This window comes from Mirounga angustirostris, unplaced genomic scaffold, assembly GCF_029215605.1.
Source record: "Mirounga angustirostris isolate CCGP_5_RB_7025 unplaced genomic scaffold, mMirAng1.0.hap1 SCAF_15, whole genome shotgun sequence".
Taxonomy (NCBI): domain Eukaryota; kingdom Metazoa; phylum Chordata; class Mammalia; order Carnivora; family Phocidae; genus Mirounga; species Mirounga angustirostris.
The window spans coordinates 8,172,449-8,407,797 of record NW_026991723.1 but is presented as its reverse complement, the minus strand read 5'-3'; the positions used below and the strand labels follow the sequence as shown (position 1 = coordinate 8,407,797).

The following is a 235,349-nucleotide window of genomic DNA, read 5'->3' as shown; positions in this document are numbered from 1 at the left end:
ATAGATGTTTACTAAGTTCTTATTTTTTGCCCTAATTATTATAAGTATGTTTGCATTTCAGCTCACTTAAGTCTCATAGGAACAGCTGAAGTAGGTCTTCTCCTTTCGGTTTAGGGAAACAAGGGGAAACACAGTAGAGTTGCTCAGGTGAGCCTGACTCCAAATTCAAGGAGGCTGCCTCTGAACTGCTTTCCCTAATCCCTTAGTTCTCCAGTAAATGCTCGAGAGCAGAGATACACCGTACCACACAATAGCTGGAAGGGATATGTTTTTCTTTTCTTTTTTTTTTTGTTTCCTTTTCTTTTCTTTCTTTCTTCTTTCTTTCTCTTTCTTTCTTTCCTTTCTTCCTTCCTCCCTTCCTTTTTTTTTAAAAAAAGTTTTCTTTATTTGACAGAGCTAGCACAAGCAGGGGGAGGGGCAGAAGGAGAGGGAGATACGTTTTTCTTTTTAAGGCCACAGATAGCAGCACCCCATATCGTCTCAGACATATCCATGTGAATATCTTAAACATATACATCAAAACCCTACTGTTCATGGGGTGCCTGGGTGGCTCAGTCGTTAAGCGGCTGCCTTTGGCTCAGGTCATGATCCCAGGGTCCTGGGATCGAGCCCCACATCGGGCTCCCTGCTCCACCGCCTGCTTTTCCCTCTCCCCCTCCCCCTACTTGTGTTCCCTCTCTCGCTGTCTCTCTCTCTGTCAAATAAATAAATAAAATATTTTAAAAAAAAAACCCTACTGTTCATTTGTTTTTTCACGAGGGAGAGAAAAGAATCACATACCTAAGTCCTGGATTATTATTAATAATGCTATTTATCAAGTCCTTTGTGCTGCCAAAAAATGAATTGACTTGAATGTTTTTGTTTGGAATGAGTTGAAAGTGTCTCCTGGTTTTGCAGAATAGCAATAAAAAAAAGCTTATCTTGTAATTTTGCAGTTAACCAGGTTAAGCCCATTAATTCTTCAAATATCTAATGGTCTAAATGTCGAGCATTAGGAACATGTGTATTCCTAGAAGCGTAAAATGCTCTTCCTAAATGATAGAGCACACAACTTAATCAGAGCACCTGGACTTCTACATGTCTAAGAGGTTTTTTAGCACTGTAATTAAGAGGATTGGCATTGGAATCAAATCTGGCTTAGAATCCAAGGTCTGTAGGACTATGGTTTCTGCATATATAAAATGGGAATAGTAGCACCTATCTTTTGGAGTTGCTGCATGACTCAAAAATAATAACTGTAAAGATACTAACCAGTAGTAAATGTTGAGTGATGCACAGCTTTAGAGAGGAAAAAGACACAGAGAGAGAACCAAGCTATATCCATTGGGAATGTTTTTGGCTGCAAGTAATGGAAATTTCAGCTATTAGTGGCTTAAGCAGTAATTCTTCACACAACAAAAATTCTAAAGTTAGTTTCCTAGTTCAATGACACAATGATATCATCAAAGACCCAAGCTCTTTCACAGTTTCTGGGCTCTACCATCCTCAGTGTGTTGACTTTTAATATTCACACTTTTTGCTTTTATTTATTTTCTTTTCCTCCCCCTCTGTACCTGTTGATCACCCTCACCTATCCCCTCTTGTCCCCCCATGTCCCCCTCACCCTGGCAACCATCAATCTGTTCTTTCTTGGAGTTTCGATTTTTTAGATTCCATATATAAGTGAAAGCACACAGTATTTGTTTATCTCTGACTTATTTTACTGTTGCTTTCTGAGGCCAGATGTACTCAGTTACAGGATTTATATCAGAGTTTAAGACTAGGAGAATGGGGAAAGGGGTCAAATTCACTTTTTCCACCCAATAGGACTCGGTCCTTTTATTCCAAAAGGAAAAGACCCAGCAGGATTTACCTTCTATTTCAGTGCCTGGAACTGGGTTACATGGCCACCCTCAGGATCAAAAGACCATAAAACATAATGTTAATCATGGCATTTGGATTTAATTATTTTTCCAGTACTCTAGTAAAATTAAAGGTCACTTGGCAAATATGCCTCCATCCCACAGTAGGGATTTAATCTGCAATTTAAACTAATCTGGTTTAAAACTTAAAATAACTGTAGTAGTCAAGGTGGCCGATCTCAATCTTGGCCACACATCAGAATCACCTGTAGAGTAAAAAAAAAAAAAAAAAAAAAAAAGAACAAAACAGTAATGCTGATTTAATTAGTCTGAAGTGGGACCTGGGCTCTGAGGATTTGGAAAGTTCCCCACGCTACCATGTAGCTAAAATTAAGAGCCACTTGTTTAAAGAATGGATTTCTAGTTGTTGATTTGATTTTCTAGTTAACGGAGGATTAAGCCCTATAACCCTCTGGTCCCTCCTTTTGTGCCACCAGAATTAAAGAATTAAATGTATAATACACTTGTTTCTGTAGGTAGAATGTCTTGGACATAACTATCTTTCTTGGTGCTTGAGGTTTCCATTAGTTATTTAATATTACGATATATTGAAAATGGTTTAAATTTGAAATATATACTTTCAAATGTATTCTGGAAAATGTTTGCTTTTTTTTCCCCTCATGATTTTGTGCAATTTTTCTCTTTTTCATAAAAATAAAGTGTTAGGTGTTAGCTCCCACACATCTCCCCTTTCCTAAAATCAGTTCTTTAGAGTTCTAATTAATGGATTTTTAACTAATTGGTGTTGTTTCTCTGTTTCCCAAATGCATAAGCAGGGATAAAGGGCATGTTATTGATATAAACCGTAAGTGAGATTTTGGCAAAGATCGAGTTTTATTTTCAGGGCCTATTAGAATCACAAATCCATGGAAACAGAGCAGTTGCCAACACATTTTCTTTTAGTAAAAAAGAACTGCTTCTGAGTAGGGTGGATTATGTTTTTCAATACCATAAATTTGCTACAAATTGTACTGATAGAGTCTAAACATTAATTGTGCATTCATAATGTCCTGGTTGCTATCTCATAAACACAAAATCGATCTTGGCCCTAATTTACTTTCTTTGGTTCCATGCTTAGGGGCAGCAGAAAAATAACATGACCAAAATGAAAGTGTATCTGATTGCAGTATAAAGTACCACTTTTAATGAAAGATCATGTCCGCATGTGATGGAGAAATAAAAACCAAGGTTAATTAGTGTCACATAAAGCCCACAAAGTATCATTTATATAGAGAGCACTTACAATGCACTATGGTTTTATAAAACAAAACTCCTCAAGCAACGTGTACCGGTTTTGGGTTTTAGCTAGAATGAGAACAATTAACATGTTTTTAAGTTTTTGTTTAAATTTTCTTTATAGGCTTGATAAGAGGTATTTCCTTTGGAAAGTAGTGACTGGTTTTAGCCTCTGATTTCCTTGATTTAGGAGCAATCAAGCCTTGATAACCAAGCATTTCAGTAATTATACATTTTCTAATTGTTCCCTCCATTTAACTTTTTAAAACTATAGAAAGTTTATGCCAGGAATTACAGTGATGATCCAATTCTACCTACCCAAATTTCCTCCTCCTTTTGAGATAAAGAAAAAATTAACCAACTAGCCTAAACCCATAGTGTCAGTTTGAATTCTCCAGGAAGCAGATGCCAAGATAGAATTAGGAGGCCAAGAAATTTATTGGCAGAAAAGCCTACGAGGGAGGAGAAGAGAGGGAACAGCAATAAGTGAGAAGAGCCTCAGACCACAGTGCTGATCTGACACCTGTAAAGGGAGAGACGGAAGGGCCAATGATGTGGTGGGATGATGTCCAGACTGTAGTAGAGCTCTGAGGAAGCCTGAGCCATCAAAGGGCTCCAGAGCAAAGACTGCCCATCAAAGGAAAATGGAATGTGTAGGAATGGCCCAGCTCTAGTACCCCTCTGTGCTCAGTCATTGTTTAGGCAACCCAGGGAGAGTATGGCCTCAGTGTGGATGCTGTGGTAGACCCTGAAGTTGTGGGCTTTGTAGGCTGTCAGCTAGTCACACCTCTTGAAGCAGGTTCTCTCTTGAAAGGAGATCAGAGCAGTTCATTCCCATGGCTGCCAGGGTCTACCCCTTGCACAGCACAGACATACTTCTCCATCCATGCTAGGGGAGTAGTTCCTCCATCACTCCTTTGGCTCTCTTCTCCGAGGGGGGAAAGCTAGAAGAGGCAGACGAGAGATGACGTGTAATCTCCTTGGGGCTGCAACAGATACTCATCATCTCCTCTACACTGTCCATTCTGTTTTTAGCTTGCCCTCAGCTACTAACTTGGCAGGTCTTGGTAGCTTACCTGCTCATGCCTTAGCCCTTACTCAGGGAGTCAAAGACCCAGAGACCTCTTTCTAAGGTGAGGGTTGCTACACAGGTCAATTTACGGTTATAGTGGGGGCTGAGGAGTACTGAGAGGCACCTAAGTGGATCACCTGGGCTATATTGATCCCTCCAGCCCCATTGTGTAAAAGCAGCCTTACCTCCATATAATGATAAGAATTAATAGCCCCTGCCAAGATGGTGACTCCTCTTCTCACTATTGGTCCTGGACACAAGGAGTTCAGTATGTCCAGATGGCATCTATAGTTCAGTGGAATGCAAGAATGCATCCTCTCTGGGGCGCCTGGGTGGCTCAGTCGTTAAGCGTCTGCCTTCGGCTCAGGTCGTGATCCCAGGGTCCTGGGATCGAGCCCCGCATCAGGCTCCCTGCTTGGCCAGGAGCCTGCTTCTCCCTCTGCCACTCCCCCTGCTTGTGTTCCCTCTCTCGCTGTGTCTCTCTCTTCAAATAAATAAATAAAATCTTAAAAAAAAAAAAAAAGAATGCATCCTCTCTGGGGACAAGAGCCTCTAATTCCACAGAGCCCCAAAGTCCTGGGGGGCAGAAAACACAATTTCCTCCAGAGTTTTCATTGAGAACAATGGTAAGTAGGGTCATTCTTGCTTCTACCCTTTAGTTCCCAGACCCATGTATTCTTCTTACAGCACCATGGAGAGATCTCGGATTTGCATTTACTCTGCATTCTGAAGGACAGCTCCCCATGTTTGTAGGTTATGGCCTTTATGGTGGTCTTTCGGCTGTGCTTTCAGAAGGCCATTGCAGCACTCTATCAGGCTGACTGCCTCTGGCTGGTAGAGTGTGTAGGATGACTTGTGGATCACATGTCTTTTTTGATTTGAAGTGCATCCCCGGTTCACATGCTATGCTAACTAGGGTTCTGTCCCTATGGATCAAGCACTTCATAAGCTTTTAGAGACTGATATTGGCAGAAGCTCTGTAGGCAGAAAGGCCAGCCCGTACTTGGAATAGGACTCTGTTCCTATGAGGTGAATCTGCTTGCCGTTCTGGAATGAAAGGAACCCAATGTCATCAACTTACCACCAGGTGGCCTGTTGGTCTTTTTGGGAAATAGTGTCCTATCAGGGGCTCAGCACTGGTTCTGTTGCTGGCAGTTTCTACATTCAGAGGGAGCAGTAGTTGGGTTGGCGTTAGTGAGTGGAAGTGATGCTGTTGGGGTCGTGTGTAGCCTCCAATTCTGACATCATGGCCACTCCATTCATGTACCCATCATGCTGGTTCTAGGGTAGCCCCTGCTGAAAACTAACACCAACTGGCTGAGTCATTTTGTCAACTTAGTTGTTCAGTGTTCAGGGTGGATGCCTTTTGATGGGTATTAATGTGTAGAATGTACACATTCTGTGTCCATTACCATGTGTCCGTCCATCTACATGCTTTTACCCTGGACCTTTTTATTTCCCATCGTCCTTTTCCTTCCAAGCTCTGACCAGCTGGTTGGGCCACTGGCCAATGATTAGGAATCTCTATATGTTCCCATCTTTGGCCACTTTTCTTTCCCCATAAAGTGGATGACCAGGTGCACTCCCTACCCTTTAAAAAGATTTGCCCTCTCTGCTGTCTTTCAGCCTGTATGAGGCTGTTCAGTTTCAGTCTCCACCCACAAACTGAGCCAACTCATCTGTAAACTACGCTTGGGCTTTCTCCTCCTCCTTCAGCTGTTTATGTGGCACCCTACTATCAGACCATGGATGAGAGCTCAGGGAGGAGGGCTGATACAGTCATGTGGGTGATATGGAGGTCTGTGCTCCCTGTTCATGCAGCTAACTCATGCCCTCTGGTCTTACTTGGGCTCAGTTCCTGATGTATCATTTCTATCTTATGTTGCTGGGCCCATCTGGCTTTTGAATTGACAGGCAAAACAGAACTGGCTCTTAATGGGTAGATCTAGACGGAGGCTCATTGGTATGCTATAGTCAGGTCTCTTATCTCCATTAGGGCTCAGTAACATGCCAGAAGCTCTTTTTTTGAGATGTGTATAATTCTCCATTGCAGATGGCATGATCTTGAGCCAGAACCCCAAGGTCCTGTGATGTGATCTTCCTAACTGGGTTACCATGAACTCTGCACTGCATTTTTTCTCATCACCAACACCTCCACACCACAGGGTCTGCCAGATGATCTGGTCTAAGTGGGAAACCTGCTTTCATTATTGCCTGGACATGCTGTGCAACACTTTCCTGACCCAGGCGCCACTTAGAGAGGCCACCCTTCCATGTCCTCTGGGGTACGCACCAGAGCAGGATTCCTACATGTGGAATATGTGGCCTCCAGAACCAGAAGAAGCCCACCAGGCACCATACTTTTTATTTTGTAATAGGAAATGCAAGATACAACAATGTGTCTTTACTGTGGACGGGACTTCCACATCCCTGACCTTAAAAATGTGTACCTCATTTTCAGTCCTAGCTTTTAGGATTCCTGAAAGCTTTACTGAAGTGGCTCAACCCTGAATCTTTACAGGGTTTGTCTTCTAGTGTCTGGAGCACATGTTCCTTACCAAGGTCTCTAGCATACTAGCCATGGATTTATTTTATTGACGTGATGGATCAATGTGATGTTCCGCAGGTTGTCCAGATGGTCCAGATCTCTTCGGACTAAATTAAGACAGGAGGTGGGCGAGCTAACATAGCCCTGGTACAGAACTGTAAATGAATATTGTTGTTCATTCCAGCGAATGTGAACTGCTTCTGATCCTATTTTCCATCTATTTTTTTTTCCATCCTATTTCACCATCTGCTATGGCAAACTCCGGCATTACACCTTTGCTCTCCAGGCTTTGGAAAGCCACACGGTAATGTGTTTGCCCCATTCCCCGGGGTCCTTGCCAGGGTGTTAAATCCCATGTCCTGAGAAAGTGACTCCAAGTCAATGTTCCCTGCTTGTTCACTTTTACCCTCCAACCCCTTGGTCAAGCACCCTCAGAATCCACTCCCTGGCTTCTCCTCTGCTCCTGACAGTATATGCGGGCCAATTCTTGCAGGTCTTCTGGGGGCATACTCTCTTTTCTCAGTCATTAGGCCCAGCATGTCCTCAGGTCAGTTATGCTGGGATTCAACTCGTGTTACTGGTCTGCCACCCAGGAGGGGCAGCTGAGGCAGCCCCAGGGGGTAGGGGTAGGGTATGGGGAGGGGAGCAGGTGTTGTCTTGCAGGGAGAGGTGTCTGCAGTGTCTTCCTGCACAAGAGAAGTCTAGCTCTTAAGTGGAAGGTGTGGACCACCTTTGCGAGTTACCAAAGAGGCCTCTGGCTCTCCCACTAGCCTTTAACTACCTAACTGCTTTCAGTTTCTCGTTACCACTCTGCAGGGAATCCTCCAACTCCACTATCCTTAAATACATTGTACCCCCCCTTCACTTTCAAATGCCTGAACCACTGTATTGGCAATTCCATTCCACCAGATGTCCCCTGGTCATCAGTGGTAACATTTTTTTTTCTTTCTTTTTTTTTAGCAACTGAGCGATCATCTCATGCCAAGGACTGGCTGTGCCTCACATACCACTTGGATTGTGATCCTCCTTGCCAGCCATGGTGAATAATCCCGTCTCAAAACCCCATCTTATTGCCAGCTTTCTGGAGTCCCTCCTGGTACCATTTGTGTTATTTCAAGTTTTCTGGGAAGCAAAAGCAAAGGCAGAGTTAGACCTGTAAGAGATTTATGCAGGGAATATAAAGAAAAGTGGGAACAAGGTAAGTGGGAGAATCTCCAACTGCAACGTGGGAAGGAGGGGTGGGTGGGAAGAGACATCAGAGAAAGGCTGAGACAGTTTCGGCCAGGGTGGAGGGCAGCCACAAAGCAAAGTGCCACTGGAAGAATCCCAGTTGGGCAGGAGTGTGGCTCATGCACGTTGGCCATGCTCTGAGCCTGGCTGGCAGAAGCCCTGGGGGACGGTGGCCTTGGTTTGCATGCCATGTGGACCTGAGGGTGTGAGAGCTGGAGGCTTTCAGCCAACCAAGCCTCTTACCACTCTCAGCAGGCTCGCTTTTGTCGGGAGATGGGAGCAGTACACTCTCTGCCTGCCTCAGTCATATGATTAGTTCAGTGGCAAGACAAGGACAAAAACCAGAATCATCACTAGGGTTTGCGAAGACTAATCTTTTCCTCTTTTTATATTTTGGACAAGATTAATTTCTGCCATATCTTCTTCAGTGAATCATCTAGTATTTAGCAACTCAAAGCAATAAGCCCTCAGAAAACTTCCTTGGACAATGAATAATATAAACTATTGAACAAAAATACCTCCCAACATTGAAAGTAGAAGTTAGGTTTGGGGGAGCTATACAATCCAGGGTTTGTCTTGATGTGTCTTTGTTGAGATTTAGTCTATGTAAGGCAGGCTGCCCTGGGTGCCTGTCTGCAAGACGGGAACACTAACATAACAATCTAGAATTTTAAATTTGGTGGCCAAGAGCTTTACATATATTAATATCTGTTTTTTCAAACATCATTGTATCATTTCAGAAGAATTTGCCATATGAGAGCCCGGAAATTGTCTTGTTTTCTGTAACATCCCCAGGGCCTAGAAGATTGTCTTGCATGTATTTGCTTGGCATAGTATTTGCTAAATAAGTTTTGTGGCTCAACTATAAATTCCTAAGTGTAGGGATCAGAGTCATCGTATTCCCTGGCACACAGTAAGAACTTATGTCAAAAATTCAGCAACTAGATTTATTCAGTGGCTACTCTGTCCTAGGCACTAGGGATGTATTAGTCAACAAAACTAAGAATCCTTGCCAATAAACATCAAACAGCAACAAACAAGAGCTAAGTGCACTGTAGGATATGTTACAAGTACTACCGTGGAAAGAACAGAGCCGGGTAATGGGAGAGCGAGGTTGGGGGGACAGATTGCAGTAGTAAGTAGAGTGGTCAGAGTAGGTCCCATTGAGGAGGAGAGATTTGGGGGAAGACCTGGGAGTTTGCCAAACATCTCTGGGAGAGGAGCCTTCCAGGCAGAGGAAAGAGCTAGAACAAAGGGCACAAGGTGGGAATTGTCATCACACATGACTGGTGTCTTTGAGGAAGAGGGAGCAGGCCAGTGTGGCTGGTGTCAGCTAGGGGAAAACTATAGCAGGAGACAAGGTTAGAAGGAGAACAGGAGTGCTTGGCAGAGAGTGAAAGGATTTTTGGACCTTTTAAGGACTTAGGGTTTTACTTTGAGTGAAAAGAGGAGTCACCTTAGGGTTAGGAGCAGTGGAGAAAAATGACCCGACTTATAACAAAACAATAAACTTTGTAGAATCAATGAATATGTGAAGTAGAGAGGATCATCCGATTCCGTTGCCCAAGAACGGGTTCTAGAAAATTCAGTGTAAGGATATATATTTTTCTGATCCTTTCCTGATAGTCACATTGTCGATCTCTGGGGAGCTGCTGGTCTTAATGCCACTGTATCATTCCTGCTTTCAACAGCGGCAGAGGAATCACTGGCCAACCACGTAATCCCGACCAACTTTTAGATACCCCTTGATAGTTTCTAGAGCATTTTTAGTATTTATTATGTCACTCAAATTATCATGACAACTATATGTGATAGGTGTTAGATAACAAACATATTACAAATAGAAAAACAGGAGTTCATATATATATATATATCTCCCACAGTCACACAGTTAATAAATGGCAGAGTCTGAATTTTGCCTCCTCATCTAGGGTTTATGGGGCCACATTCTAGGTCTGAAAGATGCAAAATGGTTTATATTCCCTAGGCAGGGCTCACAGTGCAGGTGGGAGGCCAGGATAGGAATAAACAGAACTGTGGTATATATATCAGAATAAAAAAGTAGAGGCAAGGTGCCAAAGTTACGGTGTGTTTGGCAAAAAGGTCCACAAAGGGGATGATGGTTGTAATGGCTGGTAGTCTTGGATACGCTGAAATGGGTGCATGTGTGTGTGTGTGGGGGGGGCGTTCAGATGGTGGGAATGGTGCCAGCAAATTCTTGGGGGTCAGGATGAACACTGTACCCCCTGGGAATGGGTGCATAGACACAAACAGTTGGAATCTCCATTTTGAGTGGCAGTTAGAAGAAACAGAATCACAGCAGGTAGAAAAAGGCCGTGTTATATAGAGTCCCAGGCCATAGACTAAGGACCATTTGTACTTGATCCAAGGGAAGTGGACAATAATTTCTGAGGGGAGGTGGTGATGTTTGCAAAGTTTGGTGTTTTTTTTTTTAATCTCTTTGAACTTTTTAAGAAAGCTCAATATAACAAGTCTGTGCCAACATGGTTTCGTGGGGGGTAACCATGATAGACAGTGTCTTAGGGTGAGTTCCTCCCGAAGTCAACCCCCAAACAAAGATTCAAGTGAAAATAACTGATTTTGGAGGGGATGCCAGGAGATACCCATAAGAGACTAAGAGAGAGAGAGAAAAGAAGGATGCCAACCAAGTGTTTCTTGTCAAGCTCTTTACCACCGTAGGTAACTGGAGAATAATCTTGTTGGGGAACTCTGGAGGGACCGATGTAGAGCATGCACTTTGTAGTTTCCCACCCAAGGGGTACAGGAGATGGGGTGCTTACACAGGAGCTCCCACCAGTTATTGGCTGAGGGTTGCCCCTGGGGGCAGAGGCTGTAGACCCCCAGCACTAAGCCCACCCCATAGGGGCAATAAGATGTCATGTGGCAGCCTTGGGAGAAACCCTCAAAGATGCATCTGCTGGCAAGGAGGCGGGGGATGGACAGCGTGCAGTGAACAGGTGAAGGCAGCAGGTATGGACCAGCTCCTGGCAGGATCTGCTACAGGCAGATCCCTGAGCAGAGAGTGACACAGGTAGGGACCAATGTGCCAACAGCAGGGAGCGAAAAGAAGGAACAGGTTTTAAGAGCTTTTATAAAGGAAGAATTGCAAGCTTGGTCTTACAGACTCTTGCCTTATAAGGTGACAAGTAACTCAAGCCGCTTAATGACTTTGGAATTAAACTCAGAGAAGTCGGCCTGGCCCCACATGCCTCCTTTGTAATACATCTGGGAATTTAAGTATTCATAAGACTAATTTAAAAATACCTGTAAATTACACATATTAGGACAGGACCTGGAGAAAGGGGCGATAACGCTCATAAACACACTCACGGGAGAGCAGGGGATCATGCGACCTAATTCCAGATTCGCTCATTTCAGCTGCTCTGCCTTTTTCATGGGAACAAAAGAAAAAATAATGTAGAAATAATGCGAATCAAGGAGCATTACCTAGGAATAACTGAGATTTAAAAAAAAAAAGTAAGGTAAGTACAACCTGGCAGTGGGCTCAAGTATTTCAAGCAGGAGCTTTTATGAAAATGCACCAAAGTCTGATAATCAGATAATAGGAGCATTGGAGAACAATTTACTGGGGAAGGGAAAGGAAAGGGAAAGGAAAGGAAGAGGAAAAGGAAAAGGAAAAGAAAAAGGAAAAGGAATCCGGGATCCTGAAAAAATGGAACAGAAATGGAGGGAAACTACTGCAGGTGTTAGGAGGGTAGAATGAGGCAGGGGATAGGAAGGGGGGTGGAGGTGGGGCCAGGGCAGGTGGGGCCAGGGCAGGTGGGGCTCCTGGAATGTGGGGAAATATGAGGCGGAGCACAAGGACCAGCCTCTGAGGGTCATGGGGCTCGGGGAACGGGCATTTCCTTGGTGATCATGATGAAGTAAACATCAAAGACCCTGCTCCTCAATTTTATAGGCAGTGAGAGCCCCAGAGGACCCCATGATCCGTGAACAAGGGAGGGTGTCTAAACCCAACTGAAAGTATTCACTACCTCTGGTGAGTGGGAGCGTAGCCAAATCAATCTGATTTAAAAGGAAAAAAAATGCTGATTTTTGCAGCAAATTCACACCTGCAGCAGGAAGAATAACTGAGACATCACCTCCACTTTTGTTTCTTCTGTTTGCTTTGTTGGAATTATGCACCGGGAAGCCCCATTTTGAGATTCACATGGGCGGGGGCAGTGGGTGATGGTTTGCCAGGTCTATGGTTGCAAGCACCATCTGCATGACTTTTCCCAGACCCTGTCCATCTCCACAGGTTCCTTGGTGCTGACATCCCCAGTGACAGAACAGAATTGGTTTCCCCTCCTCTTCTGAATTCTTCTCTCTCCTTCATCAGGATTTGATATGTGAACAAGAAGGGGTACATATGCCCAAGGGGATGGAGCTCTTTGAAAGGTACAGACCTGAGAGGAATCAGGACCAGGGAGGGGAGGGAGCAAAACAAGAAGAGCAAGCAGACAAAGCAAGAGAGTGAAGCAGAACGGGAGACTGGGAAGAAAGGCAAAGTAGAAAAGCAGAGGAAAAGAGGGAGAAGGAAGAGGGGACTGTTGAACCCCTGACCCTTTGGCCTTAGCAAATGCTACACACACCTGAATATTCAGTGCTCAGTGCTCCCTCCTTGGTCAGAAGGAGAATTCCCCAAGGTGTCTTTGCGCCAACTTGCTAGTTAAACGCTCATGGACACAGGTGCATTAGCCAGATGTCTCCTGGTCATACTTCATTTACTTAGTGACACGTACGTATTTAAAGCCACATTTAAAAACACATGCAAACATGGAACTATTGTTTGCTCTTACTGTCCCATTTCATTTAATGAAATCTGCATATTCATTTTTGGTGGGAGTATCCTTGTCATCAAGAGAGGCACTTCTGAAGTCACCCAGTACTTGTATTCAGAAAGGACTTAGAACATTAAAGTTTACAACTTTAAGAAATAATGACTGTATAAATTTTTTTTGCCTTTTTTTAAACGAATTCTTTCCAGGTGCCCTCCATTAGCATCCACGATTCACATTAATGGAGCTAGTTAATGGCTCATCTTCTCCAAGCAATACTTTGTTTTCCAACGGAAAGTAATTGAGAGAGAGCCCTATAAATGACAACGTTTGCAAGGATTCTATTCAAAGGTGATTCCCTTTTCTTTTTCTTTGAAGTAAAATTCAGGTAAATAGGATACAGTTTTTCTAGAAGAGAGAATGTGATGGCTCAAGCCTAGGGCTGATTAGTTTTAAGATATTCCGGAGATTTCTGAGACCTCTGCAGTCAGGCCAGGCTTGGGACAAACTCCAGCCAAATTATCCAGAGAGAACACACCTCTGAAGATATCTCAGCTTCTGCTGGGTTCTAGACTATTCTATCCAGGTCAGCCTCTCTAGAAACCGTGCCTTGAGAGACCGCCTCATCTGCCCCCTGGGAGTCACCGGGCAATGTCTGAAGACATTTGGGGTTGTTACTACCGGGGCTCTATTAGAGGTCTCCAGAGAAACAGAATCAGGAAGATCCGTGTGTACACATAGAGAGAGACTTATTTTAAAGGACTGGCTCGCACAATTATGGAGGCTGACAAGTTCAAAACTGGTAGTTCATGTCAAAAGGCCACCATGCTGCTGACCTGGGGGAGAGCTGATACTGCAGTTCAAGTGCAAAGGCTATCTCCTGGGGAAGTCCCTCTTGCTTCAGGGAGGTCAGTCTTTTGTTCTACTTGGGCTTTTGATTGATGGGATGAGGCCCATCCACATCATCGAGAAAGCATCATCCACATGCTTTCCTCAAAGTCTACCAATTCAAAGGCAATCTCATCCCAAACCACACTCACAGAAACATGGAGAATAATCTTTGACAACAGAGCTGGGCACTGTGCCCCAGCCACGTTGACACATAATTAGCCTCATGTTCCTGGCATCTGGCAGCTAGGGATGCCATTACAATCCCACAGTGCCCAGGACAGCCCCTGCAACAGAGAATTATCGAGCTGCAAATGTCAATGGTGCCCGGGTTGAGAAACCTCAGATCATAGGCTCCAGTCATGCACCTGGCAACGGGACTATAACATCACTGACTGGAAGGTGATGGGTGTTTTTCAGTTTGTGGGGCACCGTGAGGTTCATCTGGAAAGCAACTGGTAACAACATCTTAATGAGGATCATTCTTCCCACTCTGACTTGCTGGGAAAGAGAATTATTCCACCGAGACCTACTTATGACAAGCCTGGTGCTTTGGGATTTCTGAGCAGGCATAGATTTAATTTCTTCATGCTGAGGCTTCAGTCAATCTTCCAGCTGCAGGAATGTTCTGGAGAGAAAGAAAGGAAAGAGGGGTCCTCGGACCTGGGGAAAATGTGAGCTCAGCTGTTCCTGGAGTAAAACCAGCCTGGGGTCTCACTGTACTGTCCAGAAGCCTGGACAATGAATTTGCCGAGAACAACAGAGCAAATGGGTCAAGGGCACAGTGGTTGCATTTGTTCATTTGCTCATTCATTCACTCGCTTACCTCATGGATGGCCTCAGATGTGCTGGGTGCTGAGCAAAAAAGGAGAAGACAATGAAATGCAATTGGAATAACGCCATCCAGGAGAAGATGTGCTGGTTTATGAATGGATACACAGGCTCGAGTCGGGGTGACTTTTGCTATACTCCGGAGGGAAAGAGTCCTGGATTGGGGGCCAGAACGGGGTTCAAATCCTAGCTCTTCCACTTCCTGGCTGGCCCAGTCAGTCATCCTCTTGGGTCTCCTATAAGATGGGAACAAAAACACCCGCCATCCCACCTGTCACGTGGACTTGTGGTGAGATGCAAAAGCAGTAATGCCTGGCTTTGCTTTGTCATTCGTGAAGCACTCAGCCAGAGTGCTCAACCCAGGCTGCACAGCTTTATAAACTACCGATGCCTGATCCTGTCCCCCACCGCTCAGACGGATGGCGTCAGAATCCCTTAGTGGAGAGGGGGTCTAAGCACGGGTATTTTTTTTTCTTTTATTTATTTATTTATTTATTTTTATTCTTATGTTAATCCCCATACATTACATCATTAGTTTTAGATGAAGTGTTCCATGATTCATTGTTTGTGCACAACACCCAGTGCTCCATGCAGAACGTGCCCTCTTTAATACCCACCACCAGGCTAACCCATCCTCCCACCCCCCTCCCCTCTAGAACCCTCAGTTTGTTTTTCAGAGTCCATCGTCTCTCATGGTTCATCCACCCCTCCGATTTCCCCCGCTTCATTCTTCCCCTCCCGCTACCTTCTTCTTCTTCTTTTTTTTTTTCTTAACATATATTGAATTATTTGTTTCAGAGGTACAGATCTGAGATTCAACAGTCTTGCACAATTCACAGCGCTTACCAGAGCACATACCCTCCCCAGTGTCTATCACCCAGTCATCCCATCCCTCCCACCCCACCCCCCACTCCAGCAACCCTCAGTTTGTTTCCTGCGATCAAGAATTCCTCATATCAGTGAGATCATATGATACATGTCTTTCTCTGTTTGACTTATTTCACTCAACATAATACCCTCCAGTTCTATCCACGTCGTTGCAAATGGCAAGATCTCATTCCTTTTGATGGCTGCATAATATTCCATTGTATATATATACCACATCTTCTTTATCCATTCAACTGTCGATGGACATCTTGGCTCTTTCCACAGTTTGGCTATTGTGGACATTGCTGCTATAAACATCGGGGTGCACGTACCCCTTCAGATCCCTACTTTTGTATCTTTGGGGTAAATACCCAGGAGCTAAGCACGGGTATTTTTAAAAAGCTCCCAAGGAGAAACAAAAGCACAGCCCTCCTATAAGAGCATTGTCAATTTGTATACCATAACTTTCCCCGAGTATGCATAGTCAAAACTTCTCATTGAGCGACGCTTGTGTCTCCCGGTTGGTTCAACTGTGACATGAAAAGTAGATTTGGGCCATTCTGCTATTTGGGGTTTTGCTTTTGGTGAGTCTGGGGTCAGGGGTGGGGGACGGATCTCATTGCAGGCAGTGAAAGAAGGTGCCTCTTCTGGGTAGAGTGTGATTCCCTGATGGCAGGAAACAGGAGTCTTTAATCCAACAGACATTGGATTCTCTGCTCTGTGACTGGCACTTCTGAGACCACAGGGGAAGCTGCAATAAACTGAAGAGATAACAGTCACTGCTGTCATAGAAATCATGTTCTAGCAGGAGGAGGAAGACAATGAAAAGTTAGTAAGTAAAAGATGTAAAATGTTAGATGGTGATAAATACTGTAGGGGAAAATGAAACAAAGAAAGGGTAAGGGTGCCTCTGGTCCTATGGAAGAAGGGAGAGAATGAGCCTTGTTGGTACCTGGAGGTACCCTGTTTTAGGCAGAGGGAAAAGCCAATGAAAATGTCCTGAGGCAGAGGCACGCCACATTTGTTTGAGGAACTACCAGGAGGCCAGTATTGTTGATGAGAGTGAGTGTAGCAGGAGAGAGTATCAGAGAGTTGGCTGCGGGCCTGATTACAGGGCCTTGTGGGGTAGCATGAAGCCTTTTATTTTTACTCCAAGTGAGAGGGATTTTGAGCAGAGGAGTGGATGATGGGACTTCCATCTTTGCCGGATCATCTGCTCTGCCATGTGGAGAATGAACTCAGGGGCACAAAGGTAGATGAAGAGAGACCAGACGGGAGGCTGTCCTGATAATCCCAGAGGGAAGGATGGGAGCTAAGCCTGGAGAGGGAGCTGCCGAAGTCGGGAGAAGTGCTGGGGGATGTTGGGAGAATAGCAGCGTTCAGGGAAGGCGCCGGCATCACAACTGATGATTCCAGGACAAGTTGACCAAAGCACGGAGGCAAGTCCGGTGTCCGTGTGTCAGAAAGCCAGAGTCCATCCACTAAGGTCGAGGCAACCCGAAGCCTCTGGACAGACTGAAATGGCCCTCCCCTGCAGCCCTCCGACCTCCTCGTGCACTTTGCATTTGAAATGCTCCAGGTGCTATCACAAACGAAAATGCTTTCTTGATGGGGGAGAGACCTTCACCATTACTGAAGCCTTGTGAGAACGGCAATTCAAATACTGCCAATCACTGCTCCCTGCCTGAACATTTCTAAAGAGGAGACATAAGATGTGATTCTGCACAACCTTGCTCGAGTATAATCATGCATTGCACCTGTTAGAGTGGGAACTGGCAGGACGGAACAGATGAGGTGCAAGGAAACAGGGCAGAGCCACGCACTGACCACTCTGCCAAATCCGTTTGCCCTGAGCGTTGGCAACTGCGAGGCACATAGAAGCGTGCGGCCGAGGCCGAACATCTGCCACCAGATGGCGCTATTTCCCCCTGAACTGCCTGACTACTCAGACCCACAGGATGACTTACTCCCCAGGATTCTTAGCAAGTGGTGATCATTAATCTGTCCTAAAGTGGAGTGCCTGGAGCCCCAGAGCGAAGGGGTGAACGTAGTCCTGTCTCTTCTTGAGCAATTCTGCAGGCTCCCCTGGCATGAATGACTTGAAGATTTTGTTCTTCCCAATCAAGCTCTCAACAGAGATTAATACAGGGGTTCTTAGCCCCTTTGGCAGCTTCTCAACTCCTTCTCAGCATCGTGCTTTTAAATGCATGAGACAGAAGGCATAGGATTACAAAGGAAGCCAATTATACTGAAATGCAGTTATCAGAATATTTAAGAAAATGTGAGACATAGTAATCTATGTGCTTCTTAGTGCAGGGAAGAATAGGATCCAGGGGCAAGCCTCCCATCAGTGTGCTTTTGAAATAGTAATGCACAAAAATGACATCTCAAGCTCTCTGCAACCAGTGTAATGTGATGTTTGTGGCCTACAATCATATTTCATGAAACTGCTTAATTTTAGTTAGAACTTAGTGAAAACAAAGATCTTTTCCTTCCTTTTTAAGAACAAAACAAAACAAAAACACAGAACAACAACAGTCCATGAACCTCTTGAAGTCCATCCAGGAACCTCTTGGAGATCGCAAGACCCTAGGTTAATAATCCTTGGTTCAGTGTCTCTTTAATGGGTCTATCACGCATTTGCCAACTGAAGGAAGCAAAATATCGCTCAAGCTAGGCAGGCTCAAGTTAAAGAAGAAATGGTTCAGTATGGGGATCCAACACTCCTTTTTCCTCCCCACCCTCCCCGTGTAACCCTGCCCTACAGTTCTTCCTCTCCTCATCCTTTCTTGTCACACTTTTTAAATATTTTATTTATTTATTTGAGAGAGAGAAAGAGAAAGAGAGCATGAGTAGGGGGAAGGGCGGGGAGGAGGGAGAGGGACAAGCAGACTCCCTGCTCTGCATGGAGCCCAATGTGGGACTCAATCTCAGGACCCCTGAGATCATGGCCCTGGGATCATGAGCTGAGCTGAGACCAAGAGTCAGACGCTTAACTGGCTGAGCCACCTAGGTGCCCCTCTTGTCACACTTCTGAAGCTCTAAGATTTCTTTACCATCTTCTCATCCTGGGATTTATTCTCTCTCCTCCAGTAACTGCAGCCAAAGCCACTTTTGGGGACCCCTTTGTTCCTCCCCTTATTTCTTTATCCAAAGAAAAGATTAGTTTCCCTCTGTCCCAGAAATAATGCTCAGTTATTTGTCCTTTGCTTTTCCTTCTTTTCCTTCCCTCTGTGGAGGTGGAGGAGGAAGAGGGAGGATGTGGTAATGGATGAAAGTCAGAAAAGCCCATTCATGACAGTAACAGAAAATGTGGCAGCTGGAGATTTTCTACATCATTCTACCTCAAATACCCCTCACTAGTCTCTATCCTTTACCCTGCTTTATTTTCCTCATGGCTCCGATCCTTACCTGAAATTAGTTGTGTATTTACTTTGTGATTTTCCATTTCCCACACTAAAATGCAAGCTACATGGGGGAAGGAATGTCTCTGTCATGACGATCTCTTGATCTCTCCAGTGCCCAGAACAGGCCTGGGTGCAGAGTAGATGCTCACTATTTGTAGATGCATAATTTGTTAAAGGAATGAACCAGTTTGGAATGGAACGGCAATGCAAATAACTCCAGCATTTCAAATTTTCAGTCTTTTCCCCTACCATTGTGTTTTATTGATTCTAGAAGTATAAAAACACCCTGAGGGAGTTGTACAGGGCCATATTAATGGAGTGGGACGGTGGTCTGGAAAGAAGGTGACTTCTTAAGAATTAAAGGAATAAAACAGAGGATGAGCTTTGATAATTATAAGTGATACAAATGTATGTATCTTCATTTTATGTAATGCAAATTCATTTTTTGCCTTGTTATATAGGCTAGAAAATATTTAATGAAAACAAGTGTTTTTCTCCTCTTTTTTTGAAGTATGAAGAAAGGAATCTTGTATTTCATATTCTCTCTGTCAAACGCTTGTGAATTTCTATTGTGTGAATTTCTTTTAAATATGAAAGTGAATACATATATATCATAAAGAGTTACATATATATTGCAAAATCTTACAGGCTGGGATATAAAGACTATCTATCTATCTATCTATCTATCTATATATATAGTCTTTTAATAGTCCAAATGCAAGTTGGTACTTTTATTATTGATCATTTCTTTGCAAGTTGTTTTACTTTCTCATCATGCCAAGATAGACAAGGATATTTAATCGTTTTACCTTTGTGTGTCTTGAGCCAGGCAAATATAGGTGTGGTTTCCCGAGATATTGAACTGTTCCTGGTGGTACTTTTGTAACCTAATGGATAACATGAGTAACAGAAGAGTCTACGTGAAAAATCCACACCATTTTACTTTTCTAAGAAGGGAAAAATTAAGTTCTGCAAATCACAGACCGGGAAGCCGAGTCTGTCCGGGGAGAGACAGCCCGCCTGGAGAAGCTGCGAGAGACTCTGGTGCCAGTAGGTGGAGCTAGCGTGCAGTCACCCAGGACAAATGGCCGCTCAGTAACTTAGGAACTTCGCTTTGCAGAGCGTGACACGCTGGACCCGCATACCAAGTCCCCGAGTCCTCTCAAAGATGCTGGAGGACTGCACTAAGGTGATATATTTTCTGACAAGTGGAAAGACGTAGGCTAAGCACAAATGAGGTGAATTCAGAGCATTTAAAAATAAATTAACTGGGCATTCTTCTATCTTCCAAATTCTTTTTTTTTTTTTATCTTCCAAATTCTAAGATCTGTTATCCTACCCTTCTTTTTCCCCCCTTTGCTCCTTTATTTTGTTTCTTAAATTCCACATATGAGTGAAATCATATGGTGTTTGTCTTTCTCTGAATTATTTCACTTAGCATAATACTCTCTAGCTTCATCCCTGTCATTGCAAATGGCAAGATTTCATTCTTTTCTATGGCTGAGGAGTATTCCATCATGTATACATTTACATACATTATACATACATTTATGTAATGGAATATTATGGATATATATATATTTATTTATCTCCCATTCATTCAATCCACTCATCAATCGATGGACATGGGCTGTTGCTATAATTTGGCTATGGTTGATAATACTGCTATAAGTATCAGGGTGTATGTGCCCCTTTGAATCAGTACTTCTGTATTCTTTGGGTAAATACCTAGTAGTGCAATTGTTGGATCATAGGGTAGTTCTATTTTTAACTTTTTGAGGAGCCTCCATACTGTTTTCCCGAGTGGCTGCACCAGCTTGCATTCCCACCCACAATGCAAGAGGGTTCCCCTTTCTCCACATCCTCACCAACACCTGTTGTTTCTCGTGTTGTTGATTTTATTTTTGTTACTATATGGAATACCACTGTATAAAAATTCCACAACTTATCAATTTTACTCTGGTGGTCATTTTTTCTGGTTTTGCAATTATGAACAATGTTGCTCTGTCTGGTCTCCAGGTCTCCTGATGCGCTTATGCAAACATTTTCTAGGATATCTATGTCTAGAAGTAAGATTGCTAGATCAAGAGGATGCATATCTAAAGTTTTACTGAATAGTGCCAAACTATTTTCCAGTGTGGAAATGCAAACTTATATTCCCATCAATGATGCAAGTGAAATCTCATTCAATGCTCCGCGCTCTTACCAATATTTGACATTGTTAGACTTTTTAAATTCAGCCAGTCTCGAGAATATGCAGTGACATCTCATTGTGCCTTTGATTTATGTGGCCTCTGTATTAATAAAGGTGAGTACATTTTTATTTGGATTCTCACATCTATTAAATGCTTAAGTCTTTTGCTCATGTTTTCTACAGTTGTTTTATTGCCTGTAAGAATTCCTCATTTATTCTGAATAATGTGTTGCAAATATCTTTTTCCACTCTGAGGTTCGCATTTTCATTCTTTAATGGTATCCTTTGGTGAACTAAAGTGTTAATTTTAATATAGTCCAATTTATGAATATGTTCCTTCAATAGCACCTTCTGTGTTCTGTTTAATATCTTCATACTCTGTGATTACGAAGATATTCTACTACATTGACTTGTAAAAGATTTATTGTTTTGCCTGTCACTTTTAGAGCTTTAATACCCTAGAGCTGATTTTTTCTGTATGGTTTGAAGTAAAAATCAAGACCTTTCCTTCCGTCCTTCCTTCTCTCCCTCCTCCTTTTCTCACGTAAGGATATTCAATTGTTACAGCACCATTTATTTAAAATGGCATTCTTCCCCTATGACTTTTTAGTGGCTCTTTAGTTATAAATTAAGTGATAATTTATGTATGAATCTGTGGGTTTTCTATTTTGTACCACTGTCTACTTGTCTCTCCCTGCACCAGTACCTCAGATCTTGTGTCTAGAGCACTATAATTAGTCTTGATATATGATTGAGCAAGTTCTGCCATCTTGCTCTTCTTCAGGAGTGCCCTGGCTATTCTTTGCCCTTTGCTTTTGCGCTGAATCTTCAGTAATGTAAACGTAGATGTATTTAGCTTCATTTCTTTCTTTCCTCCCTCTTCCCACTCACTGTCCCTAGGAAATATTTCCATCCAAATCCATTTCATAACAACATGCATGCTTATGCAATTCTTGTTGCTTTCTTTTAGACACAGAAGATTTGAATTAAAAGAGAATTACCGTCTCCTACTTTTCCAGTAAAAAATAATTTTTCTACATATCTATTAGAGTGGAAATGGGAGAGGAGATGAACTCTCGTAATGCCTTCACATCTTGCTTATAAATGACCTTGATGGATCATTCAGACCAACTTTACAGTTCATGTGACTTGAGAAACCAGACGATATAAAACAGCAAAGTGCCAGAGCACCACAGTACCTTCACACTTATCACTTCTATGCCAACCTCTCTGGTGGTCCCAGTCACCTCCTTTGCGCCTCCCAGCCCTTCCTCTCCTCCCTCGTGATGCTTGGCCTCATCTTTCCAGGCAACCAGGGCACTCATGTTCTTCCTTCTAACTTTCTATTGAGTCTCTGTTTCAGGAATTAAGCTCAAATTTTTATTGCCTGTAAAGCTCTTATCTCCCCCAGTGATACCTGTATCCAAACAATAACCAAAGACATCTAACAGAATTTTACAAGCTCTAACTGTATTTTTTTTTAAAGATTTTATTTATTTATTTGACAGAGAGAGCGAGAGCAGGAACACAAGCAGGGGGAGTGGGAGAGGGAGAAGCAGGCTTCCCGCCGAGCAGGGAGCCCGATGCGGGACTCGATCCCAGGACCCTGGGATCATGACCCGAGCCGAAGGCAGACGCTTAATGAATGAGCCACCCAGGAGCCCTCTAACTGTATTTTTATGCTGTCTTTACATAAGAACATTGACATAACTTAGCATTAGGAAAACTGGGGTAAAATTAGCAGAAGAAAGGGTCTGTGTCTGTGCTGAGACTCAATCTGTTAGAATGCTAGAGTGCAATATACAACTTGACCATCCCCAAGGAGATCTGGGTAGATAAAAGGAATATGAGATAGAGCATCTTATTTTCTCAGACAATGTCCCAAAAGACAAGAGCAGAATCTCTGAGGCATGAGAAACCCTGCTAGGCCAACTGGTAAGGAAGCTTTAAACAGACTATGTTAATGAACTTGATTCTGTAAACATTCCTAGCAACTGGGAGTGGGAAGGACCTACCAATGGAAAAGATCTGGTTAATGGTATATTGATGATGTCACAAGGGACATGTAAGGTTAGAAGCCATGAATTTCAGAGCTGCAGCTTTCTGATTAAAAATACAGTCCTTCCCAAACTCCTCAGACATCTGGAGTAAGTTCTAATAATTAACTTATTCTCCCTGGCTATTCTTAGCAATTCGATCCTTTTCCTTCTAGTCTCTTAACAAGGTTCTAAGTAAAGTGACAAAAATTCATGGAAGGACGTCTAGGCACCAGCCTGAGATATCTGAGAGGAAGCAAGAATCTTCTTGGTGTCGTGGAAACCACATCACACATGCCCCACTCCCAGGGCCACTTGCCTTACCTCTTCTAAGTAGCCCACACATTTGGCCACTGAGGTTGGTCAGGCTCATCTTTTACCAGTTCCTTCACATAAGTTTGGAGGCCACTAAGAGTCATTAGGGGGAGGTTGATTTACATGTGGAAAACTGGAGGAAATGTATTTTACAGATGTTCTTACCAGTTTAACCGTGAAAGCCCACATCTGTTCACTCTTGTGTATTACTTGGATAAGACCTCTCCATGCATCATCAACCACCTGCTCCAGAGCTGCCACAGATTTGAAACTGGATTTGAAAAATTCATCTAGAAAATAAACTACTTGATGATTAATGTAAGTTTCATAGTACTTCAGGAAATGGATGTCACCCAAATGCCTGCAACCTTAGAGAAATTTATGGCAAGTGTAATAGTGAATAGAGCTAAGTTCAAAAACTTTATTAAAAGCCTCCAACTTTTAATTATATTTGATGTGGCATTTCTATACACTAATAATGAAATAGCAGAAAGAGCAATTGAGAAAACAATCCTATTTCAATTGCATCAAAAATAATAAAATACTTAGGAATAAATTTAACCAAGAAGGTGAAAACACTGACAAAAGAAACTCTGAAAACACTGTACTATACTCTGAAAACATTGATGAAAGAAATTGAAGGTAACACAAACAAATGGAAAGATATTCCATGCTCATGGATTGGAAGAACAAATACTGTTAAAATGTCCATACTATCCAAAGCAATCTACAGATTTAATGCAATCCCTATCAAAATACCAACAGTAATTTTCACAGAACCAGAACAAATAATCCTAAAATTTGTATGGAACCACAAAAGACCCCAAATAGCCACAGCAATCTTGAAAGAGAACAAAACTGGAGGTATCGCAATACCAGATTTCAAGATGTACTACAAAGCTGTAGTAATCAAAACAGTAAGGTACTGACACAAAAACAGCCACCACAGATCAACAGAACAGAAAAGAGAGCCCAGAAATAAACCCATGATTATATGGTCAATTAATCTTCAACAAGGGAGGCAAGAATTTGCAATGGGAAAAAGAAAGTCTCTTCACCAAAGGTGCTGGGAAAACTGGACAGCTACATGCAAAAGAATGAAACCAGACCACTTTGTTATACCATACACAAAATTAAACTCAAAATAGATTAAGGACCTAAATGTGAGACCTGAAACCATAAAAATCCTAGAAGAGAGCATAGGCAGTGATTTCTCTGACATCAGCCATCATTCCAGCACTTTCCATCATTCCAGCACTCCTGCTTTGGATGGAATCTAAAGGGTTCATCTGTGTGAGTTCCCATGAGTTTGAGGAGAGGAGGACACTGAGCCCCATGGTGGAGTCCTGGGCACCCCAGAACCATGGCTGGTGTTTGCCATTTGTTGTTATCTTACAGGGCAACCCCTCTGGTCAGGAATGCATCTTTAAAAACTTGGGGGAAGCAGTATGGGGGCAGGGAGTTTCCTCCCCAGACTGTAAGCAATAGCTCTGGGATTGAGGAGGAGAAGCAGAGATTGCTCAGTCCTGTGCCCCCTTTCGTTCCCCACCCACCCCTACAAGGCTTCGGTGTCTGTGTCCCCATCACGGGACAGAGGAAATGGGAAGGGTCAGTCAGCACTTTCTCCAATGACCTGGAGGAGAGGCGGGTGTGCAGGATTTTATCAGCTTACCTCCACCTTCTCTCATCCCTATTACTGCAGCCACCCACCTGCCTGACCATGGCCCAAGACGACCTTCGGTCTCCTTCCTCACATTTTGTTATCACTGGTTTCTAGAATCCATGTTTCCTCTTGGTTCATGAGTTTCTCCAGGGCTGCTTGTGGAGGAGAGAGCCAGCAGCCTGGGTATTGGTCATTGTATTCATTTCTTAGGGCTGCTGAAACAAATCGCCACAGACTTGGTGGCTTAAAGCAACAGAAATGTATTCCCTTATAGCTCTAGAGGCTGGAAGTCCAAAATTAAGCTCTTGGCAGGATTGGCTCCTTCTGGAGGCTCTGAGGGAGACTCCGTTCGGCACCTCTTGCCAAGTTTCCGGTGCCTCTCAGCAATCCCTGGGGCTCATTGGCTGCAACACATCCCTTAATCTCTGCCTTCAACTTCACATTGCCTCTCCTTGTCTGTGTCTTTGCCTCTTCTTAGAAGGACACTTGTTTTTGGATTTAGGGCCTGCTCAGATAATCCAGGAAGGTCTCACCTAGAGATCCTTAACTTAATTACATCTGCAAAAACCCTTTTTCCAAATAAGGTCACATTCACAGTTTCTGGGACCACCACTCAACTCCCTGTAGACATCTTGGCAGAAGCTAAAAACTCTCAGGGCAGCTGGCTCACCTTTTATCTGTTTCCATTAATTCATGTAAGCAGGGCATCTGTGCTCCTGACATCACCTGGCCCTCTTATGAAACATGCGTTCTTGCACTCTGGGGCCAGATTCCTCCAGTATCCACCAAATGGTTCCTCTTTCTCAAATCTTCAGGTCACTAGAATTTTCCATTAAGGAGTTCTTCCTCGGTCAGCCTCAGAGGAAAGCCACACATGTGTCCTAGGTCCTTTAACCTTCTCTCCTCTCTGTCAACCTTAATAGAGATTTAACAGACATGCCTAGAGGGGCCAGACTATATAAAAATCTATAAGCCATTAACCATAGGTATATGAAACCAATAACAATCAATTCCCACACTTGCCTTCATAACATGAGAGGCTTCAGAAGCGACCTGAAAAGTCACAGTCTGCAGCCAGGCTTGTGATCACAAGGGGCTGGCCAGGAACAGTCAGCTCCTCCGAGGTTACAGATGGTCTGACCGTCAGGAGAAGGCTCTGTGGTGTCCTCTCAGGAGGATGATTCATCAGGATTTTCGAAGGCCATTCCTTAACATGGCGAGGGAATGAAGGCCCAGGAAGGATTTAACAGGGAATTAGTAATGGCCAAGCTCCTGAAATAATTGGGCTTTGAAAATCCTGAGTTTTGCTTTTCTAAATGACTCCGGGTTGCATTATGCCTATTGATCTTCCTGAGCTTTCACAGCCTATAAATGATGAGCCTTTTACCACACTCCATGACTGAAGGGCACACAACTGTGAGAACAGCTCATTTCATTTTTTTTCGATTTGTACAAAAGTGCTGTGGCCCAAGCCCTCTAGGTACCCATCTCAATACATAAATATGCCAATTAAGCTAAATGGAAATCCTGCAGGTTAAGAGTGCCTCATAAAAGAAGGAGGCTTTTTCCAAAGCCAGGAAGTTTATCCACAGAGGAACCATTTTGTTGATCCAAATCAACAAAAGTGGGTTTGTGCCAAACCATTAAGGGGTGAAAAAAAATCAAAAATTCTGGGATTCAAAAAGGAAGAAAAAACATTTTCCTCCCAAAGCAAACAGAGAAAAAAATACCTCTAAGCAGTGAACTCAGAATTCTAAGCAACTGAAATTCTATTTATTGCGTTTTCCTAGCAGGGATTGTTGTTGTTGTGGGGGGGGGGGGGGGGCGGGTTGGGAAGGGGAAGGAAGCCAGTCCCAGAAGTGAACTGACACCAAGAGTGTGTTAGGTACCCATCAAATGTCACAAAGGTGGGTGTGGGCAAACAGGTGTCAGATACACCAGAGCTTGCTCCTCAAGGTATCGTCCTTCGTGCTGGTACCCAGCACCATTAAGAATCAGCACTACCTGGGAGCTTGTTAAAAATAGACTTTCAGCACCCCCATCTCCCTACGCCCATTAATTGAGGCAGAATCCTCATTTTGGCAAGATCCCTCGGCGATTCTCATGCACATTAAAGTGTAAGAAGCCTTGATCTGTAGTAAATGGCCAGTCAGATACTCACCACCCATCCCTGCAAAACTTAAGCTAATTCTGCCAGCCACTAGCATTCAAGGACTGGGGCTCTGGCTCTAGGTAATGAGCTGAGGGGAACAGATGAATAGGTTTTCATCCAGCCTCCCTCAATGTGAGCATAAGAATCTCAGGAGGTGCTCCTGAATGGGTTTAAATGTTCAAACTCACATTTACACATCTTCAAATCCTTGATGACCAGCTTCCAACCAAAAACTGGTATTCCTGAGTCTTCTCTGACAGACGCCTTATTTCAGATCTCATTCAATTGGAGGGCACTCTTAGAAAAAGCTTGGCAGTTTAGAGAGCCACGGATGGTAGCAGGTGAAAGGTTTTTTACCTAATGTTCTTGGTTAAAATGGGGGTGGGGGGAGTTGGCTGAAAGTATTGCATAATCTTCCCAATTTTTCTCCCACCATTACCAAAAAGGCATAAAGGTGACAGACCCAACAATGTCAACATTATTAAAATCATTTCGTGAAACCCCAAGCATCACTCTCACGTTCCCTCACTCAGATCCTCCCTCAGCCACTGATTCTGGGGGTTCTTCTCCATCACCTACTTAACAAAACCCACTGCCTTTGGATTGCTGCCCCTCTCCTCCTTCTCCTGCCAAACCTTCCAGGAATCAATAATTGCCTTTCTTTCCTTAAGACCTTGCTTGGTTTCTCTGCCACCCGTCTCTATCTCTACTTTTCTACAGAAACAAGACTTGGAAGTCACAGGAAAGATAGGGACTCATGAATACCCACTAGGGAATAGGAACCGAGAAGAACATTCTTTCAATGGCTTCCATGAAAATGCATCTTGTATGTTCTCACCCCCAAGACTTCACTCTCCCATTTGCTGCCGCTCTTTCCCCTAATCGTTCATCCCCTGCAGGTAGAAACAATAATCACAGACTTTTCCATTTCCCACCAGGCTGAGGATGGCTACTTGAGCAACTCTGGTGGGGGGCAGGCCTTCTATTGGACATTTGACTCACTTCTCAATTACACTTACACCATACCCTCAGGTACTTATTCCCTTTTTAACAGTAAGAAACACGAGGCTCAAAGGAGTTAAGCAACTCATCTCAGGTTATGGAGTGGTTAGTGGGGAGCCAGTTACACCCAAAATATGGCTGGCAGGAGCCTGTTGCCCTCTGGGGGAAGCCGGAAAAGAACGCTGGGAGCTGGAAGAACCTGTAGGACAGCAGGAGCCCTGGAAGGCTAGGGTACTTCCCAGAGAGGGCTGGAGGGAGGAGGTGCTGCAGGTGGACTCAGGTAACAGCTCTTGTGGGAACTGCTAAGCTGATGGAATAAAGCTGGAAGGAGAACGGTTTCCCGGATGCTGACGCTGAGATCAGGAAGAGTCAGTAGGGTCGACGGGGAAGAAACTTGGCTCCAGAGACTAAGTCTTACTTGTTCCATCTATAAGCCCCATGCCCCCAAATGACCAATTTTCAAGTACGTATTATCACAGTTTGGTTCCGCCCAGTGGACACCAATGTAGGGTTTGGTTTTGTTTTGTTCTGTTTTGTTTCTATGCCTGATGTTGTCTACGGACAAAACAGGGAGAATCATGTTGATTTAAGTGCCCAAGCTTTGAGATCCAATAGACGTGGACTCCAAGCCGGGCTCTTCCAACCACTTTCTATGTGGCTTTGTGCAAGTTATGTGTCTCCTTGGGCCTCAGGTTCCTTATCTGTAAGTGGGGTGATAGTGACGTCTAGCTCACTCAATTGATGCCATGTCTGAAGAGATCATGCATGTGAAGCACTTACTTTGTGGAAAGCCTCCCTGAATGATTTAATAGGCTGGAGGCTGAGGAGAAAGAGAAATAAGACAGTCTCTGGTCTCAAGGGAGAACAGCGGGGATGGGAGCGGAGGCATAGACTTTGAATTGGGTGAATGACCGATGTAGCCAGCTTTGTCTGGTGGGATTCTCACGGGGAAGCATTTGTCAGGTAAACGTGTGGGGTGAGCATCCATATCATACAGGACGGCAGAATAAAAATGAGGGGTATGTGGGGGAGCAGATCCCAGCTCACCTGAAGTGGTAACTTTCTCACAATGAACAATGTCAAAAAAATTCTCGACAACGAAGGAATGGGTTTCCCAACACTGGGATTATTCAAACCAGAGACGGATGGCCCTGTGTAGCAAGTGCTGTAAAAAAGCCTTCAGAGGAATGAGCTGCTTTGCTCCCACCCGTCTGCCTGACCTTGATGTCTGAGAGACTCTCAAGATGAAGGCATCCTTCTTCTCATCTTTCATCCTCTCCCCCCAGCCACTCTGCCCCTCGTCTCATTGTCTGAGACCCCTCTTTTGAGCTCCAGACATGTGTGTCCTATTGCCGACTGCACTCAGATGGCCCAATTCCCCAAGTCCCAAGCAGAACCTATGATCTTCCCCCCTTGTCCCCTCCAATCTGTGAGCAAGGATGCAAAGCTATTTCATGGGCACCTCACTTTTAAAGGACGTCCCTGCTGGGTCGCCTGGGAAAAGAGAGAGAAGGTACTGTCAGTAGAGGGAGATGTCAGACAAGAAAAGAATCTCATAGGCCCTGTCACTATGATTTTAAATCCACCCCCACCCCCTTTTCTTTTTGGTCTTAACTAAAAAAAAAAAAAAAAAAAAAAGATTTTAAAAATTTGCTAGTTTTTGAGCTCTGAAAAAAATTATTGTTGTTTTATAACTTCTGACAGCGTATTTTCTATAGTTGGGTGGGTTCTTTTCTGTTGATCTGCCTTATGCAAGTGAAGCAATATTTGCGTTTGGGTTTTAACATCTGCAACACTCACAGTCGCAGATATTTAGCTCTGCCTTCTCCCTGCCACCCACTGTGCAGAGGGTCGGCCCCACAGAGCCCAACTGGGTGTGCTTCGTCCAGGCCCTACACAGCGGGAGAAGCGGATCTAAAGAGGAAGACATATCTCACCAGGTCAGAGCCCCAGGTTTAGCAAGATGCTCTCTGTGGTTCTGGGTACCACTGCTTCTCTCTGTCACAGGCTAGGAATCCAGTCCAGCAAGTGTGTGTGGCCAGCCCACCTCTTGGCTCCATTTTGTCCCCATCCTAGTATTTCTTTGTTATTCTGCCCAATGATAGTTTTTATCATCATCTACAATGTATCCTTGGAAACTGATGTAAATCCTTTTGGAAAAGGGCAGGATGGATGGATGTGTGGATGGATGTATGGATGGAGAGAGAGACAGAAAGATAAATAGATGCATTTCCACCTAGGAAAAAGGCTACTGACAAATCTTGACTATTTCCATTGATTCCACTTTTAGATCCCCTTTCTTCTCTCCTTCTAATTTAACTTCTCCTTGCACTCATTCTCCTCTCCTACCTCCTGTGCTCCATCCCTGCTCTTCTCCTTATCTCTGGGCCAGGATAGGGTTTAGGGAAATTATAGACTTTGCAATATTAGAACTTTCCAGAAAAAAAAAAAAAAACTCCTCGAATGTACCAGTAATGCTAGGCTAGCCTTGATCTCATTGACAGTCTTCCTGCTCTTGTTCCATTCTCTGGTCCATCCCTGGTCCTCCTTTCGGAGAGCCTTGTGTCCTGCCCAGCATGGCCTCAGTCTGGTTTTCTCCAAGAATTAAGGTCAATTTTTACCTGAAGCATTTGGGTATGACTGTATTAAGTTGGATGAGAATTCTGGAGGGAGGGGAGCCTGGAGGAGAGAACTGTCAGAGGAGAAAGTCCTCGTGCTAGCTTCTGGTGAGAAGAGTCACGTGCTGGGAACTTCCTCTAGACCTGGAATAAAGTACTAACACCTATGAGCAAACGCACACAACTGGGCTCGTCACATTCTAGCCATGCCATTAACACTCACACGTGTCCTTACCTTTACCCCTGAGGAGGGCAGAATCAATCCTCTCAACAACTCAGCTCTTGTTTCCTCATCAGGACAATGGCTTCATACGGGAGGAGCTCATGTGAAAGCAAAGCCTACCGAGTCAGTTCAACGGTGGCACCTCATCACACTCCAACCAAGAAAACCTTCATTCGGTAAACATCTATCGATTACCTGCCATATGCAAGAGAATCTGATAGGCAAATGCAGTGTGGGTGGAGAGTAGAGACAAAAAGCTGTGTTCGAGCCAGATCCGTAGGACTCTGTGGAAAGTCCCATAAAGAAAATATTTATTCAGAATTAGCAAATCAAAGTCACAGATGTGCTGAATCATGCTTTTGCTTGGCATTCATTGCCGTGACATTAATCAAGCGGAATTCTTCCCCCGTTTGTATGGACATACTGTGCATTTCAGCCTCCGAGACAAAAGATAACTATGAGTACCAACTCTCCAGGAAATGGCAGTTATCATCAGTTAAGCCCGTTACTGAGTCATCAACAGCTAGGAAGATAATTATTCCAGAACCACTGGAAGAGGGAGCAGGTTGGATAGGGAGCTGGTAAGTGCTTTTCCAGGAAAGAGTTCAGGAAGAAGCAGCAAAATGGGGGCATCATGGGAGTGGGTGTCAGGCATCTCTCTCCAAGAATGTGGTCATAAGAGAGGCTAGGCAGAGAGGCCTAAATGTACTACGTATTTTCTTCTGGTTTATCTGCGGTTGTGATACTTTAACCCAAAGCTATGGATTACCAACATAATAAATGAAAGAAAGAACAACCTACTCTGGTCAAACAGCCACTCAGCAGCCCTCAATCTTGAACACGTTGGTACAGGACCTCGGTTTGGCTTGACCCTCCTCCTGCGGAGTGTCTCTCTTGAACTGGCAATGTTTTCATTCCCACTTCCCTGGGTTTGGCGCAGGTAATGCTTATTCTTTTATGCTTAGTACCGTGGTCTGCTTTTGTTATTTCCTTTTGTAAGAACCTGTCTGCTTCCTTGCTGTTTCTAAGCTGAGGCAATAAAATCGTTCAGTTCTGTTCTCTCCTTAAAGCTACCATCACTCCTAATATATTATGACAGTGTACATAAAAAAGTGCTTTATCAGCAGCAAAGCAACATACAAATGTTAATTGATGTGATTCTAAGTAGCTGTTCTCAGTATCTCAAATTGATTTCCAATCACAATTCCTGCTATCAGGTCAAATATGACATCGAAGTGCCCTCTCTGCTTCTGTGATGACTAAGCCGTCCAGGCACGATGCTATTATGACAGCCGGGAATCATTTGAAAATGAGCTTCACTTCACTTGGCATATCAGATTGCAATTTTAAAAACCGGGTCCTATTTTTTTTTCCCCAAGTATCAGACTTGGTTCATATTCAAGAGGCACATGCCCCCTGCAGGAGAGGGGCTCAGATATGCCGCTGGTGCTGGGACATCAAACCAGGAGCAGGGGACCTGACGGAGGCACCTTGAGGATGGTCAGCCAGGTGGGGGGCATTTGCAATTCAAGGCCAATTTTGACAGGGGACAGGTGGTAATCTTGGCAGCTGATGGACTTCAGAGAGAGCCAGCCAAGGACCCCCGTGGGTGTGCTGGCAGGAGGGAAGAGCCTCCCCAGAAGTGCTGGGAGGGATGGGGTTGTGGCAAGCAAACACCTCAGTGATGACTATGTTCCGTGACAGTCCCTGGGAACTTGTATAAGGATGCTTAGGCACAAATGTCACATTTCCTATTTTTGTTCTCCTGGGAACCTTCCCCCTCCTCATAGGTTCACCCCATTCAACAGATGCTCCCAGACATAGGAGAACTCAATTTAGACTCCATTTACCATGCCTACTACCTAATAAAAAAACTTCCCTAAAAATATTTAGCATGAATTCAGTAGCTGTTAGGTGAAGCTGCAAAAATCCACTTCTTTACATGTTGCCAAACTTCTGGCTTTGTAGATGCAGAAGAATACGTAGGGTGTTATAGCATTTGAGCCAAAAGATGGAGAGAGGAAAGGATGCCAGTGTATTTGCACGTGTGTGTGGAAGAAGGGCGAGAAACTTAGAACATTAGTTGACTTTGCAAACATGGATGAGAAGGCTGGGGGGCAGAGGTTGGATGGAGACCTCGTGGTACATCCTTTTTACATTTTGAGTTTTGAACCCTGTGACTGTATTGACAATGCAAAAATTAAATTTTGTTAATTCCCAGTATTGTGACCATCTGTCACCTTGCTTTGAATTGCTGCTCATGTGAGGCCCTTGACTTCCTTACCATCACCACTCATCTATCTTCTTAATGGCCATGTCTTTTGGGGACATCACAGCATTGTCACTGACTGCTATCAAGTACATGGAACTTTTCTGGTTTTGTGAAAAGATTACATGTTTTTTTCTTTCTCTTTTTGTCCGTATCTCTCCAGGACGTGTGGTTTAGTTTTACTTTAAGTGGAAACACTGATAGGCAGAAAAGTGTCCTCAGGGTAGTCTGGCAGACAATTAGTTTTATGTTCCCAGATGAGGGGCTAAGATTCAGGAAAAGGCTTCAGCCCATATGTAGTCCGTAAAAGCAAGATGGGCTCCAGTCTAACCAAAGTTGGAGGATGTGAAGTTATGCACATTGTCAAAGCAGATCTGGATACAGGGACCCAGCTGTCACCCCATTTTCCTGCTGTTCTGCACATCCAAACTCCTGGGGAGAGCTGGCTTCATCTACTTTCTCCACTTTATCATTACTCCCTTCACTCTTCACTCCGCAATGGCTTTAATCAACATCCATGTTACTCCTTCCAATGGCCAAATCTCCATTTTCATCATATTTGACCCGATGGTCACATCTGACACAAACTATTCCCCCCTCCTCCTTGAAGCTAGCTCTTCTCTTGTTCCACGTCACTCCACCCCTCTGACTTTACGGGACCAACTGCTTAGTCTCTTTCGATGACCCTTTCTTCTCCAAGTTTTACTTATTAGAGTTCCCTGCTCTTGGTTTTCTTCTTCTCTCTATACTACCTTCCAAGGGACCGCATTTGGGTCTGCGCTCTAATTACCACCTGTATGCTCCATGACTCTCCAACCCCTGACTCCAGACTCTGTCCTCCTGAGTCCACGTGTGCACATCTAGATGCCTGCCTGATAACCCCACTTCGACGTCAAGTGGCCATCTCGGACCCCACAACCTCACAACAGAACTCTTGATTTCTGTCCCCAGACCTGCTCCCCACCTACTCTTCTCCATCTTAGTAAATAGCAACCAGCTGCTCAGACCAAAAACCTGGGAGTTGATCTTGATTCTTCTTTTCCTCTCCTACCACCATTCATCCATCTACCAGCGAGTTCTGTTACGGTCATCTCCAAAAGAGATCCTGAATCTCATCCCTGTCCTCCTACCCCAACACCCTGTCTCTCATTGTTTTATTGCGGCAGGATTTTCCTGTTTCCATTCTTGCCCACATACAGTTTACTTCTCAAGAGCAGTCAGGAGGTGGGATAGATTCACTCATACCACCCTCTGCTTCGAACTCTCGAATTGCTGTTAACTCTTTGCCTGAGTTCTTTCCTCTAAATCTTGAGGTGGCTCCCTCTGCTCCAGCTCAGGGCCAAGCACTTTGGTGAGGTTCCTCTGAGGGCCGCTGCCTAGTAGCAACGTCCAGGACCCTCCACACCCCATCCCCAGGATTATATTCTTCACAGTACTCTGCACATTCCAAAATCTTATGTGTTTCTTTGCTTATGTGTCTACTCTATGTATCCCTCCCACTATCATGTGAAAGGGAAACTTTGTCTATCTTCGTAATTTATGTATCCTCGGAGCCTGGGATGATGCTGTATTGGATAGGAGAGGCTTAATAATTCATCAGCAAGGAACACTCCCAAAACTCAGGGGTTGAAAACAACAAAGGTTTGTTTTCGCTCAAACTACATGTATGACATAGGTTGGCAGGGGAGTTCTGAGCTATTCAGAGACCCAGGCTGAAGGCAGCTTTACTATGTGGTGACACTGTCACCTCAACAGGAGTCCCCCCATTACTAAGGAAGGAGGGGGAACAGGCATGGAGAATCTCATGCCATCTCTTAAATGCTTCCACACGGAGGAGACATGCGTCATTTCTGCTCATCCTGTACAGGCCATAGCAAGTCACAAGGTCATGTCTAACTTCAAGGGCCCTGGGGAATGTGATCCTCTTCTGTGCCTGGAAGCAGAAGAAAACTGGCAATAGTGGTGGGCGGCACCCTCGCATAAGCAAAACTAGTATGCCTGATTCTAAAGCTCACAGTGCCTCCGTGTTTGAAAGAATATGGCCCTAGAGTTTCTGTTTTGATGAACATGTTCTTTCAATCTGATTTCTAGTTATTTCTTAATACCTGGGAAACGGTGCCAGTAGCCCCTGGTGCTTCTGAGGTATAACTGCTTTTGTTGTGTCCCCCAAGTAACTTGTATTCTGGTAGGTTACAGATAAGTGGGGTTTCCATAAATTATTTTACTTATTACATTATTTTAACAATGATGAATTACGTTTTTAATGGAGCAAGATATTTGAAATATCAAACTAACGTATTTTTGTTTCTTCCTTGCATCATCATCCTTTAGATCATCATTTATGACCGGGGGCAAGAGATGGTGAACAAATGAAGGGATGAATACATGAATGAGGTGATTTCTTGGGCAAGACAAGATGTTTAAAATGAGGCTCTGAATGGAAAGTGGATTTTTCTAAATTCCTTTCGTATATTAGGGACCCAACCAAGAGTTCCTCATGTACAGTAGAGAGGATGCTACTCCATACGGGAGAGCTTGAGACTGCTGCCTAAAGGTGAAGACAAGATTATGAAGCAGGAGAAAGAAGGTGAAGACAAGATTATGAAGCAGGAGAAAGAACAGTCACCCCTTCCGCCCCAAGCAATTATGGGTTGCAGAGGGGAGAGAGTCCCGAAGATGGGGGTGGTCAGGCATGTGGGCTTTTCCTTCTTGTAACTGAAAGCACAGCAGTTTTAGAAAGTATGTAAATGTGAGACTAGGAGAAACTGGTAAGAATCCATTTCCTATGATAGTATAATACTAGCTACCTGTAATGACCCAGGCACTGTGTTACATGCATCATACACAATCATTTCTTTCAGCCCTCACAAAGAACCCTCTCGCCATCACTTCAACAGATAAGGAAAGTGAAGCTAGAGAAGGCATGTGACTGGCCCAAGTCTATCTAGGATGTGACAATTCAGGTGTCTCTAACTAAAGAGCCCACACCTTTAGTTGCTGTGCTATCATGTTACTTTCAGTCATAGTCAGTCTAGAGCTTAATTGATTTGTCTGCTCAGAGTCTCTTCTTCCCCGAATTCCTCCTCCATACTGCCGCCAAAGAGATCCAATTATGCCACTCCTCCACTTAAGACATGCAGAATAGGCTCCTCATTGCCAGTCAGTCCAAAGTCACCATGGCAGACATTTAGGAAAGGAGCTGCGGAATGGAACATGGGATGAACACTTGTACAGCAAGCAATTACCCTCCTTGCTGCCCGATGTCTTCTCCCATTTCATTAGATAAGTTGATTCGTTCAATAAGCCTGTGCATTACAGCATGTCTTAAAATGCTGTCCATCTTCTCCACAGATGGATATTCACTTGAAACAAGCTACTACACCACAACTCTATGGCCAGGGTGTGTGGTAAGCGCGATCTCACAGGCTCCTGTGCTCAGAAGTGTTTGGAGTTTAATGCCCTGTGGTCGTCACCTTGAAATCTGTAATACTTTTATCTTTGAATTTGTGTTCTGTAAGTGAAATATGATGGGTCTATGCAGCCTACACCCAGGGCTCGAAGCCTTAACTCACAGGTGGTCCCACCTCCCTAGTGCCCCTCTGAGATGAGTTCTCATCCGCCCACCAAGCTCCAGGCCTCCAGGCTCTGCCTGGCCTCCCAGTCCCTGCTCCTGCCTCTGATGACCGCAGCAACCTGGTGGGGGTGGCCCAAGTTCTACTGTTACACTCCACCCAGCCCAGGTGGGGTCAAGGTCAGGCACACATCCTGCTGCTTCTTGGGGTGGGGCGAGGCAGTGCAAGTCCCTGCTCTGGGCTGAAGTGACCACAGCAAGTTCACGGGGCAACTCCATGCAGCCTTCTCACCCACTCCCAATCCCAGGAAGTTGCCATGTCTTGGGGGTCACCTATCCACTGAAGGTTAGAGCAGTAGGCCCAAGAAAGGGGAGATTCCCTGATCTACCCAGACTGGTGTCTGCTGCTTCTTTCTGCACAGGGCGGTGCAGATTATGTAACCTACTCTCAGGATTCTCTGATGTGTTTCTTCAAATACAGTGGAAATGTCGTCGTAATAAAAATATGACATTAAGGTTACCTCCAAGGGTGCTGAGTGCAAGACACTAACAATTTAATAAATTTAGGCTTTTGCATTGACCTATGTTAATGTGTGATTTTATGCTATTTTGCATGGCAAGGGAAGCTTCTCAGAATTCATTTGATTGTTAGATCAATGTGAAAATGCATTATCTGCCTGCCTTGAGCATGGCCAACTGTTGACCTCTTCAATTAAGTAGACTTGAGAAAGAAAATTCAATTACAATGAGCAAACATTTCTGGAACACTTTCTATGTGTAAGGCCCTGTGTCAGGCCTTGTGGGGAATAGGCAGATCATGAGATTTGTTCCTAGTTTGGGAGTGCTTACAGGCAAGAGGGGAGGTAGAGATACATGTCTGGGTAACCATGGTGTAACACACTCTTTTCCTTATCAAAGCAAAGCAAATGGAATTAGTGGTCAAGCTGGACTGTTAGGCAGTACCTCACGGCAGGAGATGCTAGCTCCTTGCTTTATGTCCATCTCCCTTCTTCGGGAATAGAATTCTACTTCTTTTCAGGGTCTGTCCCTTGGGAAAGATGAGTCTCTCTCCAGCTCAGTGGTAAATCTCGATGGGCTTCTCTCTCTTTGTGGCAAAGTCTCCCATTGGTGATTGGCTTAGAGATGGCCGTGTGACTCAGCTGTGGCCCATCAAGCATGAAGGCAAGTCTCTGGTTTGCTTTTGGAAAGACTTTCTTAGTAGAGATAACTTTGTGGTTAAGGGCGCAGTCTCTGAGGTGGACTGCCTGCTTTATAATCCTGGCTCCACCGCTGACTAGTTCTTCGTCATCAGGGGAGTCACTTAACCTTTCTGCCTCCATTTCTTCATCTTTTAAGTGGGGTTAATAATAATACATAGCTAATGGGGTTGTGGCAAGGATGAAGATTAGTTAATATTTGCAAAGCACTTAGGAAAGTATCTGGTGCACAGTGTTATGTATTAATTGTCATTATCATTATTTTGAGACGAGATGCCAGAGGTGATAGTCTCTTTCATGACCCTGGATGTCTGTGTGTCTGGATGTGACTCCTGTAACTTCCACTGTGGCCTTGTGCACATAAGGGTGGCTGGCCTAGGAGGGAGGAAAGCGGAGAGAAAGAGAGGAAGAGCTCAGTCCTTGATGAAGTCACTGACACCGTTACCAATCCTGGAGTCCCTCCTACCTCTGGACTCCTTGTTATGAGATGCTAGACATTTCTTGTTCAGGGTGTTTTCCGTCAGGCTGTCGTGTTCCTGGAATCAAGGGTGGCTTCCTGGTGTCTGTCCCAGAGCCCCTCTGGGGGTGTGCCTTCCAGGTCCCCCAGGTGTGCTGGCTGTGGACTCTCCCAGAGCAGCTCCTGCCAACCAGCTGTGCCCCCATTGCTGGCCTTATCTTAATTATGACAGGATGGCTTCCTGAAAGGCCAAGATTTCCGAGACTTCCAAGATCTCCCGAGATCCACCATCTACTCTGATATTCACAGCGCATGTGCTTTGAAGTCACTTTCAAATTTGCAGACATTATGGCTATGTAATTTCTCCATAAAACACAGTAAGTTAACACTTGAACAATCCCCTTTGATTCTTAATGATTCTATAGATCTAAGGACAGGAATAAGTAGTAAACTTAATAATTTTTCCACTAAAATAAACTCTACCCTACATTACATCATTTCTTAAAAAGCAACACTAAGAACTTACATTTCCAGAAATAAGGTGAAGAGGATGAAAAACATTTGCAAGGAATACATCAGGAGAGTTACTGATTACATGGAGAGGCGTTCTCTAAATGATTGAGAAGAGACACTCACTTGCCCACACCCACAGTTTAAATATATGGATATATATCCATATCAAATTTGTGCTTCAGCAAAATCACAAATTCATAAACATTACATATCTTTGGGATCATTGAAAGATTCGGAAATACTATCAATTTTTTTGGCATGCTTAAAAGTCATGGTTTTTATCTCTTATGCCCACTCCCAGAAACTAATAATGGACGGTGAGGGCCTGTCCTGTTGGGTGGAGATGAGTGCTGGGATCAATTAGGAATGTCTGCCTTACTACTGGGTATTTACCCCAAAGATACAAATGTAGTGATCCAAAGGGGCACGTGCACCCCAAGGTTTACAGCAGCAATGTCCACAATAGCCAAACTGTGGAAAGAGCCAAGATGTCCATCGACAGATGAATGGATAAAGAAGATGTGGCATATATATACAATGGAATATTACTCAACCATCAAAAAGAATGAAATCTTGCCATTTGCAATGACATGGATAGAACTAGAGGGTATTACGCTAAGTGAAATAAGTCAATGAGAGAAAGACAATTATCATATGATTTCACTGATACGAGGAATTTGAGAAATGAGACAGAATCATAGGGCAAGGGAGGGAAAAATAAAACAAGACTAAACCAGAGAGGGAGACAAACCATAAGAGACTCTTAATCTCAGGAAACAAACTGAGGGTTGCTGGAGTGGAGGGGGGTGGGAGGGATGGGGTGGCTGCGTGATGGACATTGGGGAGGGCATGTGCTATGGTGAGCACTGTGTAAGACCGATGAATCACAGACCTGTACCTCTGAAACAATACATTGTTTATCAATTAAAAAAAAAAAAGGAACGTCTGCCTTGGGTGTGGGTGGCGTTGGTGGGACAGCAATACAGTGTTCCTGCAGTGCAGGGTTTCCCAGTTTCTGCCTACTCTGCTTGAAAGGTGATTAGGAGGTTGTAGGCCTGATTCCATAATTACAGTGACTTCTAACTTCAGGATAAAGTTATGTACTCATGCAGTGTACATTTACTGAGCACCTTTGATGCATGAGACATACCCTTAGGCATTGTCGGAAATTAAAAAGTGAATCCAACTCACTCCAACCCACAAAGACATTGGTTAATAGAAGACAAAGACGTGTGTGTGTGTGTGTGTGTGTGTGTGTGTTTAGAGATATGAGGGAATACAGAGCTGCAAGAAAGGGTTAGACTAAGGGAGGGACAGGAGATGTGTCAAAGGCAGGAAAGCATCCTTTGAGTGAGTGTGGAAGGTGGCAGAAGGCATGGCAGTGAGGGTTCACTGGATGGGAAGCCCCGCAGTGATGTAAGGAAGACTGTTGGGCTGGATAGAAAGGCAAGACTGTTTCAGACGGAGCGGCCAGAATGAGCCAAAGCAGCACAGTGGAAAGCTCCCAGCTGTGGGTGACTGACTGCCTGGAGAGGACATGTCCTTGTGGTTTTATTCCAGTTTCCCTCCCTCCCCCACCCCCGAGTGAGAGGGCTGCTGTGGGCTTCATGAGCTTGTTGTGCTGATGTGACATCCATTTTCATAAGAGTTTTCTGGGCCAGGGGAAAACCTGCTCTTTGCAAAGATCATCTTTCATCACCATTTGACGTGTGACATATAACAAATGTCTTAAAGTAAAGGAGAGGCCCCACTGGTATCTCGCACTGTATATTTTTATTGTAAACCTAAAAGAACTGACAAAGGTTCCATCTTTATTTCCTTAACTACATACAGATTCATCAAATATTACCAATGAAGAACATTCCTGACGTCCTATCATTCCATTACACGAATAAGGCAAAAATTCTTTAACACATTGCTGGGCTAGAAACTAGTGTTGATTGGTTGAAAATGTGAAAACAGCTTAAAATTGTACACAGCTCACTCCTAACATGCTCTTATGTTATGTCACACATACGCATACATATAAACATGAGGTAGGGTTTTGTTAAATTTCTTTTGTAAATGCTTCAAGAATGAAAGCAGAGCTGTTGGCTTTACTAAAACAATAATAAAGAGAAACCACAAATTGAGAAAAAATTGTTCTTCAGCGACATGCGGAAAGCTGTAAAGAGCCAGTCTAAGAAGCACCAAGAAACAGACTTGTCAATAAAATGAGGATGCACATTTTAGAGTTAGAAAAAAAAAATACGAATTTAAATCAACCTAATAATCATCCTTGTAAAATTTAGAGTGCATATTTGGAACATGAAATATGAACTTGGATGTTGAGGGACTTCTCAGGCCTTCATTTTACTTATTGATTGGCTTGTGGCTATCTTCTAAGCAAACCTAAAACAGAGAAGGTGATTTCTATGATACTGAGTAAATAGGTTCCATCTCGATCCAAAGCTCGCGGCAGGCAAGCTAGCTGTGTGTTCTCGTCCTCTCCCTCCCTCCTCGTCCCCTCCCCCTCCCTCCTTCCCACTCCGTGCCCTTCCTGGAGTTTTTATGGGCAGCCTTAGATCTATATTTACCCACTATATTTAGTAAGTTTGATTATGCATAGCCTAAATTCAGATCTGAGATGATGATCCAGATTTTTGTTCACTGAAAGAACTTTTTCTTTTCTTTTCTTTTATAGGTTTACAGCAAAGATGAAGGACCAACTTATTTCTCGCTCTTCCTGCTATTCGGTAGGCTTGTTTTGCCTCAGGCCTTTGCCCTCACTGTGCTTTTGTAGAAGGCTCTGCTTGCACATCTGCCCATGCCAGTTGCTTCCTGACATTTAAGTCGCCACTCAGTTGCCACCTCTTCCGAGAAGCCTCCCAGATTACTCAATGTAAACAACACTCACATCCAATCCCTCGCCACTGTCTGGCCCAACACTGTTTGTTTTCTGCTATCCCTTTATGCAGTTTTGGGTTTTTTGGGGGTTTTTTTGTTTTGTTTTTGGTAAGTTTTCATGTCACTGAGAAAAAATTTTACATACAGTAAAACTGACCCTCTTTATTGTAGTTCTGCAAGTATCGACAAATGCATCCAGACACGTCCTGCCACCAGGACAATCAAGATACAGAAAGTTCCACTGCCCTGAACTGTTGCCACATCTCTTCATAGCTAACCCTTTCTCAAGCCCAGCTCTGAGCTAGTCTTTGTATCCGCAGTGTTGCCTTTTCCAGAATGTCATATAAGTGGAATCATATATTATGTAGCATTTTGAGTCTGGTTTCTTTCACTTTCTTTAGCTTAATTTATTTGTGACTCATCTGTATTATTATATGTATGAGTATTTCTCTCCTTTTCATTACTGAAAATCGTTTCATTGTCTGGATGGATCATAGTTTGTTTATTCATTCTCCATGAGTTGATTCCAGTTTTGGTGATTACAAATAAAGCTGCCATAAACATTCAAATACAGTTTAATTTCAGATGTATAAATACCTAGGAGTGAGATTGCTGGGTCATCTGGCAAGTGCATTTTTAACTAGAGAAGAAACTGGTGAACTATGTTCAAAAGTGTCTGTATCATTTTGTATTCCTACCAAGGATGAATGAGAATTCTGGTAGCTCCACCTCTTCACCAGAACTTGGTATCATCCAAATTTTCATTTTAAGCCATTCTCATAGTTGTGTAGCTGTATGTCATTATGGTTTTAATTTTCATTTCCCTGTTGGCTAATGAGGCTGAACATTTTTTTAAGTGTTTATTTGCTGTTATATCTTCTTTGATGGAAGGTCTGTTCAAATCTTTTGCCCTTAACAAAACTGTCTTCTTATTATTGGGCTTTTTTGAAGATATTTTATCATATTCTTTCTATATTCTGGATATTATTTTTTTTCAGATATGTGATTTCCTAATACTTTCACTCAGTTTGTAACTCATCTTTTCATTCTCATCATGTGTCTTTCAAAGGTAAGTTTTTAATTTTGATAAAGGACAATTTATCCTTTTTCTCTTTTCAGGAATTATGTCATATCTAAGAAATTTTTGTCTAACCCAAAGATCACAAAGATTTTCTTCTATGTTTTATTCTCAAAGTTTTATATTTTTAGGTTTTCTGTTTCAATCCGTGATCCCTTTTGAGCTAATTTTTATAGATGGTGTGACATATGGGTGGGAGGTTACTCTTTTTATTGCATACTGATATCCAATCATTCCACCACAACTTTTGAAAGGCTGTCACCTCTCCATTAATAGTCTCTGCAACTGTGTCAAAATCAATTGACTGTAATGGTGGATGTTCATGTTTTTAGTAATTAACTTGTTGATCTTGAGATGTTTTTAGCATGCCACATTAGATGTTTTTAGATGGTATCAGGGATCAGACAAAAAACAAAAATGAATCTTTTGTTTTTGTGTGTAAGTCTATTTTAAGCCCTAAGAATGGGTCGAATAAAAAGCAGGTGGAGAGAAAGTTACTTATTTTGATGGAAAATTACCAATAATTCCTCTGGGTAATGCCAATTATTTTAGTTCTCCAACACACACACACACACACACACACACACACCCCTGTGCTGCTTTTCAGTTCCTCAATAGCAGATTGGAGTTGACTGTCAGGGAGCAGAAGGGCATTACCCCAGCTGAACATTAACTGAGCATCTACTACATGCTAGGTGCTCTTCAGAGATCTGGTCATTTAGCACACATCCTCATTGAAGATACTGAGGCCTAGACATTAGGAAAGGGTTGGTGAAAAATAAGAATCAAGATCTGGAATTCCCAGGGGAGTCACATTTTTAAGCACCCTTATCTACTTAATTAATTAATTAAATACATCAGTCAGCCATGGTGCTGAGTGACAGAAGGGCATCTGCTGCCCGCCCCCCCCCCCCCCAACAGTCTGTGTGTTTGGACAGTGCTGTGGTCTTGAGTATCACTGAACCTGGACCAGCCCTCACTCTGACCTTGTAGCCACTGTGTTGTGTCTTTGTGCAGGGCTGGCCAAGGCCAAGGCCCTTTCCTCGTGTTTCCTGGTTAAAATCTTGTTCTTCTACGATGAAGTGAAGTGGGACTCAAGAGTTACTAGTTCACGTGGTTCTTGCACTCAAGAGGTGGGTTTTCTAAAACCCCACGAAAATTCATTTTCTATCCCCAAATCCAAATGATTCTGTCTGGAATGAACTACAGATCATCATCTATTTACTTACTGAGAGAGTAGGAGCGCAGAGACCAGTAAGCAAAGGGAGAAAGACAGGAAACTAGCAATTACTGAACACCCATTATGTCAACTGTTAAGTACTTGGACATGGTATGAACATCCTTGTGTTGTTTATCCCATTTCACAGATGAGAAGACTGAGGCCTAGGCAGGTCAAATTGTCCTAGTGAATAGTCAGCATGTTCTGGGGCCACAATCTGTGCCCTTGACTTTACGTGACAGGACTGTGTAGGGGGATGGGAGTGAGAACTCCCCTCCTCCCTCAGAATTAAAAATGGCATCCACATCCCTCAATGGGAATAGGCTTTAAAGATTCCTACTATGTGTGACAACTTGCACACAACGTAAACAATGGCAGCCTTGCCTGTTTTTCTCCTCCCACGCGTCAAGGTCACCATTTCATTTTCCCATCTCTGACAAAGAATTCCTGGTTTGGTTTCCTGTGTTTCTTCTCTTTATGCTTTTCAGTACTACAGAGACAGGATGCTTTGAATAAAAGCCTTGGGAGACATTATAATATGAGGGAAAAGTCTTTTTTTTTTTTAAATAAGGAAGTCAAGAGTGACAGTGTCCGGTGGTTTTAATTGTGGGGTTGACTTCATGTGTGGATTGTGAGTGGGCTCATACTGACTAGGTGTAAAGATGGGGAGTTTTTCCAGAAACATCTGTCGTGTCCATCTCATTGTGGCAAGTTCTTTGTATCAGAAAAAATCTGCAGAGCTTCTAAAGAGAGGTATGTCCTGACTTACATTATCTCAAAAAAGGTCTCAAAAACATGTTTTCAATGGACTTGATGTTTTAGATGTAGTGGAATAACTGCTACATAAAATCATCCGTTAGTGAGGGAAGGTCAGAGGAGCCCAGATTTAAACTCCACATTTTGCAGATGAGAAAACCGAATGCCAGAAGGAAGTGACTTTGCCTGAGGTCACACAGCTCATTAGAGCTCAAGTGGAATGAGAGTTCACTTTGTAGGACTCTCCAGTGCTCCCTGTTCCAGGATTAGATTGGTACATATTGAATTCCATTAATGGAACAGAAAACATTCAACTCCATATCTCAAGATCCAAGTCTCCTCAGAGAGGAAGTGGGGATGCTTTTTCTTCTCATAGGAAAGATGGAATTAGTCTGACTCTCTTTACCAGGTCATGAGGTCAGTTGAGATTTTATATACATGGGTGTGAAATGGATGAGAGCATTTCTTACCTAAAGAAAGGATTCTTTAAATCGAGGATGTTCCCAGATCTGAAGCCTGTCTGGTTTACCAGCGCCACAATCTGAATGTCATAGCTCTGTCTGGATGGCAGAAAACAAAACAAAAAAACCATCATTTGACAAGACCGGTTATCTTCACAAACCCTGAGGGTGCTGCTTTCTACACATACCTACCTGATTCATGAGTTTTGTTTTGTTTTTTATTAACCTAATGTATTATTTGTTTCAGGGGTACAGGTCTGTGATTCCATCAGTCTTACACAATTCACAGCACTCACCATAGCACATACCCTCCCCGGTGTCCCATCACCCAGCACCCCATCCCTCCCACCCCCCACCACTCCAGCAACCCTCAGTTTGTTTCCAAAATCTATCGTGAACTTACCAAATTCATGAGGGTTTTAAGAGTGCATGGCTGCCATCTTGTATATGGCCATATGTGTTTATCTGGATGCTACTAAATATTTATTTGTTAGAAGACTTTGACAGTTATAATCTCTTGATCTAAAAAATTACCAAGTTAATGGTGTTTCTGGTTTTACCAAGAGCAATGACAGAAATGGCTTTAGTTAACAGAGGTACTTCGTGAGTTACCCATTGATGTACCAAAACAATCTTAATTGTGCAAAGACTGGGTAAGTTAAAATCTCAAACTGACAGAAAATCTCAGACTGACAGTTGACAAATGTGATTGATTTTAAGAGGCCCCAGATGAAGACTCATGTAATTCCAGTGAGAACTGGCTGATAAGAACAGCTAATAGGACATATCCTTGATGACTAAAATGAAGGAATTGTTTATGGGATCTTTATTAGTCATATATATATGCTCGATCTGCCTGCCACTCCCCCTGCTTGTGCTTCTCTTCTCTGACAAATAAAATCTTTAAAAAATATGTATTTCTTCAGATTATACAGTGTTACATATTCACTGTAGAACAGAAAAATAAAGAAAAATAGAAATTAAATAAAATAATCCATAACATCACTGGACAAAGATTCTTCTACTATAGAGTATTTTCTTACCCATTTTTTATAAATGTAAATTTTTAATAAAATCATCTAAAGTATTCCTTCATATGTCCTAATTGGATTTAACATAAGCAAGCATTTATCCTCTAATTCCTTTTTAAAAAAAATTTATTTGGGAGAGAGAGAAAGCAAGAGGGAGAGCATGAATGGTGGGGAGGGGCAGAGGAAGAGAGAGAAGCAGACTCCCCGCTAAGCAGGGAGCCAGATGCAGGGTTGGATCCCAGGACCCTGAGGTCATGACCTGAGCCGAAGGCAGATGCTTAACTGACTGAGCCACCCACATGCCCCATCCTATAATTCTTGACAATGTATTTTTCAGTATTATTATATGGGTATAGCACAGTGTATTTAATAATTCCCCACTGTCAAATATTTATATTTTTATAACATATTATAAACATGTAGTAACATATTATTACTTATAGTAACAAAAATTTAATTTTATGACAGAAATTCTGCTGTAAAGAACGTTCTTATAATACATCTTTATGTCCTATCAGTGGTTATTTTCTTGGAATAAATTCTTAGTGTTAGACTCACCAGGCTAAAGCACATAGACATTTAAGGTTCCAATACCTACCGCTAAAATGTCTTCCAGAAAGTGGACTGAATTACTTCCTCACCTACAAAGTATAAAAGTGCTAATTTCATTACACATCTTCCAATCCCTAATATTTTAAATGTTTGGGGTTAACATATTATTATTTTAATTTGAATTTCCTTGACGGTTTGGCTTCTGTTTCAAATTCCAGAAATTACTAAGGGATACAAAGGCCACCCTGTCATTACCAATAGTGGCCTGGGAAGGTGTATGTATAATGTCAGATCCCACGAAACCTGTAACTCCAGTTCTAGATTTTATCGGGGCCAATTACAAAGTTAAGAGGGAAAATTAAAACAAAAAAATCAACGATGTCCTTTGATTCTGTTTCAACTCCTATAATTGACCCCCAAACTACTCTGTTGTAAAATGTTTCTTCCGTGATACCCACATCCAGTAGTTCACTGCATGTGATACTTGAAGGTAGATGCGGGGAGAGCGAGACACGGAGACACCGAGCTCCTCAGGAGAGGGGCAACCCCTGGCCATGGAAAGGCTGAGCAATCAGCCTCACAGGTAAGTCAGGGAGGGACACACCTGCATATTTTTCCCAAAGGAAAGACACCTTCTTAACAATATTTGAAGTAATTAATATAGGACTTAAAGCAGAAATGGGGGACCCCGAGGTCTGTGCAAACGTGTGTGTCCACGGATGCATACAAGGCACAAGAGAGACCTGTGTGGCCCCAGGTATGGTCGGGAAGAGTGATCAGTAAGTTCCTGCCACAGGGTGTTCTGCAAGGCTCTTTTCAGAATGCTAGATAAGATAACACTGTCACTTTATACTCACTTCTCTCAACCCACTCCTCTCCTTGACCCATCCTCAGAGTCCTAGCTTCCCTCATGGAAGGCAAAAAGAGCTTCATGTCATGTTAGGTCATGGCTCAGCGTGGTGAGTGAGAGCTGAGATTTGTTCTCAAAGCCCTTCCGTGTGCACGTGGGGGCGACGGGGAGGATGGTTGGGCAGGCTATTTTGATAGTGATTCATCTAACCAGGGGAGAACATGCCCTTCCCGAAGTCTGCAGAAAAATCATGCGCTCTTCTATCCCAGGAGCAGTGTCATCCTAGCACCACGACACCCAGGAGCCCAACTCCAAACTCCGTAATTAATGTGCAACGTGGATAAAGCAACCAACAACGGAGAATCTTGGGGCGCCCGGGTGGCTCAGTCGTTAGGCGTCTGTCTTCAGCTCAGGTCATGATCCCAGGGTGCTGGGATCGAGCCCCGCATCAGGCTCCCTGCTCGGTGGGAAGCCTGCTTCTCCCTCTGCCACTCCCCCTGCTGGTGTTCCCTCTCTCACTGTGTGTCTGTCTGTCAAATAAATAAATAAAATCTTTAAAAAAAAAATGGAGAATCTTTCAAGACTGTGTATACAGGATCCTAAATAACTATTAATTCTTTTGAACCAATTATGTAGCAATGTGTATTCTTTAAAAAAAAAAAAAAAAAACACAAAAACCTAGTTCTTTGCCAGACTTAGTCATTTTATTTTTATTTATTTATTATTTTTTTTAAGATTTATTTGACAGAGAGAGACAGAGCGAGAGAGGGAACACAAGCAGGGGGAGTGGGAGAGGGAGAAGCAGGCTTCCCGCCAAGCAGGGAACCCGATGCGGGGCTCGATCACAGGACCCTGGGACCATGACCTGAGCCAAAGGCAGATGTTTAACAACTGAGCCACCCAGGCGCCCCAAGTCTTAGTCATTTTAAATCTACAGAGCAAGTGACATACGCAGGGACATACTTTAGTTCAACGACTGAGCGCAAAATCATTGCTTCGTATACCAACATTTCTTTCGTCATCAAGCAGAGATTGGAAACTTGAGAACAACATATGTAGGGCATGTCTTTCTAAAGAATGTGGTAATTCATGATAATTTCGTCTTATTAGAGGAAACAGATGGTACAGTAGAGGGAGAGGCTTAGTGCTGACCACCAAGGAAGAAGGGAGATGGAGAAAGAGAAGTGACAGGAAGCTTGGGGAGAAAATGGCCCAAGTCACCGAGGATGTACTGATGGTGAAGGAAGGAGATAGAACTTCAGTGGTATAGACCCCACCCTGTTTTCTTCAGCGGGGTTTGACCGAGCGTGCCCCAGGGAGGACGAGGGATGACACACTGGGGTATGGAAGAAAATACGCAGCTCTGATTTTTAATTTTGTCAGCCCTAGGACACGAACGCAGTTGTTCACCTAACACCTACTGAGCACTAGCGAATTCACCAGGTAAACGCTGGATTCTAATCACCAGCAAAGAGTTAAGGTACATGTTAGGCTCACCTAGTTCCTCAGGTTTTGCTAAGGTGGGATGGTTCAGTAAGAGTCTGATTATGGGGTCCAACGTGACTGAGTGACTACCAAGAATGTGATGGACACATGGGCCAGAGCCATAAGAATCTGAGGGACGCTGAAGAACAAAGAAACGTCACATAAAGCTGTGCCAGCGAATGCTCTTTCTTTACTGCGCCGCATCAGACGCGAAAGCTTCCCCTACAGTTCCTCCTGGTGCAGCTGTCCAAACATATAGGCCTTTGATGGAGCAGTTCAGTGATGACCATTAGGAGCAGCATTCGGAGCTTCAGAAGCTGTAGCTCTTTGGTCAGCGTTTCTCCTAGTTTCATAAAACAAATCTCATTAAACTCCCTATAAACCAAATTCCCTGGCAAACCTCAGTACAGCTGACCCTCACAGAGATCCAAAAGTTTTTTTTTTTTTTTTTTAAGATTTTATTTATTTGGCAGAGAGAGACACAGCGAGAGAGGGAACACAAGCAGGGGGAGTGGGAGAGGGAGAAGCAGGCTCCCCACTGAGCAGAAAGCCTGATGCGGGGCTTGATCTCAGGACCCTGGTATCATGATCTGAACTGAAGGCAGACGCTTAACGACTGAACCACCCAGGCACCCCAGAGATCCAAAAGTTTTAAGTTATGTTCCAAAAAATATTGGCCCAGGGTAAGTGGATGAGCTAGACCCCAAATCAGCCTATGTATATATATATATTTTTTACATTCATTCTTTTTATTTTTATTTTTTATTAGAGAGAGAGAGAGAGTACAAACAGGGGGAGCAGCAGGTAGAGGGAGAGGGAGAAGAAGGCTCCCCGCTCAGCAGGGAGCCCGAAGTGGGGCTTGATCCCAGGACCCTGGAATCATGACCTGGGCCGAAGGCAGCCACTTAACTGACTGAGCCACCCAGGCGCCCCTACATTCATTCTTTTTATTTCTATTTTTGTATCTTATGAGATACATGCTACATAAATTTCTATGTGTGTGTGTGTATATATACATATATATACACACAGAGACATATCTATGCATGCATGTGTCTATAGTATATAAATGTATAAACATACATATATATACATATATCTCTATATCGAGCACTTCGTCTTATGCTATTATTATTGTAGTATATTCACATAATTAAGAGATAAATGCTAGTATACTTGGGAAGATGCATATATAAATGTTTTTACTCATAAGGGCACATGACCAAAAAGCTTCATGGACACCACTTCTGTGAACCAGAGGGATATAAATTTCATCAAGTTCCTAAGCAAGGTGGGTTCTGTTTGATCGTCCCAAGCACCAAAATGAATGACAGCCTCAGAATGACGGGGAGTCTGTGGACAAGAAAACACTAACGGTACAATCATAAATGGTCCTGGCTGGGAAAGAAAAGGGCAGCCACTGCCCACACCCGTGTGGGTGCTTTCCCAGGAGGCCCGAGCTTAAAAGGACTATTTGACAATAAGGAAGGGGGTGATCCTCTGCAAAGGCAGGACAAACAAGTAGCACCTTACCGAAAAGAGCATCAAAACACTGACATTCAGGAAGTGCTGAGGGTTGTAGAAAATACCAAGGAAGAGAAGAACTTTAAAGCAAGAACTCTGATGAGATATAATATGAGAAAGAAAGAAAGAATATGCAGGAAAAAATAAGATTTTCTGTGGATCTACTGTGTATTGATGACTATACTATGTTCTCTCCTTTAATATCTGCCAAAACCTGGTGACACAATTACTGTAATTTGCTGCTAGAGAAATTCATTAACTTGTCCAAGATCACTCAAGCACCAACCACATGCAGAGGAGATGGGACAGAACCAGGATGCATCAGACTCCCAAACCTGGCTTCTCTCACTACACCAGGGTGCTGGTCTAATATAATGAAGAACTTCCTCCCTCTTGCCTCCCTCCCTTTCTTCTTTCTACAAAGTATTGTGGGCTCATAATATCTTAGGCATCTTCTTTCAGTTGTGCCAGATGAAATTCTCACTAAGAGAAGGACCATCAGTTATGACTTCTTCATTCAGGTGGTCATTCCACATCTCTGTTGAATCTCTGAAGCATATGAAGTGAGGAGGGATACACCATAGAAGATTCAGGCCTTCTTTTTGGGAAGCTCACATAAAGACAAATACTAGCAATATAACATCTGTGTGTTAAGAAAGGGACAGAGGCCTGGAGGAGCCCAGGAGTCACGACACAGGTATGTGATGTGAATGGTTTGCCTCTTTCTTCCCTACAGGGGAACAAAGGAGAGGAGGGTAGAAAAATACGACTGATGAGGATGAAACCCTAGATATGTTAGAAAAAAGTAATGAAACAATAAGATGGTTTAAATTCACTCGCCTAATTATACCCTAAGGCACCTTAACAAAGAAATATTTGAAAGCAAAAGAATGTTAAGCAGAAAAGGCAAGTCCAAACTGCAGGCTGATGTTGGGTACTGTCTCTGAGCAATTTTTTTTTTTCCTGTAGAACTGGTCATTAAATAGATGGTTTATGAGGATTTAGGGAGAAAGTGGTAACTTCCAGGATGAACATGGTAAAAATCAGCATTTTCCACCTTTGCTCCTGGAAGCCATCCCCAAACAAGCAGAATAGAAAGACACTGCGGAACACAGACCTCCTTTTCTGTCTAACCAGGAGAAAGATACAATCCGCCCGCTCTAACTTATGCATGAGGGCTACAAAAGCAGTTAATTGGTCGTAAGCCACATGGGAAAAAGCACAGAAGTGCAAAGCGAAGCAAGAGAGCCCAGGGGCAGCCCACCTCAGAGAGTGCTCCCCAAAATACAGGCCCTAAAGATGAGGAGAGTTTTCTGAAATGCACAAGTTTTAGTCCTTGTTTGTAGCATCTTGGGCAGGAACTGGGGCAGGCAAGGCTCCTGGGCGGAGACATGTCTAGAACTGCAACACGGCAGATCCACCTAGAGACGCACAGAACAGCCATGCTTGCAGGAAGCAGGATGCCTCTGCGGCCGCACCAATGGACAGAGAGCATGAGGTGAGGAAAACAGACCACAGGAACACTGCCATGTCTCTCCCACCACAGGAACGCCTTTCTTGTAAATCACTTTCCAGAAAAGTTCCATGAACTTTCCAGAGGGGGAGGACTTAGAATCTCAAACAATTTAAAAATCACTCTTATAGGAGTGAGGAGTTGAGGATGGTAGCCAACGGAAAAACACTGGGAGGATTCTGGAAGAACTCTCCAAATATTTAAACAACTGCCATGTGGAGGTTGGAACAGACCTCAGAAGCAGAAGTAAGATAAATGAGTACAGTTAATAGGAAGTGGTAGATAGGACTGACAGCAAGAATCATTTTTTAATCATCAGAGATGTCTAAAGTACATGACATCAATAACCAAAGACCATATGAAAAGTTACTTAACCTTAGTAGTAAAGAAACAGAAACCAAACAACCAGATGCAACTTCCAAAAATGATTTTTGGATCTATCAGATTGGCAAAAACCATAAAGATCTGTAATGGGCAGTGCAGGGAATGATGTGCCGAAATGCACAAGGCTGTCCACTGCAGTGTGAGTGGAAGTTGGTGCAACCACTGAGAAAAGCAGTATTTGTCAGAGTGCAACATATACATAATCTTTGATCTAGCATTTCCATTTCCAGGGATCTCACGTAGAGATATTCTTGCCACTGTGTAAACTTCCTGTTCAAGGATATTTAGTGCAGAGTTTTTTGTAATGGCCAAAAAAGGGAAACACCAGAAGCAACTCAAGTATCAATCAATCAGCGATTTTAAAAAAGACATGTCATATATCCATTTCTGATGCACCTATTAAAATGACAAAGCAGTCTATCTGCACAGATTCAGGACTCACTGCTAAGTGAAAACTTAAGTTGGAGACTGCTAGTTTAGTCCGCTTATAAAACAGCAATAAAAACCCCATGACAATTTTTGGTTAGTACATGCACAGAAAATCGCCTGAAAGGATATGGAGCATGGGGTCACATCTGGTGAGTGGGGTGAGGGGTGGCAGAGTGTGTGGACTCTAGACACTTTTGTAGTTTTGAATGTACTTGTGAATGTGTTAGGTTTTTGTAATGGAAGAAATCGAGACTTCAGAAATGCAAGGGTTGATATGTGAGGTGGTGAGCTCTCTGTCACAGGAGCATTCAAGCACAAGCCCAAGAAGCAGGGGGAGGTAGGGAGGGAAGGAAGTGGAACAGGATGACCTCTGAGTACCCTTAATATCCGGAGAGTCCTTGAACCACTCTGTGATTCTTTTCTCCTCTGATTTACCCAGGAGATGCTCCAGCAAGGTGAAAGAAAATAGAGCATTTTAAAAATGAGAGAAATCAAAGTAATCGCTGCCAAGGCCTCATGAAACCATTACCAGAGGGAAGCGGCCAATCCTGCAGTGCTTGTCCCCCTGGGTACAGATCGATGTTGCTGTGCTAAATTTAGGGGGGTGTGGCTAGCTACAAGGAAGGCCAGGAAGCTGACGTGGGATTTAAAGCACTTGATAATTTGAGCCTTTGGCAAGCACTCCCATGAGCGGATGGATGCCCTCTCTTCTTCCGCGGTCAGGTGGAGAACACTGCCCTTGAGTTATCCCAAGCTCCCCATCCCTGCCGCCCTGAGCCCAAGGGGGACGTCTGCCGGCTGGGTCCGTAGCTGAGTGCACCTGGCAAAGTCAGCCAGGCTTTTGTAAAGCATCCTGTCCATGTCTAGGTGCTGGAAAGGCTCCCACCTCCTGCACCCCCTTCCCCATATGAGCAGCATGCAGAGGTGGTCTCCCGTCTGTACTCTCCTGCTTACCGTCTATTGGCTACAAACAGCACTTTCCCTGAGAGGGTCTCTCCTTCTTTGGCAAAGAGAGGAGTGTGAAGAAGGCACCGCACCTGATACCAATGAGTCAGAGGCTCAGTTGGGGCTGTTGACAGCCAAACTGTTACCCTGTGGGGCAAGAAAAGAGTGAAGAGCCAATCATGTTTCCAGGCCCAAATTTAATGGACTGCGCTGGGGACCTGGGCTGAGAGTTGGTTTCCAGGGTTTTCAACTCATGGAACCCTCTGAAGAAAAGGATAGCTCAATTTAGGTCATTGCCATGTGCTGGGTCTGCACCAAGAGCTTCATGTATATTATCCCACTAAGTCTTTAAAATGACTCAATGAGGTAAGCCCTGAGAGGTTAAAGGACTTGCCCAATGTCACAAAGAGGACAGCTGGAGAGCCAGGCTTCAAAGTCGTGGACTTGGCCACTCAATCAATCTGTACTTCCGAATCAAAGTTCATTAGAAGCCCAACAAGTAATAGAGTTCAACTGGGAAATGATTTGTTTGAAAAGCGTCTGTCAGGGTGAGAAGTCTGGAGTCTGGACTCTTCACTGTTTCATGCCAACCTGTTCAGGGAACCTGATGGGGCTTCTAGAAGCCAGAAAAGCTCCTGCGGCAGATGGTCTCTACAGTCCTTCCAGCTCGGACATCCTGCATGGGTATGTTCAAATGGATATTCTTCCTTTCATACGAGGAGGTGAGAACATCTGGATGTGCCTCCTACACCAAGGTCACCTGTCCTGGGCTCAGGCTGTGTCTCTGGTTTGGATGGAGTAAGGTGCTCCTACAGGGTCCATTTTGACTTGAAGATTTTGGGGGGATATCTGACAAAATTTAACCGCTAAGTAATATAAACCACTTCTAGATCAAAATATCCTCAGGCATATTATGCAGTAGAACACAAATTTTTTATAGCTTTTTAGGATAAAGCATTTAACTTCAAAGAAATTCTCCCCTTGGAACAGGCCACTTGAAGCTTATCTCCTTTGCTCCTGCAGGAACAAATTCACTGGGGGAAAGTCGGAGAAACAAATGCATGGATCCCTTGGACAAATACGCTTCTGTGCTGTAGGAATGACTCGTACATCCTTTTCTTTCTCTCTGATTGTCAGCCCAGACGAGGCTGCCAGGGATCCCCTCCTCCCTGAGCCCCCCAAGCTCCCTGAGCTTTATCACAGACCCACGGGCCCTTCTCCCTCTACAGAAGCAATGACAAGCCTGGATGTTTCTATAAGGAGTAGAGGAGAGTGTACTGCAAAAGTTTTCCTTTTGCCTGGTCATGGGACCCAGAGCAACTGTCTTTACTCGCCGGACAGCACGAGAAAGCCTGGCAAGAGAGGAGGGGAGTCAGGACAGCAGATATTTGGAGGGGGGTCCCAGGAATGGCACAACCCTTACAAGGAATACCAGACACTGAGAGTCAACTTGTAGGTGGTCTTTCTCCTCTTTTCCCTTAACTTTTCAAATCTTTTCAGGAGGGGTAAGGAGTACATGATGAAAAGGTCACCTAATGTGGCCGTTAGCATTAGCAGTCCATGCCTGCCTGTCATTAAAGAAGGGCTCTAGTCTGAGAAGCTGAAGGTGTGAACCAGAGTGGGGGAAGGTAAGATTCTGGGTACACCCACACACAGGAGGTTCTGTAACCAGGACGATGCCATGGAAGCCAAGGCGGGAGACTTGGGGTCCTTCCCACCACCTATTCTGGAAAAGACCAAGAGGGGCTGATGAAGCCCGGATCCTCTCTCCTTCCTTCAAATCCCAATCCAATTGCCTTCAGAGGTTTCACAGTATTTTAGCCAGGGCTGATCTGACACCATGGAAAACAGTCTCATTTCGACTGGGCCCTAAAATTTCAAAGGTGCGTTCACATCGGTGCTTTATTTTCTTGACACCTAGAGAAGTGAGCATTATGGCACGGGGCCAGAGGAGGCCTGGAAGGGGGGGTGATACCTACAGAGATCCGACAAAGGCCACGTCAAACCAGAACGCCAGGCCGTGGACGAGGCCAGACTGCGTCAGCTGGAACACAAAGGGGATTTCTACTCTGCAAGGAAAAAGAGAGAGAGAGCAGAAACACTTGGAATTATTTTTGTTGTTGTTGACAGGAATACAAGACACATTCATGAGATCAGCCAGAACATTGCCAGAATATTCTCTTCCTCTCTTAAGCACTCTGGCTCCGGCAGCAGGGTTCTCTCCATGTGTGATTCCTGCCTGGCTGAGGCCACACATTTGACCACGTGGCTTCTTGACAAAGCTCGGCAAGAATCACATCACTGCTCTGCGGTGACACGGAGCTCCCCGGGGGCAGGGCAGCATCCGGAGCGGGGTGTGAGCTCTGAGAGGAAGAAGAGGCAGGACCAGGTGACACCCGCCCTCCTAGAAGTCAGAGCAGGAACCGGGCAGCCCCCCTACACTGCTGCTTAGAAGGGAAAGGCTGGTCGGGCCGCCGAACAGAGACGTGGATCACAAGGGGGCGCATCCAGCTAGGAAGGTCCTTGTCACAGTTCATTGATTTTTCAGGGAGGTCACTGAACCTCCCACAGGCCCGCGGTAAGCGTCACACCGACGTGGCCGTGGTTTCTACCCCCTGCAGAAAGAAGAGTGGGAAAGGCACAGCAAAATCTAGATGCTAACTTGGAAAGTCACTTAAATCCTCCGAATCTCAGTTTCGTCATCTGTTGATGGGTGACAAAACCTCTCCCACCTCCCTTGCAAGAGCGGGGAGAACATACATGAGAGTGCTTTGTGAACTTTTTAAAGTGTTTCACAATTTATTGATATTATTTATTGATATTACTGATATTATTCATCCCTTGCTGAGGGGAGACTTATGTTAGTGAGTGCTCTAAAGATTTTCAAAGGAGGTCATACCTTATTTGCGTTTATGGTGTCTCCAAAGCCCTAACTTCTTTCACCCTGTGGCAGTCAGAGCACTTCTCGAGTTTTCCATTGTGCTGATCACACAGAATTGTTTGGTATGGCACTGCCATTATTTTCTTTTTCTCTTTTTTTTTTTTCCCTTGCATTCCCCTAAATAGACTATGAGCTCTTCAAGGGCAGACTTTTAAAACTTACTTTTTGGGCCTGTGTAAGCACCAGCACCATACCTAGCACCTAGTGAGATCTCAATAAGCACTTGCTGAATCGACACATGTAAACGAGTGACCGGAAGCCGAGACAGAGCTCATTTTCATGAACTTCCCGGGGATTCAGGAGGTGGCCCAGAGCAGCACATAGAGCCGATGGAAGTCAATTTTGTCTGGGCCTGCGGGACTTACAGAGTTGTTCCCAAACGCCATTTCTCTTGAGCTGAGCACACGGGAGGATTACATTTATCCACTCACCCGGGCTCAGGCTCAGCCATGTGACTTCCTTTGACCCATAAAACAGGAACAGAAGTGAGCTGTGTCGTTTCCGGGCAGAAGCTTTCAGTGCCAGGACATACTTGGCCATGCTCCTTCTTTTTGACTAAGTGGGGAGGGATGCTCTGGACAGAGGCTGGTGCGCTGGGGTGGGTGACGCCACGCAGAGCTGGAACTGTGCCCAGTGCACAGAGTGTCAGGGAGGAGGACTCCTGTGTTAGAAGCCACGGAGGTTTCTTCTTAGGACCACAGCAGGTTCTAGCCTGTGCTAAGACAGACCCTTCGCCCATTGTGATCTCAAGACAGGTGATGGTCTGAGTTGCCCAGCTGCACCTGCTAAAGTCTGGCGCTCGCTTCCTCAGTAGCCCAGGCAAAATGACAACCTGGCTGGGTCTTAAATTGCACTCAGAAAAAAAAATACACGCACATTGATCTTCTCAGGAAGAAAAAGGCAAAATACTAGTGAAAGGTCATCCAAAGGGGGTTCCTATCACCATCCGGGGAATGAGTTCTCATTTCAGAGTCTCTTCCGGTGGATGGAAGGAGGACAAACATGAACATTTATTGAGTGCCGTCTTTGAAAATGAGCCAGTGCCTGTGAAAAACTTAGCACAGCACCTAGTATGTGGTAAGCACTCAGAAAGTTGTAGCTCTTCTTCTTGATGTTATTGACATGAGTGAGAAGGTAAACAGCCTGGACTCTGGAGCCTTCTGAATGGTTCAAATCCCAGGTCTAGCATCCTCAGTGATACTGTGACCTTGTGCAACCTACTCCATCTCATACCTGTCCTCCCTAAGGTGGAAGTAACAACGGTACTGTTGGCAGAGCAGACACGTGGAGGACACGCCGAGTCATTACATGTAAAGGGCTCAGAACACTGGCTGGCCACGTAAGTACATGCTACTACTACTTAATTGTACACAAACAACTTTTAAAACAATCCTATGGAAGAAGCATCATTCTCCTCATTTAGCAATAAAACGCGACTAGTACTGCTGCCCCTTCCTGGGTGTGACTCCCACCTAAGATCTCTCCCCGTGTGAGGGGCAAGGCCCTGCACTGAAGTTTTGCAGATGAGAGAGGCGGAGGAGATTCTTAAAACCAAGAGCAACACTGGTGTTTACAAACCTGTGGAGATCTGCCTCTTCTGCGTCCATAAAGTTGACTGTGTATTTGACCGTCCGAGCCATCAAAATCCTAATGTCGAATGTGTCCTTGGGGGGCGGGGGTGTGGAAAGAAGCAGAAACGTTATCTTTCTGCCAGGATAAACCGAACCCAAGCGAAATTGTGGACTGGCTTTCCTCCTGGTATTTTAAGTCAACAAGAGTTAGGGTTTGAAAGGCATGAGCTTAATGATAATATCATAATGATGGCTGGCATTTATTCCGTGCTTACTATACACCAAGCACAGAGTGCTTCACGCTTTCCTAAGTGCTAAATGCTTGTTAGGTTGTATCATCTGGTGCTCACAATATTTCTGGAGCAGGTGTGTGGTGTGTTTCCAACCATCCAGATTTTACCTCTTTTCCACATTCCAAGAAGTTCCATAAAAACTTAGCCCATCCTCAGCTCCAGGTATGGCCGGCGACCCCAGCTTGGCCAATCAGTGCATGACTTTTCCCCTGAAGATGGTTTGACAGGCAAGAACATGACCCGAGGGAGGACAATCAGGCTCCATCTAAACTAATCTGGGGCTTTGGCCCAAGTTATTAGAGAAAAGCAGGCTCGCCTGTGGGACTTAAGAGTTGTAAGAATCTGAGGCTGGAGTTCCTGAAGCCATTTTGCTACCACAAGGGGAGACCCATAGTCAAATTAGAGGCAATGGAAATAAATTATATGGATAGAAAAATCAGATTCGAGTGACACTGTCTGAACTCCAGCAGTGGGTCTCTAGCTCCGGGCTCTGCATTTTTGAGGGCCAGTAATTAAGCCAGTTTTGGGGAATGCCAACTTATTGCTGTCCAAGGTCACATAGTTAGAGGGGGTCACGAATGAAACCCCAATCTGACAGCGATGCTCCTGTTCTAAGCTATTTATTTTACAAAGCTTCCTCTCCTATTATGCCTTGGGCCACCAGAATCAATGGGAAGATATGAATTATTGAACAAGTGTGAGGGCTGAGTGTGTACATGGGGTGAGTCAGGGCAGTGGGGGAATCAGAAGTTACTTATTGAAAGGCAGTCAGAATATCTCCTTGCTTTCGACAGCATCGTTCTCTGAGAATTTTCTTAATTGATTGGAAGATGAGAGCTGGAAGACTTGAGAACATAGCATTCCAAGGAGCTCTTTCTTCTTTTTGGTGATGGCTTCACGGAGCCTGGCAGCACACCACCTCCCAGGTGCATGAGTGAACGAGCAATCAAATCCTTAGATAAACACATGGAGGAGAGTGTGTGATGACACCCACTTACTACTATTGGCTGTCTGAAATACTCATCCACTGCAGCCCCCCGGAGACTGGACAGGTTGACCCCATAGAAGCATTGCTGGTACCTGAAAGGGAGCACAGAGAATCACATGCACCTTGTCCCTCACCAGAGTCCCCAAGCCCCTTACAGCTGTGACATGCTGGGAAGCTGCCTCACAGGTCCTCAAAGGCAGCCACAAGCACGTGAGTGAGCACGTGAAGGCAAACTGGTCTAGAGGGAGTAGCGACGAGAAAAGGCTCTCCAGCAAATCTGTGGACGTGTACTTGACCTGCAGTGGGGGGAGTAGTTGAGGTGAAGGACAATACCTGTGTAAAGATTATGGACGGTATCTGTGGGTACGAAGGCCTCTGGGTTCCCACCCTTGACCTCACGCCCCAAGGTGGCTGCCTGCTCCGTGACATGCTGTCCCGATCCTGAAATACAATTCCCTGACCCTCTCATTATCCAGCCCAGAGCACGACTTTAGATCTCCAAAGTCCCCCCACATTCCTGCTGTTTCAGGAAACAGATTGCTCTCTTCGGTTCTTCCGTAGCCATGGGCCAGCAGCTTCCTGATGGCACTGGCCGCAGTGGCCGAGTGAACTGGAGCCTGCTCGTCACAGTCCGCGGTGCGCGTTTCTTCTCAAAATTGTGGTCAGTGACATTCGACCACAGAAAGTGACCAACGCTATAGCCCTCCCTTCCTTCCTCTGGGAGCCAGATGCAAAGCAGTTACTGCCACACCACTGGCCACGTCTTACCTCCGTGTCCCCGCTACACCCCAGGCCGTGCCTCGGACACAGCAGGTGCTCTGTGTCAGCGTGGCGAGTGGTCTGCACTCCCGAGAGAAGAGATCTCGGGGGTGGATTAGGAGAGGCTTTATTCAGGCTCTGCCAGCGACTGGCTCTGAGCCCCGCACAAGTCACCTGAACTCTGCCTGTTTCCTTTTCTCTGAAATGGGAATAATTATATGCTCACTCTGTAGGGTTATATAAGCAGTAACGGAATTAACACAAGGAACGGTGAGCAGCACTTGGCATTTTGTTACCACCGCCTGAGCTGGCTATTATCCTCTGAATGCCGCCTTCTCAGGTCAGCACTGGGACCAGGGCAGTAGTTCCCAATCTGTGCTGTGGGAGGACTTGGGGGGGGGGGGGCTTTTAAAAATTCAAGTTGCCAGGCCCAATTCTAGAAAGCAGCCTGGGAGACCTTATCACTAGAGATTGAAAGTCTTTATCCTGAGATTGAAAAGCAGCTTCCCTAATAAGGGTGCGTGCGTGCGTGTGTGTGTGTGTTTGCCTTGTGTGTGTGTGCATGTGTGTGTGCATGTGCATGTGTGCGCGTGTTTGCCTGTGTGTGTGTGCGTGCATGTGCATGTGTGTGCGTGTTTGCCTGTGCGTGTGTGTGCGTGCATGTGCGTGTGTGTGTTTGCCTGTATGTGCATGTGTGTGCGTGTGCATGTGCGTGTGTGTTTGCCTGTGTGTACGTGTGTGTGTTTGCCTGTGTGCATGTGCGTGCATGTAGTGTGTGTGTGCGTGCGTGTTTGCCTGTGTGTGTGCGTGTAGCGTGCATGTGTGCATGTGCATGTGTGTGTGCATGTGTGTTTGCCTGTGTGTGTGCGCGCGTTTGCCTATGTGTGCATGCGTGTGTGCATGTGCGTGTGTGTTTGCCTGTGTGTGTGTGCACGCGTGCGTGTGTGTGTGTGCGTGCATGTGTGTTCTACAGCCTGCGAATCAGATAGGGATTCACTTCATCACTCCCCATCCTCTCCCAGTCCTATGCCTGCCAGCCTGCAGGAAAGACAGGAAAACAACCAGCACCACAAAGAATAAACATACAAAACTTAAATTTGTGGTTCAGCTCAGTTTGGATGGAAAGACCAGCCAAAGCAAGGTCCTAAATCCAAAATCAAAGCCTCCAAGGCCCTCAAAAGAGGCAGGGAGGCCTCTTTTGCTTTCGACAAACATTAAGTCGACAGCCAGTTCTCAACCTGCAAGTGAAAAGCAAGCCCCACCAAGCTACCTACAGATCCTGAAGGGCACATACAATTTCTCACCACTGAGCCTCTACTTATTTTCCCTTCTGCCTAGAAATCCCTTTTCCCTCTTTTGTCCTGTTAATTCCTATCCCATCTGTGAGACTCAGCTCAAATGTTCCCAATCACAAATTTTTAAACTTGTGTTACAGTAAAATATTTAAGTTTAACCCACTTAAAAGTGAAAGTATTTTCTAGAGGCGCCTGGGTGGCTCAGTCAGTTAAGCGTCTGATCAGCTCAGGTCATCCTCCCAGGATCCTGGGATAGAGCCTTGAGGCGGGCTCCTTGCTCAGTGGGGAGTCTGCTTCTCCCTCTCCTTCTGCCTCTGCCTCTCCCCATGCTTGTGCATTCTCTCTCTCCCTCTCTCTCTCAAAATAAATAAATAAAATCTTAAAAAAAGTGAAAGTATTTTCTTATTCATCAGTGTATATTTAGCACAAGGCTGGCATACTGTGAGGATTAAAAATTACCTATCCAGCTAGCTATCCTCCATCTCTCTTTAACGAATGAATTGAGGACTTGGTGTCCTTCACAGGCCTATGAATAGTAGAGGTGCCAACGAAGATAATGGAGAAATGGAAAATCATGACCCCAAGTTTCTTTAGTTTCATTACATATTTTTTTAAAAAGATTTTGTTTATTTGAGAGAGAGAGAGAGCATGGTTGTGGGGGATAGCGGCAGAGGGAAAAGCAGACTCCCGGCTGAGCAGGGAGCCTGATGCAGGATTGGATCTCAGGACCCTGAGAGCATGACCTAAGCCCAAGGCAGACGCTTAATGCTTAACCAATTGAGCCACCCATGTGCCCCTCATTACTTGTTTCTTTTTTTTTTTTTAAAGATTTTTTATTTATTTATTCATGAGAGACAGAGAGAGAGAGAGAGAGAGGCAGAGGGAGAAGCAGGCTCCCAAGGAGCAGGGAGCCCGATGCGGGACTCGATCCCAGGACCCTGGGATCATGACCTGAGCCGAAGGCAGACGCTTAACCATCTGAGCCACCCAGGCGCCCTCATTACTTGTTTCTTAATCTTCTCCTTCCACCAAGGGCCCCAGGTAGCCTGGCCCACAGGTGAAGCGTATCATTTTATGAATACACATCCTGAAAACAAGGCTCCTATATGCCTAGAAAATACTTGGAAACAGAGCACTGCAAGTTTAAACAACCCTTTCAGTATTTAGAAGGAGAGTCAAGGTGTTTTTGGAGAAATAAGTCATCAGCACAATAGTTTTTATTAGAGGGAAAGAAGAGAGGGAAGGAAGGGGGTGGGGCGAGAGGGGAGGGGAAGGACAGAGGCAGAAACAATTTCCCAGAAAGCCCAGAAGGACTCAATCCTGTCCATCCTTCAGAATCCCCCAAGAAGCTTTTGAAATGCTGATGTCCGGACTGCATCTGTCCAATTGTGGTTTATTTGATCCAGGCGTGTAACCCTCTTGTTTGTTTCCAAAGCTCAATGGGTGATTCTCATGTTAAGCCAGGGTTGAACACTACAGAGTTACCTGTTCTACAGTCCTCACCAACTGGCGAAAGAGAATCCCCACGGACAGAGACTGCCCTCCGCCTGGCAGTGCCTGAGGCTGCAAACTGCTCTCCAGGCCTTGGGTACAACCTCAGAGGAACCAAGTCTGTGCCCTTTGCCTTGTGTGTTTGGTGCCAGTTAAAACCCAGCAGCCGTGATTAGTGTGGTACACACCAGCACCACGCCTGGGCAGACGGAGCCGTGGGCCCCCTGCCTGGGTTTTAAGAACTTTCTGGCTGGACCGTCTTTCGAACTCTTAGAAATCTCAAATCTCCTTCCGAAATGCATCACAAAATAGTTAAAGCAGATGGGACTGGTATCTCTGTGGGTCTCCTAAGATACACTGTTGGGTGGTGAATCAGGAAATGAATCAGTTGACTTGGAAGCTGCGGATGATTTCCATTGTTTTCATCTTATGTGGGTTTTATTTTCCAGGTTAACTTTTGGCCTCTTAATGAGTCCATAAGGCAGAGACTATGTGTAGTTTTTGCTCTTGACTTCACATTTCCAACTGTCCTCCCCCTCTCCCCTCCCTCTCCACCATAATCCATGCAACGTCTGGAAAATTCTGCAAATATAGCCCAGAAGGAAAATAATTGTACTATTAGCTATGCCTAAACACACCCAGAGTGCAGAGAAAGAGGCAACCCATTTACTATGACGTTAACTTCTCCAAGTTCTACACACAGAGCCCAGCTTGGAGAAACATCCAAGGAAGCTTCCTCTCTGGCCTCCTTTGTCTTTGGCTCTTTGCTAGTTCATCTGGGCCTTTGGTCCTTTCTCCTCATTCACACAGCTCTCCCTACCAGCCTCCTGGATCCGTCTTGGATCCTGAGCGGATCCTGGCATCTCTCACTGGGTCAGATGCCAAACCCTGGGTTCTTTGCCAAGACCAGGGTCGTGAGATGCTCTGATTGACTGAGACTGAGCCACATGCGATTCTCTAGAGACAAGACCACCCAAGCCACAAGGACCGAGAGTGGGGAAGACGTGCCTCTCAGAAGAGAATCTGGTGCTGTTATCAGAAGAAGAGCAACAAACAAGAGATGTCTATCTCATTGTCTTACCAGATCTCCTTTTCCTTCTGATACATCTTCCATAGGTCCAGTTGTTATGCAAACCAGTAATGTCTAGATTTACACGGGCACGCCTAAGGATGCACCACGGGTTCCTTTATAGAATCACAGGCTTTCGCTTACTTCTTAGGAAAGATGCACAGTCTGAAGCTTGGTTTCTTTTAAGGACTGTGCACTCCTTTCCTCCTCTTTTTCCATAATAAAAAACACATTTTTAAAAATATGAAAAGTATATAAATATATCACATATAAAATATAAGCCACATTAATTTGCTGGAGTTTAAACCCAAACAAACAAGACACATAATGTATACCCAGTGAGAATCAAGTGTAAGAATTTTGCTCAAACAGCTGCAAAGAAGAAGTGGATATAGAGCTGTGAATTCATACATCTGGATTTGCTGTATATGGGCTCAGGAGCAGAAATTATGGAAGAGCTATGAGTCTGACACAGGTTACAAAAAGGATGAATATAGAAATTGAAGCTTATTCTTTGAAACAAAAGCCAGTTTGCAAACACTGGACAGATGCAGTTAAAAACAGTTTTTGTTGAGATTTGGCTTGAAGGATATCCTGCTCTATTTGTAACAGACACTCCCAAGGCTCGCACAGCTCCCCTTGCTGTTCTTTAGCTATAGTCCTGAATACTCTCCATGAATTTAAAAATAGATTCCCCTTTAGTGTAAAGTGGACAAGTTGTAAAATGCTCCTATTCCCACCACGAATTTTAGCTTCTTCTAAGCCTGTAACTTGCCTGCTGGAACTCCAGTGAATGGATGGAAAGAGGAATTCACCACTTTTAAAGATCAGACTCCTTCACAAAAGCACCTTTGCCTATAGGAAGAGTGAGCATCACACTCATCCTAGAGCATACTGGAGTCATCTTCTCCATTACTTCAAACCTCCCTGTTAATTTCCTGAGCCTGGCGGCGGGCAACCTTGGCATTGTACTTGGACTCCTTCTAACTGGGACGCTTGTACTATTATCAGTAACACTGAAATAGGGACCACATGGTTAAAGAAAAAAAATAAGGTCTGGATGTGTACAGGCCCAGGGATGGAATATTATGGAAGATCTAGGAGTCTGACATAGGTTACAAAAAAGATGAATATAGAAATTGAGGGGGCGCCTGGGTGGCTCAGTCGTTAAGGGTCTGCCTTCGGCTCAGGTCATGATCCCAGGGTCCTGGGATCGAGTCCCACATCAGGCTCCCTGCTCAGCGGGAAGCCTGCTTCTCCCTCTCCCACTCCCCCTGCTTGTGTTCCTGTTCTCGCTGTCTCTCTCTGTCATATAAATAAATAAAATCTTAAAAAAAAAAAAAAAAAGAAATTGAGGCTTCTTCAATGAGCAAAAGCCAGATGGGTTCAAGAACTGCAGATGTAAAGGAGAAGCAGAGGGAACATACAGAATAAATACTGGTGGCTGAAAGGAGATTCTAGTGCAAGTAACCATGAAACTATAAATGAAACAAGGACAGGGCACATGAAGATCCAAACATGACTGCGCTGGTCATGGTAGTATTCCTTCAAAAGTTCTTTCTCTGTGATGCTCTGTGCCGTATACTTGGCTTCCCACGAAATTTGGTTACATCACGTTGCAATTTGAAATGTTCCTATTTGGTCCACATGGTGTTTCTGTGTACCAGTGACTATCAGGGCCAAATGTATTTTTGGGAAAGACCAGAAGGCCTGGAACACTAGCTATGCCAAAAGAACCTTTAGTAGAAATTTCAGTTTGGGGGCAGAAATGGCCTGGGAACAAACCATCCATTACCTTCACAGGAGATTTAGCAGTTTGTCCATTCAGTTGAATGGACATTAAAAACAGTGTGTCTCTCAGCAGCACCATGGTCAATAAGGCACTTTGTGGACTCGAGAGCGGAAAGGTGCAAGAAGGGATCTTGCATTGCCTAGGGCAGAATTCTCACATTCGCCTTCTCTCATCTTTTGCAAGCACAGACTTCTGACTTCCACAAAGAACCACTGACTCCAGGATATCCACCTCTGTCATCCTGATACCACTCAACTGGCACTACTGTTGTCAAGCACGATGGATGCCCACCATCCAGGCACATTTCTCTGTAAAGGAGACTGGGAAGCATCTTTTGGTTCCTTAAGTGGTACGTCACCTTTCAAGTGCCACCTCAGATCCTCTCAGTCTTACCTCTCTCTGGAATCCTCAGCCATGTGTTCCGACCTGCTGTGCCAAGGTGTGGGCTCATCGGACCCCTCATGGGCACAACCCGATAGCGCCCCACCTCAGGCCTGTACCGTGTGTCTTTCCACTTCCGCCCCAGGGTATTCCTGTTGACTCGGGGGGGTGGGGTATGGATGCCATGAGACCCATTTGGTGTCCACACAGGCACAACCCTGAAGTGCAGGCTAGTTAATGTTGAGGGGTGAACAGTCGACCAAGGCGGAGAAAACAGCCAGTGGATAAACGTCCCTAATCCTCTGTATACACTGTCTTGTAGTTCATTCAACCTCTTGAGATGGTCCTGGGGGATCAAGCAATTTCTTGGTGTTTGATTACCATGTGGTGGTCAGCTCAGTAATGCACTTTTGCATTAGCCTTCCCTCCTTCCCTGACTCACTCTTATTTCTCCTCATTCTTGTTTTGCTGGGATTACATTCCTTAATAAAGTGGTAGCTTACAAACTGTGTGTAACACCTAGTTTCTTGGGGAACCCAAGCTAACCTCAAGAGAATAAAACAGCAAGAGTAGAAGAACTGCAGGGGAGATGGGGAATGCAACCTTGACAAGTCTTATGTATCATAGCTGGGCCCCTGATCGGAACAGTAGGGCCCTGTGACCTGGGATTGGGATAGCTGAATGAACAAGGAAGAGAACCCTGGAAACATCTTCCCAACTCCCCTGAAGACTTCTGGCCAGCAGAAGCAGAATTCTCCATCTCATCTGAGCAGAATAGCTGCCCGAAGACTGCACAACCACCTCTCCTGAAGACTGTGCCTTGCAAGGTAGTTCTGTTCTCCTCAGGATCAGCTTCACTACTGCCCACTGCTTTCAGGCTACTGGTCTCTCATGGCTGTCAGGCTAATAACTCAAGCACAGCCTGAGCAGGAAGTACAATGCCTATTCTGGGTGAGGATAACTTACATACCTAAGAAGCTGCACAAGTTGGATAGTATATTCTAAGAACCAGGGAAATACATATAGGAGTATATTTTAAGGGTGTTCAGACTAGGAAGAGTAGGTCAGGATAGGGCACAATTCATCGACATGGGCACTCACAGAATTCAGTGTTCTAGCAAAATACTAGACCTAACAATCCACTAGGATGTCACTTTGTAGCTTGGTCGTCATGATGGCCTGTAGTCAATGAAGTGGAGATTCCAGAATTTCTGAGCATAGTAGTAAGGAAGGAGTCAGAAGTTTCAGAGAGATGGAAATGCTAGAAGGATCTACCATGTAAGACCTAAGAACATCTCTCCTGACTATGTTCTCAGGAAAGGCCCAAGAAACCCTCCTTTCCTAAAGGTAAGAGGAGAGCAGTGGCATCTTTGGGAAGCTGACGGTGGCTATCCTCAGTAGATCAACGACGACGCTGCTGCCACCATTACATTGTGTTCCCAATGAGCACAACTTGGATGGAATTTCAGATGTCAGAATTAGGAGAGCAGTAATTAACTGTCACAGTCAAGAATGACATAATTACAGTGTTGGGAAGCAAGGCTAGAGTGACAGTGAGGGAGCCTTGACCTGTGGTGGTTGTTAACAGATCCTAGTGCTCCCAGAGAAGTCAAAGGGATGTAGCGTTAACTAGGATAGTGTTCAAATGATATCACAACAACAACAACAACAACAAATTTGCCAGCTGGTAGGCAGGATGATGTCAGCTGTCACAATGGAAAGATTAGGTCCTTCACCCAACTTCCAGGTCCAATTTCCAGACACTGTTTATGGATCTAGAGCCCACTGGTCCATGAATGAAGTGGAGGCCCAGCCTCTGAGAAATCACACTGCAGTGTCACCACAAGCATACATGGTTAATGTTCTCCGGTTTTTCTCCAGAGGATCTGAGAAATGAGCTGATATTGATGCCAGGAGATTCAGAATGCCTCTGGTTAATCAAGGCTTATGGAGGACAGCAAGTAAATACACTTTCAGACCAAGCCCATCACACAGGTATCTGATGGGTTCCTATCCACCCTGTGGTTATTTTCTGAGTCCCCGTATGCACAACTGGAATACATTCAGCATCTGGCAGAACCCTCGCCCTGGCCTGTGAAGAAAGGGCTATCACGGTAGCAAAGTACAAGTAGAGGACCCATCTCTGAAACTCCCCATCCCCAGGTAGGGAATATTATTAGTATCTTTAATTTAGGAATAAGGAAATTGTGTCTCAGAGAGATTAAATTGACTGGGCTAAGGTTTTACAGTTAGTAATTGACAGAACCAAGAATTAAACACAGTTCAATGTGGCTCTAGAGTCTGAATCATCCAGCTTTTAACTACTTCCTATTTTGCCTATGCTTTTATGTTGTATAATTATAATAAACGTAATAAGGCAAATTAGTTCCGACTCAAACTTCTTGAGAATATTTGCTTGCTCCTCTTAATCGATCCTATGTATATGTTTTTCTTGATACAAGAATCCATTTGAAGTTGTATTTAAAGGACTTGGCTTAAAACCCCTGAGCCAATTAGTTTCAATAAAGGCAGTGGTACCCATCACATAAAGAAGTTTTACAGCCCAGAACAATGTTTCCTCATGACTGAGCCTTATTCTCAGGAAGTACTTTTCAGAATCTTAATCAGGGGCAAGATATATTAATCAAATAAGAAAGTTACTAATTTTGTAGGTGACTGGTACTAACATCAGAATGTGGTACTCTTGTCTACTGAGACAGCCTCCTAACTGGTTTTCGAGAAAGGATAAAGTTCTGTGCTTACCACTTAAATGAAAATGAATTTTAGAGTTAAACATCACATTTTTTTAAATGTTAAATGGAAAAAGTGAAAACATGAAAGAAGTAGAAGTTAATGCTAGTCTTAGGAAATATCAAAGAAAATCTTGGTCAATCCAGCAACACAAAAATATTTTTACTTCTTTTGTGGTGAAAACCATCACAAAGACTATAACAGGGCAAACTGAAAATTCTGAAGAAAATACAATGAAGTCTTAATATCCTTAATATGTAAAGAATTCTTATGTCAATGCATTTATCTTGCAGTTAACAAAAGCGCCTTGGACAGCTACTATTAGCTAGGTTGATGATGCGGACACAGCACAAAACACAACAGCCACTATTATGGAAACCTGTTGTCTCACAAGGGAGATAGACAGTAAATTAAATAAATAAGTAAAAACATATAACCCAGCAGATGATAGTAAGTGGAGTATGAGAAAATGAAGTGAGAAGCAGGATACGGACTTCCAGGAGCGAAGAGATGACAACTGGTAACTGAGAGCAGGTCTCCTGGGAAGACGGCATATGAGCTACGACCTGAAGAAGGTGAGAGTGAGCCATGGGGTCATTTGCATGTCTGGCAGAGGGAGTGGCCAGGAGGTGGCAGCTAGCCCAGTATGTTCAAGGGGAGCCGAGGAGACCAGCCAGTGAAGACACAGAGGATGAGAAAGGAGTGGGAAGAGATGACATCACAGGGGTAGCAGGGTGGAACCACATCCTGGAGGGTCTTAGCATCCACAGTGAGAACTTTGCCTTTTATGATGTAGAAGGTGGGAAGCCATTGGAGGTTTTGAGCAGGGGAAACAGGCCAAGTAAATGGAAAGGAAAACTATGATCTGAATTAACACGTTATCAAGATCATTTTGGTTGCTGTTTAAAAAGAGGAAATAGGTTGAAAGTCTTGCAAGACTGCAGTAGAAGCAGGGTTTTTTGTTTTGCTCGTTGTGTTTTTATTTTGCAGGGGTGAGCAGGGGGTGGTGACAAAGGTCAGCAGCTTGCTTTTGGACATGTTGAATTTAAGATGCCCAAGAGATATCCAAGTAGAGTTGTCAGCAGCCAAGTTGGACACCTAAAGTCTATGGTTCCAGGGAGAGTTCTAGGCTGCAGTTCTCACTACGGGAGTCGTTGGCATAAAGACAGTATTTACAGCCCAGGAGATGCAATAAAGTCAGTAAGGGGGTGAGTAGAGACAGAAAGGGGAAGACAGTAAGAGCCAACTTGGAATCAATCCAGCACTGAAGACTTGGGTCATGAGGAAGAATCAGCAAAGGAGACGAAGTCGGGACCAATAAGGAAGGAGGAAAACCAGGTTTAGGCTCCAGAAGTGAAGTGAGGAGTCCCCGGGGCCAAGTGTCCTTGATGAGAAAGGCAGGTGAGGACTGATCACTGGTTACACCTAATGATCTGATTTACTTGGCCTGTTATCCCTCAGTTTCTCAGCTCCCTTCTTTAGTATATAGCTAAACTCATTATTATTATTATTATTTGCATCCCTCTCCCTCCTCTCAGCCAGCATTTCCACTTCTATGCCTCTTCTAATGGAAACTGCACATGCTTTCACCACCTGTTCCCTGCACCAATGCGACCAAAGGCCCACATCCAGTCGCCTAATGCAGAAACCTCTTCATAGAGGGAGGGGAATTACAAGGAGAGCGAAGGCTGTGAATTTTGTTAACTATATATTTTTTAAAACACTTTTTTCGTGTTTGTTGACTAAAAATAAAACCGTTCAAATGCACTAACTATCAAAGACATACAGATTAAAAATAAACTGGCCACCATTTTTTTTTGCAAATCAAATTGGCATTTAAAAAAACATAGCCCGTATGGGCAAGACTCAGCAGACATTCTCATATACTACTGGTGGAAGTGTTAATTGGTAAAACTTTTCTACAGGGCAATTTGGCAATATATAAGAATAATTTTTTTAAAGATCCTTCTTCACACCTTTTGGTCCAGTAATTCTGCTTCTAGCAATTTATTGTAAGGAAATAATCAGAATGCAAACCAAGATTTCTATAAAAGGATGTTCACTTAAGTGTTCTTATAAAATTTAGGATATAGAATTCTATAAAATTCTATATTCTGGTAGAATACAAAAACAATACCTTAGTGTTGTTTCTTATAGATTTATGGATTTTATAAGGATTAAATAGGCAATTAAAATAATTTAATATCTAGCACTGGAGCTTGAGTTGACAAATTACAATACAGTCACAAAAGAAATACTCTGCAGCAAGAGAATATTGAGAAGATATGAGAACATGTCGACAAGGTACTGAAATCAAAACAAAAATAAAAAATAAAATTTTAAGAAGTAAAAGAGCTACAAAATGATATTTATGGTATTATCCTAATTTTGTAAAAAAAGTTAGAAAAATCAAAGCGATGACAACTAATATCTTAATAGTAATTATTTGCATACTTACTTGAGATTACTGGAGTTTTTACCCATTCAAAAATATTTACTGAGGATCTACCATGTGACAGGCACTTGGGATGGAGTGTGCTTGGTTTACTTTAGTGAAATCTGACAGAATTTGGGTTTTTGCCGTGCTTACATTCTACCAGGAAGGATGGTGACAATAAACAATAATAAATAAAGGAAGTATATGTCTTTTAGGAAGTGGTAAGTGCTACAGCAAAAACACAAAGCAGAAAAAATGGGATCAGGAGTGGTATGGCTACCATTTTAAACAGGAGAGGTGGCATTTTGGCAGACTTTATGGAGGTGAAGGAATTAGCCATGTGAATAATGGGGGGAAAGTATTCCACATAGGAGGATAAGCAAATGCAAAGGCTCTAAGGTGGTTGGATGTGCCTGAAAATCAGCAAGGATGCCTATCTGGCTAGAGCTGAATGAACACGGTCATAGGAAATGAGGAGCCAGACTGGACAGAATTTACCAGAAAGCTTTGGGAATGCTGGGAATAGGTTAAGAAGGTACTGCAGTAATCGAGATTCGAGATGAGAGATGACAGTGTTGGGAACAAGGGAGAACAGCAAATATAATGAGAATTGGACAGATTCTGGGTATAATTCAAAAGTAGAACAACAGAATTTCTTGATGGTTTAGATATGGGGACAAAGAAAGAAGGGCCTCCAAGGTTTGGGGCCTGAATGATCGGGAGGACAACGTTATCATCAACTGAGATGGAAAGACTACGAGTAGCGCAGATTTGGGGGGGAAGTGGGTGAGATGAGGAGTTGGTAAGTCTCTTCAAGGGGGGATGCCCAGGAGGCCGCTGGCTATAAAAATACAGAGTTCCCAGAACATGTGTGAGCTAGATGATAATACCTTTGAGAATCATTTGCATACAGATGGCATCTGAAGCTAAGGAATGGGTGAGCTCACCAAGTCAATAACTGTGGACAAAGAGGAGGTCCAAGACTGTGTCCTGGGGCACTCCAACGTCAGGAGGTGAAACAGACGTGTAACAACCAGGGCGAGACTGGTTGAGAAAGTGACCAGTGAGGCAGGAGAGAAATTAAAAGATGGTGGGGCATTTCAAATGCTGCTCAAATGTACATAATGGGTTAAATAAGCTGACAAGGGAGGATGGACCACTGTATTTAGCAACGTGGAGGTCAGCACACTGGTGGACCCTGGTAAGGGCCATCATGGAGGAACGTCTTAAGACAGAAATTGAAGGAAAGAGTTGGAGACTGGGAGGACAGACAATGCTTTTTGAGGAATTTTGCTGCAAAGGGGCTAAGAGAGATGGGTGGTAGCTAACTGGGGAAGTGAGAGATAAAAAAGGTTATTTTTTTCTTTTGAGATGGAATAAATAGCAGTATATTTGTATGCTGATGGTAAGCCTAGCCAATCCACTGTGATCATTAACATTCATTCTCAAGGTACTAAGATGGCAGCAGATGGTACAGTTGGGGAGTCACGGAGGACTGCCAGGACAACGTGCTCCCGCGCTACCCCATCAGGGACAGTAATCTGGTCGATTCTGTTACCTGAAATCCCTGCTTCTCCAACCTCGTCACTGACTCAGGAGGTTTACAGTTAAAATATAAACATTTCAGGTCAGCATGACCTCACAGAACAATGATCATAATTAAGGTCTCCCCCATCACACACCAAGAGGCTTTCACTCCCATTAGGAAGCATGTGGCTTGGGAGTTTCAAAATTACAGATTGAGCAGAAACCATAAAATGCAAATCTGTGCGAGGAAAGTCTATTTTACAAGAAAAAAAAAAAAGAGAGAGAAAGAAAAAATTTCAGCCCTTTGACCCTACTCTTCAAAGAACTTGTAACCTGGGAAACCAAAGTACCTCCCAGCTCCTGCTTCTTCACCAAGAGACAGGATTACAAAGAGAAAAAATCCAGAAATCAACTGTGGTTGTCTCTGCGTTGGAAGGCTCTGCATACGTCAGCTGGAACTCAAAGCTTACATTTTAGCAACCCTCCTCACCCATCTGCCAACGCATGCCTGTCCTCCTACACACCTAACGTCCCCACTCGGATGCTATCTGTTCCGTTTCTCCCTCCCATGGGTCCAATATCATCATTCTCCTTCCTTCTTTCTCCTTATAAAAACCAGTGCTCAAAAAAGAATGCCAGACAGAATTTTGGTTTAGAACTGGCGGGGGTTTTGTTTTGTATTAGTTCTCGTTTTACAAATGAAGAAACCGAGCCTCAAAAGGTGAAGTGAACTGTCCAAAGGCCAATAGCCCATTAGTGCAAAAACTCCCCAAAAATTTTTTGATCGATTCATTGACATCAAGATGTACTGATTCCCCTGTCCTCTGACCAAGGTCCGTTCTAACAGAAGCCATAGCCCTGAGCCCAAGGAATGGATGGTGGAAAGGGGGAAGCGAGGGGCAGCAGTAGGGGGAGGATGCTGTCATTCCAGCAACAGGCGGTCTTCTGGATGGTTGATGGCGCGTAAGAAGCTCCCTGGTTTGTCCACTCCAGTGGTTCTCAACAGGGGATGATTTTATGTGCCCCTTCCCCTGCCGGGCACAGTCGGCAGTGTCTGGAGACATTTTGAGCTGTCACAACTAGGGGAAACACACTACTGGCATCTAGTTCGTTGAAGCCAAGGGTGTTGCTAAACATCCTACAGTGCACAGCACCCCATCCCCACCCCCACCAATTATATAACCCCAAATGGCAAACCCAAACCAAAAACTCTGGCTTACTCTAAAGGAAAAAGGATGGAAGAGAGAAGAGAACATTACCAAAAGTTGGCTCTGGAGTAGTGTTCCATGTAGAGCTGTTCATCAGAAAAGGGGGCCAAATGGATGTCGCCGAATGTTGGGAACATCATTCCTAATGAGCAAAAGACAACAGACCCAGACGTTGACTAGCACTGCCTTCTGACTATAGGTACACTCACCCACCACATGACCAACTCCACGCTTTCGTCCTATTTCAATTATTACCCAAGAGGCTGAAATATAATTTTGCCTCAAAGCAAGGATAAAAAAAATTAGGCAGAAGATTGGAGGAAATATAAACAGGAATCCTAATGCAAGTCACAAAACTGTTATGATAAAAGCTTGTGCAATGGAGTATTATGCAGCCATCAAAAAGAATGAAATCTTGCAATTTGCCCAACGACATGGACAGAACTAGAGGGTATTATGCTAAGCGAAATAAGTCAATCAGCGAAAGACATGTATCATATGATCTCACTGATATGAGGAATTCTTAATCTCAGGAAACAAATTGAGGGTTGCTGGAGTGGAGGGGGGTGGGAGGGATGGGGTGGCTGGGTGATGGACACTGGGGAGGGGATGTGCTATGGTGAGCACTGTGAATGGTGTAAGACTGATGAATCACAGACCTATACCCCTGAAACAAATAACATTATGTTAATTAAAAAAAAAAAAAAAAAAAGCTTGTGGAGTCTTAGGTGAGGCTTTTAACCTGGCATCTTGCCTTCTCTGCTGTCGGCTTTTTCGTTTCTGTATGCCCTGTGCTGGGAATCCTGTGCACTTCCTTCATTTAAAAAAAAAATCTTATTTATTGTAAAAACATCTCTGAAAATCATTTACCTCCCATCATTCTATCACATCATTATTTCCATTCTCAGACTTTGTCCACATATAATCATGTTGACTATCTTTTTAAGTGCTGTTAGGAGCTGTGCTTCTCTAGGGGTTCACCGTCCTCCTTGCTGGGACACCCACTCTTGTGTTTTGTTCCTGATATTTACAGTCACCGCGGGAAAGGAAAGGCAGATTCTTTAGTGGGCAGACAAACACCTAGACTGACATGCCTGAAGCCCAGCCTTCCTGAGCGGGCAGACACAGCGAGCAACAGTATTATTCTTGTCGTTTCTAGGGAGACTCTTTCTCACAGTCATTTATGATCCCGCACATAAAAGAAAGATGAACTACTAACCCTCTTTCAGAAGTGAGTATCACCTTAGAAACTGGATATGCTGTCATAAAAATAATACCTAAAATTTCTTGATTATGTTAACTCTGCCATGAACTTCTCTATGAGTTTTCCATGTATTAATTCATTTAATCCTCATCACAACATAAAGTAGATTCTATTATTACATCCCCACTTTATAAATGAGCCAACTAAGGAACAGGGAAATTTAAGTGACTCAGCCAGAGTCATAGAGCTAGTAAGTAGAAGGGCAAATCCAGGGGCAGAATCTCATCTGTGAGGCCATGGCCCCATACTTTAACTATGCTCCCTTCAATGCCTGTTAAAATAAAACAGATTTTTTTTTAAGATTTATTTATTTATTTATTTGAAAGAGAGAGAGATCACAAGCGGGGGGTAGGGGGAGAGGGAGAAGCAGACTCCCTGCTGAGCAGGGAGCCCGATGCGACTGAGCCACCCAAGTGCCCAGAACAGATTGTTTTATTTAGGGTATTTTCAGAGGCAATCAGAAAAAGCATGGTTGTAACGTCATTCATACGTGCCCACCTAAATCTCATGCTCTGGTGTCAAAACAACAATGCGTGCTTAGTGGGTTCTCAATTTTAAGACAGAAGGATATTAAACAACCTTAGGAAAGCAGTATGTATCACTAACTGTGTAAACTTGGGAAGCTTCAGAGGTGCTCTGAGCCTCAATCTTAATGGGAATTCCAAAGATATAAATTGGAGGGGAGGAAGTCATCAAAGGTGAAAATACAAGAAAAATTCTCAGAGTCGAAGAAGATGAGTCTTCTGATTAAACATTCTCACTCCACGCCCAACACAAGAATTTTAAAAGCTTCACAGTAAGAAGGCTAGAAATAAAGCAAGATACTGAAAGCATCCAGAGGGGAAAACGCTGTCACTCTGAAGGATCAGGAGTCAGAAGGTCATCGGACTGCTCAACAGCAACAACGGAACCAGAAATCAAAAAGAGAGGTCCTAAAAATACTGAGTAAAAACTGAGCACCTAGGTGGCTCAGTCAGTTAAGTGTCTGCCTTCGGCTCAGGTCATGATCCCAGGGTCCTGGGATCAAGTCCCCCATCGGGCTCCCTGCTCGGCAGGGAGCCTGCTTCTCCCTCTGCCTCTGCTCCTCCCTGCTCGTGCTCTCTCTCTCTCTCTCTCACTCTCTCAAATAAAATCTTAAAAAAAATTGTGTCCAAATTCAAATTCTCTACCCTGCAAAATGATAATACAAGGGGTCAATAAAAAGTAACTTCTCAAGTACACTTTCTCCAAAAGCGGTTAGAGAATACTCTGCTGAAAGGATGGTGGACACCAAGAAAGAAGAAGACAAGAGAATGATGATGGCAAGTCAAGTACGGTGGGTGTGCAGCAGGGCTGAAGAACAACCACGCCACGTGTGGAAGAAGAGGACAGAGCATCCACAGGAGGAAGGCTCCTACAGACTAAATATTGATAGGATCTGTCAGACCTTTTAGAGCGTGGAAATAATTAGTCATGAGTACATAAAAAACCAAGCTAATGAAAAATAACTCTGAGAAAAACAAAGGTTTCATGAGAAAATCCAAAATCCTATACACCACTATGCCACCTGGCTCAGCACAGAACAGTATGTACATTGTCATAATAACCTAAACACTGATTACGGATTTAACCAATTGATGATCTTGGTCCATATTTCTTTATATTAAGTTGGGTCCCAAAAGCTCTGTGAAGTTAGATTTTTGCACATTTGCAGCAACATCATCTGATGGCAAAACCTGACCTGAACTCACATGAGTTTATTTATAGTCTTTATTTATCCCACTTGGTACCCATATTCATATGGTTTGTTGCAGAAATGTAATGTGTTTCATTACAGAGTGTTGCCTCAGACTCCACTGGAGGCATTAAGTAATCCATGGCATATGACTGTATTACATTTCCAAAGTCCTCCAGATTCTGGATTGGAAACCTTTCTGGCCTCAAGGGTTTGGAAAAGGGATTGAGGAACCTGAATAAGTATATTGAGAAGACAGGGGTGGGGAGCGAGGGTACATCCAGCAGGGAAGAAAATGCTATGTAGGAGAGCAAATTTCTCAACCGGAGAGTGACGAAAATAATAGTATGACAATTTTGTATCAAAATATGTAGGTAAGTGGGGTGCCTGGGTGGCTCAGTCGTTAAGCGTCTGCCTTCAGCTCAGGTCATGATCCCAGGGTCCTGGGATCGAGCTCCGCATTGGACTCCCAGTTCCGCGGGAAGCCTGCTTCTCCCTCTCCCACTCCCCCTGCTTGTGTTCCCTCTCTCGCTGTGTCTCTCTCTGTCAAATAAATAAATAAAATCTTTAAAAAAAAATATGTAGGTAAGTAACGGAAGAAGTCCCTAATGGAGTGGAGAGAGAAAGCCTTTGGGGAGCAGTCTAGGACAGGAATGGGTGTCATGGGGGGGGGGGTTACTATTTTTCATTAGAAGTCTTAAAAAAAAAAGTCTTTTTATCATTATGTGATGTTGTAAATTATGTCTTATTTTGATGGAAAAGAAAAATAATTAGAAAAAATAGGGATGCCTGGGTGGCTCAGTTGGTTGGGTGTCTGCCTTCGGCTCAGGTCATGATCCCAGGGTCCTGGGATCGAGTTCCGCATCGGGCTCTTTGCTCAGTGGGGAGTCTGCTTCTCCCGCTGCCACTCCCCCTGCTTGTGCTCACTCTCTCTCTCTGACAAATAAATAAATCTTAAAAAAAAAAACTGGAAAAAATCAAGCCTCCTGCCCTCAGGAACGCACAGGTTAAAAAGAAGATAAAATCAGTATCCACTTCTCCTTGTCTAGTTAAAGATACACAGCCCAGTAAAAGTTTCATATCTATTTCAAATATCGGGGGAGAAAAGGATGTCCAGATATTAAGTCTAAATACTCAGCTCAGAGGGGCTCCATAGATGCACGTGAATTAACCATGTTCAGAATCTCACCAACGGCCAAGTACCTAGCCATTTGAAAAAAAAAAAAAATCCAGATAAAAATATAAAAATTCTTTCTGAGGGGCACTGAGTAGGAAATCTAAGCAGGCTGGTCCTTTATGCTCACTTCTACAGTTCAATTTCATCACATAAACATAAGGCTTCCAAGACCATCCTGGGCTGTTTTAGCATGGGCATGCTAATGAAGTTTGTGACATTAAGTACACTTTGTCTATTTATTGTTGCATGAGGTTTTTTTTAAGTGCCTATCTCTGAATCCTTCTATTTGGAGGCATTCAGGAAATTACAGATGAGCCTCAAGCTTTACTTACATGCATATACTGGTGTGTGCGTATACACGTAACGTGCTAATAAGTAAGAGCGGCATTGGTGGTCACCACTTTGTCTTTACTGGCTATCAAGGCAGGGCCACATCATTGGTAAGGTGCCACAATTCTAATGGGAGCTGCCACTTTTTTTTAAATTTAATTTTATTTTATTATGTTAGTCACCATACAATACATCATTAGTTCTTGATGTAGTGTTCCAGGATTCATTGTTTGCATATAACACCCAGTGCTCCATGCAGAACGTGCCCTCCTTAATACCCATCACCCGGCTAACCCATCCTCCCACCCCCCTCCTCTCTAGAACCCTCAGTTTGTTTTTCAGAGTCCATAGTCTCTCGTGGTTCGTCTCCCCCTCCAATTCCCTCTCCCCATTTTTCCCTTCCTCCTCCTAATGTCCTCCATGCTATTCCTTATGTTCCACAAATAAGTGGAACCATATGATAATTGATTTTCTCTGCTTGACTTATTTCACTTAGCATAATCTCCTCCAGTCCCATCCATGTTGATGTAAAAGTTGGGTATTCATCCTTTCTGATGGCTGAGTAATATTCCATTGTATGTATGGACCACATCTTCTTTATCCATTCATCTGTTGAAGAGCATCTCGGCTCTTTCCACAGTTTGGCTATTGCAGACATTGCTGCTATGAACATTGGGGTGCATGTGGCCCTTCTTTTCACTACATCTGTGTCTTTGGGGCAAATACCCAGGAGTGCAATTGCTGGGTCATAGGGTAGCTCTATTTTTAAATTTTTGAGGCACCTCCACACTGTTTTCCAAAGTGGCTGTACCAACTTGCATTCCCACCAACAGTGTAAGAGGGTTCCCCTTTCTCCACAACCTCTCCAACATTTGTTGTCTCTTGCCTTGTCAATTTTTGCCATTCTAACTGGTGTAAGGTGGTATCTCAGTGTGGTTTTGATTTGAATTTCCCTGATGGCTAATGATGATGAAAACTTTTTCATGTGTCTGTTAGCCATTTGTAGGTCTTCTTCAGAGAAGTGTCTGTTCATGTCTTCTGCCCATTTTTTGAGATGACTGGGAGCCCTGCTGAGGGGCGCACAACCCAGGACACTGCAGTTTATAGCAGCACGGACAGAAACGGAGACGGTGTGGCCTGGAGAGCTCACTAAAGAACAGACTGCGATCTCTCTGCTCTGAGGCAGAGGGTTGGAAATGATCTCTTCTGCTTTGACTCTCGGAAGAAGCCTCCAGAGAACAAAAGCCCCCCAAAACCGGTTCCCACTGAGCCCATCACCCCCCCACAGGGGACAGGGCAACTCTGCCCAAACAGGGTTGCCTGAGTAACAGCGCAGCAGGGCCCTCCCCCCCGAAGACAGGCTGGGAGAACAAGAGGCCGACAACCTTAAGGTCCATATAAAACGGGTGCATCTCGCTTGGGTTGTGGTCAATAATTTGGACTCTGTACATTCCCTCAACCACCCCTCAACAGAATGACTAGGAGGAGGAACCCCCAAAATAGGAAAGACTCAGAGACTGACTTCTGCCACAGGTTTACAAATGGATATGGATATAACCAAGATGTCAGAGATGGGCTTCAGGGTAACAGTTATGAAGACGATAGCTAGAATGGAGAAATCGATTAATGGTAACACAGTCTCTAAGGGCAGAAATGAAAGCTGAACTGGCAGAACTTAAAAATGCTATCAATGAGATCCAATTTAATCTAGATAATCTAACAGCTAGGGCAAGTGAGGCGGGAGCTGCCACTTTTAAAACTGGTCAGTTACTTTCTATGCTTTAGTTAAAAAAACATTCTGTGAAAATGTGTCCACTTTCTCTAGTAAATAGCGGAAAGGCAGGCTGTGTGTGCAGGAGTCGTGAGTGTGGGCTTCAGGGTCAGACACACCTGGGTTCGAATCCCTGCCCTGTCATTTACCAGAGGTGTGTCCTTGCCAAGCTGCTCTCTCCCACTGTGCCTCAATTTGCTCTTCGTAAATTGGGAATGGGAATGGTGCCTCCCAGGAAGCCAGGTCTCAATCTTGGTACTGTTGACGTCTGGGGTTGTTAGGTAACTCTTCGATGGGGTGGGGGTCTGTCCTGTACCCCAAAGGATGTTTAGCGGCATATGTGGCTTCTCCCACTGGATGACAATACCACCCCTCACCCAGCTGTGACAATCCAAAATGTCTCCAGACACTGCCAAACGTCCCCTGTGGAAGAAGTGTAAAATCACCAAGAACCTCAGCATTGACCTTTCAAATACATTAAAAACCTCCATCATTCACCCTTGGGAAGGTTTTCATAAATTAATGCATGCAGATTGATTAGCACATGTAGACACTTGATAAGCACAAAAAGAATACTGGATTTTATACTATTATCTCAATTGTATGTACTGATCATAGGGAAAGGGAGACACAGTAGGAGAAGAATATGTCAGAAAGAACAAATAGATCTCAGAGAGTTTCTCACATTATAGAAAGCCAACACTTAAAGGGGCTTTAGAGATTATTTTTTAGAGGTCATTTTTAAAATACAGATGAGAAAACCAAAGTCAAAAGGTCAAGTGGTAGGCGAAGTTCATTAAGGAAGATGGTGAAGAAAACAGGATAGAAACACATAGCTCTGAACTGGTTCTCTGTACCATATTTAATACCATGCAGCATGCTACCTACCACCTATGGCTTTATGGCTGGAGACTAGCTTATCTCTTGTGGAAGATTAAGATGAGAAAAAAAAAAAAAAACTGGTATAATAGAAATGCCCTCTCCTCCTTTCCGTCCAAAATTAAATATGGGGTAAAGAGGAGGGCAAACTCTTATGGCAATGTCAGCTTCTATTCTGAACCAGGAATAGGCCAACTCACCGTTTGCTTTCAGCCATTTTTTGGAATGAAGGTAACTCTCCAGCATCCTTTCATTAAACAGCATGTAACCCATCGGTTCAGAAATGATCACATCCACAGCCTCAGGAAGAGAGATGTCTTCAATTTTCCCTGGCACAACAATGATCTTGTCGGAAAGGTGGTTATTTTTCACCAGCATCTGAAGAAGATAAAACAGGGGGCTAGGACTGTTACACAGACTTTTACAAAAAAATAAGTTTTACAGATTAAGGGTTGACATAGTGATAGGGATGAGAGGGAGGTGACAGATCTGTGTTTATAAAATGCTTTAAATTTATTTTTCTTTTTGTACACATATTTCATGTTGACTATACATAACTTAGAAGATACACATATAAAAGAAATAAAAACACCTATAACTGTACCACCTACAAATAATAACTATATTAATGTATTTGATGTATACCCTATATTTGATGTATACCACTCCAGACTCTTTACACAAACACACACGTGTGTGTGGATGTGGGTGAGTGAGTCTGTATTGTCTGTGCATGTGTGTATATATATGTGCATGTACCTTTGGGGAACTGTTTTTTAATTAACGGTTTTAGTTTATTTCCCATCATTCTACCTGGAATGAAGATGCCAAAAAGCACTGAACAATAATCTTGCACAAATTAATGATCCTGATCCTCATTAAATTATCCTTTGGTCTTCTGATTCCAAAAATAAATAATAGTATGTTCATTAACCTTTCTTTAGAAGCATATTTTACAGTTATGTACTCATTTTTCTTTGATGTCCTCTGCATTCTATTTAATAACTTTGAATTCCCTTAAAACTGGGACCTTGAAGAGATATGTATTTATTACATTTCTAATATATTTCTTCTTAATGCCAGATATGACAAAGAAATTGCATTATTACATTTATGTCTTTCTACTGCCTGAAAAATATTTCCTAATAAACATCTTGAACGCACCAGCATAAATATATACAGCACACTACTGTTCAAGTTGTGGCTCCCTGAGACTCTTAGATGTTTGCTCATTGTATTTATACACAGAGACCTTCCATTTTGCACTTTCATAACTTGATCCCTTTCTTCATCATAAATGCAGCATATCATGCATTTGTCATGAGTCAGTTGTATCTTTTCCATTTCTGATCACTTCTTCACAGAGCTAGGGTACCTTCCACCTTGAGCCTCTCCTTCTAGGGTGCTGCTCACCAACATATGCCCCATAAGCCTATACTTTTTAAAAAAAGAAATGAATTAGGGCGCCTGGGTGGCTCAGTCGGTTAAGCGACTGCCTTCGGCTCAGGTCATGATCCTGGAGTCCCGGGATCGAGTCCCGCATCGGGCTCCCTGCTCGGCGGGGAGTCTGCTTCTCCCTCTGACCCTCCTCCCTCTCATGCTCTCTGTCTCTCATTCTCTCTCTCTCAAATAAATAAATAAAATCTTTAAAAAAAATAAAAAATAAAAAAATAAATGAATTAATCTCTGATCTAAGGAAAAACAATGGAAGAATACTGTTTGAACATGTCATGCACTGTCAACCTTGACCCATGCCCAAAGACTCTCGGAATTCCGCTCTATCATCTTTCCACACATGGAGGTCTAGTTCATAGGGCTTGTGGGGTTCTCCCCTGTGGAGACAAAGACTAAAGGTTAAAGTTTTTGGCACCCTGCTCTTCTCAGGAGGATCCACTCATTTGCATAGCTCTACTGGGGCTCCAATGTAGATGAGCACCCAAACTACATCCTTACGTTCTGTCTCACCTGAGCTCCATCATCACTGGACATTTCCACCACCATGCTTTGTCATCTCAATATCAACAAGTAAAGATCCTGCCTCAGATTCTTCTTGAAAACTAACCATTCCTCTAGGCCTTCTTAAAACTTCTACAGAATCTTGTATTTCCTTGATTCTGTTTTGATCACAAATACGATAATCCTCAATATCCTGGGAGCACAGTTGTTTCCCACAGACAATTAGTAACTATGTTTTCTTATTTCTGCCTTCCAGATAAGTCTCATTTCCACCTTTTGCTTGCTGCCTGCATCAACTTGTCCAGTTCTTAATAGCTTCAAATATGGAATTTTAAAATAGCACTTATATAATTAAAAGAATAATAGTAGTTCCTACTTCATAGGCCTGCTTGAGGATAAAACAAGATGAAGCATATTAAGAGCTATGTAAGTTAAAATTATTATTGTCTATTATTTTTATTAAAGAACACTAAATACTAAAAAAGGGAAATGCAGATGAGCAAAAACATGAAAATAAAGATCATTTGTATTGCCCTATCCAAATGTAGGGAAAGTATATTCCTTAGCAGACATGTGAGTATATCTCTGTTTATAAAAATGTGTAATATTTTGTTTGACAGCTTGAGATATTTGACCTGGGGGTTCAGGCCACAGTAGATCCTGACTAGCTCCCATGGGGACGAAGGACATTGGTATCTCAGTCCTGGCATACCTCTTGGGAAGTTCTGTGTTAAATACCATTCCATAAAGTTTTTTACAACACAATTTCTACCAGCCTTATGGTATTTCATAAAAATACCTTGATTCATTTAATCAACACCATGTTACTGGACATTCAGGTTATATTAAAGTTTCCATTATGACAATAGTGCATTGACAAATAATGAAGTTAAATATGGAAACATACTTCCATGCTTCCTTCAAATTTAGAGTATGGAAATTTTAAACATTTCCGATACACATTGCTCCATTACCTGCCACAAAGGTATTCCACTTCTAGATTTTAAGCCCTTTCTAAATTCTGCTTGTGGGGTATGAGACTGTCCACAGGTCAGTATATAAAACTGCCTCATCCCCTTGGACCAGAATGCTAGAAGGGGAGCTTTTCTAAGTTTTGCTGGAGGGACCAATATGAAATGATATCCAAGTGAACATGATATTACTCTATATGGCTAATTTACAGAAAATAATCCTAGGCTACTGAACCCTCAGGAACCTCAGAGATATAACAAGGCTTTAGAGAGGATTGTATGAGCTGTCAGAAGGGCAATTTGGGATTCAAAGGAAAGAATTTTGAGCCTCATTATTTTCACTGGCAAAGAAGGAAATACCATGTTTATGGAAGTGGGCAAATAGGCCTGGCTGTAAGTCACTGCATCATGTGACTTCATTTACTGCGGGCCAGATTCAAAGAACACCAGATCAGGAATCTGAAGATACGAATTCTAGTTCTGCCTTTACCACCAAAAAGCTGTGTGACCTTGGGAAAGTCACTTAAAACCTATAAATTCTGGTCTCCCTCCTTGCAAAATTAAAGTTTAAAACTGGAGTTGTTCTCAGGCTCCTTCGAGAGCTAACATTTTATGACTGGAAGAAAGCCAAATTTCCCCCAATATATTGCTGGAGTCCACAAACATAAGAGCTTCATGATCAAATAATTTTGAAACTTCTCTATAATATATATCCCTCTTACAATTCAGAATCCATTAGCATATTAATTGCTTTGAAGAATTTTGCAGAAAAGAAAACTTTAATTTGGTTAAATCAAAGACGTGCGATCTTATTTGGTTACTTTGCAGTTCTTTTTTTTCACTGAGCATTTATTTATCTCCTGCAAATCAATCTTTGGGAAACAAGGAAAGGAGTTTATTTGATAATCGTAAGTTCGAATATAATTCTTTGACAAAGATGTCTGAAAACAGGACATATACTCAACCAATAATAGCTCTAAGCCATGAGAATAGCTAATTCTGGATATCAGACACACTCTATTCCTAGAGTCAATGTTGCTGCCTTCCTTCACTTTTAGTTTATAACATTCTCGGTACAGATAGTTTTGTGCTAGCCTGTCACTTCATACACCATTGTTCCAAAACTGAAACTCTCTAGAACGATCCTTTCCAGGAAAAAAATGAGCCTCAATACATCCCTCTAAGTGCTGAAAAAGGCCGCTAACTCAGAGGAGGGCTCCATCACCCACCATGTTCACTGCTGTACAGATTTTCCCTGTGTGACCTGGTCCTTCTCTGAGAGTTCAGGAAAGAGGGAGGCTCCACTAAAGTCTCTTCTCCCTGAACACCATCAAGTTACAAGCAAACCCACATCACATCCTTTTTTTTACTCCTGTTTCCTTGTAATTACAATGGGTTTCAAAAACCTGTCAATAGTTCTGTCACTTGTATCAGTTGCTTAAGCTACGCACACACACACACACGTGTGTACACAGACGTGCACACACACCATGCAGGCACGCTCAAGTGCACGCACACGCACACACGTGTGTACACAGACGTGCACACACACCATGCAGGCACGCTCAAGTGCACGTGCACACACATGCAGGCACGCTCATGTGCACGCACACACACGTGTGTACACAGACATGCACACACACCATGCAGGCACGCTCAAGTGCACGCACGCACACACACGTGTGTACACAGACGTGCACACACACCATGCAGGCACGCTCAAGTGCACGCACACACACACGTGTGTACACAGACATGCACACACACCATGCAGGCACGCTCATGTGCACGCACATGCACACACGTGTGTACACAGACACGCACACACCATGCAGGCATGCTCAAGTGCACGCATGCACGCACACACACGTGTGTACACAGACGTGCACACACACCATGCAGGCACGCTCAAGTGCACGCACACACACGTGTGTACACAGACGTGCACACACATGCAGGCACGCTCATGTGCACGCACACACACGTGTGTACACAGACATGCACACACACCATGCAGGCACGCTCAAGTGCATGCACACACACACGTGCACATGATGCATAGACATGCACACACTTTAGGTGGTGGCAGCAGTAGAATCCATCCTTTTAGTATCACTGTAACTTCCAAGGTAGCTCAGGGTAATAATTTCACTTGGTATTGCTGCCATTCTTGTCTCACTTAGGAGCTTTCTCATTGAGTTACATGTGTTAAATATGTGTTGTTTATTTGCCTGTTCAGCATGGAAGCTTATCTGGGCTTAGAAGCTATACTACAAGAGAGTATTATATTATATTCTGTCTCAAAGAGGAGGAAAGAGCAAGTGTTAGGCTTGGGTGCTAGTGTTGGATTCTTCACCGAGTAGCTGTATGACTGTGGCCAAGACACATAATTTCTTGGAAGTCCTTTTATTATTTTTCTATAAAATGAGAACAATAATAGCACCAATCTCTTCAGTGTCATTTCAAGGATCAAATCAAATGAGAAAGTACAGAGAAATATATCAATCAAAGATACTATAGATGAAATTGAACAAGCGTTTAAAGATAAAATGATAAGGCAATAGAACTGAGATTAAATGAGAGATTTTAGGTGCAAAGAAACAAGTCAAGAAGTAAAGCAACACAATTATGGAATAATACATAACTAATGTGCAGGAAGAAAATACATTGCATTCAAATTATTTATAACCATTTGGCATCAATAAAGCTGAAGAAGTGCTCTTTCTGTAACTCAGAAATATCATCATCTAGAAATACACACTCTAGAGGAATATTTGAACACACGTACAAGATAAGCTCTACTAAAATTTTTATAATAATATTGGTCATTGTAAGATAAAAATTTACAATAAGCCAGAAGTAACTATTGACAGGGAAATGAATGAATATGTCCATACCAGGAATACTATTTAACAGTGAGAAAGAACCAAAGGTCCATGTGTTAACATAAATTAATTTCACAAACAGAATTTTAGGGGGAAAAAAGCAGACTGCTGAAGAATATATAGCATGATTTCTTTTATAAAAAAAGGTTGAATGTATTCAAAAGTAAACTATATTGATTAGGATATACTAAGTTACATTTTTAAACTTTTTTATGCTAAACACAAAACTTAAGATGTTGGTAACTTTTGAGAGTGAAGGGAGGGCATGGAATCAGGGAAAGGCAAATAGGAATTTTAGATTGCTCTAGTTCTTGGGGGTTGCAGGGATATATATGCTCATTTGGTTAGTATTCATCATACCTTACATTTACACTCACCTCTTCTTTTGAATGCATGAAATATTTTATAATAGTAAGTTTAAAGTTATGCTAATAATAGAGAAGTCTGAGATAATCATAATGAATGCAGATTAAGTAAGGCAAACTGATTTCTGCAATCAGAAAGAAACTAATAGACATGGAAGACAGATCAAAACAAAGCAGCAATAAAGGAAATTATGTCCCATAAGTATAGGAAAATAGAATGCAAAAAAAAAAAAAAACAAAAAAAACCCCCAATGAAAATAAAAGAAAATCCCCCTGAAATAAAAAACAATTCTGTTAACAGAAAAAATACACAGTGTCACAGGAAAATTTCATACAGTAATAGTAACATGGAAATACATTCTGCTCAAGATCTTGGATTTAAAGAAAAAAGAATGATTTCCTTGGGCACTTAGGCAGAAAAATAAATCACCTTAAAAGTGAAAGAAAATCAGGTTGGCATTAGACTCCTCTCTAGTCACATGAATTTTTTTTTTTAGAGATTTTATTTATTTATTTGAGAGAGAGAGAATGAGAGACAGAGAGCACGAGAGGGAAGAGGGTCAGAGGGAGAAGCAGACCCCCTGCTGAGCAGGGAGCCCGATGCGGGACTCGATCCCAGGACTCCAGGATCATGACCTGAGCCGAAGGCAGTCGCTTAACCAACTGAGCCACCCAGGCGCCCTAGTCACATGGATTTTTAAGAAATTTTTACAAAATTAAAAGACAAAAAAATATGACCAAAAGAAGATTAAATCCAGAGAAAATGATATTCACATTTCCAACATGAAAGAACTCAGGGTATATGGCACGCACAAGCCCTTCTTCAAAAAATGCTTTGTCAGAAAGAAAAAAAGAAATTCACCTAATTGAGAGATGATTTAAATAAAGAATTCAATCATAAGGAGCTATAATAAGAAGATGCATTCTTAGAAATGAGTCCATTTAATTATGGAACAAATACTAAAAAATTACATGAATTTTAGTTCTATTTCAGTGAGAATTATATTACACCTTGACAGTATAAAAACAATATGTAACTAACAAAAAAGGAAGAATATGAGAGTGTTGATGACTTCATTTTTTTGCATTTTTTTTCACAAGAGGTAAATCTTTGTCATGAGGTTAAAAAAAGAACTATTCTAATTTCTTACTGTTTTCCGCAACTTTAAAGGAATCCTTCAGGAAGTAATTTCTCTCTGGTTTAAGAAACACTTAAAGGTAAGCAATTTCTCTTCTTTTATTTCAGTTTCTTTTCCTTCTGTTAAATTTAATAAAATGGGATTAAACTGAATTTTATTTAAAATATTTTTTTTTTACTTAAAATACTACAGGTCATATCATCTGTTTTCCTAGAAGTATTTCTCTCTAGTCATTCTTCTCTTTGTATATTCTCAGAGAAAAATGTGTGGAATGCTGTTCACCTAATATTAATGATGATTATTATGGGTGGCTTAAAATTCTCTTCTTTGTTAAGTTTACGAATTGCATATAATTCTTTGTGATAAGATACTATTTTTATAAAAACAACAAAGTGATTTTTCTGTAAGGTATTAGTAAAAGCTAATTGTTAGGGATCTAAGTAAATACATTTCTTTTACAAAAAGATTTTATTTATTTATTTATTTGATTTATTTATTTATTTTAGAGAGAGAGAGCAAGAGAGACCAAGAGCACATGAGCAGGGGGAGGAGCAGAGGGAGAGGGAGAGAGAATCTTAGGCAGACTCCATGCTGAGTGTGGAGCCCAACACAGGGCTCGATCTCACAACCTTGAGATCTGACCTGAGCTGAAACCAAGAGTCGAACTCTTAACTGACTGAGCCACCCAGGTGTCCCTTAAGCAGATATACTTCTGAGATTCCACAGAAATACAGGAAATGATGTATATCAGAAAGAAATCTTAACTGCATATACATTTAAAAAAAGCTGGCAAGGGAGGAGAAAGTTTGAGGGAATTCTAGAAGAAGAAAGAGATTGGGTTGGACTGAATTTGGGGAAAATGGAACATATTATTCTACACCCCTAAATATCAGAGCTAAAAGATTTTCTGTAAGGGAGGTTGGGAGAAAAATCCAAATTTTGAATCAGTAAATGCCAAGAACAGCCGCAGCCCACAGGACCATCATGTGGGCTAGTATGCTCCTCTTCCTCCCATCTTAAGTATATGGTCTCTGTGAGGTTGACATCACTGGGTCTCATCCGCAGCTGAAGTTCTTACTACTGCTTCTTGTGACATATCTTTGTAGAGATCCTAGTGTGGGTATTGAAGCCAGAAAGAGAAACAGAGGCAAGTTTGGGTTAACTTTGGATTCTAATTTCAGACTCTGAGGGGAGAACACTGAGGCAGCACCACCCAAAGTTCCATTCCTGAGGCTAAAGCTCTTATTTTGACAGTAGTGCAGGTCCCTAGGCTACCAATGAGCTCCACATCCACATATTCACCCAGGGAAGCTCACCTGCCAACATCTCTTCCCATCAGGCAAAAGCTTTGGTCTGCTCTCCTTCTTAAGGGAGAGGCCTATTGGGAACTGACACTAATGATCTGGACTACACAACCTAGTTCTTCATTCTCAACTAAGAACCAGTAAACAAGGACCCCTAGTTACTGGAGGAAAATAAATAGCATGAAAGAGAAAGTTGGAGATTAACAAGTAGAATGAATGACTCCAAGAAGAAAGACGGTAACTATTTTTTTTAATTGCTAACTTTAGAGAGGAGAGATTTTATAGCCATAAAATAAGAACAGGCTGCTATAAAATTAAGAATATGATCGCTAGAAAATAATTCAACTGGTGAGTTGACAAAGCTTAAGACCAAGAAAGTGATCTGTAAGATAAATTTGAGGATATCTGAGAATGTAGAGCAAACTCAAAGAGACAGAAGCCATACAAGGATAGTCGACTTGATATGGACATAATAGTTAAGTAAAAATAGAAAAAAAATCCCAGAACTCAAGAAAGATATATTGAAAGAGCCTACTATGAAGCAGAGTGGATAATTTAAAAAATTAATCCATGAAGGGAGAAGATATTTGCAAATGATATATCTGATAAGGGGTTAGTATCCAAAATATATAAAGAACTTACACAACTCAACACCAAAAAAATCAAATAATCCACTTAAAACGTGGGCAGAAGACATGAACAGACATTTCTCCAAAGAAGACATCCAGGTGGCCAACAAACACATGAAAAGATGCTCAGCATCATTCATCATCAAGGAAATACAAATCAAAGCCACAATGCGATATCACCTCACACCTGTCAGAAAGGCTAAAATCAAAAACTCAAGAAACATCGAGGGTTGGCAAAGATGTGGAGAAAAAGGAACCCTCATGCAGTGTGGTGGAAATGCCAACTGATGCAGCCTCCGTGGAAGACAGTATGGAGGTTCCTCAAAAGTTAAAAATAGAACTAACCTATGATTCAGTGATCACACTGCTGGGTATTTACCCAGAGGATATAAAAACACTAATTCAAAAAGAGATATGCACCCCTATGTTTATTGCAGCATTATTTACAATTGCCGAAATATGGAAGCAACCCAAGTGTCCATCAACAAATGAGATGGTGTGTGTGTGTGTGCGTGTGCGTGTGTATGATTTATATAATATATATAATATATTTTATATATATAATGAAATATTACTTAGCCATAAAAAGAATTAAATCTTGCCATCTGCAACAACATGGATGGATTTAGAGGAGATAAACTCTAAGTGAAATAAGTCAGTCAGAGAAAGACAAATACTATAGGATTTCACTCATATGTGGAATTTAAGAAACAAAACAAAGAAACAAAGAAAAAAGAGACAAACCAAAAACAGACTCTTAACTACAGAGAACAAACTGATGGTTTTTTTTAGAGGGGAGGTGAGTGGGGGGGATGGTGAAATAAGATGATAGGGATGAAGAGTACACTTATCACGATGAGCACTAAAGAATGGACCGAACTGTTGAATCACTATATTATACACCTGAAACTAATATAACACTGTACATTAATTATACTGGAATTTTTAAAAAAGTTAATCCACATCAAGATACATCATGGCAAAATTTGACAAACCTAGGAGTAAAGAGAAAGATCCCCAAAACTTTCAAAGCTAAAAAAAAATCACCTCAAATGAACAAGAATCATTCTGATACCAGAATTCTTATCAGCAACATAAGACATTAGTAGATAATGAAGCAAGTTCTGAGGGAAAGTGACTTTTTGAGGTTAGAATTTTATACCTAGCCCCAAATCCAAAAAGTGTGACAGAACAGAAAACGTTTTCAGACACAAAAAGCCTCAAAAGTTTTAAAATTATCACAAATGGAAGAAAACAAGGGATCAGTCAAGAGAAAGAAATGTAAGAGAAAGGATAACAGAGATAAAAGAACAACATCAACTAGAGGAAGGAAGAAATCTCAACAGAAATAAGAAGTTTGTATTTTAGGGACACCTAGGTGGCTCAGTTGGTTAAGCGTCTGCCTTCAGCTCAGGTCATGATCCAAGGGTCCTGGGATCAAGTCCCACATCAGGCTCCCTGCTCTGCCCTTCCCCCTATTCATGCTCGCTTGCTCACTCTCTCTCTCTCTCCCCTCCAAAATAAATAAAATCTTTAAGAAAAAGAAGTTTGTATTTTATACATAGAACATTCTTCTTGCAGTAGCAAGAGTTCAGTGATACAGGATTACATTTTCTTTTCTTTGGGTCCAACGAAACTACTTAGTTCCATAGGGAAAGACATGTATATGGTCATTATATTTAATATGCTTTTCTGGAGGGTTAAAATTATCAGAAGCAACCTACAAACATTAAAGACTCAGTGAAGTAGTCTAAATCTTGACAATCTAGAAAGAATATACTAAAGAAAACTGGAGTTTCACCAGAAGAGGAAATTTCCTCTTCAATTATACTTCAACAGTATCTCCAAAGTAGGTAATTAAGGAAAGAGAAATATGATATAACTTTATGATATAAAGTTATCACGGTAATCAGCTAAAGAACTAAAAAAAAAAAAAAAAAGAAAAGAAAAGAAAACAAAAAAACCCCAGAAACTCAGAGTAATTAACACTGAGAAATGTGAGCAGGCATGAGTGGGGTGGATGGGAAATGGTTACTTTTTTAAAGACCCTCCTATAATACAGTTTGATTCCCCTTCCTTGTGTACAGGTATTACTTTAAATTAAAAAAAAAAAAAATCAGCGAGCAGTCGTGCAAACAGCAGGATACCTAATTAATCTTTCTTTTAGTCTCTCCTTTCAGACCCCTTTCCTTAATGGGCAATTCTGAACATCTGTTGGAACATTTAAAAAAGCAATATAAACCTTACTGTTAAAAAAGTCAATGACTTTAGTTTACTTAAACAGAATATTTAAGCTAAAGTTCTTGGCTAACTACTAGTTCTGAAGCCATCAATTTATCAATCAGAAAACTGAGTCCTAGGGGAGGTCAGTGTGCAACCCAAGGACAGGTCGCAAGGGATCGAAAGACTTGGAAGAAAGCAATTTTATTTATCAGTGTGTTTACCAGGGTAGTTCATAACTCTTACCAGAGGCGATAGCATTGTGTCTTGGCTCTCCTCTAAGAAGGGCCTGAAGAGGAAGTACCCGTGGTTGCTGTCTCTCTCCCTCCCTTCGTGCACACCTGCCTTCTGCCTATGATCAAGGAGAACGCTGAGCACTGCATAAGCCCTCTCTTGGGCCACTGGTGCCTAATTATCAGCGTGCATAAACCAGGGCCCTCCGAAATCTGCTGCCAAGAAAGGGTAAACGGGCCCCGGGAGGAACCAGCTAGAGTTGGGAGTGCAAAAAACAAACAAACAAAATACAAAAAAACACCTTTGCAAAGGAGACCTAGTTGGCAGGAAAATTAGGCCAACACACAGAGTAAGAAAGGCAGAGAATGACCAGTAAGGGAGAAAGATGCAGAAGGAAGGGGAGAGAGAGAGAGGCAAGGAAAAGAACTTTTTTCTTTTTGTTTTTCCTTCAGATGACTTCAGGGCCGAGTCTGAGGAGTCCAGGAGCATCTCTGTACCGAGCGAGTATGTATACACCCCTATATAACTGCAGAGTCTCTAAAGGTGACAGAAGTCACATGAAGTTTTTATGAGGGAAATATTGCCAATCCTGTAGTTTGGATGCCAGTTAAAAAAAACAAAACAAAACACCACACTGGCAACTTTAATACACTTAGTGGTTTCCCTCTGATGTTCCAGAATGCTCAATAACTGGGGAAGAAGAACATCACGGAGGCAGCCAAGCTGTCTGGGCTTGGAAAGTAAGCACTAAAAAATGTCTATAGAAGCAATTCAGAGTTGTCTGTGTATGTGTTGGGGGAAGGGGCGCACCTTTGTCCTTCCTATTAGCCAGCTTATCTACCCTCTACTGGAAGGTAAGTTTTCCCTTGTAGGCTGTAAATATCTGACAGCAGGTGTCATGTCCCCTTTGCTCATCTAGCAGAGGATCTGGTGCATAGAAAGCATCCAAGAGGGACGCCTGGGTGGCTTAGTCGGTTAAGCAGCTGCCTTAGGCCCGGGTCATGATCCCAGGGTCCTGGCATCGAGTCCCACATCGGGCTCCTTGCTCAGCTCAGCAGGGAGCCTGCTTCTCCCTCTCTCTCCCTCTGCTTGTGCTCTCTCTGTAAAATAAATAAAATCTTAAAAAAAAAAAAAAAAAAGGATTGGTTAATTATCTCACCAAAGGTGCTATGGGAGCCTTGGCTTCAATTTTTAATCTTAGTTTGGAAAGTGATCACCAACACACTAGGACAGCTCAAAAAGGAGAGATCGTTCTTTGCCCTCCCTAATCTCTGGTAGTGGGTAAATGGCGGGTATGTGGGTAAAAGGAATTTGGGTGGTATTCTTTCTGTCTCTCTAAATGCTGGCATCTCTAGGACTAAGGACTGCCCTCTAGGACTCCCCTCAGGACAGGGTAACTTAGGTATGTCAGGAAAATTTTTCCAAATTATGAGCCCATAAAATGGACAAAAAGGTTACAGAGTGCCCCATCCAGCATGCCTTCCTTGCAGGTTATGTTTGCCTTTCGGTGTCTTAGAGTTATTTACAACTCTGTAAGTAAAACCGATGATCATGTGGGGGTAATTCCTTTATCCTCAGAAACAGAAAGGAGTTGTGTCTGGTGGTATGTAATTGATCACTGCCCTTTGGACAGATGAGTCCTGTGTCTGTCTGCAAATCCTTCTCAGCATTCCTCACTGCCTGTATGCATGTAGTTCTCTGAATTCCCCGTTGGACAGGCTTAACATCTTATGAGCTTACCCATTCATAAGCTAAGTAAAATATTGGACACATGTTCATTTAATATTTGTAGGAAAGTCGTACACACTTAAAAAAAATGATCTTGGGACACCTGGGTGGCTCAGTTGGTTGAGCATCTGACTCTTGATTTTAGCTCAGATCATGATCTCAGGGGCATGGGATCAGCCCCATGTCAGATTCCACGCTCAGTGAGGAACCTGCTTGAGATTCTCTCTCCCTCTGCCCCTTCCCTTCCCATGCTTGCACTCTCAATCTCCCTCTCTCAAAATAAACCTTTAAAAAATAAAAATTTTAAAAATGATCTTATTTTAACATACCATTTTTCACTTTATTTCTGGGACATTTATTCTGTCCCCTCTTCCTGACTTTCTTCCTCCTTCTTCCTTCTCTTCTGATGGCATATAGTGCAGTAGTTAAGAGACAACAAACCTGAGTTCAAGTCTCTACCTACCTACTTTCAAGCAATCTCAGGCAAGTACCTAATTGGAGCCCAGTTTCCGTATCTGTAGAATAGGGACAGCATTAGCACTGACTTGAGACGTTGCTCTGAGGCTTAACAATGAATGCCTATAAAGTGCTTATGCATTGCTTGGCAAACAGCAAGTGCACAATGGCTGCTAGCTTTTCCTGTGCTGGGTGCCAGACTATTTATTAGTGATTAGTTTCCAGCTCAAGTGGGAGTGTGCATGGAGATAGCTGATCAGGTCACCGGCAGTAATTCCTTGACTAGAGGTTTCACTGTCCACTCTTCCCCCAGAAAGGCCCAAATAAGTTACATTTTGTGTGGCAACTATGCTAGTTGTCTACCCAACATCCATTTTTGCTTTTTACCTAGTAAGATGCCTCTACTACCCGAGGCAACAATGTACTAAGGAGCACCTATTTGCCAGCCTCTCTGGCAGCCAAGCGTGGCTAACTGACTAAGACCTGGCCGAGGAGATGTAAACACAAATTGTTCAGAGGTCCTTCCAGGAAGTTTCCCTAAAAGGGGGGAAAGAATGAGGGAAAGACTTTTTTTTTTTTTTTTTTTTAATGCTGGAGGGAAAGACATTTTTGATCCCTCCCTTTATTCCTCTTATGACCAAGGCACGGATTTGGTGGCTGAAGTTGCAGCAGCTATCCTGACATTGAAGTGACTTTGAGGTTCGGAGCCACATGCCCGACTAGTGTAGCCGGAAGATGCCAGGAGCCTGGGGCACTACAGATCGTGGGGGGCTGTGACCTTGCCTTAGGCTCCCTCCATCAGGCTCCCTTCACACGGGATAAGAAAAAAAAAAGCTCTTGTGGTGTAAGCCAGTGTTAGTTTGGGCTTTCTGTTACATGCAGATGGACCAAGATATAAATGCTGGAGTGCTGGAGGTCTTGTTCAGACCAAGGGGCCTCTCAGCCATGATAGTCCGAACAGAGCCGCATGGTTTAAGGACTCAGATCAATTTCTACCCTTTTGCTTCCTACAGTCGGGGTACTTGTGGGCTCCAATGGAGCACGCAGAAGTGGAGGGCTGATAGGAAAGAGTGAAGACACTCCTCCTCCACCTACCCCTCCTCCTCTTACACAAATGCATCAGTTTCCCCACTGAGGAATTTTTCCCATCCCTAAGCAGTCATCAGGGTGTAGAGGTCTGTGGCCTCCAGCATAATTATGGGCTTTAGAATGCTAAATATTAGTATATTAATAAAAGCTAACTTTTCATTTGCTTCCTCTGGGCAGACATATCAACAGTATGTAGTTTTTATGATTATATAACTATAGTTTTAGTTAGGGTGTATGATGATATATTTATATAATTATATTTTAGTGGCTTTGCTTTTGGTAAAAATCAATGTATCATACATCTTTACCTCCCACAAGGTGTGTTTTATTTATTATCACACATCTATTCCACAGCTCTGTGACAGAGGCATTATTATTTCTACTTTATAGAAAAGAAAAAGCGAGATTCAAGTTGACTTAAGTCTATTAAGAGTACTCTGCTTTAAAAAAAAGATTTATTTATTTTAGAGAGAGAGTGCGAGAGTGAGCAACTGTGGGGGAGCGGCAGAGGGAGAGGAAGAGAGAGAATCTCAAGTAGGCCGACACGGGGCTTGATTCCATGACCCCGAGATCAGGACCTGAGCTGAAACCAAGAGTTGGACCCTCAACCGACTGAGCCACCCAGGGACCCTGAGTACTCTGCTTTTTTATAGCAACTGGTCATGAAAGAAACTCTTATGTTTTTAATAGCAAAAGTGATTTTAAAATTGACACCAAAGGACTATGTGAAGTTAGAGCCTTCAGTATATATACATGACTGACAGATTACATGCTTGACTTAGCTGACGGAGACGTTATAAAGAAGAATATGAGCAAACTAGTTATAGGCCAAAACAAAGTGGGGAGCTTGGTTGAAAAAAAATCTACATGGCTATAAAAGAATTCAGACCAAACAACATTTTGACAATTTAAATAGGAAGGGATGAAGGTTACTTGGATTTTATTTTCCACCAAATGTTATGTGGGCATAAAACTGTCTCAGACTTTACCAAACCTCAAATGTTTCCACCTTTGCAAGTGACTCCTCCTCAAAGGTGAAGTTCAGATAATTAGCCTAACCTTGGCTTGAAGAACCACCAGTGACTGGGGAAGAAAGACCCGATGTGCAGCCCACTCCACAGAGCTTTGAGGAGACAGCAGATGAGTATGTGGAGCTGCTCATTTGTACTAAGGGCTGATAAAATGCACAGGTCACAGAAATGTAGCCCAGGCATTCAGAATTTCCTTTTCTCTAGGTCCTTCTTAAGAAGAAGAGTATCCAATCTAAGAAAGCTGCTCATGAAAAAAATCCACATTTCTGAAAGGTCAAGCAAGCAGTGTTATGAATCACCGGGGATATTCATGACAACCGAACACAGGTTTTTGTTCTAAAGAAAACCATTAGCTTACACAGAACTCTATTATGAAATGAAATGTAATTAAGGATTTATAGAATAAACACTTTGGGGGCTCTACTAAGAAACTAGGGCTGATTTAGAAGCACACTTATTCTAGTCTTTAAAAATCACAGACTCTTAAGAATCTGGGTCTTGATCAGTGTGTACCTCCTTCTTCTCTGCCTCCTTGTTTATTCAGGGATTATATACGACTAGAGGTTTCAGAACTTCTTCCAAATCCCATTCCTTCTTGCTTCAGATAAATATCCAATCACGATTTGGGTGCAGTGACCCAGATCACTCTACACTTACAAAGCATCTTTCTTCCAAGACAGTCCCAAACTATACATTGTCTCAGTTAAGCTTGCCAAAGAAAATTTCATCCCCAGCCAGTTGGTGCCTTAACCAATTCGTTACCCCTCCAAGTGTTTCGGCAAGCTCTTTCAGCAAGTGACCTACTAATTTATTCTTGGAAGACCCTTCATCTGTTTCTGTCAGTTATCAAGGTCCTCAGTCCTCTACTAAGAAGCCCCGAGGCTACAGGTGAGGTCCAGGAATGATTCTCACTGTTTGTATTTCGTTCTCTCAATTTCAATTTTATGCCCAAGATTTCACAAACACGGTGTGACGTAATACGAAGTATACATATTTGGTCTCTGGCCGACAGTTTCTGACACAGAGCTCCTAAATCCCTTGGAATTTCCTGGGAAGGGTGGCGGTGATAGGATCATCTTCTGTTCTCGTGAGAGAAGCCTTGGTGGGCTCCTGGTGAGCTTCAGGATGGGGGCTGGTCACCAGAAACATCCAGCACTGATCAGAAGCTTGGGACTTTCAGCCCTAGCCTTTATCCTTGGAGGGGGAGGAGCTGCAGACTGAGTTAATAAACGATCAAGCCTACATGGTGAAGTCACCATAAAAAATCCCTAAACTGCAGGGTTCATAGAGCTTCTGCGTTGGTGAATGCATCCATGTGCTGGGAAGGTAGTGCATCCCAACTTCACAGGGGCAGAAGGTCCTAGGCTTGGGACCCTTCCCTTGGCTGTTCAACTGTGTTCTTTATAATATCCATCATGATAAACTGATAAATGTAAGTAGATATTTCCCTAAGTTTTTGAACTGTTCTAGCAAATTATCAAAATGGAGTGAGTTTGTGGGAACCTCTGACTTAGGAGCCAATATGGACACAATATAGTACCCAGGGGACCCATCCCTTGCAAATGGTGTCTGACGCAAGGGTGGTCTTGTGGGACTGAGCCCTTAAATCTACGGAACTGACATGGATTCTAGGTAGTTGGTGTCAAAATTAAATTATATGACCCCAGTTGGAAAATTGGTTGGTGTAGAGAACAAACTCCTCACATTTGGTGTCCGAAGTACTGTTAGAAAAGTTATCCTTTTCACTCATGCACAGTGATGATGAAGTCTTCAGCTTACGGGTGGAGACAGTTTTGCTGAGCCATTCAGGTAATTTCTCAGTATTAAGAAATAGAGTTGACCTCATGTGTCCCTTGTTTCATAGAATTACTTGTAAAACAGGCTCAGGGGTTTAAGTTCGGTTTGAGACAAGGCAATTTAGAAGATACAGATTATTTTCGGGTTCCTGGACCCAATTCTGATGTGTGTGTGTGGAGGGGCTTCTCACCCAGCACCAAGCAATTCTCCAGGGTGTCTGAGAATTCACCTCAATTCTGACACCACTCGGAGACAGCATCAGATTCCACCCGTTAAGGGTTCAGTCCTACAACACTGCCCAACTCCCTTCAGATGCCAGAGGCAAGGCCAGGTTGTCACCTGTGCTTCTGACTGAGAGGCTACAGATCGGAGGTTCCCACGGCCCCCTCCTCGGTTCGATTAATTTGCTAGTAGCTCCCAGCACCCAGGGAAACATTTCATTTACTAGGCCACCGATTTATTATAAAAGATGGTAACTCGGGAACAGCTAACTGGAAGACATGCATTAGGCAAGGTCCGGGGAAAGGGTACAGGGCTTCCATGCTCTCTCTAGGCACACCTGCTCTCTCCAATCTCCCTGTGGCCACCAACCTGGAAGCTCTCTGAACACTGTCCTTTTGGGTTTTTATGGAGGCTTCACTACAGAGGCATGGCTGATTTAAATCTTCAGGCATTGGCAACTGAACTCCATCTCCAGCCCCTCTCCCCTCCCCCAAGGTCAAGGTTGGGACTGAAATTTCCAATCTTCTAATCACATGGTTGGTTCCTGGCAACAGCCGAGGCAGCCAGCCCCACTCTTTCCCGAAAGTCACCTCATTAACATAAAAAAGACAACTTTATAGGAAACTCCAAGGGTTTGAAGAGGAGCTCTGTGCCAGAAACCGGACAAAGACCAAATATATATCTTATTATATACATCTTCACAATATCACACAGATACTGGCACTGAGGTTCAAGAGAGCAATTAAAGAAGGGGCGGTCAGAAACTAGAGGGATCATGTTTAGCCTGGAGACAGAAGACCCAGGATCTACTGCTTTATGAAACGTGATGGATAAAGTGAAAGCCCAGAAGGGAACCTCAACGATCAGTGATAGTTCAACAACCTCATTGTACAAAAGAGGGAACTGAGACCCAGAAAAGTGACATGACTTGTCGATTTCAAGAAACCAGCAAGCAACCCAATCAAGGCTGGATGCCAAACTCACTGTCCCGCCTGCAAGTAGTTTTCAGTCCAGCCCCTGGACTCCCACATGGAGATGGTCCTCACTTTGGTTGCAAGAAGAGGAAGATCTGAGTTGCATCGGTTGGGATCCAGACCCTGCCTCATAAATTTGCTGCATGACAACTGCACATTGTTTCCTTGTCCTTGCTTGATGAGGAAACATCCAGCCACCTTTTCCATCATTAGCTGCTATTCAGACCAGCTGAGGAATTCTCCTGCTGATTTATTAGTCTCAACTGGGCTGTGTTCCACGTAATTTTCAAGCAAAGGAGAGAAAAGATTTCCATCAGCTAGGAAGTGGTGTGAAGCACAGAGGTTAAAACAACATCTCCCCTGAATAATACATTTAAAGAGTCACCCAAAGCATGTTATTTAATCTGGCACCTAGATTTAAAGATTGCCAGATGGCCCACCCAGGCCTCGGAGGAAGAAATACCACATTGCTCTTCCCTTCTTTTTCCTGCCTCGCAGTGATAATATCAGAACTGAGTAGAGAACCACAGAACTGAAGCACTCAAATGCCAATAACTAAAGGTAAGCTGCTCAGGCTGAATGTGCTCTCTCTACCTGGAGACAGAACAGCATTTGTGTATGTAAAACCACATTCCCTGAGCATTCCTCAGAAAGCAAGAAACCTCAGGAAGGAACCAATAAAGAGGAAGGTTTCAAATTCCTCCCAGGCCAACCTTTTGGGACCCAACTACGCGAATGGTAGGATAAAGTGCAATCTACCAAAGGGACAATCTCTCAAATGCAGATGGACTTTGAATTCCAGCCCTGGTGTCACTCTGAATTGTCCGTGCCTTACGTTTGGTTTAATCGGTTCAGATCAGAGACTGGGTGTCCAGCACAGAGTGCTCTGCTGTGCGTTGCACTGTATATAAGGTGATGCCATTATCAACAGGACTAAGCAGAGTCCCCAACTGCAATTGGTTAGTGAAGGAGATAAACACACACACAGCCAAAAATCAGAGCTAATGCTGATGATGGGCTTCTTTGTGCCATGCCCTGTCTTAAGTGCCTTACATATATTAATTCATTCGATCACACATCCCTATAAGGTAGGCAACATTATTTATTCTATTTTACTAATTCAGAAACTGAAACTAGGTAATTTGCCAAGAGTCACTGTTACGGGTTGGATGTGTCTCTCCAAAATTCATATGTTGCTCAGAATGTGACCTTATTTGGAAACAGAGTCATTGCAGATGCAATCTGTCAGGGTGAAGTCATAGTGGAGTAGAGGGGGCCCCTAATCCAGTGTGACTGTTCTCCTCTTCTCCCAAAAAGGAGAACATTTGGGTACAGGCATGCACACAGAGAGAGGACCGTGTGAAGATGAAGCAGAGGTCGGGGTGATGCAGGTGATGCAAAAGGAGCCAAGGGACAGCAAAGATTCCAGCAAACCACCACCAGACACTCCGAGGGAGGCTGCCACAGACTCTTGGTCACAGCCCTCAGCAGGGACCAGCCCTGCCACCCTTGATCTCAGACTCGTAGCCTCCAGAACAGGGAAGCAAGGAGTTGTGTTGAAGCCCCATGGCTTGTGGTACTTGGGTATAGCAAGCCTAGCAAACTGATACCGGCATCAAACCAGCAACCACTGGGGTCAGAGTTCAAACCCAAGCAGCCTGGCATCACGGTCTACGTTCCTAACCATTCCCCACACTTTGTATACTACTTAAGGCACTGAGCTAAATACCGTATTCTTCCCTGTATAAGGCAGAATGAGAGACACATGAAGGGACATATAAAGCAAGTGAGTTCAAAGACAACTCATTCAAAACATACACTGGATAAGCATTTGCTGATATCTTCCATCTGTGGGGACTCAAAAAGTGCACAGATGTGTCTCTATTCTCATGAGACTTGATAACCCAGTTGGATCTCTGAACAGTTATATTAAAAATGTACTGAGTTGGATAGGCTTTACATCAGAAGTGACATGTTAGTAAAGTCTGGAAGGTCATGTGGGAGCTGCCAGGTCAATACTGGGGCAGAAGGAGATTTTGAGCAGAGAAAGCGATGTGTATCATGTCACAAAACCATGAATTAGAAATGGCAAAGCAAGGAAGAGAAAGCCCAGATTTTGCATAAATCATGTAAGGGTGGGTTAAAGCCCATTGTGTCTCAGGTCCCAATGGCACAGATTTATAGAAAGAGCCATGGGCTGGAGTGTGCTAACTCTGGTGTTGGCCCAGACTACCCTCCTGTCACCATTTTGATTTATTGTTCCTCATTTGTATCCTCAGACTCTCATGGTAACTGACTCCTCAGATCTAAACCTCAGTTTCTGATGACCAATTCAAGTCTGCCAAGCTTTTCACCACCTGTTTCAAGGGCTTCTTGGCTTTGTCTCTTGGCTTTTTGGGGGGAGATCACTTAGTTCCTCTCTCTGGCTCCACCCATCTGGCAACTGGGGACCTGGGCCAGCCAAGCCTGCCCTGGATTCAGCAGTTAAGGGAGGGGAAGAGGCCAGGCCAGCAGTCAGGATAAGGGGAGGAAGAGGAGTTGTTATGGGCTAATTGTGTCCACCCAAAATTCATATGATGGAGTCCTAACCCCCAGTACCTCAGAATGTGCTGTATTTGGAGATAGGGTCTTTAAACTACAATGAAGTCATTAGAGTGGGCCCTAATCCAATATGACTGGTGTCCCTGAAGAAGAGTGGAGGACAAAGACCCACACAGAAAAAAGGCCATGTGAAGACAGAGGGAAAAGATAGCCATCTACAAGGCGAGAGGAGAGCCTCAGAAGAAACCAACCTTGTGGACACCTTCATCTCGGACGTCTAGCTTCCAGCACTGTGTAAAAATAAACTCCTACTGTGTCAACCACCCAGTGTGTGGTACTTTGTTACGAGCCCTAGCAAAATACTACACAGGTGGGAAAGGAAAAGGAAAGAACATTTGTCCGTGAATCCTCACCTCCTCTGAGGCAGCTCTGCTTCCTGGAATGGGAGTCAAGATGGAGACGGGGCCTTTCTGGATGCCAGTTATGGGATAAGGGCCCCAGCCAAGTAAGGCTCTGGGAAGCGGGAGGCTCACAAAGCAGTGGATCCCCTATCACTGTCTCCCACTCTTGCTATAGAGACTGAATCAGATTCACCTTCAGCACGGTTGTCATGATAAGGTTAAGTGTGATTCCAGACATTGCCCTCTCCACACACACACACATACTCCTCTTCTCAAAAGCTGTCATCTAACTGAAGTTAGAGTTCAAGGCCCAACATGCAATGCTGGTCTAGAGGGTGAAATTCATTAGCCCAAGAGTAACCCGACTGATCAATCAACACGGGACAGTGACAAGTATTTCTCTTCCCTGTTTTGACTGGAAAAGCAAGTGATGCTGGGTGCTGGAGGCAGAAGCAGCGTGCTCAACAGAGACGGATGCAGAGTGTGTGTGTGCGTGCACCAGGAGGTGACTACAGGAAAGATGCCTGGGCAAGAGCAGTTAGATTTTTTTTTTTAAAAAATCTGCTTAGTATTGGCCTCATTTACCTTCAACAGGGTCTTTTGGGAAGTATTTTGGTTGCACTCACATATGCGCGCTGCTGGGCTTCCAAGGATTTCTGAAGATTTCTTTTGTGACTTCATTATAAAGGCGCTTCTTTCCCAAGGGATCCATTCATCAAGGTATCACGGCAGTGAGCTTCCTGCCTTCGGCCTCGCCGAGAAAGCCCTTTCAAAGGAACTGTGCACAGCTGCAACGAACGCAGAGCATGCTGCCTCGAGCACATGAATTAAATTAAACACCACCCAGTAAGCATGAGAAACAGGCTGTCAAGGCATCAGGAGGAAAAGTGAAAAAGTCAGTCAATTTGCCCTGATCCTTCCTTGACATCATCTGCATATTTGGAGCTACTGGGATGTGGTTGGAGTGAAGCATTAATTCAAGAGAGGGGTTGTGTCTTATTCTTCCAGAATATCCCGTACCACCGCACGGCGGACACAGGAGCATGCAGAAAATGCATCTTGCCCAACTCTTGACATTATCATCATATAGCTGTCTTGCAGGTGCAATCTCATTCCCAAGTAACAAGCACCACTTCTGGGTTTAATACTGAATTGTTTTTGTCACTGACTTACTCAACTGGCTGCTAACCTCCTGCCTATTTATTGCAACTTTACTTTCACCTAAGTAAGCATGGGGGACAATGCTCGCCTGCCACCAGCATTCATTTACCCCAGTAAATAATGGAGCTTTTTACTCAACTCAGAAGGAATAATAACAGCAATTAGCATTTGGACAATGCTTTCCAATTTACAAAAGACTTTCACAAGCTTTATCTTAGAGAGAGTGAGGCGGGTATGTGTGTGGCCCCTGGCTTGAGTTCACCTGCGCAGGACCACCCCCTCTGTCTGGGAAATTCTTACTCCCCTCTTCTGATCCTGTGATGTTCTAAGGCAGCCGAGTGCAGCCAGCCTCCCCAGCCCCAGCCACAGAAGTTGGCATAGGAACCAGGTCCAGGCAATCAGAGCATTCCATTCATCTGAGAGTGATGATCAGAAGAACAGGCAGCTAGACTGATCAAATACTTCCCTAAGATTTTTTTTCAGCGTAGACCTAGAGATTACTTGTTTTCTGAGTCTTGGGTCAGAAAAGATGTTATTCAGGAGCTTCCAGTTGTCTTCCCCTGACATGAAGATGGACTGTCTAAAGTAAGAGAAGGAACCCCACATAGAAGGAAGCAAAGCTCCAGTGGAGAAGCAGGTGGAGGAGACGGAGAGAGGGAGAGAGAGACAGAGAGGAGGAGAGAGAAACAGAGACAGAGACAGAGAGAATGGGAGAGAGAGAGAGACAGAGAGGAAGAACCTTATCTGCGTCACTAGCTACTCTGGAGGCCTGATTATATTACTCAGAGGCCCTCTGGACTGCCTGATTATATGGGCCAATAAATACATTCTCTTTTCTCTTAAGCCAATGTGACTTATCCTTCTGTGATTTCAAACAAAAAGCCTGACCAACAGATTTTACAAAATTAGACTGATTTTTGAAGATGAAAAACCAAGCTGTTTTCATATTGTTCACAAATACTCTCTTCCCTTCTCCTTGGTAAAATCATACTTTTCTGCCCCATTCACATCAGCCTTGGTCATGTGACTTGTTTTAGTCAATAAAAAAGCCATAACCATGAACATGTATGTGAGCAAAAATATAAACTTTTGTTGCTATTAGCCTGAGATGTTAGTCTTTTGTTACTTTAGCAGAACCTTGGTAAAAAATTTCACTTATCCTGAGATATATATATGATATGATATATGACATATAGAGAGAGAGAAAGACAAACCTATATTAATTAAGTGCTGCAACAGCTCAAATATTAAGTTTGTCGGATTCCAAATTCTACAGTTCTTATTTACACTGTTCCAGGTTGGTTCTAGCAAACCTAATCTCTCCAAGTTTTCCAGAGCATCTCTCTTTGTGTTTTTTAAAATTTTTTTCCAGAGCATCTCTCCAAAATAAAAACTGTATAATCAAAAAACAAAACAAAACAAAAAAACATGCTCTCAAACGGTAGCCAGTACCAGCATGACTGACATAAACACTGACAATGATTAATAATAAGAGCAGCTAATATTAATGCTCACTAACACACATCATACACCAGCAAGTTATTAGAGACACATCTTTTAAGTAATAAGTTCACATGGGGCTACAGGATTTCATCAATGTGGATAATTTTATATATTTAGAAAAGGGCCTTACAGTATTTTGCAAGAACATGGGGATGTCCCTGAAAATCCTTACAGCAATGAGCCTCTACCCGTTATTTCACAGCAGAGTATATAGAAGATCTACTCCATGTATAGATGAGTCATGGAATTTTCTTGTTAAAGGCAAGAGTTGTCATTTGCTGAAATTTTCTGTGATGACAAGTAGTTGTCAGAATTATGCTCCTGGCAGACATTTTTGAAAAAATAAATAAGTTGCCCTTCTAAAATAATATAAAGGAAATTTTTGGGATAGAACTATATCACTTAAATTTTCTGATTTTGATCACTGTTGTGTGGTTAAATTCCTTTGTTCTTAGGAAATATACACTAAAGGGTCTGCAGGTGGGAGGAAGAGAAAAATGTAAATAATTAATGAATCTTCTTAAAATCATCTTAAAGTCTTTGAGTGATTTTTTTCAGATTTTCTATACATTTGAAATAATAAAAACAGTTTTAAAAAGATGGCTGTTCACAATGAATGAAGAGGGAGCCAGTTTTGAGAAGAAACTCGTACTATGGAAAGAACATTTTGAAAGTGGTTGTTGGGGGATATTTCACTGTTAGCTGATTTTGTTTCAGAAAATGATAAAAAGTCTCATAGCTCCCCAAGTTGTAAAGACTGGGGAACATAATTTTCTCTCACGTTCAAAGATCTTCCAAAAGAAGAATTTTAGTAATTTGAAATCTGTTTCTTAAAAATGTAAAATTGTAGCACCCTCTGATTAGTTTGTAAGACCTTCTGATTGACATCAGAGAAATGTATTAACTGAATTTCAAGTGTGCTGCATAATGGGCTGAAAAATGAATATTGTGATTCATTTAGTTCCACTCATTTTGCCTTTCTTCCATTTGAATTTACATATTTCTGCATGTGTTCTACCCAGTGGCAAGAGCCCTCATAAAAAAGTATCAAAATAAATTTAACATAGAACCAGACTTTTAAATCATATTCTTTTTTTTTTTTTTAAAGATTTTATTTATTTATTTTTTAGCGAGTGAGCGAGAGAGAAACAGCATGAGAGGGGAGAGGGTCAGAGAGAGAAGCAGGCTCCCCGCCGAGCAGGGAGCCTGACGTGGGACTCGATCCCAGGACCCTGGGATCATGACCTGAGCCAAAGGCAGACGCTTAACCATCTGAGCCACCCAGGCGCCCCATATTCTTACCAAATATTAAATCAATATTTTAAATCACATTAACTCTATAGGTTTTTGGTGTCATTAGTCAGGTATACACACTTAAAAATCAGGTAGATTTTCACTGGACTCTACCTCTGAAATTAATAATACACTATATGTTAATTAATTGAATTTAAATAAATTGAAATTTTAAAAAAGTCACATGGATTTTCATCTTTATCTCGTCTTTTCCTTCCTTTCAATCATTTCATTTCTGGTTCTTATATATATAAAAGTGAACAGGTGTCTACTTTTGCTTTTAAACAGCATGTTCAGGGGCACCTGGGTGGCTCAGTCAGTTTAGCATCCTACTCTTGATTTCAGCTCAGGGCATGATCTCAGGCTCGTGAGACTGAGCCCCATATCGGGCTCTGCACTCAGCTGTGGGGGGGGAGAGTCTGCTGGAGATTCTCTCTCTCCCTCTCCCTCCCCGCTCGTGTTTGCACTCTCTCTCTCAAAAAATGAAACAAATAAAACAAAAAACATGTTCAGGGCATATTTGTTGAATAATTTACATGTAATGTAACATACTCACATTAAGTGTGCAGTTTAATGTGTTTTAATAAATATATATACCCATGTAACGAAACTAGCACCACACTCAAGATATGGAAAATATTCACCTCCCCAAAATTGCCTTCATGCCTGTTTACAGTCAATCCTGACCCCGCTTCACCCCCTCACCGCTGATGTGCTGTCACTACTGATTAGTTTTGCCTATTTTAGAACTTCACATGAATAGATTAACATGCTTTTTTGTGTCTGGCTTCTTTTACTCGGCATAATATTTTTGAGACTAGTCCATACTGTGCTGTGGAAAAATAGTTCATTCATTTACATTGCTCAATAGTATTTCACTGTTTAGATAGACTACAATTTGTCTTTTCATCTGTTGAGGGACATTTGGGTTGCTTCCAGGTTTCTGTGTACAAATCTCTGTGTAAACACATATTTTCATTTCCCTTAGGTAAACACCAAGGAGTGAAACTGCTGGGTCCTAGGGGCAGTACATGTGTAATTTTAAGAGAAATCGCCCGATGGTTTTTGAAAGTTCTTGTGTCATTTTCCATTCCTGCACACAGTGGGTCCCACTGACTTTATTGTCAGGCTTTGGAATTTTAGCTATTGGTACGTGCATAGTGGTATCTCATCATTTTAACTTTGGAGTATGTTTATAATGCACGTAATATGTTAATATGGTCGTACATACGAAGTTCTCAAAATAAATCACTATGCATCTGTTGACAGGAGAGCTGAGAATGTATGCCAGTCATAAGACACCAACAGAACTTTGCAGACACATTATACAGAGCAATGACCAGGCTCCTGCCTTGAGTACCGGTCACTTCAACCCCGAAGCAGTTGCTTTTTTTAAATAACACGGGAGAGGTGTTGAGGTTTTCAATGTTCTACTGTGAAAACGAGTTTAGGGAGGAGAGACAACCCTTTCCTGCTTTCAGTTCTAAGTTTGGCACCTGTTAGCAGAGGCTGCTTGTCTGCTGGGGCAGAGGAGAGACCGTGGTTTTGCTCTGGTCTTGCCTCCCCTGTGGTGCTCACTTTGGTTTCACTCCTGACTGAAGTTCATTTGCACAGAGGGTAACCCTAAAGAAAAACAAGTTTCCCTTCCAGCACTGCCCCAGGGGGTGGCTCGGTCCCAACAGTTTCTTGGGCACTTTACTTGCCATTCACACTCAAGTTGAGGGACACTCATCTGTCATTTCACGGCTTGCTGACAGAAAAACATCAGTGCAAATACCAAGGAACCTCAGCAGTCAGCCCGTCTCCAGCAGGTCCGATGCCCCATAATACGCGCAGTGTGACAGTTTAATCAGAGAATCGTGCGGTCCTATTGCTTCTGCCTGGGAGGAGCAGACTTTCTTCTTTTCAAGAAAGCTCTCTTCAGCTAGCTATTAGGTTGTTGAATGGGGGACTCACAAAAGAAACGTTGGCTCCTTGTGGTCTTTCAGATCATTAAAAAGTTACCCAGGTGGCCAAACCAGTTATCATTTCCTCAGCTACAGTAGATGAAAAGAGCAAGACTGGACAGCAATCTGAGGCTACACGACGGCCAACCCGTCAGCCCAGAGCAGAGGAGGATTCATCAGTCCTGCGAAAAATAGGGAGTCACAGTGATTACTTGGTATTGTGCGGGGAAGCCAACCTGTTGATCTGACTGCATATTTTGCTCTTCAGACGTTGGCCTGGCCTCCAAGAGTGTCACACAGCCAACAGGGATCATGGTTTTGTTTGTTTGTTTGTTTGTTTTCCTCTCTTGTGGCACGTCCCACAGGGTGAAACTCTCTGAGCTGCCTGGAACTGGCTGGAAAAAGCACAGTTGGGGTTGGGGGGCGGGAGGGGGAGGGTGTGAGCGAGAAGCGAATTCAGTGCTAGGGCTGAAGGGAGTTCTAAGACATCAAAACCTTTTTAGGAATGATAAGTAATCAACCATCGGAACGCTTTTTAGTTTCACTCCCCGGGAGGGCTCAAATGATGCCTTTCTTATTTGGACGAATTTAAATTACAGTCTGTCCCACCTTCCCTGCTCAGCTTGCCAAGAAAATGTGCGGCCTAATCACAACTCCCCGAAAACGTGTAGCGGCCATGCAGAAAAATGCTTTAGGTGGACAAGCATGCTGCTTCTCTCCTCTAACATCAGGAATCAAACGGAGCCTCACACAGGGGCCGACAACAGCGGCACAGAACGGGGTCTGCTTCGGGGTAAAGGGAGGAACGAGGAGGCAAGGGGCCGTGAGTTAAGACCTTGGCTTAAAGAAAGTATATTTCTGACACTGCAAGGTGAGCTCAGGAGTTGTTTGAATTGCGGTTTAAATATCGAGATGACCGAAGTGCCGGTGTGAGCAGTGAGCCTAACCTTCCACGGCCGAGGAAGGACAGCTGTGGATTTAGGCAAACATCTTCTCCAGCCCCTCCTCTGTAAATTGAGGAAACTGGACATCAATTTCAAAAGTTCTTTTTGGCCTCCAGACCATTACTCAAATAAAAGTTGATCCAGAAGCCCAATAAGTGAAACAGATGAAACTGGTGTTGCTCTCCTAAGCACCAGAGAAATGCAGATCAAAACCACAGTGAGAGATGACCTCACACCTGTTAGAAGGGCTATTTCCAAAAAACAGCAAAAAGACAAGTGCTGGTGAGGCTATTTCTCCACAGAGAAACTGGAACCCTTACACACTGTTGGTGGGAATGTGGACGACGCAGCTACTATGGGAAACTGTGTAGTTCCCACACAACATTAAAATAGAATTACCATATGATCTATTAACCTCACTTCTGAGTATGTATCCGAAAGATGTTAAATTGGCCTTTTGAAGAGATATTTGCACCCTCACTGCAGCTTTATTCACAAAAGCCAAGATGTGGAAATAATCCAAATGTCCACCAACACATGAATGAAGAAAATATGGTCTATACACATACAATGGAATATTATTTGGCCTTAAAAAAAAAGAAGGAAATCCTGCCGTTGGCAACAACTAATAGGGATGAATCTTGAGGGCATTATGCTAAATGAAATAAGCCAATCACAGAAAGACAAACAATGCATGATGCCATTTATATGAAGTATCTAAAATAGTCCAACTTATAGAAGCTGAGAATAGAATTGTGGTTGCCAGGGGCCAGGAAAGGGGGAAATGAAGAATTGTTCTTTAACGGATGTAAAGTTTGTGCTATGCAGGACTCAGCTGGAAGAGCATATGACTCTTGATCTTGGGGTCGTGGGTTCAAGCTCCACATTGGGTGTGTAGATTAGTTAAATAAACTTAAAAAAAATAAAGTTTGTGTTATGAAAAATGAGTACATTCTAGAAACATATCAACTATAATTAGCAATGTGGTATTGTATATTTTAAAATGTTAAAAGAGTACATCTCATGTTAAGTGTTCATATAAAAAAAAACCCCACAAACACAAGCATGCAAATAAAAACAGAACACAGGGAAATATTTAGAGGTGATGGACATGCTTAGTACCTTGACTACAGTGATGGACATATGTATATGTCCAAACTTTTCAAGATGTATACATTAATTATGTTGCAATTTTAAAATATCAGTTATACCTCAGGGTGCCTGGGTGGCTCAGTCGTTAAGCGTCTGCCTTCGGCTCAGGTCATGATCTCGGGGTCCAGGGATTGAGCCCCACATCGGGCTCCCTGCTCTGCGGGAAGCCTGCTTCTCCCTCTCCCACACCCCCTGCTTGTGTTCCCTCTCTCGCTATGTCTCTGTCAAATAAATAAATAAAATCTTTTAAAAAACTAAATAAGTATCAGTTATACCTCAATCAATCAAAAAAAAGGGGAGGTGAGGTGTAAAGGAAGCTAAAATGCTAACTTGAAAATATATCTGTACTCCCCTGTTCACAGCAGCATTGTTTACAATAGCCAAGACATGGAAACAATCTAAGTGTCCATCAATGGATGAGTGGATAAAGGAGTTGTGGTACACACACACACACACACACACACACTGGAACATTATACAGCCACAAAAATGAGGGAATCCTACCATTTGTGATGACATGAAAGGACCTTGAAAGGATTATGCTAAGTGAAATAAGTCAGACAGAGAAAGACAAATACTGTATGATCTTACTTATGTGTGGAATCCTAAAGAAATAAAGACAACACAACCACAACTAAAAATCCCACCAAACTCACAGAAAAAAGAGATCAGATTTGTGGTTACCAGTGGTGGAGGTGGGGAGACGGGGAAATGGAGGAAAGAGGTCAGAGGGTACACATGTCCACTTAGAAGTAAGTACTGGAGATGTAATACAGACCGTGCAGACTACGGCTAACGCCGTTGTACGATGCAGAAGAGTTAAGAGACCAGATCCTAAGAATTTTCACCACTAGGAAAAATTTCTTCTTTTCTTTTTATTGTATCTGTATGAGTTGACAGATGTTAACTAAACCCACTGTGGTCATCATTTCACAAAATTCGTAAGTGAAACTACCATGCTGCATACCTGAAACTTACAGTGACGAATGTTAGTTATTTCTCAATACAACTGGGAAAATAAGGAAATTGAGGTTAAACATAAAAGCAAACTGTTTAAAAGTAAAAAAAAAAAAAGAAATTGAAGTCAATCCAGTTGTTTTTAACCAAGTCTTAGTGATGTGCACACTACATTTAGTATCAGGCTTCCAGCCTTTCTGGCTATTTACTAAAGTGGATGTAATAAAATGTATCCACCATAAAAGGGGGTGTTGCTGCCGCTGCAGGGAGCTTGGGGCAGGTAGACTCCGGCTGCTATGCCTGCTCCCTTACTTCCCCAACTCAGGCACTGTGGGGGCGGTTACATCTCTGATGTTATATAATCCCAGCAATCCTCACAGTGTGGGCTCCTGACTAAGCAGCAGCATCAACAGAACGTGAAGCAATGCAAATTCTTGGACCACATCCCTGTACCTGCTGGCTCAGAAACTCTGCGGGTAGAGCCCAGCAATCCGTGTCACAGAAATCCTGCAGGGATCCTGATGCATCCTCGTCTGGAACCACCGTGCTATTTATTCCCTGATGCCAAAGTAGTTGTGTTCCCTCTCAATAGTCACCAAACCTGAGGCCGTCTGAGAATTTAGTAGATTTGGGTCAGCAAGCACAGTTTCTACTGCAGAAAGGATTTAGAAACAGCCTTGAATTTCTCCTGAGACCCAGATGTTACCGAGCTGTTTAACACACTGCTCTGGCCAGTCTGCAGAAGCTCTGAGAAGGGCTGGGCACAATGCACAGCCCCTGCATCTTGTAATTGCCTGGGTTTTAAAAAGGAGTCATAAAAGGAAACTTCAAAATGCAATTTAAACACACACTTTTTAAAAAATGTGCCCTGCCCGGCCCCACAACTCCCATTGTTGCCTGGTGGTCCCCCTCCCATGATCTCTGTTGGGTTGATTTGTACAGAGACATGGATGAAATGAGGCCCTATAATAGTATTGATAATCGCCATGGCGACAAGGATAACAAAAGCTAGAGAATGTCAGGCACTGTGCTAATTTCTATATTGATTTTCTCAGGTGATCCTCATAAATATCTTCACAAGGGACTATTACTATCTACAAATTTATAGATGAAGAAAATGAGGTAGGGAAAGGTCAGGTAACTTAATATGGTAGGCCGAATGATGTGCCCCCCCCCCCCCAAAAAAAGTATACACCCTACTCCCTGAAAACTTTTGAGTACGTGACCTTACGCGGCAAAGGGGCCTCGCAGATGTGACTCAATTAGGGATCTTGGGATGGGGTGAGTATACTGGATGGTCTTCATGGGCTCAATATAAACATAAGGATCTTTTCATGAGGGAGGTAGAAGGGAGAGAAGATGATGATGGTGAAAACCAAAGTCACGAGGCAAGTAATGTGGGCAGCCTCTAAACCCTGGCAAAGGCAAAAGATAGATTCCCCCCTAGAGCCTCCTGAAAAGGACAGTCCTGTGACACCTTGATTTTAGCCCCACAAGATCCACTTTGTATTTCTGACCTTCAGAACCGTAAGGTAGTAAATTTGTACTGTTTAAAGCCATTAAGTTTGTGTTAATTTTTTATAGCAGCAATAAGAAACTAATACTTGCCAAGGTCACATGGACACTTGTCAAGATCCCATGGCCATTACGCTGTGGATCAAGGACACAACCCCACACTGTCTGACTCCAGAATCATCAATTCTAATCCTGGCAAAGGTGTTTCGGCCTACCTTAAAAGGAATGGAATGCTGACAGAGACAAGGAGGCATAGATGTTTTCTCCCATATGCCTTCTTGCCTTGTCAATCACCAATCCAGCTATAAGAAGGGTTCTTTTTAAGACAAGTATCATATGATCTCACTGATATGAGGAATTCTTAATCTCAGGAAACAAACTGAGGGTTGCTGGAGTGGTGGGGGGTGGGAGGGATGGGGTGGCTGGGTGATAGACATTGGGGAGGGGATGTGCTATGGTGAGCACTGTGAATTGTGCAAGACTGATGAATCACAGGCCTGTACCTCTGAAACAAATAATACATTATATGTTTAAAAAAAAAAAAAAGGTAGCAGGAGGGGAAGAATGAAGGGGGGGAAATCGGAGGGGGAGACGAACCATGAGAGACGATGGACTCTGGAAAACAAACTGAGGGTTCTAGAGGGGAGGGGGGTGGAAGGATGGGTTAGCCTGGTGATGGGTATTAAAGAGGGCACGTTCTGCATGGAGCACTGGGTGTTATACGCAAACAATGAATCATGGAACACTACATCGAAAACTAATGATGTAATGTATGGTGACTAACATAATAAAATAAAATAAAAAAGAAGGGTTCTTATTTCCTGGGTAGGGTCTTGTGGCAAATGGGCTGGCATTCCACATGGACTTTTTTTTCCCCTTAGGATTTATTTATATATTTGAGAGAGAGAGAGAGTGTGTGCACTGCATGCACAAGCCAGGGGAGGGGCAGAGGGGAAGGGAGAGAGGAAGAGAAGCAGACTCCACACTGAGCATGGAGCAGGATGCAGTGCTGGATCCCATGACCCTGAGATCAAGACCTGAGCTGTACTCAAGAATTGGATGCTCAACTGACTGAGCCACCCAGGCACCCCAAACATGGACTTCTCCAAACTACAACTCTGCTAAGGTAGTTAATCAATGGAGGAAGGTTTCCTTCTTACATGGTAGACCTGTCTGCCTGCTGAAGTGCTTCAAAATCAGTTCCTCATGAAGGAAAAGATGGTTTTTCTCTTGGCTCCTAGAAGAACTAGCTACAGGGTAGGGGCTGCAGCTTCTAGTCAACACATGAACCTCACCTTTAAGGGAACCACGAGCCCCCTGCTTACCTGGACTGGAGAAGGAGGTAGCAGGAAGGGCTCGTGTCTCACAAGCGGTGTCCCATCTTCATGACCTACCTTCTCCAAGGTTCTTTGTTATCTGTAATATGGGGATGATATTATCTGCCCCAAGCCCCTCACAGATTCTTCCTGAAGAACTACGTGTTTATAGATGTAGAAATGCATCCTAAATTCTAAATGTTCAGCTGTGCAAAATGCTTATTAGTATTATTTCCTTCAGAGATTCCTTACTGCCACTTCTTAACCTTATTGTCAGTGCAAAAAGAAAAAGTGTTGATGGGCTGGATAGAACTTCATGACTCAGGCATTTGGTGTCCGGAGAATGAGAAGAAAGAAGTACGCTGCAGGAGACACTAAAAATACTGGAGGAAAAAAAGCCAGCTCAAAGAGTTGAAATCAGGATAAACTCAGAAAACTTCAAAGTGTATGTTCTTCCTAGTGTTCAAGATTAAACATTAGAAGCACTTTTCAATAACTGGCCTTCGAAGCATTTTGTGAGGAGATTATCCACCCATTTAAGATGAGGAATAGCCTAAGAACCTAAGGGTTTCCAAAAAGGTCATTGTTGGCAGTGAGGTGAAGCGTGAAAAGACAGCAATTCATTTCTTTCACCCTTTAGGATTCCATTCAAATCCCATCTCTTCTCTGACAGCCTCCCTGACCCGCCCGGCAGCGGGAAATTGGTCCTGGCCCTGGCGTTTCTCATCGCTGCCACTCACAGGCATTCACGGGCACTCAAGGTCTTGTGTCGCGAATTTCACTTGTTTGAAATCCAAATAGATTGTCAACTACTTGAGGGGAGAGATCATGTCCTACGTGTACTCTGTGTCCTCACAGGGCTTCAGATATTCAGATAGTAGAAGGCACATCACGTCCGGTGGTGCAGTCTGTTTCTAGAAAGTCTTTGTCTTACCTAAAGCACACGTGACCAATTGCCCTGTGGCCTAAGTAGTGTCATCTGACTTGATCCATCACTCCCTGGAGTTCCTGTTCCATCTTTATCTCCATTCTCCTCTAGCTTCCTGTCTGTAGCCCCAAGTCAGGATCCTGAATCTTGATCTTGTAGCACCTGCTGGGGCACAGGTTACCGATCCTTGCTTTGGGACCACGGGACTCGTCTCCCCAGCTGCTGGAAGGTTGGCAACGGTGGCTCTCAGCTGGGTCTGGTCTTACCAAATGCCCTCGGCCCAGAGAGCCACCTGAGCCAAAGCCACAGCCCTTCCTGAAGGAGTGTACATAAAAAAGCCCTTTGCCTTTCCATCCCACACCTTTTTTATGTACACTCCTTCAAGCCCGATGGGTAGTGTCAGCGTGGGGACTCCTGTGCAATTAGATGTGCACCTTATTGTGACCATGCTGCAGCTTAACACCTCCTCTGCCCAGTACTATCCTGCCTCCTTGGTTTCCCTACACATCAGGCTCCCAAGAGCCCCCTGTGACAAAGTTCCTGCACGCAGCTCTCTGCAGCAGTCCGTTTCCTAGGGAACCCGTTCTATGACAGATCTCACACGTAAATAAGGGAATGAACAATGCCCACAGTACGAGGGACTGGGGAGAGCGCCTCACCTACCGCTGAGCCAGTCCGATCTGGCCAGGGCCCCCAATACCTGGCAGTGAACACAGCCATCGGCCCGGCCGCCACATGCCAACAGAGTGAAGTCTGGCCACTCGTGTCCTCTCCTCTCCATTTCTTCCCTCTGGGACTTTCTGCAGTGATGGACACGCTCCCTCTCTGCACTGTCCAGTTCCAGAGCCATTAGTCCCTGTGGCTGTGGAGCCCTTGGAATGCAACTAGTGTGACTTAGGAATTTAAGTTTTAAAAACTAATTTACATTGAAATATAAACAACCACAGGTGTGCCATGGCTTCCATTTTGAAGAGAGCAGCCCAGCCCTAGATCACGAACCCAGCAGGTCTAGAAGGGCAGTGTCACAATGGCTCTGATTCCACCTGCCTTTACGTCCACTGCCCCATCACCTAGAAATAGCTGGTCTGACTCCTTAAAAGTCATCCTCAGGAGGCATATGTAGGAATGATGTACCAGTAAAGTCTAATCATTAAGTGGCCCAATAATGATTATGGACATTGTTAAATCTCGGTGCCAGAGAGCTTTGTTGTAAGTTCGAGTTGTTTATAACACAAAAATCTATCCATGAATGCTTACCCTCATAGTCTTTTTTTTTTTTTAAAGATTTTATTTATTTATTTGAGAGAGAGAATGAGATAGAGAGAGCATGGGGGGGGGAGGGTCAGAGGGAGCAGCAGACTCCCCGCTGAGCAGGGAGCCCGATGCGGGACTCGATCCCGGGACTCCAGGATCACGACCTGAGCCGAAGGCAGTCGCTTAACCAACTGAGCCACCCGGGTGCCCACCCTCATAGTCTTTTATTCTCCTGGCCCCCCGAGGAATTAGATGGAGAGACATGACCTGTGTTTGTGTACAGTTTAAATGAAGGAATACCCCCTTCCCTGATCATATATGTGTATGCATTTGATTAATGCCTTTTTCTTTTTCATTTGGTCTGTAGGATCCCAGAGCTTCAGCTCTATGTTTCATATGTAAGACAGGAAAAAGAGAGCAAGACAGAGCTGCCCTTTTGAGGCAGACGAGCTGGAAACCCATGGGAGACCTTTAGTCCTTCCCTGTTCCGTGGAAAAGGATGATCTCTTATTACTGACCCAGAAATGTCAGATGGGGCCCAGGGTGAGAGCACATGGCTGTACCTGGGCAAGTTCATGACCATCCTGCAAAAAATGACTCCATGTACGTGCCCTCCAGACAAGGAGTCACTCACATCATCCTGTCGGCTGAGAGTCAGCCCTTACAAAATCAGTTTGAGCCACTGAAAACAACTGAAATTGAATTCACTGCAATTTGAAAATATTCTGTTTACTTAAAGCCCAGAAGCCTGGTATGAGAAGAAGTATCCAGGCACAGGCAATGGTAGTTAAATTTGTTCATTTTTCTTTCTTGTTGCAACTTTATCTTTTCCGAGCAATTTAATGAAGACTCCAGAGGAAAGAATTAAATGTCTGCTGGTTCAATTACCAAATAATGAAAAGGTCGAAAGGAGCACCATGCACTGTGTGCTGAGCTGCTATAAAAGCCTATTCTTAGAGGGAAAATCTTTTGTGGGCTGTTCACACTTGCATTTTGCCACCCACAAATTGTGCAGACGAGTGTCAGTGTAAGAAGCAGAAATCAAGAGCTGGTGTGGGTCACTCTGCACCAGGGTGAAAAGGCCTGGCCCACGGGAGCGTCTCATGATGCCCATGGCAGCAGGTGGAGGCACGGCGGAGGCCAGAGTCTTCATCAGGAGGGACCGCGTTGGCATTAAATCCATCCTTTGAGAAGGTTCTAATCATACTTGGCCCTGAATGCACTATAACTAGCCTGTCCTTAGGGCCACATGCAGGGAAGGTCTCGAGGGCCAAAGAGACCTGCCGTCAAGGATTTCAAGGACTCTGTGCAGTCCCCACAGCATTTGAAAAGCCACCCCTGCCTCCAACCTGCCCCAAATATTCACAGAAAAGGAAGATTACGGAAACACAAAAATCCTCTACAGAAGCCAAAACCAAAGATAACCTAAAACCATGGCATGGCTTTTGGGATTCATTTGAACAATGGTTTTAAAGCTTTAAAAAAATCAAGTCTCGCTGGAAATGATATACAAGCAAAGAGGCAGCTCAGTATAGACTCTCCTCGCCTCAACACCCACAGTGATGGTCTCTCGGCTCATGCTGGGGCCTCTCCAAAACCTTTTGATCCGTAACATCGAAAGACTCAATGGACAAGTCATTTTCACCTTTAAATTAAGTTCTTCTTTGGTTACATAAGAGAATAGCGTCATTCCTAGGAAATATACACTGAAATGTGTAAGGACAAAAAGCTATGATGTATATCACTGGCCCAGAGATAAAAGTGTATGTGTGGGCACCTGGGTGGCTCAGTCGGTTCAAGTGACTGACTTGATTTTGGCTCAGGTCATGATCTCACGGTCATGAGGTCAAGCCCCGCATGGGGCTCTGTGCTGGGTGCAGAGCCTGATTAAGATTCTGTCTCTCTCCCTCTCCCCCTGCCCCTCCACCCCCTACTTGTGCGTGCGCTCCCTCTTTAAAAAAAAAAAAAAAAGTGCATGTGTACATCCATCTCTATCTCTTACCCACATAGATGTAAACATTTATACACACGTGTATACATATCCGTGTGGAGGGGATGAGAGAAAAGCAAGAGTCAATGATAAAGCACATGGGGTAAAATGGTGAACAACTGTTGAATCTAGGTAAACAGAATTTGGGTAGCCTTTGAAATATTCTTATTTTTACAACTTACCTTTAAGTTTGAAATTATTCCAAGTTTCAAATTGTATAAAAAGTTTTAAATAGTTTAAAAAGTTTTAAAATTTTAGGGGTGTGTGGGTGGCTCAGATGGTTAAGTGTCTGCATTCAGCTCAGGTCATGATCCCAGGGTCCTGGGATCGAGCCCCGCATCAGGTTCCCGGCTCAGCGGGGACCCTGCTTCTCCCCCTCCCTCTGCCTCTCCTCCTGCTCATGCTCTCTCTCTCTCTCTCTCTGTATCTCTGTGTCTTGAATGAATAAATTAAAAAAAAATCTTTAAAAAGTTTTAAAATTTTAAATTCTTTCTCTTTTCTTCTCCTGTGGATGAGCTTCTTGCTAGAGACCCTTATAATTATACAGCAGCCACACCCTGGGTAAAAGTGCCCACAAGAGCAGCCCCACTCTGTGAGAAGGACAACAATCCTGCTGATGAGGATTCTCTTGGGGAAACCAGTCACACAGACGGTTCTAGAATGGCTCCTCCCATGGTGTACTGATGATTACTGAGAGCTTATGCTGGGGTTGGAGACAGGATTATGGCTAGGAAATGCAAGGATGTCTCTAGCTAATTTCTTCCTGTTTTTCCTTAAAATACTATAACCATGGGTATTAGGTTTTCAAGGTTTTAAAAAGAACTGATACATCTCGAATCATCTTAAAATACATGCAAAAAAAACTGTATGAGAAAAAGAAGATCCCTGAATTATTTATGCCACTCTTTTTGTGGGGTGGTGTCTGATACAAGAGACAACAGGATCAATCTCTTATCAGAATAGAACCTCTCTGAAGATAGGTGTAGACCCTAATCAGTACTGTTACTCTTAAACAGAATTGTGGGATGCAATTGAATGTAAGTATGATTAAATGAGCAGCACCTGAGACAAAGTTCTATGCTTTCTATGCTCACCCCCTTATCCTTAGGTATGCATTTTAAGATCTATGAAAACCTAAGAGGAGGCACCTTTACCTATAGGGTTCTCTCCTCATAAGTTTATATTCTCTTCTCCTTTTTTAGAATTCCATACTTAAAGTCTACTAGGACCATAAAGAAAAAGTAAAGGGGAGGTATGAACTGTAAAAAGTTATTTTCCACACATAGAACCAAACAGGATTAATATCCAGAATATAGAAATCATTCCTACAAATGAATTAGAATTAGAAAAATAATTCAAAATAAAAATTGTCCAAAAAAAAAAAAAATGAACAGGTATTCCATAGAAGAGAATGGCCAAAACACTCTGCAAAGATGCTCAAAGTCATTATTAAGTGGAAAATGCAAATTAAAACTGCAAACATCAAGTCATAAATACCAGATGGGCAAAAATTCCAAAGCCTGACAATATCAAGTGCTGACAGAATTGCAGAACAATGGCATTCTTGGTTACTACTGGAGAGAGTGAAAACTGGAAGAGCCACTTTGGAAAATAAGTGAGCATTATAGAGCAGAGTCGAAGGTAGGCCTGTCCTCTGACCCAACAATTCTACTGATGGGTATATGTTGAGGAACTCTAGCAAAGATGTAGTGGGGAGTGCTATGCAAGAATATTCCTAACAACACTTTTATAATGGAGGCCATCCAAAGTCTGCCAACAGAACAGTGAGCAAACAACTTGAGGCATTTCATACAAGGGAACACTCTCAAGCACTGAAGATAAAGAAACAACAGTTGTTTGCATCTACAAAATGATCATCGGGAACATAATGTGGGATGAAAAAAGCAAATTATAGAAGAATGCATACATTATGATTCTACTTATGGAAAGTTCATAAGGGATTCGTTTTTAGGGACAGAAATACATGTGGTAAAACTCTATAGAACAATGGAATGACAAACAAAAATTCAAGATAGTGGTTACCTCTGTTTAGAGCAGAAAGGAAAAGCAATCGGGACAAGATACATGGACCTTTAATGGAAATGCTAATGGTCTATTTCTGAAGAGAGGTACAGGGCCCACATTCATTGTATCATGATCCTTTACACTTACACATTTTACAAATATTCTTTTGCATGTATCTAATTTTCAGTAAAAACTTTTAAGAACTTGTGAAGTAGCAAATGACCAAAAATATTTTATCCAACGTTTATTGGAAGGGAAAAAGCATATAACAACATGCCAGCCATTAGGCTCTTGAACTCTTCCTTTCCAAACATGCCCTACTAGTCTACTTGTCTCTGGTCCCTCTTTGCTCACTCAATCCAAAGCCAACCATCACCCTGAGCTACTGGTTGTCCGGGGTTGGGAGAATATTATGCGAAGTTCATCAGAAGGAACGGCCAAGCTTCTCTCTCTGTCATCCTATCCCTCATTAAAACTCAGGCCTCCTCCAGCTGTGAATGACAGGCACATTACCCTGTTCATGCACGTGCACACATACATCCATTCTCTGCAGCTTGATTGTGTTATTATTATATCCAAGTATTACTGAAAGCGATTGTTACCTGACTCTTGACTTTGACTTATTCTCTAATATTTGTATACATTTCATAATGGTAATAGAGTGCTATATTAAAACAAAGCATCTCCCTATCCTCCAATCGGAGCCTGAAATCTGAAAAAGCTCCCTGAAACACAGACATCTATGTTCCAAATACAACCATGTAGCAATAGCTCCTTAAGCCCAAAGTAAAATTTAAAGTGAGTGGTACAGCTATTGTCCACACAGCACTTAAGAACAAAATAAATCTAGCTCCAGGGAAGTCTGACTCCTCACCTCGGTAGGTCATTAAAGATAAGAAGACATTCATCTCTCCCAGGCCCACGGGCCACCCAGTGGATGGGGATGAAGAAAGTTTTGCTCTATTTTCAGTATCATGAAATGTTTTAAAAACTTGTTTGCCTATCAATGCCTACAGTGAAGTCTGGCTTCTTGCAGCAGTAAAATCCCAACAGGAAAAAAAAATCAGACGGGTGAAAAAATTCTCCTAAATGACCTACCTGGAAAAGCCTATCAGCCAGACCCCTGACGTTGACCGAAGACCTACTTAGTAGCCGCTGCAAAAATACGACCACTTACCTCAGCATATTGTGCGACTGAACTGGCTTCAACAGCATACACTCTCCTAGCTCCAGCCTGCACAGCAAAAAATGACAGTATTCCTGATCCGCAACCAACATCTAGAACAACCTGGAGGAGAAAGCCAAGACAACAAAGAGGTGAGAACACACGCAGGTATGCCGGCCCCATGCCAACTTTGAGCCTTGCCATCAGACTTAAAGTACGAGCTTTGCTATTTATAAGTGGTCTTACCTTGGCCAACTCATGAATCTCTGTGAGACTCCTTTTTCTCAGATGTTTGATCGGCTTAATAATACCCACTTTTTAAGGTTTGCTACAGGGATTAATGAACATAAAATGTATACAAATCGCTTGGCACCTAATTGGTGTTTTTCAAATCACTGCTCTTATTATTATAGTTTCTTTGTAGCATGGATTGCTTTTGGGATGTTTAGGGCCAAGAAAAGTAAAGTGTCATTAATGGGCTTGCTTATCAAATCTGTTAGCATGAACAAAATGAAAATGTCACCAGTTTTTATATGTTTTGTATGTTTTACATATATAATTTTATATAAATAAATATATTTTTTATTTATTCAGAAATAACTGAAGATAAAGCCTTTAAAAATCCAAAAGTGAGACATGTGCTTGTTTTTTATCCAGGCCCCTCCACAAAGTTGGGGAGGTTTATAAATGGAAGGTAGGAGGGTATTAAGACAGTGGACACATGGAATCTACAGACACTTTTCTTCTTTTCTCTGTGTTCAGACCTGGGACTTAAATCAAGAAAGTCACCATTCACTTGTGCACTCACAAGCACAAGGGCCCAAGACTTGGGCCGACACGCTAAGAGCAAGCGGTGGATGGCATGTATTGGGTCCCCTCCCCAGACACTGCCGAAGCCAAGGCCCAAATCTCAATCTGATCACTGAAATTTCAGGCTACGGGGTTCCTGCCCCATCAATGACTTTGACTCTTAGCATCTTTCAGCACTAGCTTTGAGCGAGACATTTTGATTGGTTCCAAATGCTTACAGTAAACATTTGAGTAAATAGCATTATTTTGTCTACTTCAGAGATGACCAAATTGAAGTGCAGATTGACCAACCAGCCCAAGTTCACTTAGCAGCAGACAGGGGAGTTAGGACTTGACTCTGGGTATTTCTGCCTTCACCCAAGCTCATGTTCCATGAAACCATACACTGTTTACTTAAATTCATCTTTATAAATCTGACATTTTAATACAACGATCCCAATAGGCGATGTTTGACAAGGAAACAAAGTATTAGTTAGTATTACTTTTTGTAGGAAATTTAGAAAAGATTCTTTTTTTACTTGATAGCAGGAAAATTTTTCCAAAAAAAAAAAAAGGAAATATCAAGACGGTGTGTGTGTGCGTGTCTGTGGGTTTTAAGCGCAGCACCACGCTGTGCTGACGCAGATACCGTGCCGTTATTCTAAGAGAGCATGTTGTTGGTGACGGGTTCACAGCGCTCACTTACATTAATGCTAGAACTGCGGCTGGATTCCATACGGTTTCCTAGGGTTTGGGTAATTAGGAGCATTACCAATTTAAAATGTCACCCAGGCTCTGGAATTTGCTGTCAGGCTGTCTATACTTTTAGAAATACCAACATTCCCTTCCCCTCATCCTCCCTTGGAAATACATCTTCACATGGGTCCCGCTCCATTCCAAGAACACCTATGACCACGGTTTAGGGATGGAAGGCCATTAAGGTAGACGGTACAATCCACAGCCCCCCGCCCCCGAAAAAAGATACACCAGATCCAGAAGAACCTTTCTGGAGCCTTATTCAATAAAAATATAAAACTTTAGGGGTGCCCAGGTGGCTCAGTCGTTAAGCGTCTGCCTTCAGCTCAGGTCATGGTCTCAGGGTCCTGGGATCGAGCCCCGCATCGGGCTCCCTGCTCAGCGGGGAGTCTGCTTCTCCCTCTCCCACTCCCCTTGCTTGTGTTCCCTCTCTCGCTGTCTCTCTCTCTCTCTGTCAAATAAATAAAATAAAATCTTTAAAAATATATATATATATAAAACTTGAGATTCCCCGTTCAGTCCAAAATACGGATGCAAAATTAGGAAACCGTGGAAACCGCACCTGCTTGCTCTGGCGGCAGGTGCCCTAGAAATGAGTGAGTGGTGTTCTTTCCCTCTTTTACGAGGGCGCTTAAAGCACATCTTAGAGCAGTGTTTTCCAGTTCCTGACCCTGCAGATTAAAACCACAGCAGTGTCTGCCACTAGGAGAGAGAGGGGAGAGGTGATGGGGAGAAAGGGAAAAAGGCCAGGGATGGGAGGGAGCCTGATGCATGTGGTTCAACCTCTGCCAAATCAGTCCATTTGGTGCAAGATGCTCTAACAGACCCAGACCATACCTAAGGAAGAGAAGAAAATTACAAACGAAGGCAATTGCCCAAATACCTTATTTCAATAGCTAATTTCAGGCCAAAATAACCTTATTCATTTGGTTATTTCAAAACAGAGCGTAGGCCTTGGAAAAACAGATAAGGTCATCTGCTTTCCACTGGTGCATTTAAAAAATTAATAAAGCGATTTTCAGTCTGGGGCTGATAGGAGATGGTGGGGAGTGAAAGGAACATTTTGCCTTGTCTGTGTAAGCCACGCAACATTGGAAAAAAAGCTTTGGTGGGCTTAGAATAAATTCTCTGGTGAAAAAAAAAAAGGCTGAAGCAAATATTTAGGCTCTAATGAAAATATACTATCCTTTCCAGCCGGGGTTTCCAAATCTGGGAGAAGAGAGGACGCTAACACAGATAGGGTTTCTAAAGGACGTTCTCCTGACGCTATTTGATCATCAAGCCTCCTTGGGATGGGAAGTACATAGTTTATCCCCGTTTTATTGATAAGGTAACTGAGGCTTGGAGACATCGCTTCCAGCTCAAGGTAACATGGCCGGTAAGTAGCAGGGCCAGACAGTGCTTGGCCTCCACACCACTGTGGCCTTCTTCTGTGTATCAAAAGATGAAAGGGTGTACCGTGTAGAGATGACAATCTGATCACATCACACCCTAAGCAGACACCACCAACGGTGCTACACAGCTAAGGGGAAGGTCCCCGTCTCCTTGGAGTGTTGTCCTTGGGCCTCAGAAATCCAGCCCTGAGTGACTTTTCTGGCCTCTTTTTCTGTAATTCTCCTCTTGTCCTCCCCACCCCTCCCAGGCTCAGCAAGTGCATGCCCTTCCCTGATTCTAGGCTCACTCGTGTGCCATCCTCTGCCACAGAGGCAGCTGACAGCCCCCCAGAGGTTCATGCTCTCTCAGAGTCCACAGCTCTGTGTGGCCATAGGACCACTTCGGCCCAATGGAGTGTGAGGGGAATAATCAGGGTCCCTTCTGGGAGAGGGTGGCCGAAGGTACACTGTGCCTTCCCCACGCTCTCTGCTCCTTATGGAGCGGCACTGGAAACCAGCTCCTGGAGCTAAAAGGAGCCCAAACCCCTGGGTCACCCCTTTGGGAAAAGCCACTCAGAACACACTGGGCATGGCAGGAGAAAGAAAGATTTCATTACGTTAAACCACTGAGATTTAGACAGTTTGCTTTAGCAGTTGGCTTACAGCTGGGTGAAATCCCTCATCTCATTTTTCTACCTGGGGAAGTGAAGACCAAGCCCAGAGATCACATCTTTGGGATGCTTTCTCTCACTTCCCCACACAGTCAGTCTAGGCTGGGCTCTGTGTGCCTGGTACATAGCTCTCCAGGAGAGCTTATTACAGGATACTGCAAGTACTTCTTTATGTGTTTGCCTTCCCTGCTGAGCCCATGAGCTCCCCAGAGACAAAAATCACATCATTTATCTCTCAGCCCCTAGTACAACAGGAAAACAAAAACCATTAATAAATATTTGTTAACTAAATGACTGAACGCAATGACTTAATAGGGCAGTCTCCTCATTCCAACATTGTCTTGAACTATCTCTGGAAAAGGCTTATGACTTTTTCCAGCCATTTGAACTCTGGGAGTGTCCTTGCATGCAAAGCTAGCAACCAAAGAGGCTAAGCCCAGGATGCCCTTGCCTTATTAAAGACTTATATCCTGAACTGTTCCCCCCAACCTTACCTTCTGCTTCCTGGCCTATTTCTTATTTCTTGGCCTCCAAGCCACCTCACAGACCTGACATTTATACTGTTTCTCTTCATGATCTCTGTTCTTCCTCCTTGACTTTGATCCCAACGTGTCCCCTGGGTCACTCTTGTGACCATCTGAGGCAGGCTTCTTGGAAGGTTCCACGTTCCTTTCTGCCCCAGGGCCTTAGTATATGCTGCTCCCTTTGTGTGGGGTGCTCCCCGCTGCACACTCTATGATACCAGTCTATGGCAAATTTTTTTTTTACCTACTCAGTGCTAATTGTGCTGGATCTTTTCTATTTGCATCTCTAGATCTGTGCTCCACTCTCCTCCACTTGCTCTTTGTCAGGAGGCTAACCTATGTGGACTGCACCAATGGCTTCCTTGCCATTGGACTCCAGGTGGGAGCAGTCAAGAGAAAGGACAACAGGAAGTCAAAGTGAGGACAGTGAGGTCAGATGACTTATTCTCCTGGTTTCCTCCTTCCTGGGTCTCCATGGATTGGATGTCCCCGCTACCCAAAGCCACAGTTCCTACTGTGCTAGTGCCAGGCTGCTTCGCTTCCCTATGCTGGCTCCCTTAACTGTGCCCATATCTTGGTGTGCAGTCCCATTATTTAACTCTCCTAAAGCACTGTGTCGGCTATGTCATCTCTCTCCGGCAGAGTCCTTGGCTGATACACCAACTCATCCTTCAGATTCCAAATGGCTCTCCATGACAGAAGACATCCCTACTCTTTGCTCCCCTCCCAAGCGAAGTAAAGTCCTCCTGTTGTATGCTTTCTTATCATCACCTCCTCATGCCCTTCCTTTATAACACTCATCACAGTTATAGTTTTCTATCCAATGAGTGATTATTTGATTAATGTCTGCTCCCCTGGACTGTGAGGTTGATTAAGGGAGAGACTTCCATCTGCTTCTCACCCACCACTGAATCCCTGATAATTGCACAGGGTCTGGCACATAGTAGAGACACTCACTAAATCTCTGTTGAACAAACTAAATACATAAAAATGTGTCTCACCGGGGCGCCTGGGTGGCTCAGTTGGTTAAGCGACTGCCTTCGGCTCAGGTCATGATCCTGGAGTCCCAGGATCGAGTCCCGCATCGGGCTCCCTGCTCAGCGGGGAGTCTGCTTCTCCCTCTGACCCTCCCCCCTCTCATGTGCTCTCTCTCTCTCTCTCATTCTCTCTGTCTCAAATAAATAAATAAAATCTTTAAAAAAAAAAATGTGTCTCACCACCACAAATTGGGAACCAATCCATTACCCAGAAAATACTACCTCCTGAAAAAGCACCTTCTACCAGCATAACACATCCTCTCCAATCTAGCGATCCTAAGCATCCTTCAAAGGATGACACTTTTTATATTGCCAGATTATCATTACACTATGATCCAGCTGGCTCTTGTATACAATGCTCCTCTGGAGACAGAATACATCCTCAGCCGCCCCTGGATACACAGGCCGTAACCGAAGACACGGCTAATTTGGGGCTTATATGGGGAGCATAAGAAAATGGTGTGAAATCCTGCCAGAACGAATAGGGAAAAGTCAACAATTGGTCCATGTAATGGTGGCCAAAAATTCTGAGAATTTATTTGTAAATAAAGGAAGTTTGAAAAATATTAAAAAGATAGGGTCATCCTTTTGCTTATACAGATGACTTTAATTACATGCTTTAGTGGTTTTCCTGGGCAAAGAAATCCTGCAAAATGTTTGGACAGGGCTAAAAAAGCTCCAAGTGGGTTCAAAGCTCTTTATCTGGATTTACTAGATTAAAACTAATGAGGAATATCTGGGTCTTTATGGAAGTGTGAAATATAATTATTCTTGAAAAATGGAGTAAAAATAAAGTAAATATGTACCATTTGTTTTATACTTATTATGTTGTTAGGCCTGTGTAGGCATCACCTTATTTACTTGCAAGGACAACTCTATAATCAGAGCACTACTATTTTCTCCATGTTGTAAAGAGGCTGAGAATCTGATGAAGTTCAAGCTGTGTACTTAATAAATGGCAGAGATGAAATAAAAAAAAACCAACATACCTAATTCAAACCCTGCTTTCTTAACCACTCCCTTCATCTTCCAGCTATGTTATTCCTTGTACTGCTCAGGCTACAGTAATATTGGCCACATGTAGCCTTCTTTTTGCCCCTGGATTTTTGTAATTGCCTTCCAAGAGTGAGGTCCCGATCATCCCACAATCCATTCCTTGAGTTATGCCAGTTATTATTTATTATTTACGCATTCTTTCTTTCTTTGCTTGAGCATATCAATTGCTGATCTGAATTACAATCCCCCAATTGCAATTTTCCTTTGCCCTGTATGCCTAAATTCTGTGCCCAACCCACCTGTCCACTTCCATGGCCAGCAGTGCTTCTTCCGGCCATCCTCTTATTAAAACTGCAGACACCCCCACCAAACCCCCCACAGTGATACACGCCCCACGCTCTTGCAGCACTGGCACACTACCACCATTACCTGCCATGGACTGTCTTCCTCCATGGACTGCACCTGACTCTGCCACTGTCCCAACTCTTGACTGACAGATGGACTAAAAACCTTCTAGGTGGTAACAGAATGAAGGAACTGCACGGCCTTTTGTGGTCAGAGGAGAAAAATTCCCAAATAATCTCAAGGCCTGCAGAAGACATCCCTTAAGAAGACTTAAATCTTGTACAGATAATTATTAGCGCTTTCATTACGGCCTAAGAATCCTGCCGTGATAGCTCCTCAGAAGACAGGATTCTACATCTGCTGTGCAGTGAAACTTGGTTTCAACCAAAGAGCTGTCTGTATTTAAATAATGCATAATTAGTGCTTAGGAAACCTTGCTTCATCCTGCCTGGTCTTCTGGAAGAGGATAGATAAACCCATCACCAATCTTTTAACCACCTTTCCCCCAGTTCTCCCATGATTATGGAAAACACAGAGTATGTTGATCACTCTTAGTTTATCTTCTGATGATTAACCCCCTTCATATGCTGCCAATGGTCTTGGATGAGTGCACCTAGCTCTAAAGCTTTAGACACTCCATTGGACATCTATTAAATGCCTCATGTTACCCACTGTGCCAAGCACTACTAGGGGCTGGGAATGCAGAGATGAATACAGAGAAAGAGATGTCTAAGAAAGAAGCATGACAATATGTTACACTGGCAATGATCGAAGGATATAAAGGGCACAGCGAGAATATGAAGGATGAATATTCCATCAAGGAGTCTGGAAAGACTTCAGTGAGGTAAAAAGAGCAATGAAAATTGAAAGGTGAGTCAATGCTGTGCTCTTGGCATTGAGGGAGTGGCTGGAGCACCTGTGAATAACAGAGCCAGTCACATTTAGGAGACAGTAAATTTCCTCAGGAGTATGATCTGTATGCTAGAGGTAGAAGTAGGCTGACACATGAAATATGAACATGGCACGACCAGAAGCTGGAGAAACTGGCAGATACTTGATCATGACAGCCTTACAGACAAGACCAAGAGCTTGGACTGGAATCTTAAGCAAAAAAGGATCATAACATGTTTCAACAGGAGAATTCTTTCACTGTTGCATTTTTTACATATTTTATTTTTTATTTAAAAATTTTTAATTTACATATAGCTGACACACAATGTTATATTAGTTTCAGGTCACTGTTGCATTTTAATAGCATCACACTGGTGGCATGGGGTGGAGGGCACAAACTCGGAGTAAGCAGAGCTCGGGGGAAGCAGAGCAAATCCAGGTGGTTCCTAACCAATATCAGTCCCTTCTTCCTTCCTCTCAGGACCTCAGTATTAGTGAGTATTTATTCTCCTGCATGTGGTTTACCATCCCCCAGTCTCAGGGAGGGATCCTGAACCATCCAGCACAAACTTAGCTAGTTCCCTTCCTCTTGCCAACGATGGCTTGAGGCTTGGGTGTGTGATATAATGTTATTAATGAGACCTGAGGGGACGTCTGCTGGGGGCTTTTGGGAACTAGTTCCTCCCCCCTAAGACAGACACACAGAAAAGATGCCTCTTCCTTTTTGGACATGGTTAAACTAGGGTGTGATGTTCTGAGTAACTGGGTTAAAACACCTTGGAGTCATACCACCTTCAACTGTTCTAGCCAACTTGAGTGGGGAGCTTCTCCTGTGTAAAGCCAAAGATATTTTCACTCTGGTCCAAGTAGGGAAACTAACTGGAAGACTGGCAACATTCCAGGAAAGGTACACTAAGAAGGAAAACTGAGAATGAGCTGGGGGACAGAGGGGAATGGAAGAGTTGCAAAAATGCTAAGTTAATAGAAGCTGAAGGATTTGGAGACTGGAGAGGAAAAGAAAAGGTCTAGGTTGACTCCCAGGTTCCCGGCTGGGGTGGTGTTTATAATCCATTCGGGTTCTGCGTCATGCCAGGATGGAACATTTGCCTCGCTGTTTGGCTGGAGTGGCCCTAGAAAGAGGGTGTGCTGATCTTCAAAACCAGGACCTGAGTCTCATTGCTCCTGCTGCTGCAGCCCCTGCTGCCTAAGGAGTCTGCTGCGGGGGCTCCCTTCATTCCTCAGACTGCTCAGGGGCAGGACAAAACCGCTCTCCCCGCTCATGCCCCATGCATTCTGTTCCTTGCCTCCTGCCTAGTTCCCCCGTTGTGTGTGAGGCGGGAGGCAAGCACTACAACACCTGCTCAGCCCTCATGCATGCGTGCCCTTGAAGTGCAAGGGAGCTGACACCCCCTGGAGGCAAACTTTGACCAATGCAAGATGGCGGCCAATGGACAAATCATTCTCCTCTCCTCCCCTCAGATGAACTACTTGGAGATAAAGTGGCTTCACACGCCTCTTTGAAAGACACCAAGCAATCCGTTTTTCATAGAGCTGTGGCGAGCTCAGTAATATGCTCTCTTATTCTCTCTTTCTCTCTCTCCTTTCTTCCTGGCCTCACTCCCCGTTACTTGTGCTTTCCTGAGATTGCCCTCCCTAATAAAGTACTAGCGCCTAAGCCTCTGCCCTAGGATCTGCGATTTAGGGAACTGAGGCTAAGAAAATTATGGAAGTTATATGAAATTCAACATTTACTGGCAATTCCATTCTAAACCCAAACCACCACTGAATCTGAGTGGCTGTCAATAGCTCAGATTTAGGAAATTAAGTGAAAAGCAGAGCCCAAGTTCTAAGTTCATCGGAGCCGAATTCCTGGTCTAGTGCTAGAAAAGATCAGGTTCTAGTACAGTACTTACAACTGCTTATTAATAGATTGTTGGGTCCTTTGTAACTGCTTCTTATTGATTTTTATCTTGTCTACTTACATTCTTATCCTGGAAAGCAGATATTAAAACCAAGTCACCTACTTTAGAAATTATTGTTGCATAGAGTGTTCTATCTAATTCTTTAGCAAAGTCAGTAGCTGCTCCAGATTGGTCCTTCATGGCACTGCCCTAGAGGGAACATGAAGGCTTAGAAATTCAACCCTAGGAACTTTCTAAACTGGCTTGCATCCAGTGAGCAGGCGATCCATCAGGCCAAAATTAATAGTAAGATAACCAATAAAACCATAGTAGTGAAATATTAATCCTTCAAACCCCTCTTTTTCCTCCCTAGTTCCCTCACATGCACAGCTGATGCACTGACAATATCACCTTAGCAATCTGTCCTTTCTTTAATGATTTTGCAAAAGTGGCATCTGGTATGATGGTCATTAGTGCCATTTACCAACTATTCCTGGTTCTCCTTATGTGCACATGGTAGAATCTCGTTCCCTTGCTCTTTAAAATTAGGAGTGACCACCCACATGACTTGCTTTGGCCCATGTAATGTGGTCAGAAATACCACAGGTCACTTTCAGGCAGAAGGTTTAAGAACCAGGGGTGTGGTCTGCCACTCTCTCTTCTCTGCATGTTGCATGTGGACGCTGCTCCTTCAGTCTGGGTCCCAGGGTGAGAATGAGACAAAGCGCAGCCCTCAGCTGACCCCTAATGGATTAAATGAGACATAAAGCTCTGGTCGCTTATGAGGTTTGGGGGTTGACTGTTACAGTAACAGAACCCAGTCACCCTAACAAGTCTGGGTAAGTCATATCTTTGATCGATGATCTCGGATTCAGATACCCCAGTGAGGCCCGTCCACAGCATTCTGATACTGTGCTGAGACTATGTAGCTGCCCTATGTAGCTCGCTAAATTCTTACAGCCACTATATAAGTGTTCTTACCCCAATTTAAAATTAACCTCAAAAAAATTAAGGGCACATGTCACCATCTTGAAAGATGCAGAGATAGGCTTTAAGCACACATACCTTGGCCAGAAGTCTGTCTATTGCATTAAAGCCCCCAGCTCTCTCATTCCCAAATGCCCTAAAAAACAGTCAAACAGTCCGAGACCATTATTTATTCAGTCTTTTTGGCTCTCCCTGAAAGCTGTACTTTGCTTTCATACCAAATGAAAGCATTTTCCTCTGCTGACTCTGGTATCTCTCTCCCGTACTCCTTCAGGAGCAGACTCTATTGAAGCTCGGGAGAATCCTGGCACAGACACACCATCTGCCTTCATGCTCACATTCAGGAAATCTACACAGAGGCTCCCTTAAGGCTTCAGGGGCCAAAGAAATCAGTTAAGACTGAGGCCCATTTCTATGTCTTTCTGTTCACCTCTACCTCACAAAATTAATCCCTGGGAGAAGTTCTTGTGATATATGACCCAACATGAACCTTGGCCTTTATACTGGGTTGAAAAGCGTCTCCCAGAATTCATGTCCACCTAGAACCTGTGAATGTGACCTTGTTTGGAAATAGGGTTTTTATAGATATATTAAGATAACAACATATTGGATTATGGAGGGCCCTAAATCCAGTATGATAGATGTCATTACAGGAAGAGAGAAACTTACACACAGAGACACAGATGCAATGGGGAGAAATGCCACATGACTACAGAGATTGGAATGATGCATCTGCACGTCAAGGAGCACCAAGGATTGCCAGCAACCACAAGAAGCTAAGAAGAGGCAAGGAAGGATCCTCCCCCAAAGCCTTAAGAAGGAGCATGGCCCTGCCAACACCTTAATTTTGAACTGGCCTCCAGGACAGTAGGAGAATAAACTTCTGTGGTTCTAAGCTACCTAGTTTATGATAATTTGCCATGGCAGCCCTAGGAAACTAAAACAGCCTCCAAAGTCCAAGCCATAGGAAAAAAAAAAAAAATGCATTACTCAGGTCTCTCTACAGATGTATAGACACAGATACATAGACCTGAGTTTGCATGTAACTACCACTTAGTAGCTGTGCACCCTAAAGCCAGTTACTCAAATATATGTATCTCAGGTCCCTTCATTCATACTATTAGACTAACAAGCTGTATCGTATTTGTTTGCTCTATGGTACAGGGTACTTGCCACTCTTTTGTGCCTCTCGGCATCTGAACCCCTTCCTGGGTTTGGACAGCACCCCACTTCTGAGGCAGCACCAACTTCCCAGTAGGGAAGCGGGAGGTGTCCGATACTCTTTTCCAGCACGCTTGAAGCTAAATCACAGGCATGACTGATGTTCGGCCAAAATGACGTGCTTTGCACACGAAGCTCAGAACGTGAAGATTCGGGGATGCCACAGAATCCGTTCAGGTGCCTCCAGATTCGAGCGTGTCAGAGGGACGTTCTAAGGATAGCACTCAAGGGCAGCCCCGGGTGGAGGCTGCGCCCCTGCGGTGCCCATCTCTGGCTGCACCTCTGTCTCTTTGAGTTCAATTCTGCAGCGTGAGATTCTTGGTCATGTGGCCTCCACACCTAGTGTCCAATGATCCTGTACCTTTTAAGGCAATTCTTTTCTCTCTTTCTCTCCTTAAGTCAGCAGAGCTGTTTTCTGATGTTGGCAGCTAACAACCCTAACACGCAAGTACTAAGTGAGATCAGATGTGCAAAACATCTAGCAGGAATCTGGAGTTATTTCCTTTCTTCCCACCTCCCTACGCAGTACTGAGCAAGGATTTTGCTGTCAACAGGTCAAAGACTATGCTCAGGGGCAGGAAGTGGAGGATTTAAAGAACGGATTTCTTTAAATGTGGCATCTATACACAATGAATATTATTCTTCCTTACAAAGGAGATCCTGCCATATGCAACACCATGGATACATCTGGAGAGCATTTGCTAAATGAAATAAGCCAGACATGGAAGGACCAATACTACATGATTTCACTTATGTCAAGTATCAAAAATAGTCCAATGCATTGAAGCAGAGAGTAAATGCTGGTGGCCAGGGGCCGGGGTGAAGGAGAAACAGCACAGTATCAGTCAAAGGGTATGAAGATTCAGTTATGCGAGATGAATAATTCAATTCTTATTCCTAGACATCTACTGCACAGCCTAATGTCTGCAGCTAACAATACCGTATCACATACTTAAAGAATTTGCTAAGAGGACAGATCTTACTTTTAAGTGTTCTTATCACAAAATAATAACAATAAGTAAAGATGGTAGGAGGAAACTTCTGGATTTGTTTATGGCATAGACTGTGGTGTATACCGATGCCACCAAAGTCATCCAGTTGTACATGTTAAATATGCATAATTTTTTGATGTGATTCATACCTCATTAAAGAGGTTTTTGGAAAAAAAGTAAGGAAGCAAGAGCTGTTTCATCACATGCAGACAGGACTACTGAGTGGGCCTGTGCTGGAGCCTTTATTCCCACTGATGATGAAGGTCAGGCCTCATTAGTGCGCCAGGTTAACCAAGGGTGTGCAGCATTTCAAGGTGGGAGGAAAATTTTAGAGGAGGATGAGAGACAGACTCAAGCACCTTTGACCAAGCTGATGATAAGCTCACAGCGAAGAAAACTCACACTGGAAGGACCTGGAGCTCAGGCTCTGCAAATCTGAATAGCAGCTGACAATCAGGGCAGGTTGCTTTGCATGTTTGTTGTTGTTATTTATGGTTTTTTGTTTTTTTTTTTTAAGTCTTCAAATCCCCAAATCCCTTCTGCCTAAGCCAACTGCATATTTGAAGGCACGAAGCAGCTGTTGCGATGGGGGATTCTCTCCTCTGTGAAAACGCTGATTAAAAAAAAAAAGTAATAAGCTCCCGGCTCGTGCTTATTCTCCTGTTTCCAGCAACTGGTGCCCTGACAAATGAAGTGTCAAAACATTTCCAAATTAAAACCCTACAGTTCACACAGCCCCACACCCTCAGCAGGATGGACTTCCCCTGCTTGGACCCAGCACACACTTGAAGAAACTAAAAATAGCCAGATGGCAATTAACAGAAACTCTGAGGAGGGGAATGGGGTGGGTTCCAGCAGGGTCAGTTTCCTGGATGGATTCCAAATGGAGTTCTCAGCCAGCAGTGCTCTGGCCAAGAAAAGATTTTCATTAAAACTGCATGGAGGAGACAGAATGAAAAAAAAAAAAAATCAAGATTTGAAAGACTGAAAATTATAGCAGAGGTAGAAACTACGGCATCATCCCCAACACCATGAGTAACGACCATCATACTTGCTACTAGGTACTGAGTTCCTATCATGGGTCACTGAGAACTCCCTACGCAATTTGTCATCTTGACCTTGCAAGGACTCCAAAAATTAGTCACTACTCTAACAGATGAGGACATTAAAGCCCAGAGTCAGTAGACAACTCGCCCAAGAGCTCAAGAACAACAGGATAAAGGTCTATGGCAGGTGCATGGTGAATGGCCAGGCTGCAGTTCAAACGCGGTTTTCCGGCTCTGGAGCTCCACCGTAACCCATGTGCCAGGCTGCCTCATTCATGCACGGGGAATGGGGAATCTAGGTGACCAAATGTTTCCACACCACCCTTTAGCCCAGAGAAGCAAAATTCTCCCTTGGCAATTTCAGTAGTACCTCTCAGGGGTTGTAGAGGTGGTGGGCTCTAAATAAGATTGACCTTTTCATTTACTAAAGCAGGGAAATTAACAGCATCCTTAGGCCTCAGTTTTTTTAGCTCTAAAATGGCCATGAGGGGCACCGGGGTGGCTCAGTCAGTTAAGCATCTGCCTTTGGCTCAGGTCATGAGGTCCTGGGATCCAACCCTGCATCAGGCTCCCTGCTCAGTGGGGAGCCTGCTTCTCCCTCTCCCTCGGCCCCTCTCCCTGCTCATGCTCTCTCTCTCACGCTCTCCCTCATATAAAAAAATAAAATCTTTAAAAAATAAAATAAAATGGCAATGATGCTAGCATTTATCTCACAAAATTATAACGAAGACCAAAGGAAGCTGCTATAGACTGAATATCTCTATACCCGTAAAATTCAAATGTTGAAACTCCAATCCCCAATGTGATGGTATTTTTTTTAATTCAATTAATAAACATATAGTGTATTATTAATTTCAGAGGTAGAGTTCAGTGATTCACCAGTCTCACATAACACCCAGTGCTCATTACATTACGTGCCCTCCTTAATGTCTATCACCCAGTTACCCCATCCCGCACTCACCTCCCTTCCAGCAACCCTAAGTTTGTTTCCTAAAGTTAAGAGTCTCTTATGGTTTGTCTCCCTCTCTCTTTTCATCTTATTTTATTTTTCCCTCCCTTCATCTATGATCCTCTGTTTTGTTTCTTAAATTCCACGTATAAGTGAAATCATAACTATCTTTCTCAGACTGACTTATTTCGCTTAGCATAATACCCTCTACTCCATCCATGTCATTGCAAATGGCAAGATTTCATTTTTTGATGGCTAAGTAATATTCCATTGTATATATATATATGCCACATCTTCCTTATCCACTCATCTGTCAATGGACATCTGGGCTCTTTCCATAGTTTGGCTATTGTGGACATTGCTGCTATAAACACTGGGGTGCAGGTGCCCCTTCAGATCACTACATTTGTATTGTTAGGGTAAATACCTCGTGGTGCAATTACTAGGTCATACGGTAGCTCTATTTTCAACCTTTTGAGGAACCTCTATACTGTTTTCCAGAGTGGCAGCACCAGCTTCCATTCCCACCAACAGTGTAGGAAAATTCCCCTTTTTCTGCATCCTTGTGAACATCTGTGGTTTCCTGACTTGTTAATTTTAGCCATTCTGACTAGTGTGAGGTGGTTTCTCATTGTGGTTTTGATTTGTATTTTCCTGAGGCCAAATGATATGGAGCATTTTTTCATGTGTCCGTTGGCCATTTGTATGCCTTCTTTGCAGAAATGTCTGTTCATGTCTTCTGCCCATTTCTTGATTGGATTATTTGTTCTTTGGGTGTTGAGTTTGATAAGTTCTTTATAGATTTTGGATACTAGCCCTTTATCTGATAAGGCATTTGCAAATATCTTCTCCCATCCTGTCGGTTGTCTTTTGGTTTTGTTGACTGTTTCTTCTGCTGTGCGAAAGTTTTTATCTTGATAAGGTCCCAATAGTTCATTTTTGCCCTTGCTTCCCTTGCCTTTGGCGATGTTTCTAGGAAGAAGTTGCTGCAGCCGAGGTCGAAGAGGTTACTGCCTGTGTTCTCCTTTAGGATTTTGATGGATTCCAGTCTCACATTTATGCCCTTCATGCATTTTGAGTCTATTTTTGTGTATGGTGTAAGGAAATGGTCCAGTTCATTCTTCTGCATGTGGCTGTCCAATTTTCCCAGCACTATTTGTTGTCTTTTTTCCATTGGATCTTCCCTCTTGCTTTGTCAACGATGAGTTGACCACAGAGTTGAGGGTCCATTTCTGGGCTCTCTATTCTGTTCCATTGATCGATGGGTCTGTTTTTGTGCCAGTACCATACTGTCTTGATAATCACAGCTTTGTAATAGAGTTCGAAGTCCAGAATTGTGATGCCACCAGCTTTGGTTTTCTTTTTCAACATTCCTTTGGCTATTCGGGGTCTTTCCTGGTTCCATATAAATTTTAGGATTATTTGTTCCAGCTCTGTGAAAAAAGTTGATGGTAGTTTGGGGGCGCCTGGGTGGCTCAGTTGGTTAAGTGACTGCCTTCAGCTCAGGTCATGATCCTGGAGTCCCAGGATCGAGTCCCGCATCACGCTCCCTGCTCAGTAGGGAGTCTGCTTCTCCCTCTGATCCTCTTCCCTCTCACACTGTCTGTCTCTCATTCTTTCTCTCTCAAATAAATAAAAATCTTTAAAAAAAAAAGTTGATGGTAGTTTGATAGGGATTGCACTGAATGTATAGATTGCTCTAGGTAGCACAGACATTTTAACAATATTTGTTTTTCCAATCCATGAGCGGGGAACATTTTTCCATTTCTTTGTGTCTTCCTCAGTTTCTTTCATGAGTTCTATAGTTTTCTGAGTACAGATCCTTTGCCTCTTTGGTTTATTACTAAGTATCTTACAGTTTGGGGTGCAATTGTAAATGGGACTGACTCCTTAATTTCTCTTTTTTCTGTCCCATTGTTAGTGTACAGAAATGCAACTGATTTCTGTGCATTGATTTTATACCTGCCATTTTGTTGAATTCCTGTATGAGTTCTAGCAATTTTGGGGTGGAGCCTTTTCGGTTTTCCATGTAGAGCATCATGTCACCTGCAAAGAGTGACAGTTTAATTCTTTGCTGATTCAGATGCCTTTTATTTTTTGTTGTTGTTGTCTGATTGCTAAGGCTAGGACTTCTAATACTACGTTGAAGAACAGTGGTGATAGTGGACATCCCTGTCGTGTTCCTGACCTTAGTTAAGGTGAAAAGCTCTCAGTTTTCCCCACCGAGAATGATATTCCCTGTGGGTTTTTTGCATATGCCTTTTATGATATTGGGGTATATTCCCTCTATCTCTACACTGTGAAGAGTTTTAATCAAGAAAGGATGCTGTGCTTTGTCAAACGCTTTTTCTGCATTTAGTGAGAGGATCATATGGTTATTGTCCTTTCTTTTATTAACGTAGTGTATCACATTGATTGATTTGTAGATGTTGAACCAACCTTGTAGCCCAGGAATGAATCCCACTTGGTCATGGTGAATAATCCTTTTAATGTACTGTTGGATCCTACTGGCTAGTATCTTGGTGAGAATTTTTGCATCCATGTTCATCAGGGATATTGGTCTGTAATTCTCCTTTTTGGTGGGGTCTTTGTCTGGTTTTAGGATCAAGGTAATGCTGGCCTCATAGAACGGGTTTGGAAGATTTCCTTCCATTTCTCTTTTTTGAAACAGCTTCAGAAGAATAGGTACTAATTCTTCTTTAAATGTTTGGTAGAATTCCCCTGGGAAGCCATCTGGCCCTGGACTGTTTGTTGGGAGATTTTTGCTTGCTGCTTCAACTTCAATGGTTGCAGCAGGCTTCCCTGCTCTGATGCCTGGGAACTGTGACCTCTCAGGAAGCACTGCACTGCCCTCAGAGGGGAGGGGATATATATATATATGTGTATATATATATACACAAAAATAAAATTAAATACAGTGGAAGAATAGGATATAACTGTAAAAATAAAAATTAAAAAAGACTGAAAAAAGAGTTGATAAAATAAGAAATTGGTTGAAAAGGAAAGAGAAGAAAATTAAAATTGAAAGAGTAAAGAATCATGAAGAAAAAAACCATGAAATCTATATACTATTTTCCCCTAGTGTTGTAGTTTAGTAGTTCTGTGTGACTGGTAAACTTGGTCTTAGCCAATGTTCTTGCTGATATCCTGGGGGAAGGGCCTGTTGCGCTGATTCTCAGGTGTCATTGCCCCAGGCAGAATTGGACTGCCCTTGCCAGGGGGCCAGGCTGAATAAGCAGCTCCGGATTGCTCTTTGTGGCCTTCATTTCCTGAAGTCTTTCCGTGCCACTTTGGAAAATGGAGATAAAAATGGCAGCGCCCTGATCTCCAGCCCGGGAGCCTGAAGCTCAGGGCCCCACTCCTTAGTGTGCCCTCAGAGCAAAGCAGTCAATCAGTCCTGTCCCCCTGGTCTCCCTCTGCACTTTGTGTTCACCTGGCCTGTGACTGAGCATTTCTATCTTGGGCACATGACCCCCACTTCGATCTCCAAACTCTGTAGACTCCTGCAGCGTGTACCCGCACTGCTCCACCCGGGGGGAGGAAGGGGGTTCTTGCCACTTCTGCTGCTTGTTGGGCCCCTGATTGAGAGTGGTCGCCCAACCATGCCAGGGTTCTGGGTTTATGGCAACCCTGAGCTGACTGGGCTCACTGATTGCAGCCAGCTTCCCTGCTCTGATGCCTGACAACTGTGCCGCATTCAGGCACCCCTGTCTTCCTGTGACTCCAGGGATCCTGAGGCCACACTGTCCCATCTAGGATTCTGCCCCACTTCACCACCTGAGTTCCTTTCAGGCAGGGATGTTCCTCACTGGAGGAGACTACTAAAAGTTCCGATTTTGCACTCTGCTGCTATATCACTTTCCAGTACCCGGCTTATGGAGGCTCTCTTCCCCCACAGTTTATCTTCCTGATATATTGCCTTGTTTTCACTTCTCCACACCTCCTACCTTGCAGAAGTTGCTCGATTTGCAGAATTGCAGCAATTCTTCTCTTAGATCTCTGGTTGAGTTCACAGGTGTTCAGAATGATTTGATAGCTATCTAGCTGAATTTCTGGGACCAGACAAAACTAAGGTCTCCTACTCCTCCGCCATTTTGTAAAGTTCAATGTGATGGTATTTGAAGATGGGCCTTTGGGAAATAATGAGGTCACAAGTGCAGAGCCCTCATGATGGGGATTAGTGCCCTTGTAAGAAGAGACATGAAAGAACTTGCTTCCTCTCCTTCTGGGCCGTGTGAGAATATAACAGGAAAGCCACTATCTATAAGCCAGGAAATGAGTCCTCACCAGACCCCGACTCTGCTGACACACTGGTCTTGGGACTTCCTAGCCTCCAGAACTACAAGAAACAAATGCGTGTTGTTTAAACCACCCAGTCTATCATAGTTTGCTATAGCAGCCTGAACCAAGACAGAAACAGTATATGGAAAGCTCTTGGCATGGTGCTTGCATATACTATGTTTCTCAATAAATAATAGCCATTGGATTGATCATCCTAAACCCATGCCCTTCTTAGAGAATTAATTTCACCAAGAAAGAATACAAGGGTTTAATGAAAAGGAAGCATCCTCCATGGACTCAGAGGGATTATTCCAGACTGGTCTTCAGAATGATAAAGCAAACAAAAAAAGAACTAAAAAAAATTTTGGATCTGTGGGGGATTTGGTAGATTCAGAGTTGTGGTGAGCAACCATTCTAGACTGTCTAGGAATGAGGGGATTCTTCAGACATTAAAACTGGGATAGTTAGCTATCTCAGTTTTCAGAGGGGAGGGGATATTTACTACCAGGAGAGGTCAGTACTGTAAAAAGTGTACTGACCTTCTCTTTTTCCTTCATAGTAGGAGTGACCCATATCCCTGCTAACACTGGGAAATAGTTCTGAGCATGCACAGCCTGGAGCTTGGAAGGGGCCAGCCTGCTCACCCCCTGCTCAAGCACGTGCTCTTCAGTTCCCTATATATAGGAGCTTGCCAGGCAGGCTCTAAGCTTATCCAGGGAGACTAGTTGTTCAGCATACAAATGGGTGGAAAAATTCAGTCTGTGGGGGAAAGAAATAGGAAGGCTTATTTGGCCACACGTCCAAGCCCTGTTCTCCAATGAGCATTAACAACCATAAAGCTGCTATTATTTTTACCTGACATCTGTGTCTATTTCTAAATTGGTTCAGAACTCAGAGGGGGAGGGAGATATAATTAATTATCAACCATGTGATTAATTATCACCTTCATAAACCCCAACAGATAGAAGTCTATTTTATTTCATTGGCAGACAAACCCCTTTCAGGCTGTCAGGAAAAGGATATTTTGCAAAATCAAATGAGGTTACAGCTATGAGTGACCTTAAAGATGATCCAGTCCAATATCTTCGTTTTTATAGATGAAAAGATACACAGATGAAATGGTCAAGTGACATAATCCACGTGAAATTCTGTGAAAGCTTATAATGCAAATTATTCATATGATTGGTAGTTTGGGAAGCAGTCTTTAGAAGCTATAACCCCAGAATTAAAAACAAATTATAGAAATACAGAGAACAGATTATAAATAATAGAAAATAGATTACAGATTAAAACAAAGCAACTTTAGAGAGAGAGAAGTTTCCCTCAACAAAAGTATTACCTCCAGAAAACACATTCAAACCATGAAGAATAGATCAATATTTTGGAGGTTGTTTTTTTTTAAATTAGCAAAAAATGCCTACCTTTGGTCAATAAGACTACTTACCCACAATCTTGAATACCAGCTGAAGTGTCAAAAGAAACAAGCATTTCCCCTCTATCCTAATCCTATCCACCTGCCATAATAAGGTTCTTCTCATTAGGAATGTTCCCTCCTATCTATTAACCAGGCAGGCCCCACTGACAAGGCAAGGGTCCTGGGCACCTCAAGACATAATACAAGACATGGGAGGAAAACCATTGGATTGCTAGGGTGGCAATCCTTATATCAGACAAATTAGATTTTAAACCGAAGACTATAATAAGAGATGAGGAAGGACACTATATCTTACTTAAAGGGTCTATCCAACAAGAAGATCTAACAATTGTAAATACCTATGCCCCTAACATGGGAGTAGCCAATTAGATCAGCCAATTAATAAAAAAAGCAAAGAAACACATCGACAACAATACAATAATAGTAGGGGACTTTAACACCCCCCTCACTGAAATGGACAGATCATCTAAGCAAAAGATCAACAAGGAAATAAAGACTTTAAATGGCACACTGGACCAAATGGACTTCACAGATATATTCAGAACATTCCATCCCAAAGCAACGGAATACACATTCTTCCCTAGTGCCCATGGAACATTCTCCAGAACAGATCACATCCTGGGTCACAAATCAGGTCTCAACTGGTACCAAAAGACTGGGATCATTCCCTGCCTATTTTCGGACCACAGTGCTTTGAAACTAGAACTCAATCACAAGAGGAAAGTCAGAAAGAACTCAAATACATGGAGGCTAAAGAGCATCCTACTGAAGAATGAATGGGTCAACCAGGAAATTAAAGAAGAATTTAAGAAATTCATGGAAACAGATGAAAATGAAAACACGGCTGTTCAAAATCTCTGGGGTGCAGCAAAGGCTGTCCTAAGAGGAAAGTATATAGCATTACAAGGCTTTCTCAAGAAACAAGAAAGGTCTCAAATACAAAACCTAACCCTATACCTAAAGGAGCTGGAGAAAGAACAGCAAATAAAGCCTAAACCCAGCAGGAGAAGAGAAATAATAAAGATCAGAGCAGAAATCAATGACATAGAAACCAAAAGAACAGTGGGACAGATCAACAAAACTAGGAGCTGGTTCTTTGAATTAACGAGATTGATAAACCCCTGGCCAGACTTAGCAAAAAGAAAAGAGAAATGACCCAAATAAATAAAATCATGAATGAAAGAGGAGAGATCACAACCAACACCAAAGAAATACAAACAACTATAAGAACATATTATGAGCAACTATATGCCAGCAAATTAGATAATCTGGAAGACATGGATGCATTCCTAGAGATGCATAAAGTACCAAAACTGACCCGCGAAGAAATAGAAAACCTGGACAACCTATAACCACTAAGGAAATTGAAGCAGTCATCAAAAATCTCCCAACAAAGAAGATCCCAGGGCCAGATGGCTTCCCAGGGGAATTCTACTAAACATTTAAAGAAGAATTAAAACCTATTCTTCTGAAACTGTTCCAAAAAAATAGAAATGGAAGGAAAACTTCCAAACTCGTTTTATGAGGCCACCATTACCTTGATCCCCAAGCCAGACAAAGACCCCTTCAAAAAGGAGAATTACAGACCCATATCCCTGATGAACACAGATGCAAAAATTCTCACCAAAATACTAGCCATAGCCAATAGGATCCAACAGTACACTAAAAGGATTATTCGCCACGACCAAGTGGGATTTATCCCTGGGCTGCAAGGTTGGTTCAACATCTGCAAATCAATCAACGTGATACAATACACTAACAAAAGAAAGAACAAGAACCATATGATCCTCTCAATAGATGCAGAAAAAGCATTTGACAAAGTACAGCATCCTTTCTTGATCAAAACTCTTCAGAGTATAGGGATAGAGGGTACATGCCTCAATATCATAAAAGCCATCTATGAAAAACCCACAGCGAATATCATTCTCAGTGGGGAAAAACTGAGAGCTTTCCCCCTAAGTCAGGAACACGGTAGGGATGCAGAGATGTCCACTATCACCACTGCTATTCAACATAGTACTAGAAGTCCTAGCCACAGCAATCAGACAACGAAAAGAAATCAAAGGCATCTGAATCGGCAAAGAAGAAGTCAAACTCTCACTCTTTGCAGATGATATGATACTTTATATGGAAAACCCAAAAGACTCCACCCCAAAACTGCTAGAACTCATATAGGAATTCAGTAAAGTGGCAGGATATAAAATCAATGCACAGAAATCAGTGGCATTCCTATACACCAACAAGACAGAAGAAAGAGAAATTAAGGAGTCGATCCCATTTACAATTGCACCCCAAACCATAAGATACCTAGGAATAAATCTAACCAAAGGCGCAAAGAATCTGTACTCAGAAAACTATAAAATACTCATGAAAGACACAAAGAAATGGAAAAACCTTCCATGCTCATGGATTGGAAGAACAAATATCGTGAAGATGTCAATGCTACCTAGAGCAATCTACACATTTAATGCAATCCCTATCAAAATACCATCCACTTTTTTCAAAGAAATGGAACAAATAATCCTAAAATTTGTATGGAACCAGAAAAGACCCCGAATAGCCAGAGGGATGTTCAAAAAGAAAAGCAAAGCTGGTGGCATCACAATTCCGGACTTCAAGCTCTATTACAAAGCTGTGATCATCAAGACAGTATGGTACTGGCACAAAAACAGACACATAGATCAATGGAACAGAACAGAGAGCCCAGAAATGGACCCTCAATTCTATGGTCAACTCATCTTCGACAAAGCAGTAAAGAATGTCCAATGGAAAAAAGACAGTCTCTTCAACAAATGGTGCTGGGAAAATTGGACAGCCACATGCAGAAGAATGAAACTGGACCATTTCCTTACACCATACACAAAAATAGACTCAAAAGGGTTGAAAGACCTCAATGTGAGACAGGAGTCCATCAAAATCCTGAAGGAGAACACAGGCAGCAATCTCTTCGACCTCAGCCGCAGCAACTTCTTCCTAGAAACATCACCAAAGGCAAGGGAAGGAAGAGCAAAAATGAACTATTGGGACCTCATCAAGATAAGATTTTGTTGTTCTTTTTGCACAACAAAAGAAACAGTCCACAAAACCAAAAGACAACCGACAGAATGGGAGAAGATATTTGCAAATGACATATCAAATAAAGGGCTAGTATCTAAAATCTATAAAGAACTTATCAAGCTCAACACCCAAAGAACAAATGATCCAATCGAGAAATGGGCAGAAGACATGAACATTTTTCCAAAGACATCCAAATGGCTAACAGACACATGAAAAAGTGCTCAACATCGCTCAGCATCAGGGAAATCCAAATCAAAACTTCAATGAGATACCACCTCACACCAGTCAGAATGGCTAAAATTAATAACTCAGGAAATGACAGATGTTGGTGGGGATGTGGAGAAAGGGGAACCCTCCTACACTGTTGGTGGCAATGCAAGCTGGTGCAGCCACTCTGGAGAACAGTATGGAGGTTCCTCAAAAAGTTGCAAATAGAGCTACCATACAACCCAGCAATTGCACTACTGGATATTTACCCCAAAGATACAAATGTAGTGATCCAAAGGGGTATGTGCTCCCCAGTGTTTATAGCAGCAATGTCCACAATAGCCAAACTATGGAAATAGCCAAGATGTCCATCGACAGATGAATGGATAAAGAAGATGTGGTATATATATACAATGGAATATTATGCAGCCATCAAAAGGAATGAAATCTTGCCATTTGCAATGACGTGGATGGAACTGGAGGGTGTTATGCTGAGTGAAATAAGTCAATCAGAGAAAGACATGTATCATATGATCTCACTGATATGAGGAATTCTTAATCTCAGGAAACAAACTGAGGGTTGCTGGAGTGGTGGGGGGTGGGAGGCATGGGGTGGCTGGGTCATAGACATTTGGGAGGGTATGTGCTATGGTGAGTGCTGTGAATTGTGTAAGACTGTTGAATCACAGACCTGTACCTCTGAAACAAATAATACATTATATGTTAAAAAAAAAAAAAGAAGATAGTAGGAAGGGAAAAATGAAGAGGGGGAAATCGGAGGGGGAGACAAACCATGAGAGACTATGGACTCTGAGAAACAAACTGAGGGTTCTAGAGGGGAGGGAACGGGGAGATGGGTTAGCCTGGTGATGGGTATTAAAGAGGGCACGTATTGAATGGAGCACTGGGTGTCCCCTTTCTTCTCTTCTGTGCTCCAGACCCCAGTGATCTAATGGCAGTGACAGCATCCGTCTATAGGAGCCAAAACTACGAGGGAGGGGAACCCACCTCTGCATTCAGTGGCGCTGTCATTTCCAAAGGCTGAGACCATCCCCCGCTGCCTTTTTCCTTTCTTTGTCCTCTCTCTGGTTGGCCAATGTAGGCGAAGTCACGGAAGTGCATGACAGTGTGAACTTTGTGGCCAGAGACTGACAAGTGGTCCCAGGGAATTAGAAGGTACCAGGGAAATCATGGAGAGGAAGGAGCTTGGCAAAGCAACTCCATAAAGTTTTCTTTTTTTTAAATAAATTCCTGGGCTCACTGTGTTTCTGTACATGCATGAATCTGATCTTAATTTGCATATCAGTCCTTTGAGAACTCTGCCTAGGTTCCAGACTGAGCACTGGGTGACACACACATGCAGATCCAAATAGTGCTGCCAAAGGCTTTGAAAAACTGAGCTGACATAAGAACCAGAGCTCTTGGAAGCCCACCCAGGGGCATGGAACTTGCAGCCGGAACCTAACCAAGTTGAATGAAAACTACAACAAAAATATCAACATTCTCCCTAGGCTTTAAAAAAGACCCAGAATCTCAGAACATAATAGTCAAAATGTACAGAATACAATCCAAAATTCCTTGCCATATGAAGAATCAGGAAAATTTCAATTCCCTTGGAAAAGACAATTAACTAAAGTTAACACAGCAATAACACAGACGTTAGATTTATCTGACAAAACTATGATAAAAATCTCCAATCAGCAATCATGAACACTGCAGAAACCAATGGGTAAAAGAGAAAGTCTCAGGCAAGAAACAAATGGCATAAACAAGAGTCAGGTCGAAATTATGGAACTGAACAATACAGTAACAAAAAACCCCCCAAAAACAAACAAACAAACAAAAAAAACCACACCACCTCTGATGGGCTCAAGAGCAGAATGGGGATGACAGAGGAAAGAAAGCCAGCAGCAAATCATCTTCTAGCTGGGTGACCATTTATCACTACTTTTTCATGCATTTCTCTCTCTTTTAATTAACTACTGAGGCATAACAAGCCACATCGAAATTTAGTGGCTGAACCTGGAAACAATTTATAATTTCTCTCACTTCCACGAGAGGGCTGGGCAGCTTCTCTGCTGGTCTTGCCTACATACATTCATGTTTCTGCATTCAGCTGGAGGGGTGGCTGGACTGGCGGTCCAAGATGGCCCCACGCATAGGAGTAGCAGGTGGTGCTAGCCTTTGACTGGCATGTCTCAACTAGTTCTCTTTAAGCGAACTTTCAACCTCTAATAGGCTAGACTGGGCTTCTTCATGGTATGGTAATCTCAGGGTTCCAAGAGGGTGAGGTCTGGAGCCACAAGGCCCCTTAAGCCCTCGGCTCTGAAATCCATACAATGTTAATCTCTGTCACAGTGTTTTGGTGAAAGCATATCACAAGAACAGCACAGAGATAAAGGTAAAAAAATTAGACTATCTCTTGATGAGAGAGAAGCTATTAAGACTTTGCAAATGGGTGTGGACACAGGGAGCCACGACTCTTTAGCATCATTATTTCACTGTTACACCATACCCTTCCAAGGGAATTAGTGCTACAAGTATCAAAGGCCATGGTCTACAATTGCTATGACAGTAGAAGAGACTGTGAGATTCAGAGAGGTTTAGTGCTTTGCCTAAGATCACACAGCTCGTTTGGGAGAAAACATAAAAACTAAATCCCAGGACTGCTGATTCCACTGACCAGTCCTCACGTCTCTGAGAGGGGCCACGTGGTATTTTGAACACTGGCTATTTAACAGGTAGGAGAGTAATGGGCAACACTTGTATAATGTGTTAGCAGTCATTTATCATTCAGATCCATCTGTGAAGGAAATCAGTGCAGGCACTTGTGGAGTCTATGAAAAAAACTGAAGCGAAGAGACTCAGTAAGAGCTATTCATTATGTAGCAATAGAGGTCCTAACCCATTCAGTACTCCAAGACCTGGTGCATTCAGTCTCTTGCGTTCCTGGCACTCAAAGCTTAATTTCTCCATTGAGGCAGAATTCACATAACGTAAAATTAACCGTTACTCATTTTACATTATAAAATTCAGTGTCATTTGGCACGTTCACTAGGTCATGTAACTGTTATCTGTATCAAATTGCAAGACATTTCTATCACCCCAAAAGGAAACCCTGCACCCATGAAGCGCCACTCCCCACTTCTCCCTCCCCCTGGCCCTGGCCACCACGGGTCTGCTTCCTTTCTACGGATTTGCCTATTCGGGATGTTTCAGGTAAGTGGAATCATACGCATGAGCTTTTGTAACTTCTTTTACTTGGCACATTTTTGAGGTCCATCCATGTACCAGCACTGCATTATTTTTATGGATCAGATAAACATGAATGACACCCACAATATTCCATTGTATGGATAGACCACATTTCGTTTATCCATTCATCAGTTGACGGGCATTTTGTGTTCTCTCCACTTTCTGGCTATCATGAATAGTGCTGCTATAAACATTTGTGTGCAAATAGTGGTCTGAATACCTCTTTTCAATTCTTTGGTGTATATAATCAGGAGTGGAATTGCTGGGTCATATCGTAATTATATCAAAGCTTAATCTGGATTCTAGTTTTTGACAAGGCTTCTTAAAATGGTTTGAGATCAATAACATGCTGCCAGCATTACCTTGTCTCTAAAGTCAATGTGGTTCTGGAGGATGGCTCTGTGGTAAGTGGCTGTCCTCACAAAATCCTGCATCATGTTCTGCTGCTGGGAAATGCAGCCATAAAACTGTAAGGAAAAGAGAAGGATAGGGAGAGTCAACAACCCACAAGGCATCACCTTCATGAGCATCTGGTTCTTACAGTCACCTTGGTCAAGGCAGGCTGAGCCTAATGTGCAGGCTAGCCGAGGCTCTGAAAGATGCAGTGACCTGTCCACATTCGCCTCATTTCTAAGGTCTAGAACTGTAAGTCGACTCCAGACTTCTGAAGGCTGCTCCATGCAATAGATTCAGGCCTAGATACTGGCCAAAGAGGTGCCCAGGGTCCCTTCTCAAAGCAGAGGTTATAAGAGAACACAGATCAAGACTAACAGGGGTAAGAGAGAGAAAGAGGCCAGAGCCAAAAGGGACATCCCTAATGAGTCTCCTGAGCCAGGAGAGAAAAACGGGACTTGGACAGAAATGCTGAGTGAGGGCAGGAGTGGGGCAGAAGGTAGTGGCGATGGCAATCCTGATCAGGCAAGCCAGCTGGGTGACATGGTGCGTACAAATCCATGAACACTGGGTCACAAATATCAGCATTGTAACTGCCCCCCTTTAGTAGAGTTTGCTATGTTACGGGCACCATGCTAAATGATTCACATACATCCTCTAATCAAATTAAATCATTATAAAAATCAGACGAATTTCATTCCCCAGATGACAAAACTGAGGCTCAGAGAGATACGGCCACTTGCCCCCAAGTCCTGACAAGTTGAGAAGTGATGGTATGAGGATCCCAAGCCAGGGGCTGCTGCAGCTGCGCTCAGGGGACCGCACGGTGGGAAGCTGCAGGGCCACGCCCACTGCCTCCTCTCCGCCCACCGGCCTGCCCAGGTGTGTCCACAGGAGTGTTCGCAGGCCTGCGTCACCTGGAAACAGCTTCTTTCTGCCCGGGGGCAACTTTCCTGACCTGGAAGTACTGCACAGCAGAAGCCTCTTCTGTCCGCTGGCTGAACACTGAGGATTCCTTTTTCTCATTCCGGCATCTTTTCAAGGTATTTGAAAATGAGCTGAGATCTGCAAGGATAAAAGGCAGACCCGTTTCTACACTGAGGGAACCACAGAACTGACCGCTGCACTTTTACACAATTCTGAGAAAATACTGGAAGAGTCAAAGGGCAAGTTCATCCCCAGACACACACAGGATAAGGAATGGCAAGGTGGAAATGGGCACCACTCTGAGATGTGACAGCCTTCCTTACACTTGTCAGCCATAGTTGCATTCACCAGTGTCATGTGACACAGCATAATGGGACACGCGGAGACTGGGCTCAGGGACTTCTCCCGGTCCTGTGCTCACAGAGCTTACAGGCTTATTCTCAGTATGTGCTCTGGGGAAGGTGATTGCTGATGATAAGGAAAAAATATATATATGTGAATACAAAATATACATACAATGAATAGATATACATATTTCTATATATATAAAAATCTCATTCTATTGTCACGACAGGGTTTTTTTTTTTTTTTTCACATTTAGTATTCTCCAGGCGTAGAGAGAAGAAGTAAAATAACCAAAGAGATGTGAATACAAGGAAATGCTTTCTATTATTTGAGGAAAAGAAATACATACATGACGGCTCAAAAAATCCCAGAAGTGTTATTACTTCGAGATAACACAGCATACACAGCGGTCAAGTTTTGTGACTTCTGCCTTAGAATTGTCTCTTACATCCTTGCCCAGTAGTCCTCATCACCCGTGGCCTTCTCCCTCGGCACCTCTGGTGATGTGCCCAAGTCTCTCCCTTATAGCCTGTGCTGGATTCCTGATGGCCACACACTCTCAGTTCACCATGAGCTCCAGTCCCTCATGCTTTGTCGGCCCTCGCATACTACCTTATACACCTTCTCCTTGTGCCCTACATCCTCCATGCTTCCGCCATGTGGAAGTACTTATGAATTCCCACATCAACTTGGCCCTGGCCTGGCTTCTTGACTTGAAACCCCCCAGCTCTTCTCTTTAAATTCACTTTTGACATCAAATTCCTATTCATCCCCCAAGATTCAGCTCAACCAGCCTTTTCTCATTGCTATGTTCTGGAACACCCAAAGGCATGGTGGGCCTCCACACTTGATCAGAATCACCTGAAAAGATTTTTTAGACTATGGATGTTGAACCCTCATCCCACACCTGTTAAGTCAATCAATCAAAAAAAAAAAAAGTAAATAATTTAATCATAGGAAATTTTAAAACTCAGAAAAGAAAGCCAGGAACAAAAAATGACTGCTAGATATAACCACTAAGAGTATTTTGGGATAAAATCTCCCAAGAATTTTTCTTCGTTGTGTTTTTATCTATCTCTACATTATTTATAATAATAGTATCATACTCTACTGTCAATACTTTTCATATAGAATCTCTCATCCACACTTAAAGCTACAAAGCCCACTAACTACAATGTCCTTTTGTTCCTGTTTCTCCTATTTGTTCTCAGAGGCAACATCAGAGCCTTAGTAGATCTTAATTTCAACAAGGTTTTTAACTATGTTCCTTCAAATTTTGGACATGCTTATTTGCTTATCAAGTTCTACTGGGGGTCAAAAGTACCAACCCTATAGAACTATAATTTTCTATATTTGCATTTTATTCCCTTTAAATGATATTGGATAATATTTTAAAACTTTAAAATGTTTGAAAACTTTGTTAGATAAAAACTTGCAACAAACTTGGTAGAAAGGGAACACACCTCAACATGGCAAAGGCCATACATGACAATCCTGCAGCTGACATCATACTCAACAGTAAAACGCTGAAAGCTTTTCCTCTAAGACCAGAAATGAGACAAGGGTGCCCACTCTCACCATTCCTATTCAACACAGTATTGGAAGTCCTACTCAGAGCAATCAGGCAATAAAAAGAAACAGAAGGCATCCAACTTGGAAAGGAAGAAGCAAAACTGTCTCTATTTGCAGACAACATATTATATATAGAAACCCCAAAGGACTCCACCAAAAAACTGTTAAAACCAACAAATTCAATAGAGTTGCAAGATACAATATCAATATACAAAAATCAGTTGTGTTTCAAAACACCAACAATGAACTACTAGAAAGAGAAATTAGGAAAGCAATCCCATTTAAAATTGCATCAAAAAAACCAAAATACTTAGGAATAAACTGAATCAAGGAGGTGATACCAGTTATCCGTATTCTAAAAACTGTAAGACATTGATGGAAAAAAATTGAGGATGGGACAAATAAGTGTAAATATATCCTGTGTTCATGGATTAGAAGAATTAATGTTGTTAAACTGCCCATATGCCCAAAGCAATCTACAGTTTTAATGCCATCCCTATCAAAATTCCAATGGCATTTTTCACAGAAAAAGAAAAACAATCCTGAAGTTTGTATGGAACTGTAAAACCCCTAACAGCCAAAGAAATCTTGAGAAAGAAGAACAAAGCTGGAGGCATCACACTTTCTGATTTCAAACTACACTGCAAAGCTGCAGTAATTAAACCAGCATAGTATTGTCCTAAAAACAGACACAAAGATTAATGGAAGAGAATAGAGAGCCTCATGCTTATATACTCAATCAATTTACAACAAAGAAGCCAAGAATATATGATGGGGAAAGGATAGTCTTTTTAATAAATGATGCTGGGAAAACTGGATATTCACATACAGAACAATGTAACTGGAACTCTATCTTACAACATACACAATAATCAACTCAAAACGGATTAAATAGTTGAACATAAGATCTAAAGCCGTAAAACTTCTAGAAGAAAACAGGGATAAACACCTCAGCATTGGTCTTGGCAATGATTTTTTGAATTTGACACCAAAAGCAAAGGCAACAAAAGGAAAAATAAATAAGTGGGAATATATCAAACTAAAAAGCTTCTGCACAGAAAAGGAAACCATCAACAAAACAAAAAGGCAACTATTAAATGGGAGAAAATATTTGCAAATCACATATTTGATAAGGGACTAATATCCAAAATATATAAAGAACTCACACAACTCACAGCAGAAAAAAAGAATCAATCTGATTTAAAAAATAGGCTAAGGGACTGAGTAGACATTTTCCCAAAAACATAGATAGCCAACAGATAACGAAAGATGCTTCATATCACTAATCATCAGGTAAATGCGATCAAAACCACAATGAGACATCACCTCACACCTGTTGGTGTGGCTGTCATCAAAACAACAAAAGGTAACACGTGTCAGTGAGGATGTGGAGAAAAGGGAATCCTCGTGCACTGTTGGTGGGAATGTAAATTGGTGCAGCCCCTGTGGAAAACAGTATGGACGTTCCTCAAAAAATTAAAATAGACCTACCATATGATCTAGCAGTCCCACTTCTGGGTATATATCCAAAGGAAGTGAAATCATTATCTCAAAGAGATGTCTGCACTCCCATGTGCATTGCAACATTATTCATAATAGCTAAGACATGGAAGTAGCCTAAATCTCTATCAACAGATGAATGGATAAAGACGTGATATAAAAATGACAGATTATATCATATCTATCTACTTCCCCCAATGAAATATTATTCAGCCATGAGACAGAAGGATATTCTGCCATTTGGGACAACATGGATAAAACTTGTGGCATTAAATTAAATAAGACAGGGGAAGAAAAATAGAGTATGTTATCACTTGTATGTGGAATCTTCTTTTAAAAAGTCAAATTCATAGAAAGATAGAGTAGAAAAGTGGTTGCCTGGAGCTGGGGGCGGGGTGGGCAGAAAAGAACAGGGAGAGGTTGGTAAAGGGATATAAATGTTCAGCTATAAGGAGTGTAAGATCTGAGGATCTAATATATAACATGGTGACTATAGCTGCTAACAATGGACTGTATAATTGAAATTTGTTGAGAGAACTGAAATGTTCTCACCAAAAAATAAAATAAAATTTCTCAGACATACTAAAACACCCCAGAAGGTATTAGATAATAGTGACTCAGCTCTAGTCTCTTGGCTCCTCTCCAATTCCCTCTGAGCTTTCAGAGACCGCCAACAGTGGTGTCACCCATCTGTGAGTTCTTCGAATCCTGGGCATCTACGCTGTTGGGGCTTTCAAAGCCTACAGTAAATTCATTTGTCCAACAAATAGTCTTTTGAATATTCTCAACAGTTGCAAGTCTCCATACTTGGGGGGACATCTGACTTTAATACAGCCAAATATCATGGGTGCCTAATTTAGTAAACAGGATGTGTGACAAGTTGAAAAGTATCGTTTTTAGTTAACAAACAAGATTATGACTATCAACTAACATGGATAGTCTTGTGTCACTCACCAACGGTCTCCAAAGGAAAACGTAAAAGAGAAGTTCTAACAGAGTTTTAGGTTACACCAGCATCCGTCCAATATATAGACAGCCTTCCAAAATAAACACTAATTGGATATACCAGCTCTACTATGTTTCTATTAAAAAATATTATATTCTTACATTATAGACACTTTAGTCACAACTCTATCGTAATCTCTTGTTTGACAAGTTTAAGACGTATTTATGGGATTTAGGAAATAAGGAGCATCCAATCCAGGAAAGTCCAGGAATCAGCAATCAGTGAACTCCTGCCTATGGTGATTTCTGTCACAATGGCTCCTAGGAGAATGTTCTCTTTGCAAGCCTCCCTTGCCTTTATTTTAATGGTTAAATAAATGTGTGCAAATAAAGGAAATGTCTGTGTTTCCATAGGATATATAAAGATTTTTTTTAAAAAACGCACTTTCAAAAGGAAAAGAAATTTAATTGTTGATTTCTCCCTCCCCTCAGTCTCCAGAAGAAAGGACTCTGGAGGACACTGTCTTAATCCATTCGGGCTGCTCTAACAAAGTACGATAGACCAGGTGATTTATAAACAATAGAAATCCATTCCTCACAGGTCTGGAGGCTGGAAGTCCAAGATCAAGGTGCCAGCATGGTCTGGTTCTGGCGAGAACCCTTTTCTTGGTTGCAGGCTGCTAGCTTCCGGCTATGTCCTCACATGATGGAAGTGGCAAGGGACCTCTCTGGGGTCTCTTTTATAATCATATCCCAAAGGCCCTACCTGCAAATACCACCACCTATAGGATTAGGTTTCAAAATACGAACTTTGGAGGAGACACAAACATTCCATCTATGGCAACGTTCAGTGGCGAATCCAAGATGAGACGCAGCATGAAGAAGCCACCTTCTCTTCCTTGTTCTCCAAACTAGGGGGAGGGAATTTTGATTAGAGTGAAGGAGTCTTTAAATCCAGCAGGTAACTTTGCCTTTGGAGAACATTTTAGCAAAAAGTACATGTATTATTTTTTTGGATGGAAAAGCCTTTCGATCTACAGGCACCACCTGTTTAAAAGTAGCCATCCTTGGCTCCCAGAGAAGAGAAAAGAAAAGCCCGCTTTAGGACATAATCAAGTCTAAATGGACGTTCACATTGGCATATTGGCTCTTTCAGCTACTCAGGGTAGAAAAGGTGGGAAGATAGGGGTCAGAAGCACTGTTGTGGAAGAAAGAGGTCCCTGTGGTGTATAGCCTGGAAGCTGAAGCCAAGGGCAGAGTGTATAAGAATGGGGACATGCCCTCAATGACAAATACAAGCCAAGTCCCTCCGATACAGCATGGCTTATGGGTAAAATGGGAACTCCTTTCAAAGGACACACTTGTCCACACTGTTTGGGAAGAGGCTGGCCTGGTGGAACAGGTACTATAGACATGCTGGCCTCAACCGCCATGTTTTGTCATTTTTCACCACAAATACAAAGATGTAGTTTTCTCTATTATACAGATACTAACCATGCTACCGCCATGATTCTAATTACTTTCCTTTGATTCTCAAGCTTGATTTCAGTTTCTTCTTAACAAGCCCTTACTTTTCCATTTTAGCATGCAACTATACTTGTGGATCAATAGACCATGGAGATGCACCATTTCCTTATCGTCGTTGCTTCAAAAAGGACCAGATTGAAGGGATCTGTTTTTGTTTGCTCGCTTCTCTTAAATAGCTGCTATTTACAAGCGATACTGTCTGTAGTACTTTCCATACAGTTTATTTACCAAGATACTAACATCTTTCTCTGCAGGAAAGGGTACTACCTGCCTGACTGCATCAGCTGTTCAGGCCACATGTCCCAAAATTATACCAGAAAACACACAACTGACAGTATGATAATCATGGTGTGGATTAAAAAAAAAACAACAATAATATGTCAAACTCTAAACATGGTTGCAGAACTGCTTTTGGCTCTCTTGATGAATTTACATACAGCCTATTTTAATTTTCTCTAGCCCATCAGCTCAAGTTTGCCAAATTGAGCTCATTTTACTGGGCACCTAAGGAAGCAATTTCTTTTCCTGTTGTCAGGAGAAGACAGCAGTGCTGACCATTTGCCCCCATTTAATTCTCCTTCCCCTAGCTTCATGGTCTGGGTGTTTTCGCCCTCAGGATGGAAATGGCTTACAATCACTTAGGACACACTGCATTGATTCCTCCTATCTGGTCAGAGCTGGAGAAGCAGAACTGCATATCAGGGCATCATTTGAGCAGCATGAACATGCTGCCAAGAGCTGCAATGCTGGTCTTCTCTCTGAATACAGGGGACTCTGCTACTGAGTAAAATTCAACATAAGGATGGCCCTTTTTATGTCTCATACAAGCAGGTTTTTTTAGTAAAGTAGCAAAAGGACTTAGATATAAAGTAGACTGTTTGAGTGGTCAACAGAGCATTATTATGAGGCACTGGATATTTCTATTGTGTACATGAGAAAACTAGAAAAATAGACAGCTTCACCAAACTTGAAGTTAATTTCTCCCTTATAGTGTTTCTGTCTCCTTTTGGGGAAAAAAACAAAACAAAACAAACTTGTCAGCATTCCATGAAAGCAACTGCCAAATCAACCTCTCTTAAAACAAAAGGACATATGTACTCTGAGAAACTGAATGTATTATTTGGCTTTGCTCTTCTTTCAAAGCCTTGCAATTTGCAAGCAAACCTCTAATTCATAATCCATATAACACTTACCTAACACTACTTTTGTCCTACTGAAACATTAGTACAAAGCACTGGGGAGGGCTCCTGAGGAGTATTTTGTGTACTTGTCACATCTCTAAATGTTAAGAGTCTTATCCAAAAACAATTGGGTCACACATTTTGTCAAATTTCAGAGGCAATCTTCATGCATATCTTAAAAACCAATTAAACACTTACTGAGATGATCAGCACTGACCTAAACATTAGTAAAAAAGTGAGCTTCACAATTTGTGAAGAAGGTAGGTTGTAGAGGGAAGTTTGTTCGTTTGTTTGAATGTTGAGCCAAGTCCCTCATCCCTGTGGGATCCCAGGCTTCTGGCCCTGACACTCCACCCACAACAGGGAAAGCCCACGACCTAAGGACTGTGTGATTTCCAGTAAGCAGAAGGAACAGGGGTCAGCCTTGGATGGAGGGATAATTAACTGAGCCCGAGCAGGAAAAGATTCTAAAGCAAGGACATCAGTGAAAACTTTTGTTGGCAAGTGGTGGAAATTCATCTAGGTTTAACTGAAATAGAAACATTATGGCTCACAAAACTGAAAAATCAAGGATTAAAACTCTATTTTCAAGAATGGCTGTGCCTGGATACTCAAATGATATTTTTAAGACACATCCTCTCTCTCTCTCTTCCTCTATTTCTTAACTCTGTCTCTGTCTTGCTCTTTCTATCTCTGTCTCTTTCTCTCTTTCTTACTCCGTATTTCTCTGTTTTGGCTTCATGCTCAGAAGGACAAGATGACCACCAGCATCTCCACAACTACAGTGCTACCACCTCAGCAAATCCTGTCTTCCCAAAATGTTCCAACAAAAGCCCCAGACTGAGCTCCACTGAACCTTGTTAAATTAAAGACCCATTTTTGAATCAATTGTTCCAGCCAGGGGTCCACGCCAGACTTGAGTCAACCCTATCTAAACCCAAAGGAAAATTGGGCTTCTGTGAGTAGAAGAAAGGAGAGTAAAGACAGGCCAAACCACAGCTGACCACTGCTAAGAGAGAAGTACAAACATTATAGACTAAGGGGGAACAGGGCAAGGAGAAGTGAGAAAATCTGTGTGCTCCAGGGGGCAAACTGGAGGGAGGTGAGCCATGGAAAACGGACATTAACCTACTTGGCTTCTGAAATCTTTGAGCTTGGGCTAGCCTCAACTCAGGCTGTGCTCCCAGCCAAGGGTGCCGTTGTGAGAGATCACTTCAGAGCAACTGAGCCAACACTTCTGGTCCTGTAACACATTGTGTCCCTGTCCCTGTAACCGTCACCAGCTTCCTGTTCCTGTCCACCCTCCCTAAGACGATCTGGCCCTGCTCAAAGCTCCTGATACTTTGTTCATACCCCTCGATCCCATATCCCACCCAGCAGAGAATGAGCACTGGATACCACATCCCACCTTAGCTAAGAAAGAGCTGCTGAACATAGGGTCACACAACCTGAACCAAGAGACTCAGAGACACCAGGATCAAGTGGCTGGGCTCTGGGGCTCTAAAGGCAGGGGCAATCCTACATCCTCACTCACCTGTCCCGGAGAAATTACTGATCCCATTTCCTTTCACACTCAAAAGAGTTCTGGTAATTGATGATTACCAGAAGGGAGGTGGGTGAGGGGGTGGGTGAAATGGATGATGGGAATTAGAGTATGTTTATCATGATGAAATAAATAAAAATTTCAAAAGGATGAACTGGAAAAAAAAGAATCCTGATTTGGATAATAAATTATTGAGTCATCACAGCTAGAAGATGCTGTAGTTTTAAGGGAGGTGTCCACGCTAGGTCAAGTGCAAGAGGAAAAGGCAGCTGAGAGAGATGATGACACAAAAAGATGCAGATGGGAGAGTCAACGCAGGGAATACCTAGGTCCTCACTACAGTCCGGGGACACTCTGCTCCTCAGCCTTAATGGCCACGAGACAGTTCCTTACAGTAACTTCTCTTTTTGAACTGATTTTTAGGTAGCCTTAACTAGAACAGAAATTCCCCCACTTTCCAACAATGTTGTTTTTTTTTTCCTCCTGATTCATTGCCAGTTCACCCAAGTTTACTAAGAGTTTTCTTGCTTTGAGTTTGGGTTAGCTTTGGGTTTTACCAACAATTTTATATAATATTTCACATTGTAGTCATAAACTGCACCATACTTTTCTCTTTGAATTCCACAAAACCACCGAGTCATGCGAAGGTCAGCAGACTTGTAGAGAAACAAAAGGTTCATTGAGGCCAGAATGCACCTTCTGGAGCATTTAACATATATTCACAGAGGCGCTGATTTTTTCTTATGTGGTAGCATGAGCCATTATTCAATGGGGTCCCATGGCCTGTGCATGCCTCCCAGCAAGCAAAGCAAGGCAGGTGGACACCAAACAAGGGTTATAAAGGTACATTTCCGATTTGAGTAGATTTACACAGTTTTTAAAATGATGTTTAGCAACTTAAATCAACATTTTTATGGTTGCTGATGCCATATTCCCTACATTCCCCAAACAACTAACTCTGGGTTAGCATTTAATATAGCCCAACATAACATGTAAAAAATTGAAACAAAGGCCTGTACTTTGAGAACATCATGTTCGGGGTATTTCATTTAGCTAAGTGAAAACATAATAGGTAGACAAAAAAAAAAAATCCCTCTGGCTTCTCTTTATGTATTATCTGTAAATGAATGAGATAGAAACCCCCTGAACTTGGTTGAGAACATCTGCCCCTGTTACAAGGCAAAGGGAAGAAGGTACTTTGTACCTGGCAGACTTGAGACTTCAAGTCACATAAAAAGACCAGTTCAGATGACAAAGAGCGTCTTTTGGTTTTGCAATACAACTTTTAAGATCTAGCTCTCTTCCCACTCAAACATGGATTTAACAATAATATGACACAGTTGTGCTGCCTTACAAGAAATTCATCTTGTGTTCATTTTTAGGGGAGAGCAAAATGCACCTCCTATTGTTTTCTCAATGATGTGAATCTGTACTTGGCTGAAAGCACGGATATGCACGTGCCTTCTTAGCTCAATCTCTGCTGCTCTGTTTTCTCTTTCACATTTTTATAGCTGGTCCACTGGGTGCAAAATGACTGATCACAGGCTAAATCCAGCCCTCAGGCATTTTTAAATTTGGCTATCATGTGTCTTCAAAATCAGGAAAATTTCACAGGAAATGTGAGTTTCTGGCTAAAATTGTGCAGCAGGATATCCCTGGGTCTGAATCTCTCTGTGGCCACAATCAGCACAAGGGGAGTAGCTGCTGCTATCTTTTGAAGGCACATGAGATCTCCAGTTCACCACAGCTCCCACCATTCTCTTTGCTGCCAGCCCACCTCTTACACTTCCACGACCCACCTGGGCCCTGTTGGCATTTGAGTCTGGGCTCCCATATCCTCCAGGATCTGCTACAGAACTAAACGGACAACAAGTCTGCAACTTAAAATATCAACTACTCCCCTTCTATTTCTAAGCACCACGAAATCATAAAAGCTACAGAAAATGATAGTCAAACACACTTTATCATGCTATCTTTTCAACCAATTGTTAGTTTCACTTTGAGCTTATGGTAGAAGTTGTTGACCTTCTTGGCAATGACTTTATTTGGCTATTCTGGGCAGATACTCATGAGAGCAGATTCAAACTCTAAGTGTAGAGCTCTTTGATAAGCTTTCATCATGAGTCACGATCATCCCCAAACAACCCACTTTCACAGGAATATGGTGCTGCTGACTGCCCTCAGTGTGATTTAAGCTGTGAGTTTTTATTACATCATCCACCTCCCCCAGCCTTTCCCTATAGTTAGAGATGATCTAGGGGACTTAGGAGTGTGACATCTATGGTTGAAGATCAGTTCCACTCAGGAAGGATGCCCACAGCATGCACTGCATTATCATCACCCTCTAACAAACTGACCCAACCATCCACTTCTGTGATAAGCAACGAACGGGTTTAGCGATAGTTGAACGAATGTTCCCCTGGTTGACATCCATCTACACTTTGCTCATATGGAATGGTACATAATACGGACCCAAAGCCAGGAGGATTAAACCCAGGAATACTGGTTATCAGTCAATGTTTTCATGGCTACAACCAGGAGGTTTTTTTGTTTTGTTTTGTTTCCATGTATGACTTACCTGAAGCTTTAACTGCACACCAGCTCTAGAATGAGTGTTGAGTTTAGAACCCTGGATACTCTCACATGAAGGATGTTCCACATATGATTACGGACCCACCTGAAAATTTTTTTTCAGATCTAAATGCCCAAAGAAGCTTTGTTTAATATAGTCTGCCCATCTGCCACTGCTCTGCCCCTTAAGGACACTGGTAATCTTGTAAATTGATAATATTTCCTCTTTTGCTTGGGTGCCAGGATGCTCAGCCAAAATCATGGGTCAGCAGTAGTATTTCTGGGTCCCATAATATGCAGATTAGTGTTTTAATTTCCTCTTGGCCTTAGTCTTCTGTGCTTTCTATATTTTGCCTGATCTTGAAATTTTTGTATTTTTATATTATTACATAAACGTTTGTGGAAACACAACTTTGCAGCGGAAGAAATTGGGAGATGGATGCATGGATGGATGATGGACAGAAAGATTCATCTACTGATTCCATCGTCACTATATGAAGATTTAACAGACTGGTGAAACCAATCTGCAACTTTCTGCCTCACTTTCCACATAATAACCCCCCCTGCTCTGAACAGCAAATACAAGGACTTTGGAAGCAACAGTGTTGGTCCCATATGCTGAAAGCAGATGGAAGCTGCACTGTCTTCACAGTAGCATCTGCCCAGGAACCAAAGTGAAGAGGAGGAGGCTGAGGGAAAGAGCAGGAGGGGAGAGAAACACAAAAGAGCAATCAGGAGTGGAGAAGAGAGATACTTCCTGCTACCAGTCTCAGCCATGGTTAAAAAGCAAGCACATATTTATGAACTGCTCCATTTGATATTTTCACATTTATGGTGTTATTTAATTCAATCCTCGCTGCCAAGAGGTATTATCTCCACTGTACAGATGAAGGAGAGATACAGACACGGTTTTCTCAGAGTCAAATTAGTGAGGCCAACGTTTATCCAATACCAGCATCTGCATTATAGAAAGTGGGAAATTCTAAAACACAGGACATTCTTAAGGGGCATGTTCTACATTGGAAGAAAAAAGGAACAAAGACAGAATTAAGATGTACTACATTGAGGTAACATAAATAATAGCGAAATGACGTCAGCTATAGTCAGAGAGACTGGCTAGACAGGGAAATGATTTTTATTCCAAGCATCACAAAACCATGACAGCAATGGGTTCTATGTGTGTAAGTGCAGAATTTCCTTCTTTGGAGATGTTTCATTGAAAACTAGTTATCTATTATTCTATATTGGCAAAATTACACCAAATATTTATTTAAAATACTGTAGCTGATCTCTCACTATCCCTATAAACCAGGTGACTATCAATGACACAGTGTATGATTGATCACAGTAAAGCAACAAGAACACCAAGTTTAGAGTGATATCAGCATCATAGCTGAATAAGACATCCCTTATTCCTACCCCCCACCCTAACCCCCAACAACAATTTGGTATCCATCCATGGACAAAAGTGTCTTTGTGGGAGCTGTGGAATTCAGCACCGTATATGAAAAGACCGAGGAGAAGTCTAACCCCGCCATGTGTCAGGTGCTAGGTACACAGATTTTGATCCCAGCTGTGGACACCATAGGGACACATGAACTAGCTCCAGCCCTTCTCAGCCATGGTCTGAGAGCCCCCAGAAAATATTATCTTAGATAATCATCCATGGATGAGAGCAATTTTGTGGACATCCAGGTTTTCAATGGATGAGTGCCAACATATGTTAGAGAAAAAAAAATGCATTCGGACACGTTGGAGAGGGTAAGAGTAAAAGTCTGACTTTACCCACATCACCTCTCTTCCAAAGAAGCCCAGCTTAGGGCTGAGAGAGATCTTCTTGTCCATGATTTCTACCATGGGGAAAAGGGAGAGTATGTAAGTTCCCAGCTTCCCCAGCTGTGTGGAATGCTGCCAAAATGCTCATTTCTTTTCCACCCCATCCAGAGTACTGAATCATGAGAAGCATGACTAGGGATGGGAAGAGACTGGGAAAGCAGCAGACAGGACTCACAGAGGGCATTTAAGGGATGATAATCCTACTAACTGTGTGTGGACTCCAACAAAAAGCTCACTAACAAGCTACTGGAGATACCTTGCCCATAGATCTGCCCAGCTGGCCCACAGGCATCCCCATTGCTCTGCACACCTCCCTCATACACACCTCCCCTCTATGGCCAGCTCTTTGTATGAGCTCCTAATGGGGGCAGTGAGAGCAAGCTTTGGCAGATGGTTAGTGAGCATGTACAGAAAGCCTAAAACTGTGGGCCAGGGAGAGACCGCCAACTTAACCTTGAGCATCATCTTTGGGGAAACAAAGAGAAACTGTCAGCATTTGGTCTGGGGCATTTCAAGATTGAAAGAAGGCATTAAGGCTTAAGAACTCTGCCACATGAGGGAGCAAGAAATGAAGCAGGTGTATCCATAGGTCTGAGACAGTCTCAGAATCCTTAGCAGGGCTGATGGAAGGGATTTCTCTTCCAGTTAGTAAAGACTGGAGGAGATGATACTACTTCAAACGGGAAGACAGCTATACAAATTTCAAGGAACATGAAAAATCAAGGCAAAGTGACATCACCAAAGGATCACAATAATCTTCTGGTAACCAATTATAAAGACTGTGAGTTACCTAGTAAATAATTCAAAACAGCTGTTTTAAGGAAACTTAATGAGATACAAAAAACACAGAAAGGCAATTCAATGAAATCAGGAAAATAATACATGAACAAAATGAGAAGTTTTACAAAGAGATAGAAATCATAAAAAAGAATCATAGAAATTCTGGAGCTAAAGAATAAATGAGTAAAAAAAAAAAAAAAGCAATGGAGAGTATCAACAGCAAACTGGACCAAACAGAAGAAAGAATCTGCGAGATAGAAGACAGAACTTTAGGGGGGTGGAGCAAGATGGTGGAGGAGTAGGAGACCTGGATTTCGTCTCCTCTCAGAAATTCAGCTGCATAGGGATCAAACCATTCTGAACACCTAAAACTCAACAGGAGATTGAAGAAAAGAAGAGCAACAACTCTCTCATCAGAAAAGCGACCACTTTCTGGCAGGTAGGACGTGCGGAGAAGTGAATCCGAGGCGATATTCGGGAGGATAGACGGCGGGGGAGGGGCCTCCGTCGGCCGCTTCTGGCAAGTGATAGAGCCGCGGGGCACAGAATCGGAACTTTTAAAAGTCTGCTCCGCCGAGGGACGTCACTCTGGTGGCTAAGCGGGGGGTGGAACCCTCCGGGACAGTGTGGTCTCAGGACCCTCGGGGTCACAGAAAGACCGGGGGTGCCTGAGTGTGGCCGAGCTCCCAGGGATCGGAGCGGGGAAGCCGCCTGCAGAGGCGGAGCCCAGGCACGGGCTCTCCGCTCGGGGTCGCCATAAACCGTGATCCGCGGCCCAGTCGGGCCCCTGCTCCTCCAGCAGGGACCCCACAAGCGGCAGATCCGGGGAGACTCACCTTCCTCCCCCGGGAGGAGCCGCGCCGGAGGGCACCGCAGGGATCTGCTGGGTTTGGAGACTCCACCTGGGGTCGGGGGCCAGAGACAGAAACGCGCGGTCACAGGCCGGGCGAGCACGGGGTGCGGCCGGAGACCAGGGAGACGGGAGTGACTGACGGCTTTTCTCTGGGGGCTCACTGAGGAGCGGGGCCCCGAGTTCTCGGCTCCTCCGGGGCGGAGATTGGGAGGCCGCCATCTTCACTCTCCGCCTCCAAAGCTGTACGGAAAGCTCGCAGGGAACAAAAGCCCCGGAGAGCAAACCTGAGCAGATGACTTAGCCGGGAGGGGGCAAGGGCGGGGCAATTCCGCCTCCGGCAGAGACATTCGGAAACCACGGCAAGAGGCCCCTCCCCAGAAGATCAGCGAGAACAGCCGGCCAAGACCAAGTTTACCGATCAATGAGAACGGCAGAACTCCAGGGCTAGGGGACTACTGCACATAGAATTCACGGCTTTTTTACCATGATTCTTTAGTCTTTCAAAGTTAATTTTTTTTAACTGTTTTTTTTTTTTGAATTTTTCTTTTTCCCTTTTTCAACCAACATCTTATCAATCCCTTTTTTTAAAAAAACATTTTATTTTTCATTTTTAGAGTCATATTCTATCCCTTCATAGTAGTTACCCGTATTTTTGGCATATATATATAAGTTGTTCTCTCTTTAAATTTTTCAGATAGTTTCTTCTAAGAGATTAAAATATACCCTAAATCTCTAGTATATGGTGTTTTCTACTCCCCTGCCTGATCACATTCTCTCCCTTTCTTTTTCTTTTTTTAAATCCTCTTCTTTCTTTTTTCAAACAACTTCTTATCAATTCCTTTTATAAAATTTTTTATAATTTCCATCTTTACAGTCATATTCCATCCCTTCATCATATCAACCCTTATTTTTGTACATATATAAGTTTTTCTTTCTTTAAAATTTTGGGAGGCACTTTCTTCTAACAGACCAAAATACACCCCAAATCTAGTGTGTGGCACTGATCTATATACCAGCCTGATCATATTTGATCACATTCTGTTTTTTTTTGTTGTCGTTGTCTTGTTTTGTTTGTTTTTATCTTAATCTTTTTCTTTTTTTTCTTTTTCTTTTTTCTCTCTTTCCGTTTCTTTTTCCACTGCTTCAGGTCTTTTCTGATTTGTTTAGAGTATATTTTCTGGGGACGTGGTTACTCTGCTAGCATTTTGTTCTCTCATTAATCTATTCTCCTCTGCACAAAATGACAAGACGGAAAAAATCACCTCAACAAAAAGAACAAGAGGTAGTACTGACTGCCAGGGACCTACTCAATACGGACATTAGTACGATGTCAGACCTAGAGTTCAGAATCATCACTTTAAAGATACTAGCTGGGCTTGAAAACAATATGGAAGTTATTAGAGAAACCCTTTCTGGAGAAGTAAAAAAGCTAAAATCTAACCAAGTAGAAATCAAAAAGTCTATTAATGAGGTGCAATCAAAAATGGGGGCGCTAACAGCTAGGATAAATGAGGCAGAAGAGAGAATCAGTAATATAGAAGACCAAATGATGAAAAATAAAGAAGCTGAGAAAAAGAGAGATAAACAACTACTGGATCACGAGGGCAGAATCCGAGAGATAAGCGATACCATAAGACGAAACAACATTAGAATAATTGGAATCCCAGAAGAAGAAGGAGAGAGAGGGGCAGAAGGTATAATGGAGCAAATTATAGCAGAGAACTTCCCTAATTTGGGGAAGGAAACAGGCATGAAAATCCAGGAAGCACAGAGAACCCCTCTCAAAATCAATAAAAATAGGTCAACACCCTGACATCTAATAGTAAAAGTTATGAGTCTCAGAGACAAAGAGAAAATCCTGAAAGCAGCTTGGGACAAGAGATCTGTAACCTACAATGGCAGAAACATTAGACTGGCAACAGACCTATCCACAGAGACCTGGCAGGCCAGAAAGGACTGGCAGGATATATTCAGAGCACAGAATGAGAAAAATATGCAGCCAAGAATACTATATCCAGCTAGGCTGTCATTGAAAATTAAAGGAGAGATAAAAAGCTTCCAGGACAAAAAAAAACTAAAGGACTTTGCAAACACAAAACCAGCCCTACAAGAAATATTGAAAGGGGTCCTCTAAGCAAAGAGAGAGCCTAAAAGGAACAGAGACCAGAAAGGAACACAGACAATATACGGTAACAGTCACTTTACAGGCAATACAATGGCACTAAATTCCTATCTTTCAATAGTTAACCAGAATGTAAATGGGCTAAATGCCCCAATCAAAAGACACAAGCTATCAGACTGGATTAAAAAACAAGACCCATCGATATGCTGTCTGCAAGAGACTCATTTTAGAACCAAAGACACCCCCAGATTGAAAATGAGGGGGTGGAAAACCATTTACCATGCTAATGGACACCAAAAGAAAGCTGGGGTGGCAATCCTTATATCAGACAAATTAGATTTTAAACAAAAGACTGTAATAAGAGATGAGGAAGGACATTATATCCTACTTAAAGGGTCTATCCAACAAGATCTAACAATTGTAAATATCTATGCCCCTAACATGGGAGCAGCCAATTATATAAGGCAATTAATAACAAAAGCGAAGAAACACATTGACAACAATGCAATAATAGTGGGGGACTTTAACACCCCCCTCACTGAAATGGACAGATCGTCTAAGCAAAAGATCAACAAGGAAATAAAGACTTTAAATGACACACTGGACCAAATGGACTTCACAGACATATTCAGAACATTCCACCCCAAAGCAACGGAATACACATTCTTCTCTAGTCCCCATGGAACATTATCCAGAATACATCACATCCTAGGTCATAAATCAGGTCTCAACTGGTACCAAAAGATTGGGATCATTCCCTGCCTATTTTCAGACCACAATGCTTTGAAACTAGAACTCAATCACAAGAGGAACGTCAGAAAGAACTCAAATACATGGAGGCTAAAGAGCATCCTACTGAAGAATGAATGGGTCACCCAGGAAATTAAAGAAGAATTAAAAAAATACATGGAAACCAATGAAAATGAAAACACAACTATTCAAAATCTTTGGGATGCAGCAAAGGCAGTCCTAAGAGGAAAGTATATAGCAATACAAGCCTTTCTCAAGAAACAAGAAAGGCCTCAAGTACACAACCTAACCCGCCACCTAAAGGAGCTGGAGAAAGAACAGCAAATAAAGCCTAAACCCAGTAGGAGAAGAGAAATAATAAAGATCAGAGCAGAAATCAATGAAATAGAAACTAAAAGAACAGTAGAACAGATCAACGAAACTAGGAGCTGGTTCTTTGAAAGAATTAACAAGATTGATAAACCCTTGGCCAGACTTAGCAAAAAGAAAAGAGAAATGACCCAAATAAATAAAATCATGAATGAAAGAGGAGAGATCACAACCAACACCAAAGAAATACAAACAATTATAAGAACATATTATGAGCAACTCTATGCCAGCCAATTAGATAATCTGGAAGAAATGGATGCATTCCTAGAGATGTATCAACTACCAAAACTGAACCAGGAAGAAATAGAAAACCTGAACAGACCTATAACCACTAAGGAAATTGAAGCAGTCATCAAAAATCTCCCAAAAAACAAAAGCCCAGGGCCAGATGGCTTCCCAGGGGAATTCTACCAAACATTTCAAGAAGAATTGAAACCTATTCTTCTGAAACTGTTCCAAAAAATAGAAATGGAAGGAAAACTTCTAAACTCGTTTTATGAGGCCAGCATTACTTTGATCCCAAAACCAGACAAAGACCCCATCAAAAAGCAGAATTACAGACCCATATCCCTGATGAACATGGATGCAAAAATTCTCACCAAAATATTAGCCAATAGGATCCAACAGTACATTAAAAGGATTATTCACCACGACCAAGTGAGATTTATCCCTGGGCTGCAAGGTTGGTTCAACATCTGCAAATCAATCAACATGATATAATACACTAACAAAAGAAAGAACAAGAACCATATGATCCTCTCAATAGATGCAGAAAAAGCATTTGACAAAGTACAGCATCCTTTCTTGATCAAAACTCTTCAGAGTATAGGGATAGAGGGTACATGCCTCAATATCATAAAAGCCATCTATGAAAAACCCACAGCGAATATCATTCTCAGTGGGGAAAAACTGAGAGCTTTCCCCCTAAGTCAGGAACACGGTAGGGATGCAGAGATGTCCACTATCACCACCGCTATTCAACATAGTACTAGAAGTCCTAGCCACAGCAATCAGACAACAAAAAGAAATAAAAGGCATCCAAATCAGCAAAAAAGAAGTCAAACTCTCACTCTTTGCAGATGATATGATACTTTATGTGGAAAACCCAAAAGACTCCACCCCAAAACTGCTAGAACTCATACACGAATTCAGTAAAGTGGCAGGATATAAAATCAATGCACAGAAATCAGTGGCATTCCTATACACCAACAACAAGACAGAAGAAAGAGAAATTAAGGAGTCGATCCCATTTACAATTGCACCCAAAACCATAAGATACCTAGGAATAAATCTAACCAAAGAGACAAAGGATCTGTACTCAGAAAACTATAAAATACTCATGAAAGAAATTGAGGAAGACACAAAGAAATGGAAAAACGTTCTATGCTCATGAATTGGAAGAACAAATATTGTGAAGATGTCAATGCTACCTAGAGCAATCTACACATTCAATGCAATCCCCATCAAAATACCATCCACTTTTTTCAAAGAAATGGAACAAATAATCCTAAAATTTATATGGAACCAGAAAAGACCACGCATAGCCAGAGGAATGTTGAAAAAGAAGGGCAAAGCTGGCGGCATCACAATTCTGGACTTCCAGCTCTATTACAAAGCTGTGATCATCAAGACAGCATGGTACTGGCACAAAAACAGACACACAGATCCATGGAACAGAATAGAGAGCCCAGAAATGGACCCTCAACTCTATGGTCAACTCATCTTTGACAAAGCAGGAAAGAATGTCCAATGGAAAAAAGACAGTCTCTTCAACAAATGGTGTTGGGCAAATTGGATAGCCATAGGCAGAAGAATGAAACTGGACCATTTCCTTACACCACACACAAAAATAGACTCCAAATGGTTGAAAGACCTCAATGTGAGACAGGAGTCCATCAAAATCCTAAAGGAGAACACAGGCAGCAACCTCTTTGACCTCAGCCGAAGCAACTTCTTCCTAGAAACATCACCAAAGGCAAGGGAAGCAAGGGCAAAAATGAACTATTGGGACTTCATCAAGATAAAAAGCTTTTGCAAAGCAAACAGTCAACAAAACCAAAAGACAACCGACAGAATGGGAGAAGATATTTCAAATGACATATCAGATAAAGGGCTAGAATCCAAAATCTATAAAGAACTCATCAAACTCAACACCCAAAGAACAAAGAATCCAATCAAGAAATGGGCAGAAGACATGAACAGACATTTTCCCAAAGAAGACATCCAAATGACCAACAGACACATGAAAAAGTGCTCAATATTGCTCCAAATCAAAACCTCAATGAGATACCACCTCACACCAGTCAGAATGGCTAAAATTAACAAGTCAGGAAACGACAGATGTTGGCGGGGATGCGGAGAAAGGGGAACCCTCCTACACTGTTGGTGGGAATGCAAGCTGATACAGCCACTCTGGAAAACAGTATGGAGGTTCCTCTAAAAGTTGAAAATAGAACTACCATATGATCCAGCAATTGCACTACTGGGTATTTACCCCAAAGATACAAAAGTAGGGACCTGAAAGGGTACGTGCACCCCGATGTTTATAGCAGCAATGTCCACAATGGCCAAACTGTGGAAAGAGCCAAGATGTCCATCGACAGATGAATGGATAATGAAGATGTGGTATATATACACAATGGAATATTATGCAGCCATCAAAAGGAATGAGATCTTGCCATTTGCAACGGCGTGGATGGAACTGGAGGGTATTATGTTGAGCGAAATAAGTCAAAAAGAGAAAGACATGTATCATATGACCTCACTGATATGAGGAATTCTTAATCGCAGGAAACAAACTGAGTGTTGCTGGAGTGGGGGGTGGGGTGGGAGGGATGGGCTGACTGGGTGATAGACACTGGGGAGGGTATGTGCTCTGGTAAGCGCTGTGAATTGTGCAAGACTGTTGAATCTCAGATCTGTACCTCTGAAACAAATAATGCAATATATGTTAAGAAAAAAAAAGAAGAAGAAGAAGGTAGCAGGAGGGGAAGTATAAAGCAGGGGAAATCGGAGGGTAGACGAACCATGAGAGACGATGGACTCTGAAAAACAAACTGAGGGTTCTAGAGGGGAGGGGGGTGGGAGGATGGGTTAGCCTGGTGGTGGGTATTGAGGAGGGCACGTTCTGCATGGAGCACTGGGTGTTATCCACAAACAATGAATCATGGAACACTACATCTAGAACTAATGATGTAATGTATGGGGATTAACATAAGAATAAAAAAAAAATAGGAAAAAAAAAAGAAGACAGAACTTTAAAAATGTGCAGTCAAAGGAAAACAAAGAAAAAAAGAATTAAAAAGAGTGAACAAGATAATATACAGAATGGAGGATAGTTCCATAAATTTATATGTTTGATTAGTTAAAAAACAAAGAATGAACAAATCATATGTGATCTATGAGATACTATAAAAAGAAACAATTTGCAAATTGTTGGAGGTCCGGAAGGAAAAGAGAGGGAAAAGGGGGCAGAAAGCTTCTTTAAAGGAATAATGGTGGGAATTTCCCAAATCTCGAGAAAGATTGGTACCTATGATGTTAATAGGTACCAAACAAACTCAACTTGAAAAAATCCTGCCCAGGGGTGCCCAGATGGCTCAGTTGGTTAAGCAGCTGACTCTTGATTTTGGCTCAGGTCATGATCTTAGGGTCATGAGACTGAGCCCTGTACTGGGCTCTGTGCTGGGTGTGGAGCCTGCTTAAGGTTTTCTCTCTTCCTCTCCTCCTATCCGACCCCCTCAACTCATGTGTGCACACATTCTCTCTCTAAAAAAAAAAAAAAAGAAAAAAAGAAAGAAAGAGACAAAATCCTTCCCCAAAACATTATAATAAAACTGTCAAAAGTCAAAGAGAATTTTATTTTATTTTTTTAAAGATTTTATTTATTTATTTGAGAGAGAGAATGAGAGGAGAGAGCATGAGAGGGGGGAGGGTCAGAAGGAGAAGCAGACTCCCCGCTGAGCAGGGAGCCCGTTGCGGGACTCGATCCCGGGACTCCAGGATCATGACCTGAGCCGAAGGCAGTCGCTTAACCAACTTAGCCACCCAGGCGCCCAAAAATCAAAGAGAATTTTAAAAATAGGAAGAGAAAATAAGCTTGTAACTTGCAAGGGAACCCCAATTAGAGTATCAGTGGTTCTCTCAGCACAAAACTTACAAGCCAGGAGAGAGTGGGATGATATATTTAAGGTGCTGAAAGAAAAAATTACCAACCAAGAATACCCTAACTGGCAAAGTTATCCTTCAGAAATAAAGAGAGAAATACTGTTCCAGACCGAGAAGAGCTGAGGAAGTTCATCACCACTACTAGACCTGCCTTATAAGAACTGTTGGAAGGATTTAAGATGAACTAAAAAGACACTAATTAGTACATGAAAACATATGAAAATATACAACACACTAATTCAGAAATACTGTGTTTCTGTAATATGGGGGTATGTTAACAACTTAACTCTAGTTTAAGTGTTAAAGGATAAGAGTATTTTTTTAAGGATAGGAGTATTAAAAACAACTATAGCTATAATAATTTGTTAATGAATACACAATATAAAATAGGAAAATTGAGATATCAAAACCAAAACATGGGGAAGGGGAGGTTATAGGGTACATTTTTTGTGCTACTGAAGTTGTTAATGTAAAATAGACATTATCTTTATAAGATGCTTTATGTAAGCCTCATGGTAATCATAAAGCCAAAACTCGCAGTAGATTCATAAAAGATAAAGAGAGGGGAATCAAAGTATACCACTATAAAAAATCATCAATTTATGAAGAAAGACATCAAGAGAGGAAGAAAGGAACAAGGGAACTATAAAACAGCCAGAAAATGGTTAATAAGATGGCATTAGTAAGTCCTTACCTATCAATAATTACTCTATCAATAATTACCCTAAATGTAAATGGATTAATTTCTTTTTTAAGGTTTCAAGTTTTTATTTAAATTCCAGTTAGTTAACATATAATGTAATATTAGTTTCATAAATGGATTAATTTCTAATTAATTTTCAATTAAAAGGCAGAGAATGGCTGAATGGATAAGCATGTGCATGTACACACACACACAAACACAAGACCCAAATATATGCTGATTATAAGAGACTCACTTCAGCTTTAAGGACACAAACAGGCTCAGAGTGAAGGGACATAAAAAGACATTCCATGCAAATGGAAACCAAGAGAGCAGGGTATCTATAGTTACATCAGAAAAAGTAGACTTTAAGCCCAAAACTGTAACAACAGACAAAGAAGGTCATTATATAATGATAAAGAGGTCAATTCATCAAGAAGATATAAAAATCATCAAAATATATGCACCCAACATTGGAGCATCTAAATATATTAAGCAAATACTAGCAGATCTGAGGGGAGAAATAGACAAAAATACAATGATGGTAGGGGACTTTAATTCCCTACTTCGATACCCACCCAGATAATCAATAAGGAAACACTGGGCTTAAACTATACTTCAGATCAAATGGACATAATAGAGATCTACAGAACATCTTATCCAATAGCAGCAGAATATACATGCTTCTCAAATACCTATGGAACATTCTCCACAATAGAGCATATGATATGTCATAAAACAAGTCTTGGCATATTTAAAAAGTCTCAAATCATACCAGTATCTTTTCTGAACACAACAGTAGGAAACAAAGCCAGTAACAGGAGGAAAGCTGGAAAATTCACAAATACATGGAAATTAAACAACACCCTCCTAAACAACCAACAGGTCAAAGAAGAAATAAAATGAATTGATATATATGAAAATAGAAATAAAACATACCAAAACCTATGGGATATAGAAAAAGCAGTTCTAAGAGGGAAATTCTAATGTTAAATGACACAAAGGAAAGATCTCAAATAACCTAATTTTATATCTCAAGGAAGACCAAAATAAGTCCAAAGTTAGAACAACAACAACAAAAATAACAAAGATCTGAGCAGATATAAGTGAAATAGAGACAAGAAAAAAAAAAAAAGAATACACCAATGAAACTAAGAGTTGGATTTTTTAAAACAACAACAACAAAAAACGAAATGGGCAAAACTTTAGCTAGATTAGCTTTAAAAAATATGACCCAAATAAGTATTGTCAGATATGAAAGAGGAGGAAGGAAAGGTTACATAGTAGAAGCTAGTCTATTTTTTATATTTTTGTAACAATTGCTTTTTTCATGGGGGGACAAGTGGGCTAGTATTTGTAGTCTTAACAAGTCCAGTAGTTTTTTATGAATCTCTTCAGATTATAAATAACACCTAAAAACTTTGCAACATTTACAAGACTTTTTAAAAGATGCTGTATGCACTTGGTTTGCTCTTAAAATAAATAAATAAAAACATAAGAAGGTCAGCTGGCTTAGGAGGTTAACTTCATTCAGGGGAGGGATGCTGATCATGATAGATTTGATTTTTTACAGACTATTCTGGTGTCTTGTTTGGGTACTTCCAAAGAAAGTCATTTGGGGTTGCACTTTAAATCTACACCTGCGAAGTTTTTTGTTATTCACATAGATCCATACATGGGGGATGCTGGACTGTACCTTGGGTGTCATTATGTCCAATGACATAAATAAAAACCTGAAATTAAAAAAAAAAAAATGAAAGAGGAGACATTAAAACCAATACCACAGAAAAACAAAAGATTAAGAGATTATGCTCTGCACTGTGCTTTTTCTACGTTGTCATTCTGGTACCTTATGTTGACTACAAAGCAAGGGTGTATACTTGTCCTTTACAACTTCTCTGAATATTTTGTTAATAAGAATGTTATTCATAATTAAGGAAAATGATAGTTTCCCAAGACATGAAATTGCAGCATACTTAGTTGTTATTATATTTTAGGTTGTATCTTTCTTAGAAGTCTCTTGCATATATGAAAGGAGGGGAACAAATTATAATAATCATTTTGAGTATGTATTTCCTTACCAAAGATCTTTTCCATTTTCATGCACAGGAAAATATGCAGGAGACTTTTTGAAATCATATAACAATAATTTGAAAGGGATTTTAAGTCTGTGGTTTAAAGAAGTAGCATATTTGGTTAAGATGGAATGTGCAACTCCATATAATTTTTTGTGTGTCTATCATTTAGTCCTATTACTATTTCCTTTAATTAAAATCTGAAAACATAAAAAAAAGAGATTACTATTAGCGATTTTATATGCCAACAAAATGGATAGCCTAGAAGAAATTTCTAGAAACGTTACAAACTACCAAAACTGAATCAAGAAGAATTAATTAGAAAATCTGAAAGGACCAATAATGACTAAAGAGATTGAATTAGTATTTAAAAACTCCCCAAGAGGGATGGGGTGGCTGGGTGATAGACATTGGGGAGGGTATGTGCTACGGTGAGTGCTGTGAATTGTGTAAGACTGTTGAATCACAGACCTGTCCCTCTGAAACAAATAATAATACATTACATGTTAAAAAAAAAAAAAAAAGAAAGAAGAAGAAGAAGATAGGAGCAAGGGAAAAATGAAGGGGGGGAAATCGGAGGGGGAGATGAACCATGAGAGACTATGGCCTCTGAGAAACAAACTGGGGGTTCTAGAGGGGAGGGGGGTGGGGGGATGGGTTAGCCTGGTGATGCGTGTTAAGGAGGGCACGTACTGAATGGAGCACTGGGTGTTATATGCAAACAATGAATCATGGAACACTACATCAAAAACTAATGATGTAATGTATGGTGATTAACATAACATAACAAAAAAAATATTTTCTGACCAAAAAAAAATAAAAATAAAAATAAAAACTCCCTAAAAAGAAAAGCCCAAGACCAGATGGTTCCTCTGGTGAATGCTACCAAACATTTAAAGAAAAATTAATACCAATCCTTCCCAAACCCTTCCAAAATGTTAAAGAAGAGGGAAAATGCCAAACTCATTCCACAAGTTTAGCCTTACCCTGACACCAAGGCCAGGTAAGGACACTACAAGAAAACTATAGTCTGTTATCTTTGATAAACACAGACGCAAAAATCTTCAACACAATATTACCAAAACTAAATTTAACAACACATTATGATGATATATCGCTGGGACTCAAAGATAGCTTGACATATGCAAATCAATAAATGTGATACACCATGTGAACAGAATGAAAGATAATGGTCAGATGGTCATCTCAGCAGATGCTGAAAAAGCATTTAACAAAATACAACATCCTTTCATGGTGAAAGCTTTCAACAAATTGGGTCTAGAAAGACCATATCTCAACTTAATAAAGACTATATATAACAAGCCCAAAGATTACATCATACTCAAAGGTGAAAGTTTGAAAGTTTTCCTATAAGATCAGTAACAAGACGTGGCATCCAGTCTCACCACTCTTATTCAACATGGTACTGGATGTCCTAGCCAGAGCAATTAAGGGGAAAAAAAGATCCAAATCAGAAAGGAAAAAGTAAAACTCATGGTTTGCAGATGATATGACCTTACATAGAGAAAAATCCTGAAGACTTTACCAAAACACTATTAGAACTAATGAACAAATTCAGTAAAGTTGCAGGATACAAAATTAATCTACAGAAATCAGTTGCATTTTTACATACTAATAATGAAATATCTAAAAAAGAAAGAGGGGAAAAAACGCATTTACATTAACATCAGAAATAATAAAATACTTTGGAATAAATTTAAACCAAGGAGGGAAAAGATATGTACACTAAAAGCTGTAAGACTCTGATGAAAGAAACTGAAAGACACAAATAAATGGGAATATATCCCATGTTCATGGTTCAGAACTATTATTGTTAAAATGTCCGTAACACCCAAAGTCATCTACAGATTCAGTGCAATCTCTATCAAATTCCAATGACAAAAATATATATAAAAAATTCCAATGGCATTTTTCACAGAAACAGAACAAAGAACCCTAAAATTTGTATGGAACCATAAAAGACCCCAGAGTAGCCAAAGCAGTCCTGAGAAAGAACAAAGCTGGAGGTACCACAATTCCTGATTTCATATATACTACAAAACTCTAGTAAGTAAAACAGTATGGTACTGTCATAAAAATAGACACACAGACCAATGGAATAGAATTGAGAGCCAACAACAGACCCTTCCATATATGGTGAACTAATATTTGACAGGGGAGCCAAGAACACTCAATGGGTGAAAGATAATCTTTTCAGTAAAAGGTGACAGGAGAATTGAAAAACCACATGCAGAAGAATGCAGTTGTGCCTCTGTCTTACACCACTCACAAAAATTAATCCAAAATGGCTTACAGGCTTAAAAGAACTGAAACCATAAAACTCCTGAAAGAAAACAGGGAATATCTCCTTGATAATGGTCTTAGCAATGAGTTTTTTGGATATGACACCAAAAACAAAGGCAACAAAAGTAAAAATAAGCAAGCGGGACTACATCAAAAATCTTCTGCACAAAAAAGAGACCATCAACAAAATGAAAAGTCAGCCTACAGAAGGGAAGAAAATACTTGCAAATCACATATCTGATAAGAGGTTAATAACCAAAATATTAAAAAAAAAACAACCCTCCCACTACTCAATAGCAAAAAAACACGAAACAATCCAATGGGAAAAAAAATTAGCAGAGGACCCAAATAGACATTTTTCCAGGGGCACCTGGGTGGCTCAGATGGTTAAGCATCTGCCTTCGGCTCAGGTCATGATCCCGGGGTCCTTGGATCAAGCCCCACATGGGGCTCCTGGCTCAGCGGGGAGCCTGCTTCTCCCTCTCCCTCTGCTCCTCCCCCTGCTCATGCTCTCTCTCTGTCTGTATCTCTGTGTCTCAAATGAATAAACGAAATCTTTTAAAAAAAAGAGAGAGAATAAAATAGACATTTTTCCAAAGAAGGCATACAAATTGTCAACAGGTACATGAAAAGATGCCTGACACCACTAATCAGGAAAATGTAAATCAAAACCATAATGAGATATCACCTTATACCTCTTAGAATGGCTATTATCAAAAAGATAAGAGATAATAACCATAATTGTGATATTTACATTTTGGGAATTAGAAAAAAAAGAGAGAGAGAAAAAAAAGAGAGATGGCGAGGATGTGCACTCTTAGTGGGAATGTAAATTGGTGCAGCCACTATGGAAAACAGTATGGAAGCTCCTCAAAAAATTAAAAAGAGACTAAAATTAAAAATATGATCCAGCAAGCCCATGTCTGGGTATATATCCAAAGGAAGTTAAATCACTATCTTGAAGAGTTATCTGCACTCCTATGGTCATTGCAGCACTATTCACAGAAGCCAAGACATGGAAACAACCTAACTGTTTGTCTACAGATGAATGAATAAAGAAAAGGTGGTATATATGTTCAATGGCATATTATTCAGCCATGAGAAAAAAGGAAATCTTGCTATTTGCGACAACATGTATAGAACTCGAGGGCATTACGCTACGTGAAATAAGCCAAACAGAGAAAGACAAATAATAGATGATACCACTTAGTCGTGGAACTAAAAATACTAAACTCATAGAAACAGAGAGTAGAATGATGGTTGTCAGGGGTTGGGGGGTGCAGGGAATGGAGAGATGTTAAGGAAAGGTACTTCTGGTCACAAGATGATTAAGTGCTAGGGATCTGATGCACAGCATGGTGATTCCAGTTAACAACATAGTATTATATACTTGAAATTGTGAGGAGAGTAGACCTTAATTGTTCTCACCATAACAAACAAATGGTATTTGAGGGGATGAAGGTGTTCATTAACCCTGCTGAGGTAATCATTTTGCAATATGTAAGTGTATCAAATCAATACACAGTACGTTTTAAACTTACACAGTGTTATATGTCAATTATATCTCAATAAAGCTGGGAAAAGAACCCAAAATAATAAAAAACAAAGGAAACAAAAAAGAACATCAAGTTTATAAAATACTGCACTTTTTTTCCTGTCTTGTCTACATGCAGGTACACACACATACACACATACGTACACACACACACACGCCTCAAATCCCAAGAGGTACAGTGTAGACGTCTACATTGCAGATGCCGGGGGCTCACACTCAAACTGACCCATCTGGCATCCAATCCTGGCTCTTCTATTCGCTAGTTATGTGACCGTGGACAGACGACTTCAAGATGTGCCTCCATTCTGTCCTTTGTAAAAGGAGAATAATAATAATACCCATCCCCTGGGGTTGTTGTTCAATTTACATATATTTGTTCACTTAAATATGTGCATATGCAGATTTATTTGTTTATATTACATGAAAATATATGTTTATATTTTACTTATGTATATATACTTGTATGTTTGTCTATTTACATATATATGTAATTAGTAAGCACTCAGTGTTAGATCAGGCTGGAGATTATTTTATTCTGCAAAAGGAAAATGAGTGGACACAGGTGTGAATTTTATCCAAGTGGCATGAGAACTACTACAAAGCAATGCATTGTTACACACAAAATGATGCAGGATAATTTGTATTCAAAGATCCCAGAAGGCGGATTGCTACGTATTCCTTCCATCAGGGAAGGCTGCTTAACGGAGGTGACAGGTGAGCCAAGGTAGGAGCTATCTGAACCGGTAAAGAGGAAGGAGGAGGGTAATAGCCTGAAGCAAAGCTCACAGCGGGTCAGTCTTTGAGTGGACATGCAGGTGGGGAAGTGGCCTGGTTTTCCTGAGTAGAAAGGCCAAGACATGGAGTTACAGAGAAAAGTAAAGCTGAACAGCAGAAGGGCCACTTGGTGATGTAATGTTCAATGCGAAGTTGGATTTGTCATGTTTGCAACAGAGCCTGTCATCTTTGCCACATGTCTGGTGACAATGTTAGCGATTTTCTTTGCATTGAGCTTTGGTCCTGCTGTGGATATCAGAGCTGACTTCTTGATCAGTTCCATTGAAATTCGTTAGCTTGCCCCCTAACCTGCATGAAAGAAAGAAGTCTGCTTCTGGTCTTTCACCACTGTCCAGCACAGGAACTGGCACACTGTTGGGACCAGTCACTACTAAAGTAAAATTCACCTATTTAGGAATTAAATGACTTAATATATGTAAAGTCTTAGAAGAGTGCGTAGCACAAAAGGTCTACTGTTCTTCTCCCCTCCTGCTCTTCCACTTCATCCCCCTCCTTCTTTATGAGTATGGCAGCATCACCCAGAGTATACATCATAGCCTCAGGGAGTCCACTGGGCCAGGGTAGCCAAGTATCACCATGCAGGTTGTGCACTGCACAAAATATTCACAGACACTATGAAGAGAATAGTGTTGTATGGAATTGTTTTATACAGCAGCCCTGCACAGGCAAGCTTTCCATGTCATACCCAACTTGGAAGTTCCTTTCATACTTGAAAATTCTAGAATAACCTCAAAAACCCTTCCCACTGTCACAGCAGAAGGCAGATCAAAGAGTGGACGGTGCAGAAAGAAATCATAACAGTGCAAAAATGAGAGAAGAAATCCCCAAGGTAACTGGCAGCTGCAGCAAGCATTTTTAAGTATAGCAGAAGAAAAGAGTTTGCAAAAAGAAAGAATGGGAAGATCACTACTTTAAACACTTGAACTTAAGTAACTGCAGTTGAAGACAGAGAGAAAGCTTTGCAACTGATATAAAATACCTGATTCAAGAGTCTAAGAGGTCAGCTTGTATGGAACAGAACAGCACAGGATACAGGACACAAAAGGACTCATGAGTGATGTAGATTCAGGAAAACTTCAGGAAGCAAACTGGGAAGAGCCAGGACTGTTGCTAAGGGACTTACCTATGCTTTCTGAAGGTAAGATCGACTATTAGTATCACCACTTACTATTCTAGTCTCAAAAGTGTGCCTGTGATGTACACATTACATAAAAGAAAACCATTTAGAAACTGTATGTCATTAAAACCATATGGAGGCGGGGCACCTGGGTGGCTCAGTCGTTAAGCATCTGCCTTCGGCTCAGGTCATGATCCCAGGGTCCTGGGATCGAGCCCCACATCGGGCTCCCCGCTCCGTGGGAAGCCTGCTTCTCCCTTTCCCACTCCCCCTGCTTGTGTCCCCTCTCTCGCTGTGTCTCTCTCTGTCAAATAAATAAATAAAATCTTTAAAAAAAAAAAAAACCATATGGAGGTTCTAATCTTTCACAAGTCACTTTGTTATCTTTTGTCTTTAAAGGCTGAGTTAAAGCAATCGACTGAGAGGTCGTATCCAAGTAAAAGCCCAGTTAGGATTCTAGTTCATGGCCAGATTGGGCAGAACAAGTAATTTTACAAAGAGGTAAAGGTATAATTGGTTTTTAAGTGTAAGTTAAAATAATACAAACAACGTGAAAGCATCAATTACTATATCGCTCACCTTGCTTGCAAATGACTTCTCACAAATTTGCACATTTCATTATAATGACTTCCAGTTAATAGAAATTCACCAATGTCAAGGTGATCTCTGCCAGAAGCTCAACTGGGCAACATGACAAAGGATGTAAGTGGAATCTCCACCTCTGTGGTTTCAGGGGGAGTGTGAGCAGATGGAAGAGCGGTGGTGCCGGCAAAGGTGACAGGGGAGCTGGGCCGCAATGTCACAGGGGATCCCAGAGGTGGGTGGATTGGCCTCACCATGGTGGTCCCAGGCGGGTCAGCTCTTTCTTTGAGCAAACACACAGAGCATTCCAAAACCTCCAGCAGCAACACTGTGAACCTGGGGATAACAGACTGTCCCTGCTGTGTGTCTCTGTTACAGCCATGATCACTCTGTCATGTGTGTGACACTGACTGGGGCACCCAGCCACCTCCCTGCTGGACTCGCCGCCCCTGGAGAGTGCAGCCCTGTCTGGCTCACTTTCAGATCTCCCGTGGTGACTAGCCCAGCCCCGGGGGGCATCGTGGATGCTTACAGTGCACGGGGCTACAAACATGGCATCCACTAACCTCATCTAATCAACCACCATTCCTCTGTAGCACATACTGGGATTATCTCCGAACCTTAGGAGATGAAGGAACCACTCTCAAATTATACAGCTGATTGGTGACAGACTTTGAGCCAAAACAAACAAACAAAATATCATACTTTTATTTACCACACTACCCTGTCTCTAGATCAGGGTTGGGCAAACGATGACCCACAGGCCAAATCCGGCCTCTGGCGTGTTTCTGTACAGCCCACAAGCTAAGAATATTTTTTATATTTTCACACATTTTTTTTTAGTCAAAGCAAGAATAGTTTGCGACAAATGAAAATTATATAAAATTCAAATTTCAGTGTCCATAAATTAAATTTTATTGGAGTACAGCCACACCCATTCTTTTAGCAATTAATCACACCTCGGATAAACCTCATTGGCTACCATACTGCCACTGCGCAAAGCTCACACCCATTCTTTATGGCTGTGCCTAGAAGGTCACAGTGGAGTGGCTGTGACAAAGGCCACATGGCCCATGGAACCTAAAATATTTACCGGACAGCCCTTTATGGAAAAAGTGTACTCATCCCATCTCTAGATACACAGCTAAGAAGCAGATATGCTTCTGTGCCCAGCTGCGCAGGCAGATTGGCACAAAAGGTCAGAGAAATCAGTGATGAGTATCGGGTCAGCTAGGAAGCACCACCATCCCATCTGAAGGTTGTGCCTACAACCTGGCCACACCTGGAACCAGTGAGGCAGGTACAAAGTGCCTGGCTCAGCTCCGTCTGCTAGCAGAGGAGCTGTTGCTAATGGTCATTCTGAAGGTCAATGAGGATGCTCAATAAACCACTGGTTGATTTGGCCACCTTGCAAGTAATAAGGATATTACGGATGACAGAGCTCTGCAGATGATATGAAAATCACATTTAGCCTTGAGTCAGCAACCCCCTCTCCTGCTGAGCTTTCCGCAGAGATGCCAACAAGTTGCAGAACTGACAGATTTGAGTATCACCACCCTCTGCTAGGGATGCTAATTGACTACTGACAGAGCCAGGAGGCAAACAGCAGGAAGGAAGAGTGGCAAGCCAGATGCCCACACAATCCTGTACCTGCAGGACAAGAGGGGCCTAGGTGAGCCTTCTCTACGCACAGCCAGGAGAACCCAGCCGAAGCAGCCAGGAAGCGCTAAAAGCAAGAAGCCAGCCCAGGGGCAGGGGGCTCAAGAGAAGGGAAGCCCCTATGTTTGACGGGTCTCCTGCCAGACGGTCAAGGCAAACGACACCCCTGCCCAAGTAGGAGCTGGAACAAAGTGGTCACCACACCAGTTCTTAGGAGCTACCCCATACCAATGGCAGTAGCTGTGCCCTGGGACTTCACAGTCACTCCTCTGCAGGACGGCTACCCTGAAAATGTGCAGTAAGAGGAGGGAGGCAGCAGAAACCACATCCTTAGAGAACAGAGTGTTACAGAAAACAAAGCATAGGCTTTGAGGACAGAATCCCCGGGTTTCCATTTCCTCTCTGACACTACTCCTTCCCACATGATCCTTATCTGGTCACTTAATTTTCCAGATCCTTGGCAAATCCCTTTGTAAAATGAACTAACAGAGTTCATTTATGGGTTATGTATCCTGTGTGAGTCAGTATTAGGTTTATCTGCATATAACCAAAACAAAAACAAAAACAAAAAAACCATCAAACAAATAATAATGATTTAAATGAGGCAGTGATTTATTTATCACATAAAAGAAGTCCAGAATTCAGCAGTTCAGGGTTGCTGTAGCAGGTGCATTGTCATTCATACACAGGCACCATGTATCCTCCTATGATGCACTTAAAACACACTTTCCATCTTGAGGGTGCCTCACTGTACAAAGTGACTGCTGCAGTTCCGGCAATCATGTTTACATTCCAGGCAGCAAGAAGCAGAAAGGGGCAATGGATAAATGGCATCCTTCCTATATGAAACAGCCCATGTTAAGAAGATTTCCCCAAAACCTAATCCAACAACTTCATCTCCATGGATATTCTATCCCATCTTCCTCCTCATTACCCTGAAATAATCAGTCTCTGCCTTCATTCTTCCCTCTAGGCCTGCACTGAGCAATACAACAGGCAGTAGCTACATGCAGCAACAGAGCCCTTCACATGTGGCCAGTTCAAATTCATATGTGCTATTTAAGCATAAAGTAAAATCTATGAGATTGTAAAAAAAAAAAAAAATACAAAAGAAAAAGAATGTGAAGTATCTCATTAACAATTTTCTGTACTGGTTTCATGTTTAAATTATAACGTTTTAGATTTCCTGGGTTAAACTATATTATTAAAGGTAATTTTACCTGTTTCTTTTGGCTTTAAAAATGTGTTTACTAGAACATTTAAAATTCCAAAAGTGGAAAGAATTCTGGAGATAGATGTTGGTAATGTGGCACAATATGAATGTACTTAATACCACCAAACTACACTTAAAAATGGTGAAGTTGGTAAATTTTACATTATCTATATTTCTAATAAGATATGGAAAAATGTATATTTTAATTTAAATTCAATTAGCCAACATATAGTACATCATTAGTTTCAGATGTAGTGTTCAATAATTTATCAGTTGCATGTAACACCCAGTGCTCATCCCATCACGTTGGAAAAAATATGTTTAAAAAATTACATATTTGGCTCGCTTTTCTGGCTCATGTTCTATTTCTATTGGTGGGAACTGCTCTAGGGTAGAAGCTTCTGGAAGGAAGCAACCACATCTCATTGATTTTTGTGTCTTGAGGCTGCGGGGTACCTGTTTGCTAAGTGTTGGTTGGACAAACTCATACATGGGCTAACATATCTTTTTTTTTTTTTTTTTAAGGTTTTATTTATTTATTTGACAGAGAGCGAGAGAGGGAACATAAGCAGAGAAGTGGGAGAGGGAGAAGCAGGCTTCCCGCGGAGCAGGGAGCCCGATGCGGGGCTCGATCCCAGGACCCTGGGATCATGACCTGAGCCGAAGGCAGACACTTAACAACTGAGCCACCCAGGCGCCCCTGGGCTAACGTATCTGATCACAAGATGGCAAAGGCAGATGAGAGGATGAGGGCCTGGCAGCACCGAAATGTGCCCCGTATGGGGCTTTGAGAAAAGTCTAGGAAGAAACAAGGTGGCCCCTGTTGTGAAAGGGTTGGTACATAGCCCCATGGACCTTGGTTCAAATCCTAGGAAACTGTTACTAACCAGTGAATGACCCCGACAAATGACCATCACCCTGAGCCTCAGTTTCTTCATCTGCAAACAGGGATGATGAGAGCACCCGCCTCACCATGTTGCAAGGAGAAATAAAGGGATTTGGTTGGCACCGTCCCTGAAGCATAATGAACGATCAATAAATGTTAGATTTTTTTTTTTTAGGAGCTTTTATGGGCCTGTCGTGAAGGAAAAGCAATTTTTTAAAAGTTGCCCGAAGCCAACCCGCATTAAGTCATTTCCCTGCTGAATATTAAAACAATTTTTAAATCTGAGATGACAAAAATAATTTGAGCTGGCAGATGGCGTAGTGCTGTCACCCACTTTGGTGCTTGGGCTTGCATGGATTATACATAAATACCAAACCCTTACCTTACTTGGGAAAGCACCTGACTCCAAGACGTGCTCTGCGGTCTGCGGGGCCACAGCGGCCCCACCCCCTGGGGGCCAGGAGCTGAATCCACAGGACAGGGTGCACTTTTTAACGCTCCCGTGTCAAATCGCAGCGTCTTAGGACCACATCGGCTTCGCATTGACGCTACACGTCCGTCTGAGGTCAGGGCAGGGCCTTTCCTTCAAGTTACTCCCACTCAAGGACCCAGGCGCGAAAGCACCCAAGGTTGTGGGCGCAAAAAACAGGAAACAACGATTCCCACACACGAGACAGAAACGACACGCCCCTTTGGCGCACTTCCGTTGGCGGGCGCGAGTCACGTGTCCGTGCCGAACGTGAAGGGAGCAGGGCAGCGGCCTGAAGAGCGAGGGCAGCGGCCTGAAGAGCGAGGGCAGGGTGAATCCTGCGGCCGGCCTCTGCCGGAGTAGATGGTCTTCCACCGGCAGAGATGTATACGATGCCCCCCGGCGCCCCAAAATCAAATTCTGGGATTCTAACAAAATCCCCCTCCATTTCATATCAACACAAAGCAATGAAATGCAAACTGAAATGATGTACTATTTAAAAAAAATTTTTTTTATTGGGGCGCCTGGGTGGCTCAGTCATTAAGCGACTGCCTTCGGCTCAGGTCCTGATCCCAGGGTCCTGGGATCGAGCCCCGCATCGGGCTCCCTGCTCAGCGGGGAGTCTGCTTCTCCCTCTCCATCTGCCCCTATGCACTCGCATGTGCTCTCTCTCATTTAAATAAATAAATAAAATCTTTAAAAATATTAATAGGGGCGCCTGAGTGGCTCAGTCGTTGAGCGTCTGCCTTTGGCTCAGGTCAGGATCCCAGGGTCCTGGGATCGAGCCCCACATCGGGCTCCCTGCTCGGTGGGAAGCCTGCTTCTCCCTCTCCCACTCCCCCTGCCTGTGTTCCCTCTCTCGCTGTGTCTCTCTCTGTCGTAAATAAATAATAAAAAAAAAGATGTATTAAGTAATCTCTATGACCAACGTGGGGCTCGAACTCATGGCCGGGAGGTCAAGAGTCACCTGCTCTACTGACTGAGCCAGCCAGGCACCCCTGATGCACTATTTTTAGGACAGCTGAATTACTAAAATGCACAGCATTCAATGTCCTTTTTTTTTTTTTTTAAAGATTTTATTTATTTATTTGAGAGAGAGAATGAGAGACAGAGAGCATGAGGGGGAGGAGGGTCAGAGGGAGAAGCAGACCCCCCGCCGAGCAGGGAGCCCGATGCGGGACTCGATCCCGGGACTCCAGGATCATGACCTGAGCCGAAGGCAGTCGCCCAACCAACTGAGCCACCCACGCGCCCCACATTCAATGTTCTTAAGGTGAAAAGATACGCTGAAACACCACTGGAGTCACCATAAACCACAAGGTGTGTTTTGGAGAGTATCAGAGCAAGAAACAAAAATTCATATCCTCTGGCACATTTGTTCAACTTCTGGGGATTGAGCTGAACGAAACCATTCAAAAGCTATAGGCCCAAAGACATTTGTTTATAATACGAAAAATGTTGCTACTACTAATTAGAATAGCAAGATTATCTATAATTCAAAAAATAGAAATAATTTAAATGTCCTACTATAGAAAACCACTTAAATAGCTTATAGGAACTCATTTGTGGAATATTATTTATATATTTTCAACAATGCTTATAAAGTCTAACAAACATTCATTTGTGGAATATTATTTATATATTTTCAACGATGCTTATAAAGTCTAACAAACATGGAAATATATTTATGACAGCGTGACATGAAAATCGCAGGGTACAAAATAATACGTAAATAATAATCACAATCATTTAGAAATGGATACAAAACAAAAATGCTGCACATAAATAAGCTAAGATGCTAACGGCATAATAATGAAAAATAAACTTTAAAGTGGAATCTGAGCAAACAAAAATTATCTTCAGTTCAGAGGGGTTCTGGGAAGTGGCTGCTTGGACAGAAGTTACATTTGGAAAATGGTCTCTCCATGAGGGCAGGGGTCTATAATAGTGCAAGCTCACACTAGGTGCTCAAAAACATGTATAAATAAACAGAGTCATAAAGATGACTCAAGAAAAGAGAGAAAAAGCAATAAATGAATGTCAAATTGAAAACATGAAGAGGAAGGGATCATTTTTCTTGAGAACCCTGGCTAGGTCACATTAAGCACTAATAATAGAAATGGTTTTCCAGCCCAGAAAGAACAATCTCCCAGGATCAGTTCTGCGAGGGCAAGAAGGTTCTAGCAGCCATGGAAACTCTTATTTCTTCCTTGATGTCACCACTCAGGGGTCTCCTTTACTGTTACTTCCTTCTCCCCCTGAACCACTCCCTCCTTGGGAGTTACTCTCACACCCCCAGGACTGGTCTAGGAAAAGATATAAGTTGGAACACCTGCTTGTTATAAAAAGAAGGTATTTTTCTTCAATCACAGAAAATATAATAGTGATCTTACCTTCACTCTGTGATCTGCCCTGCTCTTTCAAACATCCTCTGTAAACTCTTATTATTTAATGAAATTCCCAGGAAAGCCTAATTCTAGGTTTCCCTATGGAATACGGACCTTACTTAATTATGCAAGACTGCCATATATGGTTGCACTGGATATGCAGTGCACAACCCAGGAGCTATATTATTTATCAAAAACATCATAGACTTGGGGCGTCTGGGTGGCTCAGTCGTTAACGTCTGCCTTCGGCTCAAATCATGATCCCAGGGTCCTGGGATAGAGCTCTGCAGAGCAGGGAGCCTGCTTCTCCCTCTCCCTCTGGTGCTCCCCCTACATGTGCTCTCTCTCTCTCTCTCTGTCAAATAAATAAAATCTTTTAAAAGAAAATCATAGACTTATTTATTTACTACAATTCTTTAGCCAATGACAGTAAATTGTCTTGTTTTCTAATAAAATCAGTAGATCATGATCACTTTCCAGCAGATGAAAGAAAAATTGTCTTAAGGAGCTTATATTCCCCTAGCTTAGACAAAGTGTTTTGTGGACTATGGTGGCTCTGAAGTCTGCTCAATGAGCACAAACAGTAGTCCCTGCCTTTTCCTCCACAGCCTACCTGCAAAAGGGGTGGCACACTCAAATAGTTCATGGGTCAGACAGGCTACGTAAATAGGTGAAGCAGACCACATGTGTGCATCTTTAGAAAGTACTGGTGGTTAAGAAACTGGAATGGAGAGTAGAGACCTAGGGTAAATGCCTTCAAGTTTAATTTAAAACAGTCATCCTGTAGGCTAAATATAACTCATCTGGTAAACTCATCTGTCCGGTCAACAGTTCACAATTTCTGGTTCTTGGTCAAATCAGTGATGGGAAAAAGGGACAGAAAGCAGCTTGTTGAAATTTAATCTTCCTTATTGCCAGCAGTCAAGCCCACAGAAATTTCAAAATGTTTCCAAGTTAGTGGTTCTCAACAAGGGGTATTTTTCTCCCCCAAGGAACACTGGGCAATGTCTGGAGACATTTGGTTGTCCCAACTGGAGAGGGCGGTGCTGTCGGCATCGAGTGGGGGAGAAGCTAGGGATGCTGCTCAGCCTTCTACGGTGCACAGGATGGCCCCCAACAGAAAATTAATTACCCAGCCTCAAATGTCAATTGTGTCACTGTTGAAAAGCTCTGGTCAAAGTAGTTGTGTGACAATCCAAAATAGAAACAAAAAGACTTTCAGCTTTATATGAAGAGAATCCTTAAATCCTAAGCAGTATCTACAGGTGTGGATGGTAGAAATAAAAAAGGATTAGCCAGCTTCTGGACGTGGCACAGTGAAACGGGTGACTGAGATATTGCCAGAGAACTGCAGACCTTTGTAGGCAAAGGTCTTATAGCTGCTGTTCCAGCTCCTCGTTCTGGGGACCCCTGGAAGCACCACTTTGCTCCTTGTTCACATGTAGGTGTGATGTCCTCTGTCCATGTACAGACTTCAGGGACCATTATCATGTCTGTGACTTGCCAGTAATGTTTCATTAGCACATGAACCATTGGAAATGTTTTAGCATCTTAAATTCTTTCCTTGGAGAAACACTCATTCATGTTCTATACTCTTGCTGCTGAATATGCACGTTATACCCTATGTCGCTACTTGTTTATCAAGAGGTTGAGTACTATGCTTCAGGTAGACTGTGAAATCTACAAACTGGCCTGAACACCTCCTGCCAATTACTTCGGTAGAAAAATGACTTCTGAATTTCAAACTACCAGAAGCAGATTTTAACTCCATTCTAATACAAGACCCCCACTGACTCCACATCCCGGGAGATCTGACAGTTCTTTAAATGGGCAAACCAACATGCTCTCTCATCCATAATTCCATGATACAGAGTTTCCTTCCCTGAGATGGGTTTAAGAGAGCATACTGCCTCTTCCTATATGGTCCACGACCCCATCAGGATACACTAAAATGTCCTAAGATGACAAGAACCAAATTGATTTGGGGGCATAACCACTTTACCTGGGACCCATGGGGAGTCTCTTAGGAAGAGAAGGTGGGAGAGTAGGGTGAAGCACTTACCTGGTAACAAAGTGCTCAAAATATAGAAAATCAATGAAAGGAAATATTATATCCCCAGCACCCAGTATACTGCCTGAATGGCTAAGAGCATCAAACACCAATATTTTTTAATGAATGATAAATGGTATTAATAATGTCTCATTTAAAAACTTCTAATTTAACAGTAAATCTAGAAGTTCTTTTCATAGATATGCAGAGATTTTTAACAGCTGCACAGTATTCCAAATCATAGATAGCTAATGATGGATATTTCTGTTGTTTTCAGTATTTTGTTATTACAATGGGCTAATGTTAATATTTTCTGAAATTTCATTTCTCTCATTTATGACTATATTTATAGATGAAATTATTAGAAGTGAAAGCAAAAGATGGGCCCATTTTAATTTTGAAATACATAGCCAAATTTCTCTCTACATAGGCTGTTATAATTTACACTCCACAGGAATGTATGACAATGCCTATTTCCCCACATTATCACCAACATGGGCATTAACAATTTTTATGAATAAATAAATGTAAATGTTTAGAAAATATTTTAGCATTTTCTTTTGTATTAACCTATTATACAACAGAAGTTTCAAGAGAGCTAAATCATTTCAAAGCACTTGAAAGAATGGGAGAGGAAGCTAGGATGCAAAGAGCAATGCTAAGCACAGACTACCCTATATTAAACGACCTTGTTCTGCTTTTCCAGGAGCTATTGGCCAAATGCAATAAAACCCATATTATAAAGATTCTGAAATCTACTGCTCAGCCAACTCAGATTCCTGCCATTGCTTTTATAATCTTAAGAGGGTATTTCAATGCAGCAGCTCCAAAACTCTTGATCAATGCACCTGGGACGACCAGCACGTGGAATGACTCGGGGGTAAATGACACTGGTGTCCTGGAGAAATGTTTGTAGGTCTTGATACCCCAAATCATATTTAATGGAGTTTTCCATGTATGGTTTTTAAATTTTTATTATGAGTTTTAAATGCACATAAAGTACATAGATTAATATAAAGATTTCCATCATCAAGATTCAAAGCTGATTAGCTTTGAATTTTGTCAGTCTTCATTCATTTCTACTGCCATGTATTTTGTGTTTTCTTGGCTGGACATTTTAAGCGAATCCCAGACATAATGTCATTTCATCCATAAATATTTTAGTAGTATGCAGATATTTTGTGCACATATTCAGCAGGAAACGGGGACCAGAGAATACATTACTGTAATAAATCCTGAGAGTAGGGAGGCAAGGAGCAGCCAGGCTCCAGCTGGGTTCAAGTGAATTTGAGTTTTCCTCCATAAGACAAAAAAATTGAAAAACAGCTGCTAGGAGCTTGGAGTCTTTATTTTTTGCTTCCTTGAGTCATTATCTGAAGCATAACCTCACATATACTCAATAGAATATCAACTTTCATATAGCAAAGGTGCATATACAACTATAACCTAGAGAAATCCAGTTATAGTTGGTAATTGTAACTCTCCTTTCTCAATAATTGATAGACAAGTAGACCAAGAATCACTAAAGATCAATAAACTTGAACTGATATTTAGAGAAAATCCCATCTGACAATAACAACACATACTCTTTTTTAGATGCACATGGAACATTCACTAAGATGGACAAACTCCAACAAATCTGAAACCATTGATATCATATAAAACATGTTCTCAGACCACGAAAGAATTCAACTAGCATACTGAAAGATATATGGAAAATCTCCAAGTGTTTAAAAATTAAACAATATATTTTCAGATAATACATGGATCAAAAAAAAAAAAAACAAAGGGCAAAAAACAAATTATTTTGAACTGTACGGCAAGGCAAACACAACATACCAAAATGTATGGGATGCAGGTAGAACAGTGTGTAAAAAAAAAAAAAGTGCAGCATTAAATGTGTTTATTAGAAAAACAGAAAGTACTCAAATTAACAATCTAAGCATCTACCTTAAGAAGTTAGAGGGAGAAGAGTAATCAGAGAATCAAAATAATCAGAAGGAAGAAAGTAATAAAGACAAGAACAAGAGTCAACAAGATGGAAAATGGGGTGCCAGAATGGCTTAGTCAGTTGAGCTTCCAACTCTTGATTTTGGCTCTGGTTGTGATCTCAGGGTGGTGGGGTTGAGCTCTGGGTCCAGTTCTGTGCTTGGTGGGGAGTCTGCTTGAGACTCTCTCTCTCCCTCTCCCTCTGCCCCTCCCCTGCTCACAGGTGCGCGCTCTCTCGCTCTCTCAAATAGATAAATAAATCCTTTAAAAAAAGAGGGGAAATGAACAAAATAGAGAAAAATGAGTGAAACCAGAAGTTCTTTCACTGGAAGAATGAATAAAATTGATAAGTCTCTAGCTAGACTAATCAAGGGGGAAAAATGACCCATTACCAACATGAGAATGAGAGAAAGGATATCATTGCAGATCGTACCAATACAAAGGAGTATTACAAAGAACATAATGGCAAGTAATTTAACAACCTGAATGAAATGGACAAATGCCATGGAAAACATAAACAATTAAAGCTCATTCAATTAACAGCAGACATATTAAATAGATCTCTACGTATTAAATAAATTGCCTCTGTAGTTAAAAAATCTTCTTGTAAAAAGAACTCAAGGTCCATTTGGCTTCAGCTGTTAATTCTGATGAATCTTTGAGGAAGAAGTGATGCCAAATTCTATACAAAGAGTTCACAAACTAGTTTAGGGAACATGCCCCAATTTTACAAGACTAGTATTAATCTGATATCTGAACCAAATAAAGACATTTTAAAAGAACTACAAAGCAATATCCAAAGAACACTGGCACAAAAACCATTTATGAAATTCTAGCAAATTTTTTATAAAAAGAATCATACATCATGACAATGAGGTTTAACTAAAAAATTCAAGGTCATTGTAACATTCAAAAATCAAATTTACCATATTAACAGGCTGAAAATAAAAATGATATCTTCAACTTCATAGATTCAGAAACACATTTTACAAAACACAATTCAAGATGGACACTGTTAGCAAATTAGGAATAGAATGGACTTTCCTCAGCCTGATGAAGGATGTCTACCCAACAAACCTATAGCTAATGGTGAAAACGGAATGTCTTCATCTCTTACTTGAGATTATGAACAAGGTAAGGATGTCCAGCTCACTTTTCTATGCAACATTGTTCTATAGGTCCTAGCTGGTGTAGCAGGCAAGAAAAAAGAAATAAAAAGCCTACAGATAGGAAAGGAAGAAGTTAAACTGTCTCTCTAATCACAGATGACATAATCATTTATATAGGAAATCCTAGGAGTCTACAAAAGAAACCTACAAGAACTAAGTGACTTAGCAAGATTGCAGGATAGGAAGCTAAAGTACCAAAAAATCAACTGTGTTTCCAAAGCAATGGATAATCAATATATACTAAATTTAGGCTGTTTGATGAGGAGCAGGATATTTGTGTGATTTTAAAGTACTTTTGCCCCAACTTCTTATTAGTCACAATGAATGGGGAAAGCATAGTAACTTTACAGTAAAGAAACTGGAAAATATCTTCACCTGGTGACCAAAATTCCTGTTACCAAAAAGGCAGAGAGACCTCAGTGCTCCCTAATGGGATATCCGTAGAAGGACATGGTGTCACAGTCAGTAAAGTCTAATAAAGTCCTAAAGTGCTCAAATGGCTCATTAATAAAATGATAGTATGTGTATATGTATACACATACACAGATAAATAGATTAATCAAATGTGACAAAATAGTGTAAATTAATGAATCTGTTTAAAGGTTATTCAGAAGTTCCCTGTCGTGTTTACGTAACTCTCTGTAAGCTGGAAATTTTTTTCTGAATAAAAAAGAATGGAGACACTTTCCCATGATTCATACACTCCTAGAAGAAGGTCCACCAGTGTCTTTATTTCTTTTTCTCAATTAGTGACATGTTGATACAGGTTGGCTATCCCATGTTTATGTTAGCATCCCAATTCAAGATGTGAGTTTTCTAGATTCAGTGTCAACCAGTGAAGACTCAAGGGGCAGCTTGGAAGCTGTTGCAAGGACACAGGTCTTGCCTCTTCTTTTTGTCACTTGGGACAATTTCCTTCCTATCTCTGAGCCTCCATGTCTTTGCTTAAAAACGGAAATAAACTAATAATATACCAACCTCACAGGGCTATTGTGAGAATTACAATGAGAGAAAGCACAGATCCATCTCTTTAACAGGCACCTAAATATAGCCAGCACCTGCTTCAAGACCTCCGATGCTTTCACTCTCGTCTGGGATGAGACCAGGATCCACCCACCCCATGCCTCCAACATCTCACCTGATCTGGCTTCTGTTCTCTGATATCACCACCTTCCATGTCCCTGATTTCATCGACACCCCTGTTCTTAGTGCCACTCTTCAGAAACACCCTGCCTTGGGGTCTGTGTGATTCTGTTCCCTGGTCCCAACCACCCTGCCCCACTTAGCCCGGACCCGCACAGGGCTCCTCCCCTCCTGCCTCGCAGACCTCTACTCAAATGTCACTTATCTGTGAGGCTCCCCACCCCAAATTACACAATACAGACGGTACGCACACTCAGTCCTCACTCCTTCTCTGCCTCTGTCCCTGGTTTATTTTTCTTTTCAGCCCTTATCACACACAACTTCACTACAACTGTTCATTTATTTATTGTCTGTGTCCTTCTCTTCAAATGTCAGCCATTTAATTGTAAGGACTTCTACTTACTCGGCACTGTATCTTGAGCACATAAATAAGTGCTTGGCACTGAAGAGACTCTCAATAAATATTTGCCAAATGAATACATGAAGGAACGGGAAGTCAACCTCGCACACATCTAGTGCAAATATAGTCCCTGCTTCACAGATATTACCTTAAGTCCATTTAATTAAAATTTTTTTCTCTGTTGACATCTGTCATTAAATATCTCCACTGCTTCTAAAATGCAATAAATTTAAATGTACTGGATTTCACAGTGGTCTTTGAGATTACTGGTAGATTATTTGACATGTGACAAAACCAGGCTCGGAGATCACGGAGTCACAAGTCTGAAGAAGTAAAGGAGAAGGGGGGAAAAATATTCCTCGCACAGACGTATTTGAATATTTGATCATTCCTTTCCCAGAGGTGCCACCTAATTATCAATACAGGTCAACTCCACAATAAAGTTGGATTTTCTTTCTTACCCGAGTTACAGATCATTGGCAGCTGTTCAGTCACTTCTAAATATAAAAGAGCAGGCTCCCATTTCAAATGCCACATCCTCTTCCTCCAGAGAAGCTGAGCACATCTCAAAAATTCAGCAATTGTGTCTGATGGGCAGTGACACCAGCAGACAGCTTACTGTCAACACCCAGGCCAACAAATGACAATCACGATCCCACTGCCACCTGGGATCTGGGCCATCTGGGACCCTGTGAGACACAGCCAGCTTGTCCCTCACTTGCCACTACTTCCTGAAGCTGCGGACTCTGGCTTTTGCTCCAAGGTCTGCACTAACAAACCCAGCATGAGGAATCGACTGTTTCCAGGGCCAGGAAAATCAGACAGGCAACCCACTCCCCTGGGACTCCACTGATTTTGAAAACTATGATGAGATTAAACCAAGGAGGACCATCCATCTGTAAATAGCTGCATTTGCAATCCGTTTGGCACAGGGATTCACTGAGAGCAGTCAAGGGATGCATAAACCACAGGATGGGAAGGTGTTCTGTGAGGCATCCTTGGAAAAATTCTCAAGTCAGGTCTGAAGCTCCTGGTAGCAATTAGTTTTCCTTCTTGTAGAACCAAGGAGACTAACAGACTATAGCCAGTATTCTAAATGTGGTAGGCCAAGGCCCTTGTGCTCATTCCTGAAATATAAGTGACGCACCAAACCGAAGAAAAATTCCTATCAGAATTAGTCCCACTTATGGGCTTCTTATTTAGAAACGTTCCCTCTTGCTTTTTTGACTGGTGTGAATGGATTAAGGAGAACCTGGATTATTTGTATTCCAAATCAGGCAAAAGCAATTGAATCTGGATTTCATTCCTGAGCCCCAAATCCCCGTCTCAGAAAATGTAATGAAAATATTCAGCTGATTCTCCCTGCCCCTGTCAGATTAGTCACTAGAAAATACATACAGAGGCCTTGGTGTAGGATCAGGTGATAGACTCCCGTCATTGGCCCCCAACACTGAGTGAGACAGGTTGCTTCTGGGCCTCATGACTATACAAGCTATTTAAGATTCTCTCCTTTAGGCAGACGCTGGAAGCAGTACAGGTAGTACATGGAAAATATTTGGCCATTGGAGATGATAGGGAGCAAGATGCATCCCAAATTTTGGGGACTTTTTCTATTGGAATCATAAAATTTCCACCCCACTGCAATGTAAAGACTTAAAAGTTTTTGTACAGCAACTGAAGGCAGCCTCAATTCTGAGAGTCCCTGAAACATCAAGTTCCCAGGCCTGGTCAGACTTTTGGTACCAACTCTGAACAGTACCCCAAATGAAACATGGATACGGTAGAAATGCACCTTGCATGCAGGATTTATAAGCACGGTTTCCTCAAGCACTGAGTGTTCGAAATGTGAAGACATTGGAAGAAAGGCTTTCCATGTAGTTTTCTCGTGGCATGATTGTTCTTTATTTGTTCACTGGCTTCTTTCTTTCTTAAAACTACACACGAGTCATCAGGGAGGATGTGCGGTAGTGTAGGAAGAGGATGTGGACCGTGGAGTCAGGGAGCTCTGGATTCGAATCCTTGGTCAGATAATTATTACTCATAGTACCTAAAGAAAGTGATTTTCTTCTCTGAATCTGTTTTCTCATCAGTAAGATGATCTGATTAAATCCTCCCTCAAGTGGATGGTGTCTTAGATGAGATGATAGGTCAAATTTATAGTATAAAAAGTAAAAATGACATTTTGTTCTTAGCCTAGTTCCATTATATAACCAGAAGAATTTTCTCTTTCTTAAAGGCCTGTATTCCTGAAAGCCATGAACTACAAAAAACATTCTAAAACATCTGCATCCAGAGAGAAGCCACATCCTGATGTTCATTATCAAAGACAGGAATGACTTGTCTTTATTAAAACTGACAGCTTTTCTGCACTACCCAGAGAGGGGTCCATACAGCGTGGCTCTGGGTTCCCACTGTGACTTAGAGGGAAACGTCCACCATGTCCAGAGCCCATGATGTCCTGAAAACAGAGGAGGATGTCCTCAAGCCCCTTGCAGCAAGAACCCACATATGTGGCACCAACCTTCACTTCCAAATGGAACAGGGCATCTACAAAAGTAAAAGCAATGGCACCAACATCATAAATCTGAAGAGAGCCTGAGAGAAGCTTCTGCTGGCAGCTTGAGCCATTGTTAGCCTCCAAACCACAGCTGATGTCAGTGTCCTCACGTCCAGGAATAGTGGCCCACGAGCTGTGCCCTGGTTTGCTGTTGCCACTGGAGCCACGCCCACTGCTGGCCACGTGACTCCTGGAATCTTCACGAAACAGATTCGGGGAGCCTGCGAGAGCGCTGATCCCAAGGATGACTACCAGCCTCCCACAGCGACAGCTTATGCTAGCCTGCCCACCATCACTCTCTGTGACACAGACTCGTCTCTGTACTGTGTGGACACTGTGCCGCCGTGCAACACTGAGGCAGCTCACTGAATTTGCGTGATGTGGTGGCAGTTGGTCTGGGACATTTTGCTCATGCGTGGGGCCGTCTCCCGTGAACACTCAGGCAAGGTCATACCTGGTCTCCACTTCTACAGAGATCCTGAAGGGATGGAAAAGGAAGAGCAGGTTGCTGCTGAAAAGGCTGCAACCGAGCAGGAATTTCACAGCTAAAGGACGGCTCCAGCTCCCAAGTTTACTGCTATTCAACCGAGGTCACAGGCTGGTCCAAAGGCACAGGTGCCCTCGCTCAGCCTGCCACGGAGGACTGGACCACAGTGCCCGCCGCTCAGGGAACTGAGTGACAGCAATGACCACTGAGGGGTCTTAAGCTGCTCAGCCAGAAAATGGAAATGAAGTCCACAGGAAGTAAAGTTTCTAAAAGCTATGTCCAAATAAATAAATAAATAAAAACAAAAACAAAAACAAAATCTGGCTCAGATGTAATCCGATCCGAACTGCGGTTTCACCTAGAAATATCGCCTTCTCTATCTGGGAGCCTATTGTTGGGAAAGCAGGACTCCCCCATATATTTTTATCATCGCAGATAAAACTCCAGTCAGTACTCAAAACACATTAAGTTTGACTTTCTTGCTGGACTTTTAACATGGAGGTCTCACCAAGATACCCACACAGACTCATGCCCCAGAGCTTCCAAGCTGCGTTGCCTGAGAAGTGCACTTTATGAGCCTTGCGGGTCCAGGTCTGTCTTGCTTGGCTTCCAAGGTGAGTCTAACTGTGCTAAGGTGGTGATTCTGTACTTACTGAGTCTGTTTCTAAACTATTTTTCGTTACTGCTGTCTGCCTAGCTGGTTTTATTTCTGCCTCAAGCCTACGTGAATTAATTCTACCTAATGGATGCCTGGTCTCCTAGAACAAACGAAAAGTACCGAGAGGTTGGTGTTTATCTTCATGTGGTGTTGTCAGTCTATACTTTCAGGGACCTCTTGAATGACCGAAGCCCCCAGGTGTATAGTTGACCAAGACCAGGGGCCTATCTCGACTGAATTGTTAAGAGACTTGCCTGGTGGAACATCCTGCACTATTGACATTTTCTTTTTGCTATAGAAGACATTCTAAATTGCCTTCTCTGTGCCTGGTTTTCACATATGCATTTGTACAATTTAAGGTGACCCATGAATGAAATTTCCTGTATGGTCATTCTCTGGGTGTTTATAACAGAAAATCTCCCTCCTTCTCACAGAGAAAAGGTATTGGGAGATACTCCTCCACGGGTCTCTTGCTGGGACTCATACATGTGCTACTGGGTATGCCAAGCATGCAAGGTACTGACTACTCTCTGCCTGGGCTATTTCTCAGGGTTGTGTATTCACCAAGCAACCCTAGGGTAGGAAGCAATATCTTCCTCTGGAACAAAGAGCTAGCTTGCTTACCGCTTGCTATAAAATAGTGGGTTCTCCCAGCTTAGTGTTCCTCTCTTGTAATGCATTCCACTGCATGTACAGATGCCCATCTGATCTTCTGCATCTGCCTGTGGCTATTGGAGTTCAGAGAACCAACAGTATGCTGACACTCTGGCTACTGTTCCTTCTCTGAGTCATAAAGTCTTTACTTCTGAGGCAAGAATCTTGTGTCTTCTGTTAGCACTCATGAAACAGTGGCAAACTAACTTGTTAGCTTGCAAGTCAGATAAAATATCACTCTTCACCATTCTTGGCAGAAACAGATGGCTTTGTAATATGGTCTGTAACTGTAACTCTTTGTGTCTGTGGCCAATCTTTTGAAATACTCTTGAAGATCACAGGAAGATACATGAAGATCATGGAAATATGTCATTTGCATATGTTATAGAAATATCAAAGTCAAAAAGATTACCATTGAAAGGAAGGAAATGGAGGCTCCTGGGTGGCTCAGTTGGTTAAGCATCTGCCTTCGGCTCAGATCATGATCCCGGGGTCCTGGGACTGAGCCCCAAGTTGGGCTCCCTGCTCAGCCAGAAGCCTGCTTCTACCTCTACCTCTGCTGCTTCCCCTGCTTGTGCTCTCTCTCTCTCTCAAATAAATAAATAAAATCTTAAAAAAAAAAAAAGAAAGGAAGGAAATGTTTGCAAATATTTTATGAGTTGAAACTTGTTTTGCTTGACTTGCAGAACAGAAGTCTCTGATTTACGGGTTGTACAACAACTGTATGAATGAGCTAGAATGTATACCAAAGTAATGAAGATGTTGATTGCTTCTGGCTTTTCATGAATACCCATTACTACTGCCCAAGAATCTGGAGCGTTCAGAGTTTGTGAATTACTTTCTTTTGAAAGAAATAGGGAGCACTTCTACTCATAATCATGACAGATTAACTGGTATCATACTTTACCTTCCACTGAAACAAGAAAACTGGAAAAATATCTGAAACAGTCTTGTCAGACACTGCAGAACAAACACGCAATGCAAAACTGTGATCCCTGAAAGAAAAAGGGAAACAAATGAAACTGCTACAATTAGTCTTGTTTTCTGTTGAGAGACTCTATCTACACTGCAGCACATGGTATGGAAAGCCAAACAGAACACAGTAGTCTTGCTGAGTTGAAGATACAGAGATTGGCATGCAGGAAGACAAGGTGCTGGAATTTCTAAAGCAGATTACTCGAGAGAAAGCTCTTCTCATACGAAGAAAGAACTAAAAAATTTTTGCATAGGGCTCCCCTTGAGTTTCTAGCTGAACAAATCCTAAGTAAAACATGTGGAGGGTAGATTTCCACAAGATGGTCAAAACCACAGTAGGCAAAGAATAACTATGAAAGAGCTCTAAGCTGAACAATTCCCAGAGATAACACAGGGTGAGGAGAGTTTATAGTTCAGCCAGAAACCTTGCTGAATACTTGAGATGTAAGAGTAGAAACCAAGGATTGGACACCCCTTAGTAATGTCTAAACTAGACCTAGAGTAAAGACTTCCCTATGCCAGCCAGGGCAAAGCTAAAAAACAAGTCTCAGAAGAATCAACCTGACCTAAAATTAGCTAATCCACCTGTCTGAACAAACCTCAATACTCCTTAAAGGAAGGCAGTGGAATCCAGACACTCGATAGCAAAACGTTTATAATGTCCAGCTTCAATGACAGAGAAATATCTACAAAATTCCCATGTACATGAAAATTAAAATACTTCTCAATAGCTCAGGGACCAAAAAAGTAATCAGAGAAAAATTATAATGTAATTGAACTGAATGATAATGAAGATGCAGCACATCAAAGTTTGGTTATATAAGTAAAGTCATAATTAGTGAAAGATTAATGACTTCAAGAAATTATATTAGAAATTAATAAAAAAGTAAAATTAATTTCACTATAAGAAGTTAAAGCAAAAGGGCAAAGTAAACTCAAAGCATCAAGAGGAAAGAAAATTATAAAGAGCAGAAATCAACAAAATAGGAAATAAGTAAACAACAGAGAAAATAATGCAACCAAACTGATTTGCTGAAAAGACTGACAAAACTGATAAACCTCTAGCTAGGCTGATTAAAAAAAGAGATTGATAAACAATATCAGGAAAAAATAGGAGAAATTATTATAGATATTTTAAATTAAAAGGATAACATGTAAACTATGAAGAAATTTTCCAGTAAATCCGACATCTTAGATGAAATGGAACAATTCCATAAAAGAATACAAAATGTCAAATTGACACAAGAAGAAAATCTGAAGAGTCCTATGTCTATTACATAAATTTTATTTCCATTAATAGAACCTTAAGCCCCAGTGACTTTCACAGGTGCATTCTATCAAAAATTTGACAAAGAAATAATACCAATTCTATACAAACTATTTCATTCTAAGTAATTCACTAAATTTATAGAATGTGATAATCTCAACAGATCCAGAAAAATATTTGACAAAACCTAATGCTTAGTTATGATAAAAACTTCCAGCAAGAAGTAAACTGCCCCAGGGTGATAAATGGCAGCCACAAAAGATATACCACAAACATTATACTAAATGGTGACAACTGGACTTTCCCCTACAATTAGGAGAATGTCAAGGACAACTGCTTTCCCAGGTCCAGTCAAACTGTACTGGAAGTCGGGCGCCTGGGTGGCTCAGATGGTTAAGCGTCTGCCTTTGGCTCAGGTCATGATCCCGGAGTCCTGGGATCGAGTCCCGCATCGAGCTCCCTGCTCTGCGGGAAGTCTGCTTCTCCCTCTGCCTCTCTCTCTCTCTCTCTCATGAATAAATAAATAAAAATCTTTAAAAAAAAAAACTGTACTGGAAGTCATAAGAATTTCAAACACTCAAGAAAAAACACAAAAGGCATAAAGATCAGAAAATAGGTAAAGCTATCTCTTTGTGCAGATGACAGATTAAAGAAAAAATTCTAAGGAATCTGAAATATACTAGAACTAGCAAGTGAATATAAAAGGTTGTGGTATCCAACATTAATATTAAAAATTAATCAGAGACATCCAAAGAAGATGGTGAAGTAGGATGATCCTGGATTTAACTTGTCCCATGGGTATAACTAGCTAACAACCACATCAGGGTAAATAACCCAGAAAATGACTCGAAGACTGGCAGAACAGACTCTACACAGCTAAATGTAGAGAAAAGGCCACATTGAAGAGGGTAGGAAATGTGGAGACAAGGTCAGGAACCAAACAGACCCATAGGACTGTTTGCAGGAGAGAGGGACACTGCAGGCATGGAGAAGGGAGAGAAACAGATCACACCAGCCACCCTGGGCACAAGAGATCTGTATGAATCCCCATAATACTTGGCTTTGAAAATCAGAGGGGCTTAACTTCTCAAGTTCTTAAAATCAGTGGGTCTTAACACCTGGAAATTTATAAATCAGCAGGTTCAGCTCTGGGAGAGCCTGAAGGTGATAGAAAACTGAGTCCCTGCCCTTAAAGAGAGAGCACAACAAACAACCCTGCTGAGATACAGTACAGAAGCAGCAGTTTGTAAGACACCTGGGGTGTACAGGAGAGAGATTTGTTTGCTAATCTCAGGGCCTGTGCTTAAGGGGCAGGGATCTTTGGGAGACTTCTCCAAGAACTAAGGAGCTGTCGGGTGCCATTTTCCTCCCCCACCCCATAGTCTAGATACAGGGACACCTGCAGGAATGAACACGTGGGAATACTCTCCACCTAGCTTGCTAACAATTTCCAATGTGCTTCTTCAGGTCTCACCCCTCCAACCTGGCCTCAGCAGTTTTCCTGGGAAGTTGCTGATGTCCTCCCATGCAAACCTTGCTAACACCATGCACCCCACCCCAGTGCTCTCCTGTGGAACTGCTCCCTTCACCTCAGCCTCCTCCCATAGCAGACACATGCCCCACCTCCACATTCTCCTGAAGATTTGCTCCCTCAATCATACCCTCGATAGGAGTCCATTCAAAGCGGTGCCACAAATGTGGTAGTGTGTAAGCAGCCCTAATAGGGGCCAGCACCACTCCAAACTGACTTCTGCCCCAGGGAGAGGGGAAGATAACCACACACACCAGTCCAACTCAGGCCCCTGCGCTGGGCTGGGGGCAGACACCTGGTATGACTACAGGTCCCACCTACCAACAAGATCATCTCAGGGAACAACACAGGGAAAGTGCCCCTGCAGTCTGGTGCTACTGCATCTCTGGCAAACACCTTGATCTGACTCAATTCAAGACCAATGCACCCCAGACTGGCTCACTAACAAGGCACACCCACAACAGCAAAGAAAGCCACTGCACATTACTGGAATGAAGGAAAAAGGGGCTCAGCCACAAAAGTGGGGTACATGCAACACATATACAAGACATCCCTGAAGTGCCAGGTTCTGATGAACAGGAGACACTGCACTGCAGGGCACTACAGGACCTCTTCTTCATAAGGCCACTACTTTCAAGAGCAGGAAACATGGCTGACTTTCCTAACATATAGAAACAGACACAGGGAGTTAGACAAAATGAGGCAACACAGAAATATGTCCCAAATGAAACAAAAGGACAAACATCAAAGAAAGAGACCTAAATGAAACAGAGATAAGTAATATGTCTGATAGAGAATTTAAAGAAATGGTCAAAAAGATACTCACTGGACTTGAGAAAAGAGCGGAGGACCTCAGTGAGACTCTTAACAAAGAGATAAAAAACATAAAAAGGAACCAATCAGAGATGAAGAACTCAATAACCGACATTAAAAATACACTAGAGAGAATAAATAGTAGACTAAGGCAAGAAGAACAGATCAGTGACCTGGAGGACAGAGTAATGGAAAGCAATCAAGCTTAAGAAGAGAGAGGGAAAAAAAATGAAAACAGATTAAGGGAACTCATCAAGCATAGTAACATTTGCATTACAGAGGTCCCAAAAGGAGAATAAAGAGAAGGGGGCAGGGGCAGAAGATGTATTTGAAGAAATAGAAGCTGAAAACTTCCCTAATCTGGGAAAGGAAACAGAAATCCAGATCCAGGAGGCACAGATAGCCCCAAGCAAAATCAACCCAATGAGGTCCACACCAAAACACATAATAATTAATATGGCAAAAAGTATTGATAAAGAGAGAATTTTAAGAGCATCAAGAGAAAAGAAAACATTTTCATACAAGCAAAGCCCAAGAAGGCTATCCGCTGATTTTGCAGCAGAAACTTTGCAGGCCAGAAGGGAGTGGCATGATATATTTGAAGTGCTGAAAGAAAAAAAACCTACAACCAAGAATACTCCACCCAGCAAGGCTATCATTCAGAATAGAAAGAGATATAAAGCTTCCCAGTTAAAGGAATTCACCACGATTAAACCAGCCCTACAACAAATGTCAAAGGAGACTCTGGAGTGGAAAGGAAAGACTATAAGCAGGAGTAAAATATGAAGCATAAAAGCAGTAAAATTAATTATATATATAAAAATCAGTCAAGAGATTCAAAAAAATAAAAGAATGTAAAGTATGACACCATATACCTAAAAGGTGGGGGCAAGAGGAGTAAAAATTTAGTGCTTTTAGAATGAGTAAGCAACCATCAACTTAATAGACTACTATATGCCTAAGATGTCATTTATAAACCTAATGGTAACCACAATTCAAAAACTGGTGATATGCAAAAAATAAAGAAAAGAATCCAACTATATCACTAAAGAAAGCCAGCAAGAGAAGAGAGAAGAAAGCAAACGAAGATAGTTAACAGAGAAATACAAAACAACATAAAATAAGTAACCAAATGGCAATAAGTACATATCTATCAAATTACTCTGAATATAAATGGACTAAACACTCCATTCAAAAGACAGGGGTGACTGAATGGATAAAAAAGCAAGACTGCCTACAAAAGACTCATTTCAGACCTAAAAACACAGGCAGATTCAAAGTGAAGGGATGAAAAAGAATTTATCATGCAGATGGAAGTGAAAAGAAAGCCTCGGTAGCAATACTTATATCAGACAAAACAGACTTTAAAACAAAGGTCGTAACAACAGATGAAGAAAAACTCTACATAATCATAAAGAGAATAATCCAACAAGATGTAAGAACTGTAAATATTTAGGCCCACAACATGGAAGCACCCAAATATATAAAGCAGCTAATAACAAACATAAAGGGAGTAACTGATAGTAATACAGTAGTGGTAGGGGACTTTAACACCCCACTTACATCAATGGATAGATCATCCAAACATAAAGTCAACAAAGAAACAATGGCTTTTAATGACACATTGGACCAGATGGATTTACCAGATATATTCACAACATTCCATCATAAACAGCAAAATACACATTCTGTCAAGTGCACATGGAATATTCTCCAGAAGAGAGCACATATTAAACCACAAAACAAGTCTCAACAAATTCAAAAACACTGAAGCCATACCATACATCTTTTCTGACCATAATGCCATGAAACTAGAAATCAACCACAATAAAAAATCTGGAAAGAACACAAATACACGGAGGCTAAATAACATGCTACTAAACAGTGAATGGGTCAACCACGAAATCAAAGAGGAAATAAAAAATTACATGGAGATAAATGAAAAATGAAAACACAGCCATCCAAAATCTTTGGGATGCAACAAAACTGTTCTAAGAGGAAAGTTTACAGCAATACAGACCTACCTCAAGAAACAAGAAAAATCTCAATTAAATAATTTAACCTTACACCTAAAGGAGCTAGAAAAAGAACAAACAAAATCCAAAACCAGGAGAAGGAAGGAAATGATAAAATTAGAGCAGAAATAAATGAAATATAAACTTTAAAAAAAATTGAAGAGATCAATGAAATCAGGAGCTAGTTCTTTTAAAAGATCAACAGAGCTTATCTCCAAAAGTCAGGAAAAATACAAGGATGTCCACTTTCACCACTTTTTTTCAACTTAGTACTGGAAGTCCTAGCCACAGCAATCAGACATGAAAAAGGAATTAAAGGCATCCAAATTGGGATGTAAAACCTTCACTATTTGCAGATGACATGATACTATACACAGAAAATCCTAAAGACTCCCCCAAAACCTATTAGAACCAATACATGAATTCAGTATGGTCGCAGGATATGAAATCAATATAATACAGAAATCCACTGCATTTCTGTAATAATGGAGCAAAAAGAGAAATTAAGTAAACAATCCCACCTACAATTGCACCAAAAATAATAAAGTACCCAGGAATAAATTTAACCAAAGAGCTGAAAGACCTGTACTCTGAAAACTTTAAAACACTGATGAAAGAAATTGAAGATGACACTAACAAATGGAAAGATATTCCATGCTTATGGATTGGAGTAACAAATATTGCTAAAATGTCCATACTACTCAAAGAAATCTGTATATTTAATGCAATCTCTATCAAAATACCAACAGCATTTTTCACAGACCTAGAACAAATAATCCTAAAATTTGTATGGAATTACAAAAGACCCCGAATAGACAAAGCAACCTTAAAAATGAAAAGCAAAGCTGGAGGTATCACAATTCCAGACTTCGAGTTATATTACAAGGCTGTAGTGATTAAAACCGTATGGTACTGGCACAAAAACACATAGATAGACACAAGAACAGAATAGAAAGCCCAGAAATGAATCCACAACTATATGGTCAATTAATCTTCAACAAAGCAAGGAAGAATATCCAATGGGTAAAGGACAGACTCTTCAACAAGTGGTGTTGGGAAAACTGGAGAGCAACATGCAAAAGGATGAAACTGGACCACTTCTTACACCATACACAAAAATAAATTCAAATTTATTAGGTCTATTAAAGACCTAAATGTGAGACCTGAAACCATAAAACTGCTAGAAGACAGCATAGGCAGTAATTTCTCTGACATCAGCTGTAGCAACATTTTTCTAGATATGTCTCCTTTGGCAAGGGAAACAAAAGCAAAACAAACTACTGGGACTACATCAAAATAAAAAGCTTCTGCACAGCAAAAGAAATAACATAGCTAAAAGACAACCTACTGAATGGGAGAAGATATTTGCAAATGACATGTCCAGTAACAGTTTACTACCCAAAAAATATAAAGAACTTCTACAACTCAACACAGAACTCAAATAATCCAATTAAAAGGTGGGCAAGGGGTGCCTAGGTGGCTCAGTCAGTGAAGCTTCTGACTCTTGGTTTCAGCTCAAGTCATGATCTCATGGGTCATGAGCTCGAACCCCACGTTGGGCTCTGCACTCAGCAGAGAGTCTGCTTGAAGATTTTTCTCCCTCTGGTCCTTCCCACCTTGATTTGCACACTCACCCCCTCCCTGTCAAAAATAAATAATCTTTAAAAGAAATTTATAAATAAATAAATAAATAAATAAATAAATAAATAAATAAATAAAAGGTGGGAAGAAGGGCGCCTGGGTGGCTCAGTTGGTTAAGCAACTGCCTTCGGCTCAGGTCATGATCCTGGAGTCCCTGGATCGAGTCCCGCATCGGGCTCCCTGCTCGTCGGGGAGTCTGCTTCTCCCTCTGACCCTCCTCCCTCTCATGCCCTCTGTCTCTCATTCTCTCTGTCTCAAATAAATAAATAAAATCTTTAAAAAAAAATAAAAAATAAATTAAAAAAAAAAGGTAACAACAACAACAAAAAAAGGTGGGAAGAAGACACAAATAGACATTTCTCCAAAGAAAAGATACAGATGGCCAACAGACACATGAAAAGATGCTCAACATCACTCATCAACAAGGAAATGCAAATCAAAACCACAAAGAGGTATCATCTCACATTTGTCAGAATAGCTAAAATAAAAAATACAAGGAACAACAAATGTTGGCAAGAATGTGGAGAAAATGGAACCCTCATGCACTGCTGATGGGAATGCAAACTGGTGTAGCCACTGTGGGAAACAGTAGGGACATTCCTCAAAAAATTACAAATAGAATTACCAGATGATCCACTAATTTCACTACTGGATATTTACCCAAAGAATATGAAAACACTAATTTCAAAAGATACATGCACCTCTATGTTTATTGCAACATTATCTACAATAGCCAAATTATGGAAGCAGCCCAAGTGTCCATCTATAGATGAATGGATAAAGAAAATGTGAGATATATATATACATATACATACATATATATATATAAATATATATATATAATGGAATATTATTCAGCCATTAAAAAAGAATGAAATCTTGCCATTTGCAACAACATGGATGGATCTAGAGGGTATAATACTAAGTGAAATAAGTCAGTCAAAACAAATACCATATGATTTCACTCATTTGTGAAATTTAAGAAACAGAACACATGAACAAAGGAAAAAAAACACAAACCAAAAAACAGACTCTTAACTATAAAGAACAAACTTGAGTATTATCAGAGGTGAGGTGGGTGGGGGGATGGGTGAAACAGGTGAAGGGGATTAAAAGCACACTTGTCATGATGAGCACTCAATAATGTACAGAATTGTTGAATCACTATATTGTACTAATATAACACTGTATATTAATCATACAGAATTTTTTAAAATAAATTTATTTACTTATCTTATTTATTTATTATATACCAGCAGCAAACAGTTGTGAGTTTATAAAATTTTATTTATAGTACATTCAAAAACATAAAATATTTAGGGATAAATTTGTCAAAGTTGTGTGTGACCTCAACACTAAAAACTACAAAATGTTCCCCTTCTGGGGAAAAATTAAAGACCTAAATAAATGGAGAGAAATACCATATTCCTGGACTGACAATAATGGCATGCTGGTAATCATTTAACAACGAACTCCCTCCCCACAAAACATCATGGGACTTTCCTAATTTCTTCCACCCTAGCCAATGTCAAGTTATCAAATTTCTGAAAATTTAATAATTGTCTGTTGTGATTTAGTATGAGCTGTCTTCAGCTTGCCAATGACTGACTTAATATTGTTAAAATGACAATTCTCACCAAATTGATCAATCTCAATCTTAACTGGAGCAAGCATTTGTATAGAAATTGACAACTTAATTATAAAATGTATATGGGAATGTAAAGGAGCAAGAAGATCCAGAACAACCTTGACAAAAAAGAAAGTTAGAGGACTTAAACCATCAGACTTCAACTGTTACTTTAAAGGTAATCCAAAGGAATGAGATCTTGCCATTTGCAATGACGTGGATGGAACTGGAGGGTATTATGTTGAGCGAAATAAGTCAAAAAGAGAAAGACATGTATCATATGACCTCACTGATATGAGGAATTCTTAATCGCAGGAAACAAACTGAGGGTTGCTGGAGTGGGGGGTGGGGTGGGAGGGATGGGCTGACTGGGTGATAGACACTGGGGAGGGTATGTGCTCTGGTAAGCGCTGTGAATTGTGCAAGACTGTTGAATCTCAGATCTCTACCTCTGAAACAAATAATGCAATATATGTTAAGAAAAGAAAAGAAGAAGGTAGCAGGAGGGGAAGAATGAAGCAGGGGAAATCGGAGGGGTAGATGAACCATGAGAGACGATGAACTCTGAAAAACAAACTGAGGGTTCTGCGGGGGAGGGGGGTGGGAGGATGGGTTAGCCTGGTGGTGGGTATTGAGGAGGGCACGTTCTGCATGGAGCACTGGGTGTTATGCACAAACAATGAATCATGGAACACTACATCTAAAACTAATGATGTAATGCATGGGGATTAACATAAGAATAAAAAAATAAATAAATAAAAAAAATAAAGGTAATCCAGACAATGTGATACTGGCCTAAGGATAATAAGTGGAGCAGAACAGAGAGCTCTAGAATAGATCAAGTCTGTACACAATCATTTGACTTGCAAATGCCTTTTTAATACACAGTGCTAGAATAAATGGATATCCATATGCTCTAAAAGTAATCCTTGGCCTCATACCTCACACCATATAAAAAGTAATTAAAAGAGATTAGAAAATAATAATAAATACAAAAAAATAATAAAATACAAAAGCTAAAGCTTTAAAACTTCTAGAAGGAAATACAGGAGAAATCATTCACTATCTGAGAGTAGGAAAGGTTTTTAGGATACAGAATGCAATAAGGAAAAAATGACTTCACCAAATTTGAAAACTTCTTCTCAACGAAAGACATCATTATGCAAATGAGTAAGCAAGTTCCAAGCTAGGAGATAACATGCATGAATTATGTGTCTGACAGATGCCTGGTGTCCTGGATACATAAAGAACACTCCATAGATAAACAACCAGTTAGTAACAAGTAAATGATTTGAATTCATAAGCCCATGAAAAACTGCTTAATATCATTAAGCATCAGGAAAATGTAAATTAAAACCACAGTGAGATTCAACCACACATCTACCAAAATGGAGAAAGTTTTATTTAATTATTTATTTTTTACAAAATGGAAAACAAATTTAATAAACTGAAAGACCAAATGTTGATAAGGATGTAGAACAACTCTCATCCATTATTGGTGGAAGTATATGGATGGTACAACTGCTTTAGAAAAAATTCTGGCTATTTATTATAGAACTAAGCATGCACTTATTCTATGACCCAGAAATTTTACCCACAGGTATTGATCTAAAAGAAATGAAAAAAATATATGGATGCAAAATGATTGGTATGAGAATATTAATCACAACCTTACTCATGATAGCCAAGACCTGGAGACAGTCTGAATATCCACCAAAATGAGAATGGATACACAAAGTGTGACTATTACTTAGTAATAAAAGTGAACAAACTATAATACTAGCAACAACACAGATATCTCAAAATATGCTCAGTGACCTTATTAAAGAGAGTATACACTGAATGATCCCACTTATAGGAAGTTCTAGGAAAGGCAAATCTAATCTATGGTTAGAAGAAAACCAGAGCAGTGACTGCCCCTGGAAGGAAAAGAGTAAGGAGTGACTGGGAAACGGCATGAGGTAACTTTTAGGAGATTTGTGCATTTCAATGTACATTAATTTAATCTTAATAGAAAAAAATTAGAAACAAAATTTTGAATTCTAGTTAATGATATGCAGCTGGACGTACATCGTGGAAAATGTATTGGTTATTATAATTTACTCCAAAATGCAGCATAAACATAAGACGGACTGATGGATAAAGAGAGGATGGATAGATGGACAGACATGTCCTAAACAAATTCCTCACTCTGTGACGCCTGTCTGAGTGGAATTTCAAAACAAGACACCAGGTTAATTTCTTTATCCCAAGGAGTTATCGATAATGAAACATAAGCTTATGATATTTTAGCTAACCAGAGGAGAACATGTACCATTGTTAATACTTCACATTGTCTGGATTAACACCGTAAGTACAAAGAATCAATTTATAATCAAGTTAAAGAAATGACATACCCCATCTAAAGTAGACCCAAGGCATTGTTACTGTTAGCCTTAATTTATCAGATTTGATCTCTTCCAAAGTGCCTTTTTTTCCTTTCTTAAAACACTTCTGATTATACTTTAGTTTACCTCCCTGCTTGCTTGATATTTGTTGTCTAGAGTCTAAAAATGATCAACCAATGATTCAAAGGTAAAAAACAAAATGGAATCATTCTGAATGACACTCAAGTTGAAAAATCACATTTCTGCAAACAATCTCATCGTCAAGGAGAAACAACAAGAGCGATGAAGACTGGGACCATCCTTGGTGGCCAGCCACGACCAAAGTGGGGGGGGGGGTCAAGAATAAAAACATGCTCATAGTCTAGGAAAAGATTGGTTATTCCCTAGCCATGGGATCAAGTAAGCGCCAGCACCAGTTTCAAATCATTCCATCAATCCAGGAGAGCTCACATCAGGAAACACACTGCCAAAAGCCAACCAATCAGTAACAGCAAAGTCAACCAATCAGGAGACTTGTCCTCAAGGAAGGGGTCAGGACAGGCACAAAACTTACCAGTTGGAGATTCAAACTTCAGCAAAGCACTGTTATATCCCAGAGTAATCAAGATGGATTCCTTGCCCACGCGGCAACATTCAGTGTCTCTGTTGAGTAAGCATTTAAAGACACAGACGCCACCGGCTATAAAGGGCGAAAAAAATTAAAAAGGATTAGGAAAATCCATTTTTGAGCATTGTAAAAAGGTTCAGTAACACCATCCCTACATTTCTCTCCTTTTTTCAAGGCTCCCCATTTCTTCTTCTTAATATAATGCCTTGTGAGACGTAAGGGAATATGAGGATCTAAGATAAAAGAGGAATTTAACTATGGCCCTATACTGATTCTTTGCAAATGGGTTAGCACAGAGAGCAAAACTAACTCTTACCGGCTCTTGCCTTTATGTCCAGGGCCCCACTCCCTTTAAACCCTGTATTCCCCATAGCATTTTGTATCTCTTGACGGCATCCCAGGAGAGTCCAGGTAATGTCCCTCTGGGTGTGATTCTTGAGCACCTACTATGTGCCAGAGATCTCACACAGTCTTCATTGTAAATACTGTCCCTGCCAGTGTTTTTAGGTAAAGACTAGGCAGAGAGTTTAGGTCCAAATATGCACGGCTAGTAAGTGGCAGAACCAGAATTAAAACCCAAGATTTAATTTGACTCCAAAGCCCACTCTTGCTCTTACCACCTTATGCCAAGGCAAGCACAATACAGAGGGTGCTTGGTTTCTGCAAGCAGGGCCTGCAGTGAGTGGCTAGGCTCTCATCAGGTTCATACATAGATAATTGGGAAGTAACTCGCTATTCCTCCTTTTACAAGTTAAGCAGGCCTTGAGCACTGGGGCAGCTGTAGAGTGGTGGCAAAAGTAATAAACTCGGGGTTTGGTTTTCATCTCTGATATTTACTAATGTAGGGACTTCAATCACCTATTCACACTCAGCGACATTATTGCATTATGCAAAATGAAAATATTAATATTTATTTCCCAAGCTTTTTATGAAGAATGAATAATAAAGGTAAAAATAATTTCTAAAATCCTATTAAAATGATAAGGGACTATGGTCATTTCATTATAAAGTAGATCTTAGTTCCCATACTTAATGTTTTCCATTCTCCCTCACGAAATCAAATACAGGAAGTGTTTTAACTTTAAAACATAGTTATATATAAAATTCTACTATTATACAAGTATGTGGCACATTCATACACACACATTCAAAACACACATACACACACAGAGTTAAGATGACCAAATATTTTCAAATATTTTCATCCATTACTTCAAATGAATGAATACTTCCTGATGGAAGCTTTCACAGATATTTTTCACAAAACATCTTGGCTGGTTAAATAGTGCAGATGTTTTGAAAACATTTTCCTGGCATAAAGCATGATTACAGGTTTAACTATTACAGCCCAGTCAGTGTCTCAAAGGCATCAGTGTCTCCTTGCAGAGAGGCAGCCATGAATAGATGCAGAAGAAGGGAGCTTGGAGCTCTTTTATACAATATATTTTCTTTAAATCACAAGAAATGGTCCCCCCCCCCAAGATATCAGGATTTTCTGCATTTACCAATTGTTTTCTTATGGTTTTGAAGTAGGATGAGGGATGAATGTTAGTCTTCCACAGTACCTTGCAGTCTGTGAACTCTTTGCAGGCAGGGGCGATTTTACTTTCTTTTTTTAAATCATTATCTTTTTTTCTCTGAATCAAAGCCCAGCACAGTACCTGGTACTTAATAAATATTTTTTGAATTGGTGAAAGCATTTCTCCATATATTGATTGAATGCCATCCCAGAATAGATAAAAAGCTTCAAACTTTCTCTGGTTCAGTTCTCCTAAACCAGATATGGTCATAATTCTTTGTTTTGCTATTATTTGTTTGTTCAGTTGTGATTTGATTAGGGTATGAACTGAGTTGCTGTTTTCAGACACTGCAAAATCCTTGCCCATATATCCTCTTTTCTTCATCCTCTCTGACCCTCTGTTTAAATATGGGAGGAGCAGGTGTTTTTAAGCATGCCATAAAATCCAGTAAGTATTGGTAACTACTTAATTTTTTTTAAATCTAACTTTGGCAAAAAAAATTTTTTTTAATTACTTTAAAAACAAAATTGAAAAGCAATGATAAGCTGGGAAAATATTTTCAGCACACCCAACCAAGACTGAATATCCCCAAGATACAATTAACTCTAAAAAATAAGAAAAAACAAGCATCCTTATTGAAAAGTTAGTAGAGGGATCAGTAGGTAGTGGACTGGAAAAATGCCAATAGCAAAAAGAATGCAAATAATGAATTGCCGTAATATTCAAAGAAATGTGTAATAAAAGAATGAGGTCTAAATTTTTCTCTCTCAATGTCAACAGTTTAAAAATATATACTAACAATATCAAATACTGGACAGGGTATGAGACAACGGTGAAGAGCAATTATTGGAAGCATAAATTTCTGTATTTCTGGGAGGTATTCTGCCCATAGGGTTCAAAATGTAAAGTCTATATATTCTTTACTAGACATTCTGTTCATAATCGTTTCCTTCAGGATGTACTTTATCAAGTGTGGATGAGTGTATCGTCAAGGACATTCATCTTAGAGTTGTTTACTATTGCAAGAAAATGCAAAGAAGCTGAGTCTACCACTGTGTACATGGTTGGTTAAATGGAACATGATGCTTCCATGTTCAGGTGGCGAAACAGCATGTATAATGTTAATGTAGCAATTAAGTGTGTTTATCTTCACAGAGAGCTGTTGAAAAAGATACACACATGTCATCAGTGGTTTCCTGTGCATGGAGAGACCTGGGATCATTTTTATTTTTCCCTTTATAACGTTCTGCCTTGTTTGAATTTTCTATGACGCTGTTTTTAACAATCAGAAAATACACCCAATCCAGGAGGGGAGGAGCAAGATGGCTGACAAGTAGGAGACCTATATTTCGTCTGGTCCCAGGAATTCAGATAGATAGTTATCAAACCATTCTGAACACCTACAAACTCAACAGGACATCAAGGAAAAGAATAGCAACAACTCTCTGAACAGAAAAGCGACCACTTTCTGGAAGGTAGGATGAGTGGAGAAGTGAATCTGAGGCGATATTCGGGGGAATAGACGGCAGGGAAGGGGGCCTCCATTGGCCCCTACTGGCAAGTGATAGAGCCGCGGAGCACAAAATCGGAACTTTTAGAAGTCTGCTGCACTGAGGGACGTCGCTCCAGTGGCTAAGCGGGGGGGGGGGAGGGGGGGGTAGAACCCTCGTGGGACAGTGTGGTCTCAGGACCCTTGGGGTCACAGAAAGACCGAGGGTGCCTGAGTGCAGCAGAGCTCCCAGGGATCAGAGTGGGGAAGCCGGCTGCAGAGACTGAGCCAAGGCACGGGCTCTCAGCTCGGGGTTGCCATAAACCGTGATCCGTGGCACAGTCGGGCCACTGCTCCTCCAGCAGGTACCCCACAAGCTGCAGATCCAGGGAGACTCCCCTTCCTCTCCCAGGAGGGGGCGGCGCGGGAGTGCATCACAGGGATCTGCTGGGTTTGGAGACTCCACTCGGGGTTGGGGGCCAGAGACAGAAACGCTCGGTCACAGGCCGGAGGCGCATGGAGTACAGCGGGAGACCGGGGAGACGGGAGTGACTGACTGCTTTTCTCTGGGACTCACTGAGGAGTGGGGCCCTAAGTTCTCAGCAACCCGGGGTGGAGATTGGGAGGCCACCATTTTCACTCTTGGCCTCCAAAGCTGTACCGAAAGCTCGCAGGGAACAAAAGCTCCCGAGAGCAAAGCCAAGCAGATTACTTAGCCCAGAGGGCAAGGGCGGGACAATTCCGCCTCCGGCAAAGACATGTGGGAACCATGGCAACAGGCCCCTCCCCCAGAAGATCAGCAAGAACAGCCAGCCAAGACCAAACTTACCGATCAATGAGAACGGCAGAACTCCAGCGCTAGGGGAATACTGCACATAGAATTCATGGCTTTTTTCCCATGATTCCTTAGTCTTTCAAAGTTAATTTTTTTTAATTTTATTTTTTTTTCTATTTTTTTAGTTGAATTTTTCTTCTTTCCCTCTTAAAGATTTTTTTTTTTAAGATTTTATTTATTTATTTGAGACAGAGAGAATGAGAGAGAGAGAGCACATGAGAGGGGGGAGGGTCAGAGGGAGAAGCAAGCTCCTTGCCGAGCAGGGAGCCCGATGCGGGACTCGATCCAGGGACTACAGGATCATGACCTGAGCCGAAGGCAGTCGCTTAACCAACTGAGCCACCCAGGCACCCTCTTCTTTCCCTCTTCAACCAACATCTATCAATTCTTTTTTTGAAAATCTTTTTTAATTTTCATTTTTCCAGTCATATTCTATCCCTTCATTGTACTTAACCTTATTTTTGTATACATATAAGTTTTTCTTTCTTTAAAATTTAGGGATACAGTTTCTTCTGACAGACCAAAATATACCCTAAATCTAGTGTATGACTTTGTCCTCATCTCCTGCCTGATCACATTCTCTTTTTTTATTTTTTTCATTCTTTTTTCAACCAACTTCTTATGTTATCAATTCCTTTTTGTTTGTTTTTTAATTTAATTTACTTTGATTGTTATGTTAGTCACCATACATCATTAGTTTTTCAGTGACAGGTATTATGGAGGGCACGTAATGCTTGGAACACTGGGTGTTATAAGAAAACAATGAATCATGGATCACTATATCAATTCCTTTTTTAAAATAATGTTTACTTCTCGGGGTGCCTGGGTGGCTAAGTTGGTCAAGCTGCTGCCTTCGACTCAGGTCATGATCCCAGCGTCCTGGGATCAAGCCTCGCATCAGGCTCCATGCTCAGCGGAAGCCTACATTTCCCTCTTCCACTCCCCCTGCTTGTGTTCCCTCTCTCGCTGTCTCTCTGTCAAATGAATAAAATCTTTAAAAAATATATTTTTTAATTTTCATCTTTACAGTCATATTCCAACCCTTTGTTGTATGTACCCTTATTTCTGTACAAATATAAGTTTTTCTTTCTTGAAAATTTTGGGAGGCAATTTCTTCTAAAAGACCAAAATACACCCCAAATCTAGTGTGGCTCTATTCTATTCACCAGCCTAGTCATATTCTTTTTTTTTTTTTCGTTTCTTTCCCCCCAAGTTTCGGGTCTCTGCTGATGTGTTTAGTGTATATTTTTCTGGGGTAGTTGTTACCCTTTTACCATTTTGTTCTCTCATTCATCTATTCTACTTTGGACAAAATGACAAGATGGAAAAACTCACCTCAAAAAAAGAAAAAGAGGCGGTACCGACTGCCAGGGATCTAATCAATACAGACATTAGTAAGATGTCGGAACTAGAATTCAGAATGACGATTATAAAGATACTAGCTGGGCTTGAAAAAAAGCATAGAAGATACTAGAGAATCCCTTTCTGGAGAAATAAAAGAACTAAAATCTAACCAAGTCGAAATAAAAAGGCTATTAATGAGGTGCAATGAAAAATGGAGGCTCTAACTGCTAGGATAAATGAGACAAAAGAGAGAATTACGGATATAGAAGACAAAATGATGGAGAAAAAAGAAGATGAGGAAAAAGAGAGATAAACAACTACTGGATCACAAGGGCAGAATTTGAGAGATAAATGATACCATAAAGAAAACAACATTAGAATAATTGGGACCCCAGAAGAAGAGAGAGAGGGGCAGAAGGTATATTGGAGCAAATTATAGCAGAGAACTTCCCTAATTTGGGGAAGGAAATGGGGATCAAAATCCAGGAGGCACAGAGAACCCCTCTCAAAATCAATAAAAATAGGTCAACACCCTGACATCTAATAGTAAAACTCACAAGTCTCAGAGACAAAGAGAATATCCTGAAAGCAGCTTGGGACAAGAGATCTGTAACCTACAATGGCAGAAACATTAGACTGGCAGCAGACCTATCCACAGAGACCTGGCAGACCAGAAAGGAATGACATGATATATTCAGAGCAATAAATGAGAAAAATACGTAGCCAAGAATACTATATCCAGGTAGGCTGCCATTGAAAATAGAAGGAGAGATAAAAGGCATCCAGGACAAAACTAAAAGAATATGCAAACCACGACCCAGCCCTACAAGAAATAGTGAAAAGGGTCCTCTAAGCAAAGAGAGAGTCTAAAAGTAACATAGACCAGAAAGAACAGAGACAAAATACAGTAACAGTCACTTTACAGGCAATACAATGGTACTAAATTCATATCTTTCAATAGTTACTCTGAATGTAAATGGGCTAGATGCCCAATCAAAAGACACAAGGTATCAGAGTAGATAAAAAAATAAGACCCATTGATATGCTGTCTGCAAGAAACTCATTTTAAATCCAAAGACACCTCCAGGTTTAAAGTGAGGGGATGGAAAACGATTTACCATGCTAATGGATATCAAAAGAAAGCTGGGGGGGGGGGGCGCCTGGGTGGACCAGTCATCAAGTGTCTGCCTTTAGCTCAGGTCATGATCCCAGGGTCCTGGGATCGAGCCCCACACCAGACTCCCTGCTCAGCAGGAAGCCTGCTTCTCCCTCTCTCATTCCCCCTGCTTCTGTTCTCTCTCTCGCTGTGTCTCTCTCTGTCAAATAAATAAATCTTAAAAAAAAAAAAAAAAAAGGACGCCTGGGTGGCTCAGTTGGTTAAGCGACTGCCTTCGGCTCAGGTCATGATCCTGGAGTCCCGGGATCGAGTCCCACATCGGGCTCCCTGCTCAGCGGGGAGTCTGCTTCTCCCTCTGACCCTCCTCCCTCTCATGCTCTCTGTCTCTCATTCTCTCTCTCGCAAATAAAAAAAATCTTAAAAAAAAAAAAAAAAGCTAGGGTTGCAATCCTTCTATCAGACAAATTAGATTTTAAACCAAAGACTATAATAAGAGATGAGGAAGGACACTACATCATACTTAAAGGGTCTATCCAACAAGAAGATCTAACAATTGTAAATATCTATGGCACTAACATGGGAGCAGCAAATTATATGAGCCAATTAATAACAAAATCAAAGAAACACATCAACAATAACAATAATAGTAGGGAACTTTAACACCCCACCCACTGCAATGGACAAATCATCTAAGCAGAAGATCAAAGCAAGAGAATACACATTCTTCTCTAGTGCACATGGAACAGAATAGATCACATCCTGGGTCACAAATCAGGTCTCAACTGGTACCAAAAGATTGAGATCATTTCTTGAATATTTTTAGACCACAATGCTTTGAAACTAGAACTCAATCACAAGAGGAATGTCGGAAAGAACTCAAATACATGGAGGCTAAAGAGCATCCTACTAAAGAATGAATGTGTCAACCAGGATATTAAAGAAGACTTTAAAAAATGCATGGCAACAAATGAAAATGACAACACAACTGTTCAAAATCTTTGGGGTGCAGCAAAGGCAGTCCTAAGAGGAAAGTATTTAGCAATAAAGCCTTTCTCAAAAAACAAGAAAGACCTCAAATACACAACCTAACCCCACACCTAAAGGAGCTGGAGAAAGAACAGCAAATAAAGCCTAAACCCAGCAGGAGAAGAGAAGTAATAAAGATCAGAGCAGCAACCAATGAAATAGAAACCAAAAGAACACTAGAACAGATCAACGAAACTAGGAGCTGGTTCTTTGAAAGAATTAATAAGATTGATAAAACCCTGGCCAGACTTATCAAAAACAAAGAGAAAGGACTCAAATGAATAAAATCATGAATGAAAGAGGAGAGATCACAACCAACACCAAAGAAATACAAACAATTATAAGAACATATTATGAGCAACTAGATGCCAGCAAATTAGATAACCTGGAAGAAATGGATGCATCCCTAGAGAGGTATAAACTACCAAAACTGAACCAGGAAGAAATAGAAAACCTGAACAGACCCATAACCAGTAAGGAAGTTGAAGCAGTTATCAAATATCTCCCAACAAACAAGAGCCCAGGGCCAGATGGCTTCTCAGGGGAATTCTACCAGACATTTAAGGAAGAATTAATACCTATTCTTCTGAAGCTGTTCCAAAGAATAGAAATGGAACTCATTTTATGAGACCAGCATTATACCCTGATCTCAAAACCAGACAAAGACCCCATCAAAAAGGAGAACTACAGGCCAATATCTCTGATGAACATGGATGCAAAAATTCACACCAAAATACTAGCCAGTAGGATCCAACAGTACATTAAAAAGATTATTCATCATGACCAAGTGGGATTTATTCCTGGGCTGCAAGGTTGGTTCAACACCCACAAGTCAATCAATGTGATACACTACATTAATAAAAGAAACAAGAACCATATGATCCTCTCAACAGATGCAAAAAAAAAAAGCATTTGACAAAGTACAGCATCCTTTCTTGATTAAAACTCTTCACAGTGTAGGGACAGAGGGTACACACCTCAATATCATAAAATCCATCTATGAAAAATGCACAGGGAATATCATTCTCAATGGGGGAAAACTGAGAGCTTTTTCCCTAAGGTCAAGAACACAGCAGGGATGTCCGTTATCACCACTGCTATTCAAAATAGTCCTAGAAGTACTAGCCACAGCAGTCAGACAACAGAAAGAAATTAAAGGCATCCGAATTGGTAAAGAAGAAGCGAAACTCTCACTTTTTGCAGATGATATGATACTTTATGTGAAAAACCCAAAAGACTCCACCCCAAAACTGCCAGAATTGATACAGGAATTCAGTAAAGTGGCAGGATATAAAATCAATGCGCAGAAATCAGTTGCATTTCTATACACCAACAATAAGACAGAAAAAAGAGAAATTAAGGAGTCGATCCCATTAACAACTGCACCCAAAACCATAAGATACCTAGGAATAAATCTAACCAAAGAGACAAAGGATCTGTACTCAGAAAACTATAAAATACTCAAGAAGAAATTGAGGAAGACACAAAGAAATGGAAAAACATTCCATGCTCATGGATTGGAAGAACAAATATTGTGAAAATGTCTATGCTACCTAGAGCAATCTACACATTTAATGCAATCCCTATCAAAATACCATTAAGTTTTTTCAAAGAAATGGAACAAATAATCCTAAAATTTGTATGGAAACAGAAAAGACACCAAATAGCCAGAGGAATGTTGAAAAAGAAAAACAAAGCTGGTGGCATCACAATTCCGGACTTCAAGCTCTATTACAAAGCTGTCATCATCAAGACAGTATGGTACTGGCACAAAAACAGACACATAGATCAATGGAACAGGATAGAGAGCCCAGAAATGGACCCTCAACTCTATGGTCAACTCATCTTCAACAAAGCAGGAACGAACGTCCAATGGAAAAAAGACAGTCTCTTCAACAAATGGTGTTGGGAAAATTGGACAGCCACATGCAGAAGAATGAAACTGGACCATTTCCTTACACCACACACAAAAATAGACTCAAAATGGATAAAAGGTATAAATGTGAGACAGGATTCCATCAAAATCCAAAAGGAGAACACAAGCAATAACCTCTTCGATCTCAGCCACAGCAATTTCTTCCTAGAAACATCACCAAAGGCAAGGGAAGCAAGGACAAAAATGAACTATTGGGACTTCATCAAGGTAAAAAGCTCTTGCACAGCAAAGGAAACAGTCAACAAAACCAAAAGACAACCGACAGAATGGGAGAAGATATTTGCAAATGACATATCAGATAAAGGGCTAGTATCCAAAATCTATAAAGAACTTATCAAACTCAAAACCCAAAGAACAAATAATCTAATCAAGAAATGAGCAGAAGACATGAACAGACATTTCTGCAAAGAAGACATCCAAATGGCCAACAGACACATGAAAAAGTGCTCCACATCACTCAGCATCAGGGAAATACAAATCAAAACTTCAATGAGATACCACTTCACACCAGTAAGAATGGCTAAAATTAACAAGTCAGGAAACGACAGATGTTGGCAAAGATACGTAGAAAGGGGAACTCTCCTACACTGTTGGTGGATATGCAAGCTGGTGCAGCCACTCTGGAAAACAGTATGGAGGTCCCTCAAAAAGTTGAAAATAGAGCTACCCTATGACCCAGGAATTGTACAAGTGGGTATTTACCCCAAAGATACAAATGTAACGATCCAAAGGGGCACCTGCACCCCAATGTTTATAACAACAATGTTCACAATAGTCAAACTATGGAAAGATCCTAGATGTCCATCAACAGATGAAAGGATAAAGAAAATGTGGTGTGTGTGTGGGGGTGTGTGTATTATTATGCAGTTGTCAAAAAATTGAAGTCTTGCCATTTGCAACAATGTGGATGGAACTAGAGGGTATTATGCTAAGCAAAATAAGTCAGTGAGAGAAAGACAAGTATCATATGATCTCACTGATATGAGGAATTTAAGAAACAAGACAGAGGATCATAGGGGAAGGGAGGAAAAAATGAAACAAGATGAAACCAGAGAGGGATATGAACCATAAGAGACTCTTAATCTCAGGAAACAAACTGAGAGTTGCTGGAGTGGAGAGGGGTGGGAGAAATGGGGTGTCTGGGTGATGGACATTAGGGAGGGGTATGTACTCTGGTGAGTGCTGTGAATTGGGTAAGACTGATGAATCACAGACCTGTACCCCTGAAACAAATAATACATTATATGTTAATTAAAAAAAAAAGAAAATACAAGCAATCCAATAAAAGACACTCTACCATCATCACTAGTGTATTTTACCACAATCTCATTCTTTTAATTCCCTCATGTATTAGATATTAACTGGTAGTTTATTCATTCAAAAATATTGATTTAGGAGTAAATGTATCCAAGTATTATCTCAATTCTCATTTTTAAGATCATTCATAGAAATGAAGCTTTTCTCATGTTTTCTGTTTGCTAATCTTACAACTTGTACTCATTTCCTTTCCTATCTTAGACCATGTTAGTTCATAAAACAAACATTCTAGTTGGCTTCTGTTAACTAATGTGAGCAGTATTAAAGTGCAGCTATCTTATAGTAAAGTATTTTATCAACTGAGAAATGTGTCTTTTTAAATTTAAAGAATCTGTATCAGAAAAATTAAGGAATACAATGAAGAACTGCTGGGAACACATATAAATAATCCAAGATCATGAAGTACAATCACACTGATGACAAGTAGGGGTGACGTGGAGATCATATCCAACATACACTGTACTAAGGTTCAGGGGCTATGTCTCTCTATCAAGTTATTATTACCATTAATAAGAAGTACATTTGCAGAACATTCTGATTCTTTACAAACACCTCCTTTAATCTTTTCAGTCATACAGAAGGCTGGTGCTTCTGTATACTTACTGTCATTTTGCTCTTGAACTTTGCTTTCATCGGGGACATCTTTGCTTACTTCGTCAAAGGGCAAGGCCTGATCTGCTGGTAGCAGCAAAGTCACAAGTAGCGTTAAGTCCATGTGCACAAAATTTAGGCAGCTTTAGAAAAGCCCAGAGCCTTGGTGTTCCCTCCCTGAGAAAAAGCCACTTGCTCTCCCAGAAGCTTCTCAAAGAAAATCATGATGGTGGTGATCCAGATGCCTGTTTTATCTTCCACCTAGCCTCATCTGACAAGACTCCCAAAGACACACAAAGAAATCCATGTTCTATCCATTTTATGGGTAAACATGGAAAATGCCACAGGATAAGATCAAGAGAATTGCTCTTGGCTCTATTAAGCAATATTTCTCTTCTGCTCCACATAGGCAACCCCCTCTTTCAGCCCTTGCAAATGCAAAAGTCCAACTTCCATATGAAAGCTACAGTGCTAATTGACCAAGAACATCAGATAGCAGGCATGGTCTAGAACAGAGTTTCTAAAATAGATTTTTATATATAAAGTCCTGGAAAGAAGAGTACTCATGGCATTTGTGTCAATTAATAATATGGCATTGATGCCAACTCTTTGCTAAGTGACACTTTTAGTATTTTCCGATCTAGAAATATGAAGTTAGCCTACCTAAGGAATATGTTTTCTAGAAATAGCTAAACAATGATTGTATAAGCAGCACCTCTATAGGTGGAATAAAGTATATAGATAACTGTGCAGTTATTATTTCTAACAACTTTAACCAGAGAAAAGGAATGTAAAGGAAAAAGGACAGGATTATGAAACTCCAAAAAATCTAATATTAAAATTAGGAATCCATGCTGATCGTATTAACCACACAATTTCCTGTGAGATACGACAAAATAGTAATAAATGATACATCATGGCTTCTCTCTCTCCTCTGGAGAATTTTGTGTTTGAAAGAGTCGATCCTAGGCTCTTGCTTGGTGAGTAAAAACTGAAAATGGATTGATTGATTCAGGTTGAAAGGGGTCAAGTGTTAACAGCAGAAAAGAAATGAAGAGAATGGGAAGGTACGTGGGAAATGCAAGACAGGGCTTTGGAGGAGTTTTCAGAGTTGAGAATGGGGTAGCATCCATAGGTTGAGAGAGAGACAAAAAAATGGAAGTGTGGCTTTTAAGACATCAGTCTCAGGAGGCCAATACTATGATACTGACTGTGATTACTGAAACGGTTGTCTGGTTGTTGGTTTGGTTTGGTTTGGGTTTGGGGGTGGTTTTGTGGGGTTTTTTTGCAAATGATATCCCCCTCCTCTACATGTTGTTTTCTAGTTATACTAAATCTGCACTCTGGCATTTGACATCCAGCACATAGTACCATGTCTCCCTTTAGCCACCATTCAGCAACAATTCAGTGCTCCCCATCAGTTCCGTATAGATGCCCCTCCAGCTGTGGTTGTCCAAAGTCATTCTCTAACAAAATCTTAAGGGCTCAGGGAAACAAGTTCTTCAGTAGATTCCTTAGAAAGGGTCATGGGAACAATATTTCCTGAACTCTTGCACACCAACAGTTGTCTTTGTCTTTTACATTTTTGAAGGTCAGTTTTTCTGGATATATAATCTCTGGTTCACATTTTCTTTCTCTGTGGATCTCTGGTATGTTCATCCACTTTCTTCTAGGGAATAGCATTACCATCAAAAAGACTAATGATAATCTACTTTTCTGTCACTTGTTGGTAATATATTGATGTTGCCCAGATACCTAAAGGATTTTCTCTCTTTCTTTAAAGGTCAGTAATTTTTGCCAGAATGTGTCTTACACTAACCATTCTAGGTCAATATTTTCAGGTATGAAGTTATTCTTTCAATAGGTATTTTCAAATTTTTTATGTTGGCAAAATTTTCTCAATTATAATTTTTGTATTTTTTCTTTGCTTTGTTATCTTTTCCCCAGACTCTCATGTATGTGTTGGATCATCTTTGCTGAATATTGATATTTGTAACTTTCTTTTGACTCCTTTTTACCTCTTGTAAATTTCCTTTTACATTTAAATATTTTTCCATCTTTTCTTCATTTGATGTATTTCTTGTTGCTTCTAATTTAATCTTCATTTCTAAAATTATTTTACTTTTAATTATTTATTTTATTCCTAAGTATAATCTTGAATTCTATCATTTCATTTATGAGTTTAATTCTTCTTTATGTTACTCTTGCATGTCTTGTGTAATTTTAATTTCTCTGATTTTTTTTTTAATTTAACCTTCATTTTGGAGCATTTATATTTCTAGCCTATTTTCATTATTGGTGGGGTTGTTATTTTACCCCTTCCTGCCTTTTTTCTCTGTATGGCATTTGACTTCAATACTTTTCTATTGTTCATTTTTATGTGAATATCATTTTCCTAAACTTTTAGAAAGATGGTAATTGCACATACTATTCTGTAAGACACTACCAAATTGTTTTCCAGAGTGACTGCTATTTCACATCCCCATCAGAAATGGACGAATGATCTACCTTCTCCACATCCTTGACAATATTTGGTGTTGTAACTATTTTTTGCATACACATTTTTATAGTTGTGTAGTGTTATCTCATGTGGGTTTAATTTGCACTTCCCTGATGACTAATGATACTGAGTACTTTTCATGTGCTTATTTACCATCTGTATATCCTCTTCCATTCATGTGTTTTACCCATTTTCCAATTTTTTTTTAACTGTGGGGCTTCTAGAGTCCTCTATATTCTAGATACTGGTCCTTTGTTATATATGTGTGGTTTGCAAGTGTTTTCTCCATTCCTGTAGTTTGACTTTTCATCCTCTTAACAGGATCTTCTACAGAGCAAAAGTTTTGAATTTTGATGGGACCCAATTTATTAAGTTTCTTTTTTATGGATTATCTTTCTGTGTCAAGTCTAAGAACTCTTTGACTGACTCCCTTGATCTTGCTCATTCTATGGTTTCATTACATCTCTTTTTTTTTTAAAGAGAGATTGAGAAAGAGAGAGAACATGTGCGAGTGGGGAGGGGAGGGGCAGAGAAAGAGGGAGAAAAAGACTCTTATTAAGCAAGCTCCATGCCCAGTGCAGAGCCCGAAAGAGGGCTCGATCACAGGATCCTGAGATCATGACCTGAGCCAAAATCAAGAGTTGGACACTTAACTGATTGAGCCACCCAGGTGCCCCTGGTTTCATTACATCTTAACTGGATAACTGTGATAGTCTCTCCACTGTAATCTCTCTTGCAACTGAAAATGAGTTCACATCACTCCAAGCTTCCAGATTACAACTAATGAAGCACATGTGCAATCACTGCAAAGCTCTGCTCAAATCTTCACAGATCCCCTCACCCCCCGCACTGAATGTTAAAGCACAGACTCTCCTGCCAAGAACTGTAAACCCCTCAAGCCCCTTTCCCGCTTCTCCCCAAACAACCCCCTAATCCCTAAACATATACCATACAGCCAAACTAACTACTGGCTTATCTCCAACAAGGGTTTATAATTATGGTGGCAGTAGGGATGTAAAGTTCAAGAGTGGGACTTCTGAAGTGATACAGTCCCCCTTCTGCTACTGAAAATATTATCTAATTTATAATGTCCATAATGCCACCACCTTCATGGTACCTTCCCTGATTGACCCCAACTGGCATATGTATCTCCCTTACTTTACTACCCCAAAAGCACTTTGTACCTCTCTTACAGCCCTTAGCTTCTTCTCTAATTTGTACCTCCATCTTACTCATTTTGCAAGATGTCACACCATTCATGAGCAGGAATTGTGACCTCTTCATCTTTGATTCCCCTGGAGGACGTGGTACACAGCAGGGATCACAACTGCTAAAAATGACTGGAACCACCATGAGCATCCCTCAAGTTCAGATTCAAGTTCACTCAGTCCAAGCTCATGGCCTATTGGCCATGTCCACTGTTAAAAACAAAGTAAAGGAGAGGAGGAGCAAGATGGCGGAGGAGTAGGAGACCTAAATTTCATCGGGTCCCAAGAATTCAGCTGGATAGGGATCAAACCATTCTGAACACCTACGAACTCAACAGGAGATCGAAGAATAGCAGCAACTCTCTGAACAGAAAAGCAACCACTTTCTGGAAGGTAGGACATGTGGAGAAGTGAATCCGAGGCGATATTTGGGAGGACAGACGGTGGAGGAGGGGGCCTCCATCGGCCACTTCTGGCAAGTGATAGAGCAGGGAAGCACAAAACTGGAACCTTTAGAAGCTGGTACTGCTGAGGGACGTCGATCCAGTGGCTAAGCGGGGGGTGGAACCCTCGCGGGACAGCAGAGTTACCAGGTATTGGAGAGAGGAAGCCAGCTGCAGAGACAGAGCCGGAGTGGGCTCTCAACTCAGGACTGCCATAAACCGTGATCTGTGGCACAGTCAGGCCACTGCTCCTCCAGCAGGGACCCAACAAGCGGCAGATCCGGGGAGATTCCCCTTCTTCCCCCAGGAGGAGCAGCACAGGAGCTCACTCCAGGGATCTGCTGGGTTTGGAGACTACACACCGGGTCGGGTGCCAGAGATAGAAACCCTCGGTCCAGGCCGGGTGAGCATGGAGTGAGGCCGGAGACCGGAGAGAGGGGAGTGACTGACAGATTTTCTCTGGGGGTGCACTGAGGAGCAGGGCCCCGAGTTCTCGGCTCCTCTGGGGCGGAGATTGGGAGGCCGCCATTTTCACTTTCCGCCTCCAAAGCTGTACGGAAAGCTTGCAGGGAACAAAAGCTCCTGAGAGCAAACCGGAGCAGATTACTTAGCCCAGACCAGCAATGGCGGGGCAATTCCGTCTCCAGCAAAGACATTTGGGAACCACGGCAACAGGCTCCTCCCCCAGAAGGTCAGCGAGAACAGCCAACCAAGACCAAGTTTACCGATCAATGAGAGTGGCAGAGCTCCAGTGCTAGGGGAACACTGCACATGGAATTCATGGTTTTTTTACCATGATTCTTTAGACTTTCAAAGTTAATCTTCCTTTTTTTTAACTTTCGTTTTTTTTTTTTTTGAATTTTTCTTTTTCCCTTTTTCAACCAACATACTATCAATCCCTTTTTAAAAATCTTTTTTATTTTTCAATTTTAAAGTCATTCTATCCCTTCATAGTAGTTAACCTTATTTTTGGTATATATATATAAATTGTACTCTCTTTAAAATTTTGGGATACAGTTTCTTCTAACATACCAAATTATACCCTAAATCTCTAGTGTATGGCTTTGTTCTAGTCTCCTGCCTGATCACATTCTCTCCCTTTTTTTTTAATTCCTCTTCTTTCTTTTTCCACCAACTTCTTGTCAATTCCTTTTATAGTCTTTTATAATTTTCATCTTTACAGTCATATTCCATCCCTTCATCGTATTTACCCTTATTTTTGTACATACATAAGTTTTTTTTCTTTAAAATTTTGGGAGGCACCTTCTTTTAACAGGCCAAATTACACCCAAAATCTAGTGTGTGGCACTGATCTATGCACCAGCCTGATCATATTTGATCATATTCTGTTTTCTTTTATCTTTTCCTTTTTCTTTTTTTTCCTTTTTTCTTTCTTTCCGTTTCTTTTTCCCTGGTTTCAGGTCTCTTCTGATTTGTTTAGTATATATTTTTCTGGGTTCGCTGCTACCCTGTTAGCATTTTGTTCTCTCATTCATCTATTCTCCTCTGGACAAAATGACAAGATGGAAAAAAATCACCTCAAAAAAACAAAACAAAAACAAAAACCAAGAGGCAGTACCGACTGCCAGGGACCTAATCAATACAGACATTAGTAAGATGAAAGAACTAGAGTTCAGAATGATGATTTTAAAGATACTAGCTGGGCTTGAAAAAAGCATGGAAGATATTAGAGAAACCCTTTCTGGAGTAATAAAAGAACTAAAATCGAATCAAGTCAAAATCAAAAAGGCTATTAATGAGGTGCAATCAAAAATGGAGGCTCTCACTGCTAGGATAAATGAGGCAGAAGAGAGAATTTGTGATATAGAAGACCAAATGATGGAAAGTAAAGAAGCTGAGAAAAAGAGATATAAACAACTACTGGATCACAAGGGCAGAATTTGAGAGATAAGTGAAATAATAAGACGAAACAATATTACAATAATTGGGACCCCAGAAGAAGAAAGAAAGAGGGGGGCAGAAGGTATATTGGAGCAAATTATAGCAGAGAACTTCCCTAATTTGGGGAAGGAAACAGGCATCAAGATCCAGGAGGCACAGAGAAACACCCTCAAAATCAATAAAGAAAGGTCAACACCCCGACATCTAAGAGTAAAAGTTACGAGTCTCAGAGACAAAGAGAAAATCCTGAAAGCAGCTTGGGACAAGAGATCTGTAACCTACAATGGTAGAAACATTAGATTGGCAACAGACCTATCCACAGAGACATGACAGGCCAGAAAGGACTGGCAGGATATATTCAGAACACTAAATGAGAAAAATACGCAGCCAAGAATACTATATCCAGCTAGGCTGTCACTGAAAATTGAAGGAGAGATAAAAAGCTTCCAGGACAAACAAAAACTAAAAGAATTTGCAAACACGAAACCAGCCCTACAAGAAATACTGAAAGGGGTCCTCTAAGCAAAGAGAGAGCCTAAAGGAACAGAAACCAGAAAGGAACACAGACAATATACAGTAACAGTCACCTTATAGGCAATACAATGGCACTAAATTCATATCTTTCAATAGTTACCCTGAATGTAAATGGGCTAAATGCCCCAATCAAAAGACACAGGGAATCACACTGGATAAAAAAACAAGACCTACCGATATGCTGTCTGCAAGAGACTCATTTTAGACCCAAAGACACCCCCAGATTGAAAGTGAGGGGGTGGAAAAACATTTACCATACTACTGGACATAAAAAGAAAGCTGGGGTGGCAATCCTTATATCAGACAAATTAGACTTTAAACCAAAGACTATAATAAGAGGTGAGGAAGGACACTATATCCTACTTAAAGGGTCTATCCAACAAGAAGATCTAACAATTGTAAATATCTATGCCCCTGACATGGGAGCAGCCAATTATATGAGCCAATTAATAAAAAAAAAGCAAAGAAACACATCTACAACAATACAATAATAGTGGGGGACTTTAACACCCCCCTCACTGAAATGGACAGATCGTCTAAACAAAAGATCAACAAGGAAATAAAGACTTTACATGACACACTGGAACAGATGGACTTCACAGACATATTCAGAACATTCCATCCCAAAGCAACAGAATACACATTCTTCTCTAGTGCCCATGGAACATTCTCCAGAACAGATCCCCTCCTAGGTCACAAATCAGGTCTCAACCGCTACCAAAAGATTGGGATCATTCCCTGAATATTTTCAGACCACAATGCTTTGAAACTAGAACTCAATCACAAGAGGAAAGTCGGAAAGGACTCAAATACATGGAGGCTAAAGAGCATCCTACTAAAGAATGAACGGGTCAACCAAGAAATTAAAGAAGAATTTAAAAAATTCACGGAAGCCAATGAAAATGAAAACACAAGTGTTCAAAATCTTTGGGATGCAGCAAAGGCAGTCCTAAGAGGAAAGCATATAGCAATACAAGTCTTTCTCAAGAAACAAGAAAGGTCTCAAATACAAAACCTAACCCTATACCTAAAGGACCTGGAGAAAGAACAGCAAATAAAGCCTAAACCTAGCAGGAGAAGAGAAATAATAAAGATCAGAGCAGAAACCAATGAAATAGAAACCAAAAGAACAGTAGAACAGATCAACGAGACTAGGAGCTGGTTCTTTGAAAGAATTAACAAGATTGATAAACCCCTGGCCAGACTTAGCAAAAAGAAAAGAGAAATGGGGCGCCTGGGTGGCTCAGTTGGTTAAGCGACTGCCTTCGGCTCAGGTCATGATCCTGGAGTCCCTGGATCGAGTCCCGCATCAGGCTCCCTGCTCGGCAGGGAGCCTACTTCTGCCTCTGGCCCTCCCCCCTCTCATGTGCTCTCTCTCATTCTCTCTCAAATAAATAAATAAAATCTTTAAAAAAAAAGAAAAGAAAAGAGAAATGACCCAAATAAATAAAATCATGAATGAAAGAGGAGAGATCACAACCAACACCAAAGAAATACAAACAATTATAAGAATATATTATGAGCAACTAGATGCCAGCAAATTAGATAATCTGGAAAAAATGGATGCATTCCTAGAGATGTATCAACTACCAAAATTGAACCAGGAAGAAAGAGAAAACCTGGACAGAGCTATAACCACTAAGGAAATTGAAGCAGGTATCAAAAATCACCCAACAAACAAGAGCCCAGGGCCAGACGGCTTCTCAGGGGAATTCTACCAAACATTTAAGGAAGAATTAATACCCATTCTTCTGAAACTGTTCCAAAAAATAGAAATGGAAGGAAAACTTCCAAACTCGTTTTATGAGGCCACCATTACCTTGATCCCAAAACCAGACAAAGACCCCATCAAAAAGGAGAATTACAGACCAATATCCCTGATGAACACGGATGCAAAAATTCTCACCAAAATACTAGCCAATAGGATCCAACAGTACATTAAAAGGATTATTCACCACGAACAAGTGAGATTTATCCCTGGGCTGCAAGGTTGGGTCAACATCCGCAAATCAATCAATGTGATACACTACATTAATAAAAGAAAGAACAAGAACCATATGATCCTCTCAATAGATGCAGAAAAAGCATTTGACAAAGTACAGCATCCTTTCTTGATCAAAACTCTTCAAAATATAGGGATAGAGGGTACATACCTCAATATCATAAAAGCCATCTACGCAAAACCCACAGTGAATATCATTCTCAATGTGTAAAAACTGAGAGTTTTCCCCCTAAGGTCAGGAACATGGCAGGGATGTCTACTATCACCACTGCTATTCAACATAGTATTGGAAGTCCTAGCCACAGCAACCAGACAACAAAAAGAAATAAAAGGCATCCGAAACAGCAAAGAAGAAGTCAAACTCTCACTCTTTGCAGATGATATGATACTTTATGTGGAAAACCCAAAACACTCCACCCCAAAACTGCTAGAACTCATACACGAATTCAGTAAAGTGGCAGGACATAAAATCAAAGTACAGAAATCAGTGGCATTCCTATACACCAACAACAAGACAGAAGAAAGAGAAATTAAGGATTCGATCCCGTTAACAATTGCACCCCAAACCATAAGATACCTAGGAATAAATCTAACCAAAGAGGCAAAGAATCTGTACTCAGAAAACTATAAAATAACTCATGAAAGAAATTGAGGAAGACACAAAGAAATGGAAAAACATTCCATGCTTATGGATTGGAAGAACAAATATCATGAAGATGTCAATGCTACCTAGAGCAATCTATGCATTCAATCCAATCCCCATCAAAATACCTCAACTTTTTTCAAAGAAATGGAACAAATAATCCTAAAATTTGTATGGAACCAGAAAAGACCCCACATAGCCAGAGGAATGTTCAAAAAGAAAAGCAAAGCTGGTGGCATCACAATTCCGGACTTCAAGCTCTATTACAAAGCTGTCATCATCAAGACAGTATGGTTCTGGCACAAAAACAGGCACATAGATCCATGGAACAGAATAGAGAGCCCAGAAATGGACCCTCAACTCTATGGTCAACTCATCTTCGACAAAGCCGGAAAGAATGTCCAATGGAAAAAAGACAGTCTCTTCAACAAATGGTGTTGGGAAAATTGGACAGCCACATGCAGAAGAATGAAACTGGACCATTTCCTTACACCATACACAAAAATAGACTCAAAAGGGTTGAAAGACCTTAGTGTGAGACAGGAGTCCGTCAAAATCCTAAAGGAGAACACAGGCAACAACCTCTTTGACCTCAGCTGCAGCAGCTTCTTCCTAGAAACATCACCAAAGGCAAGGGAAGCAAGGGCAAAAATGAACTATTGGGACTTCATCAAGATAAAAAGCTTTTGCACAGCAAAAGAAACAGTCCACAAAACCAAAAGACAACTGACAGAATGGGAGAAGATATTTGCAAATGACATATCAGATAAAGGGCTAGTATCCAAAATCTATAAAGAACTTATCAAACTCAACACCCAAAGAATAAATGATCCAATCAAGAAATGGGCAGAAGACATGAACAGACATTTCTGCAATGAAGACATCCAAATGGCCAACAGACACATGAAAAAGTGCTCCACATCGCTCAGCATCAGGGAAATCCAAATCAAAACCTCAGTGAGATACCACCTTATACCAGTTAGAATGGCTAAAATTAACAAGTCAGGAAACGACAGATGTTGGCGGGGATGCGGAGAAAGGGGAACCCTCCTACACTGTTGGTGGGAATGCAAGCTGGTGCAACCACTCTGGAAAACAGTATAGAGGTTCCTCAGAAAGTTGCAAATAGAGCTACCCTACGACCCAGCAATTGCACTACTGGGTATTTACCCCAAAGACACAAATGTAGTTATCCCAAGGGGTACGTGCACCCCAACGTTTATAGCAGCAATGTCCACAATAGCCAAATTATGGAAAGAGACAAGATGTCCATCGACAGATGAATGGATATAAATGTGGTATATATATACAGTGGAATATTATGGAGCCATCAAAAGGAATGAAATCTTGCCATTTGCAATGACGTGGATGGAACTGGAGGGTGTTATGCTGAGCGAAATAAGTCAAACAGAGAAAGACATGTATCATATGACCTCACTGATATGAGGAATTCTTAATCTCAGGAAACAAACTGAGGGCTGCTGGAGTGGTTGGGGTGGGAGGGATGGGGTGGCTGGGTGATAGACACTGGGGAGGGTATGTGCAATGGTGAGCGTTGTGAACTGTGTAAGACTGTTGAATCACAGACCTATACCTCTGAAATAAATAACACATTATATGTTAAAAAAAAAAAAAAACATAGTAGGAAGGGAAAAATGAAGGGGGGGAATTCTGAGGGGAAGATGAACCATGAGAGACTATGGACTCTGAGAAACAAACTGAGGGTTCTAGAGGGGCGGGGGGTGAGGGAATGGGTTAGCCGGGTGATGGGTATTAAAGAGGGCACGTACTGCATGGAGCACTGGGTGTTATATGCAAACAATGAATCATGGAACACTACATCAAAAACTAATGATGTAATGTATGGTGATTAACGTAACATAATAAAAAATAAATAAATACAGAAAAATAAAAACAAAGTAAAAAGACAAACTTATCTCATCTTTCTAATCTTTCTGGCCTCTGAATCAGCTTTAAAATATTTTTTTCACCATTCCCTCTTTTCTTCTGTATCCTTCTCTCCACAGACGACCACGGCAGACAGAACAAATAAACACTGAAACTAACTCCATAATGAAATATTAAACACCTCTGTGACCACTATTTTCGAATCAGAAGGAAGTAACTTTTCATTCTGTCTTTAATGAAATAGTATGCCACTTCCCTAACAGCTTCCCTAGGAGCCTACTACTCCCTCAAATTTATTTACAATGCTTGTCTGAGCTCCCCCTGCCATTTCTCAAGGTGGGAAAGTGACTGGGTGCCAGGAAGCTCTAGGAATTCTAGGAAAATAGAAGCAG

At 42.0% G+C, this 235,349-nt stretch overlaps 1 protein-coding gene across 1 annotated transcript; it reads right to left on the bottom strand.

Annotated features, from left to right (window-relative positions):
• Window positions 1–45,417: 45,417 nt before the first annotated feature.
• Window positions 45,418–223,941, bottom strand: LOC123850225 (histone-arginine methyltransferase CARM1-like). Its single transcript, XM_064579862.1, has 13 exons — window positions 223,830–223,941; window positions 212,798–212,875; window positions 212,589–212,714; window positions 150,919–151,025; window positions 149,930–150,034; window positions 122,867–122,977; window positions 81,964–82,141; window positions 74,680–74,770; window positions 59,929–60,010; window positions 58,645–58,730; window positions 56,105–56,194; window positions 54,135–54,272; window positions 45,418–45,511 (listed from the first exon to the last, which is right to left on the bottom strand). The coding sequence occupies exons 1-13, from the start codon at window positions 223,939–223,941 to the stop codon at window positions 45,418–45,420; spliced, it is 1,398 nt and encodes a 465-aa protein (XP_064435932.1).
• Window positions 223,942–235,349: the final 11,408 nt, after the last annotated feature.

Excerpts from the sequence above, each read along its gene's own strand:
- LOC123850225 (XM_064579862.1), bottom strand. The coding sequence starts at position 223,941 with ATGGACTTAACGCTACTTGTGACTTTGCTGCTACCAGCAGATCAGGCC. Across the intron at positions 82,142-122,866 it reads CAGTCGCACAATATGCTGAG|ATGCTGGTGAAAAATAACCA; the intron begins GTAAGTGGTCGT and ends TATCTTCTTCAG. Across the intron at positions 58,731-59,928 it reads ATTTCAGACAGCCAATAGTA|GACACATTCGACATTAGGAT; the intron begins GTAAGTGGGTGT and ends CCGCCCCCCAAG.